This window comes from Melopsittacus undulatus, chromosome 11 (assembly GCF_012275295.1).
Source record: "Melopsittacus undulatus isolate bMelUnd1 chromosome 11, bMelUnd1.mat.Z, whole genome shotgun sequence".
Classification (NCBI taxonomy): Eukaryota; Metazoa; Chordata; class Aves; order Psittaciformes; family Psittaculidae; genus Melopsittacus; species Melopsittacus undulatus.
The window spans coordinates 21,206,509-21,430,852 of NC_047537.1; the positions used below are offsets into that span (position 1 = coordinate 21,206,509).

The window sequence follows — 224,344 nt, forward strand, 5'->3', positions numbered from 1 at the left end:
AAGAACTTTAGCTGTGTAATTTAACACAACACTTACATGAACACAAGCACTCCCATGCTCAGCTCTTAAACCAAGTGAGTGCATTTACCTACTGCTAAACTGGTTCCTGACACCAGAGCTAAGTGGCTGGAATCACTTGTTGCAGAGATGACATCTTCCAGATGTTAATTTACACAGCATATCTATACAGTTCATCACTATCAAAAATTTCACAGGCACTCATTTGCAAGCAGTCACCAACATGAACATGCCATATTCAGTGCAAAGTTCAATTCAAAGTTTTCTTTATTAAAATACCTTTTCACATTCCTTATACTAATGCATTTTGTATGGACACTCATGGGATGACGGAAAGAACATTTGTCAACAGAAGAGTCAGTCATTTGTCAAAGGCTTATGATACAAACAGTATTTGCATAGGAACAATAAATTAGAGATATTAGCCAGTAACTGGAGCTTGAGAATTTAAACGTTTGAAATGAGGATATAGAACCCTTTTGTATTTCTTGCTGGTTCTGCACCTTTGATGCAATGCTGAAAGCAGTAACTATGTAAGTATACACAAATCCACGTCCTCTCTTTCACTATTTTCTAATTAAAATGAGAACCTTCTTACCTGTGGCCCAGATCTTGTAGTGAATTAATCAGCAGTAAGAAAAGGAGAGCAATTGTAATGTCAAAGACCAGCTGGTTAAGGGGTTGGGGACAGTACTTTTTCAGTTTTGTTCTGTATTCTTTTTGTAAACTAAAGCAACTGAGATAAACACAGCCTGCAAAGATTAGATCCAGGTCCAAACTGGATCCATGTTAGTGGTTTTATCATACCCTACAGAAAAAGGATAGGTATGGAGTTTCATACTGGACAAACTGGACACAAATATGACTTCAAATCTGCCCTACAAAGGAATAGGGATTACACATAACAGGATTTTCAGGTACAAACTCACTGACCTGGGGGTAGCACATCCACCCATCTGAAGACTGATACTTTGTGTCACCCAAAATAACTGTGATGGGTAATCATTCCTCAAAGGCCCATCACACAGACCAACCAACAAGCATCAGAATGTCTAAAGGGGAAAAGCAATTTAGTGAAGAATGAAGAATATTTGTGCCTCTACTGAGAGAAGCATTTGCTGAAGTACTGAACCTCTGAACAGTTATTCAAGTTTTAAGAGAGCCCAGAGCTCGCTCTTCCATTAGGCCCTCATGGCAGTGTTACATGCAAGACTGGTCCAGCAGTCCTGCTGCTGCAGCACAGGGAGTTCAGCAAGTACATACATGGTTGGGCAAGCTGTGCTGAGCTCTGTTCTGCCACAGTAGGGTGCTACTGATAACCAAGTTAGCTGGTTTAAAGCAAGTTTAAACATTTCTACATCCTACTGGTATCACAGTAGTTACTGCACCGTAAAGGTACTTCCTCAGATGTAGTTTCCCCTTTTATTTCCTCAGAGCATGACGAATTGGAGGCTAGAAAGAAAAAATCGCATTAGCAGGAGAAATTAAAGATGAGAACCTAGGTCAGTGGTTTCTAGAGCCACTTTCCTGTTAGAACTTTTATTTGTCATTTTTTCCATTAAAGGCTTTAGGGACATCTCTATTGTTCCCTCTAAGGAAATCAACTCTGAAAAGAAGAGCCTGGTAAACTCATAAATAAGTGCTGCAGAGCTTTTGAATCATTCACAACAATTTCCATCTTGGCTTGTTTTCTTCTCCCAGCTGATCTTTGAGATGACAGTTCTAAGTAGCATCACGATGCTCTTGTATACTCTGTTGGCAATAAGACCAAAAAAAGAAAGAAAAAAATATGAGTACAAATATCCCCCTGCCCTCTCCTGTCCTTTCTGATCAATACAAAAACATTAAATATAGTAACATATTCCTTAGAGCACTGTACAATGAGCTAATAAATACTCTCAGTTCCCTGGGGAGATATTAGTATTATCTTCATCTGATAAAAAAGGAAATAAGACAGTGGGAGATCCAGGTTAACAATTACAGGCTACAATGCAATACTGTTAATCACCAACATCTGCAACTGGGCACTTACTGATAAAAGTTGGATTCTTAAGGGAATTGCTGGCACTCAACAGATCTTAAAGTCAGATCTTCTATTTACTTATAGATGCTCAACTTCAGTCCCACAAGAATGAAAACCTTTTCTTAAGAAGCACTTGGGTATCTCAACAGTGAGCAATGCACTGTTCATGTTTAAGACACCATGTTTCTGCAAGAGACTGCTCCTTCGAGCAGGTTATTTTCAGTACCCAGCAGGGACATAGAAAGCTAGCACTGGGAACCACAAAAGGCAGTGTGCAGACAGAGGAGTCCTCTACGCTAGCCAATGGGAAGGGCAAAGAGAGATCCCAAACTTCCTTGTCTTTTCATTATGTGACAGAAATAATTCTGTCCACTGAGGATTCACAACTGTCAAGTCTTTCCTGGCATCAGTTGTCAAAGCAAGTCTTCCCCCAACAAATACCTGCTAACAGTACACGGTGGCCTCTAACCTAATAGTTTAGACTGTCAGCACAGAGGCGCCTCATTCCTTTTGTGGACTTACCCCCAAAGGATTTGCCCCATGAGTCAGAGGCAGGAATTCCTGGTTTATAATTCAGTGTTTATTTCACCTTGTTTTTTCATATCCTGACTGCCTGAAATCCCCCCCCCCAATTTTAAATGGACACATCTTTCATCTTCATTTCCTGTCAGAAACTATTGTGCCATGGTGCTGTGAACAGTTAAACACATGCCAGGGCCCCCTTCAGAACTGGCTATGCTGTACTGGCAATCTGAAATAACACCACTGAGAACCTACAAAATACTTCTGAGGTCAATTGAGTAAGATGAAAAAGTAGCTGAAAAAAAGCCAGAAGTTTCTGCAAATAGATATAAATTGTACAGGTTTCTGCCTCAGAGGGTGCATTCTCAGGCTGAACAAATAGCTAAAAGTACTCTGTGTTCTGACTGAGGCTGCCAGTCTTCCGTGTACCCCTAAACCAGAATCAGACAAACAAACAAACACCCATCTGAGAGGTAACAGGAGAGGAGGAGATATGAAGTCAGAACATACTGCTGAGGTAAATTTGACACAATACCAATTAGTATTTGGCGAAGGGGCTATCTCATTGTTAAGATATTTCCTTCAATATGTTTTCAGAAACTGGGACCATTAAATAACTTAGAAAGATTGCCAGCTCTGATTTCAGGAAGGAAACCTCCTCCCAGTTCCTCTCTAAGCAATTCATTTCTTTTTGCAAATACTTCCTATGGATGGCATTTGAGATACAGATTTCTGAAACAGAGGAGAAAGAAGGAAGCAACCCCCAACCTCAAGACTTTAGGCTCCTTACTAAATGACCTAAAAGACATTCAGGTTCAAGGTGCTCTAGACTGCAAATGAGTCAGAACCTCTACTGCTATTGGGTCTTTATACAATTCAAGCAATTCAAACTTGAACTGATTGTTTTTCTAACGCACCACCTTTCTTGACATAATACAAACACTTTCAAGGCCTCTGTGTAACACAACGTTTATTGTCAGTACACAATGTTTACTAAAGCCCCAGCCCAATTTTGTAATGGTGTCTTAGTGAAGATGAAGCAAAGTTCCTAGATTTCCATGCTGGATTGTTTTTATTCTGATAGAATTTATGCAGGGCAAATACACAGGAGCAGTGCTAGCACTCACTAAAATGTGCTTCATCTTTCTCCACAGCATAGTACTCTGTTTTGCCTGACTTCTGGAATATCAATGCAGAATTCAGAGAGCAAAAAGGACATCAGGATCTGATGTGGAGCCTCCATCATCATTACTGAAACAGTTGCAAAGGTTGCATGTCCTCCTGTCTCTGAAAACACAGGTCTTAGCCAAACACTCCTCTCTGTTCTGGTGCCCTTTGTTCCATACTTCTGGAATACCTATTACTTCCCAGAGTCAGATTCTGTGAGTTTTCTGACAGGTCACTATGGCTAAATGATCCATCTGGCATTTCATGTGATTAAGATGCCAGCTGACCAGCCTGGCTCCTGAAAGCCTGTTCCTCACAAATGAAGGGAGTAGCAGATCAAAAGCAATTCCACCTGTGAGCCAAATCTTTCATTTGGCTATAAAGAAGCAGAACAGCTGGGAGGAAGCTTAAACCTCTTGATCACTTTGTAAGGAGCATTTTCCTTTCCATGAGTAGGATCAACAACTCCTCATTTGGACCAAATCTCTGAGATACATCACAGTCAAGCACTGTGTCAAAATGAGCTGCAGAAAAAACCACAGCTGCAAGAGAATAATGATAGAAAGCACCTTAGTGCTTAGTGCTGGGGAGTTCCCTGTATCTTCTGAACTCATCTATGATGCCTGAAAAGAGCTGAGAGGCAAATAGGAGGTATAAAGAACTTTATCCGTCCAGTTCAACTTTAGGTCACTTCTCTGGAAAGTTCAAAAGAGGGATCTTTTTGTCACAGGCTTTATTGGGAATAGAAGGGAGAATTCAAAAAGCAGAAGATGGGGATCTGGGTTTGGTTTTTTTGCTATGTCCTTTAAAGCACTAATAATTCAGAAAAGGAATAGTTACTCCATGAAGAATGGCATCTAAGGAGGGGTCAATGTTACAGATGTGAACTGAATAAGGCTAATTCTAGGAAAACTCAAGTAAGAAGTGCAAGTGTTATAAAGTTGACTTCTCTTTGGGGTGGTTCTGCAAATGGGATTAGTTTTACAGAATAACTGGTTTTATTACTCTCCTACTGTTACAGATGCTGACACTTTTCTCTCTTGAATCTAACATTATTGCTTCATAGATTGTCTGGTTTATAAGCTTTAATAGCTCAATTAATTATGATGGAAGTGATCCACATGGGGCAGTCAGTGTGTTTTCACTCAAACAGCCTCGTTATGCTTCCATGGAGAGATTTCTTTTCTCATTTCTGGCCACAGGAAAAGAAAACAACAAAATCTTCATAAAATTTTAGTCTTTATCCGATGTCCATTTTAGAGTGCATAGGGTGTGGGGAAAAAAGGACAAAACCTCCTTCCTGAGCATACACCAGATGTCTATCACAGCCACTCTAGACCATTTTCCCCTTTGTGCAGGACAGGGACACACTTTCTTTTCTGGGACTCCCCAAGGAATGCCTGGTGCAACCCACAAGAGGTTCCAGCTCCAATTACATTTAGAAAATTGAAAGCAAAGACTAAAACCAAACCTTTAAACTAAGAGAGACAATGACACCACAAACCTGACTGGCTTGTTAATGTATGTCTGTTTATTGTAACAGAATCTGTGACCTTCAGTGCACTGGCAGTCTGTAAATAATACAATGGGCTGCCTTTTTATCCCATGGGGACATGAGTGTTGATGGAGCCTTTCAAAACTCAAATAGATGCCATAAGCTGACGTGGACTGTGCTATTGTGATTCTTATTTATGAGTCTGTCTTTTTCTTTTTAAGTACAAGTTCCAAAGGCACAAAGTGGATGGCAGAAAAACACCCTGTCTGAATGGGTTGAGGTTGGGTAGACATCTAACATTCATAAAGTACTCCTGAATTGTAAGTTCCCTGCCTCTTAGATCTCTTGAGAGAAGAGTAACAGCTCATTCAAGACATTTATTCTTTTTTTCTTTAAATCCATCTTTTTTCACTGGCTTCTTAGCCCTATAAAGCTGGTCACCACCTACAGAACCCTCACAAAACTCCTCATTGTTTAGCTGAGATCCTCCATGGATGGATGGTTCTATTCTCACCTCTTGGTTACAGCAGTGTAACTGGCGTAGCTACGTACTCCAAGGTAAAAACTTCATTTCACAGCTTAGTTAGGATCTCACTTCTCTGGACATTCCAATCACAGAATGTGTGTGTGCAAGAGAGCAGGCACATCCCAAGAAGATTCAGTGCAGATTTTACAGATGGGACTGGAACTCAGCTCTGTCCCCAGTGATACATTAATCAGCTTAACAGGTTTTTCTATGCAAATCTTGATTGCCCCGGGTCCATCAGGACCTGCAGCAAGCAGCAGCCATCCCCAGCCTTGTGCCATTCCATCAGCATGAATATCTGTGGCATGTGTTCAGAGCTGTGCAGGTGTTTTACACAAATGCTTGAAGATTATTATTTGTCATCTGCCTCCTGTACCAGCACTACCAAATATCAGTCGTCCCATGGACTTTTCAAGTTGACCATGCTGTAAATGTCACACTGAAAGCCTGATCACTAAGAACATATACGAAGGGACTGTGCAGTAAAGGTATTCAACAACAAATAAACCAGTAAAAGGTAGCAACAGTTGAACATTATCTCACTAGATACACAATAACCTTGATCCAATTTCCCTATATTTAACTGCTTGCAAGATAAAATACAACATATAAATTATGAACTGGCCCACTGCAGAGTCATCAGTTCTATGGTCCAGAAAATAAACTTTTATGTTTAACGTTTTTTGCTCACCTTGCAATGATGTAAAATTGCTGCCTACAACTAAGGCTCAAGCTCTGGTCCTAAGAAGTATCCAAGCACTAGCTTAATTCTAGTACATGGGTGGGACCAGTGTCCTTGCAATGACCACTTAGAACAGTACATGTTGGACAGCTTTCCTGATTCGGGTTTAGAGCAGAAGTCTCTACAGAGAGAACAAGCTGTTACTGGACAAGAAAAGAGTCTTCCTTTTAGAGGCAAGTTCTCATGAGCATTATATTTCCCCTTCCAATTCCTTGCCAGGAAAATAACATACTGCAGAAATCCGGTATAGGATACAATCTTCAGAGCCAAGTAAGAGCCTGCAAAGACACCTGAGGTTTTATTACTAAAAAAACCCTTGTTCCCAGTGAAAGCCTGAGAGCTGCTGGGCTCTTTCCATTTAGGATTGGTGAACTTTAAGATTACATCTTAGTATTTGGGGGTGGGGAGGGGGGTGTTAAGGGTTTATCTATTCAGAAGTTTCACAGAATACTAAAACACAACTATTTCTTTGCCCTCTGAAAGTAAGGCAATCTAGAGACATGAGGAAAGTAACTGCTTTTAGAAGAGGACTTCAAGTCTTGTTTAAAGTGCTCCTTTGTCCGGTCTGTTAAGATATTTCACATGTGGCAAAAATAAGTGTCAGTTCTTGAAGGAAGAGTCTATCAAATTCAGTGCAGAGAGGTTGTGTCAAGGAAATTCATCTAATGCTCAATGCAGAGCATTTGGATTAGGACTCTGGGTTAATTTGCTAGCATTTTTTCCTACAAATGTGGGATAGTTTCTGAATCTGTTTTTTCTTAGTATGTGTTTTTCTTAGTATGTGTTTTTAAATAGCAGATAATAACATCAATCCTCCCATAGGCACAACACCTGTGTGCATTTAAAATGAAATGAAATCATTAAATGAAGGATATCATAAAAAGTACTTCTACCATAAATAGATGCTAATAAAGGTCTCTTAGAAACCCCTTTGCCAACCAGCAGAAGTAATGAGAAGCTGGACACAGGTGAATGTAACTTTGCAGATGATAATGCCAAAGTCTGTTTCTCTCCTTCCTCTATGATTAGAGGACCTTATAGCAGTACATAAACTTCAGTATAAAATTGATCTCACTGTTTGGCAAAATTAGCCAGTTTGATAAGAAACAAAATAAAAACCTACATGGGAAACACGTAAAAGCTTTGTGAGTCCTGAAAGCTGAGAGAAGTGAACAAAAACCCCTGCTGACCCAGTGCTACATCAAAGCTTGACTTTAAGTGGACACAACTCTGTGTAAGGTTTATGAAGTGAGGTATTAATGAGCTGTAGTTAAGTCCTCTGTCACAATGTATTGTGCTTACAGGAAGGAGGAAATGAGGAATTCTGTATAAATTCCAAACTTCAAACAACGGGATGTTTGCTACCCCAAAGCCACTAGGTCACAATAACACATATCCCGTCTCCTTGTTATCTGTCACCCAGATTCAAACTAGCATGGCTTTCTAACTGTCAGATCTCTAACAGGAGAATGTCATAATCTGTGTTCTTTGAAAGTCGTGCTGAAAGACTGTATGACTTCTAAAAGGAACCAATCAAGTAAGCCAGCACATAGCCCCCGATGAAAACACAGTGTATGGTGCTTTTGCTCATTCTTTGCTATGTCCATCTTTTCTCAACCTTTTTTTCCTGTTAAAAATATGAGGTGTTTTTTACCTGAAACACACTGGTTTTCTTGTGATGAAAGAGAACAGAAATTTTTACATAATACCTGGCCTTCCCTTTCAAAACCAGCGACATGGGATATTCTGGATTCTAGTCATGTACAGAAAAAATGGTCAGGCTTTCATGGCAGGGCAACTGAGAAGCTGCAGGTTTCATGAAAGGAATTAGTGATGAAGGTTTTGTGCTGGTGACTTCTAAAAGGTCCCCAAGTCTGATAACGGTAGGTGTTTTTTTGGATCCCTGATGCATTGAAACTCTTGCTATTGCTTTTAGTTGGTGAGGGTTTAAATTCAAGGAACATATTTTTTCAAAAGAATGTATTAATGGCAGGAGTTTAAGACACTGTCATCCCCACCTGCTCTGCGCCTTCTTGTTGCTGGAGGTTATAGAGGAAAGAGTATGGGCCTAAAACCAGTTGCAAGACATAATCCATCTCAAACCTAGCTCCAGCATCAGTGAAAGGTGAGCTGCTAGATCATCAACTGAAGATGCTGAACTACAAACACATACTACATTCTGCCAAGCCTTTGACTGGAGCAGTAGCTTTTAACAGAGAATCTTGGCAGGCAGCTTGGGAACAGATCTTAAACAGAGGCATGCACGCAATTCAGCTCTGAATTTGAGGTTCATGCAAGGTCAGAAGCTCCCTGCATATTTGTGCCTTACTGAAGCCATCTGGTTTTGCCTAACTTTTGGCTGAGGCTATTTTAAGCATTTTGGTCTGGAGTCAATGTCTCATAGATCCAGGCTCTGGTCTAGAATATGTCTTGAAACCTAAAGATCCAAAGACATTATATTTGGAGAAGGAACAGGTTATTGGCATGACTTCAGACTGCTTGCAATTAACATGTGCTTATAAGGTCTGAGTTTTGAATAACGTAACGTAACTTATCCCCAGACCCTGTGTGTTTGCTTTATGCTGGAAAAGGCTTTCAGTGGGAAATTCTGGCTCAGTACAGAGGTGCTAAGCCTGAGGCTCAGCAGCAGGAAAGTATCTGAGCAGATTTCCTGATTGCTAGAGCTGATTTCTAATAGTTTGTTCCTAACCACTGAATGCAATGGGGATTTCTCATGCCTCCTTCCACTGGGATATATTTATTTTTCCATAATACATTGTTGGTTGCAATAGGATTCTTACAATTTCCTGTCTCACCACTGCAGTTGCTCGCAAGTGACCAACTCATTTTTCCAGCACAGAGGCTGGCTCTGCATTTTGCTCACTAGATTTCCATTTTCCTAATAAGAAATTAGGAGGAGCTATCTTGCAATAAGCCACTATGAGCTCAATTTAGTGCACACCAAGATCAGTGCAAAGCTTATCATTGGCTTCTGTGAGCTCTGGATCTGCTACAGACCAAAGGCAGAGTTCACTGAAAGAGCAAGAATGTACTAATACATTCTCTTCCACAAAGAGTGCCCTGAGAAAAAGGTAGGGAAACCTGTGAACTGGAGCTGTCTCTAGTCTTTCTCAGCAATATCAACAGAAATGGGCTACCTCAAGAACTCACATCAATGCTGAGGGAAGGAATGGAATTAAGATAAAGAACCAGTACGGAGATGCTTGGTCCTCCTGCCCCTACTGCCTCTTGGGAAGATGAAAGATGTGATGGAAGTAAATCATGCATCTAAAAGAGCCTCCACCCATGCAGCTGAACTTAGTGTCTGACACATCCTGACCCTTCCCTCAGGAAGAGCATCAGCCACCAGCCTGGCCTGTTGGGACTCCAGCACAAAGTAGGCAGAAGGGCCACAGACATTTTATCATTCTTGGCAGTCTGTTGATTTAGACAATTGCCTGTTTTGCTTAAGTTTTGGACTGTCTCAGTTCCTTCTGAACAAAAAGAAAGAACTCTGGGACTGGCTGGATATTCCTGAACTCCAGTATCCTCTGGCCTTTTCACAGAGCAACCAGAGAAAGCAGTATTTTAAAGAAACTGGGTCATCCTGGTAGGTGGGAAGGACATTTAGGTAAAGATGTTATAGACCTTACCGTTACCAACTGAAACCACCCCCAAACTGCCATTTGGATGTAAGGTTTGAGTTAAAGCTGAGGCTTGAAGCTGTAGGTATTTTATGTAAACTATTGAGGTACCAGCCTATTGGTCAAGAAAAGTTTTTGGATCAGTACATGGGTGAGCTTCCCAAACACTAAACCTCTCTCTGAATTCAACTAACCTTCCAGTAACAACACAAGGACAGCTTCATGCCCTTGATTCCCTTCCAGAGACAATGGTAGTGACCAGCATCCTCCTTAAACCTCTAATTGTATCAGAGGAAATCTAGTGTCCAAATAAAGAGGCTGATATTCTCTATCTGTATTTTATTTGCAATCAAAATACACCTGAGTAGACTTGAATGTTACAAATATCCTGCTTTTTCTACTGTTAACAGGTTAACTGTAGTTAACCACATGCAGGTCTTCTGGGGTTTGAAATGTGCATTTGACAGTTTGTTTTTGTCTGTCTTTACTGGAACAACTCTTTAGATCTGGTGCTCAGAATAAGGAAAGCAGCAGAGCATACAGGATGGAAAGTCTTACCATAGTGTGATGGAGACACTGAATGACAGCGACAGGAGATAACATACCAGGAAAATAAGAAAAGGAGTAACAGCAGATGCTCAGCACACTGCCAAAGGCCTGGAGCTTGGGAAAGGTCAGAGCATTATCTGCACTATGGGCTCATGATCCGGGACAAGGACAAGCAATTGCTATAGAACTCAAAATACAAGAGAAGCTGGTTACTGACATGACATCTGCCTTAATGGGGACAGCAGTGAGACCCAACAGAAAATGAAGAGGAAAAGTATTTTAGCTCAGTCACAAAGAACTGCATCAGACATAACAACTACTGAGAGCTCTTCAGCTTCCTCCTTAACGGACACAACTTCTGGAATGCACAAAATTGCTCATGAAGCACTCAATTCTAGTTAGCAAACCCAAACCACAGTAGTTACCCACAAACAAATAAGAATAAAATGTTACATAAGTCTTAGGTGTTAAATCTGTCAAACCGTAGCTGACATCAATTCCCAAATTCAGGCAGTTACCCCAGAGGACACATTTGTCTGAACCATTAACTTCCCAAAGCAGATTGTACTCTTGGGCATTTGCTCAAAAACCTTAAAGACTATTCAAACACAGCAAAGATCATAATGGTAAACCAACTTCTGCACCCACTAGTAATGTTCAACATCTTTCACAACAGGCCTTTGGTATACTTACATTAATATATATGAAAGTACTGAAGAAGTTAGATCTATTTCCTAGGGATTCTCCACTGCATTTATACTTTCCCACCTTGCAATCACACAGCCTATCAAAAATCAAAGTAAATGTTACATTTCAATAGCCTGTGATGTAGCTATCCAAAGCAACTGCACAACTATGTGATGCACTGCTTATCTAATTGAAACACTTTTCCTGTGTATCAGTCAGGAAAAGCAGACGTGATTAAAACAATAAACTCTTACTATGTTTCCAAGAATAACTGAAACGGTAGAACTTTATGCATAAAAGAACAGGTGGACTGCAAGATTAAAGGGTGTTTGCATATCATTTGGCTAATTTGCCTCACTCTTTCAATCATATCTCATTTTATTGCAGTTCCCACTTTAGGCAAGTACAGTCTTGTAAGTGCTTTGAATTCTATCTCTGCTGTACCAGCCCTGAGTTTACACTACAACTCACAAAACAAGCTTCTGGTGTATAACGCTTTCCATCATGTCAAAAAGAGGAGTGGTGAAAGGTGTAATAACCAGTTTCACACCCTGGCAGAAAGCAAGGGAGGGTTATACAGCCAGATTCTGCCACTTGCTGTAGGTACAATTTACACTCACTGGGAAATGTTTCCGAGCACTGGTGACCTTTGGGCTCAGCCCTAACAGGAGCTGGATTTTCCTCATGACGCTGCCAGATTACCCTGCACGAAGTGCCATGTCCTATTCTTTAGTGTAAAGGATATTCTGCTTTTAGCTGCAGGACCATTACAAATGAGCCCAAGGCACAGGCTCAGCACCAAGCCAGGAGTCAGGATTCTGAATTACTGTTCCCAGTGTTGTCACATTCTAAACACATTGCCTTAACTGAATTACCTAATCTGTTTATTCAGCTGCAAAATTGAGATAAAACCTGCTTTATAAGTCCCCACAAGGGAAAATTAAGTAATGTTTTCTGAAGTAGCTGGAGACCCTCACATGGAAGATTCCCTAGAAACTGTGTCAGAACAGGTGGGAAATCCCTTATAAAATAGAAAAATAGCAAATTAAAACACAATGATCCTACATTAAAAATGGCCCACAACAAAGCCACTTGGTAATGTGGATGGGGACAAAACCTGAACAGTTTGCAGCCCTAATATTTACAAATCTAGACTTCCTAACACAATGAGAGGAAAGGAAATCCTTTCTGATTTAGTCTTTGTCAAACTACGAAGAAACGCTTTTAACCTACTGTCTCTGAACTCATTAGTGCCAGAACATTTATAGGCAGTAATTGCCAGTAAGCTGCCAATGCCCTTAAACAAAGTCTGTGTTACAGGAGGTGGAAGGGCAGAGCAGCTGGCACATGGAGCTCAGAAAATTTTTCATGGTTCTTAAAACAAACAATCCACCCTGCTGAAGTGATCAGATTGTTTTAAAGGGTTTTGGAGTTTGTTGTGAGAGGCTTTATAGATATTTGCTGGGGTTATACCAAAACCACTGTAATATTTTATAATTCATGGCAAATATGCTCAGCTAAGGGGGGAAGCGTTGTTCGTGAGCAGTTTGAGTAACACAGCATAGCATCCTATTCCCTAACAGGGCAAGTTCAGCTCTGGATTCAGAGCAGATGTATGGCCTAACTACATGTCAGATAGAGTACAGATGGGATGCTGAAGTATATGTTACAAATATTGATCTCACTGCATTAAATATGATTGGTTTATGAGAAATCACAAAAGTAGTGTACAATTTATCAGCATCTATGGTTTTGTAGCTGCATTTCAGCATGTTCCTATGTGACATGCATCTCTGTTTTATGGCACATATCTTCTAAACTAGTCAGTCACAATTCTACCCCTAATCTCTATACAAACACTTCCTTTATGTGTTTAATTTTTTCACTAGCTTACTTACCATTATTAGCTTTTCTGATTTCACTATAAACTGTTTCAGTCCCCTTCTGTACAGGAGCTGGAAAATGTATTGGCACAGAATCAATTTATTTTCCTTTTTTTAATCCTTTTTTAACTTTATTTTGTTTGCCTTATGAAAAGCTCCTTACACAAACAGAACACACTGGTTTACTTTCAGAGGAAGTAGTTACACAAGCAGCAACGAGCCTGTGGAGTCTGTATTAAAAAGCAACCGCACCCCCTCCCCAAACCCAGCCTGTAAGGTTCTGAGAGGGAGATGTCTTTCCCTCTGCATAAAAATGATGATGAAAATTGGCTTCCTTTTCTACATTTGACTTTAACATTCTAATAATCTTCTCAAATTGATACTGCCTTAATTTTACTGAGACATCTGCCACTAGAGAAGAGCTCCTCTGGATCACTCGGAAGACCTTTGTTTTGATCTAGGGATTTAGGGATTCTAGACCTGAAGAGATCTATCATTTGAAACGCTAACTATATACACTTTTGACAACTAGCGTCGGCACACACACACAGAAGTCTAATTTGCTGTTCTCTGTGAAGTGTCTCAGAAGAATGCTTGCAGATCTCACACTGCACAGCTTCTGTTTAGGTGCTACCTGGGAAAGGTCTCCTTTCAGTTCCTCAGCATGGTGGACTATTCCTTTAGTGCATTAAGATCAAGTGGACACAGCAAGACTGAAGGCTAAGAAGGCTTTTGGAAAAACAGAAAGATAGAAAATAAGGAGAAAAAGCAGACAGAGAGGGAGGATTTGTGCCTCCAAGGACACAGCTGAGATACAAATGTAATGTTAGTGTCAGACACTACTTTTCAGTCCCTTAGGTTTACAAATAGACCCCTGGAAACCTCTGCTTTTGTATAAGACAGAAAGCCAAAAGCTCTTCCCTTTTTGCTATCTGAGTTTTAATTCCAAACTGCAGGCACTTACCCCAGCAGGGAAGACACAGAGATGTGTCTAAAGGCCTGAAAATAGCAAGAACTCAGTTTATCTATGTTAGTGTAAACACAGCTCTGGCTAGTATGAGATTAGAACAATTTCCTTCATTTCTTGCATGTTCCCAGATACAGAATCTCTGGGCAACCATTCTAAAGCAAAGTGCTGTACAGCTCTGTGCATCTAAGATCATTTTCTCCATTTGGTATAAAACCTGTGCAGGCAGGGTATAGGAGCTTGCTGTTCAGGGATCCCAAAGCAGTTTAGCAATAGTCATTCATTTCAGTTAAACTGAGTATCTTAGAAAACCTCCGAATTCTATCAATATCACCTCCAATTTCTGTGGCTCTTCAATAAACCAAGAGGTGAGATTTTTCTAGTTAAAGTGAGAACTAGAAAAACTGCAAGAAGCTGGAAAGAAAATTCACATTTCTGGAGACAGAGCCTGTACTTTAGCTATTAAAAAGAACATTTAAACAATTCAGACAAACTGATCTGCAGCCAGTCCCAGAATCAGGACTCTCACTGCTCTGCATCTGGCTGAAGAACCCAACATTCTAATTTCCCAAAGCTAATTCCATTTAATTCCGTTAAGCATCCGTTAAGCTGGGAGCTCACACATCAGAATTGAGTTGCAAACCTGTGATTAATTCCAATGACAGCAGCAGTTACACTTCACTGAGTGCCTAATCACAGCTCCCAAACTCACAGTTTTGGCACTAACTTTCTTTGCAGATTAGTCTGAAGAACTTGCAGGCATTTCATGTGTTTATGGGCTATTCCTTAAGTCATCAATTCACTTGTCAGTGAAGTAAGAAGAAACCTTCTCAGAATTTTAACAGCTCATTTTGTTTGGAATACATTTGTTAGCAGATGACAGTCCTAAATCTGCTCCTATTGGCTCCGTGGGAAGGGGTAGGAGGCATTTCCTCAGCTTGCCTGGGTTTTTTTCCAGACCATTTCATTAAGTTGTGATAAAATGCCACTGCCCACGGTATTTTCTTTGTTAATTTTCCACACGGTGTCTCAGCACTGAAAAAAAACCTGCTTGGAGAAATTACTTGGATCATTTGACATTTTGTTTCCACTAACTTTACAGTGTTGCCACCCTGCAGATAAGTAACCAGCCATAAAAGTAAAAGAAGGGGCATGTTCTTAACTCAGCCCTGATCAGCAGTTTCTCCCTTCTCACTTCAGGGATGTTTCCTGATCTTACTTTAGCACTGGCCTTTGGTTTTGCTGGGATTAACAATAAAGGGTCTAAATCACTTTTTGCACAACTAGGTTTTAGAAAAGATAAGCACTGTATTTTTGGCTAGCACATAATCTTCTGAAATACTTAATTTAACCATTCTCTAGAATTGCCACCCTTCCAAATATCAAGCTAACATTCCACTATGACTACCCCAAATAAGAGCTGGACTGAGTAGCCTCGGATTTGTGTGGCATCTTCACCCCTACTTCAAGCAATAGGTATCAAGTTATTCCCATATGGAAGTTTTAAAATGAAACAGTGAAACTTTGCTTCTATCAAGCTTACCCCTCACTATCAGTAACACTGTGAGGAGCCCTGACAGTGAAGAAGCATAGTATATATAAAGTTCTTGATGCAACAACCTATTCACCATTACACTGTCTTAGAAAGTACTTCAGAAATAAGCAGGTAATGCAGACATGGCTGGAAAATCAGGGTGAAAACACTGTTTTTAAATGTAAGTAGTTCTTTACTGTCAAAAACAAGATGTTCACCCTTCTGCAATTATTGTAAACTTGTTTTGAGGTGACATTCAATTATTCCTGATTCCCAAAAGTGTCATAAAGGCTACTGTAATAGCTTAGATACTGCAGTATTTATTGCAGTAGTCTTTCACAACACACAAAATAGGACTCCTGAGATGAACATTTGTATTATCATTGACAACAGTGGCAGGAGGCACAAATGATTGGGAAGATAAATTAAGTTAGTCCTGAGAGATCAAAGAAATCTGGAGTACCTCACAAGGCAGAAGGAATCAGAATGTACGTGCAGCCTGCTTAGGGGAGAGATGGATGCTTAGAGAAAAGGTAAGCATGGTATACTTTGTCTTCATTGCGAAAATAAGTGGAATCTAAAGAGGTGTGAGAGGGTGACAATCTGACAGGCCTATTTCCTAAGAAGGGTCGGTCATAACCCACAGACAGACATAAAAGATTATGACGATTTTAAACAAAACTTGTACAGTCACATCAATGTGGCAGCAGGACTGGTGGCAGTCCTATGGCTGAATTCTTTTTCTGGGTGCACATGATTATTACACAGGTATATAAAGGAACTTGGCTTTGCATCTCTTTTCTCAAGACTAAATCCCATCCCATTCTCATTGTGATAGGCAGTGCAGAGCTAAAAGAATTAATCTTGCAAATTGGTCTCATACAACTCCTGTCATTTAAACAGCACCCTCAAGATGCTCTGAGAGATTAACACATTAAATACTTGCAGTGCAGTTGCTATTTACATATCCAAAGCATGCATCTGCCAAGCATTCACTTGTGTCCTGAGTGCCAAAAAGGAATAGATTAGGGAGCTATCATATCTCAGTATACCTGAAGCACACTTCAGTCTTACAGAATCAATTAATGTTCTGTGTGTCAGACATAGGTCTGTAACATGAGGCAGCATTCAGTTAAAATAATCTGATATAATTTACACACTGTCTAATAAACATTATTTTGTATCTTAATGGGGTTCAGTCTACATAGCATAGATACTATTTTATTAGGCTGGTATAGTGGAATGGTGTTACATATCAGGGATGGGATGAAAAGGCTATTTTTAGAGATGCTGATCTTGTATTTTACAGGGCTTTTAATCTAAATAATCATGAAGTAGTGTATCTTTACCATTCTACACCACTGTATTGTATAGTACCTCCTCAGAAACAGCTGGAATAACTCAGTATTAGCCCTGTTCTGAAAAAGAGTACAACTATGGCATCTCAGTGCAGCATTTAGCAGAGATGGAAAAATAGCATACTCAGAACACAAGGAAAACTCTGTGATGAATGATACCAGCAAGTAAAAACAGAGAAAGAATAGGACTGGCAGTTCTGGCAGAGCTTTGCTGCCAAGCAAGAGTGAGCTCTTCTGCCCAAACATCTCTATTACTAACTAAACAATCATGCCTTTGGTCTCTGAAATGAGTGGTCTTCTTCCTACCAGGAAAAAGCTAACTTTTCTATTTCATCCTCAGTCTGCTTCTCATTTGGTTAAAGCAAAAAAAGCCAGAGCACAGCATAAATCCCCCTCATGGGTTTTAGTCACTCACGGCTACTTGAAATCTTTTATAAGCTTTGGAAATATTTTACAGCTTTCAACACAAGGGCACATGACAGAGGGTAACTGAAGTGTGCATTTGGGTGTTGAGAATAAATGTCAGTGGACATTCCTCCATCAAGATTGCAGAGACACATACCTTAGCCTCATGCTATGAGGTCTGGTTTCTGTTATCAAAGGACAGGTAAGATACAAAGTTATCTGGACATCAGTATGCTCATTTCTGTGTTTAATGTGCCACAAAACTCAGGCCTCTCTAAATGGAGGGAATAAATCTACACTGGTCTATCCTCCTTCTCTATCACAAGTGAATTACAGCTTTGACCCTTCAACTGGTTCCTTTATAAAGGAGGAAATTCCACTGCTTTCTGTTCTCTCCATTATCCTACCCCATGGCTAACTTCAAATGGCTCCTAGTGAATTTGGGTTCTATAACATGAAGATTCACAGCAGGCTGCCTTCTGCTAGGAGTTCCAGCTGGGAGTCCTGCTCTGCACAACCTCATGAGGGTGGAAAGGGCAAGTTCACAAGAGGATCCCAGGGGAAGAAGGGCTGCAATGAACAATAGCTTGGTTGCCACAGCATCATCTAAATTGAGGAGCGCTACTTACATGAAGCTGTCATGCACAGAAAACACAACCTGCTTTTACATTCACAGGTGCCAGTATCAGACCAGAGTCAGAGAATAACAGTATGCCCATAGTTGCTCCCAAAACATAACCATAGAGGCCAGAACGTTTATTACCTTTGTGAGGATCAAGCGTTGATACTTCAACTTCAGTGTACTCCACCTCAGCATTCTCAAGGTCAGGTCCTGCCCCAAAAATATCAAGAAGATGTTTCTTTGCAGGACTGCATACTTCATTTGAGCTGTGGGCCTGATCCTGCTGCCGCTGAAATTAATGGACAAGTCCTCATTGACTTTGATAGGTGCAGGATCAGGCCCTACTTATGGCAGATGTAAGTTACTCTGCTAACGAGTTGTAAGACCAACCCATCCCTAGGTCATTCCAATCCCAAAGGCAGTAGACCAACTCAAGCCAGATTTATGAAACTGTGGGACATGCAAATTGTGCCTAAAACTCTTATTTTCAATTTAACACCTTCAAAAGCAGTGCAACATAAATGGAGCAGGGAATTATCTGAGATTCTCCACAGTCCTGCTCCAGCTCCTCTCTTCTATTTTAAGTATAAAATTAGCTTTACTCTCATCTGTTGATTTCATGTAAATTTCACTGTCTTAGTGTAACCTGAACCTAAAATACTCAATCAAAAGTTGAGCTGACAAAACATTTACAGTAGCCAGTCAAATGAATGAGTTACACAGCTGCGATTCCTATTGTCATTATGGTTATTTATAGATTAGAAATTCTACTTTTAGATTCACACCCAAGACATTAATAAACACAGGTGAGAAGAATGGAGGGGGGGGTTTAACAATCAGCTAAAAAACACCCCAGGGGGAACTGTGTTTCTATCAGGTGCTCTAAACAACATGTCCACCCATCTTTGTGAAGTGCACTGTAATGAAAGTTACCCAGTCATGGCAAGTTAATATCACTGTACTGTGGCCACATCACAAGTCCATGTGCCACAACTTAGATTTCCTCTCTGTAATCATTTTTTGCAGCTGTGTTAAAATGGTTGATAACAGAACCATGAGTTCTTCACCTGAAATATCGTGAACTGATTGCCTGGTAGAAGTGCCTGAGCAGACTTATAAACCAATCTTGTATAAGACGTGCTCATAAAAAACTGTACAAAGACAAAATGATAGAAGATACAGAGGAATGCCAATAACTTTCTGCCAGGTAATCCCAAAACACTGGGTCCTATCCAAGCAGCAACCATGTAAGTCCAAAACTTGGAATAAATGTTTAACTAAGCAAACTCACTAATAGTCATACAGCAAAACATCTTACCTGAATAGTAGTCTCCATCATCATGCTGTCTTGTCAGTTTTTCACTTGTTGAGTTAGTAGCCAAGGCAGGACTGAAAAGCAAATGAAAGTTGATGGAATCATACAACAGCAGTCAACAAAAACAGGATGCTATGCAAAGATCAGTCATTGTCTATGCTAACTACCACATAGTCTTACCTATTAAATCTAATTAAAATTTTGCCTTTCTCTTTAAGAGAAGCACAAACAAATTTTAAGGCAAACAATGTTCCCTCTTCCATTACTCTTAAGAGCTCTATAATTTTAATTCCATACCTAAATGCATTCAAATGCAAGCCTGATATTCTTCTATTTCTCTAAGCTGTTCAGGGATTTTTTTCACCTATTTTTAGAGTATTTCCTCATCCTGTTGTTGTGTTAGCAGGTGGTACATGAAGCACACCCATCTATTGTCTGCAGGTGTGTGCCATAATAATCTATATTCATATGGGGGAAGGCCTCCAGCCCTTTAAGCAGAAATACTTCACCATTACTATGTAGCAAGTGTTGTGGCTCAACCAAGCCAGCAACTAAGTACCACATAGACACTCACTCACTTCTCCCACCTTCCCCAGGTGGGTATGGGGAGGAAAATCAGGAAAGGGTAAAACCCATGGGTTGAGATAAGGCCAGTTTAGTAATTGAAATAAAATATAATAACAATAATAGTAATGGAAAAAGGAGAGAAAGGGAGGGAGAGATAAAGCCCAAGTAAAACACATGATGCTCCATACAATTGCTCACCATCCCCTGACTGATGCCTGGCCCATCCTCGAGCAGCGATCGGCACCTCCTGGCCACACCACCCCCCCCCCCCCCCCCCAGTTTCAGTACTGGGCCTGATGCTCTCTGTTATGGAATGCCCCTGTGGCTAGTTCAGGTCACTGTCCTGGCTCTGCTCTCCCCTTGGCTTCTTGTGCCCCTCCTCACTGACAGATCACAAGCAACTGAGAAGTATTTGACTCAGAGTAAGTACTACTGAGCAACAATTAAACCATCAGTGTGTTATCAACATAATTCTATTACTAAATCCAAAACACAGCACTGTGCCAGCACTAGGAAGAAAATTAAGGCTATCCCAGCCAAAACCAGGGGGGTATGCACCATTTACCTGATCAGGTTCCACACTTCCCAATACATCCCAGTTAACCACCATCACCTTTCTGGTCAGTTTCTATACTGCTCTGTATGGAATATCCCTGTGGCCAGTTCAAAGGGTTGGCTGTCCTGACTCTGCTCCCTCCCAGCCTTTTGTACACCTCCTCACTGACAGACCACGAGCAACTGTAAAGTACTTGACTCAGAGTAAGCACTACTTAACACACTGATGGTTTAGTTGTTGCTATCAACATTATTCTCATACTAAATCCAAAACACAGCACTGTACCAGCTACTAGGAAGAAAATTAAGTCTATCCCAGCTGAAACCAGGACAGCAAGCCGTCTTACCCAGACATCTCCATGGATGGTCCTTTAGCTTGACAAGAGAAAAATAAAAGCATCTATTAATAGACTGCACAACTAAAATAATCTAAAAGTAAAAATCAAAAGTATAGTGATTATCTACCCAAGTCAGGATCATTTCTCTTTACTATCACAGAATTAATTACCCAGTGGCTTACATCCCGCTTATTACCCACTCCCTTAAATGTCTCTTGCACAGAGAACCTGAGATCCCAAACCTGAGACTTTACCCTAGCCAACATAAGATCCAGATACCCCAAATTTTCCCCAATATTTTGCAATGTACTGCATATCACAGGATAAACAAGATTTACTTGTTTTTTGACAGAACAAGATCTGAAAGAACACCTTAATGATAGAAGACAAATCCCTATGTGAGAATGTATTACAGCTGTAAGGAGAAAAAACCAACAAAACAACAAGCAAACAAAACCCCAACCAAAAGAGGACTCCACAACCCAATATTCTCAAATTTGTTTCCTGAGGATTAGAGAAGCACTGCAGTAACACCTATGTTGGGATCCCAAATCAAACTGTCACAGCTCTATAAGGGATCTAAACCCAAAAACCCCTCAGGCCCCTTCTGCTTCTACAGTGCACAGGACTGAATTCCAGACCTAGAACTGCATCAGAACAATGCAATTCTGGCCTATCTCCAATAACCTTTGCTTTACTAGTGACTTCCCAGCACCATTAGTTAGATGCTCCCATTTGCCCAATACCCTTGGAAAGCTCCAGCACACCTGTAGCTTAACTCAGGCTACCCAGCACTTTGAAACAGATTTTAAGTTAAGTGAAAATTGTATTTAGTCATCTCCAAAGCCTCACTCCCCCCCCCACCTCTGCTGCTGAAACAAATGCAAATATAACTGTAATTCATTTATCACAAATAGAAGGGAACCATTCATTACCCTTTTTCTTCTTACACAAAAACCACCATAAAGCGAGAGTCACGGCTCCTGCGATGGGTATTAGGACAAACGCAACAATGATTCCTTTCCTCCAAGATGCTAAAATGACTGGAAATAAGAAAGACATGTTGAAGAGAGTACGTACAGTGACAGGTCACCATGGCCAACTTCTGCAGTTCCTGACCTTTCACTTTCCTACAAATTGGCCTTCTTACACACTGGGGAAGAACTTCATGGGGATATGCATGCAAAGTTCACTAGTGAGCCACTCCTCTGTGACTGAAACCTTGGTACAAAAGGTTGCTTTCAGCTTGTATCTGTCTCCTTCAACTTTTGAGCTTCCTTTAAACTTTCCTATGCAAGTTAGGCAATCTCTGTTTATAAATAGTTCTCTCTGTTTAATATCAGACAACGGTGGAACAAAAGTAAGGTAGTTACACTTAGTAACATACCAGACAACATAACCTCAACTGTTGTGATGATGTAGCATGCAGCTTACCATAAAAGTTAGCTTACCATTGATGGTTATTGGATGGCTTTTCACATCCACATTAGCTCGATTAGAAGCCATGCAGTAGTATGTCCCAGTGTCCTGCCTGCTCATCGTGACCTTGCGCCACATGACTCTGTCAGCGTGTTCACTTTGCTCAAATACAAGCACATCACGATCAGCTTTTCTAAAAATCCTGAAGTGGATTGGCCAAGATCCTTCTTTCACAGAGCAGAGGAAAGCAGTCTCACTGCCTTCCTCCACTTCTCCATACGGAACACTGCCCAGGCTGGCATTCCTGATCGGCACTACAGAGAAGGCACAAAGAAAACAAATATTAGCACTATTAGAAATAACTTTGATGATAACATGCTGTATTGTAGAAATAGTTGCTTTAATTCTTGTGTTATATGCTTTAACTGTCACATGAAACCTCACTACCATCTTCTTTTTAAAGCTTCAACTACCAACTTCCCTCATAGAGGAATTTTCCCTTTCTACTTCACACATATTTGTAGATCAGAGACCTTGCTCACGTGTAGTAACTCCTAGCTACTAATAGGCACACTAATAAACTGACTTTCAGAGCTACTTTGCCACTGCAGCTTCTGGTGTTGAACACATGCTCAGTGCCTCTGAAAACAGCAGCTAATAACAGAGGCATTTAGGGATTTACATCAGTTATTTCAGTGACTGAAATCATAGACTATCTCTAATAACATTAAGCATACATTTAATCCCGTCCTATGAAAATCAAACATGAGGAAAACATCTGCTCTGAAATTCTGAATCATTAATTTTACTAAAACAGCTTCTGTAAGATTTCAAGTCAGAGCTGGTTTTAGCATTAACATAACCTCAGTTGCAGTTAACTTGATTCAGACCACTATCAAGGGTTTTTACTCTAGCAATAAATGGTCGGAGATACCAAACTCCAACTATTTTTAATTCAAGTGAGCAAAAATTCGTCAACATTTCACATCCATTATGTTTAGTCCATCATTTTCTGCTACAGCTTCAACCCTCAAAATATGGCATTAGACAGAGCAAGAATTAAACAGACTTACCTACTACTGTGACGTTTAGAATATTGCTGGTTTTCACACCACTGGAGTGATTATTTCTAGCATCACATTTGTATCCCTTTTTGCCGTTTTGTCCAACATTTTCATCCAAGAATGTAGCATATGTATCATTAATGACTATTTCCTTAGTCACATTTCCCTTGTAGAACTTGAATGTTATTGGTGGTGTTCCCCTGGCTGAACGACAGATTAACTGCAGAGGCTTCCCTAACACCACCTCTGGTAAACCATTGACAACAGAAAGAGTTGGCTTGGAGACTGGTGCTAAAAGGGGAATAACAGAAAAATGGTTGCAAATTACACTCCATAAAGCTGAAAGATACACAACATTATTTATAGAAAACATACAAATACACAATATTTAGCTAGTTTGCACACACAGCTTATATTGAGAAGCTCTTCCTCATTGCTATAATGGAAGCAGGGGGTAACTTGAACAAAACAAGAATATGGGTAATAGAACACACGTAACAGAATAAAATAGCATACAAGGAGAACGTAAAGGAAGACAAAAGGATCAGTGACACAGCTGTAGATCATCCAAACTCCAGAATTAGCTCTGACCCACAGAGTATGTCTGTAAAGCGAAAATACATATAGGTACCAGTTCATGTATTACCTGAGATGGATCCTGCAGCACCTAATCAGGGACCTCTGCTTCTGCAGCACAGTAAATCACAACCCAATGGGGGAATTAAACCCCCTTTAGACTTGAGAACTAACTGTGCTCATTCCATGAGAGGGAAGGAAACTAGGGTGTTTGTAATTACTGTACTGGTGAGGGGGCTGTATTAATAGCAAAAAACTTGGCTTTTCTGGAGTAGAACTCTCCAGATGAACTCTGGCTCTCACGGCTTTCTACATGGAGGGCCAGGGGGAGGGATTCAAGGCAGACACTGACAGAGCTTCAGATCAAACTTATGAGTGAAAGGTTTGCAGAACATTCCCAGCACCTGCAAATGGTAATGAATGACAGCTTATTCGGCACACAGCAGAATCAAGGGAAGAGAAGGAAGATCGGCCCTAAAAAAGTCTGACTTGATTAGATCGTGATAGGCCAAATCCTTTACAGTTACAGATGACAAGCACATCTCACAGAAATTAATACTGCCAGTACAAATAGAGACCCTGCTAGTCTGTGGATTAGAGACTGATTCTGTGAATTGATGTGCTTATAAATAAGCTTACGGTTTTGATTTCCCCTGATACCACTGGGTTCTAAACCTCTGGATCAACTCACCATAAACATTTATCCTTACAGGTTTGCTCTCCTTGACTATTCCTTTTACTTCAGCTTTACAGATGTAGGATCCAGTATCATTCACACTAACTCTCATTGTTAAGTTTCTAGAAGTTTCCAACAAGACATCTCCATTTGAATTCCTCCGCAGCACAGAGAAGTTGGCTTTCTGAAAGCTACTAATGCTGCAGCTCAGAGTTAACTCTCTGTTTTCATCCAGCTTATTCATAGAAGCAGACAATGTTGGCTTGGGGAATAACTCTGCAAGACAGAACAAATAATTTATTAATTCAAATTGAGCCTAAAAGAATATGATTACCTATATCAAAGTATACAGAACAAAGGACAGAGTGAAAGTTTATAATTCAGGGAAAACATATCTTAGCAATCACTTGAAACTACTTTTTGTATATATTATTTGAGAGTATTATTTCAGTTCTTGAGTTGTACTGAATTTAAACTTAAATGTTAATCCGCTGAGCAAATAGAGGTGTTACCTGACACAACAACATTCACTTTGGTGGACTTAGATGCTCTCCCTTGCTCCACCTTACACAGGTATTCACCACTGTCCTCCAGAGTAGCTACTGTAGAGTACTTCAAAACTTTCTCATCTCGTACACTCTTCAGTATTGTTTTGTTTTTCTGGAGTATGATTTCGATGTCACGCATTCGGGCTACCACAGTTGAGCACTCAAGCTGTATTCTGTCTCCTTCTGTAATATTATGTGAGGGCCTGACACTCAGAGCAGGCTTTATAAATGGTTCTGCAAGAGAATACATAGAAACTCATAACCCAACTTTTTAATTATAGCAAGCAAAGAATTGTAAAAAGAAAAGCTAAGCAACTTACCCCTGACTGTAACAAGTGTTTTGTTGCTGTGTTCTGAGGTGTCAAATTCACGTTGTACATGTCTCTTACCAAAGCAATCAAATTGCAAAATATTATCTCCTTCTTCAACAGAAAATTCCACTTCAGAGTAATTTTTGTATGCTTCAAAGACGTATTTTTCTTTAGGTGTTGAATTCATCTTTATCTTTCGGAAATAGAAGTATAAAGGAGGAACTTCTTCTGGCAGCTCACAACGTAATTTCACAACTTCACCCTCTAAAACCTCTTTTTTCTCAGCAGTCAGGATTGGCTTGGTCATTCCTTAGAATAGAAAACAAGAAAAATGAAACAGAACATTGCATAATCCTGAAACAAACACTGTCTGATGACTCTGGTAATGATCTATGTTAATGAAGAGGTACAAATAATTTGTAAGAACTGAGCTTTTGAAGACAGTTCCTTTGATGTGTGGGTATATGCCAAGGCACCTGCAGAAGAACAAAATGTCCCTTCAAGAGGGCAATACAATCTCTATACAATGCGTGAAGTATGAAAGTTGGTGTTTTGAAGGTAAGACCACTTCCTCAGTGTTTCTTATTGCTACTAAGAAATGAGCAAGCAAAGAAACTAGATGCCATCCCAGCTCCTGTACCTAAAAGTACAGGCCCCTGAAAAAACAGTTACAAGCCCTCCACAACTCTGTAACTAAGGCTGAATGAGCTCTTTCTACCTTGCTTTTCCAAGGGGAAAAATGTTACTTGCAGTCAAGAACACATGGCTGGAAAGAGTACAGATAGAGCTGGCCCCTGTCTTCCTAAGAGATGAAAAGACAAGACTGATATAACATTATCTACAACACTACTCCACAGTTGATAATAGCTTTGGCAATGGCTGTTACAAGGTGAGAATCGCAATGATCTCAATACATTTCCAGCTTTTCCAGCAAACTACCCACTCCCCATCATGCTCATGATCTGTGTGCACAAGCTTTCACAAGTAACACTTTCCCTAGTTTAGTAACAGGCTCAGGGCAGAGAGCACAGGTTGCATTCCTCAATGTCACTGATCTGCATGTAGCCTTGGGATTCTTACTTCATTTCTGTGCCTTACCATGAGGATTTAGTACTAAAGTCTTGTAAAGTACTGTGAAGTCTATGGATAAAAACTACTTTATCCTAAGATATCCTATTTAGCACTATTATTACTTTCCAGGTTCTCTTTTTGTATCTTAAGACAACTGCCATGTTTGAAGGAACACTCACTCACCTGTTACCCAGACATGTAAGGAGTTACTTGATTTTGTCTTCCCACCTGCTTCCACAGTACATTCATACTCTCCTGTATCTGAAGATCTAGCCATAGGTACTTCATATCGAGCATCATCTTTGTTTGATACAGTCATGAACACAAGCTTGCCATCCTTAAAAATTGTAAAGTTATGCTGCAGCTGGAAATCAGCACTCTTGCTAATATCAGCATGGCAGATAATTGACATAGGAGCTCCATTCTTGACTTTGACAGATGGCTGAACATTGATTTCAACTGTATTGAAAGTAAAAACTTGATGGAAAACAAAAAAAGAAACAAGATTTATGTTTATTTTCATTAATCCAACATAATACTGCTATCTCAAACTGCTACATTTTAGTAACGAACTGCTTAGAGCTTTATTAAACCACAAGCCAATTCATCCCCAATTAGCAGAAATCCCTGGAGCTATCTCAGGATTTTTTCCTTGAAAATAAGGTTAGGGGTATGTCATTCAGCAAGTTTCACTTTAAATGTAGTTCACAGGCTTGGGATAATCTTAAATCTCTACTTTAGGATAACTACAGCACAACAGAAGATATTCGGGCTCAAGTGCTGCAAACAAACATGTACATGCCTAACTTGATGCTGTTGGAAGTCCAGCAATCATACTCAAGAGTCCTTAGCAATACCCTGATTAGTTCAAACCCAGAGTCATAGCCAGAAGCAATGCTTTCAATTAGTTTAGAATTTAGACATGCTAGTCCCTGAAAAAAATATACTGAATACAGCATTCCTATTAAAAAATAACATGGGTAAGCACCTTATGAAATAAAGTTTAGAATAGCATTAATATATATGAATATATATATAGTGCTTCTGTGTTTAGACCACATCAATAATAATGAATTTGTATTTTATTCACACAAGAAGAACAACAAACAGAGAGAGAGAACCCACAGCTTTTGGGTATGCCCATTTCACTCAGGATTTGTATTGGAAATTTGCTTCTAAAACAGGAAAACTCCCGCATCTGAAGGAGTCCCTTGCCATGTACCAGCTATTTATAAACTGTCCTTGCTAGAGAGAGTTTTGGGCATAAAACCAATGCAAAAATAGTACATTTTTTTTGCATGTGAATAGACTACATGACAACAAGAACCAGCTTTTCTCTCTAGTGATGGAAAAAGGAAGTATGCAGAATGTACACGCTGGAAGTCAGCAAGATGATAAAGTATAAAGTAAAAGCATTCCTTTCAGAACACAAGTTCTGTCCTCTGCTCACACACAGCCTTTTCTTTTGCAAGGAAAAGGAGCAAGAGAGAGTGCTCTTAACTTATAGTCTGTGATTTTATGCTACCTCCTTGCTTGTGAGGATGAGAGGTTTCTTAAAGACCAAACCAAAATGCTAGTAATTAAATATCCTCTCAGTAAAGCAAATTACCCCAGGGAAAATGTCACAAACCACATTTTTTAAGCACGAGCAGCACACCTCTCAGTTCAACACTACTCCAAGAACATCCCCAGTAACACCTTGTTCAGCTTTTCACACGGTCAAGTTTTGTACTGAGCTACAGTACAGCAAATACAGATCAACTCTGCTATGGATACACACCAACAACTGAACCATTAGTTACACTACTTATTTACATTTTGTCTGAGGAAAACTCATGACCTACCTCTGTCCTGAGTGTAAAGTTCTGAACCTGGGGACAAAAAAAAGAAGAGAGATGTTATTTTCAAAGCTTACAGATTGAGAGACAAAGCAACAAGAAACCCCCAACAAGCCACAAACACATGTACCAACCCAGATATTTAGTTATCAAACTTACACTGCAAGAAAATCACCAGAAGAGCAAGATACATCTCGTTCCCGAAGAACACACACACTTAATTCCAAAATAAAACAATATTCATCATCAGAGGTGATGCCTCCAGGTACCAAAAACAGGTTACGGGTTTTTCTGTGGTTGTTTTATGGAAACTGGTAAAATTTTGCCATTAAAATGCATAAGTTTTCCCAGATCTTCAAAAACTGGCTGGATCAAGTAATCGTTCCCATTACTGGAAACTGGAAATGGCAAACAATGAGAATCTATCTGCTGCTCACAGGCAGATTACTGTTCAGGAAGTGACTGGACTTTTCCTGAGGGCGCCACCAAATACATTTGCTTTGTTTAATTTCTTAAGGTGTATTAAAAAAACAAGAAGTTCCAATGACATCTATCCTGCAGTTCCTGTCAATATGGGGAGATTTAAGTCACGATTAACCATTTACAAACACAAATTACCTTTGCTATTTAACCTCAGCGGATCCTTGAGTAAATATTTCCCCTCATCCTGACACAGAGAACTCTTTTAGAGAACAGATGTACAGAATTACTCATTTTTCTTCTTTACCTTCATTTCCAGGTCTCTCATTTTTGCTACAGCAAAGAACAGCTTTACTATAAGGTGCACAATAAATTCAAATGATATCAGAAACCACAGCTACCATTGTTATGAGACTAGAATACTGACTGGCAGACTTTCATGCGACCAGTATATATTAAAAACATGGAACTGCACAAGTTTTTCTTTGATGTAGTTAGAACAGTGTAAAACACACACAGGAAAAGAACCAGCTGGAGTTTTATTTTTCAGCAGAAATCTGCAGCAGCAGCACAATCTGAAATAGAGAATACTCTGGAGCAAGAATTAAATCTGCTGGCAGGCATTCCTGAGAGATCTTCTGACCTTTTCTGTGTTAATTCTTTTGCAATGGGGCAAGATGAGAGCCAGCCTGAAATCAGGGATGCTTAATTCCACATCCAGAACACCGAAAGCAGAAATTGAGCAAATGTGATCAGAGGAGGAAGTTGCAAGACATTCTATGTCAGCATTCAGCCCTCAGTTTCCACTGAGGTTTATCCACTGTCACATCAGACTTAAAGTCATTCCACTTAATCCCTAACACTGACTCAGTTTATACTCTCGATAGAGTGAATTGAAATCATGCCCCTTCAAAAAGTGCTTCTCAGGCTGTGTGTCCAGAACTTCCTAAATAGTGACTTAGTTATTCTCGAAAACTGAGTGCTCAGCATTTAGTCCCTTAGTTTCTTTCCTTTGTAGACACACTCAATGTTTTCCTTTACTTGCAGCAGCATTTTCCAAGCTTGTTAAAACACTGCTGAAAACAATACTAAATACATTCACAGAAGCCTATGAGACTTGCAGTTCTCATAAGCTTCTGTGGTTTTCCTTTTTTTTTTGTTCTGAGGTCAATGAAAACTGTATTTTTTCCCCCAAAACAATAGTTTAAAGCTGCATGTGTATCTTAACACTTGTATTACACACAAGCAGGGTGTTTTGCAAAAGGAAACAGAAGGGAAACACTCATCTGTTTAACAATGTATAGGCGATATGAACAAGCATCTATGTAGCTATTCTGCAGGGAGGAAGCACAATAGTCATAGTAACTAATGACCAAGGAGTAAGCTGTTTAACTAGCAGTAGTATTTGTTCTGCTTAATCCAGTTTGTTTGAAATACACCACCAACAAAAGACTGATGGCCTGGCTGGTTGCCAGCAATGGTCTCCAGAGCCAGGTAAAGGAAAAGAGAAGAAGGACACATGGCAGGTGGAGAACAAAGGTAGACCAACTTTTGCTATTGATAACAAAAAATAGGAAGGAAGGCTATTTCCCCCTTCCTCTCTCCCCCATAAAAGAATTCAGCAGGACACACAAAGCTCAGCAAAGTCATAGCAGTCTTTCCCACAGGGTACAAAGGTTCTCCTCTGAGCCACTGCAAGGGAAGGGGGAAGTGAGTGTGGGTCAGTATCCTTCAGAGCAAGCCAATACGGAACCAGGCTAGTCTCAGACTGAGGTGGAAAGGCCAGCTTTCAGGATGAACTAGGTCAGGAATAAGGTTTAATGGTGCCAAAAACCTGAGGCTGTTGTGAGATGTCACTCCAAGGAACGTATGTGCAGTAAGATGTCACAGGCCAACTATACTGGCATGTTCTTGATAAGCCCTCAGCGTTGCCCTGGAGAGGAAAATCTAGCTGTTATCAACAAAATTCCAAGAAATAAATTCAACTGCAGGAATTTTCCTGAAATATGTAAGACCAAAGTTATTCTGATATACAGTGTATGAAGAAATCCCTCATATTTGTGGGAAAAGTAGGACTGACCTCAAAAATGCAACACACTTTCTGAAGCAGACAGAATAGTCATTATAGTGTGACACAATGCCCTTGGAGACCTATGGGAATAATTACATTTAATCTACTGCCCCTTGAATCAGACCCTTGAACATTAAAGCTGTGCTCATCTGGGAATTCACAATCCTGTTCCTACCAGCTGAGTCCCCCGCTACTTGCTCACATATGACATTTCCTAAAACCCACCAGCTCTGTCATCTGAACAGAGCTTTGCCTACATCCAGAGGCCTATTCTTGCAATTAAGGGCAAAATGCTGAATAAGATTTTCAGCTTTTTCCCTCTGCAAATACAGTGTTTCCAGCCAGTCCCTTATGGCAGGGGAGGAAGCTGGGAGTTCACAGCATGCTTGAGCTGTTTGTTTTCATTTGCTCTCCAGCTGGCTGGTAGGATAGTAAAGAGCACAGCACAGAGCCAGTCTCTAGGACTGTCACCTTACTTCCTCACAGAGCACATGCTGATTCCAGCAAATCTAAACTTTGTCTCCTGATCTCAAATGCCCATTCCTGATGGGAGTTTCACTTTCTTCAGAAAACATGAAGTCTCTGCATGTGTTGCTGATCTACTGACAAAACATTTAACATGACATTCTGGGCTCATCAAATCTTGATCCTGAGAACAGAGACTCCACATAACTTCTTGTGTAAGTTCACTGATTTAAAACCAGTTTATGGCTATACAGGTGGATCTACAAATGCTTGGGATCTTCTACATTTCATCTTAAAAGTGATAAAAATTCAGAGCTCTGTGACCATCTACCCTGAACTCAACACAAGCTTCCCAGTAACTAAAACAAGGATAGAAAAGCAGCTCTGATTTCTAACTCCCCAATCTCAAAAATATTTGCTTAATTACCACTTCCTGTTTCAGCATATGCACAGGTAATGGAAGTGCAGTAAGCACAGCTGCTTTCACAAGTCTAGCTAAATCCCTGGTGAACTAGGAATGAACTGACTTCTTACTACATATATTTTCAGGCTGTATTGTCTTCTCTGGAATGTGGGACATTTGTATCATTTGCCTGTATTTTAAAAGTGTGTCTTTATGCCTTCCCAGAGAAGAATGGAAAAGAATTTTATCCTTGGATTTGAATATTTATAAAGAACATCAAAGAAATTAGCATTGAGGGGGATTTTACAAGTCTAGAAATTCTACAGTTAACAGAAGCTCTACCCTGCAGAAAGCTCGTTCATATCAGAATAAACTGCATTTCACAATGGCACCATCTACTGGGAGATGAGCAGTGGAGCTGTGGTTCCCTCACTTCTTGGATTCCTGAGCCCCAACACCTCCTCTAATTGGCAATATAAATAAGATCTGGAAAAGTAACTGAAAGAACCAAGAAGCTGATAATGAAAGATCATCACCAAGGCTTTCACACAGACGTTTTTCTTTTGAATACAACAGGAGCTGATTGTTGCTCTTTGGCTTTATGCTTCCTTACCAAAATGGTGCAAGATTGAGAAGAACATCAGGAATCTGTAGTCTTGACTTGCATTTCATGTAGCACATATACCCTTGTGTGTTAATTCAGACGAGAAGTAATAAATTCCTTCTTTCAGAGGTGTGAAATCTGCTTGTTGGTTTACACTAGGATCATGGTTTCTGATACCACCTCTCAAGCTTTCTCTGTTTCAACAGTGGGCATAAGCGACTGATTCTACACACTGAGGACATTTTAACTGCTTTAATTTCCTAGGCTAACAAGTTCCTCAAGTTAGAAACAGACATCACAGACTGTCACTATCACACAGCGATTATCCAGCAATATATCAGAATCTGCACTCATTTTGCTCAGCACCCAGCATTTCTGCATGCAGCAGAAAAACAGACTCAAGCTCTGCAACCATATTCATCACAGAGTATGGCCTGTGCCAGAGAAAAGGTCAGAACCTTCTGGCTGGAGAGGGAACTAATTCCTGAAATGCTTTTCCTTCTCTGTACATTCCCATTGGTTTTGTACTGCTTGATGATTCTTCAAGCACTATCCAACACCAGTTTCATCAGTGAAATTCAGTTGGTAGTAAACTCAACAAGCTGATCCAAGTTGACAGAAAATCTTTCAGCAGACTTTACACAAACCAAGAGGAATTTCTCTGCTTCCTGACCTGCAGCTGGTGTCCACACATGGACATCACTGCTGTAACTTCTGGGTAGGATGCACAAAGGGGCAGATCCTTCTCAGAGTACACAAACAGAAGTTTGAAAAGGGCTAAAACCCAGAAATAATCCTGACAGGTGTATTTTTTAAACACTTTCCATTTAGTATCTTAGATATTCAAAATTAAAACAAAAAAAAATTTAATTTTTATCAGAGGTTAAGAAGCAGAAAAAGTAAAAAATACATCAATTTTTTAAAGAAGGTTGATTAAGAGAGTACTTTGTATTTTTCAACCTATGGTATTTTTATAGCAATTCTTGAACACGTTTGTCTGGAGCACTTTTCAGGCAGTGATGTTAGAATTCATCCCAAGAGAAACGCATCAGTAACCCCAGTCTTCGGGGTCTCACTACAATTCTTTCTTTCTTTTTCCCTCTATTTGGGAGAGGGCAGAGGAGTCAAAAGGAATACAGAACATTTAAAACATTCCATCCTTGGGGTTTAGGAGCTGCTAGGTTACTCAAATTGGGTACCTAAAATCTCCTTTCACCTGCTGACATGTCCTTGCAATTTGCAGTTCATTGAAAAGCATTCATTACATTCAAATTCTCATTCAGGATCTGAGGATCAGTGTCAGAAATATAAAGATATCTTAAATGTGCCTATAGAAGAGATCCTTTTCTCTTGTACTGTTACTTATCCTCCAGAAAAAACAATGTTCTCACAAACACCAAGTAGATAAAATAAAGAGCAGACTTGCCACCACAGCCATTTAGAGTAGGAGTGTTAAAATCTGGTATTCAGTGATGATCTAGCTATACCAGCAAAAGCTTTTTTTGCAGACAAAACACAAGTGCTTAATTTAATTCATCACCAGACATAACTGTCAGTATATGGTGATTTCTAGCAAACCTTCTGCAGACACTTACTATAGCAGATGGTCTTCCAGAAAGAAGGACCTCTGGGATGAGAAACAGGGACTGAGAATAACTTCTGTAACTCTGTTGAACCATGCAGATTTCCCTGGAAGCCTCTAGCAGGGCAGATACAGTGTGAAGCCTTCACAGCCTTTCTACAGAATGCTATCCCACACTATTTTCATTCTCAAGTCAAAGAATTAGCCTTGTGAACGAAAGCTCAGTTTGGTTTTTATTGTCTTCCACCTGCTTGCTTGAGGCAGAATATCATCACAGCACCAAATGATACACATCTCCCTTTCAGACTTTTTAACTTACTTGTTTGGCTGGAGGCCTTCTGTTCATTGCTCTTTGTTAAATTTATTCAGTTCTTTTTCTATGTACAACCACATTAATTCTAGGCAGCACATTTGTAAATCTAATCAAAAGAGACCTCCAGGCTTGCACAGTATCTTACTGATGCTACAAAAACATATATGTGCTGAACAAATCAACATTACGTTAGTCCAAAGTCAATAGCCAGCTTTGCCAGCAAAAACAATCATCATGGAAGTAAACTTCATTTACTACTACTCAGGACACTCTTGAAGTGACTAATGAACTGCTCAGCATTCAAAGTTAAAGTCAGCATTCAAAACCCCACAGAAAGGTAGTGCCAAGGGCTAATGTTGCCTTTTTTCCCTGTTTCACACTGACAATATGGATGCCAACTGGATGCCATATGGACAATACGGATGCTGATCTCCTTGCTAAAGGGCAAAACAAGACAGTAACATTTTTTTCTCAGAGCAATACAACAGGATTTAATGAAGCTCGTTCTCATAATTTGGGAATTATTTCCAGCACATGTAGAAATATACTGCCCTAAAGCCTCTTACAAAGCTGCCATAAGGATGCTGTCCACCTTCAGATCTGTCGAATACTCATCACAATGATATCCACATAAACCAGCAGAAAGTAAAAGTGTTATTCCAAGAGTAGTGCTCAAGAATAATAATGCACCATTGGCACACACAGGTCCTATAATTACACAGAGTCCACTGGATTATGCTTTGACCAAATTCTAGTACATCCAGCCCTTCCTTGCCATATAGGATCAAGCAGCCAATATTTTTTTCCAGAAGCTTCTTTATATCAGCCTAACTTCATCATTTGAATGACGAGCTCCACCTAAGTAATGATCTAACCACCACGTTATTACTCCCCTCGTGGTGATATAGCAATTGCAGGCTGGCTTTTATACAAGCTTCATCACTCAGCTACCAAATCTTTATCATAACAGTTAAAGAAAATCTTTCCACATGGGAAGTGTCTCTATTAATGCTGTGCAAAGCAATTGTAGAAGTGGGAAAGTAAGCAGATACGTGAGCAGATGAAGTATGGGACAGTTAAAACACTGCTCTTCTCGGTAATCTACATATAGAATTGAGATGCATGGAACATGTCAAAGAAAACATGTTCCCTATTTCAGACACTAAAGTCAGATTTCAAGCAAAGCAAACCCCAGAACACTGAGGACACATGCACTGAACTACAGGACCTCCACCCAGGGGAAGAGACAGAGCAGGGTTGCTTAGGAGAGTCGAAAACAAGAAAGCCAAGAGCCGAGAAAGGCACAAACAGTTCTGGAAGTGCTCTCCTCACTTCCCAAATAGGAACTAGTCTTTTGAACCAGCACTTTTGTTCCCTAGCTACCCTTTAGGCCACACGCCCTGAGGGAACCAAGCAAGCTCTCTGCACCCAGGCCATTTAAAGCTGCTGTAAAGGAGGGGTCCTGGTAGCAACTGACCTCTTCCTTTTTACAGGGTGCATACAGCTCACGGCAACAATTCACCCATCCCCACACACAACACGAACCAGCTCATTGGCAACAGAAAAACGCTCCTTGTGTTGAGCTACATCAACCCATCCCACCACCATAACCTGCCTGCAAGGGAGGGCCGCCGGTGTGTGTGCACACGTGTGTCTGTTTCCCACCACAGGAAGTGGCACAAACACTCCCGGTTCCGTTCCTCATGTGCACTTCTACACGTGCTTCCTGCCAGCTGCACTGCGGCCCCGTGCTGCTCCTGCGGTCACTTAGCGGCGTTTCGACATCGGACACATTTGCGAGGGGAGGGTGGAGGCTGGCTTACATTGAACAAGATAAACCTGGGGGGGAAGAAAGGAGGAAAGTCATGCATGGAATTCTGTGAGGAAACTGCAGTGGTGCGACAGGACACTCTTTGGGAGGGGTTTTGTGTGACACAGCAGCACAGACCATGTATAGCCTTGTCACTTCCATGAACTGCAAAGAAATAAGATAAAGATTGCAACACTTTTAAGCCGTTCTCTGTATCGGTAGTTCCTGCCTCAAGCAGAGCAGGCCCTGGAGTTCTTCAAAAGACACTGCCCATGTATAACTAAAAATTACATTTACTTTGCCCAGAGGATGACAAGTAAAGAACATCTATTTGTTGTAATTATGTGTCTCTGTGTCACTGATTAGCTCATCAAATTAGCCATCAAATTTGTTCCTACAGTGGTGCTGAACTCAAGTTCATGATGAAATTTATACCTTCTAGTACAAGGTCTTCCTCACAGCTTCAATATTTGAAGTTTGGCCAAAATATGTCCTTAATGAGCTGGTTAGCTCTAAATAGTTACCAGCTATTGAAAACTTCTCTAGATTACATACTCTCTTTTTTGGACATTTTTTTAAACTATATTACTGCTAAAATAAACCCATACCACAAACCCCCTCAGTCTCAGCCATGTGATCCACTTGCATTATCTCTAGCAAACGTGGCTGTTTGATAGGAATCAGTGATCTCACTCCCTTATAGAACAGTGCTAGAAAAACAACATAGTTTTGTACAGTGCATAGCTGTGTGGTTCTGTCACGCATCTCTTCATATGGAAAACTGCTCATTATGCCAGCTAGAACACCACTATGTAACATTTAATTCTATCCCAAACTGCTGTTTCCCCCTCCACAGCTTTTTCTTCTACCACTACTCTGTCTCCCATCAGCTAAATGTAAGTGGAATATGACAAGTCTTTACACAATCAGCACAAATCAGACCATTTCCGTATTCAGGACTTCCTCAACCCCCAGAGCCACTCGGCAAAGACCTCGTTCCTGTAACTCCACCAGCCACCTTGCTCAGGATCAAGAAAATGTTTTTGCTCATGATTCTGCTGTTTTCCTACCGTAAGCCAAGGACATGCTTCTTACATATTACAAATCCTTCTGAACAAGAACAATCATTTTTTGACTGAAAGCTTTCTCCCCTTCTCTTAGTTCAAATGTCTCTGCAGATTCAGAAAATTATGGTAAACAGCAAAGGTAGGTTTTCTTTTTTGGGGGTTGGGATATGGGCTGAAATGAACTTAAAAAATACGGGGGGGGGGGAGGGATTTTAAAATGTTCAAAAACTTAATGTAAAATTGAAACATATTTTTCCCCTCTAGAAATGTCAATTTCTCTTATTCATGACTAGTTTATTACTATTTTGCAATGAAAATATATTACAAGTTTTTATTACAAATTTATTTGTATAATATCATAAAAGCAAACTAATTTGATAGACTGTCAAGGCTCCTGGTGCTACTATCCAAAAGTTCAATCTACTTACACAATGTTAATTCTGCCTGATACAGCCACATATAAAATACTACTTTTACTTGTGGGTTCACATGCTACCTCTCAACTATCCCATAGGGTTACTTTCTCCTACAATTAACATCCCATAAAATTTGTATTTACCTTTTATACTTGTATTATTTGAATTCCTTCTATAGTTCGAAAGTATTTTTGTTGTTTCATCTGGATACATCTGTTGGCTTTGTATGTATATGCTCTCTTTTGCATGAAGACATGCACTTGTCATTATTTCTATGAATCATCAGGTGTTTGAAGCTCTGTATTGGTTTTGAAACACACAAAGCTGTGTTGCCTGCGACCAGAAGATGAAAAAGACCCTATAACCCCGTTTCAACAGAAATTAGTATAGAGTAGTCTTCACCATATTTTGGGAAAAATCTGGGTTTCTTGTATGAATGGTGCAGTGAACTCACACAGGAGTTTCTTCTTTCCAGAGATGCTGTCCAATCCCAGGCTCAAACCTGTTCAGGGGACTTTGAATGTAGTGATGAACCAGAACGTGACCCTCTCCTGCAGCTCAGATTCTGGATCTCCACCTGTCAGATACACATTATTTAAACATAATCAGAAGGTATCCACCTTAAATAGGCCAGACCTGACCCCCAGTTTGTTTAACTTGACTATCAAGTCTGCCAGTGATCTGGGTGAATACAAATGCAAAGCTGAGAATAACAACACCAGTGGCGGAAAATACAGCAACAGTCTCAGCTTCACCCTTCTAGGTATGTCTTGCTGTATTCCTTCTCAGCACACTTCATTTTAGGGGCACAGAGGCATGGATCTGCAGCAGCAGGAATCAGGGTTTTGCTTGCAACAGGTACTGTTTTAGACTGCAGTGTGTGCCTGTCTTGATTGTGGAGCTGAACTTTACTGTAGATCACTGTTACTGTCTTAGGAGTTGGCAGTGCTATTCCCATCTGGCTCACCAAGACCCCTATCCTTCATACTCATTTACCAATGTTGCTGCTTAACTCCAAGCCTTGCTTTGGAGCTTGTCCTGTACTCAATGATGCAGTCTTTTCAGTTTTCTTTTTACAGAGCCCATTTCCAAACCAGTGCTGAGTTCACCCACCTCTCAAGCAAAGAAAGGCCAGAATGTGACCCTGTCTTGTCTCTCAGAGAATGGCTCTCTTCCTATCACGTACATATTCTTCAAAGGAACACAAAGCATCTCTTCCCAGGTGATGATGCAGAAGGAAGCAGCTGAGATTGTTCTATTCATCAATTCCTCTAGTGACTTTGGAACCTATAAATGCAGAGCTGAAAATGGTTTTCGCAGAAATGCAAAATACAGCAACAGTTTCAACTTCACATTAGCAGGTAAGCCCAGGTGAAACTGTTTGCTGCTGTCAGTAAACAGGGGCCACACAAAACTCAATGTTATAACACTGCAAGTTTCTAGCCAGAAATTTTGTGCCTGCAATTTAATGTTCAAAATACAATTTTTTACATTTAAAAAGAAGTTTTTAAAGTGAATGCAAAAAGACAGAATTCCACACAGCTGAGAAAGCAGCAGAAGTTGAAGTGACCATTATGGATTACTGTAAAAGATTCACCTTTAAAAGAAACAGATAGCCTGCCCTGTGTAGAGTCCAGTTTCATTTTCTCTCTGGTCTTACGAAAGAGTCCATTTGCACCAGCAAGGTCCCTTCCTCCTGCTGTGGCAGTGTGCACCTGGAACACTCCTGAGGATTAACCACAGTTAAATCCAAAAGCTGAAAAAATGCAAAGTGTTGTTTTTAATTTACAGAAAGTACTTAGAATATGAAAGCATAAACACCTTTTTATTTCTTTATTTTTGGCAGAGGAGAGAAGACTTTCTCAGCCCCTGATAATTTCTCTTGGGCTTATCCTGCTACTATTCGCAATAGGACTTGCTCTGGCAATTCCATTTTTCATAATTCCTTCATATAAAGCAAGTGAGTTATTTAAATGTCTGTTTCATTTTCCAGAGGTGCTCGTTTATGCTGTCAATACATTTTAGTGTGTAAATATAATGTTACAAGTGGAGTTACTTAAGCACTTGGTATTTTAGGATGTTGTCTTAACCAGCACAGGCAGTGTAACAAGACACTGATATGGCAAAACCTCTGAACTATGTTTTAGATGGCAAGTCTGAGATGGGGGAAGCAAAATAACATCTAATTTAATACACATAAACTCATAAATTCACTGTAAGGAATTGACCTAATTGTTTTTAGTAAAGAAAGGAAATATATTAAAATGCCCTTGGTTAAGGAGTATTTTTTTTCATGTAAATAGCATTATCAGGAACCAAAAAATGTAATGGGGCTGTTTATTTCCCTCTGAGAAACTCTGCTATATATATATATAGGCATGTGTTTGTTTTTCTTCTTCAATTTGCAGGAAAATTTAAGTGTACTAGACCCTCAACTGGCTTTACTTCAACACCAAATGTAGAAGAGCCTGAAGAGGAGGTCATATACTCAGAGATTGGTAAATTCATGTCACTCCCCAAGTGGTCGTGAAATTTAATTGTTGGAGTTTGGTAGCAGAATGCAGTTATGCTGTTTGTAGCTAGTATGGGCAAATTTCTTCAGATACTGCAAAAGCAGTGGAATGAGACACCTACTACCACTCAGGGAGTGAGATAATTCTGCTGCTGACCCTGCCTGGCAGAGGCATAATTTGAAGTCACACAGGATACGTATTTGGCACTTCCTGTGTGTCAGCCATGCAGCCAAAACCACAACTGCTTGAACAAACTGAAGTTTTATATAAAAATCTACTGTAAACAGAAGTAAAATGAAGAACTGAATTTGGCAACTCATGGTGAGGGCTCAAATAGCCATTACAGAGGAAAAGCAAGCTAAAAGACAGTAAGCAGATCAGAGGTGCAGTGTCCATTTACTAAGAGACAACTGTGGCCTGTATGCAAGTTCTAGCAAAATAATGTGTCTCCTGCATTCTGTTCAAAATTGCTCAGTGCACAATAATTCTCCATTTCATGTTTCTTACCTTTGACATGAGTCAGAGTTAGTTCAAACTGAAATGATGTAATGCCAGACAACAAAGCAACTGACCAATGTTAAGAGACTGTACTACTTCAGTTGCAGAAAATACACAATAATGGAGACATTACATGAAAGCCACAATGGTATTAACTTACAGTTTTCTACATTTGAGTTATACTTGAATGTCAGTACTTTCAAGGGAGAAAGAAACCCCCACCCAACAAACAGCAAAGGTATCATGCTTCCTGCTTCTAAGTATCAGAAAGGGAATCATTCTCACCGAAGAAATCTGCCTTCCTGTTCATGAGTAGATAGGTAGAACTCCAGCTGCTGTGCTGTGCTAGCTGAGTGCAGCTGCTCATGCAAGATACCCATCAGCATAGCCTGCAAGGACAGTGACAGGAGCTCTGGTAAGGCCCATGAACACTGCAGAAATCATGGGCAATTTACACTCAATACAGAATCTCACTGCTTCATTTCAAGATTATTTAAAACAACAAAGTCTGGTTGGTCTCAAGTTAACTGCTGTTCATCATCTCTACCCCAGTGCCTGTTAAGCCAGAAGAAGAATACATCAACTTTTCTGTTATAAGAAGAGAAGATGAAAAAGGTGAAAACCTCAAGCTATAATACTGGTGCCTTGCTGGGGGGAGGCAGGGTTTACCCAGAGGCAGTTACAACACTAGAATTGTTTACTTCCTATGGAGAAATTAAAAGTAACTGAGATTCTTCTGAAGGAGTTAAAAAAGCAAACCCCAAATAAAAAGCTTATCACCACCCTAATTGTAAAAATTCAACAACCCATTATGAAACTATGCAGGGGATGTTAGTAGTGACCAAGCTAATGATGGCATGAATATTAATTCTTCTGCTGTGTATCTGTACCAAAAAAGAATTCTATTATTCTGCCTTGTAGCAGACAAGAGGGTGTGTGCCACCGTCTATTCAAGGGTCTTGAGCAGAGACTGAATATAAGGTAAGATCTCTTTTGTGATTAACTTAATCATGTATTTTAAAATAATCTTTCAGTCCCTAGGTGTGATAAGTATCACAAAGTCTACACAGAAAAAGATGTTACTGAGATACTTGTTTCCTGGCCTAATCATTTGGTACAGACAGTATAGCTTGCTCTTTAGCAACACCCCAAAGTTATCACCCCTAAGGACTTCAACTTAAAAGAACAAGCAGAAAACAGATAAAAACTGGAATTAACAAAGAACCAAATAACAATGCCATTAGACAAACAGTAGCTTATTGCCCAAATAGCACCATAAACCCAAGCCGACCCAATGCAATCACTGTCAGGTAAGATACTGCTGGACAAAAGATACAGTCTGGCATTATGTGCATCTGATGAATAACCAGAACGGAACAGTGCTCACCCAGACCCAAGTTCTGTACATTTAACAATCCTCCTGAAGTAGAAACTGGATTGTATAAAAATGTAAGATAATCAAAAGGCTCTAGTTAAGCATTTAATATATATCTATATATACCCCAAATGTGCTGTCCTCTTAGGCACACACTAGAACACCCCTATGCGGCCTACCTGCTGTTACCTAGCAGCAAGGATGGCAATTTCTCACTTCAACGTTACTTCAGCTCTCAGAATAGGGAAGGGATGCTAAGATTAATTTTTTGGGACAGCTAATTCCAAAACAAATACTGCATCCTGCAAGAGGCTGTTTTATAGATGTTTCCGGGTTGTTTTCATGTTGTTCTATAGCCATTTACATTGAACTCCATGAGTTCAGTAAGGCACAGATCCATACGGTGCTAATTTGCTTTATATCTGGCATTGTTACAAATAACCCATTTAGAGTTAAATGACCACCATGTCAATAGCAGAAACTTTTAAGGCAAGTTCTTTTGTTTCATGGCATTGATGACCATCAGGGGCCACAGGCGTTGTAGCATACACCTTAAAACACTTTATTAAAGTGACTTAAGCTATATACGCATTGGAAATTACTGAAGATCAGAATAATTTCTTATCTATGCAACCCTCTAACTACAACACTTCAGCATAGATAAATGTGATCATAGAGTAATCTTTTTCCATCATTTTCTAGGTACAGATATTCTTGTCCACAAAAAAGTGCTTGTCAAAAACTGTTTACAATCTATTTCTATTTCCCTCTCTTACTCTTGATAATGTATTTCTGATTTTGATGTTTATTAAGGGCAGGACAAAGTAGATTAAATGCTGAGAAACTGATGCCATGGGATTAAAATACACCCCTACAAACAGACATTACAAAGATACTTACTGATGTTATTGAAACATTCAGGATTTGGAAGTCTTTTTTATAAAACACCATTTTCCAGCAGAGACCGTAACTGTGATGGCAACACACGAATTAAAGATTTTTAGGTTAAGATGGAGTATCTTCAATAAGATAGTAAAACTGGAGACATGAAAGAATACAGTTAGCCCTGCTAATGATGGACAAGTTTGTCTCTTCTCAAGGTAACCTGGAAGACCCAGATGGCCTGGAGTTGATAGAAAAGAGATGCACTGCCAAGTTTTACAGGTCCATGACACTGCAGAAGCCAGTTCAGGCACAGATGTTTAAGAAATTCCTTTTATTCAACACATTTAATTCACACATTTTTGGCTGATGTTACATACTTAGTTAAAAAGTCCGTCAGCCTAGAAATATGCATCATTTCCTTCATGGTTGTATCTCTGCTTCTCAGCTGGACAACTCCATTCTCTAGAGTGGCATCAGTTATCAAGATCATGAAGAGAATACTCATCTCGTCATACCTGCAGAGAAAAGAGCACTCCTGTTACTGCTTCTGGTGTATGAAAAATTCAGATAAGTTATGTATAAATGACCATCATCTGTAAGTATTTATTCCTGCAACACTGCACAAAGTCCAGGATGAAGACACCAGTCTCCTGTTGCCCTGCCTTGCTTTCCTGACTACAGTTCTTTAAATTATTTACTTTAGTATATAAAAAGGATGTTATTTAGTGACCTACTTGTAAAAGCAGAATATATCCTTCTGACTTACTTTGAAGACTACTGCACATGAACAAATAGTTGTATTTATTTTCTCTCAGCATAAAATATTCATCAATATGCTCAAAGATCACTCCTGATCAACAAATCGCATACGATCCCCTGAAATGGAATAGCAGATTTATCTCCACAAATAATTCCATCACATACACTAATGGTTCCAGACTTGGAAGAATTTTTAAGCTCAAGACTAGACACACGGTGTCATTTGACATAGTAATTAAGAATGAAATACAGAACCAGCTCAGATGCAAGAGTGGGGATTGAGGGTGGGAAACACTTCTCAAGCTTGTAACTCATCTCAAGAAGTTTCAACTGGAGAGTCTCTAAAGGGCATTTCACCATTCCAGAGAAATGACAATAACATGCGAAGGCTTATACTTAATTTTAGGAATGAACTGACGTTGCTTTCTGTAATAAAACTCACTAATTCCAGGTTCATGGTTTGGATACATGCCTTCAGCCACTCAATTACTGCACTCAATGACTTCTTACTGAAAACAAGCTTATTTTCTCTAGTCCACAGAAAGTCATCTGTCACTTTCATAGTGTAATTTACTAAAGACTGTTCCTCCTTACTTTGTGTAAAGCTGTTCCAGAGATAACTGCCCGGTTTCAAGGTAGCCCGGCCATACAGAAATTCTGTTTTCTGACAGTTCATTGAACAATCCTTGACAAACCTGTTTATTGAAAAACAGGAGTTAAAAGATAGATTTGAGGGCTTGAAACTCTAAACAAAGAAACCCATTAAAGCTCTAGTATGTGAGGTATTACCATTCCCAGCTGGTGTTAATTCTCTGGCTAAAATAACCTCAAATCAGAAAGCAGCCCAGCAAATACATCTGTTTCTATCTGAAAACATGCCAGTGCAAGGTCCCTCCCCCCTTCTGTGAGGACCAGTTTAATGACTGACTGAAATAAAGACCTTTAAAAACCCCTTCTGAAGATGTGACCCACATGTTACAATAATCCTGAAAGATCAGGAAGCTGAGAGGTACTGTGTATCAACTTTCTAACAGTAGTAGAAGCAGCATGTTAATGTAAGGAAGGCATCTGCTACCCACTGTCTGCAGTATCCTCCAGCTACAACTCACAACCTGCTCTGTGAAACCTGTACAACCACAAGCCTCCACGAACCAAAGCAGCAGCATGGTTTTCCTCAGTGTAAAGAGGGTCTGAATGGTAATAGGATGTTATGTGGGATCAGTGTTCAAAATTAAAATACTTTCTTACAACGTACCTGTCTCAACTCTGTGGTTGGACCTTTTCCTACATCCAAGGCCACTTTAAGAGGTGCTAAGCAAGGATGAAGCTTAAGTACCTAATAATATTACAAAAAGCAACAGATTACTACACGTTTAGTGTGACATTCTAAACAGAAAGAGGAAATAGTACTATTTTTTCACTGAAATTAAGGTTCCAAACATGCCTGAATTTTGTCACAGCACAGAATCCTGATTAGAAGCATGATGTATGTTACATCTAAAGTAGCACACAGGATAGCTAGGTGAGCATGGCAGAAATTGCTCCCTTTTGGCCAAGTCATGGAAAAGACATGAAGCTTTCTTAGCAGAGCTAAGTCATCTTTAATGGAGCCAATGATCAGACAGCTGTCATCCAGCCTAACAAAACAGACTGATTTCTGGCTGTGTGAAAGCCAAAAAAACAGAGCAGAAGTGAGAAAAGTGATGGTTCTTGGGGGAATGCCTCAGTGCCACTTTTCTGCTCTTCTCAGCAACCTTCAAATGCTGCTGGAAGAGATAAACTCCCCTTTCCGACCACAGCAGCATCATTCCAATTTCCTCTTATCACCATCACATGCATGACAAGGGCCTGTCTACTAATCACAGGAAAAGAACATCAAACAGGAAAGGTAACCTCAGAATGAGAGAAAAGTTGCTTATGAGGGTGAGAAGGATGGCAGAGACAGCTCCATGGGGCCAGCTTAGTGATACCAGTGAAAAGTGTTCTGACTGTGTCTGTTTGGGAAGGGAAGATGTGATGTGGAAAAGGGAAGTATCCCCATCCTTGAATTTACTACACCATCTGTGGGGTTTGTACTTAACCTTCCCTTACACTTTCTATACAAAGTTACCTTTCTCTGTGCAATTTTCTTTTTTGTTAAAGGATTCTCAGCTAGCTGCAGGGAATCAAAGAGATACGCTAACACTCCTCGGTCCAGGTTTCCACTCACAGACAGAACATGGGGAATAACATTCTTCCTTCCATCTCGGCCCTGAAGAGAAAAAACCCACAAAGCAATACCTCAAAGACTGTCCAAAAAAAAGCTTTTTGCTTCCTTTAATGTCTAAGGAGGCACTGAGCTTGAACACCTTCGCTACATGTAAAATACACTCAGACATGTTCTAAAGTTACCAGCCATCTTAAAGTGTAACAGCAACCAGGTAACACTGTAACACCAGGGGAAGCAGGAAATGGAGCAGGATGGGATTATGTCCTTGTCCTGCTGCTCTGATTGTAAATTTATATCTATGGTAAATACACTTGAAACTGCATTTTCTTTTGGAGGTTTGTAGATTACTTCCAAGTGACCACAAGGATGTTTTCCCCCATTAACCATTAGTTACCAATTACCCCCATTACCAATAGTAACCATTTCTGCATAGAAATAGACTGCAAAACTAGGAGGGACAGGCAGAGTATCAACTGCACTGCTGTTACATGCTAAGCAACTGGACCAGCAAATAAACCATTTCTCTCACACAGTCATCTTTACCAGAAAAGATTTTTAATAGAACAAAGCTTACAAATAATTTTGAACTATCTCCTGGATACATCTGTAACAGTTCAGTATCTCCAAGGTTCTTCAATGTTTCTATTGTTTCTGTCCCCCAAGGAAATCTGTAATGTAAATTAAATCCTTTTCTTCCTTTTTCATCCTGAAAGTCGCTGCTGCTGAAGTTAGATGGGGCTACAGCAAACTGAAAAGACAGAAGAGGTGATCACTGCCAAATGTCTTTGCTGTTTTATAGCATCTTGATCTCAAATCACTTATAAACACAAAACATTTGCCTTTTGCGAGTCAAGTTATAAACTACTTCACAAGTTTGTCTTCAACTTAAGCAGTTTTTCAGCTTCTCACAAGAAATACATGTGCATCAGACATAAAACCAGGCTAGCAATATAACGCTGAGCAGGGTGTTTATTCTCTCCCTCTTTAAGATAAGGGGAAGCCAACCAAGATTCCCCCTATTACTGTTACCTTTCTCCACCATTGAAGCCTCTGGCGTAACCAGTAATCCAGCCACTGTCCTGTAGTTCTGGGAGAACTAAACCATGCAAGCAAAGACGTGGTCCTTTCGCCTATTCTTTAAACAATAGCAAGGTCAGCAAGTTAACTCCTTCAAAAATAACAGGGGAAAAAGCAAGAAAGTATTCAAAAATAATTCAAGAGTGAAACAAGTACAAAATAGTTGGTTTAAAGCTGGAAAAGGATTAATCTCTTTCATACTCTACCTTACAAGCTTTTTGCTGTGTTGTTCACTCTCTGGAACAGTGTGAAAGCACACTCCAGTTTGGGCAAGGCCACAAGGCAGTCTTCTGTTCACCAGCTCTAGGCAGCTAGTATATTGTGCCAAGGCACCTGTCAAAAGACAAACCACTAAGTACAGTAGCTACAGGAAAAGCATTTTTTAACGCCACTAAGAATGAACGTAGTGCACACAACACACACTGCTCGTATGTGCAGCCCCACTAGAAGTCCTGTTTCACTGTGAGCTGAGCAGTCTGCAGCCCAATTCCTCCAGGTACTTTCACAGCTGTGATTTTAACGTGCCTTTTTCCCTAATTACAAGGGAAAACACCTGATGTGCACCCCGGCATTCACACCGCTGAGGTCTCTGTAAAGAGCCATGGCCAGCGCACTGACACAACTGTAAACTCCCCTTAAACACAGCTGCTTCGCTTGCAGCAAGAACCACGCGTGCAGTGACGGATGAAGTACCTACCGGGGAGCAGGCTCTCACGGAGCATCCCTGCAGCCCCTAGCACTTCCTCCAGCGACGGGCCGCCCTGCTCCTGGCTACCGCCCGTGCTCTGGAGAGCCTCCCGCAGCGCCTCAGCGGGCACCAGCCGCAGGCCCAGCGGAGCGGCGGCGGCGGACGGGCCGTGCAGCGGGGCATCCACCGCCAGCACCTGCTCGCGGAACGGCAGCGCCGATTCCCACCACTGGGACACGAGGTTTCCGCGCAGCGCCACCCCCAGCGGCCCGAAGCCCCGGTGACAGCCGCTGAGGTAATCGCTCCACTGCAGAGCCGGCCGCGCCTCCGCGCCGCCGCGCAGGAAGTGCCACCGCCGGCACACCTGCAGCAGCTCCTCCCCATTCACCTCATGGCCGCCGCCGGTACCCGCCGCCGCCGCCATAGCGTAGGGCCGCGCAGAGGACGCGGCCTCCACCCGCCCCCCGACCCCGGCGGCGGGTGACGGCCGCCTGAGCACGGCCCGGCCCAAGGGAGGGCGGCTGCAGAACCGCCCGCCGCGGCGGCAGCTCACCGCCATCTTCCCTTCCCTCCTCCTGCCTCATGGCGGTGCGAGCACTACGCATGCGCACCAGCCCGCGCGCGCAGGAAGCGGAGCGAGGCCACGGCGGCTGCGCACACGCAGACCCTCCTCAGGGGGGGTATCCCCCTCAGCCCTCCCCGGCCAGCGGCTCCGGTCCGGGAGGCAGCGCCTGGCCCTGCCCTGTCGGACACCGGAGGCCGGAGCTGCCGGCACCAGTCTGTGGTGTGCAGTGTTGGCAGTGGACCCTAACCCCCCCATGGCGGCGGCAGAGGGGCACTGCTGGCGGCAGAGCCCGTGTAGAGCTCACGGGGACGGCTCTGTGGTGCTTTGTGGGGCCTGAAGCATCGTAAACGGTCTCCGAGAGCAGGTCGGGTCAGTGCCGTACAGCGACACCGCCCACAGCAGTGGAAATTTCCATGCGTGCTTCACCGCAGCGGTGCCGGGAGGTGGAGCTGGAGAGCAACCGGCCTGGGAGAGAGAACTGATGCGAACCCGTGAGCTGGGATGATCCCAGCGGGAGTTCTGCACTGCACGACCCGGGCCTCAGCCCGGAGGATCAGCGAGAACTAACACCTACGCCTTAGTAGGGCACTGGGTCAGCTGGAGGAGCTGCTGCTCCTGGGTACGATTTCTAAGGCAGGTTTGCCATGAGCTCGGATCTGCCAAGGGAATCTTGTCAAAACTGGTCAGTAGAGCTCTTTTCATTTCATGTGCAGATGTTGAGGAGCACACACCTTACACTGAGCAAGACTCTAGAGCTGCAGGATTGCAGGCCTCAAAGGTGAAGTTCTCATAGCACCAGTGAATGCTAACACAAGTACTGTCAGCTGATGGAACCTCAGAGAAGGCAGAAATACATAACTGAGAGTAGACTGTGGTTAAGATCACAAGCAGAGCCTCAAAGCAAAACAAGTCACTAAAGACCTCAGCATGGAAGTCATCTGACTTAGGTTAAAAATAACCCAGATAGAATCTTGATTCTTGCAGTAAACTCTAGTTAGGCATTGTTAAACTTGAAACTGATAAACAATTGAGAGGAAGGAACTGAGTCAGTATTAACTGGAATTCTAATATGCTATACTTGGAAGTATCACATACTTGAACCCCAGGATCAAGTGCTGTTCCAATTATGCTCCCCGTCAAGGAAATGCTGTTGCTTCACTTTAAGGTTACAGAGCCATTTGCATGTACTCCAAGTCCTGAATAACTCCATGCAGGATGCCCATGGATCAACAGCCCATTTCCCTCCCCTCCACTTCCACAAAGAAATCACTGCTCAATACAAGTTTAAGTATAATTTGAAATTTTAATACTAAGATCTTCCCATTTCTCTGAAGCTCATAGTAAGCCTGCATGCTAACTCACAAGGCCCGACAGCTGTAGATACATCACACTCAAGCCTAGTCTGCACATATGCTCATGTGAAGGCGACAGTTACGGTGCTGCAGTAGCTTCCTACACTTGTAGCAGCTCATCAGCAACACCACAGCAAAGACTTTTAGCTATACCATTACTCCAGTGGATCTTCTCCAAAAACTGGCCCTACACTAGCGAGATGAGGAAGAGCGCTGCTGGTTCCAAGGGATACTTAGAAGCCAGCTTTAGTTGTCTTCCCCATCAGAGCAGAGCCTGCCGTGCTAAGCAATCTAGCCCAATCAAGGCAAGGCTGGTTTTTGTATAAGCTTAAATGTTTTAATCAGACACAGTTGAGAAACCTTTCTAGAATTTCATATAAAAACATTTGACATTCCATTAATGTAAAGTTGTGCACATGTTGAGAAAATTGCCATCTGAAAGAAAAGTCGGTCTTCAAATATCTTTATTGGAAGGCCATGCACTGCCTCCTGGTACTGTATTTCAAATCACTGTACATTGACTTGGAAAACACTGTCTGCATTTTCTAGTACAAAAAACTAAAAATTGTTTCAGGAATGTAGAGAAATATTCAACTTAAATAGCGAAAAAGTGCACCATAATTACTGCTGCACTGCAGTCATTTCTGCATTTCCCATTTCTTAAATAACTATCCTGTTCTGATAACACACAATATAAAGAGCAATTATGAAAAAACAAAAAAAAATCTGAGACATTTAAATACACTAAGTTATTGAGAATAACTTGTGGGCATAGGGTAACCTATCATCGGAGCGGCACCAGTGGCGGGGTACGCATACTGCTGCTGGTTCATGCCATTGTGCATATTTGCAATGTTACTCCCATACTGCTGGTCATAGCCATTCTGGTAAGCTCCTGCAGGGTTCCCAGCCCTGAAGCTGGCCTGCATGCCTGCAGCTGCAAAGCCATTCCCAAAAGGAGTTCCATTACTGAAACTCTGGGCACTGTAGGCCCCATTTTGGGTTTTTGCTCCGAAGTCTCTCTTGCCTAGAGCACCATAGGTTCTCTCAAAGTTCTCCCTCTCTCTAAAACTACTAAATCCACCCCTTTTGCCCGCAGAATATCTGTCACGGCGATCACCTCGGGAACGACCTATTAAAAAAGACAAGACATAGTTATGTATCATAAAAGCTGCATTTTACCTACCACCACATGAGCTCACCTAATAAGAGAAAATTTTTTCCCTGACCCAGCAAGGCAAACTTGTTCTTCCCTGTTGCTAACTGGAGTCTTAGATGAAGAGTGTTTTCATGTCTAACCTACAAGGAGAGTCTCATCTACTCTCTCCTGTAACACAAGTGGCATCAAGGCAAAATGTCACCATCTTGCCAAGATGGTGACACATCCACCTTCCCCAGCTGTCAAGGCCACAAAACCAAGCCCTATTTTGTGTTCTGTTTCAGGGCAAGAAGTGCAGCACTGGCCAGCATTAACCACAGGTGTGCCACAGGATATGTGGGGAGCATTCCATTGAGGGGAATGCTGGGTTTTGTTACTGGTGTTGATAAATACCTTTTCAGGTCACCGTAACTGGTAGCTAAACCACCTTTCATATCCATTTTGCAGAGGTTGGATGTGGAATTTAAGCTTCCACTTCATTCCGAGAGAAAAAGCTATGCACTTCGGTCAAGAACAGTACTTACCTGAACCTCTGTCTTCAATGAGCTGAAGCAATTTGGGGTTGATGGCTTGATTAGCCTCCCGAAGCACAGAGATGAGGTCATTTACTTGCTTAATATTGTTAGGAGTAAAGAATGTGTATGCTGTGCCTGTTTTGGTACTGCGGGCAGTTCGTCCAATTCGGTGTATATAGTCCTCTGAGGAGTTAGGGTAGTCATAATTGATGACAAATTTCACATCTTCCACATCTGTAAAGTGTTGCAGTGTGGCAAAAAGCAAGGTACGAGGTTTTGCACACCACAACAGCCAAATCGAAGATAAACATTAGAAAATTGTACTTTAAAGGAAATAATGGCTGCAAAGAACAGTGTTAGAGTCATCCATTTCTGCATGAGTATTGTGGAAGAGAAAGTTATGCACACTCCGTCTGTTCCCGGCTTATCACCCACCCTGTGATCCAAAACCTTACCATAAGGAGTATGCATTTGCTTGTCATTCCCAACTCAAGAGTCCCCTTTACAAATCATCAAGTGACATCTGAATGCTTCTTGCAGTAGGGCCACTAAAGCTCACAGCAGCCTCTTCATGTGCTCATTTGAGGACCTTAGAGTAAAAACATACAAGGTCCTTCACATACACACTCATTAGAAGCTCAAAAAAAAGGGGCCACACTGCTCGTCTTGCCAAGACCTTTGAACCGCAGCTGCAAGAAAAACATACCTGTCCCCCCAAAGTCACCAAGTTGTTTTTATGCACTGTGTCTTGTCTAGGCAAGCGCTGCCAAGAAGCCAGGGTTCACTTGAGAATGTGTCTCTCTCTGGCAGGTCTCGACATGACGACTATGTATAGGTGGAGGAACTCCAACTTTGGAAGGCATTTGAAAAGCCTTCGCTTTCCTGCCCCACTTGCTAAAGTGAGAGGTGGGCTTTTTCTCAGATTTCATGTGCCAGTACTCACCAATTTGTACAAGGCTTTAGTGCATTTTAAAGCTGCTCTCTCCATTTCATGGTTGAAAAAAAAATTTCATTGAAGTTTGAAATTATTTCCTTCGACATTTCAGCAAACTCACTGAAATTCAAAGACCCACAGATCACAGCAGACACTATGCACAAAACTAACAGTACTGCACCATGGCAAATCATGCAAAGCATGGAGAGAAGAGAAATACCAGGGCAAAGTGAACTGTGAATGAAACTGCTTATTTCATGAGAGAACAGTTTATGGGGTAGTACTTTAAAGGATGGTCTTTGCCTTTTGAAGATTACTGGCACACAATGCTCTCAGCTTTCACCTCTCTATTTGACTGGAAGCAGCCAGCCGATCACTTCCACTAGTCCTCCATCCCCCTCGAGTCCTCCGATTGTCATGCCTAGGCCTTGCCACAAAGACTGCACCTTTATGTGAAGAAAACTTAGAAAAATGCAGAGGTTAAAGAAAGCAATAGACTTTCTTTAAATAGCTTTGGGCAACTGGCATTACGAGTTGTACTAACCTAGACCTCTGGATGCAACATCTGTAGCAATCAGGATTGGTGCCTTTCCATGTTTGAATTCTGTAACACAAGCAACATCAGCTCTCAGTTTCTTCACATGGTAAACACAGGCCACACAGACTTCCAGAAACTGCTGAAGCACTCACCATTTAGAACCCAGTCCCGCTCCTGCTGACTTTTATCACCATGAATACCCATTGCTGGCCACCTGCAAGTAAGAACTTTATTGACACAACCCCATTCCTCTAGTAACAGGCAAAAGACAGGGTTACCTGTTGTCACTGTATTTAACAGTTCTGACATGACAGTTACGTGGTCACCCATGGAACTCTCAAGTTCCAGCTGTTACTCACCCATCTCTCCTCATTTTCCTGGTAAGATCATCACACCGTCTTTTGGTTTCCACAAAAACAATTGTTTTGTTTTCCTTCTCGCTCATTATTTCTTCCATCAAACGAATAAGCCTGTTGTAAAGAGATGCTGGTAAGAGCTGGGATTGATTTGTAGCACACTGTAGCAGTCCCATTTTTTACTACTTTTAGTGATCTCAGACTGCTGTCAAAAATCCATCCAATCAAATTCATTTTGTAATTCATAAACTAAAACCAGTAAAACCACCACCAAATGCTTTGCCTCCAATAACTTACTTGTCATCTTTCTCTACATCATGACACACATCCACAATCTGAAGAATGTTGTGGTTTGCACTAAGCTCTAATGCACCAATGTTGATGTGTACATATTCTTTCAAGAAGTCTTCAGCCAGCTGCCGTACCTCCTTTGGCCATGTGGCACTCCACATCAGAGTCTGCCTGTCAGGCTGCAGGAGGACATGACATCAGTACATCAATAGATGCCCAACCAAAAAATATTGATCCCAGGCAAGCCTGAAAGTTAACTGCACAGTCCTTGCTTTGATGAGCACTGTGGCATTTGTGTCTGCAGCAGTGAGAAATGAATAAACCATTTATACTCACTCTTATCTGATCCACGATTTTTCTGATCTGAGGTTCAAATCCCATGTCAAGCATCCTGTCAGCTTCATCAAGGACAAGGTAAGTACACCTCCTGAGATTGGTCTTTCCAGCTTCTAAGAAGTCTATAAGTCTTCCAGGTGTTGCAATGCATATTTCCACACCTAAAAACCAAACAAGTCAAGTCAGCTCAAGTATTTTCATTTCAGCCGCATGCAGAGATGCATCAAGGCTCATCCATACCTCTTTCCAAGTCACGAATCTGTGGTCCCTTTGGAGCACCTCCATAAATACATGTAGACTTCAAGCGGCATGCTCTGCTGTATTCAGCAGCTACCTGCTGCACTTGCTGAGCCAGTTCACGAGTTGGTGCCAGCACAAGACACTAGAAATAAAAATTTCCAACTTTTATTTCAATACCTATTTGAAGCTTCTAGTCTGACACTGATTTTAACTGTCTGAATGACTAAAACTGATTTTAAGCAGTCCAGATCAGCAAATTAAATTAAACCAAACACAGACCTATGCTGTGCCACTAGCTTTCATGGTATAGCAATTCCAAAATGGGACATCAAGCCCTGCTCTGAACAATCCAGTACGAGCTTATAGAACATTCATCAAATACTACCAAAACATGGAACCACCTTACTCAGAGATAAACACAATAGAGCCATGCACTCCTGGGAGCATGGACAATTGGACTGTAACGCAATGCACTTTAGAAATTAAGAACCCCTTTTCCTTTAAGGAATACTCACAATAGGTCCATCTCCTCGCTCCAGGAATGGCTGGTGATTTATATGCACAATGGCAGGCAGTAAGTACTGTTTGGAAGAAAGAAAAATCTCATTATAACCTCTACTCAGAAGCACCCAGCCTGCACCAAGCCAGGCAGTTCTTTCAACTGCTGAAATGTAGCCCTATTCCAGGCTACAATTGTAACTTACAGACAGTGTTTTCCCTGATCCGGTCTGTGCCACTCCGACCATATCCAATCCACTCAATGCAACAGGCCAACCTTGTGCTTGAATAGCAGTTGGTTCAGTGAAGTTCTGCCTCTGAATTACCTCCATAACATTTGCTTGAAGAGAAAATTGAAACTTATTAACTTGGACTTTGTCTTACTCAAGCCTGAGAGAAGAGACAATGTGCCTGCCAAGTCTTTACTTACCAGGGAAGTTAGCTTCATAGAAATTAATGATTGGTTTTGGACAGTTATGGCCCCTGACTGTGACTTCTTTGCTTGCTCTGTACTGTTCAACTTCTTGCTGTAAGACACAAAGCCCCCCATTATTAGAAATAAACTCTGATACCAAAGCTACCCTTTAAGTTACCCCATCCATGTGTGCTGGGCCCCATGACCCTCAGCATGTTTGCACTTATCTATTTACTTTTGTGGGAGTTAAATAGGGTACATACCACAGTACGTCTAACTACATCGGGATGTTCTTGATAAAAGTTCTTCTCGAATTTGGGCAATTCATCTAAATTCCATTTCTTTTTTGTGAGTTTTTCCCCAGGGTTTCCAAATTTCTTTCCAGAGAGAGGTCCACCTCTACTTCCTCCAAAACGCGGGGCTCCAAACCTAGAGAAGACAATGGTAGAAGCAACATTTTGGTCCTTCTCTTACATAACTGAATCACTATGTTTGAGGATCCACCTTGCAACTTTATAATTCAAGTGTATAAACCCCACCTCCAGGATTCAGAAACTTTAAAAACCATACTCAAGTTGCAGATGCCACAATCCACCGAGCTACAGGTAACATGCAGAAGCTAAGGTTACATGCCTTTGGAACTGTTGGAATTTGCTCTTAGTAAATTACAACAAAGTATTGTATTGCCCCATGATCAAAATGGTTTCCTACCCAAGAGACACTCCCATTGTATATCAGCCTGCAGAAAGTGAGCAAGGGAGGTTATGAAACGTTGGGGTAACTTTCCCGTAAACCGCTTCCCTGCATCCTATAAAACAGGCTTTTCTAAATAAGGAGGTTTTAGAAGGCCACGCATTTTACGTGACCGCTTTAGGTTCGGTCCCTCCGTTCACAAAAGGCTTCTATCTCGACAGCCTTCAACGGGTCGCCCTGAGGCACAGCTCGAAGCCACGCCAAGCCTCGCACCAAGGACCGCTAAACTGGATCGGGGCGTAGGGCTCCCTCCCCCGCCCCGACTGCTTCCCAGTTTTGGCCGGGCGCTGGGAGCGATCCTCCCCGCACAACACAGCGCTCCCAGAGTGGCCGCTGCTTCCTGCCAGCGCTGTTTCCTTTGTCTCTCATTTCTGTCTACGCCACATTTTCCAGCCGCTGCCATTTTAGAGCTTGAGCTGGGCGGGGGGAGGAGGAGGAGGAACAAAGGCAGCAGCAGCAGCCGGCATTTTGATTTCCCCTCAGTCACCGCATGGCGGGGCCGGCCATTAACATCCGCTTACACAACACAAAGCGGCAGCCGGCCGGCTTCTACCAGCAGCAGCGAGAGCCACCGTTCCTTGTGAGGGGGAAGGGACGAAGAGGGAACCGCCCTACCGAGAGCTCCCCAACGCTTCGGCATCGACGAAGCGCCCGGCCAACCCACTGACCCACAAACCTGCACCAGCCCGCCACTCCCAGCCCACCCCCGAAGGGGAGAACCGAGCTCTGTGGGACCCATCCGCTCCTGGGGGTACGTCCCCGGAGGAGTGGGGAACGAGTCCCGTTCTCCCATGAGATAAAACCCCATCCGCGCCCCTCTTTAAGCGGCCAAACGCAAGCGGGGGCTGCACCGAGGCGGATGGACCCAGCCCCGTCCGGCACTGCACGGGCGGTGGTCGCCTTCGCCGCTGCTGAGAGCTCCTGAAGCCAGCTCCCCTCCCCCGGCTTCCCCTCACTAAGCCCCACATGGCAGGAGCTGAGGAGAAGGGCTCCGGGACTGAAGCCCCGCGACTCGCCGCCATTTTAGGTGCTGAAAAACAACCACCACAACCCCACGGTCGGTCTGAAGAGTCCGGACGCTGGCGGCGCTAGCGCCAGCCGGGCCCCCGGACTCACCCTCTATCCCTGTCGCTGGAATACCCTGGCATAGCGATGGTGGCGGTGGGCGAGATGATCCCGGTCACTTAAAGAGGGGTGGCGAAAGGTAGCGCAGGATCCGCCTCGGATGATGGGGGCCACTGACTGTGGGGCGCGGGGCCGCCCGGATGCCGGTTATATAGGTGGTGCCGCGGGGGCTGCTGGGAGCCGGCCGTGACGCACACGCAAGGCCCGCCCCCGCGTTATGTAACAGCCCGATCTGCCCCTAGGCCCCGCCCACAGCCGCGTAGGCTCTGCCGCCTGACCGGCTGCCGCGCTCGCGGCCGGAAGTTACCGCCCCCTTTTGGGGCGGGGCCTCGGCTGCCGTCACTGCCCGCAGCGCCCCGCCCACGTGAAGCAGGGCGCGAGCGGCCGCGCCTGCGCAGAGCTGCTGGCTAAGCCCCAGGCCGCGGCCTAGCGGCGCCCACCGTTGACCCCCGGCCGAGGCCTGAGGGGAGCGGGGCTCTCCGGTCCCGTTGTGTCCCTCGGTCCCGTTGTCTCCCGGTTTGTCCGCACGGCGGGGACGGGCGGGCAGCGCTGTGACAGCACCGGGTGCTTGCAGCCACGGCCCCGGAGCTCGGCGGCTCACACACACACACACTTGTGAGTGGTGCATGGAGAGCGCCTGCAGTGCGCCCACGGGTGAAACCAGGGCTCAGGCAGTTACCACGTTTAAACTATGACCGGTACTCGAAGGGTACACTGAGGCACACACTGCCCTGGGACACTGCAGAGCCCAAAGGAGCTGAGATGTGCAAACCCTGGTGATCACAACTGTTGGACACAGCCACAGGAGCAGACAGACTGTTAAATGTTACTTTCACCAGTGCTCTCAAACTGTTACCCACTGCTTTTTATTAACACGCGGTTGGAAACAGTTGCTACCGCTGCCTTTCCAAATTCCACCACAGGGCCAGTTCAGCAAGGCAAAGGTCACAGCAGTGCAGGGAAGGCCAGGGCTGTTTAGAAAGCACAGTTACAAAACCCATCAAATACTTGCAGTGGGTGCTGCATTGGCTTGCTTTGCTGCTGTGAGGAGTAACCTGAACGTGCTGCTACACGAGCCTTTAAGCACACAACAGGAAAGGTGAAGCTGGAAGCACAAATCCACGCAGCCATATTGCCACACCACCTGTTTCAAGCAGTGGTGAATGCAAATGAAAACAACATAAGGAAGAGGAAATGCCATAACCACACTCTGCTTATATCCTCCCACCTCCCAGCAATCTCAGCTTTAAGGCTTTTCTGAGACAAAAATAACTGTGTTTGATGGCCATTTCTTCCAATTTTTGTTCTATTTATGCTCATAGCTTCTAAAATACCATAGCAATGTTTTGCAGTTTAATTGTATGCTACCTGAATAACATTTCCTTTCACTTTCCACACACTGCCTGGTAAGAACAAAGGGCACAGAAAGAGCTATTAAAAATGGTGAGTAATAACCATGTTTATTTATACCCTTTTACAGACATGAGCATCTTCTAAGTCACCTCCTTTGTAAACTGAAGCTGCAGTCTGTGTAATTCTTTCTGCTTTAAAAGCAATTCCATGCTTCTGATTATCCTTTCCATTTTCTCTCTATTGACAAGAAATGCACAGTATTCCCAAGCTGGGCCCCACGCAGACTCACATACGGAAGGCACAAAGATGGTTCTGATCTGTTGTGTATTATTTCCTACTGATTCCAACCCCCTCTCTTTTCCTTTGGATTGTTGCCAAGAATGCAGCCAGGGTTTCAAGGACTATTCCTACATGTTTCGATGGTCTCCTCCTCAAAAATAACACTTCAGTCAGGATTATCTTTGTTTATGAGTTGCCACAGCTGTTCCCCCCTCAGCAATTTGGAATAGCACCTCCATCAGTCACCTTTTCTTATTATTGATCTGTTGTTTTAGTAGCACTTCAATCTGACTGTGTTTGTTAATATAAACTATGCAAGTTTCTGATACAGGATCCTCCTCAGGTTTCTTAATATGCAGTTACTGGTTTAATAGAGCTTGTTAAAGATTTTTTTTTCTCCCGAAATACTCCTTTTAATGCTCTATATGAAGTGACCCGATCAACTTCCTGCTTCTGGTGAGTCTGAGAAAGGTTTTTGCAAAGGCTGTGAAAAGAGCAAGTTGATCTTCCCTTGCTCTTGCCTGTTACACTGAGCTTAACACAGCTTGATTTTATTGTCTATGCATAACTTAGCGCTTCCTGTTTCTGGGTTTACCACTGCTAAGGCTTTGAAGAACTGAAAAGCCTGAACAAACCCCTCAGTCTCACCAGCACACATTTAATCTGCAAGGAACTCTTATTTCCTGAGAAAAACTTCCGCATTTTTGCGTTCCAGCCTCCTAAGTTAAACATCAGTGTTTTCCTGTGCTTTCTTACTTTGAGCCAACATATGTGAAGCAAATGAACGCAGCTTTGCAGAGCTGTGTTATCTGTGAAACTGAAACCCATGCTCTTGTATCAATTTCAGAAGTACTGATGTGTGTTTGCTTATATGGGCAAAAGCTCCATTAACGAGCACTATGTGTGCATTTGGGTTATGTATCTACAAACCGTGCCTGCAGCCTGGTAGAGCAAACGTCACTGCTGATGTTTACTTGCTGCCAGCATTGTTCTTACAGTAGTAACTGGGATCTCAGCTGCTCCAGGAGTTCAAGGATAAGAGGTGCCATTTTTTTGCTAGTTTTGTGTAACTGGATATTACATGGGAATTCCAGAATTCCTAGATTGGGGAATACTGTTTGCTGCTCTGTAAGGAAGAGAATATACTTTCACCATCCAGTGTCTCCAAAACCCTCTCCACTAGCAGCTAATCAATCAGTAAGCTCCACTAAACAAACCCTTTTAAGTCTTACTCTTAATAAAGGCTCCAACACTGTTACCGCACACAAAAGCCATCACATTACCCTCCAATCTAACCCACCGCGCCCTGCAGCTTAGCACGCACTCTCCTCCCCATTGACATAAACACCATTTGCAACAGACCCCCCCGGGCCAACCCGCAAGGTCAAGTGCTAGAACATTCCCGCTCCTCCTCCTCCCTTCCGCCCGAGGCCAGCCCTCTGCCCGCTAACCCCACTTGAGGAACCGCCTCCTTTAGGTGACGAAGGCGGAACCACCTCAGGCAAACCCCCACCACCGCCGCCGCCATTTTAGGCCCGCAGCCGAGCTCCGCTGCTGACACACTGCCCGGCTGCAGCTCGGTGCTGCCCGGGGAGTGAGGACCGTGAGGACCGGCCTGCGGCTGGGCGGACCCGGCCGGGGGCCTCACGGCGCTACCGAGGCCGTCACGGAGGGAGGGGAGGGGCCTACCGGGAGGGGAACCATCACATGACAGGAAGCGGGAAACACCACGTGATGCACGCTGTGGCGTGGCTTTGAGGCACAGGCTCTTTCCCCCCGCCCCCTCCCTGTTTCCATGGCGACCGGGGGCGGATTGGTGGAGGCAAACCGTTCCCGGCAGCACAGCCCCGCCCCTTCCGGCGCAGCTGCCCAATCAGCGCGCAGGACGCCGCGAGCGGAGGTTTAAATCTCCCGGGTCCGTTGTTGCCTGAGGCGCCGCACCATGGGCACCGCCGAGGACAGAGGTAGGGGCGGTGCCTGGGGGGCGAGGGCTCCTCACGGGGCCCCTGCTCCTCTTCCTCCCCAGTTCGTGCCCTTCCCGGTCCTGCGGGGCCGTGCGAGTCCCGGAGCAGCAGCGGGTGGAGGAGGCGAGGGGCAGAGAGCTGCTTTTACTCTCTCTACCTTGTCATCCGCTGCCTGCTCTCATTGCTGATACCGTCCCTCTGGTTCAGACGTGTTCCTCCTTAAAGCTGTTCCTCGTGTTGTGGCTTTCTAAGCTCTTTATGTTAATCTCTTCTTCCCCACCCCCTGCCCGTGACACTTTTACATTGATAAAGCTGGAGATAAATGCGAACTTAAGTTTTCTAAGGCATTACTTTGTGACAGGACAAGGGATAACGCATTAAAACTTAAACAGGGGAAATTTAGATTGGATATAAGGAAGAAATCCTTTACTGTTAGGGTGGTGAGGTACTGGAATGGGTTGCCCAGGGAGGTTGTGAATGCTCCATCCCTGGTAGTGTTCAAGACCAGGTTGGATGAAGCCTTGGGTGATATGGTTTAATATGAGGTGTCCCTGCCCATGGCAGGGGGGTTGGAACTACATGATCTTAAGGTCCTTTCCAACCCTAACTATTCTGTGATTCTATGCTTACATTAGCAGTGTTGTGATTGCATAAGAGTGTAAGAGAAATGGGGTTTGTAAAAAGAGGAGCGTCATCTTTTTCTGAAAAGTATATGTCATTTCTGATTCTTGATAAAAAGATGTATCAAAGCTTATTTTATAAGTCTATTAAGGTTTGGAATTCCTGGGTATGCAGCCACATCAAATTTGCTTGCCATTATGTGGAAGAAAAAACACCAATCTGCCCAACCTGTGGTACTTTGGTTTCCTTCAACTCTCAAGTCCAGTTGCAAGATGCTAGCATGTATTATTGCTCAGTCTCTGTCCATATTTCCATCTGAAAGGGTTTCCTGAAAGGAGGCTGCAGTGAATTGGGGGTCAGTCTCTTTGCTCAGGTAGGAAGCGATAGGACAAGAGGAAATGGCCTCAAATTGGGCCAGGGGAGGTTTAGATTGAATACTAGGATAAAATTTGTTCACCAAAAGGGTTGTCAAGCACTGGAAGAGGCTGCCCAAGGGGGTGGTTGAGTCACCACCCCTGCAGGCCTTTAAAAGCCATGTAAATGTGGTACTTAGCGACCTGGTTTAGTGGGAGTTGGCAGTGCTTGGTTTAGGCTTAGAATTGATCTTGCAGGTCTCTTCCTATCTAAACCTAAATTCTACCTGAAGTAAACATGGCACAGAGCAGGAAGCATACAACATGTTCAGTATTTTGAACAATTGGGAATGACCACCCATGATGGCATCAAAGACATTTAAGCAGGTTCTATCTTTCACTATAACTGACCATGTCTTTGTTCCTGTCTCTTTCAGTTCGGACATTAATATGTTTTACTTCTTAATAGATTGGATCAGTGTTGCCAATCGTCTTCTAAGGAGCTGTCACATAAACCAGCACATAAAGCATCTGTCAGAATGTGGTGCTGATGTGTTTGTTCATCTTTATGAGTCCATCTTGAGAGAAAAAGTACCAGGTGGGAACAATAATCAGTCATTTCTAACCAGGCTTTTCCTTCTTTTTTTTTTCCCTGTCCCTTTATGTTTTACAAATTCAGGTTTGCAAAACTGTGACACAGATGAGGCTTTTAAAGTGTTTGTGTCCTTCCAAAGACAAACTCATGAGACTGTCATTGTGTAAGAAGGTTTAAGTACTCTAGGCCAATTTCTGTTGCTTTTTTATCTGGTAGGAATGGCAGCTGTGAGGGGAGTTCACTGGCATGGCTACAGCAACACTTTTTCTAGTGTAAATTAGGCCTTGAATGCTGCACATAGGCACAGTGCCTTGGAAGGGTGGGAGCTGGCTCATTATTAACGTTTCAATGCTAACACTGAAGCCTGTTCTTATGCTGAGTACTTATAGTCTGCTGAGAGCTGTGACTTAACTGTGATTTACCCCAACTCCATTGGGCTTCTGTGACAATGGTTAAGGGAGGGCTATACAATTATCTGTGTTTGCTTTATGGCAAACTATTTTGTTTGGGAAGTGTCAAGGCTCCTACTTGCAGAAGATTTTAATAGCACTGAGGTACTGGAGGTAAAAGTCCTGTTAAATATAAGCTCGGAACTAAAAATAATGCTGCTCCCAACTAAGTAGAATACACTGCAGTCCAGCTAGTCTCTGACAGTGGAAGAAGTGACCTTAACACAAACTGCAGTTCCAGTGTAATGATCTGAACTAAATGTGTGTGGTGGGAGTGAAGGAAGAAAAATGCTGTGGTGGTCTCTTATTCTTGAATTCAGTGCTTCAGCTGATAAAATCCTCACATCTCCCATGAGTGTTCTAAGTTTGTACTCAGTATTTATAAAAATTCATACAACTCTATGATATTTCAGCTTTCCACCAAGTAGACAAGGTATTGAGAAAGTAGTTTAGTAGTTAAACATCTGCAATAAGCTGTCCACTTAGCCTAAAACCTATTACTTATTTTAAATAGATCTCATAGCTACTCCTAGAAGCCAAGAGGATGATGCACATAATGTGCAAGCAGTAATAGATTCCCTGGCATTGGACTATTTGCAGGTCAGCTTGTCACACATCACTGGTAAGTACACATTTTAAAGTAGACAAACACCAGCTGACTATCTCTGTGGTTTGATTTTAACAACTTATAAGAACCATGTTATAAAGCATACTTTCAGACTTACATGAAAGGTCTTTTTCCTGCAGTGAATGTCATCAAAATGCTGAACCCTTGCTTTGGACATCAGGTGATAAGTTTAAACAGCAAGCAGAGAATAAATAGGACTTGTCTTGTATGAGACAGACCTGTAAGAAATGGCAAAGTTAATAATCAGTCATACTTGACTCATCTGCTAAAGTGTTACCTGAAGTCTAACACTGACTGGCTCAGTGTTTTTCTGTATTCAGTTAAAGCCTGAAGGCTGGGTTTGACATAAGCCTTGAGTTCTGAACTTGTTACTGCATTTTTAAAAGCTGGTGAGTAAAGACTTGAACCATGTTGTGTCTGTCCTTTGTACACAGATAAAAGCTTTCACTGAGTGTTCACAGGTACAGCCTCACATAACATAGCCCGCCAAGAATGAAAACTGCTTGCTTGATACCAAGTATCTCTTTCTAATTTGGTACCTATGCAGCATGGCTAGTGTTTGTAATCCTGCCTGTCAGCCCATAGACTTAGTTCATGCTGTAGGCTCATATGTATAAGAAAATATGCAAAGATTTCCAAACACTCTTTTCTGGAACACTCCTGCTTTTAAGAATTTTTCTTCTGTGAAGTACTAGTTATTAATTTGGCAATACCTTCTCTTAAGGTGAGAACATTGTGAAAGGGCAAAAGGAATCTATCAGAAACCTCCTGGAAATATTTGATGGGTTGTTAGAGTATCTTACAGAAGAAGACAGTGAATCTCAAGATGGAGGTGAGTAGGAGAATATCCTTGTTATGTTCTGCTACCACTGTACTATGGACAGCTTACTTTTTCTGTTTGTCTGCTATCAAGTTATCTTGCTGAGAGCTTAGGTTCTCATGACCTTGGTATTCATGGCTGGAAAATAGCTCCCATAATAGGTAGAAACTGTTTCTGTGCTGTTCTACTCCCTAGTAGTTCTAAGGAACGATATCTGTTGGAAGATGTAAGCTATGTGAAAACTTCTATTGGGATACCCAAAGTGTTTCCAGTGTAGCAAAGATTTAATTGGTGTGTTTGCCCTTGTTATAACATTGACAGTGCAGATGAGAGAGACTGAAACCGGCCATGGAGAGGGGCAGGAGGAGGGTGAGGAGGGAACTTCAGTGGCCAAACTCGGTACTTACATTCCTTATTTTCATAAACAATATTCATAAAATAGATAATTTTTTTTCTCACCACTTGTTAAAAGGGAAGAGTTGTGGAATGTCATCTTCCTGCTTCATTCCTGTGGCAGAAACCTTCTCCAGGCAATTCATCCTCTGTTAGTATGTTGCTTTTTGACTTGTCAGATGACCTATGGTTAGGATTCAGGAAGGGGAATACTGACCTTAATTAGAACAATGAGCAAATGTGCCTTTTACTTATTAGGAGACAAAGGGGGTGGCTTGAACTTTCCTGTGAAGTGGTCTTGAGCAGATCTATAGCAGGAGCTATTTAGAGGAAAACGCTAAACAAAAGAGAATTTACTCAGCCCTTCAGAGGCATCATCATTAGTGCAGACTGAGTACTCCTCTTACTATCTTAAAGCTGATAAGAACTGTCATCACTGGCTGTGTTACCCTGTGAGTGATGGGGAGAGCACTTGGTAGCAGAGACAATGGCCTCCTGTCCTGTTTTGCTGTGAACGGCAGAAAAAGCAGTAGCAATTTTCAGTGCCTTTACTTCTGCTTTTTCCTTCTTTTGGACTGCTGCTGCTAACCCAGTAGGTGTTAATGGCTCCAGTTTTCTAGTTAGAAGTATAGGATTTAATTATTTTGAGGAAGAAAGAGCTATTTATAATTGAAACAGAATATATGACAGTTGTAGCACTTTGAAAACCTACCATAAAAGTTTCCCCCTCCAGGTGTCCTATTTCATTTAAACTGTTTTGATGATATTGGCAATAATACCTGTTAATAGGTAGAAGTAATTTTCCTCTTGATTATTAACAGAAGAGGCCAATGTGCTATCCAGTCATGAAATTCAAATTGCCCCTCAGGAGCGGCTGCAAAGCAATGCTGGTCAACTCACACAACCTTCAATATTCTCATCAGGTGAAGGGTAAGAACAATTCTGAGTATTCACATTGCCTCAGTAATTGACTATCTTTGTCTCTATCTGTAGAGAAACTAGCAGGTTTTTAACAGTGTGCAAGTAGGAAACATACTGATTACATATGTCAAATGGAATGTGAGGTGACTTTCTCCTTTAGTCAAGCAGCAAGAGGGCTAAAATTAGATCCAGTACTTTGCTCTTGAGGAGTGCTGATGACATTTTGTTTCCCTTAAATTTACTTTGCATGTGGAATAAAACAAGCTGAAAACTTTGTCTTTGTTCTAAATGACTGTGTTTTAGTTAAATGGCATTCGATTTATCTTGGTGATTTCGGCATTGGTTAGTTTTGTAGAAGCTGGTCTTTCATGCCCTACGCTGTAATAGCCAGCTCCCTGGAGTTGTCGCTCTTCTGCAGCTCCATCTTGTGGACTGAATCGGCAAAGCGTTTTAAAGTCAATCCTAGAATGGTTAGGATTGGAAGGAGCAGTATTTCACGCTTTATGTTCCTCTTAGGTCCCAGTCAGAATTTTCTGTTCCATCTTGTGATGTAGATGGATCAGAATCTACCAGTGAATTAATCAGACTTGGAGACACAGCGTATTCGTTTTCCAAGAGAGAGGAAGGTGAGTGATTTGGGGAGGGAGGAATTTAGACTACTCTGCAGTAACACTTCCAGGCTGGTTTTGGTGTTTCCTTTTTAAAAGAAGGTTATTTCAGACGAACCAAACATGAAAATTGTCAATCTAAACAATTCATAGCAAGATGCTTTATAACTCTTAATTTGGTCTTTTTCAAACCCCACTTCCAGAATTCAAGTGGCCTGAATTGTTACCAGCAGGAAAGGACAAGGGGGTGGAAACATCTAAACACTCAGAGGCTTTTACAACATTTCCTAGACAGTTCTCTGAAACTGAAAGGGTGACTGTAAAGGAAAAGGAAGATGGTGAGTATCAGAAGTGGAAGATGGTGATATTTAACTATCATCTGAATAGTTACAATCAGGTAGATGAGCTAAGAGGTGCAGGGTACTAAGGTAGTGTGAAGAACCTTATCACTGAAGGAAATACTTCTGCTGTGTTTTCAAATGAATAAATCCTTTTCAGGAACTCAGTGTTGCAGAGTACGCAGACTCCATTTCTGGGGTATTTCTGCTTAGCCAGGATTCAGTTTCAGCTAAGTTTTTTCCTTTTGTAGTTCAGTAAACAAAATACTAAAGAATCATGTTCTCAAGAGGATTTTCATGCTATTCTTATGGCCAGATTGTGTATTGGGTGAATCATTCTGACAAGCAGCAGCCATCTTCTCCAATTGTCCCTTGCCTCTGCTGGCTGTGGCTCTGTCACTCCTTAGAATTCTTGCACATGAGCAGACATTGCCAGCATGTGGCTAAAATGACTGTGGGGAAAATAACAGCTAACTGAAAGCTATTTACTGTGTATGTACTGTGCAATATATTTGCATACATATATAGCATACATATATACAGTCATGAAAAATGTGGTGCCCTTAGACAAGTAGTGAGACAGGGAGGGGCTGCAGGATGTATCTCTGTAAACAGAAGTAACATCAGGCATAAAAATATTACAGTGCTCTTCTAAGCAAACCAATAGATGATGGCTAACAGGAGATATTTAAATAGTGCCCTTTACCATATATGGACAATGTAAAAAAAACCAACATTACCTGTTCTTCCTTTTTGTCTCTCGAGGATCAATGGAGTCTGTTCATGCTACTGAACCTCAAACAGAGATTTTGAGTGTCAGTGCTACAAAACTTAGGGAACCGATACAACAAGCTATTCCCCTGCTACCACCATTTCAGCCTTCAGAAGGCAGACCTCATTATCCTGGATGGAGAGATTTTGACAGCTCAGCCAGCCAGTCAGCTGCTTTGGCTGAGAGTCAAGGAGTGACAGCTTCTACTGTAAGTAAAAACCTAAAACCCTAACATTTGTTTTATGTATACGTATTTTTATATACATATGTATTTTAGTAATCAATACTGCTTTCATTTTAAAACATTCTAGTATACTTGCTGAGTGGGAGTAGCTGAACACTTGAACACTATGAACACCTCTGAGTGTGTCAGATTTTATCTTCACTACAAAGAATTTTGGATTGTGGATTCATTCCTCACTGAATGTCCAGGGGGGGAAGTTAATTTGAGGAGTGTGTTTCCTTTATAGCTGTACATACACATGACCATCATCAGTGTAACACAGTTACATGCACAGTGTACGATACAGTAAACAAAATACTTGTAGCAATTCTTATTTTTCCATATGTCATATGGATTTGACATGTATCATGTCATATCTATATGTCATATCTATCATATGGAGACAAACCTTCATGTCACTACTCCTGTGAATTTATAGAAAACATCTGCTTTTTATTTCAGCTTGAGAAGTCATTTACAGAAAAAGCTGATGATGTTTCTGGTAGTCCTTTTCTGTCAAGGAAGATCCCTGGTGAGAGAATTTTGCTTTCTATAGGGTAACTCTTAAGTGCCAAATGTTGCATTATTTTTATTGGCACTACAAGGACCATGGGTTTGAAATTATGGGTGCATTTTTTCAAATACAGCCACTGGTTAATATTTCTATCTGTCATATAGAGAAATAAAAATGAGTTACTTTTGAGCTGTTCATTGTGCTGCAGAAAAATAATCTGTGTTCCCAGTTCAGCTCCTGTCTTAATCCATTTTAGATGGGCCTGTGTTTCAGAAATCTCTTCTGGCTGGTAACTCCCATGGCTGAGCTTATTCTGAGCAGAGGAACATGGACCAGACCAGCCAGCTTCATCTCTAGGAAAAAGCCATTAACTGCTTTTGTAGAAAAGGTTTACAGACCAGTTTTGAGCACTGAGTGTCCCTGTTGCCAGGGCAACCCTGCTTACCTTGCTAGTTTCCATAGCATTCCCATGACACATTCAAAACTTGAGAAATTACCAAAATGAATGTCACAACTGTGTAACCACAGTTGCTTTGTCATTCTGTTCTGTTGGAATAATTTGGATTCAACAGCCATGGATCACATCTTTTTTCGATTGTTCTCCCCATTAGTAGGCATGGTGCAGTCTGTACCATCCACTAACACCTGTCATTCACTTCTGCAGTGCGAGAAGAAGTGGTATCAAGTGATGCTGAGGACAATGTGGCAAAGGTAGAAGTTCCATCTTTACTTTCTCTGTGCAAGTTAAGTCAGTATTTTTGGATTTCTGCTTAATTCTCCTGATGCCTTGTGGCACTTCTGGGCTTTGTTCCAAACCTGCCTTTGGCTTGCTTTGGTCAATATACAATCAGTGATGGAATGTTGTTAGACCACGTACAGTTTATAATTCATACCATTTCTTTCTGGAAGTGCTTGCTCCCAGAAGCATGAAGTGCCAGTAGCTATGGAGTTCTGATTCATTACAACCAAGCAGTTACAGGTTATCCTGCTATTAATCAAACCAGGATACATTTAATCAAACACAAGAGTACAGTCATGTACCTTCTCTGAAATGTATCAATATATTAAATCAGTAAGAATTTTGGGTTTCTGGGATTGTTGAGACTCCAATAAAATTCAGATTTTGCTCCTTTCTAAAGATCACGGAGCTGCTTGGCTACATTTTGATTTTATTTCCTTTCACTGCCCTTGGCTTTTCAAAAAGTGAATAATGCAAACCCCAGGAACTAATCAGTAGATGCCATTCTGCACTAAGGTGGAATGGGAAGTTCTTCACTCTGGAAAACACTTTTTTTTTCCTTCTACAACCACAAGAGGTACTCGCAGACTTCATTTGTTCCAAGTTTCAACAGCCTTTACTTCTACATTGTCTGTTTAAAACATTGCTTAAAACTCATTCTCCATTGGTGTATTTACAAGTATGTGCATGCCAACCCTGAATTAATGCTCTTTGAACAGACACGTTACCAGGCAATACTAAAGAAACATAACTAAATGGCATAGGGACATTAGCGTTTCATTTTTGCTTACTGTGAATTGCAGCTTAGTCCATATTCAGTGAGGTTCAGCTTACTTGCATTACTTGGCATTAGTCCCAGGCTAATGAGGTAGTATTTATACTACTACTATATGCAGTCATATAACTTAACCTAGATCTTGTTCTTCTGATTCTGTGGTTTAGCTGCAGATGATTCTTGAACTGATTATATTTTTGCTAGCTTATTTCTTTAAGCATCTAATTCTCTTAAAGCACACTATCTTCAGTCAGGGATCTGGAGCTATAACTACTTTTATATCTACATAATCATAGGGGTTTAAATTGCTCTATAAAAGCTCTTGTAGGATCTCTCTACTTACATGATTTTTGAGCTTTACTGTGAAGATCTTAAGTCTTAATTTACTCTTTTTTTCTTAGGTTCCTCACATATATGAGACTTCTGCATCTGCTTCCTCTTCACATCAAAAACTCTCATTATGTGCTGAACAAGTAGAACACACTCCTGAACTTTGGTACCCCCCTAGAAGCAAAAGGCAAGTGCATTTTTCAGTACTGAGCTAAACAAGAACCACCCAGGCCCCCCATCTGCCACCCTTAAATAAGATCTCTTCTTCCTTCACTGCATGTCAGTGAAAGATTAGTCTTGACAGAGATGTCCTGTTTCTCCTGTCATGGATGCATTTTCGTAAATACAGGTATTTACACATTCGGCTTCTACTTCATCCTGTAAAAATGCGCTCACACAAAAAGTGACCTGGGATTGTTTGTATGAGGTAATGCTTATCTTCATGGCTTTTAGAATAGAAACAAAATCTGTTTTCTGTTTTAGCAGACATGAAGATTCTACCACAGATTGACTTGAAGAGTCTCTTTCCCAAAGAACAACAAAGGAAAAGCTATCTGAGCAAGAGCTTCATGAAGTGTCAGAAAACATCTCCCACAGGCTAAATGAACTAGATCTAGTAAGTGAAAGCTATTCTTTGTTGTATCTGAGCAATTTGGCCTCAGCTATAGTAGTGGAGGGAACAAGAATATAAACGTCATATTGATGAAAAGGAAATCTCTAGCTAACACCTGACTTAGACATTTCTTAACTTTGACTGAATTATTGAACCTGACCTCCCCAAAAATCTGTCCAACAGATGTTAAAGAGAGCTTTGGGTGGGCACACCAGGGAAGAAGAGTTGACAGATGAAGACAACCTATCTCAGCACAGTGACAGTGTCATGGATTATCGCTGGAGGAAAGCTGAGCGAGGTAATAGTGATTCTTAGGCCAACTGAGTATTAGGATGAAAATACATATAGAAGAAATTCCTTCTCATGTAAAGCTGCTACACTGAAGTACTCATAGTCACTAAGTTACATCTTAGATCTAAACTTGAGCTACAGTAACAATTACAATTAATTTCTCATTTAATACTTAAATACCTGTGGTAAAACTTTACTAAAAACACAAGGCAAACACAGCTGCAGTAAACTGTACAGGAAGTGGCAGAGGGACAGAATACCAGCTCATGGATAAGGCTGTGAGTCTGAAATGAGGGCTGAACACAGCATGAGCATCTAGGTGACTTACAAACATGGTGCAGCCAACATATATGTACACCAGGCTATAAGGCTGTCAAGTAGCTTGATCTAATTCACATGCACAACATTACATTGCAAGATGAAGCTGTTTGTGACTGTGGCATATAGACAGTATCTCACCTTGGGTTACCTTCAGTTGCCTTTACTGCTTTTTCCTTCCCCATCTTGAATATCTCATTACTATTAGAAAAGCTCTACAGTTTGTGATTTGGGGTGGGGATAATTCTAAGAGCAATGACTTTAACTTTATGATTAATTGGTACTAAACTTTTTGACTCTTATGCTCTGGAAAGATTTGACTACTCTATGGGTGTGTTGGGGGCTTCTTTCCCTTATGTTTGGCTTTTCTTGTTTCAAATTAGATACTCAATGAATCACCTTTCCTTACAGATACACCACATTTAAGCAGGCCAAGATCCCTTTCTCCAGCCTCACCCTCATCTCAGCATCAACTCTTTTCTGATTTGGGAGGTAAACCTTCCATTAAGGGAACAAACACAATAAGGAAAATACGCAGCCACCTGCAAAAGGAACGGGATGAAAGAACAAAAAATGCAAAGGTAATTTCTCAGTCAGACATTTTGGTCATTCTTACCAACAGTTATACTGGAAGCATTAAAACTGAATGCTCTTAACGGAGGCATCTGGGCTGCTTTAGTAGTTTTGTACTGTTATAGCTGTTGACTACTGAGGAAAAGACTTAAACCCCACATTTTGCAAAGAAGAGAATCCAAAGTGCAAGAAGCTACTCTGACCCAAACAAGCAAATGAGGTAGTCATATGGACTGATTATTTTGTCTTAAAAGTCCTCTTATTTCTATTTTCTAGATGGTTGCTAAAGCTTATGAAGATGAACTAAGAATTTACAAAGCCAGGGAGAGGCTCAGACTTTCCAAGCTGAGAGAAGTCACCAAGGAAATGGTATGGGATACACTTTGCTCACTGTGATGGGTCTAGATGATCTGACCAGGTAGTTTTGGGTACAAAAGCTCCTTGGGTTTGTGCAAGGATGATTATCTAATGCTATGAATAAGACAGAGGGGTTTTTGCTACTTTTTTATATGCTACTGGATCAGCAAAGAACCTAATCTGAAAAGCTCTGTCACACCAATGTCACAACAATGTAAGCTGCTCTTAAAAAGGCTCTTTCCACAGCCTTTGCAGAAGCAGTCCATAGGCTGCTGCAAGGAGTGTTAAGTGCTGTAAAAGAGCTGAGGTTACGCAATAGCAAGATTTAACCTTTATTTGAACCCTGACCTGCATTGGGTGAATTCTGGCCTTCTGGAGAATCCAGTGCAGTATGTCCAAATTCTCATCCTGAAGTTTCAAAGAACTTTAACTTCTGATAGCCACACTCTGTAATCTGTCAGTCTTTCCCTTCTCATACCTGTTCTCCATCTGTTTTACATCTGCTCCTAAGGAACAAGAATACAAAGAAAACATCTTTAAAGAACCTCCAAAAATGCCTCAGCCAGTGAAAGTTTATTCTAGAAAAACCACACCTCGGAATCCCAAATACAGCCAGTGGATTCCAAAACGAGGGACTGTGAAGCCAAAGAAAGCAGCTCCAAGTAAGAACTGCAAAATTATACTTGGTGGAAAACTGGCATCTTTTGAAAGCATGTGTTGAACTCCAAGAATAGAGGCATCAGTCCAACATATACCAGTCAGCTGTTGCATTTTCCCCTTCTTATGACCTCTATATGTCTGAATTTTTGTTAGGGAAGATAATGCTTTAAGTAAATGTAAATCACCACTGCACAATCGAAATGTGACCCACTTGCTGCTACCTTAAAATCACTTGGGATATTTTCAGTGCTTGTTTCCATTACTGCTACTCCTGTGTCTGCTCCAGTATAGTCTGAGCTCAGGTTCTTTGGTGGTGGTTATTTTTTCCTGAGCATGTATCAGACTTAAAATCGGGCCTTTAGTGTGAGTGGGCTGGTGCAGAGGCATGGACAGGTCATAGAGCTGAATATGTCAATGGCAACCACCTTCCTTTCAAGACCCTGTCATTGGGGTATTAACACTGACACTGGTTTTGCTGAGCAAGTGATGAGATCAGAGATGTACAGGTAATGAGGTGGTTGCAAACCAGTTTTACACCTGTTTGTTTAGTAATGACCCGGATGTGTCATTGCTACTGCTGTTATTAGCATTATCTTAAGGGGCTGCAACAAGTGAGAGAGGCAAGAAAAGTCACTGGTTAACGATGGTCAGAAGCATCTGAGAGAAGAGAATACACTGTCTTCATTGGATGTGGTGGAGGGAGGGAAATAATGCCTGGGCTATAAAAGCAGTTTTCAGCAGGGGAAATAAAACCCCACCAATAAAACCATGGGATTTCTCTGCTGCTATACTGACAGAGTGATCTTGTGTCCTGCTGGGTTTAGCTTGACATAGCAACAGCATGGTAGCTTTATATAGTGCTCAATTGAGAATGTTTTGTAACTTAGCCTGACACTGTCTGGAAGAATTTACCACTAAATGTATTTTCCAGGAATTTATTGCTTACATCTGTCTTTACCTTGTAGTAAAAGGAAGGGGTGATGACCTCCTACATCAGCTACTGGAAGAGTTTCCCCACCTGCATATTTCCCATCATACTATGAATAAAATGTGGCAGCAGCAGCTTGCACATACTAGACAACTTAAGGCAGCTTCTGACAGAAACAGAGGAACACTCCAAAATGAAGTGAGCATTCTTACTCTTACCTCAAAGTGTCAGCAGAGCAGTTAGCAGTCATCAGTGTGTACTGCATAATAAAACAATAATAAAATCATCCTGACTCTTTGTATACGACATAGATGAGGTGCATACACACTCAAAGCACAGTATGAAAAGATGTATATCTGAGCTTAGTTAATTAAATAGGGATGTACTTACCTAGGCTTGTAAGCAGAAGTTTTTATCAGCCACCTGAAGTTCTTTTATATACTAGATTGTCTAGTACTGCCTGGGATTGCCATTGCTTTTTATGTAAGCATTCTGTAGTTTTGAGTGCTATTTCTGAACAGTCTTTTAGTTTAAAATAGTTGTAAGACACAAAACTCGATTAACTTACACATGGTAACTCTAAACATAAAAACCAAATCACAGCAATGTTTAGAACTCCTAGGCACAATGTCTGTCCTGCAGAGGGATGAAGTGATGAACTTTTTCTAAACCTCCAGGTTCAACAAGCCCTGAAGAAGCACGAGCTTCTTGTTGCAATTATTAAAAAAGATCAAGACCATAACAAGAGACTGGTATGTTCTTTGAAGGGTATTTGTTACATAAGAATCTCATTGTGCTGGGTACTGCCTATTTTCTTGTCCAGGAAAATGGCTTCTTATGTTATGACGATTTTATGCCTCTTGAGTAGCTGTGGCCTCAAAAGCCATGTAATGTGTTTGCTGTGAGGCTGCTGAGGTCATGGGAATGGAATATTATTATGATTACACTGTGCTGTTGCTTTAAAAGTGCAAACAAATCCTAAGAATGTGCAAGGAGAAACTTGAAGCTCCTGGTGTTGCTGGTAACACAACCAGCTACCATGGCAATGCTGATTCCTTAATTACATAGTGCTCTTGATGCACTCTGCTAAATCAATAGTGACTAAAGCTTTAAACCATAAATACAGTGTAAGATTTGGGGTAGGGAGAAAGTCATTAGTAAAGGCCCCTATTTATCAATTATTATTAACAAAGCTTTGCCTGCCGCAGTATTTATTGGAAGGTTGGTGGTCTTACAGCTACTGTTCTCCATTTAGCAAGAACTTAAGCAACGTATCTGCAGACAGAAGTGGGCTCAGAATAAAGTGAGAGAGAAACGCCAGCAAGTTGCTCGAGCCAGGAAATACTATGAAGATTACCGGGTTCAGCTGCGTGCCAAGATGATGCGGGCTAGGACACGGGAAGAAAGGGTAAGTACAAGATGTCTTGCTCTGCTAGTGTGGAATTGTTTTTGTTCAGCTTCCCATGCTGAGGACCTGTAGTCTTGGTAGTTCACATAATTGTACAAGTAGGTGGAGTGCCAGTGAAGTGAACCAGGATTAAATGGTTGGTCAGTTAAGGCCACAGAGGAAAAGGCTCCTTTTCTGGAAACACTGGTACAGTTTAGGGCAAACCACTGTAAAACAAGAGAGGATGCTTTAGGGGTTAAGAGAAGGAGAAAAAGGGTGAAGTATGGAAAAACAGAGATGGTAACATGAGAAATTAGGGAAATGGGTTTTCAGAAACAGTAGGATTAAGAAGTTGTTCCTGCAGTTACTATCCAAAGAAAACAATCTAAATCTTCAGTTAAGAAAACTGATCAAAAAAACTTTGTTATCCAGTTACGTTGTTTAAACGAAGTGGAGTTTGACAGATATGATCTCTAATTAGGGTTGAACATCAGAGCTAAAGAAAGCCAGTAAAGTTATTACCCTGTGCAAGAGCAGACACACAGTTCTTGCCTTTTAAAATAAAAGGCCAGAAGTTCAGTGCATATTCCACTATTAGTTATTTGAATAACTGTTTGCCTCAAGCTGCACTGTAGCTGGTAAGTGTTCTTGTGTATAAATGGAAAGCTTGAGTACAGGCTGGATTTCTTGCTGTTGGAAATCTGGATGAAGGTTGTGATGTGAGATAATATAATGCAGGGTGGGCTGGAAATCACAGTGCCTCTTCAAAGATCCTGGCTTGCATTGCTGGGTTGTCTGAAATGATTTTATAAATGTAATGTACATTTGCTGTTCTAACCCCCTTCTTAGTCATTATGACTAAACTGTCATGAAAAAGCTATTTTATCAATTTCAGCTAAATGAGTTATACAAATAGAGCTGAGCTGTATCTGTCCCACCATTACTAGGTATGTAACTGTAATTCATGGGCAGTAACCTATCTTCATGTGACCACCATTCTGTCATGAGATAAAGCAGCTATAAATGTATATAATGTATATAAATGTATATCTTAGCAGTTTCTGGTGAAGTCTTAGATTTCCTTTTTTTAAATTGCTGACAGATATTTAAAAACTTATTTGAAGAAGGCTTAGAAATTCAGAGGCAAAGGCTGAAGGACCTGAGAGCATACGCTAAAGAGAAGCGTGCTGAGCAAAGGCGAGAGCATCAAAACGAATTAGAGTCTATGGAAAACTATTACAAGGATCAGGTAAAGCTTGACTTGCCTGAAAGACTGTTAGTAGTTTTTACACTAAAAGTCTTTCCCTTAATTGCTTCAACTCAAACACATTATGTTTAGTTCTCCATGCTAGCAGAAGCTTTATCTCAAGAACGCCAAGAAATGCAAACCAGAGAGAAAGCACAAGCACAAGTAAGTATATAGAATTTTCTATAATGATCTGTTCTTTTCACATGCTGTAGCTAATGTCTGTATTTTCTGTAGATGCTACAGAAAACAAAAAGAGAACTGAGATCAAGGATGGAAAAGGAAATACAGCAGCTGCAAGCAGCAATAATGCAAAGTGATGATGACACCTTTTTTCAAGAACTAGAAGCAGACAGACTGAAATCTAGACTTCAGATGGTTTCCTTTCAGTACAGCAAAAGTCATTTCTTGTAAAACTTATGGAAACTATCACTGCAGTTCTCTCTGGAGAAGGGGATATGAATCTGAGAGCTGCGGAACAGGAAGATGGTGTGTTATTCTGCTCTTTTATTTTGACATGTCAGATGTAGCTGCTGATATATGGGATTTCTACAGCACTTTTATGATAAAAAATAAAGTTTTTTAACTACTTTCTACCTTAGTAAGGCTGAACTAATGTTGGGCTCCCCACAAAGGAAGTGGAATGAAGTCGTTGTGCTTTAGTGAAATTATCATAGTGGAACAGTTGAATGCTGTACCTCCTCTATGTTTCTGGTGGTTCTATTGCTGCTGGAGTTAAAAAGCCACATTAATTCCATTAGCCAAAAATTACTGGATTGGAAAGAACAAGGAGATCTTTAAAAGAACATCAGTGGTTCAATTGTCCTGTGCCAGGACAACTTAAGAGAATGTCTGCAATAAATCTGCTCTAAGCATCAGTAAATTAAATACAGGGCTATTCAGTCTACACGAAACTATGTGTGTAGTTTTGGTGTTGCTGGCTTGTTAATGGTAAAGAATATGAAGTACTATGTGAATGCTCCACATGTATTGAAAAAGTAGTTTGAAATAGAAAACAATGAGTGGTAAAACACAAGTGTCTGAGAACTGAACCCTGGGAATGACCTGTGGCCAGCATTTGTAATTAGTTTCAGCAGGGATATACATGTAGGTTTTTCAATTGTTGGATTTCACACAGGGTTTGCAAAACTACATCAGCACATGTGTAAACAAGTGAAGTTTTGTTTCAAATGATCACTTTCAGAATGAAGAGCTCTTGCTTAAAATTGCAGGTGCAAGAAGTGATATAAAAAGACTGGAATTAACTGCCTCATGTATACAATATTTAAAGCTTACCATGAGATGGTGTCTCTTACAAATTCATAAGATACCTGGTGCATTAAGACTCGTGCATTGGATGAAAAAATGCTAAGCAGGAAAAAAAAAGTCCTCAGCAGCTGGAGCTGTTTCCTTTACAGATTAAATAAAACAGGCAGCAGTTAAACCCCACACAACAAGAATCCTCCAGCAACCCATACCCAGACTTTCTTAACAACCATTTCCAGGGAGCTGCTCTAAGCCAAGTTGAAGTCTTTATCTAAGAGACAATGTTTATCAGCTAAGTTAATCAAATTCAACAAATATTTACAAAATGTATTTACCTTTTTTCTTCCCTTAAGGAAGATGGTTTAGCTTTGCTGAAGTCTTTGCTGAGGAGGCATCTGTTCACCAAAGCTGAGATAAAGTCCTACATAAAAGCCAAAAGTGAGATCTTCCTGCGTGACTAGAACTCTTAGTCCAGTCCTTACTGCAGGTAACAGCACACAGCAAAACACCAAGTTTTAAGTATTTTCTTCTGAAACAAATACTGAGTTACTTACAAATTATGTTAATTATTTACTTTAAAATGTAACAAGAAAAACTTAAAACTTTTAAAACCATTGATGCTGTGACAGTGCAAACAGCATACAATTTATTGCTCAACTTCTGCATGGGTACATACATTAAGTACTTAAAAACCATTTTATACAGATTTTTTTTGTTAAAGCTCATGTAACAGCTGGGTGAAAATACAATGATACCAATGCTAAAACACTCTGTAATAAATACAATGGAAATGATAAACTAAGAACTGTCAGTTTGTGGAGGAGTAATTACACTTGTATAAACTAATTACAACTACAGACAAAGCTCTGAGGATGAGGCAGAGCCAGAAACCTACTATATAGTGTAAAGTACAACAAATGGCACCTGTTAACTATATGGTGCTGTTTAAAATCTGAAGCAGTCAGAGCATGCTACATTTAGCTGTATGATGCATACTTATGATATAGAAGCAAAGCTTTACTTCCATCAATGCAGCCAGTTTAAACGCACCAGAAGTTGAATACAGATGTAGTGTTGTTGAACAAGGATTTAAAAACAGGTTGTGTGCTCTGGACTTTAGTACAACACAAAAATTTGGTACAAATAAAATCAGTTCAGGGAAACTGAAACTATGTGCAAAGAAAAAAAAAGATTAGAATACATACTGTACAAAGCACCATTACAAAACTCTTTACACCGAGAAATTAAATCCTCTGAAACTCACCTGTGTAACTGTATATTTGAAATCTACAAAAGTCACTGTTCATAATTAAACATTCATCATGAAAAGCAACAGCATAAAACCATGATGTGACATCTCTCTAAAACAACTAAAGACTGGATAAAGTAAAACCCAGTAAGAGGGACACATTGAAATAAATATTCACATTAATCATGGGGTGAAAGTCCAAGGTTAAAATGCTGTATTAGGCTTAGCACCTTTTTGAGGGGAAAGTAGCTGACATGACCTTAAAATAAATTTTGCAAAGGATGTTCAACCCTTGAACGTTTTCAGATAAACATCTGACTAGGTGATGAGGTGCTTTAAAGCTCTCAAGTTATTATGAAGGTAGAAAGGCACTCAAAATTCTTGGTATGTTCATCCTCATCTGTCAGCTATGGAAGTCAAATGCAGATTTGTCTAGTTTTGCCTATAATATATTAAATTTACAATATTTATCTGTGGCAGTTAAAAATAATTCCCTACACCAAACCAAAATGTTTGGTAGAACAGACAGATGTACTGCTAAGGCTGCTGTGAAAGTGAATGGTGTCCATCAGCTGATCTAGAGTCCATATTCTGCAGAGCTCATCTCCCTCCTCACAAATACTTTTATGACATAAGGGTGGCCATAACCAGGCATTCAATACATTTACCAGCCTAAGGAGGCTGACAGGGAGCAGGCTCCTGGGAGGTGGGTAAAGATCATGGGAGTGTCTAAAGCAGTGGTCCCCAACCACCAGCAGCAGTTCTGAGTAAGAAATATGCTGCACAACAACCTCCTTTGCTCTCTCAGGCAACCCCAAAGATGTAGTTGTAGCTTCTTTGGTGACAGTGCTACCTGAAGGGACCCCAGCTGTAGGTGCCAAAGTACAACCATTTTACATGAGTGCAAGAGTCCCTTGAAGATAAAAAGGGGTCTGATGTATTTCAAACCTGGCTGTCAAAACAAGTTTCTTGGCTTTACGTCTGCATCCCTAAGTAGCCTCATCTCTGCAGCCAGCCCCAAATGGGAAGCAAGTCTCTTAGAACAAACCTTCCAGCAACAGCTGTATAAAACAAAATATAAAATAATCAAATGAACATGTGGATTTGGCTCTTACCACAATTCTACAAAAGCAGTCCATTGCCTGCTATTCCAATACACAACATCCAGTAGTAGTTTACTCACTGTGGCAGTCAGATTTGGCAGAACAAAATTAAGTTCAAGCTCCATAGAACAGACAGAAAATTAGCCAGTTCACTGTGTGACTTCCACTGCAAAAATGGAACAGCTGTTTACATCCCATTCTTTCAGCATTTTCAATACCCTCGGCTTTCTTCTCATTGGCAGTGTAAAAATAGTGCAGGTCTGATGATTAATTGTAACCTAAGTTACAAAAACACAACACTGATTGGGAAAAAAACCACGCTACTTACTCCAGACATTTGCACCGCTGAGAGGAGAATGCCACCATCTCTTAAGCAGACTGATTTATCTATACACCATGAGCAGATCATACACATCTAAACTGAGAATTTCCACACTAACTTCAAAGTTCAGTTCCCTCTACTGGTAGTGCATTTTATTCCCCTTTGAAGAGATCAACCCATGTTATAATTCATATATATACTTACTTCCATCCCTACAATCAATAAATTATGTGCTTTTAAAACCTCATTTTCTGAAGCACATTACATATATTTCAGTTAAAACATCATTTTTCCTTAGTTGTAACTTAAACCCACATGTCATGAGCAGCTGGACAAAGATTACAACATGTTTTACCTGATAAATCTTTAGCATCAACAAATATATAATGCAATTTGGCTGCATTCAAACAAACTTTGGTTGACTGGACAGGATGGGTTCTGAAGCGAACTGCTGACAGGCTCCTGCTGTCAAATACCACCTCATCAGCATGCTTTAAACGTTGAAGAACGCAGTGTTTAAAGTCAAAAGCAACACAAAAAATCCTCTTGACAGACTTGTTAGAAAAATTCTGGTTTAAAAAAATCAAAACATCTACTGTTCATTAAAAAAGGTCTGTCCCACATGGCAACACGAGGCCTGCACCAGATCCAGCATGTGTCACTCACACTAGAAACTTTGTTTAAGGAATCTGACAAGTGATATAAATAGGACCCCAAAACATCATATTTGTAATTCATGCTTGAAAAATATAAAAAAGCCCCCTGTGGTAACATTTACGTTGAATTTACATTGCAGAATATAATGTTTTTACTATAAGAAAATGCAGTTAACATGTAAGTGGCTTTAATTAAAAAGAGTAATGATTCTTTCAGCCAATTTTATGCAAAGTTAGAATAATCCAAAATAGGGTTTTTTCTCCAAAAATAGCAGGTATAGATGCTGTTCAGTATCATACATTTAAAACAGGCTGAAACGTGACTTGTACCGACTGCTGAAGTTGTGTCTTGGTATCTGAGAATAGAAATCAGGTAGGCAAATATAATAGATTACCTTTTACAAAAATAGTAGTAGTCTTTAAGTATAGAATACTGCTTAACTGTTGAAATGTAGGAAAAGTCAGCATTCTGTATGTTCAAGATATTAGTTTTTAATAGCAGCTGAATGATCCTATGGCAGAAACCACAGAACCTATTTTCTTGAATTAAAAAAAAACCCAAAAACTTAAAAATAAAAACAAAAATTCCAAAGTTGTCCTTTCCCTCCCAGTGTCCGAGTGTAGAAAAGGGAAAGTTTTCCTGTATTTCAAGCATTTCTTGAGTCTTGGCTGAGGGAAGGGCTTTCCGGCTGACAGGAGTATAAATAGAGTCTCAGGTAAGGCTGGGAAGGGTCATTCCACAGCGAACCCACATGTTTCTTCAATGGCAGTTAGCAGCTTCTCATACAGCTTGTCGTAGCTTTCATAAGGAGGAATGTCTATTCGGTTAAAGCTGTGGAGAGACAGCAGGAAAGGCTCAGCTGCTGGCAACTTAAAGCATCACCTAGAATGCTCTGTTACACTGGAAGCAATGGCAAAGCAATACTTAGGCACAGCCAACAGAGCTTCATCTAAATAAAAGCAATCTCTACTTTTCACATCTTTACTACTCTAATGGAGAGCACTTATTGTGTCAGAAAAGGAGGGGAGGAAAGAAATCTATAGAGACAGCAAATTTGCCTTAATCTACAGATCACAAGAGAGCCTTGAAAAAGCCTTACCAGGTGTGAGCTTTCGGCAGATTGTTAGTGCTGGCATCAATCTGGTGTATTGTGAACAGTCGTGGGCCTGCAGCACCTGAAAATCCAGAAAGAGAGCTCTATTGCTACAGTGTTGTAGAATATGAAATGTCTTTGCTGCAGTGCAGCATCAAAGTAACTAAAACCACACCAAAAAAAGAGAAGGTAGAACCTGAAATCATCAACAGGCAGCAAAACCCCTTAAACTTGCCATGTTTATCAGAGATTCCTCCCCTTCACCAACCCACAGTAACCATGCAGCTACTGCAACCACTGAAAGATAAACAACAACAAAGCACTGATAAGGAGGAATAAACACCTGGTTTACTCAGTGCACCATGTAATTCTAACCGTTTTCCATTTAGCTTCTCTCACCCTTCCTTGAGAACAAGATGTATGCAGCTGTATCAGTCTCCATTTTATAACAGGGCTTGAGGAGCAGCCATCTCCATTCAAATTCCATAAAGGAGTCACAATACCAACTTTGACAACTTTCGTGTTCAGGCTTTGTTTGCCCACAGAAATACGTTATACTAGAAAAGCCATACCCAAACTTACAGGTCAGATGATATTAAACTGGTATTACTTCAATTACCCTTCTCCAAAGAGCTCACTCCACACAGTAAACAGCACACACATCAATAATAGGGGTTAATGTTACTTGTAACTGTTCTGACAAGGGTAAACAGGTACACAGTTTGACACAAGTCCAAACACTTATCACCATACTTTGCTTAAAAACCTCAACATTCCTAAGCTTCCAATGCTCCTGAACATTTTAGAGCTCAGGACAGAGACAGAAAATGATGGTTTCTATCTGATAACGAAGGGATTATTAAGAGGAAACAGATTTCTAGAGCAACTGGTTTTTACATGTTGCAGGTGTTACCATACATAGTATTTGTGTTCTGATGGACTCTTCTGGGTTATGATCAATGTTTCCCCTGGTGAAACAGGGTAACTATATCGTTAACAGCATGTTAACAGAGCAGCATGGGTTACAGACAGAGCTGTTACAACTGAGACCCACAGGAAGTCCAGAAGCCAGGTTAAGTAATTAAGGTGACTGCTTTATGCCTGGGCTGCCCTTGGTTATGTCTCTTACAACAAAAACAGTCAGTATTGAAGTGTTCTGGTCCCAGAGCTGTATGGGTGACAAGGACTTGTAAAAGACTGAAATTAAAAACCAGGCTTCTAGGAAAAACAGAAGAACAGCACCAAGATCTGCACTGATCAGAATTTCCTGCCAGAGAAGGAAGGGCATAATTGAAACAAAAGAGCCATTAACAGCTGAATGACAAGGTGATGACAAACACACAAACCCCACTCTTTGTGATTGTTATTCACCAGACCATTAAAAATGCCCTTAAAAAGTCATTACAGCCAACCAGCCTCTTTTGCAGCTAATGTTTCTGGGATGTGTCCTGCTGCTCCTTCCAAGTACAGGCATTTGCAATTGCTTCCATAGCAGTTACCTTGTAGTGCCTTGAAGCCTTGCAGAGGCACCCGGGATGAGCCAGTCACGAACTGGAGCAGTCGTGCTCTCCTCTCTTCATCAAAGAACTCCACAGCTTTCCAGAACCATTTCACGATGTTGCTGTCTGGGGTACAGTGTTTTAACCTGGTATTTGCCTTCCAGTCATTCACATCGATTTTTCCCAGTCCACAAATGATGAGCTGAAAGTTTAAAATGTAATTCAATATTTCGTTATTGGTCAATGTAAAACTGGTTCTGGAGGTTTGCCGAATGATGCATTTGAAACATCAACACATTTTATACCAAATGCAAATTATAACCTCTCACTCATCTTAAGCAATGCTGCAATATAACTTCTTTATTTTAATCTTATCTTTGTGCAAAATGATTTTTCAAATGGCCTCAATTAAAATTTAACAATCAATTTCATAAGCTTTATATTAAAACTCCTTGACCTGCCAATTAAAGCAGCAGGACAGATTCTACTCAAGTATGAAAGTGCATGCATAGTTCCCGTTTGAACTTGGTATTTGTTTCTGGAGCATAGCTAAAGGTACAGTTTGGCTGGTTCAACCCCAAAAGTAACCTTGATCTTGTCATACCAGACATTTAATACAAATCACTTCTTTCCTCATGAAGAGCTTTCAGCATTTCTAAAATGGAAATCCACAATGGATCAGCTCAAGCTCAAACAGGGATGTAATTATGAAGACATTTTCTCATTACTAAGAACGTTGGACCTTCCTCTTATTTTGCATCTGCAGAATGATTCTGGGTTAACAGTATGGCTGGTTCACTGTATTTGAATGAGAATATCAAGGATAAAAGAAGAGCAATCACTGACATTCTAGTGCAGAAGCAATCATGAATAATTCATTTTGTGGACATTTTATACGGCAAATGCCTCAGCCCCACAGCTAACAGACTATATATCAGATTTCCACTTTAACAAGTTTAGGATTTGCCTTCAGAGGATATTGTTTGGATGCTTTGGATCTTGACATGATGTAGCACATTTGTCAGTGACAGCACCAGACAGAACCCTTCCTCTTGCTGTATTTACAGGGCAAATCTAGTCTGGCATAACTCAGCTCTGCAAAACTACAGAGCTGCCTGACAGCAAAGGCAGTGCAGTGCTGGAAGGGGGGAGAGTGAGCGGTGGGAGGTGGAAGGCACTGACAGATTACATTCCTGGCAGCACTGAATTCAGCGTTGTGGAACTGCACTGTGAGAAACACATCCACCACCTCTGCTGGAGCAGCACTGCAGACCCGGAGGTCACTGCACACACTTCTCTGCAGGTTCAGCTGGGTTTCTAGGGACAAGAGAGGCTCTCCTCTCCTATCACTTCTGCAGTTGCTATGAAATGTCACCCTGAGAAACACCCTCGCAGCTTGCAGTGCAAGGCTGAGCGATGGCCTGACCTGGTAACCTCTTATGCTAATTGTATGTCTTGCAACAGCGCACCTGCAGCCCCCTAAAGCACTGGGGACCCAACTCTGCATGTTACTCAGTCTCTGAAGAATGCCTCAGGCTTTTATTGTTACACTTGACGACATAACGTAACATTAGCGGACTGACCTCTAACTCCTTCTCATCAAATGTCTTCAGCAGATGTTGTGGGATTACTTCATTAAATCCCTTCTGTAGAGCCAGAAACTGAGCTTCAATTCCTCGTAAAAAACGCCAGTTTACATAAAGCCTGCAAGCAAGAGCAAAGTGGTTTTGTGAGAAATGCGTTCAAATACAATAAACCCAACAATTTATCCAGCCCCCAAACATGGCCTTGTTGACAGGAATAAACCAAACACCATCCCTGCACCACCACTTAGAAACCAACCAACCAGAAACTGGCAATTACCTCAAATAAGTAAAAGTTCAAAATAGATAAAAAACTCTGGGAAAGACATAAATGTACCTGACATATTCCTTTTTGTTGTCCTCTGTCACAGGGATGCTTTTGCCATTGGGTTTCAGTTCATGCTGAATAATTTCCCCATATGCATTGTGTTCTACACAAAACGTATGGTCCAAGACTCCTGTGATATCATTCTCACTGGTGGATAGAAATAAGCAAATGACTCAGTGAAAACATTCTGCAGACATATTACAGCCATAATTTGCCTGTCAGACATCACAACTTAGTTTTTTCAATAGCATTTCAAATTACTGCTTGGAAGCAAAAGGTGAACATACATTTTCACTATGGTATATTCTTTAAACCAGTATCAAAGTTTCTAATTTATATTTTAATAACGTTTTACTGTTAATAATAGGCAAAATTAATAAAACAAAAGTTATTAACTCCCCTCTGCCCCCCCAAAAGCCTTGAGCATGTTAAGCTGAATTGTGCAAGAAATACATTTCTTAAACCGGCCTGAGCAGGAGATGACAAAACATTCCATTTCTTTTCAAGTAGATTTAGGAACATTATCACATGTTAATCAAGACACAATGCTAACATTGTAGGACACAACAGATAGTACATACAGTATCCAGACTAAGCTGTTATGCAGATCAGGATCAACCAATTCCATGTCATCCAAAGTAATTGGCTTCCCTAGCAACTGTTTATAGAAAGGCAACGTGAAGCCCCCGTCAATATAGTGTCCATGAAACACAGCCATCCCCATGATCCGTCCAACAAAATGGAAATAGGATAAGTGTTCCTAGAACAGAAAGAAGAGACTGAGCCATTCAGCTAAATAAGAGCTCCAGGTTATAGCTACTGAATATGAAATGTAATTTCAATACAAAGAAAAAACAAAAGAGAAGAAAAACCCAACCAACCAAGGAAACATACCCAGAGCTTTTAGGTTTGTTTGGTTTTATGCACCCATTGAAGATATTGCTTCTAGTCCAGAATCAAAGAAGAAGAATCCAAATAAGCTTCATTTCTCCCAAAGGAAACATAAACTGACATTTAACAGAAAATTAAGAACACATTTCAGAAGTTTCTTTGATCATTATTAAATAGAAATTATCGTATTATTGCACAAATTCAGTCTCTAGCAATACTAATGTGAGAACTGGGCTCCTAAGCCTAGAACACTCTCCAGATGTACTGAATTTCTAGTCATAAAATGATCATTACAGAACTCATGCCACCAGTCCTACCGGGTTGACTGCAGAGTCCGGGTTGATTTGCAGCGTATAGATATCATCTCGGGAGTATTGGAAGAGACCATAATACGGATTCAGCATTTCATGTGACAATAGGTAGAGCCACTCCCTGAAGAAAGAAAAACAATTCATTGTGTACTTTCTGCAATGCATTCTTACACTGAGTCTTTTCAAAACCACATGATTCTTCTAATCTTACTGTTAAACACAAATGTGGAGGAAGTTCTCTCTGAACATGCTAAGACTGCAACGTGAATGATTTTTACTTGCTGATACAAGGCTCGTTTAGGGTTCAAAGCATGGGATTGGGGTGCAGGGGAAGAGACACAGGACTGACTGTTTACCTGGCGACACCTCCATAATCAAGGCCTTCCTCCCCACGGAACTTTATCATTAATCGTTTCCACAGGTCTTTTGGCCTCATCTTCATGACTTGCCTGTAGGATTCCTGTAAACACATAACACTTCATTTTATTAACTTCTATTTACAGACAAGAAACTACTGTTGTTTATGAGAAATGGAGTCTCAGACTCTATGAGTCGGATACTGTTAAAGAAGATACCATTTTCCAAGACACCAACCAGTTTTGCAAATCACAGACTGCTACTTAGGTTTCTATAACCGTGATAGAACTTGTCAAATAAAACTGGTGAGTACATGAGCAGAAGCACCTCCTGTTAAAGTTTCAGAGGTGCACAGTGATCAGAACATGCTCCTTCATTCTCACATTACTTCCAAAAAGCTAAAATCTGGGTCAGTAAACTTTTGTTTCGCCATCAGAAAAGCCAACAGTGGAGCTTCTAGAACAGAGGCATCAATGCCATCCCAGTGAGTCTACACAATTATTCCTCCATCAGTAAAACTTCACCAAAATGCAAAGAGAAAGCTGAAAGAGGCAAAACAAATGCTAATTTTAAAAACGGAATCAAACAAAATATGTTAGTTTTCATTTATGTTTAGTGTTGGTGCCCCAATCTCTGGCTTTGTAGAACACAAGACGTAGGTGTGCTGGGGGCCCAATGTAATCGATTCAGTTTTCAGAACAAGAACATGATTTTCACTGCTGTAGAGCAGCCTTTCCTCTCTGTCTTTAGCTGATTATGAACTGCTTTGACTGCCTCCAAAGAGGAGACCAACACAAATCTTTCTTGGCTGAAAAAAGTGTGACAACACAGCAGGACTATCCAGTTTGTGGGTGGGGTGAAAATGCAGCAGGGATGGGTGGGATGGGTGATAAAGTTCTCAAGAGGACAAACTGTTCTGCACAAAGAGCCAATGTATTATAACTGTGTTCAATCAATTCAGCAGGATTATTCTGCTGAATAATGACACCAAATAAAACGCAGATACCCCACTGTGGACATCCCTGGCATTCAGAAACCTAGAAATTGTGTAAAATTGGTCTGATTTGGGGAGTTTACTTTAAAACAATCAACCAGAACTGAGACAGATGCCAAGTAATCCAAACTCCAAAGCTGACTGCTATTCAACAGTCATTTTACTTAAATTACAATAGATCAAAGATCATTAATAAATGTTTAGTTTTCTGTTTGTAATAGTCCCTCTGTAACAGACATTAGAGTTCTTCTATTCTAGGAAGAAGTGAGACAGTATCTTCAAATACATGAAATGCTTGAACTCATTCCTCAGTCCTGACACAGTCACATTTCCAGGCACAGGGAAAGCTTTTCCTCTCCTTGTTTGTCACTGGTAAAACTCCAGCATTAACTCCAGACTTCATGTAACTGAATGACTTCTTTAGATGGTTATGAACAACCCTCAAAGCTAAGAAATGGGTCAAATTCTCAAATTACCTCAAAGATCTCTTCCCTAGAGACCTCGATACGACAATGGCCGGCTTGAGGTTGCTGCTGTGACAGCTCTTGCCTCAGGATCTTGAGCTTCTGCACTAGGTCTCGCTTGTACTTGGGCACAGTCAGACACTCCGCCTCATCTGGAAGCTGACACAGGGACACTACCTGCTGCTGCTGCTGGTGCTGCTGGTCTTTAAGTTGATTCTGGCGGCTAGAAACAAACATGGCTGTTTGCAGATAGTCAAGTCAAACATCCCCTATTCAGATGTTTCTTAGAGGTTAAGTCTTTGTAACTAAACCACTTTCAATTACTATGATTATTACTGTGATTACACTAAAAAAATCTGGGCCCAGTAGAAAATAACTTCAGAGATTTTACCCTGACCAAAGACATACACTTCTGTCTTTCTTGGCAACTACCAAGTTGGTTTTAGGGTTTGTTATTTCTATTAGTACTACTCTACAAAGTATGTAAAAGGTTACGGCACTGTATAATAAGGTATTATCCATACAATTTTACTACTAAGCTGCTGACTCTGAATTTCTCAGATACCATTTCCATATTTCCTTTGCATGTTTTGCCTTCCTCCATTTTAAAACCCAGGGATCTGCCAAACACCATCCTGTAATCTACAGTCAATACCATGGCCTGTTTGAAATGGCTTGTCTGAAAAAGAGTAAGCTTACAAAAAGATGTTTGTACTGGCAGCTTGGCAAGGACCTTGTCCCTTGTACCTGGCCTAGTCTGGACCACAGGAATGTGGGAGTTCACATGTAACTAATTGGCACAGATAAACAAGTACTTTTACTAGCAAGTCTAAGAGATTTTGTAAATCTAGCTTCTGACCAGGAAAAGTAAATGAATAGCATTGCAGAGATGTCCTCTGGTGCTGGTTCTTGGGGATATTTTTATAGCTTTTTAGTATGGCATTTCCAAACACCGCAGGATAAAAGCTGTATTTTACCTAAACCATGAGGAGTATCTCCCTGTGGAACACACCAGAATACCCTGAGTTTACTGGATAAATAAGAAAGGTTACAATACAGAATGTTTTCCAGTGGAATGTTAATAAATTGTTTTTTTCTACAAAGACCGAAAATATGGAAGTGAGCACAGTTTTAATGTATGTTAACATCTCAGGCTATTGTCTGCTTTGAAACCAGGTCTACCAGAAAGCTCTCCTGGCCAACCAAAACTCACCTCCAGCAGGCTTTCCCCACAGGGACATTCAGAATTGGCAATTAAAAAGGGGTGGGGGTGTTGTCAGCTTGCTGTGGTTCTGAACAGCTATTCCCTTATTTGCAAACCTTCTATTTAAAGCAATTTTGCACAAACCACCCTGAAAGGAAACTAAACCAGAGGACCAGGAAATCTTCACCAGTGGTCTTACAAGCCTAATATTTAGAAACCCCTGCAATGGCATACACTGTACATCACTTCAGCAACAGCTCAAAGCTGAAGATTAACAATACCTCTTTACTACTGGTCTTTAAAGAAGAAATAATGTACAGAAATCCTATTTGGTTACTGTGTCCTAGGATGCAGGACTTCAGAAGTTAGCTTAAACAATGTTGTTAGTTTCATAGTGTCTTCTCGTTTGCTTCTCTAATTAAAAAATAACTAAAAGCAAGCCCAAAACAAGGATACCTGAACGTTACTTGCAAGCTGACCACATTGGTCTTACAATAAACTACAGTTATTTTAAGTCATTCCTGAGAAACGAAGTCATTTTAATAATCTAGAGACACACACTCGATGTGGTTCCAGAATAGGGCTCTGTGTCACTTGTGCTACATGCACAGCAATTTCTTTTCACTTGTGATTAGCATGAAATATAAAATTCACTTAAAGTATCCACTTGATATACAAATTAAAGCAAAAATAATTGTTTTATCTTCTGAACATTCAAATTCCACAACAATAAGCACGTGAAAATAGTCCCTGCATATGTCTACCAGGGAAGGTGCACACGTTCATATTACCTTTAAGGGTAAAAAAGGCACAGTCCCCAAAACATAAAGCTTAAAGAAAATGTAAACAGGGCAGTACTAGAAGGACAGAAATAAAATGCCTTCCTCCATATTAAACTAAAAATAATCAGTGCAGCATTAGCAAAACTATCTGCAGTGCTTAAGAGTGATTAAATCTAATTTCTTAGCTTGTTTTCACAGCTGAATGATTCCACTCCACTCTGTACAGTGCTTTAAGGAAGTAGCGAAGTACTTTTCAGGTGCCATAACCATCAAAACCTATCACAAACTCTTGGCTAATATTTTAAACAGAACTGGGTAATAATTTGATTGTTTTCATAACTTATAATGTTATCACTGGAGAAACAAACTGCTTTACCCAGCTCCATGGAAAAGCCAGTATCACTGAATGAACGTTTTATTATGCCTTTGAACCTCAACCACTATCCCACCCAAACACTAAACTTATTTATCTGTTCATTTACAGAATGAGGGGCCTAAATCAAACTGGTTTTCTCTTTCTGAAAGAACAGATAAGGAGGTGGGTTTAAGGGGGTGGTGGGTGAAGCTTCCACGTATCCCGTTTGGTGCAGTGAAAGAACAGACACCAGAAAAGATGGATCAGGAAGCAGGCTTTACTGATGACACTGTTGGTTGAATTTCTGAAGCCCTTCCCTAATGAAAGACAGATGTACAAATCTTCAGCACACTGGAGCAGTACTTTAAGGAAATGCAAGGATGGTTTTGTGATTCTGGAACTTGAAAGTCCAATTGGATTTTACAGATAACAAAGCCAGCTATGGATTTGTCCTCCACAATACATGTAAAACTAGCCACTATGACCCTACTGCCATTTAAGAAGACACCAATCTGTGAAGGACAGTTATTCAAATATATAAACTCAATTTGCTACAGTTTAGGAATTGCACCTTTGTAGCTAAGAGGGTCTAAAGTTTTTCTTTGGGTAAAATAACTAAAGCCGAATTAATTTGATGAACTTCCCTGTGTTTCAAACATGAACATGCTCCTCCACCAGCAAGGGTTTTTTTTTCCAAGATCATGTTCACTTGAAACTACCAATCTAAATACAGACAAAATTAGAAAACTATTATTTCTAATAATAAATAAAAGAACTAGAAGTGTCTGGACAAGGAGAGCTTACTTAAGTCCTGTACTGTACACAGTTTATAACTAATGATTTATCTAAACAAAATACATATTTGTCACTATTTAGACTCTCTTCTTGGGGTGTTAAATTCAAGTGTATATTGGGCAGACAAAGTCTAGCCAGCTTTTATGTATTACACAAAAGATATGTTGACCTCCTGGATATTGCTTTCCATTCTGTGGTTTTGTCTTTTCAGTGCTTGTTCCCATTATTTCCTTCAGCTTTTCTTCCAATGACTCACTTCCTCAAAAGGACTATTGCTCCTACTTACTCCTTGCCCAGGGCTGCATGGCTTTCTACCTAAGCAACTCTTCATTGTTTCTCCCACTTAACACCTACTCAATACTTTACAGGTGTTTCCCAAGAGTATTAAAAGGTGTTAGGAGAAACAATAGAGTCAAGCTCCCAAACAGCCTGGACAAAGCGATAGCCACGTCTAGGCAAAAAGAAATATTTGTTTGCCTTTCGGTTTCCATTTTTAGTAGAAAATATCCCCGAGTGAAATGAGTGCCAAGGGAATAAAAACAAGAGCCAGAATTCTTCTCAGTTTCCCCTTTTTAGACAGGCAGTATAAAAATGTGATATCAAAAGGCAAAGTATTTTATTTTATTCATTTTGTTCAATATCAGAGTTAAATTATTGGAGTTTTATTCTGAGAACATCTCAATTGGTCTTACTCTAAAACTGCAGGAAGGAACTGAATTATTTCTCCTTTATTCCAGGAGAACAGTTGGGTACTTGTGCATGCTTGCCTAACTTGTCAGTACTTCACACCACTGGCTAATGAATGCAACCTCATACTGTAAAACAAGTTCCCCATAACTAAAAGTAATACAAAGTATAAAGAACTGAAAAGAAATTGCCTCTCTCGCACTTGCTGTCCCCAACTCCAGCATCACAATAGCCAAATTCCTGCCTAAATGCTGCTAGAGGTTTGCTCCCCCCACTTCCAAGACCAATCGAGCCTGTCTTCTTTGTTATGTAACAGAGTAAGTTCATAGTTTATTAAAGAACCCTGATACTACACTTTAAATACCACATATTTAAAGGCAGCATATGTCTTGATATAAAATCCAGCAGCCCTCAAGAGTCACCCTCTTTCCTCTATTACACTCGACATGCGCTGGAGACTTTAAACTTACTTTAAGACTAAATGCAAGTTAGCAGATAACCGTGGATCTGTAAACTGCGTTGTCCTGTTGTTATGGTCAACAAAATAAACTCTCCCTGTTGCTGTATTTCGGATCTCCCATCCAGGAGGCAGTGGACCAAGCTCTTCACAATTGATGTTGCTAAGATCCCTATGAAAACAAATATAAAATGAAAAATACCTCAGCATTGGCCTCGGAGCCAAACAAGCATAAATGTAACAGAACAATTCCATGAAGTCTGAGAAAACGTATTGTTTCAGGAACTTGATCTGTTCAGCTGGAATCTCTACTCCCAAGGTGCAAGCCCACCAAAGAGAAAACACACACCCCAGAACACATGCAGTGGGGGGGGAAGTTCTTATCAAATAACCTTCCTTTTTACAGACTAACTTCAGATGTTCGATTAATACAGGCTTAAAATGAAAATAAAGGCCCTTGCCGTTATTTGCCAGAATGGAATTGCAGTTCTACAGCAATTCTGACAGAAAACACTTTAAAAACAACATTAGTCATGTAAGGAACTCTGAATCACACTTTATAAACTCCTGCAAAACAAAACTATACTTCTGAGGAGTTACACTTTCCATGAAGAGTTACGCATAGGATATGTCTGTATGGCACAGGCGGTTTTGCCCCAAAACCCCAAGTGCTGGTGGGAAGCAAACAGCTAACAAAATATTTCAACTAAAACAGCTGAAGGATGACTCAAGCTCTGTACTGAGCAATGCAGGGATAGTTGGGCTCAAGAAACTGAGCTGATATTAGGAAGAGGCAGATTCATTCCAGAGGTTCTCTGAAAGCAAACACTGCTCTTTAAAAATGTTCTTTTGCATACATGATTTTTCACATCTACAATTCACACCTGAGATACTTCACTCTGTCAAGGGCAGTTCCTTTACCAGTGTTCAGTCCCCAGATCTCACATTGTGAGAGTTGAGGGGAGGAAAGAGCTGAGGGATAGAATGGCTTAAAAAGATGCATCTGCAGAGACTCAAAAAGCTGAGAAGCCACTAATGGAAATAGCAGGCTCTGGGACTGAACTTGTGCTGCTATTACCCATACACACACTGTTGCTGAACTGGAGGGCTTACATTTATTAAATTACTGTGGTATTAGCATAAAAATACATTTTCCTTAGAAATGACATAAACTCCATCCTCATGCGAGAGGCAGATTTTGTTCTGAGACACAGTTGTGCAAGTTTCTGCTGCCACACCTAAGAGCAATGCTGACTTAGGTTTCATACAACACCAGTACACCAGAAACTTAAGGATTAGATCTTAAAGTAAATAAATATATATTTTAGAGAAATCTAGTTTCTAGCTTTGTATAACAGACAAGTCTTAGCTTCCTAATGCACAACGGCCAGCGGGATCACACCCTCATGTATACAGATAACGCATCAAAGCAAAGTATATTCTTGTAACACAAAAGTAATTAAAACAAATAGTTTGAAAATGCAGTGCAGTGCATAAGGCACTTTATCCTTCCTAGGATGACCATTTCCATGGGAATTATCACCAGCAACTGATAAAGTAATTTTCATTATGCTTCTATAAATACATTAGAAATAATCATGTGTACAATCACGTACAATAAGTACACATGTGCATGGCATAAATAGAATTGTATCATTGAATCATAGACTGGTTTGGGTTGCAAAGGATCTTAAAACTCATCCAGTTCCAACCCCCTGCCACAGGCAGGGACACCTTCCACTGGAGCAGGCTGCTCCAAGCCCCATCCAACCTGGCCTTGAACACTTTGTTTGGTAGTCTGAACATGGGACAATAATTCTCATGAACAAGTGAATTCAAGCTAATTCAATGATGAGACTGTAGTTCACTACAAACAGTGTCTACACATACAAGGGACATCAGCAAGATTCTCCAGGTTTCTCCTTTATCTGCTCCTCCAAAAACGATCACATATGTCTAGTCTATTTGTCACCAAGTTTGTTCTTCATAAATACATGATGCTGATTTCCTGGGTCTTGTTACCTTCCAAAGCCTGAATTAAAAACCAAAACCAATCCAGTTCTCACTGAAGCCTTTTGGATAAATCTAAGTTTTTGGGAGTGCCCAGATCCTGCTTTTTCTGTTTCATTATTTTACACAGTATTAAAAGCTGGACTTGGTTATAACTCATATACAGGATCTTGAATCCGTTAACTATACCTGTTTTCCATCTCTGCATTAAAATAACATCTTTAAGAACTGAGGAAAAGACTAATTTATTTTGATAACTTGTTAAAGTAAGACATTAGGAACCAAGAGTCAGAAATATAATATTAGACAGAGAAAATTCTGAGGGAAGTACTACTGAAACTCTTTTGACACTTTAAGATACTTCCATTATTTCTTACCGAGGTACTCTTGGATCGTGCCACGTGCTAACACCAGTCTGAGTATGCAGAAAATAGACCTGACCTTGCTGAGTTGTCCTTTGCTCTGTGAAATCAAGATAAATTAATAAGAACACAAAAATGCAATACAAAACCTCATAAAGACTGTTCTCCCCAAACTAAGGGATCGAAAGGATCTTATGTACAAAAACATAACCCATTTTCCCAGTTTATTGGGACACCCACAACTAAAAAAACCCAAACCATTGATTTGCATACCATATCCTTCAGGTAAATCGGGAGGAGTGTGCAAGTGTGTCCTGCTCATGTAGTTCCTGTGCCTCTGTGACCTGACCCTCCTCTCTGCCAGCCGGGGATCTGATGACTGCCCGCAGGTTGCACCATTGGTTCCTGTAATCGGAGTGTTCTCATCTGCAAAGCAGCTCAGAGGTCTGCCCGGGCTGGAGTATTCACATGCTGGCCTGTGGGGGAAAATGTGAGCAATGTATTGCTGACTACACATGGGGTTACATGGGAGACACTGCAGTAGCTTCACCTTAGGGCTCTTGGGATGTCTTTGTGGATGGCAGAACTGAGCAGCTCACTTGTCAAGCAGGATAACTCAACAACGGACACAAAGCTTCTGCTTATGTTCTGTGCTCACTGGTTCATCCCAGAGCAACCAGTAAACCTGTCTTGCCTTCTAATTTTTAAGGAAGGTTATTATGCAAGGATTGTGAAAAAGGGCTAAGTAAGATAAAAACAGTCACTCTTGAGAGCTCCACTGCAAGAGGAAATACTGAATTATGCGGTTTCCTATTCTCAATGCTGCTTTCAAAAGGATTTAAGAAGGGGCTAAAGGGAGGCTGGCAAGGACAGAGGAAACCCCTGAAACAAATTATATATTTTGTATTTGTTTCTCTACTGTAAACGTGCCTAGAGCTTAGAATGGGTACTTTAACACACCACAAAAACTACGGATAAAGAAGTTACAAAGCTGTTCAGTACCTTTGCTCACTTACAAAAACATATCAGAGCTGGCAGTGTTAATGGCACACATTAAGTCAAATACATCCTTACAGAGACTGGAATAATATTTATTGAGGATGGAAGAGACAGTCTGCAGGCACAGACAGTCTGCAGAAGACTGAGAAATATGCCATGACAGTGTCTACAGTTCAGGTAACAGCAAAGCTGGTTTAGGGAACAGTTTCACAACACAGTTATTAGAAAAGGTGATTGTAATGATTTCAAAACATGCTCTGTAACAATCAGCTTTAAAAGTTCTGGATTACATAGTCATAGCATGTACATAGACAATGCCTGTCAGCTGTTCTTGATCTCTTCTCATCCCTTTCAGTGTCTGTACTTAGAGAGTTCTACCATAGCAGCTCAACAAGAAAACAAAGATGCTAGTATTTGGGGTGGAAAAAAATCTAATCAGAACAATTCTTTCAAGTTTAATATTAGGCAGACTGAAGGAGCAGGATGTTAGACAAGAAAAGCATACTGCATTTGTGGAGTGACTCAGAGGAACACTGAATACCCCTGTGTTAGAGCCACGTAGAACGGCTTGTGCTCAGCACTCCTGCTCAGCATACAAACCTCATCATATGCACAGTCTCCTAACCAATTTCTTACCGTGTTGGTCGCTCCCACTGAGTTGTTCGTGTAATATGATTTAAATACTGGATCCTTCCAGAAGCAGTCCTCCGTTCCTCCCACCTAGAGTTCAGACATGGAGAGATAAGGCAGTGAGTGGTATTTCCAGGAAACCAGGGCACAAAATGTTTCCAACATAAATGCCAGCTCAGGAAGACTTACACTATTATGAATCGTGTTAGCTGAACGAGGCAACAGGAAACAACTGAAAGTTAACTCAGAATTGATTTTACACGTTCTTCCCTTGGAACCAGGCATATCATTAACAATATCACACCTTTGTGTTCAATAACTATTTGAATTCTAATTAAATCCCAACAGCCACATAAAGAAACTTCTTGAAAATATCATATTTAATAATGCATTTAACCTCTTCTGGCCACCAATCTAAGAATTGCTTTCATAGCATCTTCAGGAACTACTGGCTTTCATTAAAAAGACACCAAATAACATGACTTTTTAATTATTATTACTTTAGCACTCCAAATGACATCAGGCTATTCAGCTAGTTTTGCAGTTACACAAATAAGTAAGCAATATTTATACAAGGGAAGTTCTGAAGTGAAAATGTAAAAGCATTGTCAAAAGTGTTTCTGACTTCTTCAGACTCCCAATTAACAACAGAATGCTGTTTAGGACTTAACATGGTAATTTGTATTTCGAAATTCATAATCTGAAGAATCAGTTTCTCCTGTCTTTACCTGCCAAGAATCACACTCAGAAAGTCTGTGTTTGCTCTGAAAAAGCTGATGACAGCACTAGAACCTAAAACAGAACATTCTTCTGTATACACAAAACTGGTTTAGGTGTTAATGATGTCATTAACTCTCACAGGGACAAACCAAAATCCTAAACCCAGCATCTGGCAGGTAAATACAGCAAGAACTCAGGCTCCACTGCAGTTTCCAACTGTGTTTGCTTCACTCTAATTTGCACAGAAGAAAAAGTGATGCATTTTTATAATTATGTGTACTTCTGCACAGCACTGTAGAAAGTAACCAAGCTCCTACCTTGCCATAAAACCACTGCATGGAGGAAGTCAGTCTGCTGTGATTTAACACTGTATTAGTTTAGCAGTTCTAGAATTTGACATATGTTTTCTTAGAAAAGTATCTTTGTAATGAATTTACTCATATATGCCACCTTCCTTTTCCAAGAAGAGACAATGCAAGGGTTGTATTATTAACTACTCTGTGTATCCCAGCTGGCTTATCTCCTGCTCCTAAATCATAGAATCATAGAAAGTTAGGGTTGGAAAGGACCTTAAGACCATCCAGTTCCAACCCCCCTGCCATGGGCAGGGACACCTCACACTAAACCATATCACCCAAGGCTTCATCCAACCTGGCCTTGAACACTGCCAGGGATGGAGCATTCACAACCTCCCTGGGCAACCCATTCCAGTGCCTCAGCACCCTAACAGTAAAGAATTTCTTCCTTATATCCAATCTAAACCTCCGCTGCTCAAGTTTCAACCCATTACCCCTTGTCCTATCACTACAGTCCCTAATGAATAGTCCCTCCCCAGCATCCCTGTAGGCCCCCTTCAGATACTGGAAGGCTGCTATGAGGTCTCCAAGCAGCCTTCTCTTCTCCAGGCTGAACAGTTTTGAATCCAAAACTGCAGAACTCTGAGTACAAGAATAAAGGTAAATTAACCTATTTGTACACTGACTTCTCACTCCTGCAGTAGTCTGTTGCATGAGCTGTGTCTGCATTTACATCACAGTGATGTCAGCTTACCCATCCGGTAAATCATTGTCGAATAACCGGCTGCAATCCACCACTTGTCCTCCTGTGCCTATTCGGTCTCTGGACTGAAGACTTACTATAAATATAATAAAATAATTATTAATTATATGACATGTGAATGTAAACTGCAGTTATATTTGCAAGAGAAATGGTACATTTTAGAGGACAAAGCTGAGCCATGTTCTGGATATTTTTTCCTTCCCACAAATCAAAGAGTTACACAGGGTGTATGTTTTCATACATGTAATTCTCTACATCTTACTTCAAGAATATGAACACAAGGTAAGGCAGAAAAAGGAAGTTCTCTCTGATGCTGTCATTAACTTTTGTCTACACGAGACAGAGTGTGACACTCATCTGGCAGCAGCAGGGTGACTGGGACAGTGCTACTGCCACTGCTAACAGGAGAACTGCTAAGAGAAAGAGCTAAACAAAGAAATTCCTGTCTGGTTTTGACTCCTCCTTACACATTTTCTGTGAACATGGCATTCAACACACACATGTACACATATAAAACCAGGCAAAATTTAACTGCTAGAAACACTACACATCTCATTTATTGACTACTTTGAAATACTGGTGGTAAGAAGTCAAATGCAACTCTCACACAAAGCAGTTCTCAGCAGCCTGAAAAGCCTTTAGTGCCCTCAGCAAAACTGTATTACTGCTTTTTAAATTTCATTTTTATCTTTTACATGTTTCATTGGAAAAGATATTTATGCCTGAAGCTGTTGTACTACAATTATGAAATCAGTGATTTCATTTTAGGCAGCTTTTGTTCCCAGTATCATAATTTGCAAGTGTCCAATCTGATAGTTTATGACAGTTGTGTCCCTGTGGGCTTGTTGGGGTTTTTTTGATGTTCTGTTTTGCCTTTAACAATAAAACAATTGCTTAAAAAGCTAACTACGTGCCGTGGCACACACTTCTTGGGGTGGCATTTCTGCAGCTCTGGACAACTGTCTTCAAGTCCTATTTATGTATGCAGTGAAATAAACCCACAGACCTTAACCCTAGACACAATCACAGCTTTTGCCAAGACCACAGTTTAAAAGCTGTAGTAGTACTGGCAGTTTTTGCCAGGGTCCAAATGTTCGACAACAACATGTTTTGAAGCTTTGGATTTTGGCCCTTCAACAGAGCAACCCAGGAAGTCCTGCAGTACCTGTTTGCCTTATTCCTTATCAGTATTAACTCCTGGTCTTCCATGAAGATTAACATCACAAAGCTATGTAAGGACCAATATTTGTGTATGGCTCCATTCTGTAATGAGTAAGGGCTCATCTTCCTTCTGCACCACCACATCAGAAATAGAATGGTGGCACAGAAGAGAGCTGCAAGATTAAGACACTGTTCAGGTGCCCTCTGCATCTACTACTCACAAGCACCCCCTTTTCTTTGCCCCTTTGAAGAGAACCCCAGGTATTTAAGATGAAGCTCCCCTTGCTCCCTGACCCAAGTTAAAAAGGCATACCCACTGTGCACTTGAGCTGTAAGGTTATCATCTGCTGAAGGTATCAATTACATTTTAATATTGTTTTCCAATCTTCCACAGCCAGTTTATCATCATCAGAAGGACTGAGAGTATGTTTCTACTTATTCTATCTTCTTGCTTACTTTTCACCAAGATTTCTCCACTATGTAACTACTGCAGTGGAATTATCTAGTTTTATTCAGGCTCATTCACCCATCCAACAACACTGCACTAGCGAAGAAAGATTAAAATATAGAGATTAATAGCAAAAATCTAAAAAGAGACAGGAATCTCCAGAATCTTACCAAGGATGCATTAAATTAAATCACAGCCATGACTGAGGAAACCTGACTTTTCTAATAGTAACCCCAGAAAGCAGAACATACAGATCTGTTTTCAGCCTCTACTGTAAGCTGGGTACAACACAATCCAGCAGCTCCTGCTAATGAGGGACAGCCCCAGCAGCATGCCAACAGAGCTGATGCTGCTGTGGCTACACCACTTCTCAGGATCACATCAGGTTAAGCCAACTGGTCAGTCTAGTTTATACCTGCACTGTTGACTAGTTATCTCTGACAAACTGAAGTGTATCTGCCATGCCCACACTGCTCTGTATTTGCCCCAGGCTTCCCATCTGGTGCCCCAGTAGCTTGGAGACCTTTCTGATCTGGGGTGTTTCTGGGGTTTCTTTTGCTTGTTTAATTAACACCAGCATCCTCAAGCCATGATGACAAGGATGCATGTTGCATACTCTGGAGGGCAGCATGAGAGCATGTCATGGTGTGAGGGTACAGTCCCTGCAGTGTCATGTCTGAAGGGCTGCTGTGGGCAGTGGATCTCTTCTGCTGGAGCAGACCTTGAACAAGCTCCTCTTAAAAGGAACTCCACAAACAGGATTGTACCATGAGCAGGGGACTGGTACACTGAAGAAAAACCAAGAAACAACCAAACCTACAACATAAGCACTCTAGAAAAATGACTGTTTTATCCTTTACTCTTCTGTGCAAGCAAACATGGAAAGTTTAATATCCAAGAACAGTCTGAAGTGTCAGCAATGCACTTTGGATTCCACAATTTTACCATCATTTGACTCTCCTGTGCCACCTAACTTATCTTAATGTAACACTTGAAGATCAGATGCTAGACAGATGGTTCAAGCAACATAAGAGGTCAAGTCGTAGGTATTACTCAAGAGAACATATCGAGGACAGCAAACGAATGCACTGAAACCCTTATTTGCTGACTGGTATTTCAACAGTTTCCCTGGCTGACAAAACAAAAATGCTGCTTGGATATTATTCCAACTAGGAACTGCACATAAAGCTGAGCACACAAATTCACTTTTCTTCCCCTCCCCACGTCCAAATATTCTCATTAACATCTTGTAATAAAAAGAAAGACCTCCTCATCCTGATCAGCTATATTTGTTATTCCTTTTACTTCCTAAGCCGCCTTCTGAAACAACTTACAATGCACCAAACAGAGTGCTTATGAAGCTGTTTGTGGATCCTTGGTTTTCAGTTTGCCAGCTTCTTTTAAATTCTTAAGTTATTTAAGGTTTATGAGTTTGCAGCATGACAAAGAACAGCCACTGAGGCTGGTGACAGACTTGTTAATAACCCGTGAAAACACAAAATAAATTGAGCAACTCATCCCAGACAGCAATTCACTCCTGTTGCAGCAAGATGTTTCATCCTTGCAACCCTACAGGAAGCACAGCTTTGCTGGAACTCTCCATGGCCAAGAACTTACAGTCAGTTTTTCACAGGGTGTTCAGGCTCAAACTGTCACCGTTCTTCACAGTGAAATTAAGAACTTTCTAAATAAATTTCACATTATCTATGGTCTTATCTGTTTCAACACTTATAATATGGGGGGGGGGGGGGGGGAGGGGAGGGGGTTGTTTGGGGTTTTTTAGTGGTTTGGGGTGTTTTGTTGTTTGTTTTCATTCTCTACATACACACTTCTAGCCTGAGGTCCACACAGCTCTGGCACTAGACACTGAACTCGGAGGGGGGAAATCCAATACACAGAATTGACATCTAGGACGGGTATCTCTATAGCTACTATTAAGCTGGAAGAGAACAAGAAGATAAACCCCTTACTTACCTACTATCTGTCCTCTAACAGTATCATTGTCATTTGGCCCAAGCTTGCACAGATCCAATCTCTGATCTACAGAACAATGACACAAAGTGTAAATCAGTCTTTTGCTGCCTTTGAAAGGCTCACTGAAGTACCATCAGAACAAAATTCAGCCTAGTGTCAGATAGTTAAGAACCTGTTACAGAAGGTAAATCTCACAATGCTTCTCTACAGCATGTCACTTCTTTTTTGATTATCTAGATAGCCAAGCACTACTCTTCCATCCCAGTGCACCAAATTTTGTTCAGAAGTAAATGGTATCCATTTAGATAATGAGAAAACAGCATCTCACATGTTAATCAACTTTTGAAAAGTGGATACAAAGTGCTCAAAGTATTATAAAACACTTAGTATGATAAAATTTACTCATTAATTTTGAAAGCCCATTAATTTTTAACCTATAAATGTGGCTTTAATATAAATCTGTCCTTTGTTTATCCCTGAAGACTTGCATTTTTGAAGGTAATACAAAAAAGGTAACTTGAAGGCAATTAGACTTTGTCTTCCTTTGGAATTCCAACACACTAAGTTCAGTGTTGACAATCCACAACCAGACTGGCACTGACGTTACCACTGTCTATGGTAACAGGGCAAAGGCACTGAAAAGCCAGTAGTAATTTACCTTCTCCATCCTACTTGTACTATCCTTGGACACAAAACACAGACTACCAAACCCATCACAATATACAAGCTTTATAGAAAACCCAAATAAGTGTCCCTCTTCAAAAGCCTATGCATGAAAGTTTGGGCTGAAAGAGAACAAACTCTAGCTTACTTACAACCAGTGTCTTTAAGGCGGTTGATTGCATTTGAAAGCAGTCTCACACATCCCAGAAAACCAGCTCCCTGCTTTTTATGGATTTTCTTGTGATTCCACACGCTGATTGTTATTGAATCTGACTTCCCAATGTATCTGAAAATGTGGAAAAGCAGAACTGTGAATGGTACTTACTGAATACTTGGAAGATTCTCCAGAAATCACCTTAGGGGGAAAAAACATTATCCACCATGACATTCAAATTTAACACACACTGTATTGGCAGCCAGAGTAAGTCATCTTCAGATCAGATGTACACACTACACTTGAATGAAAGCATGTCTTATGAAGGAGTTTACTTGAATACAAACTAATCTAAAACCCTGATTTTGGAAGAAGGCATTCACGTGAATCCAAAGTCTACTTAAATCTGTTTAAAACAGTAACACGAACAGGCTGTGGGCTGGCCCCGTGACCAGATCTCTTCAAGCAGCTAAAAACATGCTTAGATTCATGCCTATGCTCAGCCTAACCACAGAGAACAGCAATGCTAATGGCAGCATGTTTGTGAGCAGCACTAGCAGGCAGAGCAGTTCAAATGCCAGGACAGAAACTATTGGTTCAGGATCCTTGTGCTGCTTTTCAGGCTACTCTTCCAACCACTAGCAATGCAAGTCCCTCTCTTTTAGAGCTATTCTGAGCACTCAGGGAAAATATAAAGCAAACCTAGTTACACATCTGCAGTTAATGAACCTTTGGGAAGCTAATTTGCTATTAAGAAAGCCTCAGATAGGCACTATTTGTAATATACATTATATTAAGAATGTGACCTATGACAACAAGTTAATACAGTATTTTAGGTGAGATGTGCCACATTCCCCTCCTGGCCTCTGCTCATATGTGGGCTGCTTCCTTGCAGCATCACTATGGAAAGGCTTTGCAAAACCTAGATATGCCTTGCATGGACCTGGGGACACCCGAACACTGAAAGCTATTTTATCTTTGCTTTTTTGCTTGAAGCTTTGCTCTTCACACACAATTACTGTGGGAGATAGTTTTTGTTTTCAGAGGACAGCTCCAAAACACCTACAATAAAGGAGCTATTGTCCATACTGAATTATTACAGTTATTTCAAACCAAGGAAAATGAATTTGTAACTATGGATTAGATCCCAAGAAATGCTTTTAGTTCTCCCTTCCCAGACCACAAATTCTGACATTCTGCAGTATATTTCCAAGTGGGTTTTCTTGGTTTTGAAGGAAAACTGATCAAACTCACTCAACCAACATCTAAAAACAACTCCCCAATTGACTGAGACTTGATCGGCTTTAAGACATCTTAATAGTTTCATAAGGATAGAAATGAGACTGTCAAGGTTGGCAAACCAAACAATTGAACTAACTCCCATGGTTTAATATTGCAGCTGCAATGAGGTAAGTTCTCAATTAACACTTCTCCCCTTTTTCCTGTTTCAAAAAGCAGAACTTAGCTTCTTTTTCTCACCTGCAGACAGGGACTGACCCAAGAAGACAGAAAAGCCTAACTGTAGGCACATACCCACCAGCATAGTTTAAAACAACCAGCGCACATTTAAAACAAACCCAAGCAAACCACAAACATCCCCCCCCCCAGGTTTTGTAATAGTAGACTGATTGCATTATATAGGTCAGATTTTTGGCCTTACAACCTTGACAATGCCAGTTTTGCATAAAGAAACGAAAGATGAAGATGGGAATTCACGTGCACGGTTGCAGTCTACAATGTTTCATGTAATTAAAATAAATTCTTATGAGAACAAGTTAGGTGCACTTAAAAATAAAGACTTATGACCTGTCTTGAATTTTCCAGTTTTCCTTGTTGCTTTAAGAAAGTCAAAGGTATATGGTTAAACACAATTTCATAACAGAACAGTCTGAATAATATGCAGAACAGCTGAATATACAACACAGTTTCCAAGAATTACTGTAACATTTCAGGGTGAGGTTCTCATGGTTGAGATGCAGACAGTAAGCCATCCATACCAAACAGGTGAGGACTTCTATATGACTGCTATAACCTGCTATGATTCTTGCACCAGAAAACCTGACTGGTTCACGCATTTAAAAGAAATAAGGAAGACAAGCTACATTTTCCAAATAAAGATGTCTTGCTTCTTTTTCCAAAGGAAGAAGAGGAATAGCTCAGTAACTGCTGGTTGGCTTTATAGCAACATGTTTCATCTGCATAATTTCAGGCATGAAAGTACATGGTTGCATTTCAAGAGTGACGGTAGGACAAGCTGTCATTTCCAATTCATTCACTGGAGAAATTACATTTGTTTTACATCATCTGGCAATACAGTTCCAACATAAAAGCCTGCGCTAGGAATTGTATTTGTTATTAAAAAAGAATGTTCCAAAAACTAAGTGAGTTTGGAAAAAAGAAACCAAACAGAAACAAAAATCACATCCCCCTCATTTTGATGGATGCTCTCTCTTAATTCCTCCTCACAATTAAAGTTCTTGGAGCTTTTTCTTTTACTCAACCCTATCAGCAACGTCTACTTCACAGTTTTGTTACTTCAGAGATAACAGGAACTGGATTAATGAAATGGAAACCTAGAAATTCCATTTCCATCTGTATTTTTGAACTCACATATATCCTGAATCTGTAACATTTGACTTTGAATAAGATCTGTGTGTTCGGAAATCTTAGGGAAAACCAGCACTCTTAGCACCTGTAAACAAGAATCAAGTACATGCCATATTGGGACCCCCTAAAATTTCAATCAAAGTTTATAGCATAGAGACAATTGGTACTTTGTCTAACTAAAACTGTCTTTGCCAAGGTGGTATTTCCTCCCGAGCCAATGTACCACTCAGGAAGGTTTGGTATCAAGTGACTTTTCATCCCCATGGCATTATACATGCATTATATACAAGAAAAACGGAATGAGGAAAGTGGGAAAAAAATATTCCTGCAAAAAACACACCTCTTCCTGACCCCAAGGCAGATGTACTCCCTCTGGAAAAGAGAAAAATGCAACATCAAGAGGTATGAACTCAGGCTTAGAAGCCAGGAATTCCCTATTCCTGATCCATGCTGTCACACAGACTCTCTTGACAACCTGGGCAAATTACTTCATTTTCCCATTTCTGAAGTTTTTCCAATATAATGGTTATGCTTTGAGAGATCAGCTCTTCAGTTTGGAGAGGAAGAAGGTGTGAAGAGATAACAAAAAATACCACCCCAATTTTTTTCTCTTCTTTCTCCCTTCAGTGCCATTGCTCTCATCTCTGCTAGGAACTGAAGAGAGCTGGAGCCTTTGGACAGTCACAAAAGAACCAGCCAGAGGCTGTGGCTTAGACAGGAACACAGCATAGACACATGGCACTGACTGGCTGCTCCAGTGCTACACAGTCCAATGCTGAGCTGAGCCTACAAGACACTGTAAAAGCAGCTGCATCAAGCAAACGGCAAGCAAAGCAGGCTTCTGCTCTAGATGTTCCTAACAGACCCATCTAAGAAGCTCAGGAGAGATTTGTATGTCTGATGTGCTTGACCTGGCATGGCCAGATCTATAAACATGAGCCAGAAATGCTTTCAAGCTAAATGCAAAGGGCATCACCAAACTAGTCTGAACAGCCATGTCAAGAAGGCAAAGCTGTTGCAAAGAGCTGCCTGACAGCAATTTAAGAGTCAAATCTAGGATGGGATTGTCTAAACCAGCACTAAGCAGAGCTGTTGCCTTCTCTCCCTGAGAAAAATCATTAGCAAACACTAGGCAAAGTACAGCTGGGAGGTTAGGGAAGGTGATTCTGCCAGGGCAGCACAGGAACTTGGGAATGGGAAGGTACCAAGCGGCACCAGAACCTGCAGTGAGATTCTGGGAAGAGGAGGAGTTACAGGAGTTGAGCAAGATTACATTTGAGAGGTATAACACAGAAGGGAATGCCAGAGCCTGGGGTGCAGATCTGAAGGGCACAGAGCCAAGGCAGGACCAGGACCGGGTTTTGGTGGAGCTCATGGTACAAACAGCTTATAAACATAAATAGACCAAATGACTTGCTATGCCTTAAGGGCAGAGGGTGCTGGGGAGGACTGGAGGAGGCTGGAGGGCACAGGTAAGCCTGGGAAGGCTGAAGCACATCTAGGATATCAGAACAAAAGGAAAGGGAAAGAAGAGGAAAAGGGTACCTGCTAAGTTTCAGAACTGATGGTTAGGTAGGGTTTAAATGCTCTGAACATGACAAAGTCAGTAAATGTGTTAAGTCTGGTTATTCAGAGCTTTGAGGAACAGCCTGAACAATAGCAAAAACACAAACAAGACTGAAAATAAGGAAGGGGAACACATCCAGGGCAAGCATGGTATCCTACTGACATTAAACTGCATCCAGACAGCAACTATTTGGCAATTTCTTTCTGGAAAGCCTCCCAGATTCCCACCCCCTTTCACACACCCATCTAGGCTGAAGAATCTGAGCCACTAATTCAACTGCTTCCTTTCACATTAGGATCTGAACTCAGAACCACGGAAGGCAAAAGCAAAACCTTTTTTTGTTCTTTGTAAGTGCAGAAGTCTTTAAATCTCTTTTACACCAGACTGTTAGGCTGAATCAAGTTAGCAAGCCACAAAATTCCTCTGGAATTAGCAACTTCATTCAGACATCATTGCATAAATACATCACAACAGATCCATCATCCTGTGCCATCTGCATATGTTATCACATGATACATGAGACACTTAATTAGCAGCAGTGTTAATGTGCTGTACAAACTCCAGGCTGGGGGACATTCCAAGCAGCCCAACAGAACCAAGAGGCAGTTTTAGTGCACACAGGCCTGTCGGTTACCTAAAAACTGACAGAAATCTTCATGGTAGGAAAAAAACAAGCAGGGTTTTCCTTTTAATACAATTCACATATCTGCATCTTCCTCTGGTTGCTTTCCTACGCTGTGTGGTGGCAGGAGCAGGCACACTGCCACTGAGACTCCATCTGCCATGCTTGGTGTGCAAAGCATTCCTGCAACGGTGGAAGTGTCATAAGGCAGGGACCAGAGTTCCCATGCAATGGTGTGTTGTTAGGGTAAGCATTAGGAACTCTAAAACCCTAGTGTTTCCTAGGTTTGATGAAAAGAAAGACTAAGTTCTGTAATCTACGAGGTTTGTAATTAGGTGCTTATTTTATTCCTCTTCTCCTCCAAAAGTTGATTATCTTACTATCTTGTGCAGATGAAAACCTGAGACCTGACATCAGGTATACTACAGTAAAAAGCTACCTTAGGATAAAAGCCAGGCAGTGAGTTGTTGTATCAAAGAGATCTAATATTTTGCTGCTGTTTTAAATAGGAACTGAAGACTAAGTTACTGATGTTTATCAATGGAAATCCATTTCCGCAGAGTAATGAATAACATGCAAGACCATAAAAAGGGTTAAATTATTATGAAGAAAGTTTTGAGAGGGAAAGGACTATTTTTAATAAATAATTTAATAAACTCTGGGATATTTTCCTAGCTGTAAATAGGACATTATTACAAATATCTGACAATTTCTGTGTACTTTAGAGGATTTCACTTCAAACCTTTGGTTATCACTGTTACCACCTACAGGTCATAATGCTGATTCCATTTTGGATCAAGTGTATTCTTCACAGTATCTGTAGAATGGCATTGGCCAGATCCGTCCACCACAACCTTAGCAAATGGATCAGGAAGTCCTAAGAGGAGGAAAAGAAGAAAATTAGCAAATGGATCAGGATGCTTTCAAGTCTCGTATCACTGCACTACTTTAACGTATTTTATTTGAAACTGCCTTTATACCTAATGGGAGCCATGTATAATGAATGGGAATAATATAACATATTAAGCACTGGAAATGACCAAACCAGCAATTTATTTCGCTGATACAGAATAAATTGTGCAAGTCAAGTAGGGAGGAAAAAATAGCCTGAACACCTTAATCTTTGTAATTTAGGACTGAGTAATTCTCAGTATATAAAGTATTCAGCAAAAGGCAGAGAAAACAAATTTATGCTCTTCTTGTTTCTAAGATGAATAAAAATTATGAGTTTTGGTTGCTACTGGTACTATAGAAAATCACCTATAACAGGTTATTCTTGCTTTTGAGGTCCACTTTGATTTCTACTTTCTTTTTCTGCCAGCTTAGTACCTTGGAAACAGGGAACACAGGTTCAACAAATATTAGTGTAAAGATGGTGACAAACTGGGCAGCTGAGGGAGGGAAAGAAGCAGGACCAGAACAGCCTACAATTAGCTTGACTGCAACTGCTATTCTAACCGACCCATTAACTGACACCAAAAGGGATGGTCCCACCACTAATGCCCCTAAGTCATGTGGTCCTATCCTTTTTTCCCCTCAAACTAATTCCTCACCGAGTGCCCAGTGAGTCAGAACTAAGGTGGTGAAACATTATTCACACTTTCTGCAGCACAAGTTTTGCACCAGTTCCACTTCCTCAGGTGACTCAGATGGAGTCAGGCAAGCAGCAGTGGCTCAAGACAAGTGTCAGACAAAGCATGTGGGGATGAAGGCAAAGCATATGGAGAAGGGGAGGAACAGGACCTTGTGATTTGGGCTTCAGTACAAAGTGCATCAGAGATTTCAAATCTTGAGAGGGTTTTTTTTAGGTAGTATTAAACCATTAAACACCTGGAAACTTACATCAATGCAAACATCCAGACATAAAGCAAGTTTTAGAAGTACCACAAACTCCAATATAAATCTGTATCAACCCTTCAAGTTCTTTTCTATATTCTGGTCTGATGCCTTGAATTTTGCCTGCTCCCAAGTGGGAGGCAGCAGGCAGGTGATGTGTGTGTGTGCTTACGCAGCCAATAACATTCCTTTCTGCCTCCTTCATCCACCTCTTAGCACTTCTTTCAAAACATTATTAAAATTAATTAAAACCTAATGTCAGGAGGTGCAGATTATGACACAATAATTAGGATGTGCCTCTGTCTGCTGGACAAAACGTTCCTGTATGAAAAACATCTTAATACATACGTGTAATTGAAAAACATGTAATTTGCCTGAGAGAGCAAATTTGTTTCCCACTCCCACCAAAACCAGGGAGAGTGTGTCAGGGGTTTAATGATTATTATGGATCTGTGACAATTGTCACCCAAGGAAAGATTAGAAGCCCTGAAATAAAATGATGTGAAAACTTGAAAGCTCCCACCCCCTTAATGCAAGTATCTTAATGCAATGATCACGTGCAAACACCAATGTATAGAACCTGCAGAATATATATCCTGGATAGAAAAACGTTAACAGCTACTTACGGAAAAAATCCTTTTTCACCAAGTTTTTTGCACACAGTACTGCAAGAAAAACAGAAACACAAGGTTAAGTCACCAATTCCCAGCTTTAAAACATTACTTTACCTGCATTCCAGAAAATCCTGCCCAAAATGAGTGAACGTGAATGAATTGTGCTCCTACTCCATCTATATAGTCATGGAAAATAAGTCCTAGAAGCGGAGCCAGAAGCATCATCTTTTGGCAGTTCACTTTCAGGTAGGTTACAGTACAAGTGATGTGGTGGTGCTATCCTCACACAATAGTTCCACATGCATTTTCCCCCCCCTTCAATTCTTTTACCAACTCTGTTTACACCAAGTGAGGGAACTGGACCATGTCTAACCAGCCCAGCAAACAGTGGCACAAAACATTGCACTAGAAAAGTTAATAGCATTCCACAAGCAGGATATTATGCTCAGTTCTAAGACCAGCAAAAGCTTCCTTGACCATAAGAAACAGTGCAGTACCAGGACAGCAGCTCAGACTTTTCTGTTCCCTTGAGTAGTAACTAAATAAACATTTTTACCTGAAAAACATTTGGGTGGAGTAGACTAACTCCCAATGCGAGAGGGCTGATGGCTCTGAAGATAATGTTTTATTTGTAGAAGCCAGTAACTATTTCAGTCTTTTTTGTTTAAAATAGAAAGGGAGGAACATTTGTATTTGTCAACTCAAAATTGGGAAAACTCAAGGGGAAAACCATCTCTATGAGAACACAGTAAGTCATAAAAGAATAAATAAATCAATAAATAAGAGGTCAAAAGGACAACTTTGATACAAGGATGCCAAGGTACACATGGAAGACTCCTCACAAAACACCCCTGTTAGACTACATATGCTTATCTATTCTCACAGGTTTAGTAAGTAGGAAATACCAGACTCCCCTGTGAAACATAAAATATTTAGTGATAACACACAAGGATTCTTGCGTATTGAGTGAAGCATGAATTCCCACAGCTAGCACAGAAAGAAGAAGGGAAGGAGGAAGAGGTATCTGTTTGGGATCAATGCTGCAAAAGACTCCTCACTGTAGGATCCCTGTGGATATTTCTGCTATGAGATTGCCAGTATTTATTACTACTAGGAAATGCAAAGACAGAAAAGTGCATCCAATAACCACATCCCACAGACGCCGCCTCAAACCAGACCAAACTGCTCATGCTTTCTCCATTGAACATCCTCAAAGTGATCCTGCAGTGCTGCACATTCTCCAGTTTCTTTCACAGCATCTGCCCAAATAAGAAGTAGAGCAGAGGTTGTCCATAAGCACTCTGATGGAGGTTTCCAGGATCAGGGCAGAAGGCATCACCCTGCATCATTCTGCACAAAGCTGCATATTGTTCTAATATCAATGGGATTATTTTCCCAATTTTTATGTTCATAAAGATGTTGGTTTTAGTGAAACTGCTTTCCATGGGAATGCAGCACTGGAAAACCTATTTAAAACTCTAATGAGTTTTAGTCCTCTGTAAAACAGAAAGGGACACCTATTAATGGCTTATAGAGAGTCAAACATCTCAGGTATTTCTGATACCTGCAGTTCAAGCATGTACAGCAAACAGACTGTCACATCACTGCCTGCTCCACAAAGCATTCAAATAAGGTCCTTAGAATGGTGTAATAAAAATCCACAGCTACTGAAGACTTCCATGTGCCCAGCAATTGAAAGTCTACCTTACCCATACCATTGATACCAGCTGAGAATACATTACAGAAACAGATAAGATAAACTTAGGAAAATGCTTCTGCAGTTAAGATTTTATTATACCAAGAATATGCTCAGCCTGAGCTGTCAGCATACACCACTCAGCCCAAGAACTGAAACAGGTTACAGCTCATCAGCCAACTTTCATCTAGTGGTGAGAAACTGAGAGTCAAATAGATGCTTACATAGATGGCCACTGTTTTAAAGATCCCCAAAGATACAATTATTTGCACAATTTCACCCATTATAAGAAACAGGAAGCGTCAAGTGAAGCTGAAGTCTTTAAATCCAATAGTTACGTCAAAATTCATACAACATGTTTTGAAACTGTTTCATGTCCAAAATAAAGAGGTTTGGCTAATCTTTTGAAAGACAAATTGCAAGGTTAACTAATTATAAACACTTATTTTCAAAATAGAAAGCAAGCCTGCCAGTGGGATTTAGCCAAAGTCTCATTTTTATAAGGCTGGGCACACATACAACATACAGACTAATAACCGTTTCCCCAACAATTAGCCACCAGTGAACAAACTAGTATTTTTGGCTCAAGATTTCTTCCCCAGTAACCACACTTAAGGGAAGTCAGATGTCAGCCCACTCTGCCTTTGTCAGGTTAACACAACAGGAGAGATGCTGGAAAAGCTTCCATTAACAACACCCTCTCTGCCAGGTATTGCCAGGTGAAAAAGCCCAGGTCCCAGGAGCATCAGCTCTGTTCTAAGGGAAACAATCTTGTCCATGCACAGAACTCAGATCTATCTCAGGACTCTTTTTTGGACAAAACCTTTCCCACTGGTGCAAAAAGTACCAGAGTTTATGCTCCACTTTTCTAACAGTTTCAACACTGTATTATAACCTATTCTGATAACCAACTGATTAATAGTTCCTTGAGAATAAAAACTAAGGAAGTTTGGTTTCCTATGGATTTATGTTTTATGGTTGACTGAAAGCTATAGCTGAGGCTTTTCCCACTGGTAGGGCCTTTAGACAGACACTCTCCAATGCAGACTCTCCAGTGGTCTTGCAACATGGGATCTCTTGCTGCAGCTTTTGCCTCCCATTTCAGGTCACTGCTATGGGTCTCCTCTCTATCCAGGCAATGATTCTCAGAAAACTCATGGGACCTAATTATCTTTGAGGCCTCTATCCTATGTCAAATTTGAGCTAAAGAGCCAAAAACCAGGAAGAACCGTGGCAAGATTTATTTCCCTTGACAAAGTCAAGTTCAAACTTTCATGGTTCTGGACCCAAACCCACATCATTATCAGATCTATGCAGTTGCACCATTAATAGATCCTCTAGAGGCACGAGGGCACTGACAAAGGTTATTTGTATGTGCTTGCCTTAAAACTTTGTCTAATTTGTTTCGAAAACAAAACCTCTTCAGCTGAATTTGCACAACAGGTTTTCAGAGGCAAGAACACAAACCAGTGCCTGCACATAGCAACACTGGTTTGGAACAAAAAAAGGGGGGGGAGGTTTGTACCATAAGCGCATCATCAAAATACATCAATGGCTTCTAGGACAGATATGTACATTAAGTATTTGTTACAAAGTATCACTGAGTCAGTGGATAACTATGTTTTGTATTTGTTACAGACTTCCTGGGTAGTCTACACAGAAGAGAACATCAATATTCCAATATGAAAGAACAATACATACGTGCCAAGACAAACACGCACATCACTTTTACATACTATACGTTCATTAAATCTCTTTACTGTGCCTCATGATCTCATTCAAACATATGCTACTTAAGTCAGGCCACAGAAACATGAAAAGAGCATAATGTGATAAAGCTTCCTAGTCTCCTTCCTTGACAGCTTTGCTCACATAGCTCTCAAATACTCAGAAACAGGAATGAAGGGAACCACGTTTGCCAAGTTCCTTTTTCTGATTTACTACTCCAGTGAGTGACACAGAATGAGAAATAATTTGACTATTGCAAGTAAAGGCAAAATATTTCCTATCCTCCAACTCCTGCAATCTAATTTATGTGTTAGCTATTGAAATTTACACGCAATCAGAGAGAGGTAAGAAATAATCAGTTGAACCCATAAAGCAAAGGGAATGTGATGACTGAAAATGTGAATTTTATAGGAAGATAAATGTTTCTCTCATTTTCTGAACTTTTCCTTCTCTCTTTGCTGGCTACTGAAGAGCTCATTACAACTGCTTCTGACTTGGGAATCATTTTGTACCGAAAAATCAAACTTTTTATGACATCAGACTGTTGTCATTGAAGGTATCCCAGGTTACACATTACCACTATTTATGTGTTAAAAGGAGTATATTCAGTTCAGACTAACAAGTATACCTATAACACAAGGTCTGCATTCTAAAGGGAAGAACACAAAGAATATGAAATAAAGCAGAACATAATTGTAGGAAGCCCATGATGAAAACAAGTAAAAAGCGATAAAGATCCATGAGATTTCACAGGATCGCCACATCTGAAGTATGACTAAGAGTTTACAGTGATTCACCTTCAACTGCTGGATAGCAAACCTAGAGGGAGTGTTCAGGAAGGCAACTTTAAAAAAGACCTCAATTTAAGGAACTTGGCCATTTAAGGGTAGCGATCTTGTATTTCCAACCTATATCAAACTGTTTATTCAATCTATATCAAACACGTAACCAACACATTAAAATTCAATAAGTGACTTAAGAAAACACCCCCCATCTCATGTCAGACATCCATAAGCAACCAGTACTGAATCAACAGACAGCCCCGAGTTTATGAGGGGGGGAAGAGGACTGGTCCAAGGCTAAGACTATGTTTTCTAATGTTACAGCTTTTCATGTGTCATCACCATAGAACTAGTTCAGCCTTCTGCATCCAACCAACAGTTTGAACATTATAATTCCTGTTGTTCTTTTCTTTCCCCAAGGGGTTCTCTCCAGAAAGAGTACTTGTTCCAGAACATATGTAGCACATAGAATAGTGAGGAGAAAAAACAGGCTGCCTATCAATTTTTACCACAACAGTTCATTTTGAAGACAAGTCTTTCTTCCCCTACAGAAACACCATCTTTTAATGAAAGCCATTAGCATTGCTTTTTGTGATCAGATCCCAGTTGTTTGCATGTAACACACAGTGCAATACAATCACTAAAATAAGTCCCAGCTGTAGAAACACAATGCTATGCTGTTGCTAATGTGTGTTGTACTGATAATGAATGGTCGTCTATGCTTTAATCTGAATAAAGCTCCCAACTGCTCTGCCTCTCCTTGCCAAAAATTCCCCTTCCTCCTCCAGACTGTGGTTGCATTCCAATTACACTGCTGATTGGAATGAGCCTGCTTGGGGGAGGGAGAGGGAGGGAGACAAATGAACCCACACACACGCCCCTCCTCGCCTTGGGATGGCTGCCCCTGGGACCCCAAAATCATTTGGGGTGTTTGAACCCAGCGCTGACATGACGAACTCTTCTCCACCTTGTATAAAACTCCTCCTAGATTTATCTATTTGGTTGGGACAAACCTTACGGACACCAGGCAAACAGCACCCCATGCACAGGTTCCAGCAGAGAGCTCAGCACTTCAAACCTTCCTAACAAATTCCTACTGTTTTCTTCCATTGTTGGCACGCTACAGAGAAACGTGTGTTTTTCTGCTTGCATTCCCTCCTTGGACCTGCCTAATTCCCACATGGAAAGATATAAACCAGGAGGTCCTCAACTGTTCATTGAACAAAAAGCTGTAAATAACACCATGCACATTTGCAGATACAGCTGTTGAGGTAACAACTTCCTCACTCGAGGGTTTGGAATAAACTTTTTTATCCCAACTACTCACGTTAAATTTTATTTTACAATTAATCTCTCTGAGGATTTTTTCTTTTAAAGCTTTAATTTCCTTCCAAATTTCATTTCCTCTGGAGGTGTTTTCTGTAGACAAACAAAGTGACAGAACCTGATCATAAAATAAGAATTTACTTGCAGTTAATGGAATTTATCCATTTTAGAACGTTGCAATCGATTATCGGCAAGAAGGGACACACAAAGCCAGGTAAACCAAACAACCCTATGTTTTACAGGTGTGCAGGGGTTTGAGGGAGGAAGGTATTGAAACATGCAAAGGGGAAGAAAGCAGCAGCACCATTATACACCACGGTCACCCATCAATGCGAGCTGGAAGGTTTCATATTGCACCTAACAATAAGAGGCCTGCAGCTGTTCCTCTCTCAAATCAGGTCTAGCAATCAGATGGATGTGAGGTAGATCAGGAAGCTCAACTGGCTTAACAGAAAATTAACCTTCTGGGGACACAGATTAGTTTGCCACTGGCTCCAAGCACTGCGCTGACTTATCCTGCAGTCACACCATCCATGGATGTAATGCAAAGTGGCAGAAGCACATGGCTGTGAAGGAGGGAGCATGAGCCAGGCTCCTGTTTGATGGCAACTTGCAGCTGCACTGGAGAAGTGCACCCCATACCTGGGGGTTTTTCAGCCCTAAAAACAAAACACACACACACACCCTCCCCCCGTATTTAATGTTAATGCAGACAGGGAGTTTTCCTTCTGTCCGTTTTGCAGTTCCAGATATTTATTTTATTAAAACTAAACATTTTCCATATATATAATATATATGAAAATCAAAGCAGATTTTGCCATCAGGACACCAAAGTAACTAGCTAACACCCTGCAGGTTTTCAGAATCTTAACCCTTAAACATTTGGATGGAGCTTTTCTTTCCTATTTCTCAAAGCATACTTGGAAGCACAGAATAAAAGCACTGAAAAAAGCATCTCTCTTGCATGTATACACAACTGCTTTCAGGCGGCTCTGTTACTGACGGCTGCTCTGAGTCTCACCAAGCACTAGGAATCTGGAGTAACCTACTGAGCTCTACACTAGTTAGTACCAAACACGCACACACACAGCGGCTGCCATGACCTTCTTAAAGGGGTTCAATAATTCCTCCCAGTTCTTTACTGTGAAATTCAGTGCTACCCAAAATGAAAGTACAAACACCATCCTATTCTGGGACCAGTACCTTTGCAGCACATGCAGGTGCCATAGGATATACAAAAGCAAGCTCAGTTCTCCCAAGGACATGGGACAAACTGATGCTGATTTCAGACATACTCTGCCCAATTAAACATAAACACTCTTCACCATCCCCTGCATCCATGGCTCTGCCATAGGAGAGAGCTGCAGCATGAGCACTGCCCTCTGGAGCAGACAGAATTTGTTTAAGTGCTCTTAAAGTGCTGTTAAATACTAAATTCCTGTCAGGTTGGAAGAAAAGAAAACCAGTGTTCAATGCTAGTTCTAAGTGACATATAAAAGCGTTATTGCTAAGGCTGCCATCCAAACACAAGGCTGACAGCTTTAAAATAAACTCTTTTAAAGTAAGTATTAGGATAACCTCAGTGCTAGGAAAGCACTTTCAACAAGAATTTCCTTTAATAATGGTTAAAATCCTAAACTGTCCCATAAACACATTTCTCCAAGTTTAACTTCCAACACAAGCCAGATGCTAAAGCCTTAATACACTGCATGTAAAATGAAACTGGTTTCTAAGGGTCACGTGCACCTGCTTGTAACCATTGTCAGTTAGAAATCTGTGTCTCAACAAATCACTACTACTCCTCTGGGACTAAACAAACCAAACCACAGTAACCTGTGTTCAGCAATATAGATTACCCAGAAATGAAAAATGCCCTAATAATGCAATATACTTTAAACCACTACAAGATACGCCAGAAACTAACACAGTAACAACACATTCTTCTTCCCGACAGACTCACTGTATTAAATTCTGCCTATAAGAGGAGGTTGTGCCTTGACTGGATTTAGAATTCTAGACCTATATTATCTGCATGTAATGCAACTCATAGAGATTAACATTCAAAATGAAAACATCACACATTTCTTGAGGAATAAATGTTAATGAAGATGCACTGCGTCACTGAATAGCAGTCAAGGCACTAAATCATTCATCTCATGCAACAATAACATCCTGGGGCAGAGTCTCCAAGGCTATTCTGAATTCCTGTAAGGGGAGGACAACACGGCAGTGACTCCGGACTCCAGCAGCCTGTGCTGGGGATGTCTGGTCTGAATGACCTGTGGACACAGCCAGATGAAGTCTGCCCAGATTTGCCATGTTTAGACTCCTGTTTAACATCATGATGTCTACTTCACAGTATTGTTTTACTGTAAACAAAAGGTTTCCTTTTCCACTTCTCCTCCCTTATTCCACTCTAAGCCAAAAGTAAAACAAAACACAAAACCCTCCACACCACTGAAGTTTTCCTTCAAGCAACCAATGCATTCACATTGCCTAGATTCATTCAGCGATGGGCTTACTGCCACACACGTCACCAGCTCTATTCATACGTTCAGTTTATTTGATATGCCTGTCAAGGTATAGGAAAGGAATTACGCTGCCTCTTTTGCACTGAAGGTAGCAACCTTCCCCAAGCATTGCACATCTTACCATGAAAGTTTACAAGTGTCTTTTAATGGAGGTTCATGCTGGAACCACTGAAGTTGAATATGGAGATGCAAAAGCTTCAGGTGTTTTTTGCTTTGGCTTTATTTTAGCTATCTACCAAATACACAAGTGAAGCCTGGATGATACAGGATGAAACCATTCCCACCAGGGCTCTGTATAAGCTAGGGCGTCACTTACAGCTCAAACAGTGCGAAAGAACCAGAAGTAATACATGGGAAACTTTAAGACAACAAAGGCTATTGGGAATATTTGCATTTCCTGGTTTAGTGTCCATGGAGCCTCTCAGACCAGCCAGGATGTTTCTAATGCATAACTTTCATACACTAGAAATTCCACTTCACTTCTCCACCCTACTCCAGAATGGCCTAACCCTAACATCTTGTCTATTCTCCAGCATTTGAAAAACCACTATTGTACCATGAAGTCATCACACATACACCACTTACAAAGACTATTGAATACTATGCTGGTCAGTTGGGGCAGGGAGAAACAACATAGCTGTAAATTAACAGCTATCAGAATGCTTAAATGTCTGCAGTCAAAGATCAAGTTTCAGGCCAACTTCAAAGTTCTCACTTCTGCTTCTCACACTTGGAGTAAGCATAAAATTGTATTTCAGTAAACAAAATCCGGGTGGGAAACAGAACTCTATTAAAGAGAAATGAACCCACCAGCGTCATGGTTCTCTTTGCTGTATGATGCTGTTCTTTTAAAGGTTGACATTTAAAGTAGCATTACCAGGATTAACTAATCTCAAACCTACAGAGGTGGTTATTATATGCAAGTGTGAGGGATGTAATCTCTATTATGAGCATTAACTCGATTATCCTAGAGACACTGGAATAAAACAGTACGTAAGAGCTCAGGCAGAGAAAAGAGGGTGCTCTTATCTCAAACTCTGCAATCCCAGCAGGCAGTCTTTAACCAAGACCCCATTTAGACAGAAGTGATTAGTTCAACTTTATCTACTTGCAATATACTGAGAGAGCACAGGATTCTTCCTGTGAGGATGGGTAAATAAAAGAAGGTAACATGGAAATTTACTCATGTATTTCTCAGCTTGTTTTGACAGGAACAGTGGAGAGAAAAAAAGCTAACACAAGAACCAAATTACAGCTCTGTTCTGCCTGGTGTATCTGATGTACCTCTGAAAACGTGCTGGTGGGAAACACACTAACAAGAAGCAGAGCTCTCAGACTCATTTCACTGCAGTGAACCTCTTCACCCTCTCAATGATCCAGAGTAGATGAAACAACAAAGGAAATTCATGATCTCATTACCAACAAAAATGCCCTGAATTTTAAAAGGGCTCCAGCCAAGAGGCACCTGTAACTAACCCAGACCCCTGGGTCTCAGCAACTGCAGATACCAGCAGCCTTCCAGCCTGCAGGACTGCTGCCACCTCTGTCAGGACACAGCCACACATCTGATTTAAACAGAAGTCTTCAAAATGATCCTGGGGGGACAACTGGGGCTGTTCTGGGATGAGGCGGAAGGGAAAGAAACACACACACACATAAAGAGAAGAAGCATGCACATCATTTACCCTTCATGGGTAGCTCTCATCCCACTCTCCAGCCAGGTGTTGGCAATACTAGTTTGATGAACACTACCAAAAGGATTGTCAGGAGCTTTATAAAACACAAGTCCTAAACCACAACTGCTAAGGTGGCAACTTTTGTTAGGGGGGGAAAGTAAATTCTAGCATTTCAAATATGTAACTGAAGTATTTGAGTAATTTTACATAGAGTATCCCCTAGTTAATAAAATGTAAAAGAGTTTGTGAAGATCATGATTTTGATACTATCACCAGCAAAAATCATTAATTAAGCATCCTCCACCCTTAACCTAAGCGCTTAGTTCAGCACAATTTTGTTTTACTGCTCCCCCTGATGTACTGAAATCACATTATATGGGAGAATACAGATGAGTGATGCACTCTTTAGACACTTCTACATCATCATCAATATCTGCAACTTCGGACATGGATTCTGATCGGTCTCCCTGATAACATCTGGATCCTGCCACTTCCTCCTTTAATGCAGTTGAAATACTTAAGCACAATGTTCCTGCATTTATTTTTGGGGGAAAATCAGTTTTTATGGAATGCTTTCAGCTCTGGAACCTGAAGATGGGCTTTTTCCAGAAAAACAAACCAGGCTCAGCAGAGAGATGTGTGGTCTCTATACACACCCTTACCTGGTTACTGTGCTTATGCCCCTGATGATGCCTCTACCTGCAGGAATGCAATACCATAGACATGGGGGAAATGCCAGCTGTTAAAGAGAGTACATATGGAAACGAAGACAACATCACCATTTACACATTATTCAATTTCCCATGTACTTCAGTCCAGTCTTTTTTCCCCCCTCAGCCAGCCACGAAGCCTCATCTGCAGGAGGTAAGTATATCAATAGACTATACAATTTATAAACTAATTTAGTTAAATTATTGCAGTCCTTTAAGACGAACAGATTCAGTTTAGTTTCTCTGTATAAACAGATGTGCTCTACGGAACAAATCCAAACAGCTTAAGAAGCTGCTGCTGTTAAACAGAGATGAGCTAATTGCATGAGCAATCCTATTTATTTCCACAGAAGGAAAGCGACTTATATTAAAGCCTCATTTTTCTCATTTTGCTTTATTTTTACACAAGTTGCTTAAATTATTTAGTCCAATCAGTATGACTTATATACTACTGAAAGAATTAATATAAAAGGGGTTTTAAAGGAACAAAACATCAAGAGATTCCAATGAAACAGCTTGCAAATATGTGAAAACAAAAAGTCTTGCCAAAAAAAAGCAGCTTACTATGCAATTTAAAATACTACATCAGAAATCTTTGGGGAAGATGCAATATTCAAGCAGTGAAAAGACAAGGCTTTTTCTACACAGAGCAGCACATGGCAGAAGACAATAAGCAGCAGAGACTGAAGACTAAGATAGATAATGGGAAGCAGGTGAGGCTGAAAGGAGGAGTATAAAGCTGATTATATTAATGTAAGAAGTATAACACTGTGAATCAACACTCCCGCAGCAGAGGCCTAAAAATCAGGGAGGTATTTCCAAGAACTTAAGAGGGTATTTTGTTACCAGGCACCTACAAAGGCAGAATTGGCTTTCAAGCATCATGCGCATGCAAGTGTTTCCATTGATCTCCAATACCAAGTTATGAGCTTCAGAAAGTCTGAGTGGACACAACAGAGATATCGAGGGGACACAGAAATGAAAAGCCACCATTTACGTTGGTGTCTTTCACTCTAGAAACTCTCAGCCTCTTGCAATTCTGCTTCACAAAGTGTTATTCTAAATATCATTTCTCCTGATTTCTACCATTTCTTACATGGCTGCACATACGAGGTAAGAGCAGACTCAGTTTTCCAGAGGAATCTTTGCATTCATTTCCTACACAGACTGTTCCCTGGATATCCCAAATGCTGAGTGCCACCCCAGCTCTCCCCCAATACACTTATTTGCTAAACAGCATATTAGCTTACCAAGTAAAATCACATTTTCCTCCCACAACTATCCTCTTGCACCTCAATTATTTAATATTAAACCTCAATTATTTAATATTAAACACCTTCCTATGACCTAATTCCTCTAGTTTCTCTATCATCTGTGTATCCTAGAGCCAATACAACAACTTGTATTAAAACTAGACATGCTAAAACTCTTGTCAGCTATACAAACAATGACAGAACAAGGACACAAGCCTTTTTCCCCCCTTATATTCCTTCAATGAGCTTTGTAAGCTGTATCTCTCTTTTAGGCATTTATTATTAACTACATTTAAGAAGTTACAAATACACTTCCCATTTATGTCTGTACATCACAGACTCCGAATGGCATTGTCAATAATAAAAGTACACCAGTTTTAAAAATAGGAAAAGTCAAACCATAATGATTGCCTTGGAACTGGCATGCTACATTCAACTATATCTTTAGCTGATCATGTATTTCCACTAAATACAAGAAAATGAACTACACTGAGTCAGTTCACCAGGTTCTGTCAGCATCACTCGTGTCAGGCTTGCATTCCAGACACGTAACAGGTCTCACTAAAAGGTGATACTGCCAAAGGGTCACAAGAGTGATTTTAGGATGCAAGCAAACATTTCAGGACTTAGCTAAAAGTCAAAAAGTGTCTAAGCACATTTAAATTTGCAGAAGAGAAATTAGAACAAAGAACGAGTCTCATAGATCCTGATCCTAAATCTAGACTGCTGCTCAGGAGACAATAAAAAACACGGGATTGGAGAAGATAAAGTGTTAATCGCATATTTGGTGGTTTATGAGCCAAAGCAGTCTGAGGTTTAAACTGCTTCTGCTCAGTGCTCATCCCATTCAGAGACGATGAATCATTTCCCATTTGGCAACACTTCTGCCTACAAGGCTGTCTTCTGTGAGATTTCTCCTGTATCCCTGTAATAGATTTGCTAATTTAGTACACCTGACTTTGAGCAAAAGCTATTGTTGCCAGCTGTCAGACTAGACCTCGTCCTGTTTATCAGACACATCTAAACCATCCTGTTCTGCCCCAGTCACAGAAACAGAACACTCTTCACTAATCCCAGCGCAGTAAATTACTTTCTAATATCCTTGTTTTTCTTACTCTGCCAAAATACTAACACATCATAGATTTAAAGCAACAGCAAAATCAATGTACCCACAGCAGCTGGGCTCATACCAGTTTATCCAATAACCACAGGCTTTTTGAAGTCATATTTGCTGTTCTAGTCATTCTGTCCATGAATTCCTGAGTTTCAGCAGTAGAGGTCTGACCATTTCAAACAAAGGTAATATAAGCTCACAGGGAGTGTATTCTAGCTTTTTTCGGCAGGCCTCCACAGCTCTTTGGAAGATATCAGAGCAAAGCACAGTATTAAACCCCTCACACATGCTAAAGCATTTCCTTATTTTCCCCAGGGCTTTGTGCATGCAAAAGAAACTGCTTTACTTTCTGTTTATAAATATTTGTCTGGACAGCAGCTTAAAAGGGTAGGGGCCACAGAGAAAATATGGGGGTTCTTTTTAGTTTGGTGTAGGTTTGTGGTTAGGTTTGGGGGTTGTTTTAACCTACCTACAGAGAATCTGGGAAGCACATGGAAAAGATGATTTCTGTCTGACATCTTTACTCCTAGACAAAACCTACCAGAACTTAATTCTTTACATTTCAGATTACAGAAATCAGTTATATGAATGCAAAACAAAGCAGACTTGCTGTTCCTTGGTTTTATACACTGTCCAGAACTCCTACTGCACTGCAAAAAGCCCACTGAAGCACATACACGAGATGCTCTTTTGATAGTTTTAAAATACATGGAAGAGTAAAAGTTCATTATAATCGACATAAAGCGTATCCACCCCTCTAACTATGGAATACATACATTCCTCTCTTCCTTTCTGCCATTTCTGGGGGCTGTGGAGCTGCTTACTCACCTCTAGCATTCAAACTTGGCTCTGGTAATTCATGCTGAGCAGTCAAGGCAGCACACCTGGGCTCTTTCACTTGAGACTGACTTGGAAGGCCAGTCAGAAACTGGGATTCAAAATGCAAAGGCCATTCACTGTGAACAGGCTCTACACCACCCTATGGTTATCTTCTGCTATATCTTTTGCCAAAATTGAGTTTAACTGTATTTGCCTACTTGTAGATGAGCAGAGGATCCCTGTCTTTCTTCCTGACAATACCCATATAACATTCCAGGCTGATGACTGGTTTCAGATAGGAATAAAAAATAAGTAATTGTACAATAAATAAATCAAGTGCACAAACTCCTCATAGCAAGAAGCTGGAGACTGTTTATGCGATAGGTAGCACAGACTGCTTTAATTTAGATACAGGGAGGACTGCACGAAAGGCACAAACAGTGTTGCTGACACATGGTATGAATGAGAAAGTTGTAGCAAGTCCCTAAAACAAGAGGAAGTGAAACACAGTAAATGTATGGGTGCAGCAAAAAAAACCAACTTAAAGCAGTTGATAATGACATAGCAAACCTCCGTGAGAACATTGCTATGGTGCAGTTACACACAGGCAACCAGAGCAACTCTCTGGGGCTTTGTAGAGCATCCTTTCCTCACACTAGTAACTGCCCATCTACTGCAACCACCCTGCCCTCGCAAAGGGAGCACTGAACAATGGAGCTGCAACCTCAGCTACAGAACCAGTACCTTTTCTTCCAGGTGGGACAGAGGAAAGGAACCTGGGAAATGGAACAGGATCTTGGGAAATGGAGAACAAATAAGAGAACCGAGAAGCAGTATTATTTCATTGCCCTACAACAGCTACAGAGCCAGCCTACACCTCTTAGTTGTTAATGCAATGTGTATATGTGTAAATGTGTATATAATATATATACACAAAGTTTTTCATTGTATTATTTGAAATGAAGAATCAGATGCTTTATTTCAATTGTTATTAATCTGTACAATTCAAGCTAGCCCTGAGTAATCATTAAAGACAAATATTTGCCAGGAAAAATGATTCATTCACAATCCACTTCTGAAACAATAAAATGGTTCACTGGAACAAAAATAACTGTACTGTACATACCTCAGTTTGAAAGTTAAAAACCAGCCAACTACAATGAAGAATGCATGCCCTTAAAAAAACCCAAAACAACCAACATGCCTGCATGTGCAAATAACAAAACCATCTTGCTAGGAATAGGTAATTCCATGAAATACAGTTACCACCATATCTAATGGAAATTGTGCTCTATTCTTTAGCTATTTAAGTTCATAGTCTTAAAACAACAAACATACAGCTCACTATAAAGCTGATAAACAGATCTTTATTTCAGCACAAAGCTGATGCATTTAAGCATATAGCTGAAAGAGCAGCATGCTGCTGGCTCTGGAAAGTTCAGGTCAGGGACATCACAGGGGCTCCCTAACAACTCCCTTGGATATTGTCACCTCAAATCACAAACAAGGGGATCAACTAAAATAAATAAATAAATAAATAAATAATAGCTTTATAATGGCCCAAAGCTCAAGAAGGTGTGAAAATGAGCAGCTTTTTGAAAAACTCTTCATAGGAGCAGACTTTGTTTCAGCCTTGTATCAAATATGGGGGGGAAAGAGAAGCATCGTGAATGAAGCATCAACAAGTAACACTATACAAATATGAAAGCAGTTTTAAAAGCTCAGTTTTCCTCCTGGTTAGACAATATTAAGTGTAAGCTTACTTCAAATGAAACCCTCCAGTTTCACATTGCATCAGTTCATTTACTTTTGGTTCACAAAATTAAATCGTACATCTGATAGCACTCATAACCTCTGTCTATATAGAGCCATTTGCTGAATAGGACTCTAAAAGAAACTTCCAATTGAACATGATGCCTTTCTCTCTCTGAAGATACACCTGTGACTATGTGTGATTGCTGATTTGCTTTTTCACTGGTTAAACTCCTCTGCAGACTCGTGTGTGTGTTTAATAAGCAGAGTGAAAAATCAAAGCTTTCCACAGCACAGGCAATTCAGTATAAACATAATACATTATATCACTCCAGTATCCCACTGAACTGTTCCTGCACAAATCCAGTGGTGACAAACTGTGTGAACTTAGGGACTCCCACCTTCTATAACAAAATCTTTACATACAATGAAAGATCAGTGCACACAAATGATGACTGCCAATGCTTGCTCTGTTCATTTGCTATTTAACATTATTTGTATTGATCCTACCTAAAACCAATCAAATCTTTCATGCAACTAACTCATCAGTAGCAAATAACACTTACCTGAAACAAGTATTAACTCCAAAACCTTTGTGAACAGATGGCATGTGAATTAGCCAAGGAAACATTTAAAACTATGTAATTCAATTATTATCACAAATTACTTAACAGAAAGTCTTCTGACCCTTCTAAAGCCAGAAAATACCAGCATTGATGATGTCACCACAGCATCACATCATTTCTCAGAATAAAAGACTTAAAAAAAAAAGAAAAATAATTTCAAGTTTGTTAAAGGCTGAAGAATTCCTTTTGTTCTACATGTAAGGAGTAATCCCGATCTTATCTACAAGCTTTCCTTAAGAATTCTGTTATGAATCACAGCCACTTAGAAGCCAGCTCTTAATTCCCTATTCCTTCTACTTAGGATCAAGGTGGGCCAAAGGAACAGATGGGAGAAATTCTGGGGTGTTTTTTCCTATTTACTTTTTAACTTCTGTTCTTTATCCAGCAGTAACCACTTACACTCTTTGCATTAGTTATACATCTTATAAAACATCTCTGCTGTAGATGACAGCTTCTTCCAAGTAACATACCCAACTCACAGCCAGTAACATAACACATGCAGCAATAGCATCCCCCAGCTCACAAAGCCAAGTGTCAAGAAGTCTGGAAACAGGAGAATCCAGGCTGCCCCTATGAGCCTGTGTCACGTTCATGGCTACAACACCACAGTCTGGGCACTGAAAGATCTGCAGTGCATTGTCCTGCCAAATCCAGCCTCCACCACCCACCCGTTTGTCCTGGAGAGTTCCTTGTTCCAGGTCACTCCCTTCTTCTGTTGAGCCCTCTGCATTCCAGTTAACACCAGGAGGGCACAGCCCAAGTCAGCATCCACAGGAGGAGATGAACTCCTGTCCCCAGCCATTTGTTAAACCATGCACTGATTCTCACCCAGCTGATAGAGGCACCTGTCCATTGCCATGGCCCTGCTCGCTCCTGCCCAAGAATGAAAGGATTCAGAACAACAAAGGATTTTCAATCTCCTTCTTGAAACTGGTTGAATTTTAACAAAATCTCCCCAAAATAAATCCAGCCTGATTTAGCTGCTCAGAATGAAACATTTCCATGTTAACAGGCTGCTTAACAGCAACCAAAAAGACAGCCTTATAACAGGAAGCACTAACTATAGCTGCTGTTACCAGCTCTGACTTGGTATTTCAAGTTCAACTATAAATTCTACTGACAGCGAATAAAAAGCAAAGGTGTTCAGACAAAGTTAATTGTGTTCAAATTACATGAAGTAAAAACAACTGCAGGAATGAGCGCTCCTACTCACCATGCTGCTGATGTGTGAATGTAACACTTAAAAGGGTCAGGTTGACATGGGACAATACTTTTCATTTACCACTACTCCACCACAATGATGGAGAGTGGGGGCAAAATAAGTGCATTACAGACCTGGACAGCACTAGGAAGAACTGTTTAAAACGTGGAGAGTGAAGTTTCTAAATTTCAATAAATATAAAGCTTTTGAATAGGTCCAAAGTATTACCCAGTGTAGATTAAGTTACATTATGCTGATACACAGGAAATAGCTGACTTATTCTACAGGATGAACAATTCACCAGAGGAAAGGAACTTTCAGGAAAAATGATAAATATTGTAATGAGGAAATCCGAGGCACGTATTCACAATGCAACATTCACAGTTCACAAATGAACACTCATTTCTGCATGATCTCTTGGCCACAGAAGCGAGACACAGACAAGTATAAATGTATAGGACTTCCCGTGGCAGAACAACCGCTCGCTGGTAATCAGGGAACCAAAACCTTATTGTCTACCCTTGGTCTACAAAAACTTGGACCTCCTTTTACCACCTCCTTGTGAGAAAGGTACTGAGAGAACAGCATGAACTGTGGGAACTGCGTAAGGAAGGGAGGGAAGACTGCACAAATATTTTCCCTCTATGCCAAGCGAGGCACAACACATGTACTGCTGCAAATTACCCCAAGTCACTTTTTCCTTAAAGGCTCTCACTTCTGTTGCAGAAGAAAGCAGAAACCAACATTTTAAATCATTCTTCAGCCCAGAAGAAACCCCAAATATGAAAGATGTTCACCAAAGGGATAAAATGTTTCATGACATCACAGTTTCAGGATAAATCTTGGCCACCCCTGCATCAGTACCAGCACAAAGATCTACCTTCTGACAAAAGCACATACCCAGCTAGTTCAGGCAAACTAGAATTACTCATGGCACCTCGAATTTACAGACAGCATTCCCTTCTGGTAAGGGCACCACAGGGGCTGCCCCTAGGCAGCATTAATTACCTTTAACAGAGGTCAACAGCAAGTTTTCCCCATTCCATACTTGAGCAACAGTTTATTACAATAATGTTATATAGGCATCTGAAGATTCTGCTCACCAGCACCTTGTGCTTTACCAAACATCCAAAATTGATGGTTAGACACTCTGAAATGCCACATACACGGCCTATTTGAAGTTATTAAAGATGGCACTTAAAATTACTGTTATTCACAGGCTTCAATCACCAAAAGCTTCCACAATAGCAGTATAAAACATTCTTGAACTGTCTCCTAGAATCCTCTAGATAAAAATCCTAGAAAAGTTCTACCTTAGCGTGCATGATACCCTTCCTTTACAGTTTGGTCCATTAATGTGTCATATACTGTGAACCCAGGCTTAAAGAAACCAGTCATTTCTAATTTCATAATTAGTAATGCTGAGCAGCTGCTCTCCAGCATACATGAGGATGAGGTCCTTCATGTCCATTTAAGTACTCAGCAACACATATTTTATGTCTCTTAAATATATGTATTATATTAGCATGAGGAAGAGAAATGCTCAGCATCCTCCTATTTTCACACTGAAAATGCTATCATTACTCCTTGGCTAGGGACAGTATTGTCATCAGCAGGATGAAGTGCAGGAGATTTCTGTATCTTTTAGCCCAAATACAGAAACCCATGTTCATTTTCTGCTTCCACTATTAAGTGACACAAACCTCATATACTTTTAGTCCCTTCACATCCCTGTGTCAGCTCTGCTCCTTCAACCAGCTCTTGAACACTTCAGCCCCACTCTGTCCTGTTTCACCTTTATAAAGGATCCCTTTTGCCCCTGTATGCCACTGCCTACACCAACTCCATCCTATAGTTTCTTATATCACATCTGACATCACTTCTTATAAATGAAGCCAGAAGTACTTACTGTACTGATAAACAAAAAAAGAAGATACCTCAACATCACCTAAGCACAGTGCTACTGCTCATTTAGTCCTGCATACAGGCTCCTATATAGAGCTGTACACCATTATTTAGATAAATCCATCAGGGAACACAGTGAGTAAGAGTTTTGTTTTGTTTTTCCCTGAAAGTAAATATTTATACACATTATAAGTGAATCATTTCAGAAGAATATAAGGTGAAACTTTTCTGTTAAGAGTTAGATTGCATAACTGTCTGTCATAAGGATACCTAAATCCTCAGCACAATTAATGTTATGAATTTCTATCCAGGCAGTTAAGCATGAATGTAATTCTATGCATTTCATTTGGACACGTTTAGTTCCTTTGCATGTTTAAGGACTTCTATTTTTTAATCAGCCATGTTTATAAGTACTCTAATGTAGATACATCTTTCTCCCACCACTAAGAATTAATGAGGATTCATTTTAGTACATTTACATATTTTACATGAAGAATACCTGCATATAGTAGACTACCTTCTACCAAAATGAAGCAGCAGTCTTACTGAGTACACTTCACATACTGCCCTCACATCTTACAACATGCACAGAGCAGCAGCTTTGCCATGTGCACTTTCAGAAGTGCACAGCCTGGTCTTTATTTGTACTATAAAGAAATCACTAAGTTGGCTCAAGTTCTCAGAAAACACCTCTTAGGATTACCAATGCAGATTCCCACCTTCAATTAAATAGCAGCACAACTGCATCTATAATTGAATTTATATATGTATCTATATATAAACTCCAAATCAGGTAGTTAGGTATGCTAAAAAGGAATACCATTACAGATATAATTAGTTATGACTCCATTTAAGTCCATCAGTAATACTAAAATGTGGGTCAAGGCAGAATGAAAATGAGCGTATGTCATTTATGGTTAAAACCATTTTGTATGATCAGCCAAGATACACCCCTGCAAACACACAGCTGACTTAAGGCACCACTACACACACTAACACACACAGAGCCCAAGCTACACCAGCCCTCCTCTACACTCAGTTAAAATAAAAAGAGGAATGAGGGGAAGAGGTTGATTTAAACATGGATATATTGCTCAGACCACCCATCTGACAGCACAGGAAGGAGCATAGGAAGGAGCAGAGGGATGCATGCGTCCCAAAAAACAGTGCTGCGGGTTGGAAAGCTTCACTATGGCAGCGTCGCTCTCCATGTTTGTGGCAAAATGGCATCACCCAGGCTAATTTAAGCATGAATGGTAGAATCTGGGGACGTATTTTTACTGTGACCTGTAAATTACATAGTCTGTACATGCTCTGCATATCTGAAACAAGTCGAATGGATTCATTACAGAAAGGACGCACTGAACCAGTTTACACTAACAATACCAAAGCCATGGTTGCAGTGACTCTCCCTTTCTGCAAGAAAACAATCCCTGAAAGTTCTGCTAAGTAAGTACTAGCCAAGAGTCATTCCACAAAATTAACAGGATACAGCCACATAAACTCACATAATGCATCTTTTCTTTCACTTTCAGAATGGTGACAATGTGACTAACACTTCATGGAAGCAATACTTCTCACTCATTTTGGGCAGTATCAGTCCTCCTGGTTTGCCTGAGCAACAGCAAAAAAGTATTCTGGAGTAGAATAATTCTGATTGTCAGGAATATGCATGATCCTAAAACACAGCTGATAGTGAAACACAGATACAGCATAAGAGAGAACTGAACCCAAACCACCCCAAACGCTATCTCAGAGGGCCCAAAACAGAACCTCTGTGGATTTAAAATCAGGAGAAACAATGGCCATGGGTAGAAAATCAAAAGACAGTGGCTCTAAATCCCAGCTTTACCTGGTTTATCCTTTTTATGATCTTGAGCATGTCTATTCTCTACTCTGTATCAGTCTCTCCATTTAAACTCAGATGATAAAGTTTAGTCAATTTTGTTCTGAGCTTTGTTATCTACAGATTAAGATTTCTTTACAGTTACAAGCATTCTTATCTATGCCTTCATTTAATGCATTTAAAGTTTAAGTAGCAAGACAGTAAACAATTTGTTTCCTTGGATATGGTATTAGCATATATGTCCCTCAAGATTCTGATCCTCTTTCCCAGATAGGAAGCGTGCTTTGCTAATAGCACACACACACAGTAGCTACTTTTATATGCATTGTCTAACATTATTGAGATTAATCCTTACCAGCCTCTCCAAAGTCACAAGAATGATCTCAGACAACGCACGTTTACCTTTTATATACTAAAACATGCATGTAATAGTCTGGGTAGCGATGCACTCATGCCACCAAGCTAAGTCAGAATCAGGCCATCTCATTATTATGATGAGAGGAAGGAAGACACCCAAAGAAATCATCCACCTTTTTAAACACCCGCAAGAAAGGTCTGGCCCAGTGGTGAGATGTCATTTTAAGTAAGATAGCAAAGCAAGGACACACTTCAAAGGCCAGGAGATAAAACAGAACAAAACATTCAAAGCCGCCTTCTTTTAGGGATCAACACATTCACCTTAAGGACATTAGGACAAAATGTCTTCATCTGGGGCCTGATCAGGTTTGCAGTTTGATTAGCAAACAAAAAAGGGAAAAGAAAATAGAAAGTAATGTCACTACCAGCTGAGTTACTCAGCTAAGTTCAGCTGCACTGAGACACTATGGAACTGCTTAAATGCTTTAAATGTAACCAAAAAGTGCAATTCTAAAAACTGATCATCATTTTTCCACCCCCAAGATTTATCTTCCATTCCCCCCCCAACAGCTTTATTTCTTTAAACATTAACATTAGGACTGTCTGCAGATTTCCCAGACATCTCCTACATATGTCCCATATGTTACCTACACACATAAATCCTGTACTCAATGCTTTACTGATTCTGCAAGCACAGACTGAACATTGGGCCCTTTTGCTCATTTAATAGAACTATCTTCCTACTATGATTTCCTCTCTCAAATCCTTTCTGATCTTTGTTTTCCTTACCACAATAACCAATTACATATCCTTGAACACAAATACTTAATTTTATACTCAGATGAATAAAACTTTGTCACATAAGCTGATCTCATTAAAACAAGCTCCATACAGCTTCTCAGTTGTTTTATTACCATTGCTCTGGCACTTGTGCAATCCACAACTGATTTATATGTATATAACTTTATACTGTATATATAAAAAGCATACATATATATGAATACTTCATACTTCGATGGAAATGTTGAGGGCCAAGCATCCATCAATCTCTGTACAATCTGATTAGATACATGCCTATTGACTTTGTTATGACTGCACCAGTTTAATCCACCTACTACATCATTTACTGAATCTGATTTCTTAGGCACTAATTTTGGTAAGTCATGTCTCATTAAGTCAAATACACCTTGCATGAAGGAACCCCATTGTTTTATTGTTGATGAAAGCCTGTCTAACTACAGGCTGCTGCTAAAAGAGGCAGTCCTGCCTTCTTTTTGGCTTCTTGTGTGCATCCCTCTCCTTCAACGCAAAACCCCAGTTTTTATCTTGGTAGGATTAACTTTCAGCTCATCACAGCTACTCAGTTGCTGTAGTCAGCATAAGGGAGGACCCAGAAAAGTGAATTAGGGACTACAAACAGAAAAGAGAAAGAGCACTCAAGGTTTAAACTGAGCTAAAACTGCACTGTGATTTACGTCGCCTATGAAACCGTAGCCTTGCTACTTAACAATGGAGGTAGCTGCTTCATCAATCAATCATTAATGCTGTTCACACAATGAGGTTTTGCTATTCACACGTCAGTCCTGCTTCCAAAAGCACTAATGAGGATTTAGGATTTCAGTTAACCATTGCTTTTAATTGTAATAATTTAACTGTTACACTGCAAAAAACCAGGTGTGAAGATTCCACCTTGTTTTGCAAAACTCAAGAACATTCTCCCTTTTTATACATAATATGTATCTTTCTTGAGAAACAGTAGCATCACAGCAAGAGTTTCTATGAACTGATTAGATAGAGTAGCACTGTCTTCCTTCAACACTCTAACCCTATAGTACAGTACCACCTTTGTACTGTAAGGAGTGACTAGACAGTCAAATCAGCAAAAGAATGAGTAGGACAGACAAGATGCTGTCCATCTCCTCTAATACAGGACCCAGTCCTTTCATTTCCCTGGTTAGCAAACCCTGCAGGAAACCTGAAAGCCTACAGAAAGGAGGAAGAAACCCAAGATCTAACAACTCCTCAGGCCGACCTCTGATTCTTTACCAACAAAACTCATCCAGCTCATCCCAGTTTTATATTCATATTTATTACCACCTTTCACAGTACAGTGTAACTGTGCTTTGGGGCTACCAAAGTGTCTTTACGCATTACCTACTGACACAAACACTGTAATACATGCACTAAAACTGATGTGCTAACCTGTATTCACCTCCATATATCCCAGTGCTCACGCAGCTTTGCAGACTTCAAACTATTCTAAAAAGTATCTTTCTCCTTGATAAAAACAGCCTTATGACTTCACTCAGATAACTGACATTGATCTCATAGGTGAAAGTATCAAATGTAACCACCTTAACATTAGACAATTCACAGATTAGGACATAAAATATTGACTGAGCAACTGAAAGCAATGGTAATTTCTTAAGACTATAAGATCAATGCAATTCAGAATGGTGGTGCAAGAAAAGTCCACTCTGTCACAGTATATTGTATGTACAAACCCACAGATACAACAGAACACTGAGGAGAAATCACAGTGAGAACAGAAGGGGATGACTGCACTTACAGCCTCTGTAGAACTCAGGTGTACTCAGCATAGGACTAATGAAATAGTGGTAAAAATGTCAGAGTTGAAAGAACTTTCCTTATGTTACAACTTCCTTGGATAACGTTATTCCAAGCTGCAAAGATCAATTCTGAAGAAGACTAGTGCAATTCTAGACTTTAGCAAGTTTAGATTACACTCCCTGCATTAATCAGAAACAAGCATACTTAAAGTGAGGTATCATCAGAATGTATAACCTCTGGATGTAAATGATTATCCACTGGTTTTCTAACTCAATATTGTAGAAAATGCATTGACATACATATCACTAAAGATCCAAGTGACATTTACATCAGACAACTAAACTCAGGAGCAAAAGAACAACATTTTGCAAGAAATTTATAACCCAGATTTATACCACGGCAAACTAAATCAAAACTTACTCGAAGCATGCCACCGCTGTGGTTTGTCTCTGTTATGGAACCCAGACCTAAATAAGCTGTTAAACACTTTGTGTAAGGTATGCCAAACATTGCTCAGAGCTTTCTTAAGGTCCCAACAAAGAATCAACCTTTCTTACAAAATGAGGCCTAGGTTAAATATTTTATTTGGCTCCTCAAGATGGACTGAGAAGTTGGGCACCAGCTCCAGATCAGTTCTTGGCCTCACATCAAACACTACCCTGTCATTTATCCAGTCAGTCAAAACAATGTTTTCCATCTAAACCTTTAATGTTTATGTCCTGAAAAACTGCTAATTGAATCCAGTTCTTGATATCCATTTTTAATCTATATCATCTAATATAGAGATAATGAACAGCAAAGATAAGCGTTATACAATGATTGCAGAATTAATCCTATAAATATCCAAGCCAAAACAGAAGACTGCTGGTTTCATACAGCCAAAGAAAATGAAGATTAAACTGCATTTGTCAGTTCGAGAATAAACTCTGAAAAACACTGGATATACAGATTCTTCTAATTCCAAACAGTTTTAGAATTCAAGAGCCCTCAAACTGCTTTTCCAATCAAAAAGGGTAATCAAAACCACGTAGAACACTTCAAACTATTCCTAGGCAAGAACTAACAATGTATCACATGAATGAGCAAAATTCAGGGTTTTTCTTTAACATACAAAGCTTCCTTACAACAAACGACCTTACCTGGAACAGTTCACAATTAGCTAAAGCATAAAACACCTCAAGCTTTCGAGACATAGGACATTGTTTCACATCAACTTCCAAGCACCAGAACTGGCAGGTACTTTGCAAGAGCTGCTAATCCTGGAAGGGTGCCTAGAAAGACAACTTCCCTGTGTCCTGTGCTCTGCATGTTCCCTTCCTAAAATATAAGGTGACAGAAGAACTTAGAAACATTCCTCAAGATTGTACCTGCTTCTTTTGGGGGTTCATCACACAGCTAGAACTCGGTATGTAAACTACTGCCTACTTCTTGCTCACAGGAACACTCCCCTTAACATATTTATATTGTCAAAGACAGTTTCTTTATGTGCTTAATCCTCATTAAAAGTATAATAAATATGGAACAAACCAGAACACAAAATCCAAAGGTGAGAAAGGCAACTCCCTAAACAGCACTTTCCATGTTTTTATACACAGCTAGAGACTGTTTTGGAGATAAGCAAGTCTGAGCACTCACTGCTCAGGAAAAGAAGTATTAAAGCACTGCATCAATAAAACGATAACCTGAAGAGAAAGCTACAAAACACTGTGTAAAAACAAGGCAGCAATGTTCCATGCTACACTCCAAGAGGTTTACTTCTAAGTGTAATACACAGGCACAAAACTCCATGAAAACAGATGATTACAAATTTAGTCTATTTCCACAGTAAAACATAGATACATTTTACTTTCCTTGTAAAAATAACATACTTTGAAAAAGAAATACGAAAACATCTCTCTTTACATGCACTTACAGGAAATATACCAACTCTTCTCATATTTTTAAAACCATTTGTTTTGCACCCTGGTTACACACACTGCATGCAGAGTATTTACAGTGTTATCTGTTTATTATTTTCTAATCTCTTCCCTGCACGCACTGATACAAAATCCCGTTTATCTGTGGAGGGACTTAACCACTTTGAACTAACCCTTTTGTTTAGTGTCTCCTGTATTTCGTTAAGAAAGCTCTAGCAGAACTCACAAGGTTTTTCTCGTTATCTACCTGGCTCTTATACAGAAAAGAACAAACTTCTACGTATTTAAAAGCAACTTATTTTCCTTCTCAGCACGCAGGTGAACAGTTTTCACGATATTTTAAAACCTTAGAGGTCAAGCAGTGTTCTGCGAGAGGGCAGCACAAGGCACTTCACCAACCCAGCCGCGCACAATCCAAGTGGGGAAGTTGGTTTCAAAGGGAAAAGAAAAAGCCCAAACAAACAAAGAGACCAAAACAAAGAGGGTGACAGTTTCAGTCGAGCGGGGATGGAGCCGGGCAAGGGAAGGTGCCCTGCGCCTGAGCCGCACACCGGCCCCCACCCGGGCACCCCGACGGCTGCGGGGCCCGGCCCGGCCCGGCCCGGCCGGCACCACCGCCCCGCACGCCGCGTTGTTGGGCGGCGCGGAGCCCACGGCGGAGCAAGGCAGAGCCGTCGGTCTCCGTCTCTCCTTGACCCCGAGGCCCGAGCGGCTCCTCCAGCCCCACGTTCAACCTCAAAGACACATGGAGGGAGCCTGCTCCCACCGCTCCGGCCGGGCTCCGCTCGCCCCGCTCCCAGGACCCCGGCGCTCCTCGCTTCCGCCGTCCCTTCCTTCCCTGCCTTCCTCCCCCGTGCCCGGCCGGAGCCCGAGCGGCCCCAGGCCCCGGCGGAGCCTGCCCGCTCAGCCTCACCTGTCAGTCGCAGCTTGACGGGCCCGTTCCGCCGGGCCCCTTGGTTGGACATGTCCCCGGCAGCTCCGCCGGCTCCGCGCTGCCTTGCCCGGGGCTCCCCCTGCCTCTGGGTCCGGGAAGGGAGACGAGGGGGAGGGGAGGTGCTAATGGAGTCGGGCCGGGCGCTCAGGGCAGCGGCGGCTGCCGGAGGAGGAGGAGAAGCCCGGATGTGCCCAGCGTCGCCATGAGCGGGGCCGGGGCCGCGGAGGAGGAGACGGGGCCGCCTTCCCCGCTTCCCTTCCCTCCGCTTCCCCGCCCCCTACGCCCGGAGCCCGGGCGGCGAGAGCAACAAAGCCGGGGACGGAGCCACACGACGGCGAACAGACGGACGGACAGACAGACAGACAGACAGACGGCCGCCTCCCCTCCCCCGGCCCCCCCCTCGGGGTCCGCCCGGGGATGCCGAGGGGGAACCGCATCAGGTGGTGCCGATGCTCGGAGTCCTCCTCGGGAGAGCCGGGGTGAGGGGAGGGATGAGGGGGAAGGGGACGGTCCCGTTGTGGGGAGATGGGGGCAGGAGAATGAAGGGTACAAACGGGAACCCGAGACTGTGCGGGTGAGAACGTGAAGCCAGGCTCGGGTGTGTGCGGTCACACGGAGCAGTGCTGCTGAGCCGGGCGGTGTTCGGCATGGGAAGGATGGGACAGGCGGGTCACAGAAACTTAAACTTTGGACCAATTCGTTCCTTGTCTGCAGTTTATAGAAATCATCGGCCCAGTTCTGTGAGCTGCCATTGTCAGAAGTTAAAAGGATAATAAAAGCCTTGCCTTGGTACTGTGTGGCCTAATTTAACACCCATCCAAAGAAAAGGTGACTTTCCAGAGTTCTCCCATGAGGGAACCTTCCTGCAGGGTCAAAGGGGCTTCTAAGAGGGTGGGAGAAGCTCCCACTGAAGGTTGCCACAGTAAAGTTAACTTCGGATGATCCAGCTAATAAACTGCACACCTGTGTTTACTAACAACCTTACTAATATACTGTACTCGTTTGGTCATGTCATTGCACTGGCTTCTTCCTGTTGAGGCAACCTGTAAAGTGTTATCATAGGGGTAGTCATAGATCAGGATCCGGCCAGTGGATCAGGATCCAACTATGTGATGAAAAGATGGCCTGTGCTTCACAGAGTTTATGATGTATCTTCAGCCCAGCCCAGGAGGTTGACTGTCTGAAGTCACACACAGAACTGAGTGGTAAATGTGGCTCCGTAGTGGCAGAGCTCAGAGCTTGGGCCTCATCAAATCGTATCTCAGGCAAGGAACTGATGCTTTTCCCACTGAAGGCCTTGGAAGTGGGATGTGGCTCTTAAAGCTTTCCTCCCTTAAAACGAGACCTGTCCCCACCGCGGGTTCATTTGCACTCACATCTCCTTCCTCCCAAAGTGTCTCTTCTTCCAGGTGGGAATTTTCAGTGCTTCCTGCTGTGGTGGCACTGCTGTTCCAAACTCACTTCACCTGGGAGCAAGTGAGTGCTGGGATCAGGGCCTGGGATCCCTTCCTCGCACAGGACTACACTGCCTGTGCAATTCCCACAAGACCACCAGTGTTGGAAACAGGGTAGACAGAGCACAAGGAAAAATGCTGATTCATGGCTTAGTCACTATTTCAAGCTGAGAGAATTTGGAACAAGTCTAAACTTCCTACAAAACAAAGACACTATATAAGACACTATATACCTGCTGGTTTTGTGTCTTATATGTGGCACCAACACAGTTAAAACGTTACTTTATAATGGTTACATAAATTCACACGCACCTCAAATGCATTAAAAAGAAGAAAAATCAGCCTTCACAAGTGAAGGTCATACTATTAAAGTTTCAAATTCACATACAAGTCATCATCCTTTTCTACACAAACTATATAAAGCAAATGGCTGATGCTGTGCAAATATTGTAACATTCAAGACTCTGATGAACTGAAGAGAAAATCAAAATATAAAGCTACTCCTCACATATGTAACAGAACTCTAAGTTACTTCAGATTTTTCCTGACACGATGGTGCTTTCTGGGGCCTTGAAGTGCACTCTGGACCCAGTGTTCAATAAAGCTGATACAATCTAGTATTTAATGTTATGTTAAATATAGTGTTCTTGCTACACAAGCTGTTTTCTAATGGGTAACAAGTGGGTCAGATATTAATTGCATTGCTAGTATTTAAAACAAAACCTATTGGGATTAAATATGGTATCTCATTGCTCAATAGGTATATGAACATTTCAATGCCTTCGTTACAAGTTTCTCTATGATCATGAAGTATAAGTAGCTTCACGCTGCTTTGCAGCTTTAAGGTCTGCTGAGATTTCTGGACAGGCTGCTCCGCTTTCAGTGGAAACACTGCAATAGATTGCAAGTGTTCGAGCATTCACTGACAGTTTGCACATTTGGGTCACTGCATAGAATGCACTGTCTGCAGGATCGTTGCTGCTGCGCATTTTAATAGGTGCAATATTTGATTGTATTTATTGTTTTTTAAATAACCTATATGGCTTACTAATACATCCAAAATGCATCCATGACATGTCAGAAAGTCCTATATGGTCGGAATGTATTTAACAGGGTGAAAGAAGCGAGGCTTTAGCTCTCCTTATCACCTGCAGGCACGGTACGTGTCCCATTTAGGTGAGGACTATGTCCTCTCTTGACTAACATAGGTAGAAATGACCTAGATCAGGTTGCACTTGGATAGACAAATGCACCAGCTGCAAACTGCTCACTTCTGCCTTTTTGGCTTTGTATAAGCATTATGATGACTGCCCCTTGGATGTCCTACAGTTGTTTCTGTCCCACCATATCTCCCAATTCTGTAAGGAAATCAGGAATTCTATTTATTGCTCTCCTTCACAGGGTAGAACTGCCAAGCAGAATTTAAGACAAGCTACTCCATGAGGGATCTGTGCAAGATCTGCAGCGAGCAGAGTTCAGGATGCCTTGCAAAGTGCTCAGAACTGCAGTGAATGCAAGACACTAAAGATACTGACAGGGCCTGATGATTGAAAGTACTATTTTGCCAACAGAAGAATTCCACACAGATGTTATGATCCAGAGTTTCTGGTGCCAGTGCTATTCCCCAAATTCTCAAAATACTCTCAGATTAATGGCACAGATAGCTCGTGGATTGTGCTTTAGGTTTAGAAGCCAAAGGTTTACAGTAAATGTTGTTTTTATGCAGTTCCATTTCAAGGGTGAGAAGAGGTTTCATGCTTCAGCACTGATCTTGTGAGATAAGCAAGCAAATATCATCATTAACTGCTGACAAGTGATCCATGCTTCACTCTAGGCTGATATCATTGAGCAACAAATCCTTTCAAGATGAGGTAGCTAGCTCAGATCCGGAGGGAAGGGAGTGCCTTGCATCACCCCGCAGCTCACTTTTGGATGACAGCCTTGCTGCTGGACTCAGGAGGAGTCCCATCCAGTTGTCTTCAGTCAGAAGTTCACAGCTGAAGCACAGTCTCAAGGGTGGGAGGATATACACAGACAAGGGGTAAGCTCAGACACCTTTAGGACACTGACAGGGTTGTAGAGGAGTCCATAAGGACAAAATAATGTAATAGTTGGTATCACATTAGTGAAACTTTTGAAGAAGCATTTGTAAATACAAGAACTTCATTTGTTGTGTGGCTGCATAAAAAAAGGACTTTGATTGAATTTCCAAATGGGAAGAAAAAGGAAACTTTGCATTCACTGATATTTCTCAAAGGATTTGGTGGGTTTTGACACCGGGAAATGTGAATGAAAGTTTTTAGCCCAGTAGAATTCATTTTCAGAAGAGGACAGTTTAGTTAACTTGGTTTTGGAGGTGAGGTCCTCTCCACCTTTAGAGCAGAGGAGCACACTGGGAACTCCCTCCTCAGCATGTGGTATGTGCTCAAAGCAAATCGACATTTAAAATCACGTTCCATTTCTTTCTGTATAGAGGTTTAATCATACCATTCTTTCAACAGTAATGAGAGCTGGCTGCTGTGATATCACATTCTTCCCCAGCTTTTGTGATGATCTCAAGAGAGCAAGACAGTTCAGCCTCTATTATTAAGCTTTTGTGAGTAAATTAAAAGGTCAAACCTATTTTCCTGACTTTTCTTTAAATAAAGATATTTAAAATTATCTGGATTGTATTTCTTTCTACTAGTTGTCATTTACTCAGTTTCTTAGAGCCTGTCATGGTTGAATTATAGACACCACCCACACAGATCATGGAGTTAAAGACAGAGTTGATCAGAGGAGAATTACACATCCATTTCCTTTTTCTCTATGATGTACTTCCATTGTATGTGCAACTGTTGAAATAAAATGCCTGGTTTTGCCACCTAATGGTGTAGTATTGAGAAGAATAGTATTACAGCAGTAGACACCTAGGCAATAATCACACCACCAGTGTTCCCTGCCTCTTTCTTAATTTGGCTGAGAACTCATCCCCTTTCACAGCATTCCCATTGTCACTTTGCAAAACATCACTCTAAAGAAGCCTTAGCTCCCTTGCCCGACATGTACTTTTCATTAGACTGTACTGTCTGTCCCAAGCTGATTTCGACCATTAACAGCAAAGGGCTTCAAAGCAAGGACTTCCTCTTACCATGTTAAAACAGTGCCTTGTAACAAGGCCTCACCTAAGCTGATGTCCCAACACAAAACTCAGTAAAATCTAGTCATTAGACAGGATTAGCAGCCTTGACCTGTTCCATCATCTTCCCTTGCAATGGGCATCATTCTCCTTGTCTGCCTCTTTGGCACAGGTTTTTCTTCCAATCATTCTGTAAGCCAATCATTACTTCTTATTGTAGCACAAGCACTTCCTAAATTCATTGCAGCTCCATCACATTTTTGTCCTGTTCCTGCATGGAATTGTGTCCTCCATGAGGGTTTCTGTTACCATCCCTGCCTCTCTTCTGTACAGAACGATCAAACTCCACTGAAGGCATGGATAAAGTGCTTCTGCATTTCAGGAAGAAAGATTAGAAGTGAATAGTTTCACTTTGTACAAGATTCTTAATTTCCCTTTGCAGAGTATGAAAATTACCAGATGGAAGCATTGTTTGCATTGCTGTGAACTGAACAGGCTATGTTAAAGTATTCAGATGCACATGCTGGTTTAATGGTGGCAGAGTTACTACTCAGAGACAAAGAGAGTTAACCCAGCAACAGAAGACATACCTATCCAAGTTATATGATGAAGAAGCATGTCAGTGGCTCTGGTTCTCATGAGACAACATTTGGCACAGAGAGACAAAGTTTATGCAAGAGGTCAAGATTCAATCCATTTCTCATGCTGGAGCCTAAAATGGAGTTTTTCAGGAGAAAAAGCTAGGAAGGAAATCTCCACCCATATGCTGGCTACTGAGAAGGGGGACAGAAGCCTGGAGCAGCAGACACCATAGCCCTCTGAGACAGGATGTGTCTTGGGGAAATGATGTGTCTCTGAAGGGAAATGACTGCAGCTGTGGCTACAGAAAAATGTATGAGCTCCCATATCACAGGATTTTCCAGGGGTTAGTCACTAAGATAACTTCTAAGTCCATCCATCCAGAACAGATTAGTAACTGATGCACAGATATTCTATGCAATTCTTTAGCCATGCTCTTTCCTCATTGTGTCCTGCAGGACAGCACTATCCTAATATGTCTTTAGAAGAAAAAGGGAAAAAAAGTAGATTTTAAAGAGACAGGCACTGAACACAGAACAATAGATGCATTGCATTTTATCACTAGCTATCAGAGGCTAAAACTTCCTTTCTGGAAGAGTTAAATCTGTCATGAAAAGCCATGTTGTGGCACTTGGGTAAAAAAATGGAGATGACACCCCTGTTCCAGCCCCAGCACAGGTATTCCATGTCTAGCATATTCCATTGTCTAGCTCAAGTCAACACTGTTCCCTCTTGTTGGATGTACAATGTCTCACAAGCCATAACCTAAGGACAGACTTTGCAGAGCGTTTTTAACAGCCCAGCACAAAGGGCAGAGAGGTCTTCAAGCACAGAGAAGTAGCTTAGGCTGCTGACTCAGTACAAACTAGGTCTTCAAAAGTCCTGGACCAAAAAGGTGTCTTTCTGAAAAATATTTCCTTTATTCTTCCATGATTTCTGCTTATTTATCCATAAAATATTACTGATGATACAATTTCTTTACCAGACTCTTGGACAACTGGCTTTGTTGAGTGCTTTGAGAGTTACATGCTGAGGAATGCAATTGAAATTACAAAGGTTTCCTGAAGAACTACATGTTCCCTTGTGCAACTGCTCTGCAGGACTTTCTGACATTACTTTGTGAATGAAGAAACTCATCCTTAATTTATTTGGTTGCTATAAATAGGTTCATAAAAGACCTTACAGAATCAGACAGAAACAGTCTCCTCTGAGTGACGTTTCAGGAATGTACTCCTGTACTACAACATCTGTCTCCAGATATTGTCTGATTCAACTTGACAGTGTGCATTTGTCCCAGCAGTATTCAGCTTAGACAAATGAAGTGCTAATAGGAAGACTGTCAGCCCAAACAAGTATTTAAAAGTTGACATACAGCACTAGTTTTGACCATACCATATTATTTAACCACTAAAGAAAAACCAAACTTTCTCTAATTTTTCTTATCCCCTGTGGCCCACCATCAATCTCAAATAAGCATTTTGTTGTCTGCAAAAGATGAGCTGCAAGATATATATTCTAAGTCTCTCAGAGTCTTAATTATGCTGATGCTGAGAGCAGTGTGCCACTAACAATGATGCTAAAAGCTCACTCAGTCCTGCTGCTATAAAATCACCCCTTAGATACTTAAATCAGCCCTCACTGGATAGTTCTGATTTTCTATGTTTCTTCAAGCAGGCAGAAGTTTTTTTCCATGTATCTTAAACAAATCACTTCCAAAGACTGTAATTCAAGAGATAACATTAATTCCAGGAGATTCATCAAATTCTAACAGTTATTGTGTACTTGTACAGTAATTCAGTCTGTAAAGTTCAGAGACAAAAATAGCTAAAAAGCCTTAAGACCATTAGATTATTATTTTCTGCCATGGGGAAACAATGACTGATTCAGAATGTGCTGTTGCAAGATGCGCATAGCACATACAGTTGTGTGGATTACTAAAGAGAACCCTGGCTAACTGGCTTTGAAGCTCTCTGCTGTGTCTTACATTAACAAGCCTGTGGAGATTTATAAACACGCCCCATGAAAATTAAATCTATAAATAAGATCAATCATGACACAAAAGCATTTGTAGATTCGATAAAAACAATAATCCTTTTTTAAATAATCCAATTCCTAACACTTTCTGAACTGCAGAAATACTCATCCCCAATCTGCACGAGCTTTTTCGTGCTTAACAGAACCACCCACAAGTCCATGGTGAAATCAATTTTAACTTAATTTTAAGAGTCCCTCTCCAGCATCCCTGTAGATCCCCTTCAGATACTGGAAGGCTGCTATGAGGTCTCTATGCAGCCTTCTCTTCTCCAGGCTGAACAGCCCCAACTTTCTCAGCCTGTCTTCATACGGGAGCTGCTCCAGTCCCTGATCATCCTCGTGGCCTCCTCTGGACTTGTTCCAACAGTTCCATGTCCTTTTTATGTTGAGGGCACCAGAACTGCACACAATACTTCAAGTGGGGTCGCACAAGAGCAGAGTAGAGGGGCAGGATCACCTCCTTTGACCTGCTGGTCACAAGTGGGACTGTCAATGACCTGCTGGTCACAAGTGGGACTGTCAATGACCTGCTGGTCACAAGTGGGACTGTCAATCTGCTGCATCAAATTTTCTGTTGTATTTGCACCTCTGAAATGACTAGTTTTTAAGTTCCTGCACAGTCCCAGATCAGCCATTCCCCTCTGCTCTGTCCACTAACTCTTCCTAAATGCGATCCGCTTTGCCACGTTCTCAGTTCCAAACTTTGCTATCAATGTATTTCTAACAGACTCATCGTATCTTTGCAGTTCCAAATCATCCTCTCTGCTCCACACAGGGTACCCGTCCTGGCGCTGCCCCGTAAGCAGGAAGTGCAAAGTAGCCTCCGCATCACCACTGTTCTTCAGAAAGGCCTGGGTGACAGTGAGCAGGTCCATGCCAGACTTCTCCATCACGTACTGCATCGTTTTTACTGCATCTTCCACCATGCTGCAAGAGCAAGTGCTTATTGGCTCCTCTTCCACCTGTAACTTGGTTTCAGGGCCAGCAGAATCCTGCAGGACAGTTTTGGAACCAGATGCTGTTTCTCCTGGGGAAAATCTCTCTTTTATAGGAGGTTCTCCTGAGATTTCTGAGGCATCACGTCTTGACTAAGAGAAGTAGAGTCATCAGTTAGACACGTTATGCTCTGGCCAGCTTCTTTCATCCCCGCTACCCAACCACCTTCCACTGTGCCTCTACAGTACCTAAAACCACAGAAATTAGCAGACAAGGTAAAATTCATGCCTGAAGTGAAGCCATGTGTTAACCAGGGCACACAAGAGCACAGAAAGCACGAAATAAGGCAGAATTTAGAAAAGAAAGCATAAAAGGCAACAGCATTAATGCAACTACAGGCGCACTTTATGTCCGAGGCGAAAGGATGACGTCCATTTGCTAATACAGCTCTGTGTGACCACACTGGCACATCCACCCCCTCCAGCCGAACCTGGCCGGGACTCAAGCTAAGCCAAGGCAGCGCAGCGGGTCGCGGCTCTCGGGGGCTCACAGGAACCAGTCACGGAGCAGCACGGGTCGGAACGGACCCCGGCCCGCATCCGGTCCCCACCCGCAGCCTCGGCGCGGGTCGCTCGGGCCCGGCCTCACCTCCGCGCTCTCGAACTCGCAGCTCATGGCCTCGAACAGCCCCGTGAGCTCCGGGTGGCTCAGGCCGCAGTCGCCCATGGCCTGCCGGCTGCATCCGCCCTGCGCGCTCCGGTTCCTGCACAGCGCGGCGGCCGGAAGGGCTCCGGCGGAAGCGCCTCACGCACCGGTCACGTACCCGGTAGAGACGGCCCCGCCGGGCTGCGGCAGGAGCACGGCTCCCGGCTCCCGGCGCACGTAGAACCGCATCCGGCTGCCGTTGTCCCGCAGGAACAGCGGCCGCGGACGCTCCGCTGTACCGGCCCCGTACCGGCCGTACGGCACCGCTGTACCGGCCCCGTGTTCTGCAAAGTGCCTTGTGCAGTTGGGTTGTTACAAATGTAGCGGTTTGGATTATACTGCTAGAGACATTATGTTCCAGTTTGAGTCTAGCTATGAGGAAGAAAACTTTCACTTTAATTAAAATGTTCTTTGGGGTTCTTTTTTTGTCTTATTTTTTTGGAACGAGAGCACGCTGGGTTCTGCTGACAGCTGCAAATCCGCTGTGCAATACAGTAGATCAAATGTACATCGCAGCAGTGTAAGATATCTGTATATGCTATGGCTTATACTGAACAGAAAGTTTTTAAAGGTAGTCTGGACAAAAGCTGGCTGCAGGAAGGGATTAATCTATTTTTTCTTAAGTAATTTCTAGAGATATATGCTATTAAAAATTGGTTTTATTAGATCCCCATTGTGAGTCTTCCTCAGTCACCTCTGTTTTTCCTTTCTAAACCAGTTTAAATCTTGCACAGTTGTTACTATTCCTCATCTACTTACACTCTCCTTTTCTAATCCATGTCTAGCCCCATAAAGCAGGTGTTGACCTACGCTACAGTACATATGGGGGAATAACTTCAAATTTAGGAACTACACAAGAAGAAAGAATTCTGCTTAATCCAAGTCAAATTTTGCCAAGCAGTTATTCAGCAATGGAATGTGGATGTCCTGTCTGTCCCTTCCCCCCTGCCTTTATATTCATAGATTGGTAATGTTCTCCCACTTGTAAGCTGTATGATTGCAGTAACGGGCTTTTTTTCTTGTAGCCATTAGGGGAAAGGAAATGACATATGGAGAGAATTCAAGTCCCTCCTCATTCCTAGAGAGTCTATCCAGAAAGTTAGTATGAAGAGCTCCATCCAAGTGTCATTTCCTGCTCACAATTGGGAAGGGGAGCTGGGGGTGGGAGGAGAAATGGATACGTAACATTAAATTGCTGCTTCTGATTAACAGCAACATTCTGCAAGTGATTTCACAGCATTGCTTTGAACAGAATTGAATGTCTTAGCCCAAGTATGTATAGCAGTCCGCTGATGAAAGAGCTATTTTTACATCTGTTTCATATAGTGGGGAAAATGAAGTGATTGGGGTGGTGGAAATGTGCCTTGGAGACTATTCAAGATTTTCTGATAATTCTATACCTTAAATCTTCCACATGCCCACAGAGCAGTATTACATACTCTTGATATTATAGCTATTTTACTACTCTGAATCTGTATACAAAGCAATCTACTGCAGCTAAATGAGACAGCTTTCCATTATTTCTCATATCAAATCACTCCTTCAGAAGATGATCCCATGATATTCATTTCACATTGCAATGCAAATTAAGTTATGAAGTAAAGTAGAATGCTTCCTTATTATACTGTCTCTTCTGTTGAGCTCATAAGTATAATCCAACCTCTTCCACAGTGAAATTGATGCCATTGATTTTGCTTTTAATATGTCAGTCAGTTGAAACTCTCTTCCTGATGGATGTATGATTTATACATCACTTCTGGATCAGTCCCATTGTCTTATTTAAATTATTAGCACAACATTCTAATATTGTCAACCCAGTTCTGCTTAATATGAATTAAAAGGATTTTTTTCACCCTGCTTTAATTTTTTCCTCCTCTCCTCATCCCTTTAAATCTGAACTCCACTTCCCTCCCACTAATGACACTCCCTAGGGCAGTGGGTGAACTGCAACCTGGACACAGGCCATGGCTCTTCCACGAAATCTTCTGGCTTCTGCGGAAGAACGTCCATTTCCTGGAGCCAGTCTGAGACAGACAGTACTCTGCAGTCAGAAATAGGACTGGAATCCAGTGACCCTTAATCCATATGAAGTGCTATGAAATTCACAACAAATCAATTCTTTCTTAGCTGAGTTCCTGCCCAATTCTTATCAGTGCCATGCTGTAGATCAATGAGGACGTGTCTCCCAAACACAATGAACAACATTGTAGCTTGAGAGTTCTTGTGAATGCTTTTTTCCCCCTGAAATTTGCAGTAGGGTTTGGTACACCTCTCCCAGTCTCAGGAGGGGTCACCCAATTCCCTCTTAGACTCTTAGCGCAGAAGGCCCGCTTGCCCTGAAGACGAGTCAAGAATAAGCTTGCTTTTAACTCAGACCAAAGGGTTAAAGTATTTCCTAATCAGGTTTTAAGTCACAACATTTTTCTCTATAGGCCAAATATCACCAGTCAATGAACCTTCATTAATTACTGCTGTTTTGAAGAACAGAGTTTTCAACAAATTGTACACACTCCCAAAGTTTAGACTTGTGCTTAAATGTTATGTCATACCTTATCACAAAAGTGATTCAATACTCCTGAGATTATCCTTTTGCTGAATATAGGGTTATCATGACCAGAGGTGCCATAGGTTAACTATAGGAATGGAGATCAGGATTCCCAGGCTCTGGAGGCTAATTGTGCCAGCTACTTTTTGAACATCTATGGATAACATTGTTGTATCCCACTTAGCTTTGCTGTAAAATAGATTTAGAAATGTAAGAGATCGGTAAAATATCATTGGCTAGAGAGTTCCTTTTCCTGTACACTTACAGCTGTTCCTTTTTGCTCATATACCACTGTAGTTCTGTGCAATTTAAATCATTCTGTATAGAGCAGCAGGAAGCAGCTTTGCTAAAAGAATATTTAAATCTAAATCACAGGGAAATAAAGAGTAGGTTTCTCTTAATTTAACCATTTCTAGCTTTTCTAAAGTTCTTTCTGTAGAAGAAAGTGAGCAGACATGCTATTGAACAGAACTGCAAAAGCTCTACTCTTTTTTCAGCATATTTGGGAAGAGCAGGTGGAAGCAATCACACAGGCAGCATCTGCTAGCAGCAGAATTACAGAGGTGGTTATGTTTGCCGAGATCTCATACTGAAATCTTGCCATCACTCTACAGATAAAATAGCATTAGCAACAACTGCATTCCAAGGCAGTTGATGTCAGCAGGGGTCTGTTATTGTTGCTCTCAGCACAGAGGAGTTGGCAGACTGACACATAGGCCACCAGACATTTATTCCAGCCCTTGTCCTGAATTAGGCATTTACCAAATAACAAAATCTAGGTTCTTAAATTATGCTGGGCAACACACACACAAAAACCCAAAACAAAATCCCAACCAACAAACCAAGAACCAGGAGCAACAACAATCCTCTCCCTTTTTGTTTCTACCACTTCTTTTAAAGATAGAGATGCAGCCTAATGGGTGACTGTGATCCTAACCTCAAAAATAGTTTGCATTTTCTTAGAATAAGGAGTGACTCACTCCAGTCACTTACTCATAATCACTGTAGATTGTTGCTTGTGGAAATACGTGCTGCCAAGAACAGGGCTCATTGGTGGATAGGCTGAACACATTTTTTCTTGGATAAAAACAAAGTCTCAGTCCTCAGAAAGTTAATTATTAAGCCACTGAGCTGTCAAGCATCTACAGAAGAATGTGTAGTGTTCTATTGTTAACTCTAAGGTATTAAATTCTGAAACAATTACTTCAGAACAAAAAAAAAAGGTAGAAATAACACTATTAAACAAGTGTTATGCATTCTTATCCCTACAGAAAGTCAAATTAACTACATATATGACAAAAAGCAATTAAAGCAAGTTCAAGGTAATAGTACCCTGACATATCACTTTTATATATTGTCATATACCTTATATTCAGTATTTCATCAGAAATTATCACATACTGTACTTTATATTTAATAGTTAATCAGAAATTAGCACATAGGCGTTTCCTGTAAGTATAAGAGGTGCCCCAATAGATTTTATTGCACTATTTGTTTAATAGGAAAATTAAGTACATCATACCTGAGCAGCCAGGCTGGCTGAAACCCTGCATCAACCGAGTAGAAGCAAGGGAGACCGTGAGGCTGCCTACAGCACCCTCTACCGGAAAATGCCATATTTTACAGGGTGAAGAAATGACTCAAGAATTCAGTTATGTTTCACAAGTCTTTACCCTTATACACCCACAAAAGATGTGGAATCAGTGGTTTCATTTGTGAAAGCTGAATTTACATATTTACATTTGTATAGGTTAATTCTTTCAGTTCTTTACAGATACTGAAAAAATCATTGTTAGTGCTGATGTTTTGAGGTTGAAGTAGATCTCACAACAAAGCAAAGGACACATACAACCTCAACCTCACTGCAGATGACTAAAATCCCTATTTGGTTGGGTTTTTTTTGCCCCAGAACATCAATCAAAGGCTTTGGCAATGCAAAGCAGATGGTTCTTCCCCTTTTGCAGGGGTAGTGCTAATACCAGAATGTGGTCCCAAGGGTGTTGTAGAGACTGCAGTGTCAGACTTGAGGTCTGCTTCTCAGTCTGGCACTGTCTACAGCTTCTTCTGCAGGTGCTGATGCCACCTGCAATCTCTCCCATTAATACAGAAGGCAGGCAGAGCTGGGAACATGCCACAGCTACAGTTCAGTCTCACCCTTCATTTGGCAGCACAGGCACAAAGACAGAAGGTTAGTCTCACTGATGCCAACTTCTCAACCAGAAGATGCAGTAGGGTTACAACAGCTAATGGTCCAATTATCTTTAGAGATTCCTATAGTAAAACTTATTACCTATTGCAGCTTAGTTAAAATAGTATAACCAAAGTATAAAGTCATCATTAATCAATGTCTGTTCCAAGACACTATCTTTAGTGGCAGGTACCACACTACTAACAGCAACATGAGCATCTCAAAGGCCATTTTCAACCTGGACAGAGGAACTCATACAGCTTAAGGAGCTCAGCAGAAATGTGATCGTGCTAGTGAGTTCACAAGCGATTGTTCTGCAGAAAGCATTATTGCTGCTAACCTAAAGAAGAGATCAGAATATACATGCAGACAAGTTATCTGCTACCTTTTGTGATGATACCTTTATCATCAACTAGCAGCACCTAAGACCCAAGCAAGTTGCTTGCACAGAGAAGTTATGTGGGTGTACATGTAATTATCAGCCTCCAGTGAGGGAAGGCACCATTTTTGCCAGCAAGTGTAGTAGACTTGCACCATAGTAGAGGCAAAAGCAACAACTTTGACACTAGCAATAACTTATTTAAAGAAGTCTTTGGTAACAGTATGGGAGAAGGGTGTAAATTTAAATTTTTCATTAAGAACACCTGATCTTAAAAGGACACCAAACCCCACTTATTATATGCATATGCACTTCAAAATAGTCTTGAAAGCACACAATAAGCAGATTAATGCACAATACCAGATTCTTTTATCAGATTCACTAAGCAGAATATAAGGTTTTTTTGTTTTCTTTTAAATTCCCCCTCTATAAAAGCAGAAACAAAGCCTGGGGGAACTCTGGGAGAATTACCTACTCCATAGTTTTACAGTCTACCTTCAGTTTTATGAAGGTGACATGCTCCATTTCAAATATATTATACTTACAAAAAAAAAGTAAAATCTATCCATGACATTGACTTCTCCTGCACCACCACAACAGCTAGAGCACCTCAATGAGCTGAGTCAATATAGTTAGACACATGGACTCTGGGGAGGTTCCAGTTAATGGGATCTCTATCCAAGGTTTCCCCAAAAGCTGAAAAACAGGACTACTACAGTCCCTCCTCTCCCTGCAGTACTTTCCTCTCTCCCAAACCCCACTATGCACAACCATGTTTAAAGTTAGAGTAGGTTGCTGCAATTAAAGATTTTAGGACTAATAGGACAATAGATTACAAGATAAAGCCTTAATTTTTGCCCCCTAGAACAGGCAACTGCTTCAAAGCATTTACTATGCTCTATGCTAAGACTACCTGAGCATACTTACAGTTGGATAACTGCTGTACTTACCTGTCCTCCACACTATTATTGACAGTTTAGTACTACTACAGTATTTAAAAGACAGAAGATAGTTTAGCTCAGTTATGAGCATGGTAGAAACAAATCAGAGAAGAGTTCTGTAAGACATATCTGGAGAGAAACAGCAGTTTGTTTGTTCTGCAGTAATAGACAACTGCTACATACAGAAGTGGGAGCTTGGAGTGACCAAGTTTAAAACCAGTCTTGAGTTGAATGGTTCAGACCTGCATTTTTGCCATTCTACATTTTTGATGAAGAATACTTACCCTATAAGTCACCTTCTGAGAAAGCAATTGGCAGTTAAGTTTAATGACTTGGTATCACTTTATTGAACTTCAAATATAAACCCTATTTAAAAGCTTACTCAGTGTATTGATTACAATAATGGGTTATGTAAAATTTAACAGAAGGTTTGCAGAGCAGTGGCTCAGGCTTTGTGAGAAGCCTGTATTGCCCACTCACCTGCATCCTTCTCCCCGAAAGGAACAGTAAGAGCCAGAAAGAGAACAAGTATTTACAAGTACATATCAGAAAGAATGAAGTTTACAGTTAAAAATTCACATATGTACAGTTTTGAACTGTTCAAGTATGTTTCAGTTGGACAAAGTGCTACAGGTCGCAAAAAAAAACCCAGTAAAAAAGAGGAAGTATTAAGACAAAGAGGCAGCAGTCAGCTGTGTGCCAGACAAGTTTTAGGTGGTTGCAACATACACAGAATCTAGAAGTTGAAAGTATCTGGAGTATTGCCCTGAACTTGGAAAGTGTAGCTAGCAGCAGTAGACTCTGGTACAACATTTTGGTCTTCCTCCTCCTAGAAGAAAGGGAAAAGAGTTTTGAAATAGAAGTAGCATATTAACCTAGTAATCACTGTTACAACAGGAAGGAAAAAAAAATCATCCTGCAAACACTTACCTCTGCTGAGAAATATTTCTCAATCAGGGTGGACGAGGCTTTGTATACTTGCTCATTTTCATGTGACTGGAGAGCTTCAATTTCATCTAGACCCCCACACTCCTCAATCATGAGGCAAAGTTTTTCAGTCTCATTAATCTTCTCAGCAGCCTGCAAGACAAACATGGAATAACATCAGGAAAGAGGTATGGCACCAGGTACTGGAGAACAATTAGCAACAGCTTGAACAGTGATTGAGTATACTGCATCCACATACCAAGAAGATGTTAGAAATAGCATCCAGGATAACCAGCACAATTTTGCTGTCTTTAGCTGAGAGGAGATTCAGTAGTGGTTCAAGAACACCAGCCTGAACAAGGTACACAATCTGCTCAACTGTTCCACCACTTGTGTAATTCGCCACAGCCCACACAGCTTCTTTCTGAGATTTGAAATCCCCCTGTGAAGATAAATGCAGGGTATTTAAGCAGATAGTAGTAGCAATAGCAAAAGCTTCAGAGTAATAAATACAGTCTGTTTACCTTCCTCAGAATACCAATGAGATAAGGCACAAGACCATGGTCTATAACTCGCTGAATCTGATCCTGGCGCCCAGCAGTGATGTTGGACATTGTCCATGCTGCTTCTTTCTGAATGTTGTTTTTATGATGAGAGAGGAGACTTGGGAAGACAGACAGTGCTCCTGAGTCAATAACAATCTGTGTCTGCTCATCAGTACCAGTGACAATATTTCCTATGGCTCTTAATGAAGGAGTCTGAAACAAACATGAAAATAGGAAAATTGGGATCACTGAATCTGTGTTGAATACAGCCATACTTGATGCCCCTATGCTCAAGCCTGCCTGGTTAATGGCATGATATGTTATTACTGATGAGTTTTAACCTCCTTTACAATACCATAGGCAGACAGACATAAAGCATACTAGAACTGCAAACCTTCCAAGGCCAATCTACAAACAAATACTAATTACAGAGCTTAGGAAAATGACCTTCCAAGTATTAATGCAGCTTTATTATATGGCAATTTTAGTGTGCACAGAACCCACTTCCAAATACAGTCCCTAGAATGTGGATTTGCAACAGCATTTTAGAGTTAAAAGCAAGCTTTAAAGGATGTCAATTGTTGTGCTGACTTGTGTGTTAAATCCAATGATTATGTGAAGAAGCTCAATAGGCATCAACAGCAGTGGTTTGTCTCATGCAGGGCAGTCTCCAGGAAAAAGTTCAAGTCCTACCTACAGAAAACCTAGAACCAAGCATCTGATTTATGTATGAAAAGAAGCACTCAGTTACATGAATGCTAGTCTAACTGCAGCTTTATCCATTACTCAAATGAAGCAAGAGCAATCTGCATGTCTGATAGCTTACCATTATTGGCAGTTCACTACATCCCAGGAGCTTCACAAGTTGTGGCACCAATCCAGTTTTCACTACAACTTCTATCCTGTCATTGGAACCATCTGTTAGATAGGAAAGCGCCCAGCAAGTGTCTGCTAACACTTCATGGTCATCATAGTGCAAGAGCCGAACAAGAGTTGGGAGAATCTGCTCAATAGCTTCTATGGGTGGTGCAGGATTCTTATTACGACACAAGTTTGAGAGGGTCCAGGTAACATTGCGTAAATATCCAGACTGCAAGGGTTGAAATAAATGGTTAGCAACTGTTCAGTTACCTGATCTCTTGTACCCACTTACTAGTAATTGTAACTTGAATCATACTGAACACTTACAGCTAAGGAAGAGAGATCAGGAACAGCAAGTAGACTCAGCAGTGGCTCTATTGCACCAAATTTAATAACTAGATCTCTATAGGTAGAACCATCCCCTGGGAACAACAGAAAAAGAGACAGATGAAGACCAAAATAGAGGGACATGTGCACATGGTTGTGTATTAGAGAATGAATTCTTCTACTGCTTTAAGAAGGGCTGGATAAGAAGAAACAGAAGGGAAAATATGACAATTGCCATGGTTAAGTCATATGCCAAGCATGTGTTTTTTTAGCCTCAGTGTCCTGACTTTTTTCCTCTGTTGGAAAAAGAGGTAGCTTAGCATACATTTTCTATACAGCTTTTCTTGGAGTTCATAACTAAGCAGGGACTTAAGTGTTTCTTTGAAAACATATCAAAGCCCTACCACTAGGACAGAGCTTTTCCCATAATATGGGACTTCGGATGCATGACAATAATTGGTTGCATGATTGGGGTCTATAGCATAATGCTCATGGAATGCCGAAGTTTGACTGAACTCTTCTATTGCAAGGTACAAAAAAGTACCTTGTAATTAAGTTTAAGAACTCTAAGGAGAAATGTTAAAGCTCCAATCAAACAGGGCTTCTATGAGCTCATTTCCTCTGTGTTGAAGATTCACTATTCTCTTTAAGGCACAGATGCTGGAAAACGTAATGCAGCAAATATATTTAACTATATTATTATTGATCTTTTAAAAAAAGGCTGGGATCCAACACTGGCAGATGAAGTAATCCTGAAAGGTGTATGAGAAGCTTCAATATTTTCACATCAGTAAGTAGCTATTTCAAAGCATGGAATATTGGCCATCACAGACACAATTATGTGTGCCATTTACTTCCTCCTTTCCCTCTTCTAGTCAACACACAGACCAGAGGTGACTGGCATGAAACATGTTACACCAGGTCTGAAGATAAAGTACTGTCTGTAGCATACTCCATGTTGCAGAGCATGCCTTGAACACCATTGAGACATTTTCTGAGACACTCAGCGTGCTGCATGACATGTCAGTAGTAATGTCCTACTACTTTAAATAAGGGAACATGCCTGAAATACAGTTGTGTAGCATATTGACATACCTGCAATATTTCCCAGTGCCCACACAGCCTGTTCACTGATGTGAGTATGGGGAGAGGCCAGTAGTGAGATAAAGGCTGGAATAGCCCCTCCATCTACTACTGCCTTTGTCTGTTCTGATGTGCCAGAAGCAATGTTGGTAAGTGCCCAGGCAGATTCAAACTGAATAGGAACACAGTCTGCTCTACCCAAGAAGGAGACCAACTTTGGAATCAAACCAGCCCGAATTATGCTGTCAATTGGGGGTTGCTGCTCTCTTGAGAGGAGTTTCCTAAGGAGGAAAACAAAGCATGATTTTTGCTGCAAAGATCTGAATAACAGATTAAACACTATAAAGATCTATATTTTAAAAAGGAAACGGTTTAACATTGCCCTAACATTCAGGAAGGTAACACAGCATGAAATGAAGAAATACAGACAAGCTGAGTGCTAGGTTCCTAAACCTGTGTTAATATTGGTTTTGGCATGTCCTCACTATACAAGAGGTTCTGCTCAGACTGAAATAAAGCAGACTTACAAGAGTCGTAATACATCTGACTTGCTAGAGGTTTCACAGCAGAAGACTTAATGACTGCCAGAAGCAGCGCTGCAACAGTATATAAGCTTGCTAAAGCAGGTTTTCGATTTGGAAAGAGAAAGGAAATTTTGCATTCTTCAAACACCTGTCATCATCCTGTTCATGTTATTCTAAGGTGTATCACTGCACTCAAATATTGTAGTCAAGTGTTAAGACAGTTTAAATGTATCTTTGCTATAACAAAGGATTTATTATTGTAAATCTTATAACTCCAAGATGGACTACTATTTATTTTGATGCTTCAAAAGCACTAGAAAGAATTCCTACTTCCTAGTAAAATATTCAGGTACTTTTAACACTCAAAAGCCACATGGTTTCAATAAGACTATGACTAAAGTAAGCATACCTATACATTGTACATAAAGCTGCCTCAGGTATTTGTTGAATTACTGCCTGATAAGAGCAGCCACAGCTGCTACCGTGTGCAGACACTACAGTTCATAAGCTGATTCTTTTAAGTTGCCCAAAACTGGCTTGTGCAGCTGAATAGGTTACCTCTAAACTCCTTACCTGGCAGCTTGAGTAGCTTGTAGCTGAATCTCTGTATTATTATTATTAACTCCTTTGACTATTTCTTCAACTGACCAGTGTGCTGAAACCTGTACAATAAAAAAATACATGAATGCTTTGTTGGGAGAAGCACGTATCGTAAGCATACCTGTTTCACATACCCACTTACCTGATTGCTTCTATTTTCCTGAAGGGGAGAAGTAGCATCATCTGGAAAAGTGCTAACGTTTCTTCTTTTAAACATCTGGTCATCTTTTTTAGCTTTCCTCAGCTCCACATTGACTTCCATACGTCGCCTTCTCATTTCCTAGAGGGTATACATTCATAATAAGTTCTCGGCTTTTACAACTCATGTTTAAAGAGATAATGGCTAGCTGAAGTATTAATGGCATCAAAATACTCACTGTAGCATCCTTTCCTTTGTTCTTGAATCTGTTCAGTCGAGCTGATGGTGTATTGGCATTCTCATTAGTAGACATCTTGCTTATTCGATTTTTGAGAGAAACAAGTAAAACCAAGCCTTAAAATAGAGTAAATAAGCAGCAAGTTTACTCCATGAGAACCGAACTTAAAACCCAGGATCAGTACTTGATGATAATGAGACGCTTTTCCATATTGGATGCAATAGCAGCCTGTGACTTGATTCAAGATCAAATAACATAACGACTGTTTCTTTAAACACTTAGATGTCACAGTAAGCTCTAGCATTAACAAAAAAGCAGTAAACCCACATACATTGTTTTAAGACACAGCCACAAACACTAACAGAATCATTGTTAGAATAAAGATCGCTGATGCCTCCAGCAGACAGCACACGTACTTTTAAGCACTATTTTCACTGTGTTGCATATCTACAGTGCACGCGCAACCCATCCAATCCCACCTCAAACCCTTTTTATGGCAACTACAAGATCTCGCACTTAGGCAAGTCCCCGCCGGGAAAGCCTTGCGGGCAGCAGCATATAGCACCAGCTACGCCGGTAACGACGCAGGTCCGTGCACCATGGGCCGGTTCCACGGCGACACACCGCATAAAGACCTAGCTTCGCTTCAGTCCCAGCTCAGACGGCACACACAACCCGGTCTGAGAGGCACTGCCAGGCGGCTGTCTGTGACCTGCAAAGGTACGCAGGGACCACCGGCCTGCCCTACCGGCAACAGACCTCAGTCCCTTCTGACAGACCCGCACACAGCCTGCACCCCCTCCGCCCCACCGGCTCCTGGCTCCCGTCCCGTCCCGTCCCATCCCATCCCATCCCGTCCCGTCCCCAGGCACCTCCACCGCAGAGTCCGCACACGATCCGCTACCGCACAGCACCGCTCCCCACCTGCGAGCACGCAGCACTGCCCACGACCTCCCCACGCAGGATTTAAATTGCCCGCGCCGCCGCCCTGCCATTGGCCAGTTCGAGCCATAGCAACGTCGTGATTGGTCAGTTTGAAATGAAGCTCGTAACGCGACGAACGGGAACGAATCCCCGCCGTGCTCCCGGAAGGATCACCCCACGTCACATGAGAGCACCCGTCCCCGCCTCAGCACTACAACTCCCGGCATCCACCGCGCGGGTAGGCGGTGGGGGCATCAGCACTGCTGTGGATGGGGGCAGCGCACGGCATGCTGGGAGTTGTAGTTACATAGGGCCCGGTGCTGAGTACCGGGGCTCTACAGCCGGGAGTCCGGGGGGGGGAAGAACCGGGGACCGAGAACCGGGGGGTGCTGCACCTCCGGATGGGTGCGAACAGGGAAGTTTTCACGCTCTTGAGGGGCGTTAGCTTGCCGTTTCCTGACATACAGTCCAATTTCTACTTCAGCAACCATCAGGCCACCCCAGGCTTTTCTTGAGTCTACCCCCGCCCTTGTCTCCATAAGCGTGGTGCATAAGAATTTAACGTAAGATTGCAGTTGAATGCAATTCAACAGCGATCAGAGCGGATCGAAAGTAAATCATTTGCTAAACGGATCTAAAAATAAATCTGAAACAACAAAAAAGCTCTATACCCACCCTTGTGTCATGGCCAGAAAACCAGCAGATCTGGGATTGTTTCCCAGTTCCAAGGGATGGAATACAAAAGAACACCCTGTCTCAGAGATAAAATACAAACCATAAAACCTGGGGGAAAACGTAACTCTTGCCAGTAACCATCATTTCAACATCCGTAATGGATGCACATTAACACTTGCGTGTGGTAAAACACTTTATTAAATTCTATTAGAACACTGTATTAAACCGTTTATGTTGATCTGCAGATGCACGCAGAGGCTGACAAAGATGTATGCAGAGGAGGAGGAATTGTTAGTGTGTTTGTACATTGATGGTTTTGGGCCTTACAGTTCTCAGTTTTGTAAAAAAGAAATAAAAATCAGAAAAATATTTAAGGAAGAGCAGGGAAATCAAGAGAGAAGAAAGTGCGTCAGAAGTATAGATACTGAAAAGGCCTAGTTTGAAAGGAAAAAGGCAGCTCAAGAGTAGAAACTGAGGTAAAACACCTGCTGTATAGAAGATTCGAAGGGCCGCTGTGAAGAGAGTTCATAAATATCTGGAAAATCTGAGGTCCGGAGCAGCGAACCTGGGCGAAGAAGGGTGCTAGGATGGGTGTTCCAGGGCAGGGAAAGAGCTGTCCCCGGTCTGGAAACTCAAGGTGTCTGTGCACATGGTTTGGAGTGGGAGGTACCACAGCTTGAAAGGCTGTCATCAATGCAGGAAAGCGATAACGAGGTGTAGGAAACACGTCCGAATGGACTCACCAGGTCTAAGCTCCCGCTGCAGCCATAGGTAACCAACACCGCTCTCCTCAGGTGAGCCTCTGAGGTACCTCAAAGGCCACCACGCCCCCCGCTCCACGCGCATGTGACGCTAAAAGCCTCGTGGCGGAAGGGGAGATCCCTGACCAATGGGCTGCAAGGAGGCGGGGCGAAAGGATCGCTCCTCCCAATGGGCTGCGAGGAGGGAGCGTCTGGGGGCGGGGCTTTGCTAAAAGACCGGTTGGGCGGGGCCTCCCGGTCACGAGCGAGTGGGACATGAACGCCTACTGAGGGGCGGAGCCAGCGCCGGCCGGGCGGGGCTCTTACCATGCAGCGCTCGCAGCTTTTGCTGGGTGACCCAGTGGCCTAATGGATAAGGCATCAGCCTCCGGAGCTGGGGATTGTGGGTTCGAGTCCCATCTGGGTCGTGCCGCAGACATTTTGTGGTGCTGCAGTACATTCAGCGCAGAGGATGGGAGGTCGGGCTATGATATGAGCATCTCCTCCAACACTTTTACCCGAAGCCTCAGAGCGGAGCCGGCAGCCCTGGCGCAGCCTCAGCTCCCCTCAGCCGCGCCCTCCTGCGGCCGCCGCAACCACCGCCCTGTCAGCGGGGAGCCTGCCCTGCCCGCCGGCACCGCGGCCGTTCCCCGGCGCCACCGAGCCTGGTGCCTCCGCCGCCGTCTTCCTCCTTCCCGGGGGTGTGCTGCGGCCATGGAGCCCGTATAGCCGGCTGCATACGGGGGAAGGATGAGGCCTCAGGCGAGCGGAGCAGGCGTGAGGATGAGGGTCCCTGAGGGCGGCCTGGGCCGTGCCCCGCCGCGGGCCCTCCACAGCCGCTGTGGTAAAAGCGCGGGGGAAGCGGAGCCTGGAGAGCTCCGGCTGCCGGCAGAGCTGTCCGCAGTCTCCTGGACACGGCCATGGTGCCGTCGGTCCCGGTTATCCAGGGAATCCTGCCTGCAAAACTTCCCCCTCTCCGCTGCTGCCGGCGGACCTGTAGCTTCTTGAGATGTAGGAACACCTCAGACACCACTGCTGTCCCTTTAAACAGGATCCTGTCCAAGTACAGCCTGGAGAAACCCATTAACAGGCACAGCCGGACATGAATATATTCGATTGCACTACCAGCTAATTTAAACGGAAAACACCCTGGAGCACAGGCTTTGAGGACAGTGAGGTGTCCGTCCGTCTGTCCGTCCGTAGCACAGCCCTCAGCAGCCAGCCTGTCACATTCCTGACGGCTTTCCCTTGCTGCAGGTACACATGGACTGGTTGAGGGGGAGATGAGGTACAGCAGGAACATAGGAGCTCACCTCTCCCTCGTCCTTACTTTAAATCCCTATTTCCATAATAGCTGTCTTGGGATACTTCTGGAATGAACATGTTCAAAATAACAGGAAAATAAGGATGAATAAATGCTGCAATGGAATCTTAACACACTGAGTAACAGATGTGTTAAAAATTAACTTATTTTCACACCATTCTGGTTAATTTTCTGTATTTTCCCCCATGGCTGCTTGAGGAAAAGCTCTGAACTTTTAAGAATTCTATTAAACTGCTTAATTAAAGGAGCACAAACCAAACAGTGTTTAAGCAGTAGCAGGGCCACATGACGCAGGCATTAGTGATGGGTAGGTTTTCAGAGCTGGGATATAGAGCTTTTATGTGCTTGTATGAAATTGTTCATTGTACCTTAAAGGCATGAATGACTTCACAACTTTCATGGCATCCAGTAGCAGCAAGTGAGATAAGCTGTCAGAATGGACATCTTTTCCAGCAATAAGGTCACCCATTTCGGCTGGGAGCACAGAAATAAGCCTACTTAATTCAGTAATCCAAATCAGGGTTGGCTCGGAGTGTGAATATTTGCCAAATTCTTTATGTTAGCAAATACAGATTTAAATATAATGCTGTGTCTGGGGTCAGCAGAGCTTTCCCTTGGACTGGACAGTAACTAATGCATTTTCCAGGCTGAAGAGAATCACTGAAGCTGGTTCCTTAAACTAGAAGACATTACCAGCTGCATAATGGGAGGTGGCCAGAAATTCCTGAATTGGTTCCATTGTCATGCACACCTTCTACATACACTGAATCACAGAGATGATGCACATTCCAGCATCTTTTAAGTCCGCTTCATAATGTAGTTCTCCATATCCAGTAAAACTGTATTTGTTCTCTACGATTCCCTTTACAAAATGCCAAAGACAAGACTCACCCCCAGATAAAAATCTGCTGCTATATGTTATCCATCCATATGTTATTCCCAGAGATACAGGTGACTGCAGGCAGTATGGAGCCGTGTGTCTATGGGAAGGGGGATGTCCTAGGCAAGGGCAGTGGGAGGCTAGCGGGGAGGCAGCAGCTTGGTTTTGCTCCAGTGGGTTGTCCAGTGAGTGATTCCTGTTTCCCCTAAGGCTGCCTCTCATTAGCATGAATCGGGGGAAGGGCATAAAAGACTCCAGTTCATTTGGAGTCTGGAAAATCTTTACTTCAAAATGACAACCAAAGTGTTCTGGCTCCTCTGCTTTGCCATTAGATCATCTTCCAGCTCCGTGGCCGGTAAGTCTGTTAACATTTGAAGCAGGGCTAGGGCATATTTGCTTTTGGGATCAGAGAAGGCTGAACACATTACTACATTTCTTGCCCGAGCAGCCCTCTATAGCTGTCGTCTTTTCAGCAAGTGTTAGAAGTAATCAGGTAAGGGCTCAAGAGAGAAACATTTCAACATGTTTGTGGGGTGGGAATGTAAATTGCAATATTTGATCTGTGTTTGAAAGAATTAAGAGCACCTGCCACAAGTAGGCAGGCAGCCAGTGCCATGAAGCCTGCTAGCCATCAGTCAGCAGCTGGAGTTTGACTTGCTTCTGCTTCTGGGATTTTGATGTGTATTTAACTTTTCCCTTTTAAGCCTCCCTCCCCTCACCTGTAAACTCCAGGTTTCTAATTTATTTCCACATGCTCTGTGCTTATGTATGTCTGAAGCAAGCTGTCCTAAAGAGATCATTTAAGTACCACATTGGCAGAATATCCATCTATTCCAGTGGGAAAGAGCTGATTATGTTGCAGTTGTATTGCTTAGGCTGCAAGAGCTAGACAGGAGTATGCTGGTGTAGGAGAATGATCCTCAAGGTTCTGAATAGATTGAGAATAATGAACTATTTCTTGTTACACTCTAAGGCAGGAGGGTTGGAACTGGATGATCTTAAGGTCCTTTCCAACCCTAACTATTCTATGATCACACGAGAAGGCATGATAAACTGGTAGAGAAGTATACTGATAACACCAAATCCAAAACACCTGTTCAGAGATCACAGCTTCGCATTGAACCATCTCCAAAACACCCTTGCCTATTGCTTTCTTTAGCTTGGACTTCCTCCACCCCGTTCTTCATGAACATTCTTTTGACTTTATGTGTGGCCAGCCCAGATATCAGAGAATCTTTCCCATGACAGCAGCTGGTGAGAGCAAAGTGGGAGAAGTGGCAAGGTCAGCAGTTGAATCAGTTATAGAAGATAAACCAGGACGTTGTTCATCTGTGTATGTCAAATATCTCTTTTCACATAAGGAGTTAGGATCAGCCTCCCACATGATGTTAACCACAGACAGTGAACACCCAGACAGCGGCTGTGTGTGGGTGAATGGTTTTAAAACTCTCTGGCTAACTAAAGGCATGCAGTGGAGGACTGAAGTAAGAGGAAAATGAACTGCAAGAGGGAATTTCTCTCTTCCCAGGCTAGGTGGAAGGTCATTTTGCTTTGAGATCCAAGTGATCAAGGTGAAGGTATAAATGAAGGCCGAGGCGACTGCCCAGATTGTGAGCAGTGTAATTAAGCCTTTCCATCTTTCACTAGATTCACAAACACTTCCTCTTTCTCAGCCCTTGTCCCCTCAACTTAAGAAAAGCCTTGCAATAATGGTTACTCAGCAGCAATAGCCTAGCTACCAGTACTGCTACTGCACAGCTCCATAGTGGAAAAGTCAGAGATCCAAAACTGTGGATAAAGATCTTTTCAGCAGTGTTCAAAGCCACTGAAGAGACCAGATGACATTGTCAATAAGGCATCCCATGGATGGGAAAACCAAATAGTTCTGTTGTCATGGTCTTTTAAACAAGCATCCCAAATGGCAATGTGAACCTTGTTTCCTCAGATGCTCCCTGGAGATTCAGGCTTTTGAGAGAAGGGTTTGTTTTTAATTTGCAACAATAATAAAGTAAAAATGCAAATCTGTGTTTTGCTCACGCAGCTGCATTCTCTGTGCTGGGCCTTCCATTTCTGACCACAGAACAACAAGGAGCTCTACTATATTTTATCTGTTGAACTATTTATCAGTTATATTGTCTTACTGTTGAAGGTCTCACTTACAGACTAGAGCCTTCAGTCTGCCAGGCACTTCCATTCAGAAGCACATGGAATAGAAAATTTAAAGTGCTAATTCTGTCTCAATTTCTTTTATGTGTAGGATCCCTGCCCTATGCTGAGAAACAACATCAGACTCTCAGCAAAGATGCTTACAGCTCAGCAGGCACTGCACCTGGCCACGTCAAACTGCCAGCCTGGGGCAGCAGCAGAGAGAACCACACAGAGCACTGGCTCCTGCCTCCTGCTGACCTGCAGTGGCCAAAACCTCCTGAAGTCACCTTCCTCTCCTCGGACAAAAAGAAACGCACCAAACCTGCTCTAGAGAACAGCACGGGGCTGAGGAAACACCTCCTGCAGTATGGAGGGGCCCTGCCACTGGAGAGCACGACTGAGGGGCCTGCTCCTGCCTCTTTTGACTTCAATCATGCCAACAGAAAGCACATGGACAGGCGGCTGGCTGAGGCTGCCAACAGCATCTCAGCTCACTTCCACCACGCAGCATCTCCCTATCACAAGATGACATCCTTAGTGGAGGCTCATCTCTTTCCAGACTCTGGAGCAGTGGAAGCAGGTGATCCTAATGCACTGGATCACTTCAACCGACCAGGCAAGATAATCCCCTACAAACATATTGATCCCTTCCAAAAGACCACCAGACCCTCCTGGGTCACCAACCGCCAGTCATCCAGCTTGCTGTACCACCTCAATGCACTAAAGAAAGGTAAGAGGACAGAGTGCTTTGGCAAGGGATATTGTGAACTTTATGAAGGTTGGGGGTCATAACTTGGATGAAATACCCTGTCCCTCAGCCTGTGTTCCTGTTCTAGATGGTGATAAGGAGAAGGCATGTCTGACTGAGTGCAGGAAAGAGAGAGATGAAGTGGAGGCCTACTGCACAAGTGAATTCGGTAAGTTGTGTCCTCCATGAACCACACAGAACAAAACAGGCGACTTGTGTTCATCTCTTGGTGACATTTCACTTCTGCTTTTAAGACACTGTTTCACTGACTGTTAAATAATGACTAAGTACACTAAAAGGACCCATCAGAGCTCTTTGCAGATGTACTAAGACAAACGCAGTCTTACATTGCCCTTTCCCCACCTTAGTCTAGTACTGCTCTATTTAGTGTTTCCTCCATTTCCACTCCCAGGAGGAAGACACTGTTCTTGCTGCTGGTCAACAGAACTAAAAAGACCAATTTCTTTAGATACTCTAAGATTAAGCATTGTAGCCGTGTTACTTACCTCTTACTATTGAGAATGAGTTTGTGATTTTGGGGGCTGCAGTTTCAAATGACAATAAAACAGTAAACCAAACAAATATAAAACTGTGATCCTCTCTGTATAAAGGATCCACCTTAAAGTTCCTTAGGATTCCATGTCTTTAGTCCTTGTAGTCCTTGGGTCCAAGTAGATGTAGCTGAAGATGGTAGAAAATAGCCTGGCATTGCTGTACGATGTAAGAAACAGCATTTTCTGACTGAAATCTTTCCTTGTGCTTCCGAAGTTGTGAAAGAGATACCAACTTTTTTCTCACAGCATTTTAAGAGATAAGCAAAATACATGCCTAGTTGTAACAGATGTTTCCATTTGTAAAATATAAACACGTTATGGGACATCTGTTTTCCCTAAATGGAGAAGTCAGGAAGTGCTTTCTACAACTGCTACATTCTGTATTTTTACCACTCTCATGCATTCCTGTCAAACATAGGTCTGACAGTGACATGGCCTCTGTGTATTCAGCCTTTAACACATGACTGTCTCATGTCTCTTAAACTGAGAAGGACAGGTATGAAAAATACAGGTCAGCCATGATGTCACTGGTGTGATCAGAAGGAGCTTTTCATTTCCTTACATTTACAGTGCAAATTAAAGAGTAAATATGACTGAAGTTCCTGCTCAGTGAGGCAGGTGTAGCACCAGAAGCCCTGTGTGCCTTACCTGCCTAACACGTTCCTTGTTTTCTGACTCCTGTAGTCAGCTCAGCACTTGTCAAAACCAGAAACTGGGTGGAGAGCATGATGTGACTGAAGGTAGAACATGGCCTGCTTGGTGCCCTGGCCTCCTATGACAAGGATCTGTTCTTTCAAAAGCTAAAGTGTTTCATTAGCAGGTTGTTGAGTTTTAAATTTGAATATTTTGTTAGGTAAATACATCCAATTTTTGTTTGGAAAACAGCACTAAAAACATCACTTCCTTTGAAACATCTTATAAACTCCACTAAGAAACATCTCAGACCTGTAAAGCACAAGGTTAGTAACTCACCAAGAACTAAGGTGATGATCTCACCAAATGGGCTGATTTGAAGCAACTCCTACTTTCGAGACTGCCCACTGCTGAGCCAGAGAATTTCTGACACTTCACAGCATTGTAAATGACAGCCTTCACATATGCCCTGAGTTACCACCAAGATATATAACCTAATCCTTCCTTTTTCTTTCCCACCTTCCTCAAAGCAGCAGTGAACGGTATTGTGTATAACATGGAAAAACTGGGGAATGGCATCCACCTGATCACACTTCTGGTAAACAACGATGGACTGTACAAGATGAGTCGCCTCTATACCACTCCTGATGCCTTCTTCTTTCGAGTTCACATGCTAGTTGTGGATACTTTCAACTGCAGTAAACCGTGTCTGGACTTGAAAATTGGTAAATAATTCCAGCTAAATCCATTGCACAATTCCTCCTGCATGCAGGGCACTTTGAGCCTGCCCTAGTTTAATAGGCTTAACCTAGCTTGTTTTGAAAACTTGTGGAGAAAAAGTATTTACTCTTAAACTGGAGGGCTTTTCCCCTTCTAAACTTTCAGAGGAGAAGCAGCTGTGTGAAGAGGTCAAGTTAGCAGCATAGTCCTTTCTTAACTTTATCCAATTCCAAAATGATTGCAAGAGATTTCAGGTTTGACACCTAAGTAGCCCAGTAAATGCAAGTTTATCAAATACCAATATTTTCCCCCAAAAAGCTTCTAGCTGCAGTACAAGACAGCAAATCATTTCCATGCAAGCACAACCCACAAACCCCACTGATGTTCAGGGTGCCGTTGTCCTAAGCCACACATCCAGGATCTATTCCTGCAGGGTACAACTTCACATCTATTCCTAAATCTGCTGCCCTTAGCACCAGTCCAGTGAATGAATCCATGCTTTCTCCAGGGCACAGAAGTCTCGTTTGTTTTGCAGGCAGCAGATACATTGTGATGGGTCAGATCTACCACAAGAGACGACAGATCTCTGCAGCCCTGCTGCCTTTCCTGCGAGGGCGCCTGAGCCCGGGGGATGGTTTGCTTCGGAGCGGCAGCAGCTACGTGAAGAGATTTAACAGGAAGAGGAACCGCAAGGTGCTGGCGGCTCGCACCAAGTGCAGATAAGGCTTCAGTGACATCCCTCTGACAGGCAGCAGCAGAATTCACCAACCAGAATAAACCAGGCCGTGGTTTAGCAACAGCAGAAGGTAGTTGTCCTTATGTATGAAGCTGGTTGTGATGGGACACTTGCTCTTGTGCTTTAGCAGACACTAATGGAATATCTTGACTAGGTACCCATATATTGTGAAGTTTAGCACAAAACTCCATTTGGGGAACGTTAATTTGATCCATCTGTTTTCAGAGCCACAGGTTGGTACTGCCTCTCCCACTCTAATGTACCCCTAAATAAGCTGTAGTAATTGTAAAGTAAAATTCTGGAGGCGTCATTCTAGGTGCACCAGAAGTAACTGCACTTTGAAACCCTTAACCTTGACCAAATGTTAGATGATACCACATCTTTAGCTGTAGAGGATGTCCATAGTCCTTTCACACAACTCTGCCTAAAGTATTACAAGCATTTGAGCCAGAAGAAACCAACAAAACCAAGTACCACTTGTATTGTTTTGGTAGCCCTGAATATGTCCGTGCTACTTGTAAACCCCATATTAATTCTTCAAACAGAGCTGGATTTTCACATGAAGCATACAAAATAGCTATGTAACTGTATGAATACACTAACTGAAAGCAAATCAAGTAACTGCCCAACACAAATGCCCAATTAGGCTTACAATTTACAGCACTAGTTTATGCCAAGGAAAGCAAAATGAGCACAACTGCACGCCTGGTTACGCTGTCAGCTCCATAAAAGCTCAGTCCTAGAACCATGCACTGAATGTCCTTTTCCCATGGGAAGTATTGCTGAGTTTGTACTTTCATGTCAGTGAAGTTACGTTTTGAATCAAAGATGCAATCTTTTAGTGCTTTAACGTGGAGGGACGTTAGAGCCTATGAAACCCCTGTAAAAGGGATTGTGACATTTGCTGTCCCAAGAGTTAGTATTCACAAATTATTAGTTTCTTTTAAAGACTGCACAAGATGTTCTTGGGGTTCTGGAAGATCCAAAAGGTTTATGTAATGTTATTAAACAAAGGCACCTCCTCACTTTGCAAGTTGGCTGGGGATTCTGAGATATGTATTTATATGTAAAAATGGGAAAATGCAGTCTAGCTAAAACAAACCCTAACCATATAGTGCTATATACGATGTGACCTGAAGGAGGAAGCAGTGGCTTCTACAAGCATTTTGTTTTGAAGCAAAGGTAGCTCTAACAATTCTACCTGTTAATACACATCTGCAGCTTGATTTAACATCACTCCAAAGCTATGGAGCACTGCATGGGCGACAAGTCACACTGTCAAATACCAAGAGCAAGCACTATAGATTTTGGGACCCAAAAAGCTGTTACTATAGGACAGAAATTTACTTGTAGCTTGTGTCTATCCAAAAAATACACTCTCACTTTTGTTACATGAAAGACTTTGCATGGCGCACAGCATACATAGATGGAATTTTCCTGAGAGAGTTTGAGGGGGCTCTGTTTGGCAGAACAACTGTCCCTGGCAGTGAATCAAAGTGCTGGAATGGACTGGGAGGGACAGGAGAAGGAAGGAGGAAGGGTTATGAGCGCATCTCAAGTTTCTCTGTTTCTGTTTTCCACTGAAGCCCAGGGACTAACCAGCGAGTCCTCCAGACATCCCTTTGCCCTGAACAGCCATGAAGCACCACTCCCCACCCCCGAGACATTACTGTAATCTAAAACAGGCAAAGCGTGGGTACAAGAATAACATCCATGGCTGTATCTCATTTTGATTGTCCCTTGGAAGAGATAAATAGATCAGGGCTAATGACATCCAAAGCCTCAGTAAAATGCCAGTAACTGACATACAATGACTGCACCACTCTCCAATAAGCAAAAAACCAAGCTGGGATAGTTGATATTATCACAATCTGTGTTATATATGTGACCATTTTGAAACAATTGTTGCAGTAATTCATACCAATACAAAGAGGAGCATTACAGAACAGAGATGACAAACTTTGGAACTTACCATGCTTTTAGGGAAGTGGCTATTAATGACAAACGATGTATTTTCAGTGACACCACTATCAAAGATCATCATTAATAAATCAAGAAATGTACCTCCACTCACTGGCAACTGAAAACATGAAAACCAGGCTCTTGGCACAATTACATTGTATGTATGGATTATTTCCCTAATCAACCTGATTCACTGGAAGCTATACATCATCCAGCAAAGCCAAGACCTATATATGATATTGTTATCAAATGTTTCATTAGAAACGCCACCAAATCCATGTCAAACACATCACTTTATTTGTCTAGGATGACGTGTCCTATAAGGTACAAAAAAGTACTCTTCAGTTTGCCACAATTTGTTAAAAACAGCCATTTAATGCCTACAGGTAGGAAAGTTTCAAATCATGTCATAGAGATTTATAGATGAATAAATAGTACAGAAATACTGTGATGTCCTGATGAGATGCAGGGTTATGTTCAAATGCTGTTCAAAGTGGAGAATTCCCCTTGTTGCATTAAACCCACAATGCATACAATATGCAGCATTTCTGTTAAAACGCCAAAGGACAACAGAGCCTAAGTGCAACTACTCTTCTTTAACTCCAGGAAGCATAAATGGATTCTTGTTTTCACATTGAACAGTTAGTTTTCATTTCCACAGAGGTTAAATGACAACATTTGTATGTACAAAAACACGCAGGTTTTTAGTAGATAAAATTACCCAGAAGAACCTGTACACCTGAGCCTGGAAGTGTAAGAAAGTGTGGTCAGTAGCAATGTCTTCTTAAGAAAGATAACAGAAGAGGTTCTTGCATAGCAAGGTGTGAGGTTAAACCCAAAAGGAGCTTATCCATAAATCAGGGAAATCCCAGGTCACTGTAGAACAGAAGTCAGCTGTGAATTAGTGCAAAAGCTAGTCGAATGGTCCAAGAGCCGCATACAAACCGTGGCTGGTAACTACAGACAGGTCAAATGCGCAGGTCAGCGACAGACGCAACGTGAAAGCAATAGATGGGAAGGAAAAAGCAACATCATCAGCAGTCTGCATCTTGTGCTGCCTTCCCTCTGCCCCTGTCAGCAGCACTCCTCACACAGGAAGCGGTGGAGCAGCCCCGAAGGAGATACAATTACAACACATGGTGCTTCGCATTGTGCAGTGCTTGGCAAAGCACCACCAGTGCAGCAGTGGGCAGTGGCATTCCACAAAGTACTTCCTACCATGTGCTCTGTTACAGGGATGTCGGCACCACTAGAAACCTGCTAGAGGGATGACAGCTGCTTTGGAATGCGACGTAGTAAACGCTCCTCTTGGAGCAGAATGAAGTCAAGATCTCCCTGGTCACCCCCACCCCTACCACTCTGCAGTGTCTACACTTCCGAACAGATCCCCGAAGCGTTACAAACGTATTAGTGCACACGCAAAGACACCTACATCTGTGGGGAGAACAATGATCTCCATTTATTTTGTTTCATATACATCCATATTTTGAATTTTAATACAAAAGAAAAAAAAATTAGAATCTGACAAATGTTTACAAACAAGATACCTTCAAATAGATTTTACTCATTTCAGTCTGGTGCAGAGTAAATGACAAATTGTACTGTTATATTCAAGGCAACAGAGTCTGTAGTCCATGACCACTTAGCCCAACTTTTATGCAAGCTTAATTGTTTTTATCTACCATGAACGATAAACTCCTTGTTGATTCCCAGTTCTGTGTGTGTGCACATGTGTACATAGCAGCTCCTTTCATAGAAAGAAAAGACATCTAGAGGTCTTCTTGTACTTTTACCTACAGGAATCATGTTAAGATACAGAATGGATTACATGTAACCGGGGCTGGATTTTATAAGAAAAAATAATTAGCTGACAAATGAGGGCAGCAATAAAAAAGCGTCTTTTTTGCAACAATAAATAAATACAGTCAAAGTTTTCTGTGTGGACTTTAAACCAGCTTCTTCACTGAAGAACAGACGTGGCATTTCCATGGAGTTAAACGTGACCCCATTTACTGTATCTTTTTTTCTTGCTCTCTTTCTCTCTCTCCTTCAACAAAACCAAGTTTTCCTGCTTCTGCCACAATAGTACAACAATTTGCTCTTGACAAGAAAGTGGTGCTGCTGATTTTTATCTCTTTGTCCTTTGGACAAAATAAGCCGAGAATATAATCTGACTGTTGTGACCAATAAAAACGCAGTTTACATCGAGTCTCGTCAGGATAACCTGACTAAAAACATCTGGCTTCTTAATTAAAACCTTTCAGACAACCAGATTCTTGCTCGGGTGTGTTAGGTTAAACACGCTGAACTCTAAGAAGCTGTAGACTGCAGTTTGTTGTTATGGGACCTGCAGAATGCAGAAGAAAGTGAAGAATTAAGCACTCTTCATTTTGGAGAACACAGTTGCTGCAAGGTGTCACCATGGGCAAAGCACAATGAGGGAGTTACCACCGTGCTGCTTCCATTGAGTTTTTTCCCCTTCAGAAAACAGGGAACACTGCAAATAATTTTCTCTGAATTTTAAGCACAATTTTTCCTCCAGTATACAACTACTTCACTTGTAAAATGCAGTTTTGGAATACACCAAAATGCTTGAAATCAGTTTTCCTCTCATATTTACATAATAGTAGGTCATCAAAAGGGAAGGCAAACCCCATTTCTAATAGGGAATATTTATAATAATGTATTCTTTGTTTAAATTTATTCAGGAAGTCTTTGGAGTAACTTAACAGAAAGAACTGAAGAGGCCTGTTAAAAATCACATCTTTGCTAATCAGAGCTCAGCAAAACTCCTCTTGGACATTCACGGTTTTATTAGTGACTGAAAACAGTAAAATACATGGTTTCAAGGTGAATTTTCTGCTTTTCTCAATACAGTATTTGAGGAATGGGACATTAGGTTTTGTTCATACAGTTCTGCTCACCAGTACGACTGCTGGCAACAAAAACCCAACAGCATTTACTTTTTTAGACAAATGATCTGGATTTTAGGGCAGTTTTAATGTCATTGAATTGGACAAGAAAAGAAAGTGACCCCAACATCCAGTTCTGATTCCAGTTAAAAAGTTCAGACTAAAGATATCACAATCTGCAAGAAAAGAAAGAACATGGGTGGTATAAATGAAAAACAATAACAAATCAGATGCAGCAACGAGGTAGTGGATGCTGGGTAACCAGCTAAAATAAGGTGACAAAAACATGAGGTGAAAGCTACCTGATAAAACCATTAATGCAGTAATAAATGGCAAAGAAAAATGGTGGAGTGACTGATTTGAACTCATCGCTTCTTACCAACCCTGCCTTCATTGTGCATAGAAAACCAGACAGCTTTATAACAAAGGGCTGTAGAAGCAGTGAAGCTTTCAACTTTGTTAATTACAGTTGGATGTAATCCTGTATTAGTACCTTAGACTAGCACTCTGCTGTGGTTTTGATTGCTGCAGTTGGATGGACAAAGTTAACTACTACATATACAGTTTCCAAGTAATGCTGAAAGGCATCCAACATTTGTGACTCAGTCACAGCTGGCTTGTGTTGGAATACAGCAGTGATCCAGGGGAAATCTGTGGATTCCGTTAGTGTTTGGAGTAAGCTGGGTTTAGGAACAGCTGTAGTAAATACTACATTAGAATGTGACTAGTGCTGTACAACTCCCATGTACGTGTCACTAGACGGAACAGGCAAGCACCAGGACAGTGTGTAGTGGGGTTGCATGTTCTTTTTCAGGCATATATACATTAGGGAAAAAATCTACATCCATCCTTCCATCGAAAAACGTCAAAAAAAGGAAGTTTAATTTTAAATAGCAATTTTGAATTGTGCTTCATTTTCCATATTGTACTTTAAACCTTCCTTATTCCATCCGCTTCAAGTATGTATTAAAAGGTGAGAGAAGTAGTAAAGAAAGTATTTTAATCTCTCTCATTGGATTACAAATTTCATGGAAGGATTGTCTCTTTTTAGCAATGAAAAGTATTTACTGCACAGCAGAACATTATCACAACTCAGGACTGGTCCTGAGCAGAAATTATCCCCATTCAGTTCTATGTGCATGGAGACGCAAATCCCTGCATGAATGCAAGGTAAGCTTATAAAAGCATCGAGGAGATTGCAGGGGACAACAGGACATTTGTGAATAGGAACACTTCAGCTTACCTGCTTGCCTTAAATCCTTTTAGTTTCTGTACAAAGAACGATTCGAGAACTTCTGCACATTGGTAAAAAGGGGAGTCACTGGGATTGTAGTAACGACAGTTATCAAAAATTTTGGTCATATCTGCCACAAACTCCGTGACTTTCTTGTAGTAACGTTTCAGGATCCTCTCCTCCATGGTGGCAAGGTCTTGAAGGAAACCAAAGATGGTTAAAATGACACATTGTCATCCTCAATGCAAGTTTACGTTGTCAAGCATGGGGGAAACAACCTATTGGGGTTAGCTGCTTTTCCAGGAATGCTGCCTGTGATGTGGTGGCACTATGAGGTCTCCTTCAGGATAAACACTTAGGCATGAATACGTTAAGTGCAGCTGAATTGAAAGGCAAGTATCAAAACGACCTTGGAAAACTGGGGTCTTGTGCAGGAGCTATTTGCTTCTTCTGAAGAAATTAATGGAGATGGGGGGGAAAGTCAGACAATCTGGGTTCAGTTACTTGTACTTTATTGACAGCCCTCACTGAGACCAAGAGTTGTATGTGTGCATGTAAGAGCTCTCTAAACTTGAATTATCAAGTTTCAAGGGCATATGCACATTATCATGTCCCAGATAAAGGAGATTCAAGTGTAGGATCATGCAAAATGCTAGTGCTCTCATTCTTGCTAACTAGATACATTAGCAGGACCAGAATGGTGAAGTAAGCAGTAATTGTCCTATTTTAATGCAAATGAGGGAGAGGAACAAGATCTGCCAGTTGTAAATATAGCTGTCTAAACATATAGTGGCACTTTTAGCTGGAAAAACAGTGACCTGCGCTTGGAAAATGTCCTTAAAGTGCTTATTTTGAAATGTCAGTAATGCCATAATGTGTGAAAACAAATGTAGATGGGCCTGGACCACCAAGTGTATCTTACAGATATTTACTTCTATACTTACAAGTCTATTTTCCCTCTGGTTAAGCCAGAAAGGACTCAGTGTACTCTCGTTTACTTCATGCATACATCATATGCTTCATTACATTATTATTTGAACTTTCCCTACAAATGATGCAATAGGAACTGTTCAGCATTTTCATAACAGCCCAACCCAAAACTCTGGAACAGAGAAGGACACAATTTCTAAGCAAAACATTCTTTTCAGTCAACACACTCTGACTTTGCCAAGATACTAAATTTAACTTTCCTATTTCTAGGCTCAGTCAGGAGTAGGTGGGAAAGCTCAGATGACACAGCTCTCATTTACACATATGTAAAGGTATTGCTTCTGTAAGTGTAAAAGAATAATATTTAGCAACACCATTTCTGGCAGGAGGTAGATATTCCAAAGAGGTTTCACACTGAAGTATTTATCTAGCTTATTCCTAGCTAACTGGTAAGGCCTGGTAAGAGCAGAGTTAAACACTGTAAAGCTGCAGCATCTCCTCTTCCATTTTTCCTCAAACACACAAAATCTGAATCAATTCTCGTTCATTCAGCCTTAAAGACAAATTACATACAATATGAAATTTAATACACTATCAAGTTAGATGAAGACAGTTTTAAACTCCATCACTTAACTGTATTTGCACCATGTCTTCCTCAAACTCTAGAGCAAATACTCTGCAAATTATAGGAGGATCTGATGCACAAAGACAGAAAAACCCCAAGCCAAGAAAACCACAGCAAAATTGTCCTCTTGAAATAATTTAAACCCAAGAATTCAATCCTACTGCAGACCTGAATTTCACATGTTGTATGTTAGACTGGCTTTATTTAGGGTTAAAGAGCCAGCCTAGATACAGATATATCAACCCTCATGAACTAAATAAATCAGTGATAAATCACATTGTTTCATCTGCAAGAACTGTGTGTTCTGCACAACACATCTGTAAGATCCTTGGCTGGAACTGGTCAGCAGGTTATTTATTTGATATTCAAACCCCCCAGACTACTTACTCAGAAACACTTACCCATTGGTTCTTTAATAACACCATAATAATCTGGTGCATCATTGGGATCTACTGGTTCTAGGAACGGCCATGCCATCTTGTGAGCCTGTCAGGAAACCAAAATACAATTGTGTAAGAAACTAAGTTAAATGAGCACTATTTAGTAGCTAAATATTTTCATTATACCTTTATCTGTTGGGATCTAGAGTTGGATTTAAGGAACTAGTGCAACATTATACGAAAAACTAGCTAGTGCTCATCTGATGGCTGAGTAAAGTCTTAAAGCTCAACACCAATGGGAGTAGTTGGTCTTCAGAACAGGAAACAGTGTGAAATTCAGACAGAACAGGACACTGTGCTGGCCTGGCTGCACAGAAAAGTGTGTACTGAATTTACTGAGTGTGCCTGGCGCTTCACACCTAGAAATCAGCCACTGCTTTCACTTCCAAGTACTCTAAAATTAATTTGTTTTCATGAATGTCTGCAAAACACAAGGTAATGCAAAAAAACACTGAGGATTTCTGTTACCACACAACTATTTCACCAAAATTCTTCATAGTTACAGCAGAAAAGGCATATGTGGGAGTGACAGATACATGTTGTAATTGATGTAATTCTTACTATCAGGATGCCATCATTTACTTTCCAAGAGAACACCACTGCAATCTGATACCTCAGAGATTAAAGCACAGAAGTGTAGATTAGAAATCATAGAAAACTAATGTGAGAACTGAACATTGCACCTTCTACATCCTGCGCAGCTGAGCTTCCCCTCTGCCTCTTTCAGTATTCTAAGTAAACCCACTTCCTCTAAGAGCCTTCCACTGAAGAGACAGTTCAGTTTCATTAACTCAGAAGCAATGCTACATAAACTGTTGTAAATATTCCCTCACTCCCAGAGATGTCCTGCACCCCAAAGCATTCCTCTTTGCTGCAATTCTTATTCTCACCTGTAAGGAACGCAGTACTCTTCTTAAACCTTCATAGTCTTTATCGGTTAGTGGACTGAGGACAGTCATGGCATCTTCTGTGGACTGACATTGCGGACACACATATTCATCAATGAGATCTGCCTCACTTTGTAAGATGCCAACACAGCGCCCGTGATACCAGTTCTGACATCGGTCGCAGCCAATGTAAAATCTGTGAGATCAAAACCAATGTTAGTGACTTGATCTGTTCAATTTCAAGGTTACATTTAAATACATAAACCTGCAATCCCTGCACACAAGCAAGATACTTGGCACGATTAACCACAAGAGTGTAAAATCATCTTTCAGACAGGCAAATTCTAATTACACTATTCAAACTGCTCTTGTATTTACAAACAGGCTAAATCACGGATCACGTCAAAATCAGTTCCTATATTTTACACTAGGCACTTTGGAGCAATCATGGTATCAAAAGTCATTCCTCTGCTTTAGAGTTGGAAGGAACAGGGTAATGCCAGAACTCTCACCCAACCAGTATCCAGGCCGATTCAAGATACATTTTGCACAAACTGGACTATAGCAAGGGCTCATTTCACTCTGTATAAACATTTTGCATATGGAAGCTTCAGTCTTGTAGTTGCACACAGAAGGAGTATTCTGTGCCACAAAGCCTTACGGTAAAGGATACCAACCATATACCCCCATACAAAAATGATGCTTTCATCCCGGTCAGATTAAAGCACAACAAAATCCACTAAATACATTTGTCTATTAATCTTCTAACCATCCCTTGTTAAAGAAATAAAGGAAAACCAAATCAACCCCCATTTAAAGCACTTATTTAAAACCCAACACATTGTGACCACCCTGAAAACTTCCCTTTCCCTCAACATTTACTGTACACAAACATTTTGGAGAGGAAGACAATTCCCGAAAAGCAATTTGTATTACAAACGAATACAACATATGCAGAATAAGTTCTGTGCTTTTTCTTTGCAAAGAACAGGTAACCACAGTTTGCTACCTAAACATTAAATAAGAGGTTCTTATCAGAACTCACTGTGACTCATCATAAGGTGTTCTGCAGATACAGTACAATTCCTCACTGCTGCCCTCTTGTGCCCGTTTACAATCATTACAGATGTACACATCCATTTTCTTAGCCTCCTTTTCTGTGATGCCAACACATTCTCCATGATACCAGTTAGTACAAAGATCACAGCCAATATAGAACCTAAAAGTATTCACAATGAAAATGACAATGTAATTGTCATTTCAAATGGCATGGCACTTTTCCCTGCATTTCCCTCTGATGCACTGTCTTTGCTGGCCTACTTTCTTCAATTGTCAAGAGTTTTCCCTGCTTCCTAGCATTCTGTCCTTACAGACTAACATCTCATGCTGCAGCTACACTGTCAGTAAGGTCGCATGGGTCAGTTTTCAATTGACAGTTCATTTAAATGCACAGCAATTTGTAACCAGACTTTTGAGCAAAACTGGGCTGAAAAGGTCTGTCTCCAATCTGCGTGCGGAAAACTGTAAAAGGCACAAAAAGACAAGGCCAAAGGAGAAGATGGACATTTTCAAAACCGCAGCTCAAAAGCCACTGAAACGTTTCCTTAAGATTTGAAAATGTAGCTCTCAGTTAATTTAAAAAACAAAAGCAAAGCGCAAACACCGACTAGGAGTTACAAGTACGCTACGAAGAACATGCATACCAGCCATGTGTAGGATACATATTGGTATAACATGATATGAAAGAAAATGGGGTCAGAATATGGGCATAATTGAATTCGTTTTGGGGAATGGGGAACTTGCTAAAAAACAGATCTTAAACTGCTCAAAATGGCCACAAACTGGAATGGGGACCACTCTTCAGAGAATAATGTCTACTCTCAGACACAGCTATGTGACGGAACCAGATGGGGTATGACACGAAGTGAAGGGAACCAGGGACACAACCATGTGAATGGGACCTTGCACAGAATGATGTGACAAAACTGTAAAATATTATGCAAGGAATGTTTGTCATTTTGTGTATGGAGAGCTCAAAACATACCTGTGACTAGTGACAACCAACCAGATGGGCGAAGTTACACATCCATTCTCTCTGCCTGAGCAAAAGCAAGCTGACTCAGAACCTTCATCTTCCTGGATTTTGGGGCAAAAACTGACAACCTGCCATGTGCTGCTGTAGGAATTACTGCTGTCCTAGTCCAGTCTGCAAGCACCACCAACCAACACTGTGTACTAGCAACAGGACCGTAGCCAGTACATACCCCACAAAACAAGGACCTCTAATTTCCTGGGCTTCTGCATACATCCCAGATACTCAGATCCTGCCTTTTCCCTTAATTTTCAGTCAGACAAATCCTTAAAGGAAAAGAAAAACAATCACAGAACCCAACCTTCCATAAGCAACAGACAGATACAGCTCCTTCTGACAGCCAACAACAGTGATTCACCCTGCCTCCTCTTCCCAAAAGGGACAGTGTCTGCTCCCAGGGATGTGGAAACACATTTAAGTGTAGATGCTAAACCTTGTCACTAGAATGTGTGACAGGTGTCACATTATGCTTTAACTTAGATTCTAACTCATTAGTTAGAGTCTAAGTAAGATTAGTAATCTAATCTAACTGACCATCCTTGAAAACCACCTGAGCAAACCCCTATAACCCTGGAGTACCACAAATGAGAACGAAACGTGTGTTACTGCACATCTTCCACAACACAGAGTGGCTTCTGAGGACTTATTACATCCTAAAAAATCCAGAGGGTATTCATAAAATACCACAAATCAGCACATTTCTCTTTTCTGAAGCAGAAAAGAGACACCAGCACAAAGAAGATGCCTATGTATGTGTGTATATACATATATATAAGATTTAAAAAATTCTACCAGAAAACTGTGTTAGAACTTGACTATTCCCTTTCCAAACAGTGAAAGGCCAATGGAGCTCAACAGCACACTCATCATTCATAAGAACATAAAAACTTAGAAGTCACAAAAAGCAAGCAGCAGAACTCAATCACATTGCTGAGGATACTACTAAGTTATGAACATCCCATTTTCTTCAAGTTTTAGTCTGTGCATTTAAGCACAGCTTAATTCATGCTACCAAAATTCACTCTATGACCACGTGCCATCAGCTTACTCAAATGCCCACTGGTCAACAGAACTGCCAATCAAACCCTTTTTGCTCATCTCATCTTATGTGACAGTTCTTTCACTTAAATAACAGTGAATTAACAACCAGGGCATCAAACTCTGCTATTTCTATAGGATTGGTAGCAAAGGGAGCAGTCCAGTATCCCACACTGGAGTAATGGTCAGACCTACTAAGCAATCCAGATAAAAAGCCACCAAAGACTTCAACCTCCTTAAAAACCATAAATTAACACTCAAAAAAAGGCTAGAAGGAACCTCAGGAGATCCTCTAGTCCTGGCCCTAATTCTGGAATAAAGAATCATTACTGGAGTGAAAGCACTACCCGCTTCTATGGTTATCAGCACGTAAACCACCACCAAATGGCACCAGTTAATACTTTTTGCTATTGCCACTCATTAAGCAGGTACGTAATCACTTGGAATTGGTCTGAAGTCAAGTTTGACTTTCATGCACCTCTACACAGCTAACAGAAGTTAACTACTGATGTCAGTCACTTCCACCTAAAGCAATCCACCAAGTCTTCCACTCCACCACTGAACTGAATGTCTTTGTTAATTTCCTACATAGCATAAGCTTTTTTCCTCTTCCAGTCAGAATCAAACCACACAGAGCTGCAGTTTTCACTTTGTCAAATGCTACATATTCACTTTTTTATCAACACTGGGATGTAAATTATAACACATTGAAAATGTTTCTTCCTGAAACATTGTCCAAAGTGAACTGCAGTAACTCGGAAACCCCTTTACTGGCTACTGACTCACAAAAATAGGTCATTTATTAAAAGGCGGCACCAAAGGTACTTCTAAAGAACATCAGCTACTTGTCCATGAGAAACTGCTCAAACCAAATTGTCACTTGCTTCCGAGGCAGAGGCAAAACGGCAAAAGAAAGAATAACAGAGCGGAGGAAAAAAGAAAAGAGTATGTGCATGTGAGACAGAAAGGTCATACAATGGAAACATGCAAACAAGTGGAAATATAAACCACATACATTGAGAGTATCAATCAAGTATGTTAATAGCTTTGTAACTGCTAGTGGAAACAGAGACTTGATTCTTTATACCTTAGTGATCTCTGCAATAACACCTGATACTCTATCTCCAATTCTAGAACTACCTTGCACTAACAGCTAAACACTAAACCTACAGCTAAGAATTCAGAGTAAAAGGCTGTGGTATTTACTACTCACTTAGACTCGTCATAAGGCGTTTTGCAGATGCAGTAAAGCTTTGTGTCCTTCTTTGTTTCCTTTGAGGTAGTAGAAATCATTTTCTTTTTCTTGGACTTGGACACTGAGGAATCTTTCTCCTCCTCTCGCTTTCTCTTCTGGGAGGACACTGGCATTGGGACTGTGGTGGAGGAGGAGGAGGTGACGCTGGCTGTGTGGTGCTGCGGTGGCGGTGGTGGCAGCGGTGGTGGTGGTGGTGGCGGTGCCGCGGCTGCGGCGGCGGCTGCAGCAGCGGCGGCGGCTGCAGCAGCAGCAGCTGCCTGGGCTCTTTCCTTTTCTCTCTTAATTTTAGACAAGTCTCTCTTTAGCTCCTCCTGAAGTGTATTAAATAGAGAGGGAGGTACTTCATATGATTATTCCAGGACAGCATCAAGATCTAGACATAAATCCCCACGTTCACCAAAAGAGAATCATTAACGGCACTTAAATACACAGATTTTTAATGTGCTTCACCTGTAACTCACACAACAGTAAGGGATGACACTCCTGGCCTACTACAACACACTGGCTGCAACTGATCAGAAGCCGTTTCAGGAAACAAGGTAATTTCAGTCCAGGTGAAAACCAAGAAGCATAAGGAAGGACATGTACCAGTTTCACAGAGATCTGTGCATCTACAGCCACATCCTTCTTTCTGTGTTCCCTTAAACTCTCACTGAGCAGAGATAAAACACAGAAACATTCTCCCCAGCTTTGAGAATAACAGCCCTTACCTGCACTTCAATTTGCAGTTCTTTGTCCAGAAGTGCTCTTTTCCTCAATATTTCAGCTTTCAGCTGTTCTTTATGTTTGAAAAGCAGAGCTGAGAGCTTAGAAGCATTCTGTTTACTACGCTTCTGTTCCACACTCTCTTCTCGCTTTCGTTTCTTAGCTGCCTGTTTTTCTTCTTTGTCTATCTTATCCAGAATATATTTCATCACTTGGTTGCACACAATCATCCTGGGGAAGAAAGAGAGAACAAGGACATTGTGCTGAGCTGCCCATTTATCCCCAGTTGAGAATGCAGAAACATTACATTCTCCAGTCTGCAAGTTAAATCATTACATTTCTCAAGACGTGCAAGGTGAATTTAGTAACAAACATTGCTCCCACTCACATTTAGTTACTAGAACACCACTGGGAGGGATCAAGTTCCTGGTTAGGCTCAAGAGGGCCAGTCCCAATTTCATTTAACTGATCTGTGTACTGATCATTGCTTCCCTTTCCCTATAAAACTCCTAACAAAGCTTAAGCTTTAGTATGATGAGAGATACTTTCACTCAGTTCAGTTTCCACAAGCATTTCAAGAGCTGGATTTGTTTATTCTGATGGAGGATGAAAGCAAGTCAGAAGCCTATTAACTTCTGAAACATACATTTCCATGCTCCAGTGAACACTACATATTACTAAGCTTTTGGGGTTGGGCATAAGGGCTGACAAATACATTCCATTTTACAGAAATCACTATAAACTAGCTCCAGTTTCTTCACTAATGACAACTCAGCATTTATTTTTCAGCTGTTTGTTGTACACTCAACTATAAATCTCTTTTCCTGATCACTTATTCTGCAATTTTCATGTATTTTACATTTCAATTAGACAATGAATGCATTTTAGTTCTTCTGAATTTCCTTTTCTGTTCCTGTTCTGTGTCAAACCCACTAGACAACTAAATGCTTCTTGTTGCCAGAGTGACCATGGGAAAGAACACCCATTGACAAATGAGCTGAAAGCAAACAACAAACCAGCAATGGCTGGGACAAGTAGCTGCTTCAACTCTGCACTTGGACTCACACATACCGTCTTTTGATACACATTTGTATTTTGGTGACATATATAATATACTAGCAAGTAGCACCTAGTGACACTGCTGTAATCAGCTGAGCTTGTACACTGATTTGATGATCAAAATGTTAGAGAAAACACTGTTATTTTCCCTACTATCTGACAACACACACACTTGTGATTATCCAATTGAAGCAACCGCATGAGCGAAAAGGAGTCAAAATAACCCCCCACACTCCAAATTTGTGTTCAGCAGCTTCAAGTGTTTGTCGAATAGCACTGTCTTCCAACTCCTACATTCCTTCTGTAGAGTGGACAAGAATGGAAATACATGGCTATGATAAAGGACAAACAAAATCAGGCTCCTTTTTTGCATCAGAACCACTAATTCTCCACTCTGTGCGCCTTTAAGGATGGTTTTTATCTTGAATTTAAAACCAGTGGCCAGCTCCAAACACATGGAATACACTTAAAAACATATTAAAATTGAGACTATACAGGATTCAATTACTTAAAGAACATCATTATGAAAGTTACTTCTGAGTGTTACTTTAACTGATTTTAAAATAGCAAAATTCCTTTAAGCCAGTGTCTTGTTATGCCACCATTTAAAGACATTATAAATGTAAAACTGTCACATCTAAAGGTGCACATTCACCTCTGGTTTTCTTCCCTCTCAGCTGGAGTCAGTGTCTTCTTCTGTTTCAAGTGCTCTATGACAGCATTCTGTTTCATAACCACCTGTAGGATGATAGCAAACCCAAAATAAAACATGAAAGCTTTAGGCAGTACTTCATGTTGTCACTGAGAGAAGCAGGACATTGCTGAGGTTCAGTAAGTGACAAAAGAAAACTGATTTTATCAGGGGGGTAGCACTTGTTTAAAGCCATTACTTGAAAACTGAATTGAAAGCTAACACCACCTCCCCCCCCCAGAGTTGGGCATTCTGTTTATGTCGAGTTTAAACCTAAGGACTAAATGTAAATTGACAGTATTCCTTCAGTGACTGGTTGTTTCATTTAAAAAATGGTAAGAATCTATTATATATGTATATTTTTAAGCCCTGCAGCCATCCAACAGCATTACATTTCAGATACCTCTTTGAAACCTCAGTTTTCTACAGCAGGCAATGAAAGTTTTGTACATGTGTTCTGAACATCAGTTCTCCTCTCTACACCCTGTCTTTCCTGAACTTAGACTGTCCCAGCAGCTAGTGGTAGGTTGAATCCAGGTGCCAGAAGACTGCAAACATGGTATAACTGACTTGATGTGCTGAATTAAGCTAGTTTAGTTAAGTTGCCAAAAGCAATCGTGCAACAAATCTGACAGAATCAAATTAACTGCCTATCAATGTATTAACATGGTTAACAAGAACAGGCATTTAAAATGAGATTGTTTTTCATTCATTAAGTTTTTAATTTCCTTCTGTTAACTTTACCTGTTTCTGGATAATGTCACTTTGATTAGAAGCCTGAAGGGTGTGCTCACGTTTAAATTCTATCTGTTGCTGCTTTTTCTTCTGTTGCTGCTCCCTGAGCTGCTGAACTCTCTGCAGCTGCTCCTGAACACTAGCTGCTTGAACTGTTACCACATTCTGAATCTGGTGAGCCTGTACTGGGCTAGTTTGTTGGATCTGAATAGGTAACTGAAGCTTGATCTGCTGGGGCACACTGCCTTGTTGGGCTTGTATCTGAGCCACAACATGTGACTGAAGCTGAGAGAGAACTTGGACTTGTTGCTGAAGCTGAGGCACTGTAATAAGTTTTGTTGGAGGCTGCTGAAGTTGCAGCTGAGGACGAGTTGGGGATTGCACAGGAACCTGATTTAAACTTTGAGTAGTTGCAAGGGTTGAGACCGAAGCCTGAACCTGAGGTTGTGATTGCTGCAGCTGCGCTTGAGTTTGTATGGGAGCATGGGGCTGCATCTGAATCTGTTGTTGGGTTGTAGTCTGCACCTGAGCTGGTTGCTGAGGCTGGACTTGGGACTGGCCTTGTGGAAGGATTGCAGTCTGCGGCTGACTCTGGACTTGCACTGGAGACTGCCCTTGAGCCTGGGTCTGTGCTGGAGACTGAACTGGAGATTTAGACGACTGTGCTTCAGGTGTGACTGGAGAGTCAGCGGAGGCTGGAGTCTGAGCTTCAGGCTGGGGCTGAGCTTCAGGCTGAAGAGCTGGCTGAGGTGCCTGTGGCTGGGCAGGCAGCACAGGCTGAGTACTCTGATTTTGCACTTGAGGCTGTGCTTGCTGCTGACTCTGAGGCTGCGGCTGAGCTGGTGGCGGCGCTGATGTTGGCTGTGCCTGTGGAGCTTGCTTCTGCTCCCCTGTAGCTACAATGGATAAAAGCACGCATTCCATTAATTTCAAATGACACATCTACAAGCCTTACTGATTTGAACCTTTTAGAACTACCATAAAGCTCTGTGCAGAAATTCAACAGATTTCTAGGATTATAATACATTTCCAAGCAATTTACTGTACTAACAGACCATCTCCAACTGCATAAAAAACTCCCATGCAAGTGATACTGAAGCTTTTTCTATTATGCAATAGAGCAATGGTTACCTGAGGTTGAAGTAGAAACTGTTGTTGTAGTTGTGCTAGCTGTAGTAGCAGCTGCTGGTAGCGGGGTGAAAAGAAATCTCTGAATTGTACCATTTGGCATAGCTGCTTGCATAAGCTGTTGTCCTGGACCAGGTATTACAGTCACACCCTGAGGGATTAATTGCAATTGACCAGTAGTTTGACCTTGTCCCTGAATTACCACAGTTAATCCTTGACTGCCACCCTAAAAGAAGAGTTAATATTGATGTATTAGTGATTAATTCTTGGACTTTTGCTGAAAATCAGAAGAATTAGGGTTTTGAGTTTCAGAATTCAGTACTTCTACCAATGCACTGAAACCAATTCCTAACCAAGCATCAGATCTGTAACTCACAGGGGTCTGGGTTTTCCCTATGCTTGATTCTAAATTCTTTTTTCCCCAACAGATCTTTGGGATCTGAACAGAAGCTGCAAGAACTTTTTCCTCTTCCACTTCCAGATACTGTAATTTTCCCCCTGAGACTGTGGATAACATGAATGAAAACTAAATCTTCTCACAAAGTCAAACAGACAAGCAATAAACATGACGTTCTGAAGGCCATACAAAATAATTACACATCCCTTACTGCTATTAATGAGAAGACTTCTTTCCACACTGCTAAACTTCCCTGATGCAGTTACATTACTGGGGAAAACAACAGGAAGCAATATTTAAAACTTTAAATATTTAAGCTCCTTTCAGGCTGTAAATATGCTATCAGTCCATCCTAAGGCCAAAGCATACATTTATGAGCAGATACACCACACTGCTGAAACCCAAAGGCTTGGTAAGCATTAGCACATTTCCATGCCTAGAAGCTGTAAACCATTTTACCTGTCCTTGTGTTAGCTGTGTGAGCTGGGCCATAGTAAGCTTCACTTGTCCCTGCTGAGGGCGAGTGGGCTGTGGTGTGGTCTGTTGCTGTGTCTGTTGAGGTGGGGTTCCAGAACTTGTGATTGTTTTCTGGCCAGCACTGGAAGAAGCTGTGCTGGTGCTAGAAACCGCTGTTGAGACAGGCTGACCCCTGATGATCTGAGTCACCACTTGCTGGGTCTGACCTGGAAGGGAGCAATTTGTGATAAGAAACACGTTTCCAATATTGTAACCATTAGGCACAGCAAACCTCCAATCACAGTAACATGCAATAATCAGACAAGTGAAGCAACCCCTGCAGTTTGCACACAGATTTTCTTTACAAACCATTTGTCTGTGTGGTTGACTGAAAAATGACTGCAAAATGTTTTCTATTTTAATTTAATTCATGCACTTAATGCACAATTATTCTAATCTTTTTTGGCTTTTTTTAAATGAATGGACTTATGGACTTAAAAACATCAAAATGAGGGATGTTCGTATTGGAACATATGATACAGAAACTATGAAGAGACAAACCATGGATTTCACACTGGAAATTTAAATATTAAAGTGAACCTACTGGCTGGAAGGATACCTTGTTGCACCACCACAGGCGTTCGAATGATGGTCTTCCCAAGTGTTGACTGCTGCAGTGGTGTCCGTATCACTGTCATACCAGGGCGTAGTGGTGTCCCTTGCACTACCTGCATGCACCAAAATGGACATGTGAGACAACACACCGGGATATGTCCTCAGGTTGGGTGGTGGTTTTGTTTCTTGGATTGTTTTAATACAGTAAGAAATGACAACATGCAAGCAGATCCAATATTTTGTAATCTATACCCATACCATTAACCTTATCAAGCTCTAAACTATTAGTTTTTCCAATTGGAGAGAACTGTTGCACCTCCTTGGAATAGAGAATTGCTGAGATGAGCCAAAAACATTGAAAAGGAACAAGACAGAACTTTCAATATCTGCAAACAATTTAAAGTACATGCACTATATTTTGTTTGCATTACATCATCAGAAAAGCATCTTACTTGTGAAGTGCTTGTTGTTCCTAACGTCCCTGTGGTATTTGGCCTAATGGTTACAGTTGCTGTCCTTGGCTGGAATGAAGTAAACGTTTGACTTGCACCTGTAGTTGATGGAATGATACCCAATACCTTTTGCTGAACTTGAACAACACCTAATTAAAGAAAAAATGAGAGTTCATTAATGATGTGACTGCAGCAAAAGAAGTAAATGCAGCTCCAGGATGGCATTTAGAAATGGGTCTCCAGGTTTCTAGAATACCTTTGAGCCTTTCAACATTTCTTGGGAGAGCCTTTGTCATATTGTAAAAAGCAGCAGCATTATACTCTGTTGACAGTCCATCTACATTTTAAGTTAAGAAATAGGTATTTTAGAAAAGATTAAGGAAAGAGTGAATCTTCACAAAGATCAGTTTGATGGTAAGTGTAAGTCCTTGCATTGTCATGGTGCCACAAATTAATTTTATACAACCATTAAGAGCTATAATCTCATTAATTTAAAATGTAGAAGACCAGTTTAAACACCTTTCACCTACAAGCCTGTGGTGCTGAAGAAACTGGGTAATGCTTTTCCTCTCACCTAAGAAATTTCAATACAAAACTAGTAGCCTTCATGGTTGGCTAAGATGCCAAGTATAACGGAGACAGAGAATTGAGCTTTTCTGTTCAATATATATTCACAAATCTCACAATATTATGTCCTCTTCTTGAGGCAAGAACTAAAACCCTGATCTTAGTTTGGAGCTAAACTCTCGTTCATCACTGAAGAGCGGATGCAGCTGTTAATCCCTAAGAACAGCAGCCTTTTTTTTCCTTTCATGAAGAAAGTGCTTTTGTTGATGTATGTTTTAGGTTAACAAAAAAAGCATGCTTCATTCCACATTATTAAAAATAAAACTGAATTTTGCACTATGAAATGCAGAATAATTTACAGGCAAAAAAAAAAAACCTTGCATTTTCCCCTTACAGACACAAATATGCAACATGGGGGGAACAAGTTCTAGAAACTTGTATGTATATATATATACAGAAATATCTTTTCCCCCTTCAAGTCACAGTTTACTTCACTGGGAAAATCGTGTCAATGGAGAATGCATGAGCAAGCTGGAACACATGTTTAATTCAGTTCCCTTTCCCCTACCTCCTTGAGTTGATGGCACATTGACGGCAACAATCTTGCTGTTTGCAGGGAGTGGCAGCTTAGTTATCACTTTCCCTGCCATCGTTACTGGACTGCCTGAGATCTGGAAGGTCTGCCCTGTGCTGGCAATGGTTGTGGCTGAAGTGGCAGCTGTGCTAGTGGCTATTGAGGCACACAGAACAGTCAGTTTTAGAGCAGAATAATCAGTCAATGAAATGACTTTTTCAAGTATGAAACAGCACACTATTTTTACAATCATTTTTGAATGCGTCATACTTTGTTTGGTAAAGAGTCTTTTTTTGGATACAGTATATTACAGCACAGAACGCTTTCATTATCAATGATTACTAGTACAACAACTGTGAGTAACAAATGAGGCAGGTCAGACTACCTAGCAAGTCTGAACAAAGGAAAATTAGACAGGTAATATCTCAGAAGTGTCCTGCTGATTTAGCAAGAGATTAAAGAGCAAAGATAACAAGAAATGTAATGATACATATTCTGAAGATGTAAGCACTACATATAGGATGAACTCCAGCATGGGCTCTTTCCATGATAAACAGCTGCTTACCTGTTGAAGATTGGCCTTGTTTAACCCAAGTAGCAAAAGTCTGATGGAAATTCTTGTTCTGCTGGAATGTTACTGTAGCTGGAGAACCCACTTTTGTAGTAAGTACTACTTTGGTTCCAGTGGGGACCGGGCCCGTTAAAGAGCCTACCACAACTTTCTGTGGTGTTGAGATAGTAGTTGCAGTGCTGCTGGATGTAGTGACTGCAGAGGACACGCCTACTGTAGGTATTTGCTTCTGCTGTTCCAGCCGTTTCTATGGAATTCAGGAGAAAAATGAACAAAGGCATAATTAGCATTTTCAGGGTTTGGAAAATAAATGCTTCCAGTATTGGAAAATAATGAGCTCTGGCAGGATTTTAGTTCAGGTTGTAAAGGACTGAAGAATAAGCTGTTTGCACACACTACAGCATGAGACTCCTCGATACAGCCAGAAATTTTCCTTTATAGCACCTTTAAAATCCTCAGTTTATGTTAATTTCAGTGCATATTTTACATTAAAGAAAACAGTGGTCTCAGATTAACCTGAAAGGTTAAAATCTTTGACAAATACCCATCTATTTGGCTGTGACCATGTGCACACAGCCTGCATCTCTGCTAGTAAGCAGTACATCATCGTTAACATAGTTTATTAGTAGTATTCCTAGGTTCAGAGCTGCCTGCACTGAGATCCTGCCAGTTACAGAAAGACTGTATCATTCTACTTCACTATTAAGAACATGATTTTAAACATCACTCTTTTAACTGTAAATCCACTTTGCAGCCTGCTTAAGAAAATTAGGTTCAAAATCCTTTACCTTACCCACCAACCTTCTGGGCTGTAGCTGTCAAGAAGGAATATGTAATATAGAGAGGAACTTTGTGAAGGAATACTATCAGTAAGCTCTTTCAAAATTCCAACACATCTAACATTCTTTCCCATGCTACTGGAATCATCTCAGTATTCATTAAATTAAATTCCAGTGATTGATTAGTATTACATTGTGGTAATGCCCACCTATCAGAGGTACTTATTGACTAATGATATATTCTGTTCAGGGAAGATGAAATGAAAAAGGACTAAGTTGTAAAAGAGCAAAATTCTTCATTATGTACATGAAACACCAAAATGGTATATGGTTTCCTAACTCCGATTGCATACATTTATACTTACATACACATACCTATATGTAGTGACATAAAATTATCAATAGGCTTCATTCAAACAGCTTAAGATAGGATAAAATCAAGAGATTCAATTTGAAGCATGAAAAGCAAATGCAGCTGTATTCCCAAGTCAGCTATAAACCAAGGCAGGTTTCCATTACACAACAGGAACACCTTACCTGGAGATGGGTGCTTTTGAGCCTTCTTTTAAAATGGAAGCAAACTATATCTTTTTAAGGTGTAATGAATTAGATGGGGAAAGAAAACCCACAAAGGCAACCCCAAAGCAAACCTTCGCCTTAACCCCATTTCAAAATAACGGATGGACACAGCGTGAGCAGCATTGTTTGATGGTTTAGTTTGCACAGGAAGCAAAGTCTCTTGAAAAATGGTGCAAGATAAGGGATAAACTGTGTTTGCCATATTTTAATGCATGCTGCTGACAGGTGGGACTACCAAGAGCTCCCCCACCTGCTGGGCAGCCAATCGTTGGTGTTTTAGTTGAGCCTCCAATTGGGCCTTGAATTCCTCTGCCTTCTTCTGTTCACTAACCTTAGCCTGTTGTTCAACTGCCTGTGCCTTTTCCTTCTCCACCCTGCCAAAGACACAACCGAAAGTAAGTTAAACCACCACATAAAATCCAACCCTCAAACTGCATTTCATTTTATCCAGTTTAATGGCTCTTAGGAGAACAAACACCAAGACTGAAAATCACTGAAAAACTGGCCATGGCTATACAAGTATTTTATAATAAGTTATTGAGGCTGTATGCAACATCTCTGAAACATTCAGATGCTGAACTACTGCATCACCTTATAGGAAACTATTAATCAAAACTGGAGTTTATAATTACACCTGAGATTGCAAACAATCTATGTGATACCATTAATTTCTTTCCAAGTGACTCCAAAATGTTGTTCCAACTCTAAGCATGTAATACTGAAAATACTCATTTATGACTTGAATATTCTCTGGCTGAATTTACCTTTATTTTACTTGTACACATTCATTTTCTTTGTTTTATAAAAGTATTTAAACATCTAGTGTTTTAAGTCATGCTTAAAGCAACCTATAGCCTTTCCATGCATTACCATACTAGCCTTTTAGCATACAACAATGATTCGCTCATACCCATGGTAAATTAATATTAGTTGCAACAAATCTGTAAGATCTGCACAGAATAGTTTTGGTACCAGCAATCAGTTTCGCTTTACAGCTTTGAGCTTGATTACCATTATCAAAAGGCATAGTGAAAATGCAACACAGGTATGCTTCTCTGATGGTAGCTACCAAGTTCATGTTCTCCAGCAGGGACTTTAACACACACACACACACACACACACAAGTTAAAACTGCTTTCTTTAAAAGCTCATTTGAGTTCGTTTACCTTTCAGCAAATGCCCTGATCTCCCATAGTTCCAATTCCTCCTCTGCTACCCAACTTTCGATTATAACAGGGCCCGTTTGCTTGGGGGTTTCCGGCCTTTTTGGCCTTAGTGCACTTGATCGCAGTCCCTTCCTCTGGGGTGTTGGAGTTTCTTTAGACAACAGCCAAAACACACACATTAAGCTTGACAGTAAAACAGAATTAAAGTGTAAACCAAGATTTAGTGTCTTTTTCAGTCTCATTTTATAGACAGGAAGGCTTTTCAGCTTGAGAGAGATCAGTTTGTTAAATGCATCACTTGTTTCCCACAGGTGAATGAACAGTTCACGTCAAGCTGTATTTGCTCCCTTAATGGTCTGAATTAACATAAAGATCCAGTTACCTTCATTTCTGTAGGAGCTTATGGGAAGGAGAAAAAAGTATAAACAAACAAACATACCTTTTGGGGCCTCTGGTACACCAATGGGACAAATAATCTTTCTGATACAGTACTCTGACCGGATCCCATATGGACCAACATCTCTTCGCTTGATTATTTCTGTTGTCGTAATTTCAGTTTCAGATGTTTCTACAACAAATGAGTCCCGATACATTAATAAGAGAAAACAAATAAAAGATGAATCTCCAATCAACCCAATATAATCAAGGTAAAGATAGAGCAACTAGTACAAACTGTTGACTACAAAATTCAAATGCCATAGCTAACATCAAGCCTTTACAGAAATGCTTGCAATGTGTCTGATATTAAAAACTAACAGCAAGAGTTTCTGCACTAGGAAAGTCAGAAGTTTAAGGAAATAATACCTGTACGTGTAGTTCCTCCTCCAGGTGGAGCTTTTGCTGCCATATCATCCCATTTGAGACATGCCCACAGCAATCGCAGCATGAGGCTCACTCCAGCCAGTGATTTCACTGTTTGAAGTCGGTACCTAACAACAGACCATGAATTACATTTTCAAATCAAAATCTATTCAAAACACCCAACCAAACCCAAGGGACAAAGATTTTCCATTCTACCATTACTGAGCAATACAGATAACTCTGAATAACAAACAGCAAAACTTAATTTCATCACATCCTAAACTTTTCCTCAAAAATGTAAAGCATGTACCTCCAAGTGATCCCAAAAGTTGGCCTTGGGGATGGATATGGCCAGATATCCAAGGCAGGCTTTGCATTGTAATTGAAATAGGGAACTTCTCTGATACCTCCTTTCCTGGCCAGCTTTTTCAAGTCATCATTGGGTAAAACAAAGATGCTTTTTTTACTGCTTTTGGTAACAAATTTTCTATAAGATGGTAAGGCAGTTCCAGAACGGGTTTTTTTGGGTCTTGCAAATTTCATTAACTTCACTTTGTCTTTTGTAGAATATTCTTTGCTGACGGTCATGGAAGTCACCAGTGTGCCTTCTGGGGTAGTCAGGGAGTCAGTCACTGTTGTTGTAACCACTGTTTTACTATGCTCTTGCACAGAAACGACATCAACATTACTGTCTGTAGCTGGAGTGGTGAGCTTGGTCACAGTAGTGGTGGTAGTTACAGTGGATATGGCACAATTTTCTGTAGATGACACTACTGTTGTTTTCTCATCATTAGAAGCTACAGTCTCTGCAACTTTATACACAGTTTTGGATTCTGTAGACACAGTCGATGTCGTGGTTGTCACTTCAGTAATAACAGTTTTTATTTTACTTTCTCCATTAATATTCTCCATTTTATATGTCTGCACACCGTTCTGATCAGCAAAGTGACTACTCAAGTTAGATTCCTCACAGGAGGTTACAGGGGATGGAGTAACTTTTTTCTCCTCAATTACATCAGTTTCCATGGATTCTGTTTCACTATTCACGTTGTTTTCTTTACAGGCAGTGCCAAAAGCAGATCTCTCTGGAGAAAGACGTTTTTCTTCAGTGTTCTGCATATACTTTGGAACTTCATCTGGTGGCTGAAGCCTCTCCCCGGATTCCAACTCAGGTGAACTCTGCAGACGTGACTTGGTGTCCACGTTGTTTTTGTCCTTTGTGTCCTCTACCGTGATGTCACCATTCATGAAGGGTTTTACTGAAGATTCCTTAAAAGCCAATGGTTTTATTTCATGTTCCTGAATGGATTTATTAATATTATTAACTTTCGGTTCAGTATCACCTCCTGCCTTTGTTTCACAAGTATCTTTAACTGAGCAGTCATCATTTGGTAATGCTTTAACATCACTGTCTTTTCCATTCATTTGAAATGCTGATTTTTCTTTTTCTGTCTCAGTTTCTTCATCTTTATTATTCTTTTTGTCAGTAACACTATTTAGATTTGTCTGATCGAGGTATTTGGTTATGGTCCTTGTCTCCATTTTCTTTTGACCATTAGCCTCAGCTAGTTTTGAGCTCAGTAAATCCTCATCAGCTTCTATCCCATCCATGTGTTCCAGTGTTTGACTTTCAAGGTTTCTTTCAGAAATTAGCTCTGTTTTAAATGGTTCTTTACTAACTGATTTTTGGTGCAACATGGTCTTGTTTTCAGATTTACTTTCATTCTTTACTGCAGTAATTTCTTCCCCCATTTCACTTTCTTGAGAAGATGTTGGTTCAATATGGCTTTTTAGCATACAATTGTTTTCTGGGTCTTTGCTCTGCTGCTCAGAATTTCCCTTTGAATCTATTTTTTCAGGGGTGGCCAGAGCATCTTTCCTACATCTGCTTTCGGTTACCAGCGGCTCCAAGTCTTCATGTTCACACTGAGTCACTCCAGTAATAGGTAGGTTTTGTTTCACGGGTTTTTTGCTGGTTTCTGAAATATCCCATTTGATTCTACCTTCTGCATTTGTTTGTTTCAAGCCATCCACAAAGGAACTCTCAGATTCTCCAAGAGCCTCTTGTCCTTGACACTTATCAGCAGTCACAGGTTCAAGGTTTTCTTTACTATCATTCTGAATGGAGCTTTCACCTTCAGAGGATTGACGTGAGTCTTCATCCAGTAGCTGGCCTTCTCTTTTTGATAGCCTGTTTGTCAAAGGCAAAGAGGGTTCATCCAGCTCACCCTGTTCTGCATCTTCCGTTTGGGTCTTCTCTGAAACATAGGTTTGATTTTGGGAAGATGTGTCAAACTGGCTTCCTTCTTTTACTTTTCTCATTTGGAGCTCATCTGTGTTTTTCTGGGGGCTTACAGATCGAATGCCTCCAGTTTTAGCAGTAGCCTCCAGTTTCATCCTTTCTAGTCGTTGTTTTTCTTCCAGTGTAAACTGTTTTATTCTCCTCTCAAGTAGTCCATCTAATTTTGATGATTTTACTTTCCTTTTGTAGCAAGTCCTTAAATGAAATCCCTCACTGACATTGATTATATCCCCCTTACAATGACTATCCTCATCTTTTACGTGGGATTCAATTTTCACATCATCTACATCCATAGGTTCTTCCTTGATGACTTTATCATTTTCACCATCGATTTCTTTTTCCACTGTGAAGAAGAACAAACTCTGCATCAGTAAGCTCCCTTAACAATTAATAGCAAGCTATACTTTTAGATTACCAACTAAGAAATAAATGGACCTTCTAGCATATTAATATAGTTCAAGAAAAAGGGAACAAAAACTTCAGACATTACTACAAGGAATGATCTGCAATCATTCAAGTGAAACATTTTAAATGTCTTGACAAAACATGTTACAGCTTTTCAATAGTTATTTATGAGGCCCTATGCTTTTACACATGCAGTGCTTTAATGAATAGTTTTACATCATTCCAATATATCATCACCTTTGTCTTTTGTATCATCCAGGTTTTCAGAAATTGTATCAACTTCTGCTTTTTCTTGACGTGACTTTTCTTCCTTCACTTGTACTTTCCCTGACGTTTCTGAAACGTCTGCTTTGTCTCTTGCTTGCGGATCATGAGAATCCTTTGTTCTGTCTTTTTCTGGTTTTACCTTAATTGGACCTTTTCGTTTATCCAAATTGCATTTTTCATCTTCACTCTTTGCTATTAATAAATGAATTAAATGGTGTCAATTATTCAGAATATCTTTTCTACTCTGCTACATTTTAATGCATGTTATAGTTTACCTCTCAAATCATTCATCATTAGTGAAACTGAGAAATAGATGTAATGTTAAGCATACAATGGTAACACTATTAAGCTTAATGCACTACTGAATTAAATCATAAAATCTAAAAGCCCACCAGATGTAAAACTGTGTCATTTACATTAGTTTTTCAGGAGTCTATGCTCAGCTTTTCTTACTAAAACATCCCCCAAACTCAAAACCCACCCATGTTTTAGGAAACTAAATACCACTTTCTGACCCCCCAGTCTATTAGCAGCGTATTCATTCAGTCTGAAAAGTCATCATTATAATAATTTTCATTTCCACAGTAAAACCAGAATGGACATTAGTATTCAAATGACTTTGTGCTTAGCGCAGTAGTGGCTATTTATTGCACTCGAGAAAGCAAAATAAATCCAATTTTATCAATCATATAGAAAACACTAAAAGCAGCAGCATCCATTTTGTGCTTGAGCCAATGAAAAGCAACAGGGAAAGTATGACATCAATATGTGGGGAAAGAAACCACTTTGATGTGTAACATAGGGTGGGCCACCATTTTCTACATTTTAGAAGGAAACTCATGATTAAATTCATTATGAATAAGACTTGCACAGCTCAGGATGTATTCTAAAAGTCAACTGTAGAAAACTTGCCTTTTTAAATATAAATCCTTGGAACAAAAGAGCAAGAAGATGCATTTTAAATTTCCTAGAGGAACGAATTCCTTTCCCCTTAGGAAACTACTGTTCCCAGATAAAACTGCTTAACAGTTTTCTGTCAGCCTGGGGTGTAGATAAGTGTACATATATAAGGTACACACCCCTATATTTTAGATGTTACTTTTTGCTTGTGATTATCTATGTAGTTTTATTTACCTTTAATTTACACAAGGTTATATAAAGCTGTGCAAATATTACACACAACTTTGTAATTCAAACAATTTAATGTAGCTTAGAAAAAAAGAATCTATGAAAGCAATGCAGACACTTACTTGGTAGCAACTTTCTGTAGTTTGCATTAGTATTTCCAGGCAGTTTGGGGAGGAACCTGTGGACGTGTGTTTTACTAATCCAGCTCCAGCCACCATACCCTGTTACTCTATATTCCTCTCCTTTTTGCTTCCAAACCTGTCAAATATTTTTAAAGTAGTAGTTTTAATTTTGCTACCCACTGTGTTATTAACAACCTTTAACTTACAGACTGTCTAAAGCAAGTTGAAGTACATTTGTGAAATACACTATCTAAAATTCAGTATCTGACAATAATTACATTGATTCCACCACAGTAACATCTAAAAGCATATTTATTACCTCTGAGAGATTCTATTTACCTAAAAGCTAAAAGATTATACAAGTTTTTGAATCAACCCACCCAACAAAAGTATCTAATATTTACTGTAGGAGAATACAAAGAGGCTTCTATAGTGGCTCCCATCATACTATATAATTTTCCAAAGTAAAGGTAGCTAAGGTAGATTTTTTTGGGGGTGGGAATGGGAGGGCTGCACTGGAGAAGATTCCAGTAACCATCTAGAAGCCCCCCACTAGGAAAGGCTGCATTTGGCAGACAAACATCTGTCAACTGAAGCGGTGTCACTAAGAACATAATACATAACAAATTTAGTTCAGATGAAGACTATGTGCTTGAACACATGGGCTTGGTTCCTACCCTAATGGCAGGGAGTAATGCAATGATAACAAAGTTTCAAATGAAAGCAGAAAGAATAAGTAATCAACAATGCCTGCATTTTGTTTGTTCCTCACACAAAAGAAAACCTCACCTGATGCTTGACAGGAAATGTGTATTTCACCCACGTAGCTTGCTGCATTGTTTCTTCCTCTTCTTGTTTTCTCTCTTTTTTTTTCACTTTCTCCTTTTCTTCTCTTTCTATTGCTGTCATTCTGCGTAATCTAATACATATAGATTGAAGTGCATTAAAGGACAGGATCTTATAAGCAAATAAAAGAAGTCAAACAGCAGCATATACTACCCCTTTGAATAATTGTAAACATCTGAAGTTAAGAGGAATGCTCAGTGTCAGGGTATATCTATTACTTGCACCAGAAACACTACTTTTTTTTGGCTATTCCAGTAAGGCAAACACAGCTGCCTGCAACCATGTCTGACATCAGACACATCTTGTTTCTGCTTCTATGACACATGAGAGACAAAAGACAGACTCCACTGAACTGGGTGCGTTGGAATTTGCTCTTGTAGTCTCCCAGAGCTTTTATCACTTTGGGACTGTGGCTCAGGTAAAGAAAACAAACTTGCTTTGCAGGAGCAATGAGGCTATAAAAATCTCGTCATGTATTTTCAGTATCTTTGGTTGAGAAAAACCCCTTCCAAGTGCTGAATGACTGACTAAACTGAAATGTAACTCTTAGAGGCTTGGAGGAACCAGTAATTGTAAAACAAAGGCAAGTTCTCAGAGTCAAAACTATTGTGATGCTTATTTATTTTACCTAGTGTGCCCCAAGGACTCCCGCCAGATTGGCAGCATGACAACCGGTTTAATTGCACACTCCAATATAGCCAGCGCTAGTGCAAATTCTCTAGGCTTGCTGCACATCTGAACAGCCTTAATCCAGTTAGACCTAAATTGGAAACAAAGATTAAAAACCTGAAACATACACATGCACTAATACAGCATGCTGTGTTAATAAGATTTAATGGTAGGAGAAAACATTTTGTACTGTAATACTTCACTCCAATGTGCAATCCTTTCAGCCATCCATCACAACACACACGCACGTTAGCTTATATTATAACATACTGAAGCATGGTGCTTGGAAATCACTGATTTGATAAAGATCATTGCTCATTAATTCTGTTAGCCAAAATACAAGTAAAACAAGAGAATATATATTTTCATTTAGTAATTTACCTGTGGGAAGCCCAGTTAGGGTGAAGGAATGATGCCGGGATGTTGTTTTCTAGCTGAATGATAGTTAGCCTCAAAGTGGAAATGGTAAGAACTTTGGACCCATGTACAGACCCATTCCATTTGAACTCTCCAGCAGGAGTCAGACAGAATTTATGCGAGAGATGTCGTCTCTTGTCATGGTCCTCCCTGTGCTGGTGCTTGTTCAGTGCGAATGAATTAGTGGCATACTGATTATGATAAACACGATACTTCCCCTCTTGCCCTAATTTGAAATAATTGTTGATATTTCCTTTCATCACAACTTCCTTCTTTGTGCTCATTCGGGAGATCTCACCTTGAGAGTTGACCACTATAACCTTGTGAAAGAAAGAATAATTTTAAGGGTTAAGTTTCAAGTATTTCTATTTATTTATTTATGATTTAGGCTTCAACTGTCTATATATAAAACAATAAAAGCCCCCTTGCATCAGTTTGTAGAAGCAAATAACTATTTATCTGATATACTAGATGTGTGTACTTCCTTGCTGATGTATAGAGTTCAGATACTCCCAAAGATCAACTTTGGCATTAAAAAAGCACCATCCAGGCTGCTCGGGAAGTCAAACAGGAACTCAAGTTGTTGCCATGAATTATGCCTATTGTGGAGGCACCTTTGGGAAAACAGCTTCACTGACTAAGGAAGCTTTCTGTGAAACCCCTTGTTGGCAAATCACAGAATGCATACATGTAAGCAAACAAGTGTCTTTGACTTTGAGAGCATGGCATGGATAACATCACTGGTGTAATTATTCATTAACTGAGTTCCAAATTTGAGAGCTCTATGAATAAATATGCTAAGTACTAACTTACAAGGAAAACCAGCTAACAAAAATAAAGTGAATACACCAACCAACATGCAGAACAGTAAGTGCAGTGAATTCCTGGCATTCAAACACTTCTTTCCTGGAGAAACTACTTTAAAAATCAAGACAAACCACCAAAAACCAACAAACAACCTGGGGCCATACAAAAAACTTCTACCACTGCACTGAGTCACTCACACCTCTGTAGACAGTAACTAAGAACAAAGGTGAAGGAGGAGAAATGCTTCCTTCTACAACATTTTCATACTTCAAGTTTTCCAAGATGTGCACAAACCTCTCTGCCTTCTTTATGCAACTTATTTGCTTCATGTGCTGCAGCAGCAACCTGCTGGCTTTTCATCTGGCTCAACTTGCTATCTGGATTCCGTGATCTCGTGAGCATTCGTGTCGAGCCTGGTGTGCCTCTTCCTGCGCCTGGAGAATCGCTTCTTTCACCATTAGACTTCTCTCCTGCACAAGGGAAAAAGGCTTTTAAAAACAAAACCTGGAAGTCTTGTATTTGTGTATGGGAATTACAATGTACAAAGATGCATGAAAAGAAAGTTACAGATACATTATTATTATTACCTATGTCCTCTGAAGTCTGGGATCCCCTCTCTGCATTTTCAGCATCATCAGGCGTCCTAATGGAGTCATTCTGCCCAGTGCCCAGCTCACTGCCGTTGCTGTTTTCAATGTCTGACTGTAGAGGTGCAGCAGATGCGCTGCTGCTGTTGCTAGGGATCATCTGACCAGTTTCTTCTACAAGAGAACAACTTCATTTTTAGTTCTTTTACATTAGATCAAAGTAATCTTTCTGTGTTTTGAATTTTTCATCAAATAAAGGTCAGATGAACATATTTTGCTGGACTGGAGGAAAACACCTATAAAATATTAATTCCCTCCACAGCACTGTATCCATGAAAGTATCTTCAAGCAGTTTCAACTTCTATGGCTCTGAAGGGCTGAAATTCATATTTACATGAAGTATGAATATGTTTTAATTAGGAGACAATTTTTTTCCTATAGATGCACACACAGAGAACTCTGCTGAAACTCCTGCTTTCAGAATGCAGATTTCATGAAATCTGGCCTTCAAGCAGCTTTAACATATTTTATTCTCTTGTTCTTTAGCTTATGCCTTTCAGTTGACCTCCAGTTTTCCACCAAGTCTTTGACTGTCTCTTCTTCAGCACAGTAATTCTGAGGAATCCTACAGATTTCAGGTCAATTGCCACCACTCTGCATCTAAACTCCTCTCCAAACTTCAAATCAGCCTCTTTCTTACAATCTGACACACCTAAGTGTTACTTGAAGCTCAGTAAAACAAATGGGTTCTTGGTCCTCAGTTGTCCTTGTTACAGTCTGTCTTGACAGCTATGGACATCATTGCCACATCATACTGTTGATTTTAAGAAAGGTGACAGAACAAACTTCCCTTCTGTGAAACCCTCACTCCTGGCAGAAAGACCATCATGTGGTAAAGGATTCTGGGGTTCTTAGAAGATCCCAAACCTGCATGCACCACTATTCGATCCATTTCCCTTTTGACTAAGAGGAAAAATGGAACCCTTTGTGGTGCATGTTGTCCGGAAGAGAGTGGAAGCACCCAATCTAGACTCTTAATAAAAGACTAATACCCAAGCTACATTTAACAAGGTGGTGACAGACAAGTGACAAACATTCTTGTCTAGCTTTGCATTTTACTTCAGTTTTCCCCTTCTGGGGGTAGCTGCCTCACTGATATTGCTTCAGCATCCCTCCCTGCCTCTGAAACGACAGTCTCAAATGGGAATTTCATCACAGGAACACAATTATCACTATGAATATAGTAAATTAGACATAAATAAGAACCTGGTCCACACACATACACTTTCCTACCAAAAACAAAAGCCCATTCACATAAAAACAAGCTAGAAGCTTTGGAATGAGAAAAGTACTTGTGGAAGTATAATAAAGAAATAATGATAAATATACAAGTGAAACTTTAAAACAAAATACTAACCCATAAACGTGTCTGGAACAAAGCTATAGGATATGTAACTTTTCCATTAAACCTTTATGCAGTTATTTTAACTTTAAAATGGAATAAAAACCATACAAGAACAGACAGATATAATTGGTCAAGTATCTAAATGCATGTTTATTGTCCCATAATCCTATAGACTAATAGGAATCTATTTTAAAAGTGCATTATGAAGCTTCCAGATTGTGGATTAATCTTAACGTTCACTGTCTCCTCCTGTGAACAAAGTTAATGACAAGGTTTGGATGCATTTACATTTGCAAGTTCAAGATCTGTGATCTGTATGTGAATGGAGATCTATTTCTGTAGAAGAGGAAACCTTTACTGTTGTGTTCTGAAACATAACACAATGAGCATCACTACATCACAGATATAGAATTATAATGTATTTGTTATAATTCTAAAATAGTACACTGATAACTTACAGAATTAAGTCCCATTTATTTCTAAATCAAAAGTTTGTTGTTTTTTAGAATATTACTAAATAGTCTATATTACTGTTTTTGAATCACTGACATGGTAGAACAAGACACATTAAAATACAAGAGCCCCTATGCTTATGATTCTGACATCTGTTTAAAATTCCTAGCATGACAATTTCGACCTTGACATTTCTGTGCAATGCTTTATTCACTTGAATGAAAATGCTTTGTTTGTTAGTAATTCATACAGTAAATGAGAGGTTAAAATAATAAACAAGCCAGCAGCAAATCAGAATTTGAAATCAACTTTGATAGGATGCTAAAAATCATTATGGATCAATATGGAAAAATAAAATCTACAGAAAATAGAACATGAAAAGCTTAGCCATAGTCATCTTCGGAAGGCATGGAAACAAATGCTAATGTCACAGAGGACCACAAATTTCAAGCACTAGTTGCAAGAAAATTAACTTTGAAATGTTAATGACAACGTAGCAGTAAAGGATGGCACTGCAAGCAAACAGCATGAGTGATATACGCTGTGAATGGTTTTAGTGGACAAATCAGAGAGAAAAACTTAACAGATTCCCCAAATTACAGAGGCATTGGTAACAGTGCCTTCTGTACCTGAGAGTTCCTGAGGGAGCTCTGATGCCACCTTCTTCTCTGCCACGTTGTTGCTCTCAAGGGTTTCTGACTGACACCCCATTGCGTTCTTCCCTTCAGAGCAACTAGTCTCTCCTGCAGAAGGATTTGTGTTGTTGTCATCAGTGCTTGATGTCACAGAGTTACTTTTATCCCCAACGACTGTTGCCTCTATAGTAAAATGCACAACAAAACTTTAGGGATATTCTTTAGTATGTCTTAGGATGTCATTTGGCATCATCCATAGAAAGCAACTTCAGCAGCTTGGTTTGTCTGTTTGATAAAGCTGAAAAACATTGAGCTTTTTCCTTCTTTTTTTTCCTCCTTTCTTCTGTGAGACAGTATTGTCTCAAAATCAAAGAACAAACTGGCTCTGATGAGGAAAACAATCTTTAAAATGATTTAATATTGCCTACTACAGACATGCTGATCACAACCTGCAAGTGTCACCTGTACCTCAAGCTTCCTGTATCTATAAGCTAGCAGTATCTTGAAAAGTAGGAAAACTGGTGAAATCACCTAACAAGAAAATCAATTAGAATATACAAACCAAAAGAACTGACAAATAGCAATCTATTACTTACAAAATAACTTAGAGAATCACTCCCCTCGTCCCCCAGATCACATTAATACTTAAAGAAATGTGAGGGTCTTAACTAAAGATTCACTTCAATGAAGTTATTAAAGCACAGGCAGTTTCTTTACCTTCTGTTTTCACTTTTTCTGCATCTTGCTCAGTGGGCATCTCCTCATTTTTATCTTGGTCTCCAGATTCTTCCTTGCTTCTCTCAGCATCTGTCTGGTCATTATCAGCATCACTTTTGGCCTTTTCTGCTTCATCATCTGCTGTGATTTTATCTTCCACTACTTCTCCTTTTCTTGCTCTGATAATGTCCAAAATTTCATCTACAATAGAAAGTATGCTGTCATCAGTAAACAAAACAACCACCACCTACAGAGCTACAGAGCAGAAATAACATGACATAAATGTGGCTTCTTTTCAACGAAACAAAAGATAACATCCATCTTCTTGCCACTTTTTTCCCCACACTTAGAAGAAATAATTCCACAGATTTAACAATTGATTCCTCAGAGTTATGCATTTATACAGTGATGACTTATATCCAATTTTAAACTTGAACATCTACCTTCACGTCTTCCCTAAAAACAAAGTTCAGTCCTTCACAAATTTATATTGCTATTTATTTATTGCCCCAGTGTAGATAAATTAAGTTGGTGAAGAAGTGCAGAGGAGATATACATTCTTTCTATAATATTGTAGTAAGTACTGGAGCTCTAACACTGTTGCTACTCCAACTCCCATAGGATTGTAAAGCGTATATGAAGAGATTATATATATATATATGTATATATATATATATATATATATATATATACACACACGAACACACACACATCAGGAAACATATGACAGCTAACACAGCTCCACCTCAACACCTGGAGCAATCACAGTCTGGCACACTCTAAGCATATCAAGAATCCAAATAATTCAGACCATCCTAGAATACATGATACATAGTCCTACAACAAGTCAGCACTAAACAGCCGTGCTGGTACACCTGCATGATGCTTCTCCATTAATTTCTATAAGCTTTTTATAATAAAAGAAACATGAACAAGCATATGATTCAAAGTGAAACACCTACTGCCATGAAATAGTCTTACCATTTGCTGCAGAAAGGAAAGACTTATTGTTGCCTCTTGCTTTATTAGTGAGGTCTTCCGTCACATCCATGTGCCGATGAATTTCCTCCCGCATTTCTTCCAGAGTTTTGCATAGGTCAGCTTCCCAGTAATCTTTGTCCAGGCATTCAATCAACTCTGCCAGCTGGATCTTTGTGCTAAAGTACCAGATTTTCTTGTCTTTCTCACTTTCTGAATCTTCCTCTCTGTAAGAGTATTGCAAAAATGTGAGTTTTCAAGTATCTAGATAAGTGACAAAAATTAATATCAGGCTGCTTTCAGCAGAGAACTCTTAAAGGCCAACACCTGAGTGTGAATAACAAAACACATGAGGACACTCACATGTACCCAAGTTAGTACACAAATGCTCCTTTCTCATTACCATCCCCTCAGAATTTCTCATTACAACGTGGTCAGGAAAGCTTTTGAAGTGCCCCCTTAAAACTGGTTTGTCCAATCTGCAACAAAGTTTATTTGCTTTATATTTACTGTTACTGTAACCAGTAACCTGCTAGTCAGTCTCAAACAATCTGCAACAAAAGAGGTTACAGAATCCAGAGGTTGTAACAAAAAAGGTAGTATAACAAAAGAAGTATCCAATACAGGATAGTGTTTCTGACTGCATCTTCAGGAAAGAGCATTCACCTGTGAAACAACTGTCATACCTGCAACTCAACTAGAACACTACTAAAATAAAGTGGTTATGAAGTTAATAATTACAGTGACTCAAAATTCAACTACTAACTCATCACAACCATTACCATAAACCAAACTTTTGTTTTTTGATGATAAAACCTGGTGTACTGCAATGAAATACTACAATTTCTTCCATAATTTCTTCCATAAAGGCCTTTGCTCATGAAAAGCAACTAATTCTACCTTATCCATTTACTCCTCCAGGCTACCAGTAACTTCCCATTAGTTTTAACAGGTTAGCATGGATAAGTTCAACAAGTTCTCTGAGAAAAGAGCTCATTTCAGGAAGACATCCCACATACTACACATCAAAAAGTAACAGCTCAGTACTGACAACCATTGGACCCTATTGAATATTCCATGCCTGTAGACATCCATGTTCAAGAACAACTGTTTAAACCATGCTTTCTCTAAACGAAGGAAGTTATCTACTAACAGGAATGGCAGCACCTCTATTACTGATTGTGAACAAAAGCCATTAAAAAAAATAAAGGAAAATACCTAAAACCTATGTCAGAATGGGAGATGAGAATGAAAGAATTCAGCTTTACACAGCAAGAGGAAAGAATAGGGTGAAACAAAATGCTTAACTAGAAAGGACAGGGCCTACTGAATTTTTCCCTGGCAAATGTCCAGTGGAAGCAGGAAGACACTGGCAGAGCAGAAATTGTAATGATGCTCTACTCCTTACAAACACAACCGCACAATATAATGCTGTTGCTAAGTTTATACTGTAATATAAGTATACAAGCAGCTCAGGCACAGAGCCTTGTACACTTTGCTTAAATTTTGACAGTGATCATCCAAGCATGTTCTTTTTCCACATTCTTCTCCCCCCTTTTAGCAAACCTGAAACCACTGAAGCTATGCTAATGCATCCAGGATACGTATGTATGTATGTCACCTGAAAATCCCAAGCAGCATCTCCCTTTTCCTTTCCCATCAGTTCTTTCTATTCTTGTGTTACAAGGTTCCATTGGACTGTAAAGCAATTAGCTGTTATCTTCAGTTTCCCTATATAATCAAGAAAAAGCCTGCAGTACCAGGAAAGGTCTGCTGTATTACAGGCCCAAAACCCCCAGAGCAACACTGTGAAGAATCAACACACTAGACCGCAAAGATTGCATTCTGCAGAACACACCTAGAGCTAACCTTTCTATGCGCAATTCAAGTCCTACCCATTAAAGAACTGCTCAGATAATATTCTAGCAATGGACAATGAAGTTATCCAAGAGTATTTTATTTCCCTTCTATTTCATTTATATAGGGTTTTGAGCACAGAATTTCTCTTAAACTGAAGGCTATGACAACCTTAGTAACCAAAGTTCAGGAATTAGTGGTTTTTCTCAACAAAAGTACAGACAGAAAATGAAAAGGCAGAAGCTTGATGTTATCCTTACACAAAACTCATCTTTACTCAGACTTCTTCCCAAGATTCAGGTGTGTGCCAGTGGAAGCCCTGGAATGCTCACAACCAACTTGCTAACAGTCAAAGAGCTACAGCAGAAATCGTTCTGTGCAATCCATTTGGTTAAGATTTAAACTAATGATTAAAATATTTAAGCTAACTTCCCCTGAACACCTTCTTCCATTGGCTAAAGACACACTACTTTTATTCTCTGGGAGGCCATAAAAACAAGATGGAAAGATGCAAGCCTACACAAGGACCGATTCCCAGTGTTCTTCTATGACAAGGCAGACTTGATGTCCGACAGGTCTACTTTGTCTCCAGGGGACTCTGAGTCGCATACACCAAGTGAGGCCAAGCAAGGGAGAGAAGAATCACATGAACATTTCCTACCTCTTTCAGCCTCCTGGCACTGCCAGGAACTATTCACTGGCATGCTTTGGGGGCAAGTTTTAAGACTGATAAAACTGACAACACAGAGTATGCTAGAAACTTTCAAGTAAAGTAATAACAAAGTAGATACACCCCTTCCTGAATTCCATGCTGATACAATTAGACACAAGCATTCAGTCACCTGTTTAAAGCAACCTCCTCCAACAAAGATCCAAAGCTTTTTTAACTAATAGGTAAAAATCGAGCAGGACTTGTTGAGAATATAAAGGCCACAACAAATCTTGCAGACAAAAAGCTGAAATTAGTTCTTTTGACCATCAAGGAAGATGTATGTAACTCAGCATTAACAATTTGTGTCTTACTTCTGCGAAACAATGTTTCATCTGCTTTCCTAAACACCTGACAAATACAAAGTGTCTCAGTATTTCTAGAAAGAGAACCTGTTAGAACACTGCAGCAGTTTACAAGGAGAATGCAAATCAAAGTCCTAAATTCCCTGGCTTTACTTGCAGAAATAACGTTTACAAGCAAACCAAAGGCATAGACCCAGAGACATGATCCCAAGTTTGTTAACAGCTTGAAACTAAAAACTCAGGAATTCTTTTTCTCTTGACCACAAGATTGTTTTAAACCTGGTCGCTATTTGCTCCTGGGGATGTATGGGAGGAGACCCCCTCAGTGCCCACTTTTCCGTCTTTGTAAAACAGAAGAGGTGGGAAAAAGAAACAGAACCACAGTGATGGGCTTAAACAAGGCTTACTGCCCTCAGCAGGTGATGAGTATGGAAATAAAAGTATTGGTGATCAAGAAGAAACCTACAAAACCCTTTCAAAGATGGGAAAACCAGTGGTATGAGGGATTTATAACATTTATAAGGAGAAAAGTAGTAAAAAGCCCTAAAACCCCTCTGAAAAACAGAAAAATAATTTAGGATTTCAGTCCTCCAATCCCCTGTGGCAAGTTTTCAAATCAGTGTTTATGCAGATCGGTTTTAGATCTGTTAATTTCCTCTGATATATTTGATCCCACGGTATTGGTGAATACACTCTATTTTAATAATGTTGATATGATAATATCCATTAATTGATCTCAGCTTTTAGCATTTGGCAGTTCTCCTTTAAGTTAACCTGTTATCCAAACAGGTGTAGTTTAAACTTGTTCCATATATATATACACACACACATATGTGGAAATGGTTGGGGTTGCAATACAGCATGCTTACTGAACCTAAAGGACATTAAAACCTGAAAGTACAGAGTTTAATATCTTTGTGAATTATTAGAGTTATATTTCCCTGGAATTTAGTTATGCAGTAAATACTTTTGTGCCTTTATGAAGTGGCTTTGGCAAGAAGCTTCAAGGCACATTATGCATAAATTTAATTATGCATCATTAAATGCATCAAGGTTCTGTGAAAAGTCCAGTAGAATTGCTTGGTTCTGTACATCCCACACTGCTGTTACAGAGAGCTGCTGCTGCTGCAGACCCACCAGCACAACTGACCATCTGTTTTCTCTTCCAATTCCATCAGGAGGATTTGAAATATTTTTAATCCAAACCACATACTTCATGAAGAACTTGTTTTGGAAGCAAGCACAGGCACATTTATATTAGCAGAAGGCATGATATCTAATGACAGCAAGAAGGACAGGGATGAGCAGGGGAAGAGTATTTCAACCTTGAGGAGCAACAAAAGAATACAAAAGTAAGTCAGGAAACAATGGCTGAACTGCATTTTTTGCCTTCATAAACATCAAAATACTTTTCTATTTACATTTTGAACTATTTTGGTCACTAACAAAACCTCAGTAAAATGGAAAATCCAATAAAATTTTTCCTTTAGCTGTATTGTTTAGAATTCTCATCTATTTTGATTTGAAATGGAATATTGATGTCTCGTTGAATAAATCCCAAGTGAGATATAAAACTTGAAATTCGTGAAACTTGGAGCAAGTGTTTTGCCCACTGAACTAGCAGGAATGCAAAATCATTGGGAGAAAAAACAAGAAATCCATTTAACCTTTGAAGGTATCTTTTCTAGTGCATTAAAATTACTACCAATGTGCCAAAGAGCTTTCACACATACAGATTTCAAAGGGACAAGAAGCACTGCATGACTGCAAAACAGCAAGCAATGGTCTTATCTAACGAAAGAACAACTTTAAGATGGCAACAGCAACTTACAGAATATACTAAAAATGCATTCAATGTGATATCATTATTCAGAAAATACTGATTCCTTTATACTTACATAATGATTCTTCTGTTCAGGAACCAATATTTCCGCCTATGCCTGTCATATCCAATAGGTTCATGTCGAATGTATGGTTTATTTTTTTGGATTTCAGCAACACAGTCAGTTACTCCAGGCACCTTATGTGCTACGCAGACCTCACACTGCCATTCGTCTTCTGGTACCTCCTCAAGAGGTGGTTTCACGCACTCCAAATGGTACACAGCTGAACAAGTTTCACAGCAAAGCAAATCCCCAAGTTTGTGACAAACCCTACAATGATCATCATACTGAATAACACCTTCTGACATTAACTCTTCACGTGCAATGTTTGTTGTAAGAAACTGATCCACTAAGAACTGCAGAACTTTGATTTTATTCTCTACTGGTCCATAAGGATAGTCCTCTGTCTCTTGGTAAGGAAGAACATGATGGTATTCCTTGTCACTCTCACAATATACCCGCAGAACCTCTGGCCACGTCATTCCATCTATGAAATACAAAGTGGAATTAACGCTATCTTTGAGGTCAGCAGGTCCAAAGGTAGTATTTGAAGTGTCTTCTTCACGTAAAACTGCTTTTAAAAGCACTATATGCATCTCTGCCATAAGTGTGCACTGCTCTTGACTTACCAGAGCAGCACAGAAGTCCTCAAAACGAAAAGGAGAGAGGCGTAAAACAGTGCCAAAGTTCCTTAGTACCTCATAGATGGCAATAACATTCATTATATGCTCACTAGGCACCATTAAGTCCTCTGAGGATTTAGGAAACTCCAAGGATGGGATATCTTTCTCTTCCAATATTGGAGAACGAGGACGATGCACTCTTTGTCTTCTCCTACCTGGAATAAAAAGCAACAATGAGAATTTTGCCATTCACTTGTCAACTTGTTTAAACATCCATGAACAATGACGGTGTCAAACTTTCTAAACCACTGTAAATGAAGGATTTACATCTTCAGTTCCATAATGTGATAATTCACCTAATAATCTTATACTTTAACAGTATAAAATAAAATACACAAGCTATCTGAAGTTTTGCTTTAGACACTCAGAGCAGTTGCATTTCCTGTGTAATCTGATGAAGCTTTAAAATGACAACTAGAATTTTAATTGTTCAAATTACTTAAAAGAGACATTTTCCTCAGCCAAAATATTTAGATTTGTTCCTCATTTTTACTCAGCAGGACTTGTTTATCATTCCTTCCTGGAAATTTAACTTTAAACTTAAAGCATCGAGCTTCAAACAATAGACATTTCTGCATTTAAATCCTGCAAGCTATTCTCCTGTCCAGCAATAGCACACAGAGAGATCATTTCAAGCAATGTCACACGACATCAATTTCAGCGAAATTAGAACACAAAACAGAACCTAAATCACTTTCTCCACTGCCTTTTAACTGGAGTATTTATCCTGGATACTTACAAGCCAGAAACAAAAGCTAAATGTGATATTATATGAAAATGCTTCAGGAACTCCCAATCTTTCAAAACAAAACACACAGAAAACCTCCCCCCCACGCTTCAATAAGCCAGGAGATATCTCCACAGAATGAAGAGGAGGCAGATATAGGGAAGGACAAAGCTTAACACAAAAAGCTTGTCTGAAGAGCTGTTTCACTACCTAAAAGAATAGATACTGAGCATAATTAATTCAGACTCAGATGCTAATTCAGATGAGATGCTACACCTTCTTCCATTTAATTCCACTATTCTTGATGACAAGCAGAAGGGAAAACAAAAGAGGAAAGCTCCTGTACATGGTGCTATCATAGAGATGAAATATTTCCATCTTCTATCAAAATAAAGTATCCAGCTACATGCAACTGTCTTTCAGTTATCAGCTGAAGTATTATTATGCACGCATTAAACCTATTTCCTTTATAAAAAACCCCAACAAAATCAAGTTTAGGCAATCTCATAAACTGATCATAAAACCAGCTTCTTGTTTTAAAACCAAGTTTCGAGCCATCTTGGATGCTACCGTGAAGAGGAAATGGTTCTCTGTGGCATTTGTTCAACCCATCCAACTCCCCCCAGTACTCCCAACAGATACAGGAATTAAGTCTAATAGGGAGCAAGACCTGTTAAGGCAGGAAGATACCCAAAGACAGATCCTGCTGAATTTAAATACACCATCACTGAAACTTTAATGCACTGAAAAGGAAAGAAAGAAGTCACCAAAAAGAGAAACTACCTTTCAGAAACATCTTGATACATAATAGACAGTTTGCCAAAGGATTCCAGAAGATAAATAAGTCAGTCATTGACTTAGATGGGCAAGATGACACCAGATACATCTCTGCCTCTCAAACTTTAAAGAGTGAAATCTTACACAACAAATTAGAGACTCTAAAGCAATATACAGATGATCTGCCAGATGTTTCCATTACAGAAGTAATGGGTCAACATCATCTGCATATAAAAATAAATTTCCAAGTTTAGTGAAGTTTGAGTTCTGCCTGTGGAAAGCAAAGGAATGCTTGTATGACTGTCTTCCAAGCTGCTCTTACACAAATAAGTGGAAAATGTTTAATCATGGCAAACACACAAAACCACAGGAGTTTCACAGCCAGACACAAAGCAAGAAACATCTAGATTAAGCTCAACTTTCCTATCACCATGATCCAATGCTGTCGCCATGATACATGCATAGACCAGAGTTGGTTTAATTAAAAGACCCCAAAGCAAAGCACACACTTGCACACTCTGATTAAACTACGTTAGGGTCCTGAAGCTTCCTTCAGTATTGCAGGATGGTGTAGGACCAGTTCTAGTGGGTGATCATGCAATACAACTGCAACACAAAACAGATACTCTGAAACTACTGATGGTCTTCACAGAGTCCAAGTATCACAGAAAGTGGCAGGGCTATAAACTAGGATTTCTTGCAGTGTTTGTCATTGTAGCAGCAGAAAAACATGCCTGTCACACAGTAAAGCCATGAAAGAAACAGCCTTTCAATAAAGCATGCAGCAAGAATGATAACCCTGGTTTACCTAAATTAATCAGAAGTGACAAACCCCCTCAGTAAAGATAAGCTAGAATAAAGGAACACTGCTCAAAGAAGCAAAGACTCCTTATTTCCTCTCATTTGTTGAGATTTCCTACTCCAAGAACAAAATTACTATTGTCCTTTGCATTGCTTTTATCCTCCATTGAAAGAAATCCCAAACAAACAAAAACCTGATTTCCCCTAGACCATCTTTGTTGATGTCTCTTTCACAGGAGAGAAACACTGGTATATTTCTGACATCAAATTAAAAGGAGAAGCACAAAAAGGAACTTTAAAATGGGCATTCCTAACATTTTCTGACAAAGTTTAAGCCCTCTAACATCTCACCTTACAGAGGAAGTGTATTGGTACAGTTAGAGGTCTAGAATAAATGCGTTATTGGGACACAAAGATTGTCATACCACCATCATAAGGAACTATTTTTGGTGCAAGTACAGTGCAATGGTGTGGTTGCATTATTCACACCACTCTTCATCTTCAATTTAATTCAATTCACATAGTTTCATGTTTGCTTTAGTATACAGCACAGAAATTTCTGAAGTAATTGTAAAAGTAGTTTAGACAATAAGGAAAACCATAGCGCATTATAAAATGTATGCTCCTTTGTCCACTGCTCTGTGGACATGGTAAGCAACCTCATAGTACACAGCCCAGTTACTGTATCGTACCACTCAACACTGCCAACCCATACTGTAAATCACACACCACATTTCAAGAGCTCATATAATTTCTCTTTCTGGACACTGAACTGCTTTGAACAATTCTGCACTGCATCTAATCCATTTTCCAGAGCTAAACAAAGAAAGTATTCAAAGATGTAAGGAATGGTACCCAGACATATTTCCTTGAGAGACTTGGTGGTATGGTATTGAAAACCTTTCCATGTTTATTTCAAATTTCACTTTCAATTTGTTATTGATTTTTGCTGTATCCAGCTTGAACAGAACATGAAGCCAAGAAGAGAATCACAAAGTCTGATTTGGTAATTCACAAGTTCCAAACCAATTTGTGCTTAAACATATCCCTGTTTGATGCATCAAGTGCAATCTCAAGAAACACTCCAAACAACTTTAAAAAACAACCCCAAAACCCCAAACCAACAAAGCCAAGCAGTCTAATCTCCAGTGAAAAATATGAACATCCTCTACCAAAGTGCTCATAAAATTTGAAGTACTCCAAGTGGCTGTTGAACTTAAATTACAAGTGTGGATCAATGGAATATGATATAACAATGACAAAGTCCTATGGCCTCTGTTTGGGCTGAAATGTTTGTATTCTGCTGGTTGGGTGTGTAACTCTCTCCCTCACAACTAGCCCAGACAGCTGAAGAAAAGCAGCTTGGAGTTCCAAGTAAGGATTCCAGGCTTCCTTGCGATTCTGATAATATCAATTTCCTCATTGCCGGTTATCTGCAGCACGCTGACAACCTGCACAGCTCATGCTATTTAGATGCAGTCTGAACTTCTGTGAAGGTTTTTGAAGCTCACAGTTCATGTTTACCCAACTGCCCTTCATATACACCCTCGAATTCTGAAAACCACTCTTCCTACAGTAAACACATCCAACTTTGCAAGCTTTTCACTTTCAAGGAACATCTTCTCCTCTCCCCAAAGCAACACGTCCAATGCTTGAATTTGGTATTCACTGGCAGACACACACCACCCTCCAAACCAAAACCATAACCCAGTACCTTAATATGCACTTAAAATAATATGCAGAAGTGAAAGTCTAACAAATCAGTGCAATGACCACACTGAGGCAAAAGAATTACATTGTTGCTCTCTTCTTAACTTTGTATTACTATATCACCTACAGCCATTAATTTGTCTTGTTACAGTTTAAACAACTTTGGATAAATCATTTTTATTATATGCTCTGGATAATTTCCCATTTGTGGAAATCTCATAGCAGCAGGGTTTTTTAAGTAAAAAATGAAACTTCTATGCTACTTTGTCTAAACCAAAATAACATTAAGAGGATTCCAGAGCAAGTGTTCAAGCAGAAGGTGCTTAAAGGCACCTGACTAGACTTCAAACTGCATCTAGATGTACATGTGAATTGTATACTTCTAAGATCATTTCTGCATATTAACCAAATCCCCGAATCAAATTCCACCTTCAGGTCTGAGCCATTACAAAGAGAGAAAAAGTCCACCTCTACACCATTCAAATTCCATAGCTTTACTTGGCAGGAGAAACTGATCTGCCAAGACCCTCCTGCTGCCACAACTGGACTGTTTACAGGATCTAGACCATCTTGAGCATCTCAGCATTATACTTTCATCTAGCATAAACTTCTTTTAAATCACATTCCCTCACTAGTTGTCTCCAAAAGTGATGAAGTCTGCAATGGCTGCCTGTCCCTATTTTGAATTCTCTAATGGAAGAGTTGCCTGTAATTAAGATTAAAGAGTAAACAATTTTATCACATGGCACATTTAATTATAGATATTGATAATTACAGTCTACACTTACTATAATCTATTAAAATAATTTATGTTACAAATATTTAAGCAACACACTAATGATATTTGCAATAAAAGTTACTGAACTGAAGTAACAGGCTGAGCACCCAAACCCAGAATTTAGGGAAGCACTTCAAAAAAACAAACCCTTGCTTTTTTTCCTTTTTAATTTCCATCTATTCAACCTATTCAGTCCCTATGCTGACCCTCTCAAAATTCAGAAATAGACTATAAAAGGACCAAAAAGCTTGTCACCATTTTCACTGACAGAGTGAAAGAAGAAAGGGGAAAGTCACATCCATTTTTTAACTCTTTAGCACAGGAGAATATGGAGCTTAAAAACATTTTAACCATCTTTAATACCTTCTTGCTTATGTATTTTTAATTTTAAAACTACACATTTATGTGGTTTAGTTTTAAAACAGAGAATCTAAACCAACTATTTACGTAAGTGTACAGAATACAGAAAAGGTTATACCATGACTAAATATGAATTTCATGCTTTCTGTTTTAGTTGTATTCCCATTACCATACACACGCAGCCAAAAAGAAAGGACAAAAATCCAGTTTTGCCTTGTCTCACTTATGTTACCTATCCCTTTACTCCAGATGTACAGTGCTAGTAAACACAGCCTTTCAGCCCAATATGTTTCAAGTAATGGACTGGTGGATGGAGGTCTTACATAATAAATACTCTGCCAGAACCACTGTCTTTAAACAGGGAGACAGTGGTAGCTGTGCTGGTATGACCTGAAAAATTAACACTAGTTCCAGTATTTCTTGATTAGAAAGCTCACAACTGGTCTCACTTTTCTCCTCTAAGAACTTTCTGTTCCTATTGATTTCTCAGCATTTGGGCTCTACGACTCTAGCTTAGAGTTCCTGTTCACAGCTACAATGGAGAAGATACATTGGGTAGAGTATAGGGGAGGGCAAAGACAGACAGAGGAGTTTCAGGTACTTTGGTTATCTGTCACACGAGGGGGGAAATAATGTTAGTACAATCTGCCAGCCGGCAAACTCCACAAAACTGATCCCAGCAAGTGAAAAAACTTCCCATTTTCCCCCAGTAAGAGATCAGGTTTTGGTTTCAAGTTCATCAAGTCAAATGACACTAACACAGAGGTCCACCATTAGTAAAACAGAAGTGGGGTGGTTTTGTTTTCCAGATCATGAGTCACTGCTGAAACTTCTCAAGGTAAAGACCAATTGGCAATTATATGATGCCCTGGAAGCATGAGCACTCATTACAGAGGATGCCCTCTCCTAGGTTTTCCTTCCTCCTGGAAATTTGGCTTTTAACTACCCTCCTAAACTCACTAAGACTCTCCTTTTTTTTGTTTGGTTTTATCAAATATACAAGAATCAGACATTTGCTGTCCCAAATTGCTACACTTCACCAGGCAAGATTCAAATGAGACTGTACAGCAACACATGAGTTCTTGGCAAATACCACTGATAAAACTGAAACCAGTTGATGAGAATGCATTAGAGAACTTTTTCTGTGTGTTTTTCTTTTTCCCCTCACAGCAGAATGCATGAACTGGATACAGCTACTTGTTTGCCACAGCAATACCCAAACTGGTTCCTTAATTAAAAGCCAACCTCTTGGGAGAACATTTGTTCAGCTTACACCAAAGAAGAAAAAAGCAGTAAAATGAATCAGTTTAATATGAAATAAGAATATATTATGAAAAGCAGTACCAAACCTGAAAAACATATATCTTTTCCTTGGGATAGGACAAAATTAAAGGGCTTGACTTATACAAAACACATTTTTTGCCTTTTAAAAAAGCCAACATGACAATCAGCATGTTTCTAATATTCACAAGTCTAAATCTCTTAGAAATTTCTGAAATAATAAGATGCATTTGTAGTTACTTCTAAGTGCAGCTCCAAACACTGTTTTGCTCTGCAATATCCATACCTAGCCCAAATCGATTTATTTTGCCTGTGAAAGTAGAAACAACTGTAAACCAAATAACCAGATAAAACTTAAAACCTAACCTGACATTAAAAACGAGACTTTCCAAGTATTCAAAAAGCTTTGGAAGTTAAAGTAACCAGTTACTAGACTAGATCCTGAGAGCACCCATATCACAGAAACTCTCACCACATGCTCCTAAGTTTAACTACTGTTTTGCACTGTACAAAACTAGGTCTTCATGCTCTTTAACAACCGTTTGAAAACCTTAAAACCTTTGGCTGTTTTTCACTTTGTACATCTGGCTGTACTACACTTCTAAATCAATTTTACATTAACAGTTTAATTTCTCAGCATCATGGCCATCAGTACACTCTCTGTAGGAGCCAGGAATACAAACCCCTATATTCGAAGGCATCATTTGAACATTTGGATAACTAGGGCGAGACAAGAAGCAGATGAGATCCCACACTGGCATTCCAAGAAGTACCCGGAGGAACAACTTTTCTGTGCCTAGAGCCAAGGAGGCAAAAAGGTAGCACTGACGTAACAATCTTCAGGAACATTCTGACAGATAATTTCTTAGTTGGGACACACTCAGGGTAAGTTGCAACTAATTTCAGAAGTTAGTAAGCTCTGAGAGACAGCCCCAGTCTACTAAAATCCACATCAATTCACCTTACACCAGTTCTATGCAATACAACGGTCAGCTATGGAATTTTATTGCAGCCCTACAAAGTTTGCACAATAAACACAGCAAAATATTCTACCTTTCATAACATACAAACTTTGATAATGGCACAGTAGTTGCTGCACTGAGCTTCTTAGAAAGATGACTGATGTGACAAAAGCTCTTAGATAAACCGGAAATTTGCATGTCAATAAAACAGAATCAGCCAGCAATTTACTCCTTCTACACCGTTTCTTTGCTAGGACTCTTCTAGGTGATAGTTCCTCTAGAGTAAAATCTAAGTTCAGACTACTAAATGGTAAAATAAGAGCACGACAGACTTAGAGAACAGGGTACCCTGGGTAAGATGGTTGGGAGGCTGGTAAATCTTCCCACATGACAGACAAAAGAGGCTGCATATCTTACTGTTCTATCTCAAAGTTTCCACTTAAACTACTCTTTAAGAGGATGAAAATAGGTTAAGAGATATAAAATTACTACACACACACAAAACACAGCACTTTGTTTCCAGTTAAATACACTCACAATGAAAACAAAAGCACACTAGTGAGGTAATTGGTTAAGAGAAGTGATGGACAATGAGTGCAAATGCTCAGACTAGCAAGAGCCATCTAAAAAAATTCATATATTTAAAGACAAGTATTTTGGCTCACAACTCCACTGCTGTGCATTTGCTTGTTAGAGAGACTGATAATTATCTCAGCCAAAATCTAGATGTACAGCTCTTCCTAAAACTAGTTTTCCTGGTTTTTGACAAAGAAAATCAAGAAACAGAAAATGAAGGACTTGTAGACATGTTGATTAAGTCCTCCTTTTAAAATGCTGCAGCATATGGAAAATACTTGATACATGTAATTGTGACAAGCCTAAAGTAGAAGTTGCAATGGACAGGTAATGGCAAAAAAGTTTAGAAATACAAGATATATACAATAGCTATTCTAAAAGTACATCTACCTTCTGGGGATACAAATGGGTAAGAGGAGGGACATTACACACATACAGTCCCTCTACCAAAACTCTGTCCAGCAGAAGAAAAAGCAATGATAAATGTCATATGCATTCCCACAATAACCTTTTACTGTACCATTATTAAACATTATATCAAAGGTGTTTTACCATTCCTAGGATTTTGTTTCTTTAAATACTTTAATAATACAGTAAAAAAGCACTCCTGGATTCAAGTTCAAGATACATCATAAACTCCCAAGCAAAGCACACAAATTGAGCCTTTCTTGCCTACAGACATTGCACTGTGATCTTCTAATTCATTGTTCAATCTAAGCTTGGAAAAGCTGTAAAAAGTCTGTCACTCATTTAAGTGGATGTGATTTATGTGTAAAATCTTGTTTGGTAGGAGAGGTTGATTGGAAGTGCAATTTTTCAATACTCTGCTCTCAAAAAACAATCTCTTCAGCTGCACATGGTTAGGGAAGCTAAGTAGAGAATAATCATTCATCATCATTTCTAGTAGAAAAAGCCTAGTGGGCACTGCATGACTCTGTTTGGGGCCAGTTTGAAGAAGGCAATCCTTCAAGCTCTCCAGTTACTCAGGGGAACTTTGCCTCTGTGTATTACAACTTGTCTGGTTTGATGACAAATACATGAAAGAAAATCCCCTGTATCTAAACATAGCTAAAGACCAGTTCTGGCTCAGCGTGCACCTGAATCAAAGAGCACTGGAGCCCACGGAGAACTCTGAAGACAGATCATTGCATGTGTGCCCTACTCTTAGCACTCTGCACTGGCCACAGTAAGATAAAGACATGCTGAGGTTAGGTCAATCTTTTGCTCCCCTATTAATGCTGTTCTAATTCAAGTATCTCTTCCTGAATAAGACTAAGATTTCAATTAGTGCCACAACTGTGTAGCACCACTCACAATTTAGGCATTTGTTCAGCAGAAACAAGACAAAGGCTGAGCTGATTGAATGAAAAAGTTTTGCACTGTCTTTGCAATAGGGCAACAGCATTTCTGGGAGAGAGGGAAGGAGGAGAAAGACCTTTAGGCAAATACTGAGCTAATGAGAACTGCCAGTAAATTGCCAAAATAACAACATAGATGTTTTAACTATGAAACACGCAATATAACAACCCAAAAAAGCACATACGGATGAAAATGCTTACTTAAGCTTTATCTTATCAAAGTTAACTGAAGTTACCCTGACCATGTGAGAAATAAACACATAAATTATCGAAATGGTTTCTGATACACCTCAATACCACATAAAACCTGTCTATGCTTGTACAGCAATGCACACAGAAGTATCTTATTTGCCAAAACTCTTGAGTACATTTCAAAAATTGAATACACCCATACTCTGCAGAACTCATTTTAAACCTGGATGCTCATGTAAAAGATACTTTCCTGATCAGGCCAATTAAAGTAATAAAAATATTCTTTCCCTGACAAAAGCACTCCCAAAAAAAGCACTAAAAATTGAAGTTACCACAAGTAAGAAGAAAATAAAGAGTTAAAAGTCAAGAGAGTACTGGAAAGGCTTTTTTCTTCTGTGAAGCCAGACCTTAATCTTTAATGCAATAAATATTCACAATTTGATGGCAGTTCATCCCTGCACCAGGTAAACTAACACCTTCAAAATTATCTCTAAATCAAATTCATTCAGTTTTGTATGTATTTGTTTTGTTTCATTTAGGTTCCTGAGCATATGGATATAAATCAAATACATATATATTAGACAGACACCCAGAGATTTCTAAGGACTCTTATGAAGTCACATAATGAGCTGATACCATTAACTCACCAAAATAAAAACAAATGACACAGTAACCAGTACTTCCCCTTTTATAAAGTCAACTAACTACTCTGAACTACACTCCTTTTTTAATTAAGACGCAGTGCATTTACACCAACAACCTGTTCCTCCCTCCCTCCAAACTGGTCAGATACTTGTACAACAGCAGCGTCTGTGACCCTGTAGCCCAATTCAGAAACACTCCTGGGTTATCCCTGAGTTTAACTACTCTCCTGGTTCAGAGACTTTAAAAAGAACCAAACAAACTTAAATAATTCCTAAGCTTGAACTCCATTCTGGAATGAATTCAAATAAACCTAAAGTGCTTAAGTTTAGATAAAAGAATATTTGAAGCTTGAAACCCACATGGTTGAAAACTAATTAAGCACAAACAGGCACAGGCCTGAAAAATCTGAGCCCAAATTTGTCACTAGAGATTAAAAAAAAAATTAAAAAAAATCACAATGATGTTTAAGGAGTTTTAACACCAACATGAGTTTTAAAGGTTGCCATATCTTAAGATAAATGCAGTATTTACCACCAAGACTTCTGACCCAACCTCCACCTTTCAATCTTTGTGTTTAACTAAAAGTAGGTTTACACCCTTCCAAGGAGGCCCTATGCACTTTTCCCCAAACTATAACAATGCAATCTCCATTTTGAACAATGCACCTCATTTCCCTCCTTGGAAAGCGAGTTTTGTCTTAAAGCCAGTAAATGCTGGATCCAGTTAGACCTCTGACTTCAAGAGCCTGAAAATTTTCAGTGTTTATGGTTTTTGGCTTTATTTCTTTTTAAGACCACTTCAAGTTGCGTGTGCTTCCTCACCTTTTAACATCAAGTTACATTTGCAAGCACAAGCCATCCTTTCCTGCATATATCTGAAAGGACCTCTTTGCAAGGCATGCATCTCCTTCCCCTTGTTTTTAAGCGAATGCTCCATACACTTTTGACACTGTTTGCAACACGTTCTGGTGTATCATGCATTTCTGCAGTCACCAGAATCTCCATGCATATTTGCAAAGCATCCCCTTGTTGCAGCATCCCCTTGTTACAGCATGCCCTCCCTCCTCCCAGTGCATGTGTTTGTAAGCATCTTCTAGTGTTCCCTGCATCCGTGGGGTTGCCAGTCGTTAATTTGCATACCCCTCTCCCTGTGAGTGCTTGCAGGCATCCCTTACATACACGCATGGGAGGAAGAATGCGTGCGGACTGTATTTGCAAACCTAGAGGGAGCATGTGGGGTGCCCTCGACTTGTTTTAGTTCATCCCACTGACTCTCTACCTGGGGTGCTGCTGTAGGTGCTGTGGCTCCTGAAGCTGCTCTCAGTGCAATAACTGGCATCGTCTTCATCCTCCATCTCTTCAGGGTAGTCAGAGTCGTCGTCGTCCTCTTCCTCCATTATCTCCTCCTCCTCTTCCTCCTCAGAGTCCTGGTTATCCTCGGGGTCTGCCTCCTCTTCCTCCTCGGACACCATGCTCTCCTCCTCCTCTTCGCTCTCATGATCATCGTACACCACTTTGCTGATGCTCCTCCTGGACGAGGCAGCCCTGCCTTGGCTGTTGCAGCTGCCTCCTCCGCCTCCTCCCCCTGCTCCTCCAGCCCCAGCCCTGCCCCTACCCTTACCGCTGCTGCCTCCCCCACCAGGGGTGCTGCTGCTGCCGCTGCCTCCCTTCCTCTTGCTGCCCCCCCTGGGGGAGGCGGTGGCGGGGGAAGAGGCCTGGGCAGCCGCGGCTCCCTTCTGCTTGGGCCCCGCCGTCTCCGCCTGGGCCGAGGTCGCCCACCTGCCACGGCTGCTGCCCCGCTGCCGGGACCTCAGCCCCCCGATGGGGCCCGCCGGGGCGGGCGGAGCCGGGGAGCTCGCCTGAGCGGTGGCCGCCGCCGGCTGCTGCTGCTTGGGCGGCCTGCCTCGCCGGCCCCGCATCTCTGGGCGCTGGCCGAGAGGGGGAAGGGAGGGGAAAGGAAGGCTCGGGAGGGCGCTCGGAGTCCGGACAGGCGGCTACAGGGAAGCTCCCCCCCCTGCGAGGGATCCGGGCCGGGGAGGGGGGGCCGCCGAGCTCTGAGGGCCGAGGGCTCAATCCGAATTGCCGGCGTCCCGCTCCGGATCGCCACCGGCCGCCATCTTGTTTCTTCGTCTCTGCCTCGGCTCGCTCCGCTCTGACTGGGGGAAGCGGCGGCGGCAGCAGGCCCCGAGCGCCTCACGTGACCGGCCGCGCCCGACAGCCGCCGCCAGGGGGCGCCGGCGCCTTCAGCCGCCTCAGCCATGTTGGAGCCGGCGCTCTGAGGTGGCTCCGCGGCCCCCCCCTCAGCCCGTTCGCTGCCTTCCCTTCACCGGCCGGCACCGAGCCCCCCGCCCGGCTCACCGACACCCGTCACCGAGCGCTGTCCCGGCCCGCAGCGAGCCCCCCGCCCGGCTCACAGACACCCGTCACCGAGCGCTGTCCTGGCCCGCAGCGAGCCCCCCGCCCCGCTCACCGACAACCGTCACCGAGCGCTGTCCCGGCCCGCAGCGAGCCCCCCGCCCGGCTCATCGACACCCGTCACCGAGCGCTGTCCCGGCGCCACCGCCTCCCTCCAGCCCCGCCGACGGCTGGAGCTGTCCCAAGTCCCCCCTCAGGCTCACCGTCTCCCCACACCCGAAGAGCGGCTCCCGTCACCGGTTCTCTCTCCCAGAGCTCCACCAGCCCTGATGGGAGCCCCCCGGGCTGCCACCCCTCAGGGGTGAGCTGAGAGCGCAGGTAGGCGCCGGGCTCTGCCCGTCCCTCCGCCCCAGGGGCCCGCCACAACCGGGTCTCCCCTCAGGAGAGGCGCCCTCCGAGCGCTCAGGACCCCTTCACCACTGCACCTCTTTCGGCTGCAAACCTGCACCCAGCTGCAGTTCATACTTCTCACAGCTCAGTATTATCGATCCAGGGTCGGTATAAAGCAAGGTAAGTGAGGAGAGCACCCAGGGTCCCACCACTTACATCTTTCTGAAGTCAGCTGTGTGTTTGCAGTTTACTGGAGCACCATGAGAAAGAGATAGGCTTTATCTATTTCGTATTCCCTCTTGTTTTCCCATTTGCCAGAGCCCCCAAAGGGCTAAAAATCTACATAAACCAATCACACTGTTGGGTATCTAATGGCACCACTTGAATTCAGGGTATTGGTTTCCTGAGCAAAAGCAATACAAATTGAAAGCCAGCCCAAGGCACATAAACATCTTACATTTCTGACAACCAACCTTCTTTTCATTGCTAAATCTACACAGCTTTGGGATCCCAGAGCGTCTTATCATTAACAAATGTGTTTGCATTTTCATTTTCTCTCAGTCTCTTGCTTGTACTTCCATGTGATGTAAACCCCCATGCTGGTCATGGCATAAGCATGCTAGCTCTATGTTCAATGTGTAATTTAATTTGCATTCTTCTACAGTCATTTTTGAAGCACCTTTTGCTCATTAACTTGTTGCTCTGGCTGAGCACCTCATTAAAGCCACAAACCTGCTGCAGTGTCAAGCATGCAACAGTGTCACAACAGCACCAGGCAGCAGGGTTTACCCAGTTTGCACTCATACCCAGCTTTTTATCTGCATCTCTTTTATATTCACTTGCACGCTTTTTACATTCAGTGTTGCAGTTGCAGAGGCTCAGGGCTGTGGTTTGCACACAGTAGGATATAGGCACAGCATCAGCAACAGACAAGATTGCTTAACCCCATTCACACCTTAATCCTCCATTTGCATTCTAAATTGTTCAAAGTTACCTCTAGATTGCTTATGTCAGGCTAATTTTTGCAACCTCTTACAAGGTTGCAAAGGATTGTGATATCTCTTTAAACACATAAATACACAGATCCATGGTCAGAGGTAGGTTATTTCACTATCTATCTCCCTTTGTGATGCTAGGAAAAACACTTGTGAATTCTACCATCTACACGCTGAGAATCTAGCAAAGGTATCTAGCATATCTACTGCACTAATAGTCACACAGCCTGTAGCATTATGAGAGCATTAACATCTCTAAATATTGTGGATTTCGTATATTTGCAGTAAACCAAAGGTGGGAAGAGTAATTTGCATCTGAGTGCTATGAACCAGAACACCTTGTCTCTTAACCCCATCTTATTTGCCAGTTGATGTGAAAGTGCTTACTGGATAGGACATAGATTTTTAATTTTATAGGTGAAGAAACAGATGCATAGAAAGCTATATTAACTTTCGAAATCAGGACTATAAATTAACCCTTTCCACCACACAGCTCAGTATAGAGAAGTCAACTGTAGCCCCTTAACCTACTCACGTACCCATGTCTACTCCCAAGAACAAAACCTCTTTACATGAAGTTCTGGTTCTGAGTCTGCTTGTATAGTTAAATGAGCATATTTATAAGTGACTTGAATACAGCAGGAAGAGGAATTTTTGCTAGGAGGCCCTATACGGCCTCCATACTCAAGACAGATGGAAAGATTCCTTTCAAAGGGCATTTTGGATAAAATGAATAGCCTAGTTGTTCCAAGCTGTTGTCTGGATGGGTTCCTTTTTCCAAGGGTGAGAGAAAGAACTTAGCCTACAGCTGGATGGCATTTGTAACACGTAAACATATGCTCTTGTTTGCATTACCAAGCTGCTTTTGTCCAGCTCATCCCTCCAAATTATTTCATAACATGTATTAGGCATTGAATTTAGGTATTCACTCTAGAATCAGGTACATGTACGTTTATAAGACACGAAGGTGTTGCTGAGTAATGTTAAGACTAGAGCTCAGCTATAGACTAAATAGTCAGCCTTAGGTAGTAAGGGCTTACATGACTTCTGCTGATGTAATTCAGTATATTACCAATTACCATTTTATTTAGTATGATGAAATCCAAAGTATATCAACATACTGATATATTGAATTATACTAATATTCAATCATGTTATTAGGAAAAATAAGTTAACAACTTATATTCTGTTCTGAACTTATATTGACATCAATCTATCTTCTCTGAAGGCTTGTCCCCAACCATTCATTTTATACTAGACTTTAAAAACTCCAGCATTATGCTTATCTGCCTCATTCTTTCCTATTCCATCATTTAGCTGAATATTCAGTCCCACAAAGAGCTTATAACATGTCAGTTTCAAGTAAATTGGTAGTGCAATTCAATAGATACCTATACCTGTAGCACCTTCAAAGAGTGGTGCTTTCATACAGCTTTAGATCACTACCTGTTTTTAAAGACAGTCAAATTGAATCTAAAGCTAACACATCATTTGAAATGCTATAATTGAAGCTGTATAGAGCAAGCACTATACAGGAGGTTAACTTGAGGTGTTCAGTGCTTGAAAACGTACTTGGAGAAAACAGACGGTTATGTAGGTAAGAATGTTCTTATTTTAAACCAGAGATGAATTTTCTTGTTTAGAAAATAAAAAGCAACTACTGCCAGTGCCAGAAGTACCTCTACACGATTCTTCAGCTGCCCATTGTAGTGGTTTAAATTTACTTCTACAAATATTTGGTACTGACCTCCAATAACTCCATACACAACTAGAACATACCAACTTCCAGAGGGTCTTCAGTTACCAGTTGCATGGTCACTCTGTTAAATTTAACCTGAATATCTTTACACCTCCTTTCCCACAAAACTTCATTTCAAGAGATGAATATTTAAAGAGCAGAAACCATCTTGGATTCAATCTTTCAACATCAAAAAGCTTCAGAAATTTCTAAAGCACAAGTCTTGAAGTAGAGCTGATTATGCTGAAATCCAGGAACTTCATTCTGCAAGTCTGTGCAGGACAGCATGCTCCAGAGGACCAGTCTCTGCTTGAGAAAACAGTTGTCTTCAGCTGATGGCAATCTTTGAGATAGAGTGTAACAAGACATCTTATTAAATAGCTGCACTTTCATTTGACAGAGGA

The 224,344-nt window shown here is 40.9% G+C and overlaps 10 protein-coding genes and 1 non-coding gene across 18 annotated transcripts; 4 read left to right on the top strand and 7 right to left on the bottom strand.

Annotated features, from left to right (window-relative positions):
- Positions 1 to 267: 267 nt before the first annotated feature.
- On the bottom strand, positions 268 to 28,819 carry PECAM1 (platelet and endothelial cell adhesion molecule 1). Of its 4 annotated transcripts, XM_031046385.2 has the most exons (15): positions 28,580 to 28,819; positions 28,427 to 28,453; positions 26,766 to 27,059; positions 25,521 to 25,820; positions 25,165 to 25,434; positions 24,668 to 24,928; positions 23,410 to 23,691; positions 22,369 to 22,650; positions 21,853 to 21,960; positions 20,927 to 20,954; positions 19,461 to 19,531; positions 18,284 to 18,352; positions 13,272 to 13,328; positions 11,380 to 11,470; positions 268 to 1,770 (listed from the first exon to the last, which is right to left on the bottom strand). In XM_031046385.2, the coding sequence occupies exons 1-14, from the start codon at positions 28,611 to 28,613 to the stop codon at positions 11,421 to 11,423; spliced, it is 2,133 nt and encodes a 710-aa protein (XP_030902245.2). In that variant the 5' UTR covers positions 28,614 to 28,819; the 3' UTR covers positions 268 to 1,770; positions 11,380 to 11,420. The 4 variants fall into 4 exon arrangements, with proteins under 4 accessions (XP_030902245.2, XP_030902247.2, XP_030902246.2 ...); XM_031046387.2 differs by lacking the exon at positions 13,272 to 13,328; XM_031046386.2 differs by lacking the exon at positions 11,380 to 11,470.
- An 8,266-nt stretch (positions 28,820 to 37,085) lies between these two features.
- On the top strand, positions 37,086 to 43,419 carry MILR1 (mast cell immunoglobulin like receptor 1). The gene is made up of 9 exons (XM_031046343.2): positions 37,086 to 37,159; positions 37,250 to 37,294; positions 38,047 to 38,334; positions 38,651 to 38,932; positions 39,418 to 39,531; positions 39,980 to 40,069; positions 41,135 to 41,197; positions 41,504 to 41,563; positions 43,288 to 43,419. Exons 1-8 carry the CDS (start codon positions 37,126 to 37,128, stop codon positions 41,554 to 41,556), a joined length of 969 nt encoding a protein of 322 aa, XP_030902203.2. The 5' UTR covers positions 37,086 to 37,125; the 3' UTR covers positions 41,557 to 41,563; positions 43,288 to 43,419.
- POLG2 (DNA polymerase gamma 2, accessory subunit) lies at positions 40,908 to 48,134 on the bottom strand. Of its 2 annotated transcripts, XM_034067894.1 has the most exons (9): positions 47,585 to 48,065; positions 47,094 to 47,220; positions 46,840 to 46,945; positions 46,385 to 46,558; positions 45,712 to 45,852; positions 44,857 to 44,937; positions 44,196 to 44,296; positions 43,220 to 43,357; positions 40,908 to 40,971 (listed from the first exon to the last, which is right to left on the bottom strand). In XM_034067894.1, the coding sequence occupies exons 1-9, from the start codon at positions 47,997 to 47,999 to the stop codon at positions 40,962 to 40,964; spliced, it is 1,293 nt and encodes a 430-aa protein (XP_033923785.1). In that variant the 5' UTR covers positions 48,000 to 48,065; the 3' UTR covers positions 40,908 to 40,961. The 2 variants fall into 2 exon arrangements, with proteins under 2 accessions (XP_033923785.1, XP_033923784.1); XM_034067893.1 differs by lacking the exon at positions 40,908 to 40,971 and having other exon boundaries at positions 43,155 to 43,357; positions 47,585 to 48,134.
- Positions 48,135 to 49,423: 1,289 nt separating this feature from the next.
- On the bottom strand, positions 49,424 to 56,778 carry DDX5 (DEAD-box helicase 5). The gene is made up of 13 exons (XM_013128316.3): positions 56,644 to 56,778; positions 55,038 to 55,203; positions 54,790 to 54,886; positions 54,566 to 54,699; positions 54,377 to 54,442; positions 53,862 to 54,003; positions 53,622 to 53,782; positions 53,292 to 53,464; positions 52,998 to 53,108; positions 52,791 to 52,852; positions 52,645 to 52,704; positions 51,176 to 51,400; positions 49,424 to 50,624 (listed from the first exon to the last, which is right to left on the bottom strand). The coding sequence occupies exons 1-13, from the start codon at positions 56,673 to 56,675 to the stop codon at positions 50,242 to 50,244; spliced, it is 1,812 nt and encodes a 603-aa protein (XP_012983770.1). The 5' UTR covers positions 56,676 to 56,778; the 3' UTR covers positions 49,424 to 50,241.
- Positions 56,779 to 60,171: 3,393 nt separating this feature from the next.
- CEP95 (centrosomal protein 95) lies at positions 60,172 to 76,294 on the top strand. Its single transcript, XM_034067331.1, is given in 22 exon segments — positions 60,172 to 60,248; positions 61,692 to 61,820; positions 62,781 to 62,888; positions 63,619 to 63,726; positions 64,929 to 65,037; positions 65,545 to 65,654; positions 65,840 to 65,974; positions 66,740 to 66,954; positions 67,432 to 67,501; positions 68,148 to 68,194; positions 69,399 to 69,514; positions 69,811 to 69,943; positions 70,124 to 70,238; positions 70,961 to 71,130; positions 71,399 to 71,491; positions 71,991 to 72,141; positions 73,105 to 73,265; positions 73,745 to 73,819; positions 74,323 to 74,475; positions 75,557 to 75,703; positions 75,794 to 75,865; positions 75,938 to 76,294. Coding segments are annotated over 22 exon segments (2,616 nt in total). The 5' UTR covers positions 60,172 to 60,226; the 3' UTR covers positions 76,115 to 76,294.
- Positions 76,295 to 77,566: 1,272 nt separating this feature from the next.
- On the bottom strand, positions 77,567 to 136,297 carry SMURF2 (SMAD specific E3 ubiquitin protein ligase 2). Its single transcript, XM_034067789.1, has 19 exons — positions 136,246 to 136,297; positions 109,536 to 109,574; positions 107,842 to 107,950; positions 102,276 to 102,409; positions 101,461 to 101,526; positions 97,869 to 97,953; positions 96,105 to 96,188; positions 94,743 to 94,945; positions 94,485 to 94,569; positions 92,111 to 92,269; positions 87,830 to 88,040; positions 86,359 to 86,462; positions 86,009 to 86,123; positions 85,382 to 85,560; positions 84,810 to 84,947; positions 84,473 to 84,593; positions 82,890 to 83,091; positions 81,397 to 81,472; positions 77,567 to 81,128 (listed from the first exon to the last, which is right to left on the bottom strand). The coding sequence occupies exons 1-19, from the start codon at positions 136,295 to 136,297 to the stop codon at positions 81,029 to 81,031; spliced, it is 2,262 nt and encodes a 753-aa protein (XP_033923680.1). The 3' UTR covers positions 77,567 to 81,028.
- A 7,566-nt stretch (positions 136,298 to 143,863) lies between these two features.
- LOC115946045 (telomeric repeat-binding factor 2-interacting protein 1) lies at positions 143,864 to 145,165 on the bottom strand. The gene is made up of 3 exons (XM_034067784.1): positions 145,036 to 145,165; positions 143,949 to 144,539; positions 143,864 to 143,918 (listed from the first exon to the last, which is right to left on the bottom strand). The coding sequence occupies exons 1-2, from the start codon at positions 145,111 to 145,113 to the stop codon at positions 144,105 to 144,107; spliced, it is 513 nt and encodes a 170-aa protein (XP_033923675.1). The 5' UTR covers positions 145,114 to 145,165; the 3' UTR covers positions 143,864 to 143,918; positions 143,949 to 144,104.
- Positions 145,166 to 151,456: 6,291 nt separating this feature from the next.
- Positions 151,457 to 157,331, bottom strand: KPNA2 (karyopherin subunit alpha 2). Of its 2 annotated transcripts, none has more exons than XM_005146140.3 (11): positions 157,262 to 157,331; positions 156,390 to 156,505; positions 156,155 to 156,292; positions 155,986 to 156,074; positions 154,901 to 155,169; positions 153,806 to 153,900; positions 153,444 to 153,707; positions 152,597 to 152,830; positions 152,332 to 152,514; positions 152,076 to 152,225; positions 151,457 to 151,974 (listed from the first exon to the last, which is right to left on the bottom strand). In XM_005146140.3, exons 2-11 carry the CDS (start codon positions 156,462 to 156,464, stop codon positions 151,882 to 151,884), a joined length of 1,590 nt encoding a protein of 529 aa, XP_005146197.2. In that variant the 5' UTR covers positions 156,465 to 156,505; positions 157,262 to 157,331; the 3' UTR covers positions 151,457 to 151,881. The 2 variants fall into 2 exon arrangements, with proteins under 2 accessions (XP_005146197.2, XP_030902264.2); XM_031046404.2 differs by having other exon boundaries at positions 156,390 to 156,464; positions 157,262 to 157,318.
- A 1,752-nt stretch (positions 157,332 to 159,083) lies between these two features.
- On the top strand, positions 159,084 to 159,156 carry TRNAR-CCG (transfer RNA arginine (anticodon CCG)). The gene has a single exon. It is a non-coding gene; the product is annotated as a tRNA-Arg (tRNA).
- A 1,946-nt stretch (positions 159,157 to 161,102) lies between these two features.
- Positions 161,103 to 170,706, top strand: C11H17orf58 (chromosome 11 C17orf58 homolog). 3 transcript variants are annotated; one of them, XR_004080192.2, is made up of 6 exons: positions 161,103 to 161,287; positions 163,190 to 163,810; positions 163,917 to 163,997; positions 165,546 to 165,740; positions 166,271 to 166,541; positions 169,669 to 170,706. XR_004080192.2 is itself a non-coding variant. In XM_031046405.2 (5 exons), exons 1-5 carry the CDS (start codon positions 161,224 to 161,226, stop codon positions 166,456 to 166,458), a joined length of 1,149 nt encoding a protein of 382 aa, XP_030902265.2. In that variant the 5' UTR covers positions 161,103 to 161,223; the 3' UTR covers positions 166,459 to 167,035. The 3 variants fall into 3 exon arrangements, 2 of the variants coding, with proteins under 2 accessions (XP_030902265.2, XP_030902266.2); XM_031046405.2 differs by lacking the exon at positions 169,669 to 170,706 and having other exon boundaries at positions 166,271 to 167,035; XM_031046406.2 differs by lacking the exon at positions 169,669 to 170,706 and having other exon boundaries at positions 161,104 to 161,287; positions 165,549 to 165,740; positions 166,271 to 167,035.
- On the bottom strand, positions 169,869 to 220,381 carry BPTF (bromodomain PHD finger transcription factor). Its single transcript, XM_005146174.4, has 32 exons — positions 219,742 to 220,381; positions 207,629 to 208,451; positions 202,863 to 203,086; positions 201,882 to 202,082; positions 201,159 to 201,347; positions 198,672 to 198,845; positions 198,379 to 198,554; positions 197,242 to 197,597; positions 196,820 to 196,951; positions 196,135 to 196,264; positions 195,346 to 195,481; positions 194,066 to 194,287; positions 191,432 to 193,766; positions 191,125 to 191,249; positions 190,760 to 190,888; positions 190,321 to 190,471; positions 189,405 to 189,528; positions 187,791 to 188,043; positions 187,220 to 187,381; positions 186,085 to 186,233; positions 185,622 to 185,745; positions 185,021 to 185,244; positions 184,168 to 184,390; positions 183,046 to 183,932; positions 182,266 to 182,348; positions 180,557 to 180,782; positions 179,805 to 180,157; positions 176,507 to 176,680; positions 175,465 to 175,657; positions 174,536 to 174,620; positions 172,589 to 172,775; positions 169,869 to 170,780 (listed from the first exon to the last, which is right to left on the bottom strand). The coding sequence occupies exons 1-32, from the start codon at positions 220,379 to 220,381 to the stop codon at positions 170,744 to 170,746; spliced, it is 9,627 nt and encodes a 3,208-aa protein (XP_005146231.4). The 3' UTR covers positions 169,869 to 170,743.
- Positions 220,382 to 224,344: the final 3,963 nt, after the last annotated feature.

Coding starts and splice junctions, on each gene's coding strand:
- DDX5 (XM_013128316.3), bottom strand. CDS start 56,675: ATGCCAGGGTATTCCAGCGACAGGGATAGAGG. Junction 53,465..53,621: donor AAATCGTGGATCAGATAAGA/GTGAGTATAAAT, acceptor GTCCTCCTGCAG/CCTGACAGGCAGACTCTGAT. Junction 53,109..53,291: donor GATGTAGAGAAAGATGACAA/GTAAGTTATTGG, acceptor TCTTTACAACAG/GCTTATTCGTTTGATGGAAG.
- PECAM1 (XM_031046385.2), bottom strand. CDS start 28,613: ATGTATCTTGCTCTTCTGGTGATTTTCTTGCAGT. Junction 28,454..28,579: donor TCTGGTGATTTTCTTGCAGT/GTAAGTTTGATA, acceptor TTTTGTCCCCAG/GTTCAGAACTTTACACTCAG. Junction 13,329..18,283: donor AACGCTTGATCCTCACAAAG/GTAATAAACGTT, acceptor TACATTTTCCAG/CTCCTGTACAGAAGGGGACT.
- MILR1 (XM_031046343.2), top strand. CDS start 37,126: ATGTTTTTGCTCATGATTCTGCTGTTTTCCTACC. Junction 37,160..37,249: donor GATTCTGCTGTTTTCCTACC/GTAAGCCAAGGA, acceptor CCCTTCTCTTAG/TTCAAATGTCTCTGCAGATT. Junction 37,295..38,046: donor AATTATGGTAAACAGCAAAG/GTAGGTTTTCTT, acceptor TCTTCTTTCCAG/AGATGCTGTCCAATCCCAGG.
- SMURF2 (XM_034067789.1), bottom strand. CDS start 136,297: ATGTCCAACCAAGGGGCCCGGCGGAACGGGCCCGTCAAGCTGCGACTG. Junction 102,410..107,841: donor TGGAATCAGCATTATGACCT/GTAGGTGGTAAC, acceptor CCACATTTTCAG/ATACATTGGGAAGTCAGATT. Junction 84,594..84,809: donor AACAAAAAGGAATATGTCAG/GTACATTTATGT, acceptor TCTTGCTTGCAG/GCTTTATGTAAACTGGCGTT.
- BPTF (XM_005146174.4), bottom strand. CDS start 220,381: ATGCGGGGCCGGCGAGGCAGGCCGCCCAAGCAGCAGCAGCCGGCGGCG. Junction 191,250..191,431: donor ACTTTTGGGATCACTTGGAG/GTACATGCTTTA, acceptor GTCTGTTGTTAG/GTACCGACTTCAAACAGTGA. Junction 182,349..183,045: donor GTGACATTATCCAGAAACAG/GTAAAGTTAACA, acceptor ATCATCCTACAG/GTGGTTATGAAACAGAATGC.
- POLG2 (XM_034067893.1), bottom strand. CDS start 48,134: ATGGCGGTGAGCTGCCGCCGCGGCGGGCGGTTCTGCAGCCGCCCTCCC. Junction 47,221..47,584: donor CCGTGAGAGCCTGCTCCCCG/GTAGGTACTTCA, acceptor GTCTTTTGACAG/GTGCCTTGGCACAATATACT. Junction 43,358..44,195: donor CTGGAACAGCTTTACACAAA/GTAAGGAGGAAC, acceptor TTTTCTCTGCAG/GTATGACGAGATGAGTATTC.
- KPNA2 (XM_005146140.3), bottom strand. CDS start 156,464: ATGTCTACTAATGAGAATGCCAATACACCATCAGCTCGACTGAACAGA. Junction 156,075..156,154: donor AGGAAAATAGAAGCAATCAG/GTAAGTGGGTAT, acceptor TTTATTGTACAG/GTTTCAGCACACTGGTCAGT. Junction 152,831..153,443: donor GTAGTGAACTGCCAATAATG/GTAAGCTATCAG, acceptor TGTTTGTTTCAG/ACTCCTTCATTAAGAGCCAT.
- C11H17orf58 (XM_031046405.2), top strand. CDS start 161,224: ATGACAACCAAAGTGTTCTGGCTCCTCTGCTTTGCCATTAGATCATCT. Junction 161,288..163,189: donor ATCTTCCAGCTCCGTGGCCG/GTAAGTCTGTTA, acceptor TTTTATGTGTAG/GATCCCTGCCCTATGCTGAG. Junction 165,741..166,270: donor GTGTCTGGACTTGAAAATTG/GTAAATAATTCC, acceptor TTTGTTTTGCAG/GCAGCAGATACATTGTGATG.
- LOC115946045 (XM_034067784.1), bottom strand. CDS start 145,113: ATGGGCGACTGCGGCCTGAGCCACCCGGAGCTCACGGGGCTGTTCGAG. Junction 144,540..145,035: donor GCGAGTTCGAGAGCGCGGAG/GTGAGGCCGGGC, acceptor TACTTCTCTTAG/TCAAGACGTGATGCCTCAGA.